A 262481-nucleotide genomic window follows, 5' to 3' on the forward strand; every position below is an offset into this window, starting at 1 on the left:
GCCTTTTAATATGATTTCTGAAGCCGGAGATGATTCACTAATTCAAGCATTTCACATTGCCTCTGCCATCCATTGTACAGCGTCAGGATCACTGATCAGACTGTTCCATGCTTGTCATTGTCTGGTCTCAGGGGTCAGGGAGTGATGGGCACAGAAAGCACTGTGTTCTGCAGGAAGGAGGAGCAACAGGGACTCAGCAGCAGAAACACTGCTCCAGCCCAGCAGTGAGCTCAAAGCTGGTTGATGTGACTTATCTTGAGATGTCTGAAGATATCAACCAGGTAAAAACAAAACAGGCCCTGTGTCTCTCATTGAAAACATCAAATTATCTAGGGGCAAAAGATCGGCAGGTGGCCTCCTGGGACCATGTGGGGAGGTCACCTCACACCACAGGCTTCTTGACAGCAGGCTGAGGAGAGGCATGGCCTTGTAGTTTAGAATGTTTTGGCAAATGGCTCCTCTTTGCCCCCAAGAGCTTGGGTGTGGGATCAAGTCCACCGTTTCCCACTTTTCAGCTACAGCACTGTCAGCTTCCTCAGAATGCTTAACACTTTGGCACCAGGAGCTGCTGAGGTGGCCCCATTACTCCTTCTTTGACGTCAGTGAGGGAGTTGTTCCCTGTGGCTGTCTTATGTGAAATAATTCAGCATTTGTACTTCAATTAAAATTCATAGGTATATATTATTAAGTGGAACTGACTCATTCTGTGGCTCCTCTTCAGCTGAATAAGTGCCAAAGAAATGTTACTTACGTGCTCATGATGAAAAGCCAGGAAAACGAAGAGTTCCTTGTCAGTTGAAAAGCAGGCTTTGCAAAAAGCACTTCATGTCCCAGGTCAGTCCTTTCTAAATTTAAGTCAAAAACCATCTCTACCATTGAGGGACAAAAGAAAAACTATAAAAAGGGAGAGAGAGAAAGAAAGAGAGAGACCCACCCATCGTCTTTATTGCCATGAGCTAGGTATGTCTCACAAATGAGCTGGAATCAAGTTGAATTAGGGACATGTGTCCAGTGTATCTTGTGGGACAGAAAGAAATGTGTGTGGCCACAAAGCTATTGGCAGGAAAAGAGAAGTTTTGTTGATTCTGTAAAATCAAACCTTTTTTTTCCTCTCTCTCTCTGTTAGCATAATAGACAGGCCTGGGAAGATGAGGGAGGGAACAGTTTCTCTTCTCTCAGGAAAGATTTTGCTTCTCCCTCAGACCCCACTACACTGTGTTCACTGCCCTCCTTGCCTCTACCTGTGAAAAGGGCACCATCATCCCATGCTTAGAACACTCATGGAGTCACTGGGTGTGAGCATGTGTAGGGCTAGAACCCTTTAATACAATATTACAACGAAAACAAAAGCCTTGTGAAGTATAGAACTTTTACAAAGTAAGGGACAATGGTCCCTCGGTGATAAAAGGAGGGCTTTGATGCCCACACTGCCTCGCGCATGGAGTCCTTCTGTGGAAGCTAGAAAAAAGTGTCCCTGGTGGAAGGATCCACCCTTGCAGAGGCATGGATGAGCGAGCAAGCACCACCTTTGGTCAAAGAGAAAAAGCTACCAGTTCACTAGGTAGAGTAAGCCCTACTCCCAGATTTCAGCCCCACATTCAGGCATCCTTGTATCCCTCATTCCAACAGCTCTAGCTTTAGTTCTGGTCCTGTCTGCTCTAATTCAGTCATCACAGGATCGTGTCTGAGCCTCAGTTGTTTTTTTTTTTGCCCAAACAGACAGAATTGAATTGTAGTCTCTGTGGCTTTCTTCAGTTCTCAAAACAACAAAAATCCGGATGGAATTTTCCACTTACCTGCAAACAGCACTGTGCAACCTGTAGACTGTAATTTCTGAGTTTGGCTTTCCTAGGTCATCTGATGGCACTCCCTGAATATTTGAATGGAATTATGCATGGTTTGATGTGGAGCAGATTAAAACAAAAATGAATGCTTTAGTACATCCTCAATGTTCCAGGTGTAAAGCAACATGGCCAACCAGCAGAACGGGAACAACCACTCCCTGCTGTCAACGTGACACAAGATGAGATCTCACAAGACAGCATCGGCTACTGAGGCCTTTACCCACTCTCTATGGGGCGGATGGCGCACTCCTTGCTGAAGCTGCTGCCTCTCCCAGGCCACCAGCGCACCCAGGAAACAAGAACTGTGCAGAGCCAACGGCTGCTTTCTTTGTTGATGTCTTGTTACCAGAAAACAGAAATTAGATCCTTGCCCAGATGCACCTATCATGGAGTCTGAGTGCCAGCAAGGCTTCCACAGTGGAGAGCAAACAAATAAAAAAACAACTTCACATTTCACCAACAGTTAACCCTGAAGTTAGGCCGAAAGTTTCCTAACTGCATACACCTGGAGCGACCTCATTTGGGCACACTCGGATGTTACCAGAAAGAAGTTTTGCTCCTATCTGTTAATATTTCTAAAATGAATCTTGCTACTGGTTTGTATTCTGTTTGTCTTGAGCAAGGCATAGGGTTTTGGAAACAATTATAATGAATTCTACCACTTCAGAAAGGGAAACTGGATCTCGGGAGGGGAAGAAAGTGGCTCTAGGTTACTTGGGAATCGAGTGCTTTTGTCATTCTTCTGTCACAGAGGTGTAACCAGCATTCAGGTTCGGTGGTGGAAGGCCAGCAGCATACAGCCCCGTAGCTGAATTTCTCATTTTCAGAGAACAAATGTTCTTAGCACTAACCAGGTCACAAGTGGCAGAAAGTAAACTTCACCTTTACCAGTACACATTGCAAGAGCGGGTGTGGTCTCCCATCGGCTAGACTTGCCTCAGGCTCCCAGAGGCTAGAATAAGACAGAGCAGTGCCTTTGCGGTGAAATCATAAGTCCTCAAGTTCTCTGAATTAACACTCCAGTCTTGCTAGACAGTTCTGGTCCTTCCAAAGCAAGCTACCTACTTTCTTGCTGCTCACTGTCTGCGAGCAAAATTGTCGTGGTCCATCGCTCCTGGGTTGTCCCAGTTATAAACTGTGGTTGGAAGATAAAATGCGCAAGAGTGAGAAGACAAATGCTGTAACAAGGCTCCCTTTATTAAGCAACTCGGACACAGCATGCCTCTGCGAGCTGACAGAAGCACTGAGAAGAGGCTGTCCAACAGAGGCTGACAAAGAATAGCCTGTGAGAAGAGATTTCCGAATTTTCACCAGCAGCAGCCCCTCTCCAGCAGCTGGGCAATAGCTCCTGAGGCAGGGGGATTAAAGATGTTCTTCCATCTTCACTGGGGTGAACCTGTGCTGCTGGAACCTCTGTGTGACTGTTTTAAGGATAACTCGGAGGCTGACCCTCAGGGAGCACCAAGGAGGGGAATCAGAAGTCCTGTTGAAAAGAGCAGTCCTGACGCTCCACACAAGGGGGCGCTGTAGCAGTTCTTATCCCAGTAGTGGCTTCATTAAGCCTGTGATTCTCACAGCCCTGCAGACTGTGTCAGGGGCTCCTCAGACACAAGCCAAGCCTGCTGTTAAGTAAGAGTCTGAACTCTCCCTCAGCCATCAGCACCAAGAGAGGCCACAGAACAGCAGCAAGCCACAGAGGCCTAAGGCCAATTCACACACTAACTCTAGATGTGAGGTGCTGAGTACCAGCCTATCATGCTGAGCTTTTGAATACGCAGCAAATTAATGGTATGTGTGTGAGTGTATGTGGGGTGTGTGTGTGTGGGTGGGTGTGGGTGTGTGGTTTAGTGTTTGTGTATCTGGGGCTGTTTGAGTGTGTTTATGTCTGTGTGGCATGTTTGGGAGTTAGTGTGGTATATGAATGGCAAGTGTGTGTTTCTGTGGTATATTTGTTTTGTATGTTTATCTGTGTGGCGTGCAGCGTGTGTGGGATGTGACTTGGTGTGTGATGTGTGCTTGAGGGTGCGACTAGGCTCTGAATGATGAACTGAAGAAAACCAGAGAAGACAGAGAGAAGGCAAAGTGAGCAAAAGTTCGGAACAGAGGAGGAATCTAGCAACTCATAGTATCCTGTTAATTTATACCATGGCTCTGTACAAAAATAAAAAGGTTCTTCTAAGATTATCAATTTAAATAAATAGTCAATAGAACACTCTCTTTTTCTATAGCTCATCTTTGGGGTTAATATTCAGTCCATGCTTCCTGTGTTGTTCCTGGTCCAAGATGGCGATCACTTCATCAGCCTGTATCCGCTCCTGCAAAAAGACAATTGACACATTTCTAGGATAAGCATAATAGCCATCCCGGGAAACAGATGCTCCCGCAACACTTCCAGCCAGCCATCTGTGCACATGGTGCTTCCATCCAGTCAGGGATAAGCCTGCTTCATCCAAACTGGGGCATTCTCCACGCATCCTCATGTTCTAAGCAATTACCTTCTGAGACACCTCCTGAGGAGAAGGCTCATGCTTTCTACCCTTTCTGTCTCATGGTCCCATCACCATCTTCTGCTCAACTCTGCTTAGACTGATCTCACTGTTTTCTCCCCTAAGATATGTCATGCTCCTCTGTCTCTCATAGAAGACTACTGTAGCTCACCATTTGTCTGAAGAGCCAGGCCCTCATCTCCTGCCCTTGATAAGACTTTTGTCCCTGGCTTTTCTGTGTCCTGTTTCTGTCTATGTCTTTTCATGGAGAATGTCTGTCGCCTTGTTTTAGGCCGGAGTTTCTCAATCATAGTGTGACTGACATTTGAGAGAGAGAGAAGAGAGAGAAGGGGGGCTTTCCTGGGCACTGTCGATGTTAAGATCCCTGGTCTACAAGATGTCCCCACACTGTGAGGACTGAAGTCATGTCTGAACATTGTGAAGGTCCCATAAATAGTTAAGTGCTTCGTCTTAAGAGCAACCCATCCAGATGCTTCTCATTAGTGCTCTAGAAGATTCCAAACAAGTTTCACACCTCGCTCAGGCTCCTGTGGGACATTCTCCCTTAAGTCTAATGGCAACATGGTCCTATGTGGGCCTCACAATCCTTCCAGTTGGTTCCAGGTTCTGTTTTGTCCTGCCTCTCTGCTCACCTTACACTACAACTCCAGATTACCTCAGTCTCTGAGTGTTCATTCTCGAAATAGTTTCCCCGCTCTAATCTCGGCAAAACCCTTCCCCGAATGCTTTCAGTACAGCCTGCGTTTTCCTTTTCCCTATACCAGCCCAGCATAGGTCTAGCATGTCTTCCTCCCGACTTCACAGGCAACCTTCCCCCAATGGTAAGCCATCATTTACCTGTGGTATTCCTCTAATCTAAGTCCACATGGTGGCTAAAGTCATCTTTTCAGTCCAGTCCTTCTCTAGGACAAGGGGAGCTTACAAGGGTGTGAATTGTGGAGGGTGGTTTCAATGGCTTCTTAGCAGCGCCAATAAAATCCATGTGCCTTAATATAAATGTGGCCCATGACTCCTTCTTATCCTCACGTCCTGCTCTCATCGTTTAGAAAACATTCTGTTCTAACTACCCTGACCTTTTTTGTTGTTGTTGTTGTTCTGTTTTTATTTGTTTGTTTGCTTGTTTTTTTCTTTTTCCTATACAGGGTTTTGTAGTGACAAGGTTTTTCCGTGTAGCCTTCACTGTCCTGGACTTGTTTTGTAGACCAGACTGGCCTTGAACTCACAGAGATCTGCCTGGCTCTGCCTTCGTGAATGGTGGGATTACACGTGCGCACCACCTCACCCGGCTCTCTGACCTTCTTTTTATAGGCTGTTTGGTTTGGTTTTTGTTTTATTTCATTGGTTGGTTCTAGGGATTGGACCCAGACGCTTGCACATGCAAGGCGTATGCTATGGCGCTGAGCTGGCTCCCAGACCATTTTTGTATCTTGACTACACTACCCCAAGCCTCTTCTCATCTCTGGTTTTCTTCAAGTTGTCCTCTGCCGGGAATACTTTTCCTGTCGTGCTCCTTTCGGGTGGCTCTTCCTGCCACTTGGGTTGCTACACATTTGGACCTAGCTTGTCAACTATCTACTGTTAAGTTAGTTATCAGTTAAGCTATTGTATTTTCTACCTGTCACTGATGGGTGTCGAAGACAGTCTTCTGATTATTTACATATTTTTTCTTGTTTTGTATTTTTTCCTCTTTTAGAATGTAGGTCCAGGAAACCCCATGAAAGTAGGAGTTTTGCCCTATCCAAATTCTATCCCCCATTGCCGGTCCCTAGTATAGTTTCCAGTACACTAAATTATGACAGCATCTATATCCTGACTTGAAAACAAAGCTCTTGCCGCTGAGGGACTGAGACTTATAATGATGTCACATACAGGCAACTGAAAAGAACAAACACACTGAGTAATAGAAAACTACATAGTTACATCTGAAAGCACGTGGCTTAGCAAGCCCATGGGAAGCTCTCACATTTGATGACCACCAAAAAGGATTGGCACATGCTTCTTTTTAAGGGAAGGAACCCATGTGTTGGGACAGATGTCTGCGGAGCATCTAATATCTTACATCTTACATACATATGTGACTGAATACTTTCTGAAGATGAGAGTGTTTGTAAAGGGAATTTTCATTCCCCTGGTCCAATTGATTACTCCCTCTGTCTGCTCACCTAGGCCTGGAAGCTTCTAGCCTCTGTAAAATCTAACCTAGGTATAGAATGTTTTCAGCCTTACTGCTTTTTTTTTTTTTTTTTTTTTTTTTTTCTTTTTTCTTCCTAAGCTCTGGACTGGCTGGTTCAACTCATCCATTCTGGCTCAAACTCCTCTAGAAGCTAACTTCAATTTGACTTTTCTTTTCCTCTGAATTGTTTTGCTTGGCTTTAAACTATCTCCAGCAATCTTTTCTAATCCCCTGGCTCCCTCTCATTCTCTGGCTTGTTTGGTCTTCACCTGAGTTCTTTCTCTGCAACCGGTCTCTCTATTAATGTCCTGGTAAAACTGCCTTCTATCTCTATATTGCCCCTTAAGTAGCTTCCCTTTCCTCTCTCTTCTCATGAAAGTTGGACGTATCTTATTCTGTCAAACATTTCTCTGATTCATCACTTTTTCTGTCATTCTGTCATTAGACATCACTTTCAAACATGGGCGCTTCCTTCTACAAACTATTTATACCTTCATTGCTTGGGATTAAAGACATGTACCACTCTGCCTGAACCTACGCTTTTTCTTTACCTGAAACTTGCTGTATACCAGGCTGGCCTTGAACTCAGATCTGCTTGCCTCTGTCTCCTGAATTAAAGGCATGTTTATATTCCAGCCAGATCACAGAGACCTAGAAGGTCTTTGGATGTGATCTCTTGCCAAAACAACCATGTTTCAAATTAAAACTCCAATACAAGTTTTTATTTGTTTGTTTATTTATTTATATTTTATCTATTTATTTATCTATGCATGTATGTATGCATCTATTTATCTATTTATTTATTTATTATTTGGTTTTTCAAGATAGGGTTTCTTTGGGTAGATCTCACTGTCCTGAGACTCTCTGTGTAGACCAGGCTGGCCTCAAACTCAGAGATCTGCCTGCTTCTGCCTCCTGGGTGCTGGGATTAAAGGTGTGTGCGACCATGCCCATTCAGTAATTATTATGAAAAATCTGTTACTTATTTTTCTTGGACAAGGTTTCTTTGTTCAGGGATCCTAACCAGAGAATCACAAACTTTGTTACATATTAGAACCATATGGGCAGTTTTCAAGTACTGGTACTCAGATAGCTCAGTACATCACTATATACGGACATCTGAAGATAGAAATCAGGCATTAGTTCTAGGTGGGAGAAAATTAATGTCAATGAAGAGGAGAAAATTTTCCATTAGCAGCACTGAGAGGTGCCTGTCATTTCCTACTGTGACCACTAGATGCCGCTACAATCTGAAGAGTGGAGAAGGTTTTTAGTACTTTTCCATGAGGCACGAACACTGGTGTTGAAGAAACTTGTGTAGGAAGGAGCATCTGAAGGGTTCGCATTGACTGTTCTAATAAAATGCTACACTGCATTGTGAGGGAGTGATGGATGTAAAGTCATATGAAATGCATACTAAAATAGGGTGCTGGTTTTTCCACAATTTGTTGTGCAGACCTCAACACGGGGGTAGTGGTACTGGCGTATTGTAGATTTAAAACTCAAGGAATGAGAAACGGCAGGTGAAGGAGGCTGCTGTGCTTCTCACGGAGTTTTCTGGGCTCTGCCGGGTTCTATCCAGTGGCGCCTTTTTGGTCGCCTTTTTGGTCTTTCTGTGCCAGGTTGTCGTCTTTATGTCTGAGCTAAAGCAAGCCTTTACAGCCTTACAGCACACACTCCCCCTTCAGATGCTACTGTGATGTGATCCTTTCCTCACTGCTGGACTTCCCTTGCAGCCAGGGGTTCTCTTCTGTCCCCCTCTGCACTCTAAAGACCTACCAGGCAACAGAGAAAGTGCTTCAAGAGTGTGGGCCAAAAGAAAATGCTGTTTCTGATCACGGAAAGGGAGATATTCCTCAACTGCTGCTTCTGAAACTGGATCAGGCTTAGAAATTGAAAGGAAAAAATACGATGACACCATTCTACGATTAGAATTCCAGGGGCCGGGAGATGACCTTGGGTGAAGCATAGGGCTCTTGCAGAGGCCCAGTGGTTAGTTCCTAGCTGCCATGTCTGGTGGCTCGCTCTGACTCCAGGGAGTTAGGAGTCCTCATCAGAACTCTACCCACACTCACACAAGCACCCATAATTACAAGTTAAATACATCTTTAGCTGCACTTAGTGCATGCCTTAATTCCAGCACTCAGGAGGCAGAGGCAACAGGATCCATATGAGTTCAAAACCAGCCTGGTCTACATAGTGAGTTCTAATACAGCCAGTTCTACACAGAGATATCCTGTCTCAACAACAACAGACAAATATTTAAAAGGGTAAACTAGAACTTCATCTCTCCACCCTCACTAGGGTTTCAGTAGACTTTGAAGGCAGCAGTAGACTTCTGTGTTGGCTTCAGGTCCACCTTTGGTGACCACCGGAAACAGTCCCTCAACCTCTAGTGGAGCTCTAATGAGCTATTTTCAAGCTGATAATCCCACTGAACCAAGGTGAGGACTCGGAGGTTCCTCATTAAGGGAACCTGACTGTCCTCTCCCAGGAGTTTCTGTTCTGCCTCCCGGGTCTGAGCCTCAGGCCTCTTGACAGATGGTACCAGTAAGTTTCCCGGCCACTTCAAGTATGATATTATTCCAACATTCAATAGTGAACTAAATAATAATGACCTTCCAGGTCTCTTTACTCTTTCCCACACACGCTTCATAAACTAGTTAGTGGTGTTTTAACGCCTCCCTAACCTTTCTGGTGCCCAGGAGAACGACCTTGGCTGCCAGTGGTGCAGTGTGTCAGTGAGCTCAATATTCAACATCCATCGCGACAAGCACGGTGCACTAATAGATCTGGCTCTGCAAACGTCTTCACAGTGAGAATTCAAACTGGGTAACAGGCGCCTTCCCAGCTTTCACCACAGAAGTCACTACCGGCTTCCGAGGGACAGCAAGGACTTAACAGAGAGGTCGGTCCGGGGAGCTGGGCTGCCTTTTAGGCCCCTGTGAACTCACCAGTTCCCTGTAAAGAGGGTCTAGGGTGAACCACAGCGCCACGGCACAGCGCTGGCCTTTGGTGACGGCCTTCACCCCATGAGGGTTCTCGCCGCCAGATGAGAAGCTGATCATACGCCCACACTTTGGTTTTATAGAGGCCTGACAACAAAATACAAATGAGAGTTTCAGTTCCCATGCTGTGTGTCCTTCTATCATTCCCTCAGCACGGCTGTTTACTTGGGTAAAAAGCTGAAGCAAAGAGCGATGGAATCTTAGTGTTGAAAATGAAGAATACAGAATGTCCCAGTTTTCTTTACCTGTCAAATATAAACTGTTTCAAAATAACATTTACCCTTTACAATAATAAATACGCTTAAGCAACATGTATGACACATCCATGTACTTAGGGATCACATGGCATGCGCTCTGGTGATAGCCGCCCATTCAAAAATGCAAAGCTTCCCTTTTAGCGCACTACAGCAGCTCTTGGCACTACCAATACAGTGATGCTTAAGGTGGGTGAGAATGTTAATATCTGTGAAACCGGAAGGAAACCAGGACACGAGGGGTCCCAGACAACTATTACTGTTGGCCTGGGTCGCGGCTACATGGTTTCACACCCTTTGTAATTCTCCAACCAAACAGTGATGGTTTATGCTGTTGTGACAATATGAAGTTTTGAATTTGTTTCCTTTACGTTACTCTTATCCGTGCTCAGGTCATCCAGGCATCGTGTGGCTCCCTCCGCTGATGGGAACGCACCAGCCCTTGGGGTGACCTGCTCGTGGTTCCAGGGGTTTGAAATGACTGGCAGGACCATTCAATGCTCACACACTGCTCAGCTGTCCGCTGATGTTTTGGCAGGGCAGTATACGGTGAGGGAACACAGATGGCTGAGGGCACCGGGCTGTAGTGCCCGAGCACCAGGAGGCTCTACAGGCCGACCAAGCATAAGCAACTGAGTGCTGGAGCCTGTGGCCCTGTGTCTTAAGAGATGTGCAGTAGGAGCTGAGGCTGCTTTGTGTCCTTCCGGAAATCATGAAAACTTACTGGCTTCATTGGGCCTGGACAAGAGCAGACAGTGCACAACATCAGCAGCCCCGGCCAGTGTGTGTGTGTGTGTGTGTGTGTGTGTGTGTGTGTGTATGTGTGTGTGTGTGTATGTGTGTGTGTGTGTGTGTGTGTGTGTGTGTGTGTGGTGTGTGTGTGTGTGGTGTGTGTGTGTATGTGTGTGTGTGTGTGTATGTGTGTGTGTTTATGTGTGTGTGTGTATGTGTGTGTGTGTGTGTGTGTGTGTATGTGTGTGTATGTGTGTGTGTGTGTGTGTGTTTTGTGGTGGTGGTGGTGGGGATTATACACATGTGTGCAGGTGCCCATGCAGTCCATAAGAGGACATGGATCCCCGGAAGCTGGAGACTGAGGTCGTAGTGAGCAACCTGACGTGGGTGCTGGGAGCCAAACGTCCTTCAGTGTCCAGGGCGGGAGAGGGAGAAAGGAAACCTTCCCACTTCTCTTGAGATTGGATTCAGTTTTTTTTTTTTTTTTAGCAGAAAGGAGGAAAATAGAAATTCCTCAATTCCTCATTTTTAAAAATTCCTGTCTGATAATTTTAATTATCTACAAAAGCCTGAAAACACGAATAAACACAAAATACTACTGAGCTTTTCCACTAAAAGCTTAACACCTTTTCTTTCACTTTTTGGAGGGAAATAGGTTCTGTGGTAGATGCCTCGATGGTTAGAACTGTGCAAGGAGAACATCCCCGCTTTCACACAGAGAAGTAGCAGGATAGTAATAGGCCAGCACAGCAGCGTCAATCATTGGGAACTTCCAAGTATGGCCACTAGAGGGAGTAGAGACAAAGGAATAGTTGACCATACTCTTAAAATTTAAGTCTTCTGATTTTTCTTTCAAACGATTTAAGACATGAGTAATTTTTCTTCTTCAGTTTCTATGTTTTTAAAGCTTGGAAATAAAATGGTTTTTGTACATATCTCTCCCAAAAGTGAGAATCCTTTACATGGATTTTAAAGTCCAGGCCAGATCATAAATCTTGGTTTATTTTCTCAGAAGCGTAAAGCCTCAAACTACTTACTGATTTATTTGTCTTCTTAAACAAAAAGTGAGGCAGAATGTCTGTCTGAATATACGTCATTGTATTCAACTGCACTAAATATTCAAAACTGTAACAGTGTTTCTGGGAACTACCCCCACATCGTCACGGGAATCCCTTTTAAGCCAATGATATACAGCCTGAGATGTCACCCACTTAGACCACGGATGGCCATGGATAGTTCCCTGTTGAGAAAAAACGTGCAGTCTAAGACTGAATGCAGAAAACATGGACAGAGTTTTGAAAATTGCTTACATAATGCCAAAAACTTGAAGTTATCCTGCACAGATGCCAACTAAGATTTTGCAGAAAGAGACTTTATAATAAATTTATAACTCATAAGCTCTTCATATTGAAATTCCGTGTTCTTATGGCGTGTTTGATATTTGGCTTAAAGATCAGAAGAGTTGAACTATATCGCCTGTAAATGGTAAGGGCTGGTTTCTGAAGGCATTGGTTTGGTTGTGAATAAATATTAGTGAGTATAAATATCCACTTGGAGGTAAAAGCTTGTGGCTTGTACTTAATCATATATACCAGTTTGCATGCACACATGGACACATTTGGAAGTTCAGGCTCAATTTGATCCTGCTGGTTACTTGAAGCCATTGCTTTGTCTTAGACTTATGTTTGAAGATTACTTGACAGAGCACCGGAACCTCCCAGCTTTGATTCTAAGTCTAACATTATATATATGGCTGTGGTCAAATCCTCAAAATTCCTATTGCCCAATCTGTTCGTTTTTAAAATGGACTAAAATAGTGACTATACCTAATACTTTTTATTATCTATAAACCACCAAGACCCTCTTCATTTCTTGAATTCTTGAGCCCAGAAGCATTCGAAATTCAACAATCTGCAATCTTGAAGGAAAAATACTAAGTGCCTTTTTTAGGAAGAGGCATACTCACAGTCACGGTTTTAGCGTCCATCTCAGTAAAGATGAATTCTCCTCCTTCAAAGTCGTCATTCATGTACAGGAGAGCACTGCAAGGAAAGGGAGAGGGCATTCAAATAACAGTCAAGGAAAGTATTCAAATAACAGTAAAGTGAAGACTAGTGACAGTCTTCGACACTGACCCCTCATACCCTTGACACTGAGCTCGGGGGCTCTGGGTTATACTTTCGGTGCTTATCTATTCCATTGACATTTATTACATCACATTTAATAAGTCAGGCCTTAATTAGATAATCCTATAAACCCATCCTCACTGTTTCTTCCACATTCTTCTTCCCACCTATAAAGTAGACCCAGGGAATCTTTCTTTCTTTCTTTCTTTCTTTCTTTCTTTCTTTCTTTCTTTCTTTCTTTCTTCTTTCTTCTTCCTTCCTTCCTTTCTTCCATTCTTTCTTTCTCTCTCTTTCTCTTTTTTCTTTCTCCTTCCTTCCTTCCTTCCTTCCTTCCTTTCCTTCCTTCCTTCCTTCCTTCCTTCCTTCTGTTCCTTCCTTTTGTCCCTTCCTTCATTCCTTTCTCTCTCTTTCTCTTTTTTCTTTCTTTCTTCTTTCTCCTTCCTTCCTTCCTTTCTTCCTTTCTTTCTCTCTTTCTTCCTTTCTTTCTCCCTTCCTTCCTTCCTTCCTCCCTTTCTTTCTTTCTTTTTTTTTCCCCCATTAGCTTAGTTAATGAATTCCTTGTGACCTAGCCTGGCCATGCAGATAGGGCTTGCTCCCTAAATGTTTTGAATAAAATACAATTTAGACACAACTGACGTGTTATTAAACACACTCAGTGACTACATATTAAGATCTATGGTTGCACGCAGGACTATTTTCTCTTAATGTACCAACATCTCTTCTTATACTATACAACAGCATTCTTTTTGAGTTTCTATTTTCCTTTCATTTTCCCCAACATAATATTTTAATTGATTACTTGGGGATTTCACATCATGCACCCTGATCACACTCATTCTCCAGTCTTCCCAAGTCCTCCCCCTTGCCAACTCCCCTCCACAAAGAAGAAAAACAAAGACTAAAACAAACAAACAAACAGCAACAAAGTAAAACTATGTTGCTCAAATACTCACTAAAGCATGGTCAAACTGCCAGTGGCAAGTCCCTTACAGAAAATTGAGTCCTATCCCAGAGTTTCTATTTTCTTAATGGGAAAACGCAGACACAGTTCTTGGTGCCTGTGACTCATACACACATATGTGATAAAGTGTTAGGTATGTTGGAAGACCATACCCTGCGCTCTCAGAGTAGGAAACACATGCAAGATAATATGCCTTAGTGAAACTGATTTACAAAGCGAGTCACGGGCTTAGGAGATAAAATGGGCACGATGCCTAAGGTAAAAATGAGAAGCCTCTCTCGCGGTCACGGCTGCTGCTCCATGTAGCTCCTCGAGATCTCTACTTCACAGAAGTGGATAAGGAAGCAAGACCCCCAAGCAGCTTCCCACGTTCCACAGAAGCTTGACCGGAAGCAGCGTCTACCTGTAATCACGGAAAGTGTAAGCCGGAGGCTCCTTCCAGCACTCGTTAGCTTCCGGATCCAGCAGGCAGTTGTCGGCATGAATGGGATGGCTGAGGTCATTTCTTCTATCCTGCTGCCCTGCCAGAAGAAGGAACGGGGAACAGTGAGAGCAGGCAGGATGAAGAACGACAGCAGAAGCGCCGCATGCCACAGTTAAAAGCACGATTCGACAGTCATCTTCAGCTCCTGGCTGTGCCTTCCAAAGGAGGAGAGACAGGCGGCAGCGAGGTTAAAGAAAAACAGCAGTCGGGGGAGTCCTGTGGTTCTACGTAAACTTGATACCAAACTTTGGTCAAGGCACTTGGGGATACATATACCTGGGTAAATCCCATTCGTTTTATGGGCTGTACTGCATGTTAGGGTAGCAAAGGCTCAAGAGACATAAGCCAAAGGTTTTGCCCCACAGTGTAAAGGGCTCTGATATACAATTCCTTTCACTCTCATTGACATGAGTGAAGAAAAAAAAATGACAGTAAGCAGGAGTGATGGGCACCTGGCTCTCAGAACATTCTTTGGTGAACGCCTTATTGTCTCCACCTCCCCTCTATGCTTGTAGGCACAACTGTAGTTTCCAGCTTCCTGGGTCCCCGGAACTCGGAGCAGAGAAAGCATTTTTTCCCCTTCATGTCTTAGCAATTATGAAAAATGGCCAGAAAAAAACCTGACAGAATGAGGGTCTTCCAGAACTTTAGGAATCAAGAGGGAGAGAAAGAGTAAATTTTCATTGTTTTAGGAAGCGGGGGTTCTCATAAATTACCACTCTAAAATGTGATAGAGCTTTGCTGGGCATTGCTTTCTTTCCTGTGGCATTCTGGGGGGGCAGAGGACAGGTTCAGGTTCTGGAAGCCTACCAGACAAGGCTGTTCTGCACACCATGTGAGTATAGGAAAAATACAGGGTTGAGTTCAGCAGGAAATAGGATTCCACAATCTTCCGGGCCTTCTCGCTGATGTCATAGAACAGCCGTGCACTCTTCAGCGGCACCCGGCCTTCGTAGCCAAACTGCAAAAAAACAAAAACAAAGAACCAAGGGGACAGTGGAGATCATGGGGTTGAGTGGAGGGCTGGAGACAGACTGGCTCGAGATTTCATTAAGAGAATACAGACTGGCCATCTCTGCACCAACTCCCAGGAGTAATAAATACCATGTGCTTGTGGGTTCTGATGGAACTCCGAGCCACTGGAACAGCTCTTCTAATCACAGAGGGAAAGCGACAAGCCAATTATGCTCTCTTCCCGTCCCCCATAATACATTCCTCATTCTTCTCTAATAACACTTCCCAAGAGGAGGAGAATTACTGATCTTGGGATGTTTTTGTCATTAGCTCATGAGCTCCTTGAGGACAGTGGTCACTTAGTTTTCGGCGAGATACAGACTTGGGAAGCACGAAGCTTGGTAAGTGGATACCGGAAGGCAGGGATCATCTGAATCCACAAAATGGCTGGGGGTTGGAGTTCCTGGGCAAACCATGTGCTGAGGATGAACCCACGGCCCCAAAGCAAAGGACAAAGCCACCGGCCAAGTTTCCACTTCGCACTTGCTCCCTTCTAAACTCTCCTTCTTCCTGAACCTGCCATCCCCTGGGAGCTCAGGCTTAAAGGGAAGCAAAAGATTTACTTTGAGTGCCTTCAGCACCGTTGCTCCTTCAAACTTTTCATTGGGTGTGTGTGGTGACGTTTTCCCTCGGTATCCATCACCAACCAGCATAATTCCCTGAGGACAAAATGGATTAAAATGTTCTATTAGTGACAACTAAGAACCCACCCAGGCTTCCTCTCTGCTTTGGCTTCCAGAAGCTGAGAAGCCAATGCCACACTTAGCACCATTTAATTCCATCATCCAGGTATCACCAATTCTAACTGGCGGGGGAGGGGGCATTTTTCTATGATCTTCAGTTCATTTTCATTATAAAATACTACGCTTTTAAAGACATGTAACGCAAAACGTTCATATATTGGCTAACTTCTGGTTAAAATAAAGAGACTTCTCCACTGACATGCTGGATGGCTACACTCCTAAGAACTCAGCCAGGGGGAGTTTCAGTTCATCCTAATCCAAAAGCTATGAAAGCTTGGTTGGTTACTGTCTTCTGCCTAAGCAAGCGAAATTCCAGCCTAAAGCTGCCCCCCAGGCTCGGGACACCCTAGCACAGGGGCTGCCCTCCTCCAGGACACTGTCCTCCAGGCTGAAGATAGACTGACAAATGGTCTCTTCTCCTCTAGATCATTGCCTCCAGGCTCGAGATAAGCTAGCATTAAGGGTTCCCTGTCTCCAGTTCTCACGCTGGCCACGCTGTGCAGTTCCCGGCACTGCTCTTCGGACAGGACATTATCCAGGAGAACTCGCTGAGTCCCGTTCAGCTGTTCGGAGTTGTAGACGAAGGTGATGTTCTCGTAGAGCAGAGGGCCACCTGGAGCAACAAAGGAGAGTAGAGTGTCTTCCCTGCTACGTCCATCCTCTAAGAAGGAACACAGAAAACTCCGCCGTCTACAGTACACAGCACAGAAGATGCAGTCTCCATAGGAGCACAGACAAATCACATAGCTTGATAAATGTTTAGGTCTCTGGAACCAGGGGACAAACTGCTAAGTGGGGTGCCTATTAACATATCAAAGCAGAAGGCAGACACTGTAAGGGTCTCAGCTCTCAGCATCCAGTACCTGGCATAATCACTGGGACTCTGAACTATCCTGATCAAGGACTGGGCTTTGTTTCTCTTCCTCACATAACCCAGCCATTTTAGCTAAGTTGACCTTTTAGTCTTTCTGGCCCCACTCTCTTTCATTCCATTCTCCTGGCCTTTTGGCTTCTGGCTCTTTCCTCCCCCTTCTCCTCACAATTCAAGTTCAGTTTGCTGGTCACCTTGACTCTGGATTCTCCCAGATGTCTCTGCCTCTGCTTGTGTTCTCCCTTACATCTATAATAAAAACCTTGACCCATTAGGAGCAGTCACATCTTCCTTTTACCTCCTTTTTTCATCCAACAACCACAATACAGACTGAGGGGAAAGGCAGATATCTGAGTCCCAGCTCTCCCCATGGCATTATAAAGCATTGAAGGTGCAGGGGTCAAGCTACTTGTTTTTTATTTGATTCTGGATGATCCTAGAAAGCAGAATTCCGCGTGTCACAGCATCCACTCCAGGAAGAAGCCCTTCTTCATGGTTCCCTCGTTTGTAGCTCTGATAGAGTACCACAGGCAACTCCATGATGTACATTCCTGCTCTCCAAGTACAGCATGTATGCCCCAGAGCTGGTGTCCAGATTTCTTTCACATGGGACTCAGACATCAGAGAACACGACATCCCTGGCTTCCCCAACACAGCTACAATGTGCTCTTGCACTTACAGCATTAGCTTTCTTCGTTTGAGTGGTCCCTGTACTGTTCTAGAAACGTTAGCCCCACATACATAGGCTCCTTGGAGAATGCGTGGGATGGAAGAATGCAGCCTCTGATGGTGAGAAAGGTGAAGCAGAGACTGAACAAAGAAAGAATACAATTCTTTCCCCTTTTATAGACATAAATGTAAAAACCGGATAAATTCCTGAATGTACCACAGCTCCACAAGGAAGGCCAGCTGTGGAAGGCACAGACAGGCCAAGGGCATTGTCAGGGGAGTGAGAAGACATCCACTGAAGGAAGAGGAGACACAGAAATTGATGTTTCCTTTATCACTGTGAGCAGATTAGTCAAGCTGGGGAATAACAATATTTGTTAGCCTGGTTTGGATCTGCGCTTCGCCACAGACATGACTAATGAACACTGAAAGAAGGAGGTAGAGTTTATCAGTCTTGAGCAGTGCATAGCCATCTGTCAGAGCAGATGTTCTTGAAGGAGAGTCAGCGCTGACAAGTTATCTTTGAGGTAATTTTTCTTCCACATGTGCAATCACAAAGCCACGTCTATATTATCTACATTTATGTTTCATATAACTTAGAGCCAAAAATTATGAAACTGAAGTGAAACAGGAATGTAAAAGAAACTGTGGCCAAATCAGCAATATTAATGAAAAAGGTTGACTCTATTTTGCTTAAAATAAAATACCAGATTCCACATGAACATTCCCCAAATGACAGGGGCGAGGTTCTTTAGGACTAGCATTCCTTTCAGTATCCTGCTGTGTAATGCTGTGTATTTATCACATTTTAATATTGAAGCTACTATAAAATCTAGTAAAAATTTAATTAAAAACTTAAATTTTAGTTCTAATCTCGCCTTGCCACATTACTTAAAAGCTTATCAATTTTGTTTATTGTTAATCTGCAGTCAGTCATTCAATCAAGCAATCAGTGTGACCTGAGCTCACGTCTCCCCACTAAGACACATATCTATAGAAGGACTCAGCTAAAGATGGTCATTCAGATGACCTCGTCATTGCTTCCGTTAATTTCAAAAATTATTTCAAAAATTACAAATGTAGAATTTCTTGGATTCTGAGTCTAAATTCATACAGTTCTCGGTATCACATATTTTGGATAATCAGAAAAATAAGTCATCTCCTTTTATAATTTGATGTTTCTTAAAACATGTTATAGTGAGTGGATTTGAAATACTGAATTGGGTAGGATGTAGAGACGGCTTGAAACTTGAAATGTGAATCTAGGCTTTATGAGTCTCCCAAATAGCTCTAAACTATGTAGTAATTTTTGGCCTCTTGTCAAAATTCCTCCTCCTTTCCTCTCTTCTCTTATCTGCTATGCTCCATGCCTCTCATCTTTTTTTTTTTTTTTTTGTTCCTTCCTCTGGCTACAGACTCTAAGATAATCCTCTCTGCCTTCTAGATCCCTACTCTCGTGTAATCTGCCTCCCACAAGTGTGAGCATGGCTTGGTAGTTGTTTCTGATTCACCGAATACTACAGAGAACATGGAAGGTCAGGCCTGTGATAATCTTAGTGGAGACTGACTTCTCCCTGGTTCACTGACCCAGTGTCCTTTAAGTTTATGTGCTTTGATTAGGCCAGTGGTTCTCTTAGCATGGATGTGGCAAAGAACAGAGGGCATCTTCTGGCTGAAAACAAGCCAGAACTGCAGAGGCATGGCCCACCAGTTCTTTAGAATTAATTCTGCCATCTTAACTAGAAGTGTTTGCCAGTTTTGCTGGTTAGTTTTATGTCAACTGGACACAAGGTTCCAGTCATTTTGGAAAACGGTTCTTTAATTGAGAAAGTGATCCCAACCAGACTGGTCTGTGTACAAACCTTGGTGCATTTTCTTGACTTTTGATTGGTGTGGGATAGTCCAGCTCACTTTGGGCAGTGTTACCCCGGGTTGTCCTGAGTGCTATGAGGGAACAGTCTAAGGAAGTAATGGTGAGTAAGCCAGTAAGTACCGCTCTTCCCCGGCTTTCTGCTTCGGTTTCTTTCTCTGGGTTCCTGACTCACTGTGGGCAGCAGAGATGTCTTTCTGCACACAGATAAGCACTGGCGGAACCTGGGGTGTTAAGCACACAGGATTGCTCCTTCAAAGGTAGGAATGTATAACTTCGTATCTGCTCAGAAGGCTAAGATGTGGTGTGGTTAAAAAGCTAGTGACCTTTTGCACTTTCTGGCAGTGGGAGAAGATGCCAGATTCTCTCTCCTAGACCTTTATCCTAAGCCTGATTTTCTCAACCTATTGGTATGGACAGTGTCACATGCAGTCAATCTATCAACTCCATCTTTCTGGAAGGCGCCACATGTACAAAGATTTTTCAGCGTAGTTACATTTGATTTTTATTCACTTTACTTTGTTCTTTGAGGAGATTTACGTATGCTTTATTGTGCACATGAGACTGAGTTAATGAATCACCAAGAAAGTTTTCACCTAATTGTGCTGTGCTTAAATATATCTGAAATAAACTATTCCGGGGTCAGCCTCCCAAAGTTTGAACGAACACTGGATAGTTAGCTTTGCTGAACTGAACTGCCTTCTTGCCTCCTGTGAATGGACACTCTGATGGCTGTAGATCCCCACACCCTTTTGAGTCCCTGCCCCATCTTCCTTCTGTGATGTGGAACTACAAGCTGAATTAAAGCCGTTTCTTCCCAAGTTGCCTTTAGTCACAGTGTTTTATTCACAGCAACAGACACCCTAGCAAAGACAGCAGTCAAGCGTCAGCCCAGATGTTGCCATAAGCTTTGGGGGGAGACCATGAATAAATGGCCTTATCCACACTGTCCCCAGATTCTGACCCACAGAAGTGAGATAACAAGTCGCTATTGTCATAAGCAGATGAAACCTAGATAAAACAAAAATAGTAGCAGCCTCCTCACAAGACTTCTTCATATAGTTTGGAAAAGATGTTCCAATCTATGGGACCAATTAGAATTCCTAGTCAATTTGAGGCACACATTTCAAACTCAGAAAACTGCATATTTACTCCAACTTGGAAAATTTAAAAAGTACTCCCTTAGCAAGAAAGACGGTTAGAGATTCACAGAAACCATTTGCCAATATAAAATTCAAATAGAAATAGAATACAGAGTTTAGTGAACTGAATTGGTTTGTAATTTTTCAAGTGCCCATTATTTTCTAGTTTGAAGTAATTTGCTTAAATATAATGAGGTTATTCTTAAAATATGAATTTTAACAATACTATGGTAAAACATTAAAAAAAAAAGCCCTATCACCTAAGCTCTGCACAAGTGTTTGTTTCTGTTATCATTATTACTGAATTACTTAGCTGTACTTAGAATACTTTATTAGATTCTGGTGTCAATATTAATAAGCTCGCCTTAATGGGGTATATTTAGAAGAGGGGTTTGAGTGGTAGAAGTCCCAGCCCTGAGACAAGTAATATTCAAATGCCACGTAAAGGCAGGGTGCCGCATGAAGTCTTAAGTATGTAGAACTTAAGAGACTGGAAAATGTGGTATTTGAAATATGTTTTTCATGAGCTAATATAATTACCCCCAGGATGTATAAAATTTTGAACAGAAATTTGTCAGCCTTAGAAAGCAAATAGAAGAAAGGGGGTAGGGGAGGAAGCTTGTCATTCATGAGGATGCAGTCAGTCCAAAGATGACTTACAGTAGCACACCAGACAGAGGAAAATGTGAAAATTAAAATAAAAATGTCATCCAATAGGTTGTGGTTCCTGGGGCCTGGTTTTGATGGCTGCAGCCAACTTTTAACCACTGTGAGAGGAGATATAGTTAAACAACTTAATTCTTAATTCTTCTCTCATTCATAAAGTATGTGCCTGGCTCTAATTCCTCGCTGCGGCAACAAAGATCATCTAGCGAAGTGTGCCTTTGTGCGCCCTGCTGTGGCTTGTGGCAAAAGCAGTGCTATTCCCTTAAAAACCACATCTCACTAGAGATAGGGCGGGGTGCAGCTAATAAGTCCTGATATAAGTGCAACCCTTCCGGGTTTTAAAAGGACCCGGCACTTACCACTTCCTGAACAGCTACCATCTTCCTTCACAGATAATGACTGCCGGGCATAGACGGAATAGGGAATGGCATTTCATAGTGTGCTTCCTATCATAACACATCCTGAAGCCAAGCCTTCAGACTCCAAGCTCAGCAGTATTTCTGCCTTGTCCCCAGTGACTCTGGAATCATTGGTGAGTATGGTCTTTGGAAGATGGGTGTTAAAATAAGTAACAGAGGTGTCTGCAGTGAGTCATCGTGAATGTTTCTTAGACTGGAGTTAGTGTGGGTGGTTAGTTTGGGTCCTGGAGAGCTGTCCTGTGTTAATATTATTTAACACTCACCTGAGTAGATGACAGATTATTTTATGGAACGTGCCTCCTGTCTGGCCCACTTTGTATCTGCTTTCTGCCAAGCCATCTGGCCCTCGTAATTTTATAGCTTACCACTCTTCTCAATTTGGATCCTACTCAAGTGTGTGAGGGCACTGCAGTTGTGGTATGATAAGAAATGCGTTTGTATTTTATTGCCAGTTCCTAGTTCGGCGCATAGAACACTTGCAGTTTCCTGAATAATAGAAGTATACAGTATATTTTATCATTCACCGTCTATATAAAAATCACACCCGAGCTTGTTCTAATGAGGTGACTTACGGTGTATCCCTTGGATGGATTCAGAATGGGTCTAGTCCCAGAAGGACCAGTGACTGGAGGATACCAGGGTACATTTTGGGGATTGGAGGAGGTGGGAATCAGGTTTTCTGAAAGTTTTGAACACCAGATTTACATAAGCTTGCAGTGGAGGTTCTGGGAGGGCAGATCTGCGCCCTGGTTAAACAATGCCTTGTTCTGTGTAAACTTCATCTGGCTGTTCGTTTGTATCCTGTTCGTTTGTTATACCTTTTATAGTAAAGTGCTGAGCATGTTTCTGCACTCTATGATCACATCTGCCAAGTTTATAAAATCCAAAGGGGATCATGGGGTCCCTCATTTGTGCCTGGTCAGGGAGGAAATCAGTCAGCATAGGTGACTGCCAGATACTACTTTTGTCGCCTGAAAAGGAGAGTGGGGACAAGTCCTAAAACTCTGGGATCTGATGCTGTCTCCAAGTACAGAACAACAGAATTGACTCTCAGTGTGGTATTGGTGGTTGATGGGGCTCTGCTCTGTGGCAGTGGTGGCAAACACCCCACACATGTTCTCACAGAAGCATTCTGTCTTGACTGAAAGAGTAGAAAAGAAAAAGGGGCGTGGTTTTACTTTCCAGAGTACATCCTGAGATCCACTTGCTAGTTCAACAAAGAGAATAAGAAAACAACAGAAATAGTAGATTTGGGTAACCAACCACTAACCATTGCATAGATTTCCCATACCACCCTTCCTGCTAAACTTATTCAGTTACTAGACATCAGATTCCCTGGTAGTTGAAAAGAAAAAAAAAAAAAAAAAAAACAGAGCTTTGACATCTGGCAAGTGCCCTGGAGTTTCCGAAACATTTTCATCAAAGTGCTGGTACAACCAATAACCATTCATGGAGATGGCCTAGAACCCCTGAACAGATGTAGCCCATGGCAGCTCTGTTTCCCTAGTAAGGGGAACAGGGACTGTCTCCAACATGAACTCAGTGGCTGGCTCTTTGATCACCTCCGCCTAGGGGGTGCAGCCTTGCCAGCCCACAGAGGAAGATGATGCAGCCACTCCTGATGAGACCTGATAGGCTAGGGTCGGACAGAAGGGAAGGAGGACCTCCCCTGTCAGTGGACCTGGGGAGAGGCATGGAAGGAGAAAAGAGAGGGAGGGTAGGATTGGAAGGGGATGAGGAAGGGGGCTACAGCTGGGATACAAAGCGAATAAACTGTAATTAATAAAAAAATAAATTAATTTTAAAAAAGTACTGGTGCACTGGCAAGTTGTTTCCTGCATGGCTTCTCGGCTTCAAAAGGAACATGAACTCTGGCTGACTAGGCAGCTTTCAGGCTCTGGGCTCCATGGCTACCCACTGAGGTCCAGGTCAGAGCAGGTGAGCCTACCATCCTGTTTACTGTTTCCAGCCAACTTTGAAGCACAGGAAGGAAAGGGCTGGGAAACCCAAGGCCAGAGAGAGCCAGAAGTGTCAGGTCAGCCAGGGGGGGTGCTAACCAGCTCTCCTGGGGACAGAGGGACAGACTCCTCAGTGCAGTGTTTTGGTCTCTTATCTTACAGCTGGGACTGTCCTGGGACTGTCTATATGCAGCACCATATTTGTAAAGTACACGAAAATAAAATTGTGCCTGCACCTAATATTGCAGTGTGGTTTTCTTGCCATTGCCCCCTAAATAATATACGATGGCATGCACAGTGTTATAATATGAGCATAGCACATTGCATTAGGTATCATAAGTAATTTTCCAGTGATTTAAGAGATTCAGGAGGCTGTATAGGTGATCTGACAATCCTATGCCATTTTATTTCAGGGTTGTGAGCACTTTACACTCTGATATCCTTCAGATAGGACCAGTTGGGGGACTAATCCTCATGGATACTTATACCTGTGTATTGTCCATACAGCTTATACTGTAGGCTGTATTTTAGGTAGAACTATTTGTTATCAATGCAGTAGGTATAGAAGAAAACATAATAATCAGGTTCTGAGCACGGCTGTCAGATTCAAGTGTTTGGCCAATGTCATGTGTTGTGAGACATCGGAAAAGTGACTAAATCCATACTTATGAGAAACTGCTACTATTGAAATGAAGGCTACATATATTTGCTCAAAAATTATATATGCAAATAATGACTATTAAGAAGTACTGCGTCTCACAACAGCATAATGCAGCCATGATCATTCAGGCCTTCCTTTACAGCCATTGAAGCAGGACAGTCTCCCCAAGCATGGTTGGCTACCATAAGAAGCTAAAATGTTATGCTCAGGATGCGAGGCTAAGCACTGCACTCAGGGTCAGCCGCTTTCGACCCAGAGAAGAGCATGTCTGATTGCATGCGGGTTGATGCCCCAGGTCCCGCCTCTGAGAAAAAGGTATCGGATGGATCTGATGCTCTTTGGGTGGATGATACCTAAATGAACATCGGTACAAAGTCCCAATTTATTTCTAATATCAGAGATCAGACCTCTACTCTTGCCTGATGTGTCTAAAACAAAAAGGGGGAACTGTAGAGAGCTGCGGAATGCTATGCCTTAAAGATGGAGCTGGTTTCCGCCTTCCACCTTCCCGATGGTGAGTGCTCTCTGTCACAAACAACTCCACATTTGGCTAAGACTGAGGATCTGGCTTGCTTCCGTGTATGTGGACCTATCTGCATTGCCCCCGTGGCACACTGGGGTTGGCACCCAGAGGCTATTTAAGCTGTGGGCTGGCTTTCCCCAGGGTCAGAAGATTGTTCAAGGTTCCTGAATAAACTGCATTGAGAAGAAAAAAAAAAAAAGAAAGAAAGAAACATAAATGGGAACTTCTGGCTAAATAAAAAAGATAGATTTGTCAAAAAAAAAAAGAAGTACTGCTAATATTGTCAACAGTACTCTTGTTAATAGTGTATTATTAGAAAAATGCTTGACTTTAGGTAAAAACTGCTTTTAATAGTACTCTGCAATTTCAATAATTCTGTTCTTAGGCCACCGGACATGTAAGCCTTTGTTCTCATCTTCTGACCCACTTGCTTTGCCCACTAGAACGGCTCTCTGCACACCCCTATAAAATCAGCCTGAAGCATCTTTAAGTTGGTGCTGTAGATCCGCATTCAGCTACTTACCCAGCATGCACAAGGCCCTGCATTAAATTTATACCATATCATTCTACTCAAAGCCCTGTTCAAATCTATATTATTCAAGTGTCGTAGGTGAACTAACCTAATACCTCACATGACTTACGTCTTCTCCAAGATCCTTGGATATGCAGTCTACCCCACACTATCTAGCACTCACTACCTGGATGAGCGACAGAAATACGTCTGCTGACCTCACTTGCCCTCAGGTATTCAGCTGAGGATGGGGAGGACCAGAGAGTCCCTGTCAAATTTAAATGATGGGAGGAGTATTTGGAAAGACTTTTGCAGTAATATACAGATCTAAGGCATTATTGTGTTTAAGTGTTGATTTCAGACATATTTAGTTTTTCGAGACAGGGTTTCTCTGTATAGCCTTGGCTGTCCTGGACTCACTCTGTAGACCAGGCTGGCCTTGAACTCACAAAGATCCACCTGCCTCTGCCTCCTCCCAAGTTCTGGGAATATAGGCGTGCACTACCGCACCTGTAGTTAATGTTAAAGAGAAATGGATTTGACCTCAGTCTCTTTAAGGATTTCCCCACCACACCCTCTTCCTCAATCCTCCTGAAAAGACTTGCAGGTACTTACCTTCTCTTAGGTCTCGGCCTATCTTGGGTGGTGACTTCTTCATTGACAATCCATGAACTTCTGCTCCCTCTATGTTCACTCCTGAAGGGACCCTGTCCATCCAAAAAAGTTGAGACTGCAATTTCCCATAAAATAAAAATGTCCGAACACTGCCAAAAATACTGTATCTACATATGCATTGTTTCTGAATTGTATACCATTCACCTGTCTTTCTAATTCAAATTAAATGCCCATGCCTTTGCGTGGGTTCTTAGCTTCCTTGGGATACTGTGTTTCTTTCTAAACCTTCCTTGCAACTCTTATTACAGTTAATTTCAGCTATAATTTCACTCCCTTCACATCAGTCTATTGTCCCAAAGAACAGGAAAGAAAAATGATTGTGTGCACCTTCATAATTCTCCATGTTGTACTGTGTCTTGAACATGGACTGCATCACTGAATAATGCTCGAGTGGGGACAAACCATGTCCTAATGTAATAGTTGCTTCTTGACTATTCTGAGGAGAAAGACACAATCTGTGTCAAGCTTTGCAAATACACAAGTGAGAGTAGATACCCCTTCGACCTACACAGACTGGGTACATCCAAACACTCCTATGTATCCTGGATTCTCTCCCAGTCATCTTATGTCACCCATGATCTGACTGATTGCAAGACTGACAAGGGTCCCTTCCACTGACAAAGATCTCTTCCATTGGCAGGGGTCCCTTCCATTGACATGGTCTTTCTCAGTTTGAAAATAGGTTAACCGGATTGTATGATCGCAGATTAATAATTCATATGCCATAAGTCTGAGATATTTAAAAACATGTGGGTTGATTTCAGTTATATTAAAAATGAGTTGTCTTAGTTTTTATTTTCTTAGTAATAACACATAGTTGACTATGCAGAAACTGTTCTGATCTTGATTTCAGATGAATAAGTGAGGAAATTTACCATCAAAAAGCAAATTTTGAACATGATCAAAATGTGTCACATAAAACTCTCAAAGAATAAAAAAAAAACAATTAGTAAAGAAAAATTCATAAAACATGTTAATAAAAGTCATGTCAAACTTCGTGCAATGAGTAATCACAGGAACTAAGCATTTGGAGAATTCCTGGGCTAGCTCCTTCATTTAAGGGAAAAAGAAAATATCCACACACAAGTTGACAAGTAATCACTCAAAACCATACAGAAGCGAGTGGGAGAGCTGTGGCCAGGACAGACTTCCTAATGTGCAACCCAGAGCTCACAGTGACAGTGCTTTCTCTGATCTGCTGGAGGTAAGTTTCTTGCATCATTTCCTGCCTCTGAGCACTTCATCTCACCATAGCAAAAAATGGACGACTCACCGGTTCTCATCCTGCCGTCCTCCGTAACTGACCCAGTAATTCTGTTTTCAGTTGAGAAAGAGGTATACATTTATTACTAAAATGCCATTTATGAAAATAAAAAATGTAAAATACTCTTTATCAAATATTTAGAAGACCTCCAATATTGAGAAACGTGCACTGGGTGCTGATCAAGAAAAGGTTGACGCAAGTTTGGCCAAGGCACCATGGATAACAAATGAATCAAAAGGCCATATGGAATTAGTGAAGGCCTTAGTTCTTTTGCTCTGGAAAGTGACTTGAAATTTGGTAACAGAAGGGGTTTCAAAGATCCTTCAATGAAAGTGCTTTGTGAATCACGACTATAACTTGAACAACAACAACAAAAACAAGCTGGATTAATTATCTGTACAGATTCATTAAGTAGGTGTCATATTCTAATGTCTCCTGGGAAATAGTAAGTAGGAACAAGTATACTACAAATATTACACCAGAAATATTACCTTAAAATAACATAGTTTTTAAAAATGTTCAGTGATAATAGCCAAAATTAAGAACACATTTTAAAAGCTTCAATTAATGATTTCCCCAACATATTAACATGAATATTGCATAAAAATATTCATTAATCAGTAGATAAGTAGAAAAACCTATACCTAGGCAACTCAAAGATTAAAAGCAATAGTATGTGAAAAGAAAAAAAATGCTGTAAACTGGCTATCAGAAGAACAGGAGTTAGGATAGCCATGACATTGCAATTGGCACTTAATGTACGTGAGTAAGGCAGGCGCTTTTCCTCCTGTAAATCTGGTGAACTGGTACTTTCATATATCAGTAGAAACAATGAAGATATCCGGAACATTTCCCTAGAAAAGTAGTTAAATTTCAAGAACTTTTAGACCTTGTATTTTTTTCATGCAAAGTGAGTCTACTTTTGGAATTATTTATTTATTTAGTCAAGAAAAATGCCCCCTTAACTATGTATCCTTGAAAAAAACTTGAAATAATTAAAATAAAATAAATCAAGAGAGTTAATCATATTTCATTCCATCTATGTAGAATAAAATACCTTGAATCCTTAACAACACAAAGAATCACCTAAGTGTCTCATTAAATAATAACAAGAACACACATTTAGCTACAGCATGGATGAGGTCTGGTGTTACTTTACAGGCTGTTCAGGGGACAATGCGGGAAATACAGAAAGGACAGCATGAAGGATGACCCAGCTGTTTTATTTTGGAAGGTGTGTTATGTTGTTTAAAGAATGATGAGCATTAAATTTTTTTTAATTTTATATATAAAAGCAGAAAAATAAGACAATACTGAAACAAATGAATCATGCACAAAATATTCACATTTGACTGGACCTCAGAATCACGGGAATCTATCAAAATCATTTAAAGTTCACCACATGTATAATATAAAGATTTCTCTCCATCGGTTATTAATATAGAGAGGTTATTAAACTCTCAAACTAATATGGGTGGAGCATTAATATTTAAATATCCAGCGAGAAGAGTTTTAATAACCCTTCATTTTTTTTCATTTTGTTCTTACCGGTTCAGAATATAAAAATCCCACGCCCTCTGCAGCTGACTTGATCAGTTCAGATTCAAGTTTATGACGATTGATAAATGCTGTTAAATCCTAGAGAGAAAAAGAATTTATATTTAAATAATATCTAAGAGATGTGCTAGAGGCTCAAGTTGGAACTTTTCATTATAATGGCCAATGAGCAAACATAAAGATCCAAGTAGCAAAACCAGTCCCCTTGGCAACATGCTTTCACAAGATAGCATCTTGCAGGGATAAAATCTGAAAGAATTAAGATATGGAACAGACATTAGATCTCTGTGTGTCTTTAAGTACAGTGTTTATTGTTGTTGTTTGTTTTTAATCAAGTCTCCCTGAAACACACTGCAGTTTCAAGAGATTTCTTTCTGAACTCTGCTCTTACCTCTCGTGCCTCAATGGATGCTGGGTCAATGCTGTCATCCAGCATGCTCTCATAGTAGTCTATGTTATCCAGGACATCCTCGTCATCTGGATGGAACATCAAGTAGGCTTTGGCACACTCCAGGGCTTTCACATATTCACCAACTAGAAAATCAAGGCATTGCCACATTTGAGTCAGCTAGGCCCTGCCCAAAAAATTTCACGGGAAGACTTCTGCATGTCTAGTGACGTCAGGATGCTTCATCATAAATGGGAGATAAACTGAGGCCGAGAAAAAGGGTTAGAAGCATGATTTCAGGAACTCAAATGATCATGACACAGAAGGTCAGGCATGACTTCAGGTACTCAGAAGAGATGACCTTTTGTTTGCTTTGGTACTGGGCACGTTGCAGAAATCCTCTGAAAGCTCCATCAGAGGATGCTTGCTGTTAATTTCAGGAACACTACAGCAAACCTATGTGAGTTCACTGGGACCTTTTTGTACTGTGTGGCCTACGCAAATGCTCTGAGCATGACCTTCCAATATGGTGATGTAGCATTCACAAACAAAATGTGAGTGTAGACATGATTCCAAAGTCTTATTTCTTATCACTGGAAAGTGTACCATCAACTGTTGTTTCTATAGGGCAACCTTCAGCGCTCTAAACAGTCTCTTCTAGCCCATTCTCATATGACCGGGATCAACCTCAACAGAATCTAACTGTTACCAAGAGCCGTCCAGGCTGTCTCAAATATGAATACTTGGTTATATAAATCTTTAGGTACTGCAAAAAGATGTTTGACTCTTAGCAACAGAATGTTAAAACACTGCATGCCGTCTTCTCAAATAGGCCACAAAATCTGATTTCTTTTAAAAGGATACTTTGTCCTGTTTCCTGTTTTCTCCTTCTTCCAATGTCCATCCCATTTGACTTTCTGAGTGAGGATTGATCATCTTACCCAGGGTCCTCAATCTTGCTTAGCTTCTTTAGGTGTACAGATTTTTAGTATGTTTATCCTCTATTTTGTATGTCTAATATCCACTTATAAGTGAGTATATACCGTGTGTGTCTTTGTGCTTCTGGGATACCTCACTCAGGATGATCTTTTCTAGATTCCACCATTTGCCTGCAAATTTCATGATTTCCTTGCTGAGTAGTATTCCATTGTGTAAAAGCACCACAATTTCTGTATCTAAAGAGGGCCTCTGAAAGACTCTACCCATCAGTGTATAAAAGCAATTGCTGATACTCATAACCAAACTTTGGGCAGAGTGCAGGGAATCTTATGAAAGAAGGGGGAGATAGTAAGACCTGGAAAGGACACGAGCTACATAAGGAGAGCAACAAAACCAAAATATCTTGGGCACAGGGGTCTTTTCTGAGACTGATACTCCAGCCAAGGACCATTCATGGATATAACCTGCTCAGATGTAGCCTATGGCAGCTCAGTATCCAAGTGGGTTCCCTAGTAATGGGAACAAGGGCTGTCTCTGACACGAACTCAGTGGCTTGCTCTTTGACCACCATTCCCCTTCTGAGTGGGGAGAAACCTTGCCAGGCCACAGAGGAGGACAATGTAGCCAGTCCTGATGACACCTGATAAGCTAGAGTCAGATGGAAGGGGAAGAGGACCTCCCCTATCAGTGGACTTAGAGAGGGGAAGGGAGGATATGAGGGAGGGCAGGATTGGGAGGGGATGAGGGAGGGGGCTACAGCTGGGATACAAAGTGAATAAACTGTAATTATATAAAAAATAAAAATTTAATTAAAAAAAGACACTTTGTAGACACATACACATATATGTATATACATTTTTCTCTCCGTGTATATATTCTTGGAGAGGGCTCCAAATTTTTAATAAAAATGACAATAAGCAACTGGTGTGCCTAATGGTTTGCATTCATTGCTTATGATGTGCACATGAGTTATTACTGTCATAAGTACCAGGACAATGAGTAATACCTTACTTTTGGAAAAGGAGGGAATTTGCCAAAGCAGTTTTAAAATGTTGGTTTGCAGGTTTTTTTTCCCTCATTATTTTAAAGGGAAAATATTTCTTTATGGTTGACCTGTATAAAAGAAATTGATGGTGAAGACAGTGAGAAATAATGAGAAGTGCATTGAGCCAAGTAATCACAACCTGTCAACCAGCCAGTCACTTCTCCACAAAGTGAAGGTGAGGACATCAAAATGATTTATATGATCTGAATTCTATCAATTGCTTTTAAGTACAAGAGGGGATATTCAATATCTCCTCTTCAACTAAAAAAAATAGAAACCAAAACTATTCTCAATTACTAAGTGTTACCTAGGGGATTGTAGAGTATCTGAACATTTTATAATATATTCTGAAGATGAACAATGGAAAATACAATCCATATGGAGGAAAATCTTGCAATGTGAATCAAAACTACAAATAGAATAAATTATTTGACCCTGTAAATGCACCTCCAGATATTTATCCTTAGAAATATGTAGATAGATGTACACAGACATGTGTAAAATGCTATCCACTTGTAAGTTCACTGCAGGTACAAAAGATTACCAACAATGCAACTGTCCCTCAATAAGAAGATCCATAAAGTATGGTCTAATATAATGGTATACAATCATAAAGAAAGATCAGGACGATCTCTCTGTACTCATCATTAAAGTTAAACAATCAATTACTAGATTAATTTTGGCCTAAAATTTGGTAATTTTCTATGTCTAACCTACTGACAGTCATCTGGCATGTATGAAGTAAAAACGATACCGAAAACAGTGTAAGTAATTTACTGTCTTCACATAAAAAAAGAAGGAAGGTTCTCTAAGTGTGTTTGTTTATATATAAAATTTTGGAAGTATAAGGAACTTGATTGAAGGACAAGAAAGTGACTGTGGAAACAGAAAGAGAGCACATTCCTAGTAAAACTAAGTTTAAAAAAAAAGGAGCTTAGGTTGAAAAAGAAATTTTGCAAGTCTAGTGTAAGTTTTATGACACTATCATAGCAAATCCTCTGTTTCGTCCACTGCTAGTGACCTTCTCTGCTCTGAGCTGCAGCCAAATTGCAAGAAGGGAAGGAGGAGCCCATAAACCTGCATTGTTTTGGTGATGAACAGAAAGAAAGCAGGGGTCTGGATGGTGACCAGATGCCTACAGTGATGAAAAGAACCCCAAAGATCATCATGGATGACCCACACTTTACCTCTGTAGTAGGCAAACTGGAGGTAGTCGTAATGCAAGGGAAGAAAATTCTCGATTGGTGATAGGCGGCCTGGGCGGGTGGCGAGTTCCCGCACACACTCATGCTGACAGACCAGGACCTGCATGTAGTGATCTGGAAGGCAAGAGAGAGAAGAAGTGTCTGCCAGACGGTGACATCACTTTTGCCATGATCACTCAACACCACTGGGTCCCAAACCTCTGCAGTATGTCAGGCTGCCTGTGCGTAAAACTGACTGTGGACTTTCTTGTCAGACACCTTGAGCTTCTCTTTGGGTACTTCAGAAGGTCTGAGAAGCCCTGGAATTGAAACCGGATGTTCACATTCTAGTGATGTTTAGAAGCCATTCAGAATTGGAACAGCCCTGCATCCAGAAAGTTCAGCAGGGGAAAGGCAAGACCCAAACTCCCCATCCCTGTGATTTTTTTTTCATAGACAGAATTAAAATATTTCTTGATACCTATTTTCAGGACCCTATTCTACCCAGTTACAGACTAAGCTCTATTGGGACACTGCATATTCTAATACATGGGATAACTCTTTGGACATAGAGTGGCAAAATGGCAGAAAAGATGACAGTAAAGAGTTAGAATAAACATTCTCCTTGCATCCTTTTGTGTGCTTGCTGTTCTCACTTAAAACAGTAAAGATGCTTAGCTCTCTGCTCTGTTTTATCAAGGCATGATCGGAAGAAACTTAAGCAGCTAATGTTACAAGGAAAACACCTCTTCCCATTTGCCTAACTTTGAGTCCTATAGCAAAGATGGTAGCAATGTTTTCCAGGGAGAGAATGGTTCATTCATACTTGGGCTGAGTAGGCTCCCTGGGGGTTTAGAAAATCACTTGACTTCATGGCTACACAATTTAATTGGCCACAACTGCTTCTTTCAAGGGGCTCTCTGTTTAGTCGGAGTTCATCCTGAATCTGGGCAGCCTTGCAGACTGAGGTCAGGACACAGGAAGGAAGGGAGAATTTGAAGGGTGGAGGGAAACATTTTCCATAACCTGGCTAACTTGAGCCCACATAGCACAGCTAACAGAACCAATGCTGAGTTTATCCACTGCTTTTTACGTCTAGTTGGAGATGTGTAGAAAATAATCAGATCTATGTATACAATCTGAATGTTAGGAATAAAACATTAGCTGACTCTGACATGAATTCAGTGGCCAGCTCTCTGATCACCTCCCCCTGAGGTGGAGAGGTGCAGCCTTGCCAAGCTACAGAGGAAGACAATGCAGCCAGTTCTGATGAGACCTGATAGACTAGAGTCAGATGGAAGGCTGAGAGGGAGGGTGGGGCTGTAATACAAAGTTAATACATTGTAATAAAGTAATTATAAACAAACAAACATTAACTGTGTTTCATAAGATAGGGGAATGACAAATGGCCATCCCTTCACTCCTCCACAGACAGAAGTCTCTTTACCTTCAAATCTGTTTCCTTTACTATCAAGTGACCAAAAAAGGGGAAAAAAAAAAAAAAAAGGACCCACCAACAACTCAAATCTGCAGGAATATATTTTCAAGGCAGAGCATAAATAGCAATGAAGATATCTCTAGCTCAATGAACAGAGCTGACTGTAGGAAAATCTGCACCAAGCAGCAATTTGTATTTTCTTCCAACACTAAGTCCCTTCTAACGCTACGATTCAGGCATTACGGTTTTCATAATGCATTCCCTATTGTAAATGCCGCCTTAGCTCCAAATTGAGGACACCTAAGTATACAAGACTAGAACTTGCAGGGTGAAAAGTTGTTGTATTAATCTTACTGGTTGTATTCTTTTCCTTTCAATGTCATTGTGCAATTAATATGTTTTTTAATATATTTGTAGTTCAGAACAATTGTATGAGAATACTTTTAGATTTTTGCTACAATACATTGAACATACTTCAGATTTCTATGAAACCTTATAGTAATTGTGGGTATTTGGCTGGGACCCACGAGACTATGACTTATTTTTAAGTTTTTTACTGGGACCTGGGAAACTGGTGGTGGTAATTAGGAGTTAAAAAAACGAGTGTGGATGTGCCTGTTTATCTGTTCTTTCCCAGCAGCCAATGGGTTATGGTAACTTTATCAACATTAAATATTACCCAACATAAAGATCAGGTTTAGTAACAGGATCTAGCTCATTTGTCAAAACTGTTCCATGGACACTGACAGCATAGGTGCAGAAGTAAATGGGTCAGAGGTGGGGCTTATTATCCCATAAAATCACAGCATTATAAAGTGTTAGATATAGCTCATTCCCTTGCAAAAGACTGAGAAAACTTCAGTAATGACACTGCAGAAGACACACAAAAATCACTGTTAAATGAATTTAAGAAGTTAAAATGGCAAATGTCCAAGGAACAAAACTCTTAAAATTAAATCCTCATAACTCATTGTTATTGTATATTGATTTTGGGCAACTTAAATTTACTTTGGTAATGGAGCACTTCATAGTTTAATAATTTAATGTAGTGATTTTGACTGTAATAGACATATTGATTCTAGCTTATACTTTGTAGCTGTTCTCTAATTAACTACTAAAAACCCCACTTTTTTATGACAAGCATTATCGTAAGCATACGGCACTACTAAATATTTATCTATACATAGTTATTGGTGTATAAATCACATCCTTTATTCTTGTATTCACCAAAGCCTTCATTTATTAAGTAGCTCAGAGACTTGCTGAAAACTGAGCACTGAACAAGATAGGACACTGCCCAAGTGATACCATAAAACACCCTGCAGGTTTGCAAGGGAAAAGAGAGTGGGTGGCACAGCCAAAGAATCCAAAGAACTTAAGAAGGCAGGAATGAAGAGAGACTGTGAATATACATACTGAAAGTCCTTCTAGGTCGAGGGCTTTATTGTAAGTGGAATGAAAGCCAGGAGAAGAAGGAGTTTGCATACAATATCTCTGTTAGTACAGAATTCGGGCTCTGTATTAGAGCTCAATCAGAACCATACACCAAGAGCAGGAAGGAAGTAGTCATGAGGGGCTCAGTTAAAATGTGGTTTTGACTTAAGCCATGGAAGTGGAGAGGCTCAGTTAAGTGGTAAGTACAATGTGAAAGAAGCATTTGTCCAAGCTTGGCAACAAATAAGATGGACTTAAAAGCTGTGGAACATCTTAGATTAAAAAGCAAATTCACAGGATTTGGTTCGAGCTCCTAGGTAGATGCTTTGGAGGGAGATAAGGAAACTTTAGAATTGGAAGGGCAAACATAGTAATTTCCATGTCTGTTGAAAATCATTCCTCATTATATATGTCGTGGAACCTAACATGTCATCAGCATATGCTTGATAAAGATTTGTTATTGAATAAGGTACTCTTTACTCAGTTTTTTATTATGTTGACTTTAAAAAAATGAACTCTCGATTAAAATAGCCTGAGTCTGGGTCTAAGTTTGTTTCTAGCCACATAGCCAATTGTTCTAAGTAACAAGTTCCTCACCTAAGAGGAACAGAAGCTCTTTAGTGAAGTGGCTGAGCAACAGCCCAAGATGCAGATCTGTGTGAGAAGTCTTCCTGAAAAGCCAGCACCCTTTAGGCCTGTGACACCATCAAGAAGAGCAAAACTAGCTATTGGCTGTGGAGACCACGGGCCCAGGTAGAAAGCCTACCCCCATTGAACCTACTACACTGTGCAGAAGGCTTATTTGGTCAAAGTGCTTTCTAAATGCTGTTTATATCCAAGGGTGAGTGCTGCACCCAGCCTTCTTTCCAGGAGCTTCTTAGTACAGTGCAACAGCAGTTAATGAAAGAACACACAAGTGGCCAAAATGTAGACAATCTGTGATGATGTTCCAGTCCACACATGCAGGGTTATGTATTCCTTCAAGGCTCAGCTAGCGCCATGGAGGGCATGGTAGATGTCAGAAAGAATGTAAGAAACAGAGAATGGGAGATGGGAAGTAAAAAGACATTTTCTGGACATGACATAGCCAAGGAACTTAGGAACTCACTGTCTCTGGGTTTGTTGGTACAAGATATGTCTAACACTAGACACACCAAAATTTCACCAAGGGTAGAAGAGGGACCCTGCAAGCACTGGTTATTGAGTTAATGGTTGTGGGGGTTGGAGGCTTCATCTAGGGTAGCCACTAGAAAGCCATCTTCATCCAGTAAGTGACAGCTCAATCATGTACCAGCAAGAAACTCTAACTAAACTCATTGGACCACACGCACAGATAAGAAGGAGGAGGGGGACCCATTGAGAAGAAGTGTTTCAGTGAGAGAAGGAAATAGGATGATGGGGAAATGAAAGGTGAAGAAAATGACTAAAATGTACTAGCTAAATGTATGAAAGAGTCAAAAAATTAAATTGAAAACAGATCAACAAAACCCAAATCCAAACAACACCAAAAAAAGCAAAAGGAAATAACAAAAACAAAAAACAAAATCCAAGTCAAGAGTTGCAACACCCTGCGCCAAGCAGTACCTGACACTGCTTGTTGATAGCTGGAGAAGAGCCACACATCCTCAGACTGTGACATTCAGCAAGAACCCACCCTTTAAAAGGATTGCTATCCCTGTACTGAGGCCTCCTCACAGCTTGCCTGTGCTAGCTCCAAAAACACAGTCATAGCCTAGTATGCGGCTATACCTGTAGGCTTGCCTGTACTGTTATGGCTACCTAAGAAAGTGATGAGAATACACCAAGATGTAAGCCAAGGTCAAAGAAGGTCCCTCTGGGAGCCTCTACTTCCCACGAAACATTGCCTCCTCTGCAATCCCCATGGCTGTAAGGCCCTTGACTTTCATTTCACTGACCGGATATGCAAGCAAAGGAAGAGCCATGGCCTAGTGGCACAAGCCTATAATCTCAGCTATTTGGAGGCCTGAGGCAGTAGGATTGCAGAGGCAATGAGGCCTGCTAGAACTAGAATGAGTCCAGGGGCAGCCTGGGCAACTTAGTGAGACTATAATTCCATGATGAAAAGTAAAATGAGGGAGAGGATTATAGCATAAGGACACTACAGTTTCCACTTCCTCCTGCCTTCAGTTCTGTATGAAAGTACTCCACCTCTCCTACACAAATTATATAAACACACTCCTAAAGTTTCTCCTGACAATTGTATTTTTACACTTATGTTGTTAATACAAATAAATTATTTTCAAATACAGAATATATAGGAAATTAATTTCTTCCAATAAAAAGGTTAATTACCCACTATAAGCAAGTCTTGAATATAACACATTGCCTACTATTTTAAACAACATTCTCAAGTACAATAAGTCAATTAATTGTACAAGACTGTATCAAAGGGTTCATTGCTATATTATTTACAATAATGAAAAACTGAAACCATTTCAATTGTCATCAGTAAAGACTAACATTGAAAATGATGATGCTCCCGTGTAATGAGTCTTATCTAGCCACTAAACACAATAAAGTCAGTCCACGTGTACTTACATGAGAAGTCCAAATTTTGTGGCTAGGCATAAAATAAAATAAAAAGAACAATATGTTGAGAAGAAATACTTATAATACAGTACTTTCCTATTTATACTGATGAAATAAGTAAATATGCAATTATTAACAAACACATCAGGAAGATGTTGGGAAGAAAAATCATCAAAATTTTAACTATAAAAAGTAACAAGAGACATCATTAAATAAACACATTAGAATCTTTGACATTTTATAATGCTTACTACTATGCACTATATTGCCAGAATATTTTTATACAAGATCTATAGCATTTTAGTAAGCCAACAAAGAATAAAAACAACCTTTACCTGCAATTGCCTCATAAAGGCCACCTCTGTACCCTAAGTATTCATACTCCTCAAATCTCTGAGGCCCTTCACATAGAGCACGGCACTCCATATCTTCATTGAAATATTCTCTTAAGGCTTGTTCAAAGTACTTGATTGCTGCTTCAAAGTCATCAGCCTCATAATGTTTAACTGCTGCATTATAGCTCTCCTGCAAAGGGACAGACGGGACCTTGTTTGTGAAGAGTGAGATATCCACAGACCCAGGATTGCTTACAATGGTGAAAGCAGAATTTTGTGTTGCAGAAGGTAATGATAGGTTTTAGGGGTCAATCCAACTGTGACTTCCCTACGTTCAAATACATGTCAAAGAAAAGGAGCCTGGACTACAGGAGTGTCAATCAATCCTCAATCTTTCTGTACGTAGATGGGAGCATACCGTGTAACCCCACTGTGTAAGGAAGGCATGGAAGAGCAGTGGGATAGCAAATATGGTTAGAAGTGCCATCACTTCCAAGCCTTGGTCCACTAAATCTTCATTTCTCTACCATTCTTCTCAGGAGTAATTTTGGAGGTCACACATTGAGAATGGTGGTGTAAAAAAAAAAAAATCAGGGGATGGAAAGACAGAAAACTTTCCTACATGTGATTTCAAATAATACTTTGTTGTAAGACAAATTTTGTGGGTTTTTTCAAACTCAAGATGGAAGGCTTTAGTTACAAGGGAAAATCCTCCAGATTGGAAGCTGCAGAACAATAGTGCAGCCAGGAACCACTCATGCTGGCTTCACTCGTAGGTGAAAAGGAAGTGTGTTAAATGTCAGGAATGTGTGTGATAGGTCTGCTGCACTCATGAAATGCACAGCACCAGTGACTGATTGCAAGATATCTGCACAGAGATCAAGTCACTGAGTATTCTGCCATGAACTGGGGAGAGCCGCTTGTGCCCCCACCCCTAGCTGAGGAGTTATTAAAAGTTGAAGGCTGCTAGGTAAGGCGGAGTAACTTTTCTTTAGAGCAGTGGTTCTCAACCTTCCTAGTGCTATGTCCTTTTAACACAGGCCATCATGTTCTGGTGGACCCCAACTTCAAAATTATTTGCAGCAACTTCGTAACTGTAATTTTGCAACTGTTATGAATCGTAATGTAAATATCCGTATTTTCCGATGGTCTAAGGTGACTCCTGTGAAAGGGTTGTTCAATGGCCAAAGGGGTCAGGAGCTGCTTTAGAGGGATGGCCACTTGTAGGTACTCTAATGGGCAATCCATACCCATGCATATATGAGTGGCACCAATTGATCTAAATGGTGAAGAAAGAGAGCTGGAGGAGGGTGATCTGGGATCTAAGAAGAACTGGAAGACAGAAGTAGGAGTGAATGTGATTCAAAAACATTGCATGCATGTTTGGCATTCTAAAGAATTCACAAAAAAATATTGCATTCAAAATAAACTATAGCACTCAACAAAGACATCCCAGAATAAGAAATGTCTAGAAAACATTTAAATCCAAACAACGTCTTTAGCAATCACAGAAATTCATAATAAAAAGTACTTTTGGTTCCATTTTACCCTAGTCAGTATGGCTAACATTAAAAATAGCAAGAATAACAATGGCTGGTGTGGGGTGGGGTAAAGGGAAATCTTACACACTGTGGTGGGAGAGTAAACTGCTATAGCCACTCTGGAAATCAGTCAGGACTATATGATCTGGGTATGAATGAGTGACTATTGCATATTCTGGAATGGGGGAACCAGAGTCTTCAGTTGTGAGCCCACTGCTGGGCTGGCTAGTCTTCAACAGAAAGTCTCAGGTCAACTCAGGTCAACTCAGACTGACCTGGTTGAGCTGTGGGTCACAAAACAAACAGACATAAACATGAATGTGAGAAAGAGATTTGCAGGGAAGAGGGGCACCTAAGGTAAAAGGGAGATGATAAAAGTGATCCGTATGCATTATTTGTGTGAAACTGTCAAAAAATATATTATTAATTGAAAATATGGTTTGAAAAAGTGCTGAATAAGATCTGAGGCTTTTCAGACTGTGTAGATAACTTCATGGAGTCCTAGGCTTTACCATATTCTGATTTTCCTAAGTGAATTTCCAGTTCTCTCAACTTCAATTTTTAATTCCTGACATTTTAACTTGGAACATCAAATATTTTTACTTGTCATTACAATATTCCATCTGATAGTTTCGAGTGTATGAGAATTAGTGCACTCTGAGACTTGACTTGATACATCCACTATAAGATTGAGCTCTGGATCAATGAAACAGGTACAGTGAGCTTTGCGTAGCAGGGACAGTGGTCCCCAGAACTCACCAGGTGTGGCTTGGCTTCTCTATCTACCAGCTGGGAGGCTTCCATCCCTGCCGTCACTCTGTAGTCCTCTAGGTTCTGCTGCATTTCCATGTGTTCAGGGTTTGCCATGAAGAACGTGTGAGCTGCTTCCATGGCCTTTTCCAGCTGGTTAAGCTGTAAAAGAAAAGGACACAAGGAACTGTTGTGTAAACTTGACTCTGGAGAACTAAAGAGAGCAGTCCAAGGTCTCAAAGTAGAGAAGTAGCAAGGGCAGGATTCCAGGTAAACACACACACACAAACACTTTGTATATATAGATACAAATGCTTCTACTATACTGATTTCAACCCCAGCATTTTCAGTGCTGTTAACAAACTGTTCATAAAATTGTATGTGGATATTTTGGTCCCAGTGAAAGGAATAAATGGAGTTTGTTTTTAGTTTATTCTCTTCCCTTGTTTTTCTACAGATATGTGTCTTAAGGAAAGTTATCTGAACCCTTATATTTGGTTTATGTTCAATACAAACAATTTGGTAAGATTTTTGCCCTCTAGTTTACATTTCATTATTGGGATTTATACTTCCATGAAATACAGCTGTGATTTTTCTAAGTGATAGAACTGGGTAAATTTTCTCCACCAGATTAGGTTTTTTGTTTTTTGTTTTTTTTTTTTTTTTCTTTAGAGAATAAGTAACAAGTAGCTGAAAGATGTAAACTAATCCAATGCAAAAAAGAGGTTAACTTTGTAAGCTTGATTTTCAACAATGCAAAAGGGTGAATTATTTTTAGTTATCTGTGCAACTGCAGGAGTCCATGGATGCCAGAAGAGGGTGATAGAGCCCCTGGAGCTGGATTTGTAGATGGTAGAGAGCAGCCTGGCCTAGGTTCTGGAAACTAAACTCAGATCATCTACAACAGCTGTATATGTTCTTAACCATGGAGCCATTTCTCCAGCACCAAACCTGACAGATCTTGAATAATCACTGGCCAACATTCCTAAGCCTTTTTGTGCCATTTTTCATGGTCAAAATAAAGACATGTTTTTTAACTAAATGTTTTTTTAACATTTTGGCTTCTGCTCAAGACATGGGGAATTCTTACAGAAAAAAAAAGATTCACAATCTTCATATCAGAAAAATCAACATTTATATTAGTAATTTTGTTATAGTAAAACCCAATGAATATTTGATATATTATAAAGAATGAAAAAAGGAAACCACACTGTTATTGAATACATAAGTATGAGGTCATCCAACATCATAAAACCATTCAACTGAGTCTTTCTCTAACGAAGTAGCTATTCAGTGACTTAAAAAGCAGAAAGAAATAGGATGTTCCCAGCTTCCCAGCATTGTAAAATATACAAACAACCCACTTCACCACAGAAAATATATACTGCTCTAATTTATGACATGGTGTCCTTACTTTTGCCTGTTAATGGAGAAGTCTTTCATTTGCTCCCCTCCTTTCATATTATCTGTGTATCTTCTTTCTCTTAGATGTTACCCAAGGTTAGGTCTTGCCATCATAGTATGCAACCACAAATGTTTTGGCTGTCTATGTGACCGGTTTTGAATCTGCTCTCTTGTTCAATTCTCATTTTTCTCAATTTCTCCAACTGTAGTGCATAGAAATATAAAAAATACTTGGACATCTACATGGTGATATTTATATGGGAACTGAGAATAGAAGCAAGTTCTAAATTATGTATAAATCCAAAGTTATTGGTCAAATGAATATGGAGAAGGTTATTTAAACATTTTTGCTTTAGTCATGTAGCGAGCAAAGAATCTGCTCATTAAAACCTGCATAGCATAAGCGACTTGGTGGGATTCAATTGGTTTAACTGTGCTGTGTATGAATATGTTTCAGAAACAATCGCACATAATTTATAAGTGATCTATCAATTAAACTATGTGGGTTTGCTCTCATTATGAAAGAATATAAGGGATAGTGCCCAAAAGAACATCATTTATAAGGATACAGCATAGTTTTGTGCTCTACAGAAACTGCCTCTGGCTAACAGCCAAACTGCCAGTAATGAGTAAAACATATTAGCACCAACACAGTGTATTGGAAGCTTGAGGCACTAACAGTGACGGTACACAGTTTGACAGTCATGCTCCTCATTTTCCCACCCTTCCATTGGATCAGGCTCTCTCTATCCACTGATACAGAGAGTATTTGTCCATGAGTCTTTTCTTTTTGAAATCTAACTTGTCCTGTAAGGACAAGTTTGAATACTGCGTTTTCAACCTTATTGTGACAGCAAAAGAATCTCAATGTCATCTAATCCTTTTCCCTGCCCTGGGACTTACCATACTCTGCCCCACGACAGCTAAATATATCTACATCCCTATGAATGGCTTCTGTGGAAAAGAACCAATAACTTAACTCTCTTTCTTATTATTTTCTATCTACATAATTATCCATACAAAGAGAAAAAAGTGCTATCTTTAATACAAAAACAAGGTACAGGTGTTGGTGTACTTCACACACTCAGCAGTGCTAACAGCATGAAAATGTAACAAAAGCATCTCTGAAGTCACTGTGTACACTCAGGCTCCCAATGCGGACAACCACAGATAAACATGACTCCCGTAAATTGCCACTGGTGATGATAGAGTTTCTTTTCTTAAATTGATTGTAGTGGCTGTGTTTACTTGTTTTCCGTCTTTATAATCCATTACAGGACACACAATTCTCTCTCTCTCTCTCTCTCTCTCTCTCTCTGTGTGTGTGTGTGTGTGTGTGTGTGTGTGTGTGTGTGTGTGAAGGAGATTGTGTGACCTCACACCAAACCATAAAATTAATTCATGCGTGGGTCCTGGCTTTTAGGCTACAAACTATGTCTGTCAGAATATATAACTTCAACCACCAAATTAACTGTAGGCTTTATGTACTTGTACTTCATTTTATAGTTCATGCTAATAAATGTCTAAGTGATCATGTGTATGCTACACACAATGTCATTTATTGGGTGAAGATAAACAAGGTGCCATAAGCACCAGATTTTAGCTAAGGAATGAACTGCCCACCAAAACCAAACTGCATTTACAGAGCCCAGATTTCCTTTAAGATACAGTGATGACAAACCATGGAGAGGGGACTCTGATGTCATTCTGTGGACTAGAAAAAAAAAAAATAAACTGTGACTCGAAGAACAATTGAGGAAAGAGGGATGGTTGGACAAGAAGAGGTTACCTAACTTTTACCTAGCCCCTGAGCTGTGGGAAACGCGGGGAATGATGTCCTTTTGAATGTGTTGGCTTACTTTGCTCAGATCTTGAAGAACGAGGAAACCTGCCAGCCCAGAAGCCAGACAGCATGAGGTGGTCATGCTGTGTGGACAAAGAAATGAACTTTGATGAAAGGAGCACCAAGTAAACACTCAGGAGTCACTCTGCCACAGATCACCTCTCACGGTGATCCCAAAGACACTGCAGAACAGGCACTGAACTTGCACGCACCTTCAGAAGCCACCTAGCAGCCACAAAGAGACTTCGGACACGGCACCATGACACTGAAGAACTTGTAGATTAGAGCCAGACGGACAGGTCTCTTTAGTTTAACGCCTCTGTGGTTGTTGTTAAGCCACCTTGCCCAGATGAACTGTACAACGTACATGTAAATCCAGTAACCCAGTCACATACACATTCTTTATTTCATCTGCACACACATTTGTCAGATGCTTATTTTACACACTCTATTATAGCCGGAGAGAGTTGATGAAGAGATCCATGTGGTGTCGCCCAAAGGAAAAGAAAAAAAAAAGGTCCTGTTTTCTAGATTCTTCTTCCAAAAGAAGATAAATCTCAACTGATAATGCACGTAATTTATGACCTTGGGAGATCTCTCTGCAGTGTAGCTTCTGAGCTAAGAACTGAAAGTAGAGGATCCACTCATAAGAATAAGAGGAGAAACACCATCTCAGAGAAAGGACAGTGAAGATAGAGAAGGGGTCCTGAAGGAGAGAGGGGAAGCATGTCTTAAAAGCAGAGCAGAACTAAAAGAGGTAACATTGAGTAACCAGGCCAGATGGTGAGAACCTATCCTAAAGTGGATGCCATGCTAAGTGTAGCAGGAAGCTGACTATTAAAGAAATTCAAGAAGGGGTGTAACAAGATCTTGTACACATTTTCAAATGGTAACCAACTGGGGCTGCTATGTGGAGAAGAGATTTTGGGGACAGTCAGAAAAGCACTACAGCATCCCAGGTCAGGTCAGGGTTTTCTCAAACAAAGCAAGGCAGTAGGCGTTAAGCCACCATTCCCTCTTTCTCCCTCCACTTCTTTCTTTCCTCTTACTTCACCCACCCTGTCTATAACAACATTTTCAACTCTGGGATCAGACAGGATAAAAGGAAACAAAAATGTAAGCGTATGATTAGAAACAGCACAAGTGTGTGTGTGTGTGTGTGTGTGTGTGTGTGTAGGTTTGCTCACTGTACTCTGAGTTCTGGGGTTCTACTTGTTTCTGGCCCCCTAGCGCTGGAGTTTCAGAGCTACATCACCTGTCTAATTATTACACAAGTGCTGGGATCAAATTCAATTGGTCCTTGTGCATCGTTGGTAAGCAATTTATTGACTGAGCCACCTTTCCAACCCTGGCAGTCTTCACTTCTTTAATGATCCTACAAGATACAGATTGTGTCACAAGAGATTTTTTTATAAATATTTCATTTGCTAGTCTCCAAATTTACTTAAAATTCATATTGACCTAGGCTAATTTTCTTTTCCAGACCTTATAGGTAAATGCATACTTCCAAAACACTGAAAAAAATTAAACAAGCATTTAAAAAAAATAAAAATTTTGAAGTAAAATTGAGTAATTTGTTGGAGGTACTGAACTAAACTAACCTTTGTAGTCTAGTGAATGTAAAATGTTTAAGAGAACCACATCGTATATCATGAGAGCCCTGAAGATTTTATAGACTAGATTCACATATTTAGAGAATAAGAAAGCAACTATATGAAAAACTTCGTACTTTATTTTCTAGTGATGTTATTACTACAGTTTAAAAATTACCTACCTATGGAGTCATTTTCATAATTCAGTGCAAGAAATAATAACCTCTCCTGACAAATTTATAAAATTAATTTCAGCATATCCTGAGAACACATAATAACTTCTGTTGTTCTTTAGCTTTGACTTTAGGAAACTTAATACTGAAATTTGTAACACTAACAGTAAGTACAACATATTGAATTTGTAGCATAATGAGCTGAAAGTGGAGTATTTTTCCTGGAGTTACTGTATTTTTCCATTTCAAAATACAATTATCAAAATAGTTCCTTTACTAAGCAAGAAGGAGGACCCTGGATAAGATGATCAATCTTCATTCAGAAAGACAAATGGCATGGACATTGGAAGAGAAAGAAAACAGGGAACAGGACAGGAGCCTACCACAAAGGGACTCTGAAAGACTCTACCCTACAGGGTATCAGAGAAGATACTGAGACTCATAGCCAAACTCTGGGCAGAGTTCAGGAAATCTAATGAAAGAAGGAAGAGACAGAAAGACCTGGAGGGGACAGGAACTCCACAAGGAGAGCAACCAAACCAAACAATCTGGGCAGAGGGGTCTTTTCCGAGACTAATTCTCCAACCAAGGACCATGCATTGACATAATCTAGAACCCCTGCACAGATGTAGCCCATGGCAGTTCAGTGTCCAAGTGGGTTCCATAGTAATGAGAACAGGGACTGAATCTGACATGAACTCGGTGGCTGGCTCTTTGATCACCTCCCCCTGATGAGGGAGCAGCCTTACTAGGCCACAAAGGAAGACAATGCAGCCACTCCTGATAAGACCTGATAGACTAGGATCAGATGGAAGGGGAGGAGTACCTCCCTCCCACATCAGTGGACTTGGGGAGGGGCATGGGAAAAGATGAGAGATGGAGGGTGAGATTGGGAGGGGCTATAGTTGGGATACAAAGTGAATAAACTGCAATTAATAAAAAAAAACAAACAAATTAAAAAAAAGAATTACTGACCAAGCCACGCAAACATTCTAACTTTATAGGAGTTTCTGTTTACATCATCTTCCTGACCATTTCAGGGGCTCCGTCAGATGCATTCATACCTGAATGTTCTTCAGGCAGAGCTGTAAAGATCTTCTCTTTTCTTCCCCTCATGAACAGTTTAGTACATCCAATAAACTTCCTGGTGTTGAGCAACCATAATTACTTGCTTCCTAACCTGTGCTTGAGCAATAGATCATGTGGCCAGCTAAGTAAGGTATTATGACTCGGTTTATCTAATAAATCTTCTACTGTAGCCTAGCACTGACTCCCTTAAATAAAATAAGTTCACAGAGCACCAAGCACATTCTTACACACACACACACTCTCACACACACAGTCAGTCAGTCAGTCAGTGAAGTGCTTACCTCATGCAGATTAGTATAGTTAAAAACAGAAATCAACCTTGTATTACAAAGTGGGTAATTGATGACATGTAAATTAATATTAACACCTCCGATTTGGATGAGTCGTGCTTGAAAGTGATAAATAGTAAGTTTTATTTTAAACGGAAAAGAAAATAGTTGCTTTAGCCAGGAAACTCAAAGACCTTTTGTGTACAGGAATTATTTCAATTTCTAGAAGTTCTGTTTCTTTCCTACATTACATGTAGACTGTTCAGAAATTTCTGGTGTTGAAGTTCTCACAGTAACTCAGAAAGTAGGTGTCCACGCTAGTGTAGAAAATGAATTATCTTTATATTTATGGAATGTTAGTCTAGAATGTATCCATGGTTATGAGTAAATATTTAGGGCTTCCAAAATTCTATTTGGTGAGTGTTTAAGGGGGAAGGAGATTTCTGAAGAGTCAGTTTTCCCCTGTGGAATAAGTTGGAAAGGAAGGAGCTGTTTAAAGAACTTTCATCTGCCAACTTTCATCTGCTCTTCCCTCCCATTATTTAACATGCAGAGCCTGGGTAGTAGAAGCCTGCTGTTTTTACAATATGGTGAGGTCTGAAGCTTCCATGTTTGCATTAAACACTGATGGTGGCCCGCCACTGAGAATGAGATACCCTGTGAACTCATTTGAACCACAGACTCATCATCAGCTAAATTTTCTAGGAGGTTCTTACATAAAGGAGACCCATGTTCCTGGGCAATGCAAACATTAAGAGGCAGAACAAAAATGTTTTGAAGTTGAAACAAATTAAAGTTCAGAGTGTTAGCCAATATTGATCGCGCACTTAACTGGAAAACTTCCCTCAAGCCATCGGCAAGGTGTCTACATTCCTAACAACAACAACTACAAAAAGCAGCAAAAATGTGAATGGCAATTCGGCACAGAGGGCAGTGATCTGGCTTGGCAGTGGAATGTGGACCTGTCATACTGGCTTGGATACAGTGATATCAATCTGTGTGGTTTATTGGTATGAGACTGTCGGTTTTGGTTCTAAACATGAGGGCAGAGATGGAATGAGCAAGGAAGGAAGTGGGCATTCTAGTCTCTGTGGTGCTGGTCCAACAGTCTCCCTGGAGGCGCTAGAGGGTGACTAATCAGACAGTTTGGGCCAAGACCTCTCTGACACTTGTTTCCTGCTACTGTTCTTGGAAGCAAAACTTTAATGGTCTCTGGAAATTTCTTCTGGAAGTACATACAGCATATTTCATAACATACTTTGGTCAGTGTCCTGTGAATGATGTAGGAGTCGTAGCTTCAATGTACAAAGGATCTCACCTTAGTTTATTTTTTTTAATGTATTAGCAATCTGGTAACCATTTCTACTTTATCAGAACTGGACTCCTCTGATCATGACAATGACAAGGAAAATATAGTTGTAAGGTTGTTAATAATAACTGATTCTTGTATATTGTAGTATGGTTTGCAACACACATTAAAACGAAACTAAAAATAGTCACTTACTGGGTAACCGCCAGTAGGAATAATATGAAATTTTTCAAGAATCTAGGAGATTCTAGCCTGAATCTGAAATCAGGAGTATCTATTCAAAAGGCACTTATATAAACATATAAAATTCTTGGCCCCCAGTAGAAAATTGCGCTGAGGTGAAGTGATTCCTGATAAACTTCATGGTATTGTGGGTATGGTTTTTCCTGATGATGAGTAGAGACTCATGTTATCTTTCTCTGGTGACCCACTGAGGAGTTCTGGTCAGAGCTTTAGTAGAGCCAAAACCCAGTTCTTTGCTTGCTCACTCTGAGTCATACTTTGCACATATTAGCATACATATCACATCTCCCTGAAAACACACAACAAAGTCGCAGTGTCTTAGCTGGGTCTACTTTGATGGACAATCACCTGTGGATCTCATTTCTGACACACTCCTTGAAAACCAACAGTGTAGTAACTTCACACTGACTTGGTACTGGTTTTTCTGGTCTTGAGATTATTTTGAAAACAAATCAAAAGGTTTTTGTTGTTGCTGGTGGTGGTTTACTTATTTTAATGTGCCTGTGGGATTGTTCTGTGAAACGACACAGTGATAGGCTTAATTCCTTGTCCTGGTCAAGAAGAAATGGGGAGTTGAGAAGTAGAGAGCCAACTGCAGGCTTATTGTCCCTATTTTTCCCGTAACCACCTGGGATTCTCTAAGAGCATTACAAAGGGAGCCTGTGGGCCAGGGAAAATAAACAACCAGTTGGACACTGGTCTGCTGAACATTGTAGCTGTAGTAGAACAACACTGGGATTGTTGTCAACATCATCACTTGGAAAGTCCTTGAGGGTTTGTGAATATACAAACAAATTCATCATTACAATTTATAATGTGTTCGACTCCCTATTTCACAAAGAAAATTTAATATTCCCCCTCACCTATCCCCGTAGAGAAATGCAGGCCATGTAAGCCAATAAATCCAAAGTTTTTCCACATCATATCCCTTTGGTAAGACAAACATGCCAAAATCTTCCATGAAATATAAACCTTTGTTCTTACAGGAGTGGTGAGATTCCCTTCAAAACTAATTTCCAAGCACTCATTTCAGCTCATACAAAGGAATTCACCAAGGCTGACAGCCAAAGAGAGATTCATTTCCAGACCCCTCTTGGAGAAAACTTCCAGAAGATTCCGAGGTCCTTCTGAGAATATCATGATGCCTGGGGTGTGTTCCCAACCTGCTGGGCCATGTGGTCTCACTAAGGAATTGGGGTCCATGACAGAGAGTCTCAGTGTTCCCTAAATGCCTCTAGCTTTACATCTGTTGCTTTCCAGGCATCTGGTCATAGCAATGACCTTCAGGCTGGGGAGTAAATGAAACATCCCCACCATATCTGCAGGAGATATACCAATGAAGTATTCCTACCATATCCACAGGTTATATATAAATACAAGTATACACCGTACTTCAGCCAACAGAATATACTGGAAAGAAAACTGAAGACTATCTGAGAATGTTATATTTTAGAAAATATACCTATGATCTAAACATGAGAGATAACGTTAATTCTGTCACTGCTCTCACAAACATTGACTCCTAATAAGCTTACAGAAACTGGCCTGAAAGTCTTTTCAATGATATAGTCCCACAGGCCCACTGACAGGTAGTATAAGATTTGTCCCAAAAACTGGTGACAGGACCATAATTAGGATCCACATATTTGGGCTGGAAAGATGGCTCAGAGAGTAAAGGCGTCGGCCACTGGCCACCAAGCCTGGAAAACTGGTATTTGATCCCTGAGAGTCACGTGGTAGAAGGAGAGAACCAATACCAGAAAGTTGTCCTTGGACTTCCCCATGCATGCACGCCATGGCAAACATTTTCCCCACCACTACCTCCATATACACACAAAATAAAAATGGGGGGGGGACTTTAACTAAAATATACATTCACAAATGCATAATCTGGATTTTATTCACTCTTCTCTCAAACTCAGGGTGACTTAATGCAGATTTCACCCATGTAGCAAGGTGTTTTCAGCAAAAGAACTGATAGCTTTTTTGAATATAAATGCTGTTGCGAATATAAAATGAATGCGATATGGTTGTACAAGTTACGTTTTAATGCTGCCATCAAATACCATGACCAAAAGTGACTCATAGAAGAAACAGTTTATTTTGGTTTACTATTACAAAGGGAAAGTTCATATTGGGCAGGAAGGTATGGCAGCAGGTAGGAAGGGCAAGAAGCTGAGGGGGCAAAGCTTTATCACACACAGAAAGCACACAGCAAACAACAAATACAATGAGGCTACAAAGCCACAAAGCTCACCCAAATTGAGTACTTTCTCCTAAAGGTAATATAATCGCTTCAAATAGCACCACCAATTGGGTATCCAGTGTTTAAAAACACAAGCCTATTGATAGCATTTTTCATTCAAACTGCAACAATGGTCTTAGTCTTTTATTAGATACAATCCCATTAGGAATACATAGGGTTAAGGAGATGACTCTAGCGAGAAAGTGTTTACAGCTCAAGTATTTCATGCTAAAGCATGGACCCCTGGTACCCTTGAAGAAGTAATTCAGGCCTAGTGCCCATCTGAGACACTATCACTCAGAGCCAAAGAAATGGGTCATAGGGGTAGGGTGAGTAGCTAGATTAGCTGGCACTGGTGAATTCTGGGTAGATGTAGAGACTCCAATTCAATAAATAAAGTGAAGAGTGATTGAGAAACACACCCAACCTAAACTTTGGGCTGCGCATACAGTCTCATAGGTGCACATGGTCCTGTATACACATACATGTCGACATACATGAGAAGCACACACACATACTCCAAAGAGTGAGAGAGAGAAAGAAAGAAGGAAAGAAAGAAAGAAACAAAGAAAGAAAGAAAGAAAGAAAGAAAGAAAGAAAGAAAGAAAGAAAGAAAGAAAGAAAGAAGAAGAAGAAAGAAAGGAAAGGAAGAAAGGAAAGGAAGGAAAAGATAAGGCTGTACACTGTATAGAATCAGTGGCAATGAATAGCCAGCCACCAATATTGTTGCAGACAGAAATCTCAAGACATAGTAACCTTCATGGATTGGCCTCACTGGAAGGCAGCACAGGTTAAGGGTCTGGAAGAACAGAAACTGTGTAGGTACATTAGCAACAGAACATGAAGAACAACTGGAGTGATGCACATTAGTGAATGAAATAGTGTTTTTGCACAGTCGTATGAAGTTCTGTTAAATGCACCTAGATAATTGAAATCACTGCCCACAAAGCTAAGCTATTTGAGGTTTCATTCCTGGAATGAAACCTTGGTCGATGTATGAGTGTGTGTATATATATATATATATATATATATATATATATATATGTATGTATGTATACACACACATACGGAAAAGAGTGTGATCACGAACAATATATCCTGTTTCATCTTTTAAAAGGCTTTAAAAATATAAACTAATTTTGCTGGCTAGTTAATGTCAGCTTGATACACAAACTAGAGTTATCTGAAAGGAGGGAATCGCCATTGAGAAAATGCCTCTGTAAGATCTGGCTGTAAGGCATTTTCTTAACTAATGATTGATGTGGGAGGGCCCAGCCCATTGTTGATGATGCCATTCCTGGGCTGGCCATCCTGGGTTCTGTAAGTAGGCAAGCTGTCTTCTTCTTCATGGTATTTCATCATAGCAATAGAAACCCTAATTAATGCACTAATATACCAGGTCCTGCTATGGAAAGCTTCATCTCTTGTCAGGTGAAGAGACTGAGACGGGGGCTACCTGATCAACTTGATATTCTTTGAGTTTTGGGAAGAGTCTACCTACCACAGGATTAACTGGGAGAAGAATAAGTTTGGAGGAAATGAGCCCTCTTGGGAAAAATAACTGGAATTCCCCTCCCAAAAACAAACAAACAAACAAAAAACCCCAGCAGGTTAGCCAAAACAAATGTCGAATCAAGGGTAGCTTTAAATTTTCAAAAGTAATCAACTAGGAATAGGGAGGTAATGGCAAAGAGATTAAAGAGTTTTGTATGGTTTCACAGTTTGTGGATCAAAGAGATTCATCATTTTATTTTGACTAAGCTTATGCTTGATGCCATGTGGAGACATTCAAAGGAGTGGTGGGTTTGTTGTTGTTTTTAGCTCTTAGTAACATTGATCTGGTCACTTGAGTACCAGCAAGTATTCACTTGAGAAGACTTGAAGTTTCTGAACCAAAGGACAGCAGATTAGAAAATCTTCGAAGTTGAGGATCTAATCAGTGGTGACTCATGTGACAGTATGACCCAGGAAGTAAAAATGACTGGAGACTTACAGATAGTTCTTATCTTGCTAAGTATACCCCCCATGACGAAAGACCTACAACATTTTATCATTAATAAATAAAGTATAAAATAAACTTGTAAGTGAAACATTTCTTGAGGGCAGGGCATCTGGAGTCTTCATTGTACTGTACTGTGAATTTTCATAAGGACAATAATATAGTCCACATTTTTCTAACCCTTTTGGCCAAAAGCTCCTGTTTGCTTCAGAGTATCTCAGAAGACTAATCAAGTTTCTGAGACTCTATTTGACTAAGAAAAATGTCACTAGTTTGAAGAATGGCCTCAATTATAAAACCATCACTAAATTGATACCAGAACCCTAAAATGTGCTATAGGGTCACTTGGCAAGCATCTGGGGCACCTTTTCCCGCACCTAAGCTAAAGTGATTTGGGACAACTGAAGGTCTGAGAAGGAAGAACCCTATGACCCTGTGCATCCTGACCATGGAGCTGGAACCCATCATCTTTCTTCTGCTTCCAAAGCCAGTGATGATTGTAGGATAAGATGACATCTAAGACAAAATGGCAAAACAGCCTTTTTCATCGGGCAAGAGATATCCACCCTTTTAAACCACTGAATGTATTTAAAAGCTATACCTAAAATATATCCCTTGAAAGCCAATGATGGTCAGAATAAGCCAAATTGAAGCTTTCCATATACTGCCTAGAATAAGCCAAATTAAAGCTGCAAAGTGGTTGCAAATGAATATAAAAAAGAAGTGTGGGAGTGTTCAAATTAAGAGGCTGGTTTGAATTTATTTAAGAAAAAAAAAAAAAACAAAAAGAATAAGCCAGGAAAAATTTATATCAAACAGACTGTGAAATTATATTGAGTAGTTAAAAAAAAAAAACTTAGGGTTTTTTATTTTGATTTGTATACACTGTGGGTTGACATTGCTTCACTTTGCCCTTGAAATGTGAAACTGTAGAAGTTAGCTGCTGGATGTTTGGGTTTGGCTAAGAAAAGTTTGCCATTCTAGAGTTCCAACTTTATCCATGGTACTACTGACTGTGTATTCCAGATGTTCTGAGGTGCAGTCACAACTTCATCTTTGAATTCAAACTGGTCTACATTTAAGAAAGGTCCTGTGCTGCAACTGGGTGGATAGGATGGTGTGACATTATGTTTAAATTTTCTCTTATATGCTAAGAGACCTAACCTCACAGATAAGGTTTTTTTTTTGTTTTTGTGGTTGTTGGTCATTTGTTTAATTATAGCTTTAAACCTTTATTCGGAAGTTATATGAGGCATATGTTTTTCTTCCTGTTAGCAGAAGAACAATACAGGAGAGAGAGGTCCACAGTGAAAATAGGGTAGGGTATTCTGCAGTAGTTTGTGCCAATGGCAAATTAGCATCCACAATATCAATACACACAAACTTAAACAAATAAAGCAGACTCTTAGAAATAAGCAGTCACATTTTTTTTCATACCTGGGAGCTCTGGCTGCAGCTAAACTTCTTACATGTAAATCAAAGAGTTAACCTTCCAATCACCTACTACAGTAGTCTCATTTCACCATCCATAACAAGGTAAATAATACATCTTGAGGTTGCTTAAGACTTAAGCCTGATATCCTTCTCTCTATTTAGCCTGTTCGTTTAACATTCCTATAAAAGAATAACGCAACAAATCAACATTTCATATGCAATCAACTTTTTTAAGGGGCTAGAGAGGCTCAAGGCAGGGTCTCGCTGTGTAGCTTTGGATTTCCTGGACCAGGCTGGCCTTGAATTCATGTTTTCCTAATTTCATCCTTGTTCATTTCTGTCTCTCTCCTACCTGCTTTCTTTCTTCCCTTCCCCACTCCCTCCCTCACTTAATTCTTCCTTCCTTCCTTCATCATACCCCCATCTTTTTTATAACACATTAAGTCCCATTTGTGCCTATATGTGCATGGGTCTAGGGCACATGCAATGGCGCATGGGAAATCTATCAGTGACCACATACTCAAAACAGACATGAGTTTCAGAGGGCACAGGTATGCCTTGCTGTACATTTGAGACCAGAAAACAATATGTAGAAGTTGTTCCTCTTCTACTACCTGTTTCAAAAGATCAACCTTAGGTCCATCTATTTTGATGGCAAGTGCCCTTACCTAGGTTCTGTAAGCACAATCACACTTTCCAGCCAGGTAGAGACATGTCAATTCCTGGTGGTCTTTGGGGGTCTCATGAATTGGGCATAACATTTGGGAGCTCGTCCCAGGGCCCCTAAGACTCCAGGACCCTGACCCAGAGGGTTTATGCTGGCAGTGTCTAAGTGTCTCTGTGCAGTGTCTGTGCGTGCATGTAATTTCTGTCCCCTATTCAGAAAATTCCTCAAGGTGTCCATATCTGAGGGCAGCATGAGATGATTAAAGCAGAAGCACTGGCAATCACTGCTGCCAAAGTCAGGGGAACTCTCAGCTTCATCAGTTTTTTGGTGGGTAGAGTCCCGCCATGGGGAGGTGGTTCAGAACCACCCACTGCTCTGGAGATCCTGTGGCAGGGAAACCAGAACAGGAATCTGAAGGTCTGTGGGTTTGAGCTTCAGTTCCAATATGGCTACACGGCCACTCAGTCAGTGTCTATATTTCTGTTTTAGAAACCTCTTTGGGTCAGACATTCTGCCTTTCCTGTAGGAGGAACCTGTTTCCGTGTGCATTTGTCTGTCTGTTTTGTTCCTTGTGTTTGTGAATCCTTATTGGACTATGACTGACAATATGGGACAGACTTCCTCTAATCTCTCCCTGTTTCTTCCGACCCTTCCACGAGTACACCGTAACCCCTCCCCATGTCCTGCTGCAGCAGAATCACCAGTGCTCTGGTGGAGAACGAGAATGCAATGGTGGGGTCAGAAGTGAAATTGTTTGACCTTTGCCGGACACACTTCCACGGTCTCCATCATGGCGGCTCGCAGCAACCACCTCCAGAAAGGCTGGGAAAGCCCTGTTGGGGAAGGTGGCTGGGGGGTGGGGAGCAGCATCACCCATGGCACCCAACCATCCTGCCCTGAGTGTTACAGCCCTCAGGCAAGTAGTGCTCAAATGAGAGACCAAAGAATTTACAATTTGCTTTTTGGGGGGTATTAGTTTGGTGTTTGGAGCACAGGCCTAGGTGAAGGCCAGCCAGATGAAGACATGTCCAGCCACCTGGGGAAAGGTAATAGCTTTACTGCATTCTTTTCCTGCCCACTAGAGATACAGTTGCTAGGAAACCAGCCCAGATGGACAGGCCAGAACGGTTTATGGTCTTGGTGCCTAAAGTAAACCAATCATTTCTAAAGTCAATTTCCCTTACCCAATCATATAATGCCGAAGCATGTAACTCCCTGCTTGCATTTTTTCCCTTTAAAAACCTTGTTCCCCTAGACCACGAGGCTGCACTGTTCTTCTTCAACCAGGGAGACTGCTGCCACCCAGGTTCAAGCTTGTAATAAAAGATTGACATGTATTTGCAGCAGAGTCAATTCCTGGTAGTCTTTCAGGGTCTCAGAAACTGGGCAATTATGAGCAATCAACTTTTATAACCTAAATAATGCACAGCTCTAATTTTAAATTATGTATGTTCCATACCCCTGACCCAAGAATAGTGTGTGTGTATTTGTATGTGTGTTATAATAGTTGTTTGCTGAAAACAAGAAAATTAAGGTCTAAAGCAATCTTATAAAACAAATGTCCACTATAAATGTTGGAAGCATCATTTCAAAACTGTTAATAATATTTGTTTGCTTGTTATCTGGGTCAGTTGGAATCAGTTGGGGGCAGTGACTTAATATCTTATAAATCTCTGTTAAATATTTCTGTAATGAGCCCCTTATTCCTTCTCCATGTGCTAGATGTGATCATATTTCATTGTATACATGTATGAAATTCTCAAAAGTAAAAGAAAGTAAATAAAAGTTAAAAAAAAAACACTTAAGCAAAAAAAAATGTGATTCTAGTTGGAAATGAGACTTTTATAGAGGAAGAGACACTATAGTGGATCCTAATCTAATCTCTCTAGTATTTTTTTATAATAACTTGAAAAACATTTTATTGACAAGCTCTCAATATAGTTGCAACATATTGCAGTGTTATTTCATTTGATTGTTAGAATTTATGTCTCTAGTTCAATATACTCACAATTGTTGTGGTTTCTTGTTCTTGTTATTTTTTTTCCATCTTGAAAAACTTTCTCAGAAAATTGGGAATAGCATTATTTCAGAATCTAGCTATACCACTCCCGGGCATATACCCAAAAGATGTTCCACCATTCAACAGAGACATTTGCTCAACTATGTTCACAGCAGCATTATTTCTAATAGCCAGAATCTGGAAAAAAATCTAGATATCTAGTATTTGTATAAAGGAAAGCATAGCACAGGAAAAGCTGTAGGCACAGAGGTGCCTACAGCCAGGAAGGACTAGGTCTGGTCCCAGTGAAAATGGCAGCACCCATGAGCAATGGAGAGGGCTAGAGAAAAGCCACTCCTGATACCCCAATGTCGAACTTCTACCTTTACACCTGTAAGAAACGAGACTGTTGTTTAAGCCATGCAATGTATGCACTCTGATACGGTAAACATAACATGTTTATCAGAAACAATGGGCTACATTTAAAACTGAAAATGATGGTGAGTCTTCCATCAATAACTTCATTTGCAGTTGAGGAAGGTAAAATAATATGTAATTGAATCCGACTTTAAATAACACTGTCTTGTACCAGAACTCAACCTGTATATACTGATTAAATACTACTGTCTCGTACTGGAATTCAGCCTAAATTTAATTCAGAATTTAAATACTACTTCTTGTACCAGAACTTAGCCTATAACCTGTATACTATATTCTCCCAATGATATGATCAACTACAAAGCTGGCAATATAATTATGACATGCTAATTTTTTGTGTGATATATATACGTCATATTTAGTGCTGGATTTCCTAACAACATTTTTTAAAAATATATAATGTGCTTTGAACATGTTCCTCTCACACTCCCCCACCTTCACCTTCTAGCTCTGCTTTCCTCTAGTCTGTCGTATTTTTCTGTTCCCCAATGATTTTCACTTTTAGTTTCATGTCTTCTACACATACATGAAATTATGAATTTATAGTAAGTCAAGGATCCACAAATGAGGGAAAATCTGGGGTATTTGTCCTGTGACTGACTTAATTCATTTAAAATGACAATCTCCAGTTGGTCAAATTTTTCTACAAGTGACATAACTTTGTTTTTCTTAGTGGTTTAATAAAAATCCATTGTATCTATAACTCATGTTCTTAGTTCAGAGTTCATTCTACAAAGGCATCCTCAAGTGGCTTTGGTAGAACCATTATGTTAAAACATCAAGAGATAAAGTTGGGGGAAGGATGCAAATGAAAATTAAAATATCTATTTTCCTTTATAATCTCTCAGAATGAGGGGAGATGAAAGGCCAGATAAAAATTCTCTTGTAGGCATTCTGGAGTGATACATCTGTTTTTTATTTGTGCTTTTTAAAATTCCCTTTTTGACTTATTCTAAAAATGCGTTTAATCAAGACCCTCTTCTAGGCACTTCTTTTCATTTTATTCTAAATGATTTTTCTGGTATGGAGATTCTCCCAAGGGAAAGATACTCTCTCTACATCGATTTTGATCAAGTTCCTGAAAAATGTTGAAACCCAGAGCTTCAAGAAAGAAGAGAGAAATTAGCCTGGAAAATGTCATCTTAATTTTATAAATGGCATCTTAATTTTTATAAGACCCTGTAGAAGCTTATAATTAAATTAAAATGATTTTTAATAGGGGTGGACTAAATTAAGTAAGACATAATCATACTGTCCCCTGAGAATGAGACATGAAGAACTTCATGTCATGCTTTTCATCAGAAAAAACAGACTGCATGACAGTCTGTGTAGAATCATCCCAGTTATATGATAGAAATTCCAAAGAACATGTTTTCACTCTAATGCTAATAGCTGAATACATGCATGGAGACTGGGACTTGCTAACTAATCTATATCTGTATTTGAAGGCCACGCATAAGATCTATGACTGTCGTATGAAGCAAACAAAGTGAATGTAGAATACATATATAAATAAAGGGGTAAATCAATCATGAGTTTTTGTATGAAAATGTTTCAGGAATACTGAGGGAAAGGTAGTACCTTGGAAGAAGGTCCAGCCTTGATGCAAACAGATATGGTTTACATGACTTGTGTAAGACAAGCATGCAAAACCAGTGAAATTATACAGGGTGGTAGTGGTAGGGTTGAGGTGTGTGTGTGTGTGTGTGTGTGTGTGTGTACCTAAATAAACAAAAAACAAACAAAAGAGCATAGGGAATTTTCTTGTGAACTCATGTTCCCATTAATCTATTTAGTAAATAACAGCCAGCCCCCTGAAGATGAATGAAGTTTAAACTCCTTTGCATTGTTCACAAGTTTCTCCCTTTCTGGGCTAGTTTACCTGCTCTGCTTTAATCCTCTCTTACTTTCCACACTCACTAAGGTCTCATTGAATTTTGAACCAGTCTCCACTCTCAGTTTAAGTGTCCATTCTCTTGGAAAAATATCCCTTCCAATTCTCAGCTTTGCATTCTTCACTTGCCCTTAATGGTTAGCTTTGACATTGCTTCCTCTGCTATGCCTTTCACTAATGTGTAAGTCCTATCATCTGTTCCCAAAGACCTCTGAGTTCACCTCAAGGTGCCTCTTCAGCACTGTTATAATCACCTACTACTTCTGAGTTCTCCACAGGTCATCCTGAGGCAACTCTTTGGGGATATTGTTCACCAGTATTCAGAGGAAAATTAAAATTTTTCAAGTTAAAAAAAAAATTCATCCTCTTTGCCTTTCCGGATGGGGATTGGACATTTTAGTTAGGGTCCTCTCTCTTGCTTAGTTTCTTTAGATGCACAGGTTTTAGTGGGTTTGTCCTATGTTGTATGTCTATATGAGTGAGTATATACCATGTGTGTCTTTTTGCTTCTGGGACAACTCACTCAGGATGATCCTTTCCAGATCCCTAGGAACCTACCACAGAGGGCCTCTGAAAGCCTCTGCCCTTCAGACTATCAAAGCAGATGCTGAGCCGGATGGGCAACTGTTGGGCAGGTGAACGGAATTTTAGGTAAGAACTGGGAAATAGTAAGAGCTGGAGAGGACAGGGTCTCCACAAGGAGAGCAACAGAACAAGAAAATTTGAACACAGGGAACTTCCCAGAGACTCATACTCCAACCAAGGACTATTCATGGAGATAACCCAGAACCCCTGCACAGATGTAGCCCAGGGCAGTTCAGAGTCCAATTGGGTTACATAGTAATGTGAAGAGGGACTGCCTCTGACATAATCTGATTGGCCTGCTCTTTGATCACCTCCCTCTGGGGGGGAGCAGCCTTACCAGGCCATAGTAGAGGACAATACAGCCACTTTTGATGTGAACTGACAGACTAAGATCAGAAAGGAGAGGAGAACCTCCCCTAGTAGTGGACTTGGTGAGTGGCATGCAAGCAGAGGGAGGAGGGAGGGTGGAATTGGGAGGGGAGGAGGGAGGGGCTTATGGGGGAATGCAGAATGAATAAAGTGTAATTGATGAAAAATTTAAAAAAAAATTCAGTCAGCATAGCACACACCCATAAAAACAGCACTCAACACATTGGAGACTGAGGATTCTAAGTCTGGGGCCTGCCTGGGTTGGTTACAGAGTGAGACTCTGTCTCACAAAAACTTAAAAGAAACAAGCAAGGAATGTTTTTTTATTACTTTATTTTTTTTATCAGTTACATTTTATTAACTCTGTATCCCAGCCATGTCCCGATCCCTCATTCCCTCCCAGTCCCTCCCTCCCTCCCTCATCTCCACCGTGCCCCTTTCCAAGTCCACTGATAGGGGGGACCTCCTCCCCATTCATCTGATCCTGTTAACTCCAATTCCACAAGCAAGGAATTTTAAAGATAAAAAAAAAATGAAATAACTTGTAGAAAAACAGAAGTGCGATGGTCTGCTCAACTCAAAAGGCTCTGATTATTTCTTTCCAGTGACTAATTCTCCTTGGCATACTTTGGGCTTTGTTGATGCAAAACACACAGCTCTCACCTCAGAGGGAATAGGGACAGTTTATTCTAGAGCCAAAGGTGAGTGGCCAGTGCCTGAGAAGACAGTTCACCCCAGGTTATGTTCTGATGTGGAAGGAGTTTCACGATGTTTTATGGTAGCAAAACAAAAGTCATACGTCAAAGCTAGCTTAAGACATATTGGTGGGTACTTCAGAGAAGCCAGGCCTCGGATGCTCACTGACATCATTCTTAGCCTTCCCATTGGTGGAGAATAGGCTTTTTATAGGTCAACTCATTGCACAGGTTTTTAATCTGTTTATCAGGCTATTAGGTTTGACATGGGTGGGGGCAAGGGATGGCTTATTTGGTAGGTTAAAGACCACCCAAGATAAACTGTAATTTGGTCTGTAAAACTGTGACATCCCTATTAGTCCATCCATCATTCAGCCTTGGACACATAACTTTATTCTGGGAATTTTTTTTCCACAATTTCCTATCAGATATTAATGAATGGTTGTTCATGCACTTGTGTTACATAAAAAATATCTAGGTGAAAATATGTTCTTGTCTCTTCCCTTAAGAAAAAATACAGTTGGGTAGGATAATTGTTTGACCAAGGAATCAACTATTAGGATGTTGGGTTCACTTTAAGCCATGCTAAAGAGATAATGTACTTCTTCTCCCCAAATTCACATCCTGGAGTTCAGTTTCTTAAAGGGCTGCAGGCATGGAGCTTTTTAAGTCTGCCTACTTTGCAGAATTATTCAGAAAGGATAGCTTTTCTTTTCATTATTTCTACTTCTTTTCCAAGCACTCTTTTCCTAATGCTTTAGGCTTTATTCTTTCATTAAAGCTTTCTTCCTCACCATGTGGCTACTTGTCTGTTGTGTGGGCTGGCCTCTACGCCTAATACGAAGGGCATGACTTTTCTCTCTTCCTCTTCTCTTTCTCTCTGCAAGGCATCTGCTGACCTTTACAGCTTGTGTCCTTTGGGGTTTTCATATAAAATGCTAGTGAAAGTGTCCCTGGGTTTCCTTTCCAGTCTGTTCTTAAATTATTTTATTAAGAAGACTAAGAATCCCCCAGAAGGCACCCTGAAATCTCCATATTATTTGTTCATTCATCACACATTGAGAGCTGCCAGCATACAGCTGTGAACTAGTCATCAATTGTACATGATAGGGACACGGAACACGAACATGTCTTTTAATTTAAATAAGAGGACATAGCACTGTGAAGGCTGTAGCAAGAACACAACAACACTCAGATAAGGTTAGTAAATGGCAAAGAAATTGACAAGTGACTTGGAAACATAGATTCAAATTATGTAACATTTACCAAATAAATAAATTATTCACATTATCATATTTGGTTAAAAACATAGTGGTCTCCTATGTTTTTAAAAAACTACAACTTAAACTGGGGTCATTCTTATGACCTTAAAAGTCATGATTCCTTATGATTCTTAAAAGTCAGAAATAATGCTGAGGAAATATTCAAAGTTATATTGGTGCAACAGCATTTATGTGAAAAGCTGCAGACATCAGTCAGCTACTGGTAAGAGACATCTGTGGAAGGGCAGGTGGATCTGTGTTCTTGCCACGTGGGATAGGGCAGAAGTAGGCATGTAAGAAGAGAAAAATAGACAAATAAAATCTGTAAATTCCAAAGAGAAAACAGATTTTTCTTGTAAATAGTTCCCCTGAGGACTTCTGACATCCTTTAGGGAAATGATGATTTTAACAACCTTGGCTATACTGCCGCTGGACTTTCAAATTTCTTTTCCAGGACCAGAGAGTAATGGACCAATCCTGGGTGCCACATGCTAATGACTTAAAAAATACCCCACAAAGGATGAAAGTGAGATTAAAACTCAATTAAACAATCAGCTCCTTATTTAAGCAAATAAAATACTGCGCTGAAGCCAAGAATTTGGTTTGAGTAGTTATAAGTAAATGTCCTTTGTTCATATTTTTAAAAAATAAAAAGGAAGAAAAAAGCATGTTTTATCTTTTCTTGGTATTTTCTGAAATAAAGTGCTCACTGGAAATTTACTGTTTTTACTTAGGGGACTGCTCTGCTGCAAAAGAGAGATGATAGATAGGTGATTTGTGAGAAGTGTCCATTACTTACAGGTGAGGAGGTAGGGAAGGGCCCACAAAGACATATTATTTGGCCTAACACCTAAGGAAAAACTGTTGCCCTGGCTAGTTTTATGTCAACTTGACACAAACTAGAGCCACTGGAGAGGAAGAAATGTCACTTCAGAAAAAGCCTTCGTAAAATTGGTTTGTAGGCCAGCCCTAAAGCATATTCTTAATTAGTGATTGATGGAGGACGGCTTAGATCATTGTGGGTGGTGCCACTCCTAAGCACTGGTAGTCCTGGGCCCAGCTCACTTGGCTATGTTGGTCTGTAAAAAAGCAGGCTGAGCAAGCCACAGAGAGCAACCCAGTAAGCAGCACCTCTCTGTGGCCTCTGCATCAGCTCCTGGCTCCAAGTTCCTGAATTCCTGTCCTGACTTCCATCAGTGGTGAACAGAAGCATAGAAGTTTAAGCCAAATAAACCCTTTCTTCCCAACTTGCTCATGGTATTTCTTTACAACAATAGCAACCATAAGTAAGACGATTATGATGCATAGCTGAGAAGTGATGCTCAGCAAAGGCTGGCTAATCTAAAGCCCAAATGAGCAGTAGCTCAGACAATTAGGAATACTCAAGATCCAGCTGTACCACTCCTAGGCATATATCCAAAAGATACCCAAGTATACAACAAGGACATCTGCTCAACCATGTTTGTAGCAGCTTTATTTGTAATAGCCAGAAGCTAGAAACAGCCCTGAGGTCCCTCGGTTGAGGAACTAATACAGAAATTATGGTACAGTTACACAATGGAATACTACTCAACAATAAAAAAACAAGGAAATCATGAAATTTGCAGGTAAATGGTGGGAACTGGAAAAGATCATCCTGAGTGAGGTATCCCAGAAGGAGAAAGACACACACGGTGTATACTCACTCATAAGTAGATATTAGACATTTAATATAGGATAAGCATACTAAAATCTGTACACCTTAGGAAGCTAATCAGGAAGGAGAACTCTGGCTAAGATGCTCAATCCCCATCCAAAAAGGCAAAGAGGATGGACATCGGAGGAGAGAAAACAGGGAACAGGACAGGAGTCTACCACAGAGGGCCTCTGAAAGGCTCTACCCTGCAGGGTATCAAGGCAGATGCTGAGACTCAAAGACAAACTTTGGCTATGAGTGCAGGGAATCTTATGAAAGAAGTGGGAGATAGTGAGACCTGGAGGGGACAGGAGCTCCATGAGGAGAGCAACAGATCCAAAAAGTCTGGGCACAGGGGTCTTTTCTGAGACTGATACTCCAGCCAAAGACCACTCATGGAGATGGCTTCGAACTCCTGCACAGAGGTAGCCCAAGGCAGTTCAGTGTGCAAGTACGTTCTTAGTAATGGGGACAGGGATTATCTCTGACAGGAACTGATTGGCCTGTTCTATGATCACCTCCCCCTCACAGGGGAGCAGCCTTTCCAGGCCACAGAGGAAGACAATACAGCCACTCCAGATGAAACCTGATAGACTGGGATCAGAGGGATGGGGAGAAGGACCTCCCTTATCGGTGGGCTGGGGGAGGGGCACAGGTGAGGAAGAGGGAAGGTGGGATTGGGAGGGGAGGAAGGAGGGTGCAACAGGGGGGATACAAAGTGAATAAACTGTAATTCATAAAAATAATTAAAAAAAAAACAACAACCAAGGAAGCCATGAAATTTGCAAGCAAATGGATGGAACTAGAAAAGATCCTGAGTGAGGTAACCCAGAAAGACAAAAACATGTTATGTACTCACTTACAAGTGTATATTAGTCAGATAGTATAGAATAACTATACTACAATTCCCAGAGTCAAAGAGGCTAAGTATCAACGAGGGCCCAATGGGAGGTGCATGAATCTCACTGGGATGGGGGAAATACAAAAGATAGAGGGAGTGCTGGAAGAGAGAGAACAAAATAGGAGAGGGAGTGCTGAAGGAAATGAGAGTGGGAATCAGATGTGGGGAGAGCAGGGAAGGGGAAAGAGAAGACATAGGGAAAAAGAAACTCTGGCCTGGTACATCTCTGAGACAGGTGGGACAGGATAGGCTTCTGGGAGAATTTGATGGTCACTCTAGTGAAGACACCTACGAGTGAGGAATATGGAGACCGAAGAGGCCGCCCTCTAACCAGACAGGACTCCAAGCAGAGGGAAGGCAATACAAGCGCATCTATAAAAACTTTGAGCCAAAATTTACCCTGCCTGCAAGACGTGCATGGATAAAGATAAGAGTAGAGACTGAAGGTGGCCAGCCAACCAATGCCTGGACACACCATGGGAGAGAGCCAACCCCTAACACTGTTAAGGACACTGCTATGCTTGCAGAACCTAGCACAGCTTTCTGCTGAGAGGCTTCACCCAGCAGTTGATGGAAAAGATGCTGAGACTCACAGCCAAACATTGGGCTGAACACAAGGAACTTTGTGAAAGAGTGGTAGGAAGGACAGAAAGACCAGCAGAGGAAAGGATCTCTGCAAGAAGACCAACATAGCCAAATAAGTTGGGCCGAGGAGGGACTTACAGAGACTGAAACATAAACCAAAGATCATGTGTGGACTGGACATAGGTCTCCAACACATATGTACATGATGGACAGCTTGGTCTTCACGTGGATCCCATAGCAAGGACAAGAGGAGCTGTCTCTTACAAGGACTCTCTTGCATGCCTTTCAATCACTTCCCCCTGGTGGAGCTGCCCGGCCCAGCCCCTGTAGTAGAGAGAATGCCCTCAGTTCTGATAAGACTTGATGTCCTGGAATGAGTAGGTGGGAGGGCTCCATTTTTTTTTTCTGAGAAGGGAGGGGAGATACAGGAGGAAGGAAAGGAGGATAAGAGCAAGAGGAAAGGAGGGAAGGTGCTATCACTGTTATGTAAAGTGAATAAATAAATTAAAAAAAAGAAAGAAAGAAAGAAAAAAGGGAGACCTGCATTCTAACCAATGTGTCTAAGCCCTCTTGTGGCTTTTAGTCAAGCTGTATCTGAGGCTCTTCTTCGCCACTCCCAGTAGCCCCATGGCTTTCTTAGGTCCTTCATCTCAGTATGGGAGCTTTCTCTCATTCTCTTGTCACTCTTCCCACATTCAAACTGACATCTTTAGAGATACAGCTTCTTAACTAGACTCATAATGAAGGAGGCAAAACTGGGAAGGGAGTACTCATAAGACTAGGAAAAGCCTAAGGATGGGGCTCTGATTCAGTTGATGCCTTGCTCAGTGATTTTCATAAGCCTCTCAATGCCTCAGAACTGGCTATGTCATGTGGAACCAAGGTATTGGGCCAGTTACCTCCATCATTAGTTCATTGGACTTCTAACTCCAACATACACCCAGAGACTTTCTATAAATTTTAACAAAGAAAAGCATCATTGGTATAAATGTCTTAATGTATCTTTAAAACTAAACATGGACAATCAGAAAGGCTGGTTCAGTGTATAACAATCCTTGCTTAGGGAGCTCTCAGCCCTCTTCACTGCCTGAAGAGCATCTGGTTCCTATCTTTAACCCTTTCCTCTGGAACAGCAAGCGAGAGGGTTCTACGTTAAAAACACAGACCTAGGGGACTTCATAAACTCTGTCCCTCTCACATATCTTGTCTTGGCTACCTTATGTTATTCCCTAAGGAAGAAGTCTATAAGAGAGCGGGTCTATAACTACTGGTATGCCCCAACCTGGCAATGGTAGAATCCAGATCAGTTAGCATCTCCGTCTGCAGGATCTAGAAAAGGCAAAGGTCTGGGTCCTGATGATAGTCTTTTAGGTCTATCTCTCAATAAGCTATGGTTGGATCAGTGCTTTTGGAAACTGCTTTGGACAAGATCACAAGTGCTGCACTCTGGCAGTAACCATTCTCTAAGGACAGGTCTGGTGACAAGGGCCTAAGGATATAAGGTATGATAGCAGGTCTCTGGTGAAATATTTCTGCTCTTTAGTTGACCCCTCTGTCTCTTGGTCCTCTTTAATTCTCAGTCATTACATCTGTACCCCCTTTATGCGGAAGGACAAAAGATTATCAGAGGTATTTCTTACTATACTGCTATCTGGAGGCTGTGAAAAAATCTTAACCTTCTAAAATTGCATTGCCCTCTGTATTATGTAATGAAAACCCTAACATCAACTCAACTTACTATGATTTATTGTGGAATATAATTTATGAACAAAATCGTGTTTTTAAATTAAAAATCACCTATGAGTCAAAAAGACTGCCACACTGCTTTCTCCATTATAATCCTGGAGTTTCGTGGTCATCTCGACAAACCTACTCCCTACACCACTGTTTGAATCCTCAGCAAAATTCTCTCAATGGTTTTGTGGCTTTTTTTTTTAAATACACCCTCTAACATAAAATGTATTATCTTCCAAAACAGCACCTTCCAGCTTTGGATAACTTAGACTTTCTAGCCCTTTACCCTGTCTTCTTTGAGTATCTGCCCATGGGTCTTCAGATCACAGTCATGAAGATAGGCCTAAAACAGCCATGTAAGGTCATAAATTGAGGTTATTTCCAAAAAGAAAAAAATTTTTAAAATAATATCCAGGATTCCTTATAGGATAGCCTCAATCCAGACATACAGTGTGGTTCTTTCTGCACCTGGAACTCAACATACCATCTTTGTGTCCATTGAATTTGCTCGTCAGTCCCCTCACAGCTGTTCTGTCAGGCCGGAGTGATCTCCTAATCCTGAAGGATTTGTGTTCAAGGAAGTTGTGATATGTAATGCATAGGATGATGTCATTGCTTTTTCCACAAGTCAGCTGTGACCGGAGCAATGGAATTCTATTTAGTAGTACAGGTTTAAGCCAGCTCAGCTGTTCTTGCAAGAAAAAGAAGAAGAAGAAGAAGAAGAAGAAGAAGAAAAAACACACTAAAACTATTTTGCTGGTGGTTCTCCAATTACAAGAGTTTGGGAATAATCCCCCAAATATTTAAAAAAAAAAAAAGGAGATATTTTTTCCAGAGGCTAAATAGCATACACATGGGAAGTGTAAGATCTGTTGACTCAAAGGAGCCAGCAACAGCATGGTAAATACATCTGACTCCTGACAATAACCAAAGTGAGTGCCAAAGAAGCTTGAGCAATGGGAAATAGATTTTTAACGTTCTCTGGATTTCTCCTTAGCGCTTTCATCACCAGCAGCACACAGCTCTGTGTTTGCCGCCGAGCCACACCCCTAGGCCCCAATACTTTCCTCATGTGGTCTGATGCAGAGAGTTGCCGATGCTACAATCATTCCTTGTCTTGGAGTGGAAAAGTCAGCTTTGTTTGTGGATTCCCAAGTAAACAGATGAACAGTAATTAGCTCTCAAAACACTCCATTTCCTGGAAAGGGTTTTCTTTTGAGCTTTCATGATCTTGTCTATGTGACTAAAGCCAAATTACTTGAGACACCAGAATTTTGAAAACTGGCCCCAAGGGGGCAGAAAAGTACTTGGATGTTAGAGAAAAGTTACTGATGTCACAGACAATGTATGAACACACACAAGAATGTACACACACACAGGCACACACTAACTCCAAACAGACATAGAAATAAAGTTTAGATTATATCTCTTAATTGTTTGGTGATTGACTTTTTCGTTTGCTTTTATAATTTTTAAGTACATTATCTTATTTCTCCAAATATTCCTCTATGACAGGTGTTGACAAACTCTTTTCTATAAATGACAGAATAAAGACCTGCCATAGGTTCAGCATTTATCTATCTATCTATCTATCTATCTATCTATCTATCTATCTATCTACCTGACTACATACTGGCAATTTGTGTTATGTCTGCATAACAGATTTAAGGAGGGAATGACGGGATGGGACACAGGTTGTTTATTCTGCATGTGTCACTGGGAACTGTTGTTTCTCCTCTCTAAATGACTCACTACTTCCAGGCAAAGAAAGTAATTATATGTTTTCTTCTAATACAGCCATATGAGACTCCTTATATACAAAAGTCCAAGCTATTTAGAAAAGTACATTCAGAAAGCTTGGTGACATTGTGCTGCGAACAGGCAAAAGGTTCTGGGTTCTGTAGTGTTCCTCCTTCTCCAGTACATATAAGGAAGGTTCAGCACCTTCATTTTTCTGACCTGATATTAAGAGACACTTAAAGCAACCAGCCTAGAGAGAAATTGCAAGGAGGGGAGGAACTCCCAGTGTCCTCACAGGCAATGAAGATTAATGGCACTGATGTTATTTTTACCCATGTTTCCTCCTGGAATGAATGCCTATTTTTTATGTCAAATGGCAAGCTATTTCTTTCCATTCCAGAAGTCGAGGGCAAGAGCTTCATAATCAGGCATGTGAAAACAGAGAGCTCGGTTTCCAGCTTGAGACAAAAGAGACACTCAATGATCCTGAGTCAGTGTGACTTATTTACTCTTCCATGAAAAATCCCCCTCCCTAGCTACCTCCAAACAGTCCAGAATGCTTACACTCATTGTAAGCATGATAATATGGCACTTTGCAAAAATAAAGAAGAGGCAGCCTGAGAACATCTTCATTTACAGAACTGTAAACAAGTTGCTTCACTTCAAAACCCCATAAGCAGAGTAGCGTTGATGACCTCAGTAGAGGTCATTAAAAACTAGCTGTAAGGAGCAAATGGGAAAACCCATTGTTACTTCAAAAAGGGGGATACATATATATTACATATATATAATACAACAATAGAAACACATTCAGTAGACCCACAAATGACTCTGTTATATCATTGTAAGCCTATCTTCTCTCTGCCTGCAACAGAAGGCCTTCTTATATGTTTCATGTTACTGCCACAACTAGAATGATTAAGCATCCAACAGATATCTATCTTAACAGCATGAGAGCAGTAGAAGAGAAAAGTAACATACCTTCCTTGAGGACTAATCACAGGCAGCAAAAGGGGGCACCATATGAGATTTTGATTAGGATGGTATAGGAGTGGAATACTTGTGCAATAGGGTGGGAATTCATCAAGGTCACCCAGTTTATTCCGTTGGCTGCAGTGGCTGCCACCTCTCACAAAGACTGAAAGGTAGCCAATACCAGGCCTAAGGTAAGGCTGAACATAGGAAGTTAGGAAACCTGCATCAGAAATCCCCAAAGTTCGCTGGGCATGAAATTAAGGTTAAGCCTCAGCACACAAATGTGTGATGTTATGGATGTAAAACAGTTCAAAAGTCAAAAAACTTTAAAAAGTAAACTAGAATATCACTTTGGGGGAAAAAAAGGATTTTAGCAGCTAGGTTTGCTCTCCCTCTCACCCCCTCCCTTCTTTTTCATCTTAATGCAGACTATTAAAATATCCCTGTTTTTGAAAATGCTCAGTGGCTGAGTGGTTGGATCCCCAAATATAGTATCAGTGGCGACTTCAAAGAAGCCACAAGGAGACCTTCCAGCGCCGCTCTCATAGTACCTGTTTTAGTTTCAACAGTCCTGACCTCTGAGTCTCATCCTGAAAGCTAAAGCTTTTCCCTGTCATGAAAGCCTCCTATTTTGCTCACCTCCCAGAGACACAGCAGTTACACAAGGTTACGGTGTGGGATGCCAGTGTGAAGTCCTTCCAGGGGTGGGGCATTTTTCCAGTGCATGGTCCGGCTGGGTGGCCGCCATACACATTGATTGCTTTAGTATGCCTAAGTGCCCAGAGGCCAAATGGCTATTTAGAAAGCAGGAGTGGAGGCCCTCAAAATGTAAAGCAAACAGAATTCTAGTTACGATGTTGGAGACAACTGGACGGCTGCAAACGTTAGTTCAAATCCCTCAGTGTAATAATAGAAGAAGCAGAGACCCAGAGAGTTATTTGAGAAGCATCAGTTACCGGGACCCTAACTGATTATCTTTGCCTCTTGCCAGGGTGGTGTTTACCCAGTGTTTAGTCTAAACAACACTACAGACATCTGGAAGCCTGCATTCAATAACACCCAATGTGAACTGCTTCCACGCAACCAGAAATATGCTTTGAGAAGCTAATACAGCAGAAAGAGTTTGGGAGATTTCAGAAATTTCATACTATTTATGCAGAGGTTTGAGTCCAGGTGAAAGAGGAACACTGTTGGAAGAACAAATGTTGTCTGTTTCTTGCTAATCATTGTAACCACTTAAAATGTTTTGCATTTGTCTCGGCTGATTTTTTGACATTTGTCTTAGAGCTGGGTAGTTGAAATCCAATTTGGCCTGATGAACTTTGTTTTTAAAGTCTGTCTGTGATTTTTATATTTTACAACACTTAGATTTTCAACACTGTTTTAATGCACAAATGTAAACCAAGTGTGTTTTTAATATTGTTTTTTAAAAGTACTTTTTCCACTCAATTATATAACATTGTTCTCATCCAATTTTTAAAAATAGAATTCCTACTTCAGACATAAATTATAAGAACTTGTAACATTCATTATAACAGATATACTTAGATGACTATTCATGTGTCTTGCCATCCATCCACCCAACAATCCATCATTTACCAACACATGATACAATGTCTACAACAAATCTTTCTTCCTGTTTCTTTTTAGTGTGTGTGTGTGTGTGTGTGTGTGAGAGAGAGAGAGAGAGAGAGAGACCTTGAGTGTATGTATTTATACCCTGTGTGCACAGGTGTGCAAGGAGGCCAGACGAGGGCATCAGTTCCTCAGGAACTGAAGTTACAGGCAGTTGTGAACTCCATGATGTGTATGCAGCAAACTGAACTCAGGCCCTCTGCAAAAGCAGCAAGTCCTTTTAACTGTGGAGCCATCTCTCTGGTCCTTGTCATTAACAAATCTTTAATGAGTACATTTTATGTGCCACATACAGTACTAGTCATGGGTAAAACAAATGTGTAAAACATAAGAAAATCCCTGACCTCGATGATCTAGTTTGGTGAAACTAAGTTTGTATCCTCCAAATTTTCCCAGGAAAATAACAATGTATGATATAATATGGTGGCATATTCTTATAATGTAACTAACACCATAGGATAATTCTCAAAATCTGTCATGGATACTCCATTGCCTATTGATTCAACAAATATTCAGATGTCAATGTGCTCATTTCTTTAAGGATACATCAATGAGAACGGTGCTCTTACAGTTCACAATGACATTAGCCTCTAAACACTGTTAAAAATATCTTGGTGATTTAGTTGCTTTCTTCTTGCTGAGAGAAAGCAACTTAAGGAAAAAAGGGTTTACTGTTGCTCACAATTCCAGGTTACTATAACGCAAAAGCCACAGCCACAGGAGCTTGAGACAGCTACCTGGTTGGATTACATTTGTGGTCAAGACAGGCCAACAAAAGCATGCTTCTACTCAGTCACTCCTTACACTGTACAGAATTCATCCGAGGATGGCCCCATCAGCGGTGGCTAGGTCCTCCTACCTCAACTATGCAAGCCGATAATCCCGCTTAGACAGGACAAGAGGGTCATCTTCCGTGTGGTTCTAGAATCTGTCAAGTTGGTGAGTACTACCCATCACACCTGGTAACACACAATTATTTAAGCAAACTCTTCCCAATAACCTACAGCATATTTTTTTATAGTTAGTACCTTTGTCATAAGAACCATCAGATAACATCCTTGGAACTATATTCTGTTTAATAAACAGCAGAACCTTAATATTTATAGTTGAACAGTTATAATTCCAGCTCTCTGGCAATGACTCCAAACACTTTAAGGAGGTAGACTTGTAATTAATTTGAGGCATAGAGGAATCCACAGAGAACTGGGTGTGGAAGGGGCTCACATCCTCAATCCAAAATGGTTTTGCTCACTAAAAAGTACTGTAACTAATAAAGCTAATCTCTGGATTTGGTATTTATAGCTTGTGAGCTAAAATTCAATGTGGTACTTCCAGACATTATTCAAAAGAACTAAATAGATATTTATTTAACTCATTAGTCCCAAAGGAACTTAAGTTTGTGAAATGGGGCAGTGCATTCACATACTTCTCTGTTTGCAATGCTGAGGCATCTGGAGATGTCTTAGCAGCACAAAACCACAAATATTTTCAGAGGCCAGTCAGGGCATGCCAGTAAACAGATGGGCACTTTGCAAAACCACTCAACAATGTCTCTCAAATTTTGGATGCCTCCAAAACATGTAGGTAACATACCCAAACAGATTGCTGGTCCTAAGGATTCTGAAGATGCAGATCTGAGGTGGGACAAGAGAAATGGAACTTGTAACATGTTCTCAGATGTTCTAACATATTCCCAAGTAATGCTGATACAGCTGGTCTAAGGACTACCATGCAATGTCTGTTGCAGGAGATGGCAGGGTCGAGATGAATTTAACAGTCTTAGCAATAAAGGTTGAGCTCTACATAAGTGTCAGTGTTTATAGAAGCAACAAGAAGCAATTTATAGGCATAAAATTCACTGGCAAGTACTAAAAAGTTTGGTTAGATCAATACAGAGGGATCAAAGAAACCAGAGCTTTGGTTTGCCCTGAAGGCTACAGGCCTGCACTCTGATAAACTGCATGTAGTTTTTTCCGGGGTGATAAAACAATTTTGTAGGCTATTTTTAAAAGAACATGAAGTCCAGAAAAATATCAAGCACCTGGTTTTTTGTGGTGGTGATAAAAAATAAAGCAAGTGATCCAACTGTTGTGCTCCTTGGTTTTATTATCTACAAGATAGACCTCATAAATATACTTCCTTAAATGAACAAATTATTTTATCCAGTGAGACCAGAACACGGTGCCCAACACCCTTTCAGCCACTGAATACAATCACCTTACTTTAAAAACAAAGTATACACAATTGTTTTTAACTTTTAAAGTATCTCCAACAGTATTGGGTGCACAGAACAGACACCCACCACAAAATCTTTAGCAAATGAAGTACTATTCAAAGTTTATCATTTAAGACTGATAGTTTTAAACACTGGGAACGTATTTCCCCCTTTGATTTGCCCTGACGAAATGCTTGATAAATGTGTGCTGTACCTTCCACCATGTTGCTGACTTTTGTATCTGCAGATCTGTCAAACTACACAGCAGTGGAGAAATACTAAGTTTTTCTAAACAACGGAATTCCCAGAAGACAAAGGAAGAGTTCAAACAAATGGCATGAGAAAAAGCAGGGGATGGTATTTTCCCTAAATGTAGTTGTAGCTAATTGGAATCATTTGAGTAAGCTTACACAGAGTCATTCACGGAAGCCAGGGCTCTGCCCTAACAGCTGCCACCCTAAGTGTTCCAAGTGTTTGTATGTGATACCTAGGGGGGAAAAGCTTAGTCCATAAACAGATGGATTCATCAAAGGTGAGAACAAACAAACAAAAAGCACTATATTTGAAAAAAATTCTCCTCCAGGTCACTGAGATGACTCCGGATGGAGGCTAAGGCATCTGCTGCAAAACCTGCCAAGCTGGGTTCAATATGTGGAACCTGCATGGTGTGTGATGTTGTCTTCTGACCTCCACATGCATAAGTGAATACGTGCAAGCATGCATGTATGCCCCAGGCACAAACACACAGAGAGACAGAAATGATAGGATCTATATAATAGGCATTTTTCCCAGTCCTCAATGTATGCTATCTCAACAGTTAAAAAAGACCCATGAGTACACAAAGAACAAAGCGTGAAGGCTTTATACTTGGTGAATCATTTCCCCTGCAGTGGTGTTCTTAGAAAGGGTCAGGTCTCCCTAGATAGTTGGGTGTTACCCACTGTAGATCACAAGCATATAAAGTTGTTCCTATTATTTCATCTTTATTACACTGGTAAGTTGTGCTGGCTAGTTTTATTTCAACTTGACACAAGCTAAAATCATCCTAGAGCAGGGAACCTTAATATAGAAAACATCTCCAAAAGATTGGGCTGTAGACAAGCATGTAGGGCATTTTCTTATTTAGTGATTGATGGGGGAGGGCCCAGCCAATATGGGTGGTGTCCCACCCCCCACCCCAGACCAGTGATCCTGACTTCTATAAGAAAACAGGCTGAGCAAGACAACAGGAGCAAGCCAATAACCAGCAACTTCCCATGGCCTCTGCATCAGCTGCTGTCTCCATGTTCCTTGTTTGACTTCCTGTCCTGACTTCCTTCTATGATGAACACTGACAAGGAAGCATAAACCAAATAAACCCTTTCCTCCAAAAGTTGCTTTGGTCATGGTGTTTTGTCATAGCAATAGTAACCCTAACTAGGAGAGAAGTCAAATTGCCTTTTCCTCAGATATCTTTAATTCTTCATAGTTTAGTCACTGGTAGGAAGCTTGACCAAAAGTTCTTAAGTAAATTGGCTGAATTTCATCTAAAATTGTCAGTTTTTACCTCTGTTGTCTTAGGCACATTGGCAAGCCTGCCCGTGCCTCAGTTTCCACATTGCTAAGGAAGGCATAATAAAAGTCCTTACCTTTGAGGGTTAAGGTAACGACTATGTAATTGCTATTTCTCAAACACTAAGAAGTGTCTCTTGCACCTAATAATTATCTGATAGATCAATTAATCCTTGCTCTTGCATATTTTTCCTTTAGAATCTGCAAATGAACAAGTGTATGTATCAATGAAAAGATAATAGTAAATTCAAGCTTTTATGAAGTTAAATATATAGGAACTGATGGATATAAAAGTAGATTAAACAGAATGTGTCTCAGTCAAGAGGCCTGGGGTGTCTTCTGGTACTTCCAGGAAGAAAGAAGGCTCAGTGTAAAGTGGGAACAGAATCCAGACCCCACACCTTAAAAAGACAAACAAAATATCTACTTAAGATTCTTTTCCAAACCTAATTTTAGAAGTTCAGAATTGAACCTAAAGTATTAAAATAAATAAATAAATAATTTATATTTGCCTTCACAGTAAGTGAATGTGCCATTCAGAGTTGCAATTTTCATTTTGACTTTATTTTGGTTTCTATCCATCCTTAATATTTTTCAGTCTCTGTAAGAGGTTTTCATTACAGACTTCACCTCAGTCCCTTTATGTAAATTTGTAGATTTTATTTTATTCAAATGAAATTTATAAGCATTTTTATCTCAGGTTTTTGGGGGGTTTTTTGTTTTGTTTTGTTTTTAATGATGAACAAACCTCTTATTTCTCAAAGTCTTTTCTCTCAGAAAGGGGATTCCCAGGAACTAGTACAATGTCTTAGTCATAGATTGCTTCAAGACCAAGCAGAATTGGCCAAGGCTTTGTGAACTGACCACATCATACAGGGTTTGGCTGTTCATACAGCCAGAAGTTGCTTTCCCATCACTTAGGTCACTTATCTGTGCTTGGTGAACTTACTTATACTGAGTCTGTGAGATCACACACTGAAAAGGACTGTTCCGGGGAAGAATCTCTAATTCCATGACCTGCACGGCAGACACTGCCTTACATGTGGAGAGTGTCTAAAGTTCCTGCAGAAGAAAGATTATTCTTTTTGAAACTTTTTATTACTTCATTACATTTTTTTATACAGTGGGTTTTGATCACCTTCCCCCTTATCCCCAAACTCCACACAGATTTATACCCCCTTCCCCACCACCCCAACTTCTTTTCCTCTTTTATATTCATCAAGTCCAATTCGTGCTGCACACATGTCTATTGGAGAGTAGCTGATTTGCAGTGGTTACTCTCTCAAAGAAACCCTACTCTCCGTCTCAGCAGCTACTAATTGTCAGTGGTTCCTTCGCTAGGTATGGGACTTTGTGCCCACAAGATTCCTTCATAAATGCTATTCATATCAGGGTACGTGTAGCTATGATCCATTTAAAAGACACGAAAGAAACACATCTAACTTGAAATCCCAAATTGTTCATTTATTAAACCAGAAACAAGTCGTATCCATATTCTGTCATCTAAGATTTAAAGTTTCATCAATTTTCATCAATTTTCTTCTTAGAGCCAAATATTTCATTAACAGAAATTTGCATACAATGTTTCCATTGGCAGCCACTGGAGCTCATATTTATTGTGAAACATTATAGTTTCCCATATACTGAAACATTTTAATGTTACTCTAGTTTCACATAAACATGACCTTGATGGATATAATGCTACTAAAAATAATTTTACTTTACTGCCAGGCATTTTGCTGCAATTTCAAGCTCATGGTGCAAAATACTTTCTGCAAAGAGACTAAAACTCAACACAATGTTCTAAAAGACTGTGGTTTCCCATATGGCTAGAAAAACTCTGCACATGATGCAAAGGTATTTAAAACTTTACACAGAAGTCTTATACAAATAATGCTTAGTGGGCCACATAAAGAGTTAGTTGGAAGTCCTAACTATGTATCAATAATCATTCCTCATACAGTGGAGCAAAAGTGAGGTTCTGCCAGGATGACAGATACTGAAGGGGACAGGCAGGCTTACAAAATTTGGTGTGGTCAACACTTGACACAATCTCTAAGTGATGGAATCTACAGTTTGCCTCAGAATTTGGACATCTGGCTTTCACAATAAACACAAGATTGCAGGTACTTTTATAGGACTGCCTCATATGTAGATGTAAGTTGAAAATATATTGGGAAATAGTGGCCCACTCTTTATGATTCCCATCACCAGAGAGAATACATGAAAATGGGAAGAAGACAAAAGGTTTTCCATTTTCAGACATTCTGAAACAAGGCAACTCTTTAGGGATATAGAATAGACTGCAATTACCAGGGACTGAAGGGGAGAAAAAGAGGTATTTCAAAGGGTCTTAGGAGGGAAGCCTTTGAAGTGATGAAACTTCCATATCTTTATGGCTATTATGTGATTATGTCTTTTTCAAGTGGTATATCTGCATACTAATGACAAAAGAGTGTTAATAGATGCATATTTAAAAGAAAACAATCTTTTTTTTTTTTTTACAACTTTAAAGAACAGTTTATTCCCCTCAATTTTCAATTCAGATATAAAAATTCTAAGATTATTAAAGCCTAACACTGAAATTACAGGTTATATATTTATACTTTACTAGTTGAAACAGACTTTTTTCTTTTTAATAATTTCTTTCTTTTTTTTTTTTTTCAATGCAGTTTATTCAGGAACATTGAACAATCCTCGGACCCCGGGGAAAGCCAGGCCACAGCTTAAATAGCCTCTGGGTAGCCAACCCAGGCGTGCCACGGGGGCAATGCAGATAGGTCCACATACATGGAAGCAAGCCAGATCCTCGGCCTTAGCCAAATGTGGAGTTGTTCGTGACAGAGAGCACTCACCATCGGGAAGGTGGAAGGCGGAAACCAGCTCCATCTTTAAGGCATAGCATTCCGCAGCTCTCTACAGTTCCCCCTTTTTGTTTTAGACGCATCAGGCAAGAGTAGAGGTCTGATCTCTGATATTAGAAATAAATTGGGACTTTGTACAGATGTTCATTTAGGTGTCATCCACCCAAAGAGCATCAGACCGTCCGATACCTTTTTCTCAGAGGCGGGACCTGGGGCATCAACCCGCATGCAATCAGACATGCTCTTCTCTGGGTCCAAAGCGGCTGACCCTGAGTGCAGTGCTTAGCCTCGCATCCTGAGCGTATCATTTTAGCTTTTTATGGTATCCAACCATGCTTGGGGAGAATGTCCTGCTTCAATGGCTGTAAAGGCCTGAATGATCATGGCTGCATCACACTGTTGTGAGACTCTAATCTTGCATATATACCACAGGCAAACCAAGGAGACCAACACCAGAAGGCCTGCTAACACTCCCATGCCCGCCCATTCCTTCAGATGATTCATGGCTGCAGCAATCCATGTTGATAATCCTCTGGCTAGTCCTGCGTCCACTCCGTTAGAATTTACTGTGACAATGGCCACTCTCAGCTGCTCCATCGTAGTATCGAATAGAAAACAATCTTAAACACTTGCAAACTACTAAGTAAATAACTATCCTTACATTGCCATTTTCACAGTTGGGAGCAGAGGCTCGGAGAAATGACTTAAGATGAGATCAGCTTTTGAACTTTGGGTAGCAACTGCTAATGGAAAGTGCTTCGCTTCTTTGGGTTCCCATACATCAGTGTTACAGAGAAACCTGCCACCTCGCCCGCATTATGTTTGGCAATTCAGTCGGCCATAAAATTACACAGTAAATTTTTACATGAATTTAAAATCCATTCAGAAACGCCAAAGTGGTTCAAATGCTTTCACAACAGAGTCTTCCCTCCTGAAGAAGCACTGATGAGCACTCCTGAACCACCCACCCTCCACCTGGCTTCTAGGAACATTCACACTGCCATTTCCATTTAACCTGCCAACTATGGTTTCTACAGCATGGCCCACTAGGCTCCACTTCCACCATTCCCTGTTGCTAATCTGTGGTACAGGATAACACAATGGGAACACTATTGACCACTCAGAGTCATCAGAATTTATACACAATGTGAAGGCCAAAACCTTTGTGTGGAGCCTGAGGGGACTGGAGGTTCTGCAGCCAACCCTCAGGTCTAATTGCTGTGTCTCCTGGACTTTTTACCTGGGAACTCAGTGCTGTTCAGTGTTCAGCTTTGGAGTAGGGGCAGGGAACAGGAAGAGCAGACAAATTGTGTGCAGGGTTGCAAAGTACTTTAACTCCGATACAGATGTAAAGTGCAAAGGGGGTTCCTAGAAGCTGCCCATCGGATGAGCCTCTCTGAGCAGTGCTCTGTTCTGTGAGAGTCCCCTCTTCTGTCTACATCACTCAGCTTCCTTCCTGTTCTTCGACACCCAGAATGATACTTTCTCCCAAACCTCCTGATTGCCAGCACCACTTCCTTCCCGCTTCATTCGCTTTTGAAGATCAAGTAGCAGTGTCTGACGTTTTAAAACCACAGGATTCTCACTTTCCTCCCAAATTTTCTCACAATTTACGGCTTCTCATTTGAGAAATTTGTTCTCAATGAATGACACAACTCACATGTATTCCTGTATCTCCAAAATAAACAGTAACTTGTACGCATATATAGAATAATACAAGTTTGAATAGACAAAATACAATAAAATCCCATTATACGCACACTCACACATACACACACATAGGAGTAATCAAATTAGTTTTTCCTCAGTGTTTGGTTGAAATTATTATACTTCAATAACCAATAACTTTAAAATTGCCATGCCATTCCTCAAATAACAAATTGTATCCCACAGACAGAGTTATTTCAGGTTTAACATCATCTCATGAGATCACTCTGTTAAATATCTATTTTAAAAACAAGAACTTTGAGATTTATAGGAATTAAGACTTGCTTAAGAATGCCTTGTGGCAAGGCACTGAATGTAACTTCTAACGTAATGCCAAAACAAATATTCTCATTCTTTCCACTCTATCCTCAACTGTATTCCACTTTTCACTCTAACTCAAAGAAAACAACATTAGCTCCTCTAACATCCCTGGGACTGAGGCCAGGGGCAGCCACTCTCTCTCCCTGAGTGGTGTCCCTTCCGCTCCGCACTTCTATTGAGTAGGCCCCAGCCATGCATTTCTAACACTTAACGTCTGAAACAATGCAAGAGAAAGCCAAAGTGAACATTTGTCATTCTTGGAAATGCTAAGTGGAAGACGCTGGCACAGTAGGAGGATATTTTAATCAGTTATGAAATTAAAAAAATTAATATCATGCATTAGCAAGTTCATATGCCCAAACAACACTAATATCCTCTTTTTAAGTGGGGGCTGTCTCTGACACGGACTCTGTTGCCTGCTTTCGCTCACTTCCCCCTAGCGGGGCTGGCTCACTCAGCAGGTCACAGGGGAAGAGGAAGAACTCAGTGCTGATGATGCTTGATATGCTGGGGTGGGTGGATGGATGGGTAGGAGGGGGCTTCCTTTTCTGAGGAGCAGGGGAGGGTGGATAGGTGGAAGAGAAAGGAAGGCTGGACCCGGAAGGAGAGGAGAGAGGGGGCTACGATCAGGATGTAAAGTGAACAGATAGATAGAAAGAAAGATAGATGAATAGATAGACAGACAGACAGACAAATAGATTTTTTTAAAAGCTGCAAAATTTAAATAAATAAATAAAGCAAAGCAGGCTTATAGGCGAGGGGTAGTGATACATGCCTTTAATCCAAGCACTCAGGAAGCAGAAGCAGGTGGATCTCTGTGAGTTTGAGGCCAGCCTCATTTACAAAGCGAGTACAGGAAGGCCAGGACTCTGTTATTCAGAGAAACCCTGTCTTGGAAAAAAAAAAAAAAAGCCAGCTTATAGTTTATTCTGGGCATTCATATAGCCCATCTGATTTGGCTATAAGAAATGAAAGTCATTGCTTGTTTGTTTATTTTATGAATTAATACACTGTAGGTGAACTGGGAAGGAGAGACTAGACTTTACACATTTAACCCCATTCAAGAATCTTGCCCCTAAACACACTGTTTTCCCTACAAGAAAAAGCAAATTACAACTCAAAACAGTATGATCATTAGTGAGTCTAGCAGCATTAGATTCTCCTTTCGTAGCCTAGAACAAACCTGCAATTCCTTCCTAGAAAGATGCCCACATATACTGACCTCTCCAAAAGTTTATGGGTTTCACTCTAAAAGTGAATCCTGGGGAAGAACTGTTTCTTTGCTGTTCCAGTTAGTCTGTGGGAGGAAATGCACACACACACACACACACACACACACACACACACACACACCAGCAAATACACTGACTTTGTAACTCTACAACAATCTTTTTTCTTAGTCTCAAAGCCTCAGTCCCCTGCAGCTATGCTTGTTATCTGCATGACATATCTTCATATAATTATTAACCACTGTGCCTGTTCGTGCGTGTATGTGCACACATGTGCGTATGCATGTGTCTGTATTGTATTTGCACAAGGTCCTGATTTCAATACCCAGGCACATGTTTCAGTGATCTGAAATATAAATTTTGACTCTATGGTAGGGCAAGAAAACTTGTAATCATTTTACTATTGAAACTATATAAAATGAAATATAATTTAAATATAAAATATACTATTGAAATATAATTTGTTACTCCTTCGTGCCACACGCTTCAAAACTCAATTTTCATTCCATAAATTATTATTATTATATACAACATGAGAATGGATTATTTCCACAACAAGATAATCAATGCACGGCTTCAAATGATATTATCTAGAATTCATTACTAGTATTATTTTCATAGAATCCATTTTCTAACCTGTACTATATTTCATTTCTTTACTCAAAAATTTATATTACTTCCTAGATGTGTTGGCAAAGTAGTCCCCCTGGTGATAGAAAATAAATGGTTGGAAAATAAGAAAAATGAAGCTGAATTAGAAGGTTATAGTTCTGTGGCACTGCTAAATAGAAGAGATAATTGGGGCAAATCTTGGCTGGTTCCTATTTAATCTTTTACATATCATTCTCACTGTGTCTAAGAAAACACCTCAGTTAATAACTGTCCCAAATCAAGAGCTTTCGCTGGCTCCAAGCTTCCTGGAGACTGAGAGGATGTCCTGGCAAGATGTCCAGAACCAGGATGCTAGTGCAGCTGTGGTCTCTCCTGGGGTACCCAGAATTCACTTGACCTCCAGACAGTCAGCCGCTGCTATGTGCCACCATCATCAGCCCCACAATCTCCTAGATAAAAACCTAGATATGACCAACAGAGACTAACTGCAGAATGAAAGAGAGAGAGAGAGAGAGAGAGAGAGAGAGAGAGAGAGAGAGAGAGAGAAAACATGGGAAAATCAGGCAGAGGTGGAAAGGTCGTCTAAAATAAAAGCTGGTGAAGTCTGAGTCTGCACCCCACCTAAGACTCCAGGGTAATAGTGGCATTACAGCTCAAACAACCTTTTCCTCCAGGACACATTAATCACTGAAACCCAGAATGCAAACCACTACACGGGCCATTTGCTTCTTTCTCCAAATAAGACAGGAATATACCTTACAGACTTCTTCTGAAAATCCACTCAGATCTACCATGCCATGAACAGAAACATAGGCCATAATAATTCACACTTTATAAACAAAACAAAAGCCAAAAGTTTAAGAATAAATGAGGCTTGCTAATTTATTAGAGACTATGTTTTAGTCACTCTCATTAACAATCGAGCTATTATAAGGACAGACACTTGGGGGTGGGGGCCGTTGTCCTAGTGTCTTTTAATGTTATGATAAAATACCTGACAGAAAGCAGGTGGGAGGTTATTTCAGCTTTACAGTTCCAGATTACAGTCTATCATTGTGGAAAAGACAGCAGAGAGGGTTCAAGTAGTTAAATCGAATTGCATCCATAGCCAAGAGCAGGCAGAGAGAAATGAGTGTACACATGCTAACTTGTTTGCCCTCAGCTGGATTGCTCCTTTGTTGTACAGTGCAGAAACTCCTGCCAAGGGAGTGGTGCCACCTCCAGTGGGCGAAGTCTTCCCATACCAATTAACTTCATTAAGACAATTCCCTACAGTCAAGGCCACAGGCCAATCTGATAGAGGCCACTCCTCATTGAGACTCTTCCTAGCTGACCCTAGGTTGTGTCAACCTGACAGTTTAAAGTTTTGCCATGCATTTACACAATGAAATAGCACTCAGCAATTAAAAACAAGGAAATCATGAAATTTGCAGGCAACTGGGGGGAACTAGAAAAGACCACCCTGAGTGAGGTATCCCAGAAGCAGAAAGACACACAGGGTATATACTCACTTATAAGTGGATATTAGACATACAATATAGAACAATTATACTAAAATCTGTGTACCTAAAGAAGCTAATAAAGAAGAAGGACCCTGGGTAAGATGATCAATCCTCACTCAGAAAGGCAAACGGGATAGACAGAAAAAGAGTGAGAAAACAGGGAACAGGACAGGAGTCTGCCACAGAGGACCTCTGGAAGGCTCTGCCCTGCAGACTATCAAAGCAGATGCTGAGACTTTTGGCCAAACTTTGGACAGAGTGCAAGGAAACTTATGAAAGACATGAGAAATAGTAAGATCTGGAGAGGACAGGAACTCCACAAGGAGAGCAACAGAACCAAAAAATCTGGGCACCGGGGTCTTTTCTGAGACTGATACTCCAACCAAGGACCATTCATGGAGATAACCTAGAACCCCTGCACAGATGTAGCCCATGGCAGTTCAGTGTCCAAGTGGGTTCCATAGTAATGGGAACAGGGACTATCTCTGACAGGAAATGATTGGCCTCACCTCCCCGTGAGAGATACAGAGGAAGACAATGCAGCCACTCCCGAGGAGACCTGATAGACTAGGAGCAGAAGGAAGGAGAGGAGGACCTCCCCTATCAGTGGACTTGGGGAGGGGCATGTGTAGAGAAGGGGAAAGGAGGGTGGGATTGGGAAGGAAGAAAGGAGGGAGCTACAGGGGGGGGATAAAAAGTAAATAAAGTATAATTAATAAAATTAAAATAAAAAAATATTAAAAAAAAAAAAAAAGAAAGACCTGGAGGTGACTGGGGCTCCACAAGGAGAGCAACAGAACTAAAAAAAAGTCTGGGCTGAGGGGTCTTTTCTGAGACTCACATTCCAACCAAGGACCATGCATGGAAATAACCTAGAACTCCTACAACCCCTGTACAGAAGTAGTTCAGTGTCCAAGTGGGTTCCATAGTAATGGGAACAGGGACTGTCTCTGACATGGATTCAGTGGCTAGCTCATTGATCACCTGCCCCTGAATAAGAAGGCAGCCTTACCATGCCATAGAAGAACACAGTGCAGCCAGTCCTGATGAGACCTGTTATCTAGGGTCAGAAAGTAGAGGAGGAGGACCTCCCCTATCAGTGAACTAGGGGAGGTGCACAGGAGGAGAAGAAGAAGTGTGGGTAGGACTGGGAAGAGATACATGAGGGGGCTACAGTGAAAACAGAAAGTGAATAAATTGTAATAAATTAAAAAAAGTAAATGCTGGGGAAAGAAAAGTTTTACCACTACAGGGGGCATGTGATATCTGAGTTCTCAACTAATAATAAATTCCCACAGAATCCTTTAAGCATCAACAAGAAGAATTAAGCATCAGGAAAACTATCAATTAAATGAGAGTGATGACATGGCTTAGTACTTTGCTCCTCAGTTTACACATTTTTTAGTTCTGTTAATTTAGTATCACACATTTATGAGAGGCAACAGTTGTATTATCCTCCCAATCAAAGAGACAGGCCCCAGTAAAGACAAATCACCAACCAGCTAAAGGCCTTATAGTATTTTAGTGCCAAACTCTTATATCACTCAATCTTTTGTTTTAAAACACCTGTTAAACACATAGTATGTCCCAATAAATGTATTGACAAGCAGGGAGATAGACAAGGAAGGTACCCTTTGCCTTCCTTGAATTCAAAGTTTACCTGACAGCATGTCAGGAAAAATATACAAGACTGTTAAGTCACAGCAAGTATTATATACCTCCCATATACCTTCTAATGTGCAGGGTGAGTCAAGGAAGCGGGATCAGAAAAGGTTGCTGGAGTTGATTTTCTACTGATCATAAAGACAGTAATGGTGAAAGTGGGACATATACATTCATTCTGATTTTCACAGAGTGTCTTTTACTTTCTTGGGGCTCAGCAAATGTTGGTTGGGAGGAACGTATAAATGAATGCATTAACTATCTGCTCCCTGTTTTTTTTTTCTATGATTTAAATTTTCTATTAACATTATTTTACACTTTAGTGAAAAGCCATAGAATGAAAACTTCCCAGGCCACGAAGATACAATGATGGTGATCATAGCCAATTCAGCTGCTTTCTAGGACCTTTGTTTTTTTTTTGTTGTTGTTGTTTGTTTGTTTTTTTAACTGCGTTTTCATGATTCACAGCAAAGGGCACCACAGAGACTTAGATGTTATGAAATTACACACGGGACACCAGCAGTTAGAAGACAACAGCTCATGTGGTAGCAGAAATTTTGGCAGAGATCTGAAGGATTTGAAAGATCCTTCCATTTGCAAAGCATTACTGGACATTTAAATAGTTTTTTTTTTAATTAGGCCTATAAGCCCCAGCCCCGTGTTACACATTTAGCCCACAATCCAAGTGTGCAGCAAAGTTACCTAAGACTCTTAAGAGAAAATGCCAACTGATGTTTATAGAATCTGCCATCTACCAAACAGCTCTGGAAAACCAGCTTTTCCCACCATTCAGGATGAATGACATCATCTTCTTCTAAGGCGTGAAAGCTGGTCTGCTTGGTCACCTAAGGACACCTGACTACAGTCTGTAGCACGTGCACTGTGATGTTTTCCAGGAATGGTAATGATCTTACTTTGAGTCATGCATCCTTCTTGGTATTTGGGCTTTACAGTGTCCCTGATGAAGTCAAACTACATTACCGTCCGTGGGAAGATTTTTGGACTTTTAGATAGATTAAACAGATCTCTATTAAACACTATGCAAAAGCTAAAGTAACCAATATGTCAACCAGTCATCAAACATTCAAGGAACAGCGACTGCAAAGCTGGTACATAGTAACAACAAATTAGGTTCAATATGGTGGAGTGCATGGCCTTTCAGTAAATACTAAAATCTGTGTTTAACATGAGTCATTCTTGTTATTATTTTATTATTTTCATATCCCATTTCCTTTAAACTTGCAGTGAGTTTTTACACAGAAGGTAGGAGGGAAAAGAAAAAAAAAAAAAACTTTCTGCCAATTCAGCAAAATGTGAAGCTCTCACTCCAGTAAGCAGGCTCACACTCCGGGCAATTTCAGAATGCAACCCAGCTTATAGGTTTCCATACCCGAATTGCGAAAGTCAAACTACAGTACAAGCTGTTCTGCAGCCTGAAGGGTCAACAGTAGCTTGACATCTGGTGTGATCATGGGGCTCCTCTATTACCACAGTAAATCCTAAGTGAAATAATTTCTCCCAAAACTTCACTTACTCTTTGTGTAAGAACTTCCTTTTCTTTTCAGAGCAATATATTTATGTTGTGTCCTCCTGTCTATAGCAGTATCGTGGTATATGTCACAGAATATGTTTACTTATACTACAAAGATATAGAGGTTCTTTGTAGGAAAAGATGCAAAATAATAATAATAATAATAGTAATAATAATAATAATAATAATAATAGTGTAGCTTCTTCCTTTGGAACAGACCCTTTGGTTGTAAATGCTGTACTTTCTGTTTGTATCATGTGTAGGTCTTACACTAAGCCTTTGGCCTGAATTCAAATGAATAGTTCCTCTTTGACACTGGCATCACTCTGTTTCCTTTTAAGGTTAAGTGGGACTCAAGCATGCTGCCTGTTCTAGCCAAGAGGTAAAGGAAGGCAGTGAAAACCTGTCCCCAGAGCACTATTTTTCCCCTTAGAAACGTGATTGGCACTTAGTTTTGTTTTTCTCTCATCAAAGAGTCCGCTGCTAGGAATCCAGAGTAGGAGAGCACATGAACTGGTTTTACTGCTGAGAATGAAAGTGGTGCCTCTTGTCCTCTGAACCGTAGCTGTTGAAGATGCTCATTAAGCCTTTCTCTAAAATAGCATCCGGAGGGAGAACAAACAAGACCATATTCTGTTCATGAAGAGTTGTGGCGAATGTGAGGAAGTACTTGGAAACACACGCAGCAACAGTCACCAAAATCACTCCCACATCACATCACCACTGTCACAACAAGAGCAGAAATGCGTGTCAGGATGTGGTTTTCCAGCTTTTACATTTCTAGTTCGTTATCTTTAAATCCCTTCTTAGTTACACAGAAAGGTGAGAGTAATAACGGTGAGCGGGCCAGAGCCCATGTTTTCTAAAGTCCTCTCTGAGTGAGCAAACATACTGAGAAGACACAGGAGGGGAGCAAATGCAAGAAAAATCATTAACCCTTGAAACCACAGAGCACGCTTCAAGTCTGCCTCATTAAGGACTGGATGAAATACTATGCTTCTGTGATATTTACTCGTTTAAAGTTCTGCTAGGGTGAAATGGATGCACATAGCTTGTCCGTGGTTTGTATGGAAATAATTTTCAAACAGTAAGTGCTCAGATAATGACAGTGGCTGAAGGAGGCACGAAGCCTTGAAGCCTGAGGCTTTCTAAGCACTCCAGCTGGTTTCTTCACATCTGTTTGCATGTTTACTACACCTGGCTTTTTCTGGCTTTGGATGAACTCCTCAGGAAGGACAAACTCGGTACCCATTAGATTGAATTGGATTCTATGATACCCTCCCATTTGCACTGTTTTTGACTTCCCCAGCCATTCACTTTTATTTTCCAGTCTTTCAAGAGCAAAATTAGGCAAGGGGAGGAGGATGGCTCAGTCATTCTGTGCAAAAATGTGAAGCTGAGTTCAAATCCCCAACACCCTGCAAACATCCCTGGGCAGTGGCACAGGACAGTTATCCCAGCACTGGGGAGGTAGAGGTACATGGATCCCTGGGGTTTGCTGATCAGCAATCCTAATTAAATAAGATGAGCTCAGTAAGAGACCTCCCTCTCAAGAAAGAAATGGAAGCCACTAGGGATTTCTGACATTCACCTCTAGCCTCCACATGAATGCATACACACAGAAAATATAAAATGAAAATAACAAACTAAAAAATATAACAATAGCATCTCATATCTCCATATGATTTCTCCTCCAGGTTAAACTGTAGAGTGTTTTTTTTTAAGTTTTGCGAATATTTTGGCTCTATCTAATTGGCAGTTATTATAACTGGCTTGGTTTTATGGTAAAGCATAGGATTACAGCACACCACTGATAGCAGGATTCATTGTTTTATGTAGTCATTCAGTCAAGATAGCCAGAAGATGGTTGTATGTTTGTTTGTTTGTTTTAAATCCTGTCCACAGTCAATTCTAAATTGTTCTAGATAATATGCTACAATATATCAATTATATGTGTATAATATTTCTCTCTTTAGTCTTGTAGGTTTACAATTATTAAACCAGCCTGAATCACAGAGAGCACTCTTGGTGATTTATGAAAGTTTCCAAAGTTGCTGCTTTATCTATGTAAAAATCAAAAACAAAACCCACAAAAGATGAGATCTAGTCACTAAATGATTCTATAGTCCAAATAAAACTAGTGATGGTGGTGGTTTAGCACATGATGCTACAGACTGAACATGACTTTATCAAGGGCTGGAGAGATGGCTCAGCAGTTAAGAGCCCTGGCTGCTCTCTCAGAGGACCCAGGGTTTAATTCCCAGCACCCACATGGCAGCTCACACCTATCTGTAACCCCGGTTTCAGGGGTAACATCTTCACACAGATATACATGCAGTAAAACATCAATAAACATAAAATTTAAAAAAATTATATAACAAAATAAATCAGTGAATGTAAAATCAAATAAGTGATATAGTCAATTATGTTTTGAAAAATATCATTATCTCATCAGAGTTCAGTGGTATATCCTGTTATGATTATCAGAGGAGGAGCTGGTAAAGTTCTGTGGAACTCTTTCACATGCATGGATTCCTAGAGAGAAAGTAATCCCTAATTCATTACTATAATCTGCCCGAGTGACCTATTCATACTTTATGCAGGTCCACGCCCTTTCTAGGCAGCAGAATAGGCAACAGAGAAAACAGCGAAACCATTTTTTATAGAGTACGTTGTCTGTTTCCTGTGATATCTAGATTCTGAAGAAATAAATACCTTAAAAAATCGCTATTTTTAATATAAACATCTAACATCAAGAAAATGGTGTCATTATTTTTTTTCCTTTTAAAAAGTGCTTTAATAGTAAGTTACTGGCTTTAAAATACTTATTTTTTTTCCAAATTAAGAGTTTCGGGAAGTTATTTGGCCGAGTTGTGTACGGAAATCGAGATAAAACAAACAATAAAAATATATTGCTTTCCTGAATTTTCTGTGTAGTGAATGCGCATACTTGGCACATACACATGAAATGAAAGCGAACTTGTCACATCTTACTTCAATTTTAGTTTACGTACTGCACATCTGTTAAAATACATGAAAGGTCAAATAAGCTGCTTAATAAACGAAAACCAAACAAAAGCACAAACAAGGGAGTGAATAAGTGCCAACTCCATTCCCAACACGTTGAAAACCATCATCTGGTTTTGCTGGTTGCCCTTGCTGGAAGTTATTCCCAGGTGCTCAGCCTTCCCACCACACTTCCTAGCCTTAACACACGGCTTTAGCTCCAGTTGAACCAGATGCCAAATGGGAGAGATTTTACAGTTCAGAGAAGTCAGCATGGCAGAATGATACAGAAACCTCTGGCCAAGACACATCCCCTAGGCTCTCAATTCCCTCACAGCGACCACACTGCTTTCCAAAGCTAACTGCACACTGAACGCCCTTCTCACATCTGCCTCCCTCGTGTTCTCCTGAAAAATTATATGACACTGACAGATTGCATTCCACTCAAAACCAGATTGTGAAACTCTGCTCTAGGGACTTGATTAATTCTGCAAAAGACACATTTATCAATGGAGCATATGCCAACAATTTCCAAAAGTAATATTTTAAGGAAGCTTACAATAAAATGCAGAATCAGGAAAGGTACGTACAGTCAGAAAGAACAACAGGAGTGATGGATTGGGTTTGGCAAGTGAATGGGGATGCTTCCTTTCAGGCAAGAGCAGATCTAGTTAATGAACAGCAGGTAAGACTCTGGCCACTGGTGATTTGGAGAACAAAAGAGATTTTTCTGCTCTCAAAGATGTAGACAAAGAAAAGGTATGCACATTTGAGAAAATGTCTCTAGTTGCTAAGATCGTTTTGCAGATGTAACTTCGCACCATAAAACGTAAGATATCACTGAGGGAGAGAATCACTGGGAGATAAGGACCCTCCTTTAGAGACTCTAGCCCAGGCCGCCTCCCTGGGGAGGAGAAGCTTAGTTCACTCACAAGCCTATGATGGAGGGGGCTGGGAGGCAGGCGTTCCTGATAAAGTACCCAGCACTTTACCCAGGCTCTGAGGGGAGATACTGCTGTTTGAGTAGCCTGGAAAAGCTGTGCTTTCCTGGAGGAAAATAAGCTAGAACTTTCCAGACCCAGTTGTACAAAAAGCAGATGTAGATAGGTTTTGGAAATTAATTTATATTGGAACTTTTTTATGCAGATGCCAAAGTGGGACATAAAACCCACAAATCAGAAGCCTCCAGGAATGTGCCTCAGAAAATTTACATTCCTTGGGAAGGGGTACTAAGCACAGGCTCTTCTCTTTCACTTGTTTGGGACAAAATGACACAGTAAAAAACAAAACAAACAAACAAACAAAAAAGCCGCATGAAGACCACAATGTTGTTTTTAAAAAGAGATAAATGTTTTCATGTGAGATGTTATTTAATCTCAATTTTTCCACTTCATCATGGAAAACTCCTCTTATCCTATATAACATGGAAAGACCTTCCGGCCTCCTAGATTCAGCTCAGTCTCCCTTTGAGCTCCCAGAGATGCTGCAGGGACAGTAGAATGAAGAGATTTCATCATCACATCTCTCATATTGTTCTCTTATAAAAAAAAATCACAATAATTGAAGAGATGCCAGTTTCAAAAAGACTTCCATTTAATAAAACTGTTTGATAATAATAGCTATACATTTTTCTTTGTTTTGGTGGCAACTCCTTTTATGTGGTGGGTGGCTACCATATTGGTAGTCATTAACAAAGAGCAGCCACACACACAAAGTAAACATAAGCTTGACATGTTTACATTAAGTTTGACTACAGAAAAAAAAAACACTTGTCATTCCTGAGTTGTTTTGAAAGCCATGACCTCTTTTATTGGATTAATTGTACTGGGAGTATCATCTTAAATAAAGAGGGTTATCAGAACTGGAGTAACCCAGTGACTATTGGAGAATGAGAGGGAGAAATCTATAGCAACTCTTAAGCAGTGGAAGAAGAAAAAAGAGGAGGAGGAGGAGAAATGCTGAAAGAGATGGAAAAAAACGACCTCCCCCCTCACCTTCCCTCTGCACGTCCTCCCAGACTTCTAATGGGCGCTGGGGAGAGATAATACCACAGGTGTGCGTGTGTGTGTGTGTGTGTGTGTGTGTGTGTGTGTGTGTGTGTGTGAATGTGACAGCAATTCAAGAACAGAACCAGCTGTCTGGGCAGCTGTGCTGGGATGTATGTCAGATCCTGCCTTCAAATTACAAAAGACATGAGCAAGGGCTTCTCTGTGACTCAGTCCTCAGCCCTTGCCAAAGTAGTAGTTCTCTAGATAGCAAACCACAGGAAAGAAAAAAAAAATAGAGAGCCAAGAAAGAGACTGGGAAGAGAAACTGCACACTCAGAGCTCCACTGGTCACTGAATCATTGACATATGCTGAGGAGAGCAGCCGTGTTTAGGAGGGCAAAAGGCCTACACCTCACGTTTCAATGGACACGTGGTTATTTTCAGTCACACTAATTACATGCCCTGCGTGGTGCTTACACATAATTAAAACCAGATGTCTAAGATGTGGCTCAAACATTACGCTGTATCCTCTCACGTCCCCTTTGGCCCTCCTGTACCACTTTCAAGAAATTGGCTGTTCGCCTAAATGTAAAGGAGGGATAGATGAAAGCAGAAAATAGTTATAGGCTGTAACGTTACTCTCCCACTGATGAGTGGCTGCTGATGTGTGGTGAATACAGCTGGCTTTAAGGGCCTCTCTGAGGGAAAGTTAAAAACTGCAGTGCTTTGGAGGCAGTTAAGATTCTTAAGGGATTATTTATTCAATGTGCTATCGATTTATAATGTTTTCAGGAAATTCTTTCAAAATCGTCAACTTACACATAAATAAGCCTTGATACCTACTCTCTGATACACATGCGTGTGCCTGAGTGTGCGTTTAACAATGCGGTCAGACATATGGAGGGAAGGGCTTCTTGGAACCAAACTGTCCTGGCCTGCTTCCTATGGCTGCATTTTCCAATATGTGTGCTGAAGCATGCTTGTTCCAAAATGTGGAAGAGGGGGAACTTGAGCTTAAGCAGATGTGGGAAATTCAGGCTCAGAGAATGTTGAACAGGTTTCTTCTCAGAGTCTCTGATATGCTGATGAGCACTGTGAATATTCTAGATGCTATATGGTGTCTCTCACAGTCAGCTGACCCAGAGCCTTGCAAGGTATCTTGAGAGAGGAGCGAGCTGTGGGTACTAAATGCTCACTTGCCTTAACTCAAGGTGTTTGTGCGGTCTCTGTTTAGTTTTGTTCCTGTGTGATAAAAACAAACACTTCCTAAGACTATGTTCTATCACATGATAGATCTAAATCAAAATGCACTTTTTTTTTCCTTACATAGAACCCTGACTTACCTTCTTTCCAACTCTGAGCTTTTAGGAGAATAGAACCAAGAGTAATTTGGGTTTTCCTATGATAGGCTTTCAGATATCTGAGAACAACAGTGATCTCCACGAAGTTTCCATGTACTCTTAATTGGACAGGTCAAACCACCCGCTGCACAGCTATTTGTCAATGTCTTCTTTACGATGTAGCACTAAGAACTGAACTCACATCGAGATGTAACCCTGGACCTTATTCACTTGTTTGTTTCTAGCAAATGTGACTTGGCCTCAATTTTAAGCAACTCAATAAAACTTCTGAGTTCTAATTCTTAAACTAATTCTGAGTTCTAACTGTATCAAATTCTTTATAGTTGTCGGTCTCTATGGCTGCTTGTACACACAGCGGTGTTTTGAAAAATATTACAAGAACACGAATCCACCATAGTTTACTGGCATCCCCTCACCAACACTCTACCATAGGATCAATTCTTCTATCTTTTCTTAGACGTCTCTTCCTAGAAAACTCCCTCAGTTCAGTGTAGATTTTATAACTCGGAAAATGTGGGAAACTTCCCGATACAGGCCCCCTCCAGCCAGACGTAACATCATGATTTGATAGTGGGTTAGTCTTCTAGTCAGGAACCAACCCATCCAGTATCATCCCGAAACATCCTTCTAGGTTGGTAATGAATACCCAAATATAATGGAAGATCCTGTCAAATTGTTTCTGTAATTAAGATGCTCATATGACCTGCAAGAGGAGGTGCTCTGTTTCCCCTCTATAAGGACACCCACAGTGCTGTGATGTCACTTTGCATTCTGAATGTGGAAGGGCAGTTGAGCAGATACACACTAGGCTCCGAAGAGAACAGATGATCCGTGGCAGGGAATTTTATTTACATCACAGGGGTGTCTGGAGGTCACTGAGGGAAAAGTCACCATGGCCATGCTCAGGGGAACCCATTCTGTTTCCTCTCTATAAAATGCGTGACTGGGGGAAAATGACTTAGCCGTTTATATCATGGAGATGATCCAAATGGTGCGATTTAACATGGGAAAGGTGAACTGACCTATTCACCTCTCTCTGGCACAGAGAACTCCAAAAAGCAAATACACATGAATTCCACACATTTAGTGGCTGTTCTAGGAAAAGCTTATTTAAAGAAGAAAGGGGCTTTAAAATTGTAGCTGAGTTTATTTCCTTTTTAGCATTTTTAAAAGAAGCAAAAGTCCTGACCACTTGGCAAGTCGAAATGTCTCGACTAATTTTCAAAAATCCCCAACAATTTAATTAGAACTCAGAAAAGAACAAAAAGCTGCAGAGCTTGTTTGTCATTTTAAGAAGAAATATCACTTTCAAATCACTTTTCCTCCCTCGGCTTTGACCTGCCAGATTTCAGCCCACAGTGAATTCTTCTAGCTGAGCTGATCTGGCAGAAAGGACACATGTGCTCAGGGAGGCCCTCTCTGTCGGGGTGAAGGACAGGAGGTTCTGAGAGGAGAGTTTCCCTCAAGGGCAGGTAAGAGATTTTAGAGCACCGCTTTACCCATGGTTCTAGTCCCTTCCAGGGGCACTAGACTTCGGGAAAACGATAAAAAGACATGAGGTAGGTGACGGCTCCTGAAAGGGCACGATGTCATTGCTGGTATCAGACAGCTGGAAAAATATCGAAACATGCTAAATGAGTACGTCAGGCTTAAGGGAAGTGGATTACCACACAGCAGTCTAAGCATGCTAATGTGTGTTGGGACTCCATTTGCTTACCGTCTGGTTCTCTACCAAGTGGTGACGCTGTGTTTCCAACCTGTGTCCATGCGAACTGAGCCTAGAGAACTCACTAGCTGATTTAAAAATCCACGTCTCTATAGACGCTAGCACATATCTGCATGCAGGTGTAAATACACATTCAAGTATCTTTATTGTTTGCTAATTAAGCGATTACCAGTGGACGGTAAAAGTTAAAAACAGAAGGTAGAGAGTTCTGCCGTAGGTGTTTATCCACAAAACCAAACCACAATCAAGATGATGAGTATAACCATTATTATTACAGTTTTCTTTTAGTCCTTTTCTCATTCATCTCTCCCACTCTGTTCATGCTGAGGCAAGCATTGATCATTATTAATTCCAAGTGTTTTAGAAATTCATAATCAAGGAATCCCATGGCGTGCACTCTTTATCGAAATGGTTGAGATTCAATCATGTTATATATCACTGGTTTAATCCACTTCCTAGCAGTAGCACAGCTGGGGTTTTTTTGTTGTTGTTGTTTTGTTTTGTTTTTTTTGTTTTTACTATATCGCTGTACATAAACATTTCAAGTTTTAAACTCTTCCTAACAAAGCTGCGAAAAAATAAGAACTATGCGACGACATTGAATCTTTTTTCACGTACTTACTTGCTAACTGTGTAACATCTTTGCTGAGATGTCTATTCAAATGTTTTAATCTGTATGTTCTTGTTATTACTGGACTGGAATAGTTTCTTATGTATTCTGGACATCTGGTGATGGCATCTTCCCTGTCAGACTGACCTGACAGCCCACCTTGTCTTACCTTTGGAATGGAGGGTAACTGATTATTTCTGTCTGGGAATGGTATTGTTGGCTTGTGGCTCAACTCCTTGGAACTGGAATCCACTTAGCATCTAAATACCCATCTTCCTGATCAGCAGGCTCTGACTGGACCTCAGAGAAGCTCCTCCTGTCTTCTCGAGCTACTCAAGGCTGACAGTCCTTCATTAAAGTCTTCATTTGAGGCTTCCTCACATTGTGTGACTCATATCCTACTGAATCCAACTTTTAAAGGTCCACATGGAATCCATGTGACTGGCCTCATAAATCCAGAGACACCCATGCACTAACCCAGTCTTCCCAGCCCACCCAGTACTGCTGATAGAAACTACGAGAACTACGCTTAAAAGAACCCCTTATTTGCATTGCTCTAAGTCACCTTGACAACCTCATCTTTATTTTGAAAATCCCCAGTTTTTCTACGTCCTTCTTAAAATATCAATATCAAAATGAACAAAATTTCTGTAAAAATTATTTTTGCAGTAAATGCAAAGTCTATTTCTGTGTTATGAGGTCTACTCAGGCCCTGACTTGAGCCTCAGTAGGACACTATCTCTTCTCTGGGGAGAGTCCAAATCCATCCACTCCACAGCAGACCCAGGGATGTGTATCCCTGACCTCTGTGCTCATAAGTGAACTTTCATAATGTATTTCAGGGTTTCAAATACCAATGCCATAAACGGGTCTCTAATCAGTGGCCTCTTTATTCTCTTGTGTTTGTTTTACTTTGAAAATGTCTAAAAATTTCTCAAACTGACTTTCTTATGCCAGAGTCTTAAACTGGGATCACATTATATTTACTTTAGGACATGCAGTAGGAACACAGCAATCCACGTTCATGCATTCTTTCATGTAAATCACATGCACAATCACAAAACATTTCAATTCTGTATTAGGACATTTAGAGAGCAAATAAAACAAAAAATGGAATCCTGGGAAATGAATGTTTGCCAAATGCAGAACACTATTTCTCCCTCTCTCTGGTTTTACTGAACACCGGCAGGTTTTGTAGTTGATGTATAAGGTGTCTAGCGGTTTCATCTCCGGAACTAACAGCTATAGTTGAGGTTCAGAAAATGACCATATTCTTTCCGAAGAAGTCAGAGGATATTGTGTGGGTGTTGAGGGTACATATGAGCAAAATAAGAGTCCTGGGAACTACACAGCACAATGTAATTTTCATGTGTTATTGACCCTTCTTATTTCTGTTTGGATAGTGAGAGTCTTTAGAAACAATTCCAGGGAATTCAGCTCTACAAGGAGCACTCATCTTTTGCATAGTTCATCCTGAGGTCACTTTGTGTGTTGACCTTAGTTAGGGGCAAATGTCTGTCCCCTCACTAGATATGCTGACGCCCTTTGCCAGCATAGCCGTATCGAGAGATGTGGCTTTTAGCAAAATAAGTTTGCTCCAAACCAGGTCATGAACAGAGGAGTCTGAGAAGATTAATACTCCAAGAAGGCATGTCAGAGTCCTTTTTCACTGACCATAGCCTCTGTCTCTGAGAGGAAGAGACCATTTGCAAGCCAAGAAGATTCTCCTTGTCAGAGACCACACCAGCTCTGGCCCAGCCTTGGACTCCTAGCTCTGGGATGTAACGAAACGAGGGAAGACTGTTGATGTAAGCCGATCCATGTGATTTCTGTTCATCAGCAGGATTAGCCTGGCTGGGGCTCTTTCCCTCACGTGGACCGAGGGCAGTGAGAACAGTTACCCCTCACTTTGCCTCAGCCATTCTCTTGTACTCAGTGGAAGGGGCATGGTGTTGAACAACCACCCTGTGGATGAAGATGAACTTTTAAAATGAGTCCTTTAAAAATGAACTTGGGCCCCTCAGTGGAGGAATGGATGCACAAGTTGTGGTATATCTAATCTACACAATGGAATATTACTCAGCAATAAAAAAACAAGGAAATCATGAAAGTTGCAGGTAAATGGTGGGATCTGGAAAAGATCATCCTGAGTGAGCTATCACAGAAGCAGAAAGATGCACACGGTGTATACTCACTCATATAGACATATAATATAAGGTAAACCTACTAAAATCTGTACACCTAAAGAAACTAATCAAGAGGGAGGACTCTTGCTAAAATGCTCAATTCCTATCCAAAAAGACAAAGAGGATGAACATCAGAAGAAGGAGAAAAGAGGGAACAAGTCAGGAGCCTGACACAGAGGACATGTGAAAGTCTCTGCCCTGCAGACTATCAATGCAGATGCTAATATTTATGGGCAACCTTTGGGCAGAGTGCAGGGAACCTTAGGAAAGAAGTGGAAAACAGTAAGATCTGGAGAGGACAGGAACTCCACAAGGAGAGCAACAGAACCAAAAAATCTGAGCAGAGGGGTCTTTCCTGAGTCTGATACTCCAACCAAGGACTATGCATGGAGATAACCTAAGACCTCTGCACAGATGTAGCCCATGGCAGTTCAGTATCCAAGTGGTTCCATTGTGATAGGAACAGGGACTGTCTCTGACATGAACTGATTGGCCTGCTCTTTAATTACCTCCCCCTGAGGGGGAAGCACCATTACCAGGCCACAGAAGAGGACAAGGCAGCCACTCCTGATGAGACCTAATTGACTAGGATCAGAAGGAAGGAAAAGAAGTCCTCCCCTATCAGTGGACTTGGGGAGGGGCATGCACGCAGAGGGTGGAGCAAGGGAGGGATTGGGACAGGAGGAGGAAGGGAATGTCAGGGGGGATTAAAAGTAAATAAAGTGTAAAATTAATAAAGAAAAAAATGAACTTGGGGAAAGCATTAATATGCTTATTGACTTCCAATTATTTTACATTGAAAGTCTCTCTGAAAACCCTTTTCTATCAGAGACATCAACTTAAGAAGTCATGGATGATCATCAGCTTAATTAATCCTTCCTCAAGAGTCTTAACTCTCCTGACGATTCTAGAAAGGATAGAAATAATGGAGATGTTTCCCGGCAGCAGCTGCCTGGGATTTCCTGGACCTGCCCGGCAGAGTCTGGATTAAAAGTGTAGACACTGCCGCTGGGGCCTCCCCATTTCCCCTGCCTGGGGAATGTCCTCAAATCCAGCCTGGCCCAGATTCTACTCTGTCTTGCAAAGGACATGCTTCCCTGTCCTCAACTGTTCAGACAGACCCTCCCCTTAACCACAGACTACAAAAACGTTTTCAGAAAATGTGACCTCATCCAGGGTAACTTGGGTTCTTTTATAGCAGTGAGGATGGGGGAGCTGCAGCCAGCCCTGCAGATGTGGGAGAAGAGGGGGGAAACCTGAGAAGAAGGACTGGACCGAAAGCGGGTGTCTGTATCACCTATGAATTAATTTTGGAACTTTTGTAAGGATTAACTTCAGATTTCTGCTCTCCTTTGACAAGTGATGAGCGGTCAACAGCATCATTTGGAAACTGCTTACCAATTTTGTTCTAAAACTCCACCCCAGAGCTACTGGAGATGATTTACATGCACATGAAAATTGACAGAGCACAGGCTTTCTTTAAGAGTGAGGTCCAAAGACGCTGAGTCATAACAGCATCTGAACCCCACTGGTTCTGAGCCCTCACTGGACCTGGGATGACCTGCTTCTCCGCATCACAGCCCTCTCCCCCCATCCTCCTGCTGCTTGGGGCTGGATCCCTCTCCCAGTCCCAGGAAACAGTATTCTCCTGTATGTAAATGGTCCTCTACTATCCCCACACCTGACTAAGGGCATGATGGCGTAGCTGTGTCACACTCCAGTCTCAGCACACTCTTGAGGACTTACGGGTGAGGAAAGCAGAGGTGGTAAGGGTATGAGGTCATTTTTTTTAATTGCTTTAAATTCACCTACATTTCAGAAAAAAAAATATTGACACCCGGAAGCACTCTTGAAGGAGCAAAGAGAAGTATTTAGAGTAGGAGCATACTTTCTGAACAAGAGAAATGTAGGGTGAGGGTCACCCCAGAAACTGTTCCCATTCATCTCTCTCTCTCAGGCACTCTTAAGAAGAATGTATAGCTTCTGTTCAACCTGGGAGAGCCATAAAGGAGAAAATAATTCTGAGTCCAGCTGTGGAAGATGGCATTATTAGAGAGATGAGAAACAGCTGAGGCAGATCACAAAGAGGCAGATGGGCTTCACCTTTCCCTACTCCATGCATACAAAAAGAAAAGAATGCAAAAGAGAAAGTATGACAGTTCCCAGAATCACCCCAGGGTTCACACTTGATCTAATTATGAAGGGAGCATATTGTTCCACATGAACCCTCAAGAGGCCAACAAAATGCCTTGAAGATTTTCCTCCCTGTTGCCCCAAGGAGCTGGTGATGATCTCCACCCTCGAATCAGTACCCTTCACAATTCTTCACTGTCATGCTTCTAACCTCAGAGTGAAGACAATGGGTTCTGATGACCTCACCGACCACCAAAGAAGTAAGAAGTCAGCAAGATGGAACAGAGCCACACTCTTGGAGATGAAACAAAGGTCAAAGCTACAAAGGCCAAAGTTTGGAGATGGAATGGGGAGAACAGACTCACTGGAATGCTAACACCATTTGGCAGCCGAGTGGGAGTGAGCAGGGCGGAGGGGCGTGGAAAGGGTGAAATGTTTATGTCCACTTAAAGGAGTCAAAAAGAACTAATTGTCTTGACAGGTTCAACAGCATGCTGGAAGCCCAGTGGAGCAGGGCCCCCAGCTTTGCTGAGGCAGACAGTAAGTTATAGTGCGTATATAAACAGTCAGCAGAATCCAGCCTTCCCTTGGGCTACTGCTGTTATTTTAACCCTGTGCAAAAGGTCATAGTGTTCTTGCTCTGATAATAAAGGGATGCTGGGAAAGGACCAGAGAAGTCACAAAACCAAAGGAAATTCTCTAAACGAAGGCCAGATTTAGCTCAGGGAGAAAACAACTGACTCTTGCCAAAGAGTCTTTACAGTGATACTGTGGCTTCCTTCCTCCTCCACCGTCCTCCAGCTTACTGGATGGGGAGCGACTGGCTAACAACAATGGATGGCAGTGTGGAAGTTCTGCTTTCAACCCACTTCTCTGGATCGCTTTCTGCTGTAGAGAACTTGCCTCAGAGACTGAGCTTTGGGGAGGAAATCAGGTTTGACAGGCAGCAGATACTTCATAGCAAATGGCAAAGCTACACTGGCATCCTACCCTGTGGCATGTATCTGTTATTCTAACTTGTAATACATTGACATAGCTGTCTGCAGTCTGCCATTCTTATTGATGATGGGTTCCTTGGGCCTCACAAGACTCTGCAAAATCCATACTTTTACTTAATAAGTCCTCAGTATGCATTTGGCAAATAATATTTCAGAAGAGTTGTCTGTGGCTGCATTCAGGAGCATCCAAAGTAGATAACTGCTCTCTGACAGGGTAGGAAATTGAATTGAATTGGTTTCAGGCACAGTTCCTTCACCACGTCCCTACCACTGTGTTACAGTGAAGGAAACAGAGGTCAAGAAGATGAGAAAGCAAGCTCTTCCCAGAACTGGAAAAAGTGGCACTTTTCTCTATGTTATCACATCCTTTGATGTTCTCCAGGATCTTGACTGGCAGTCTCCCGCATCCACCCTTCCAACAGCACTTACAATTTCCACTGAGGCAAGAGTCCTCACTCAGGAGTCATCTTCAGATGGGAAAGAAGAATGAAATACCAGCAAAGGGATGACAACAAAGGAATTTTGGGCAGTTCTGTGGTACCCTGCAAACACACAAACCATGCTGGCATCCACTTGACTTTTTGTTTCCACACTTGCAAGGATTCCCCTACTGGTAATCTGAGATTTGACAAGGCCCAGGGTACCATCCTGATACTATGTAAATTATATTTGGAAAACCTAAAGGTATGATTCATGTACAGGAGGAAAATAAAGTTTTCAAGATAAAAGAGGATAGTGAGGGGAAACTCACAGGAATTTTAGACTGCTGGGATAACAAGACTAGGGTAAGAATTTTTTTTCTTCTAAACAGTAGCTTTATCTACACCCCTTAAACTTCAAATTTTGAACATCTTTGCTTAAGGCCAGTCTAGTGCCTGAGAAACAGCTGGGTTTTATGACCAAGATTGGGAAATGGTTGGACAAAAACTGACATTGCAACTACTACATTTCTTGAAATGCACAGCTTTGAGGTTCTTGAGCCTCCGGGAAGTGAAGGGAACGATGGCCACGGACATACAGCATCTTCCACTCTTTGTGAAAGATCAGGCAACACAAGGCCTCTATTCTAAAAGGAATCTTAAGATTTGTAAGGCCACTCCTTTTCAGCTGCCAAGTATCTGAAAGCTAGATGTGAACATGGAACCGTTCAGTTCCACATATTAATTTTGTGGGAATTAGAGGAACCACGAGGGCCGAATCTGAATCGAAGAATATTTCCTGTCTATTTTAAATGATCGGCAAGACACAGACATGGCTCTCTTTCAGTTGTTCTAACTTCCAATGCTTTTGCGGCTGTCAGTGTTCAGTCAAGTCCTAGCTCGTTCGCTGATGCACTGTATCTTAGTCAGCATGACCTAATTTTGGGCCCTGCTTCCTTAGATGAGCTATATTCCCTAGGGACAAGGAAGGGAAAGATTTCACATCACACTGCAGTGCAGCGCTATTTTTGTGCCACTGCTCCATTAATGGGTGAGCATGCTCATAAAAACTTCACACAGAGGAGACGAAGGTTGTAAAACACAATCTATCCGCTGACATACATTAGTCGTACGACAGCAAGCAGTGCGGACGGCAAGGATGACCGAATTACATGTTTTTCCCTGACCTCCCTTGTAGAACACTAGCAGCCAGTTTCATTCTTAGAGAAATGCTCTTAAGTATCACAAGCCTATTGTTCCTAAAATCAAGATGCACACAGTATGCCTGAACTATATTTCAACGCAAACCTAAGGTAACTTTTCACTCTATCTTCTCTTTTTCCAGTTTATTTTCTCCAGACATCAGGACAGCATGCACATATGTGCTGTTCCACAGTTCCCTATGAACTAATCTGAACACGTAAGAACAGCCATCCACACGGACACACAGTCCCGTGATCAACGAAGCCTGATAATTTGATCTGGTAGAACCTTAGTCTGTGTTCTTGAAGTGAAAACCTGGTAGAAAGTTGTAGTGGGGACGGTGCCAGAAGAAAGGTCCAGAATTATACAGAGCAGCAGCAGGGTGCCAGGGATATGGATTCAGACACATATTCAGACATAGAAATAGGTCACGTGACTTCTGTTTACAAATGCCTCCTACTGGATTTCTGCAGAGTCTCGGCAACGCTAAACCTGAAGCACTTAATTCCAGGTACTGGCATGCAGCTCAGTGAGTTTATTTCAGCCTTGTTCAATTGACTGCCCATTCCACTTGCAACGAGTTCCCTGAACCAAGACATCAGGACCTGTTGGTCCTGCCAGCTTTAACTATTAGGCATCTGGTGTTGGTTACTATGAGTTCCCTTCCTCAGAAGACTTAATGGCTCCTTATTCCCTCCAGAAGAAGGAGATTATGAAGGACTGAGAAGAATATCTGCTAGGACTCAACCACTCCTGGATTCACCCAGTGGAAGATGCTGTATGTCCCAGTGTTTCTCAGGCACTAGACTGGCCTTAAGCAAAGATGTTCAAAATTTGAAGTTTAAGGGGTGTAGATAAAGCTACTGTTTAGAAGAAAAAAAATTCTTACCCTAGTCTTGTATTGCTAATTCACCTTGAGAAAGTCTCTCGCTTCAGGCCTCCTTTCTCCCCTGGTAGAATGGGAAATACAACTAACTATTGATGGTTAAGAAAATTCCATGAAGAAAGTAGCTGATGTGCATGGTATATATTAGGAAGTCAGGAAATGATAGCTGCATTTTCTTTCTCCCCAAGGACCTTAGATATGCTCTTTTTTTAATTCCATCTCAGTTTTCATGCAGCAAATAGAATAATACTCTTTCTACAAAATATTAACCGCTGTTGTCATAATAACCTTCATTCTTCATTACAGCCATCTTATCCCACTTGTACTCATGTGGTATTTTTCAAAAGTATGTTGAAATACTATCATTGTTCTCATATCCTTCCTATTCCCTTTGGCTTTCTGAAGTGAAAGTTTCTGGTTTCCTTGAAGACTCAGTTTTGTCATGTGATGTTTTGCTGTGAGCTCTCTCATGTGAGGGGCATGACTTCAGCCAGCTGAGAACATCCATGGGTAGACTCTGAGCAGAGGAGATATATAAAAGCCTTTTCACAGAGAAGCATTGCTTTTGGGATCAACATCATTACGCTGATCTTTTTGCTTCAACACTTGACTTCACGGAGGGAAGCATTCCAGAGAACTTCTCAGGGCAATCCAACTGAGTCTTGCAGCTTTTGCTGACTTTGGGTTGTTGCTTGGTGTTGGCCTTTGGACTGGACTGCTTGTATCCTGATGAAGGAGTTTGGTAATCCCCTGAAGACCCATTGATCTTAATCAGCAGGAAGTAGAAAAAAGAGGTCTACAGCCCTTTTCCCTACTAATTTCCTGTCTAACCTCAGGGGGTTTAAAAGAAGGTAATTGTGTTTAAGAACCCTAAATCAAGTAGGTTTGGTGAAAAATCTAAGCTGTAACCTTCATCTTTCTTTCTATGTCCAACAGGTTCTTACGTCTGTTCTGATTATATGCGTAGAGGGTTTAACCCATAATACAAATGTCATTTATGTAGCTCTCTTGTTTCAAAGTGTCTTGCATACAATATTTGCATTTAATAAATTCAAATTGAATGAATGGTATAAGCATACTCTCATGACTCAGCTTTACTGGACACGCAATCCCGTGATCAATGAAGGCAAACTGTGGCCTCTGCATCATTACACTGCACACTGAATGTAGAATTTCTATGCATGTAAGCCATGCATGTAGTAGGTGTCTAGTGAGTACTCGCTGATTATTAATAACATCTCTATTTTAGGTATTAGCACTGTACTGTCCTTTTATAAGAAACACGGTCTCCTTGTGTACCCAAGACCAGCTGGTCTTGATATTCATAACCCTCCAAACCACAGGCAGATGCTGAAGCTCTCCAAGCCACATCTTTCTTCCTATGATGGAATCTCAGCTTTGTAGCTTATTCACTATGTGACCTTGAGTAGTAGCTTAATCTGTCTTTTTTTTCTATCTGTAAAATAGGGCTGGTAATACTATATTACTTCTACGTGGGTGTTTTTTCTCCAAGAAAGAGTTACTACTCAAAAGTAGTAGACAAACGCTGTGTGCAAGTCCCAATGGACCATTATGTGCCTGTTTAATTCAAGATGTCATTGTGAAGAATTTTACTCACTCAAAAGAGTGAAGTTCAGCCGGGGACATGGCTCAGTGGTTAGGAGCCTTCCTTGCTCTTGTACAGGACGTAAACTTACTTTCCAGCACCCGCATAGTGTCTCAGAACCACCATTAAGTGCCAAGAAGGCAGAGGCTTCCTCTGGCTCCCTTGAGTACTGCATGCACTTAATACAAACATGTATGCAGGTATGCATACAAAATACAATAAACAAATGATAGATAGATAGATAGATAGATAGATAGATGTTTTCAAGGAAGCTATGTTTTTGTTGAGCTAGCCCATTTAGTCTTGAACCATATCCTCCTCCATCCCACTGCTAAGACGTTTTGTCTTACTATTTATTTTAGCTTTATTTATAAATACATGTGTGTGTGTTCACATGAATATGTGCGTATGAGTTTAGTTGTCCTATAGAAGCCAGAAAAAGTGGCTTAATCTCTTGGAGCTGTAATAACAGGCAGTTGTGTACAGCCTAACATGGGTGCTGGGAATCAAGCCAGTGTCCTCTGAAAGAGCAGTAAAGCCGCTTAACCACTGGGTCATCTCTCCTTGTCCTTCTTGAGATGTTTTGCTATCGTGTTAAGCATTCTACCTCTACAAGCCGATTTATAATCTATGAAAAAAATCTGCCCATGTGGAATGAGCCACTGGTAAAGCTCAGGCAGCCTCTGTCTGTGGTCTATACTTTGGAGACAGCCTGAGCTGTAGAGGGTTTACAGATAGCATGGGCTGTAATGAGCGGTAGATGGTTAGAACATAAACAGGCAGTCAGACATGAAGAGACAGAATTAATCATTTCCATGTCTGGGCAGAGCATTCTACTTCCCAGGGCGCCAAAGGCACAAGTGAATGCTCAGGGAAGTTTGCTAACCCATGTCTGGTTAAACCATTTGGCTGTTGCATTTGGGACAGGATTAATGGTCCTTATTGAACAGGACAACCACACCAGACACTTCTTGCTCCTAAAGTTGTTTTTTAAAGTCATTTCTGAAGTGGCTTCCAGGCTCCTGTTTTATGTTTTTGTAAGATTGAAAGGTTCTGTTTGGATGTTAGGTTCACTAATAAGCATTTGTTTCTCATGTGATTCCACAGTCCTCCAAAAACTTTCTAACTGTGATGTGCTATGATTGTACTTATGCCCACATCTGCTCCAACCAATTCTAGGCATTGTGGGTATTAGAGCTAATTTTATTCTTGGAGAGAAGTCTGAAGGGACCACAAGAGAGACCCTTTGACCTCAGTTTCGGATCTGAAGTTGTCTCTCTTCCCGGGATCTGCAGAATAAAAACTGGAAAGTTAGAGGGAAGAGCCTATGGGGCATCTAATTGCTTATTTTCAGCAAGACAAGGATTGAAGGAATTCTATCGGGATGTGAGAGTATTTACATTTAACTACATAATGACAGGGTTAAAATCAAATCAACCTTGGATAAATATCAAAACAAAGTAATCTTAGACTACATAGTCTTATAAATCAAAATTCTATGATATATTTAAGTGATTTTGTTCTGATTCTCTGTGTTGAATGTGCTGGCAGATAAGGCTTTGCAAGAGGGGCCAAGCTGACAGGTGCTACTCAAATACTATCAATGCATGAATATTAATAAGGGTGACTTTAGCAGAGTGAAACAGGCCATACTTTGCAACTTGATATAAATACAATGAACATCTGCTATACATCTCAGGTTTTGAGTCTTCACATTTGTACTCCTGAACCCATCTTTGTAAGGTTCTGGGTAGTATCCCAGGTATACTTAAAGGCTCCAGAAATAGGTAGCTCCAAGGTTTTGTAGAAGAATAAATTCATCAAAGCAAAGTTGTTTTCATAAAAAAGGGCAAAATTTGAGTCATTCTGTACAGCTTTGCAGATCTCAGCATGGTTTCCGAGGCTACACTAAGCATGCTACTAGCAGAGGATGTAAGAAGAGAGGCTCCAATCAGAGAAACAAGATCAGCTTTCTTGTTCTGTGCTACCTAATCTTCAGATACATAATAAAACCAAAATTCAGAGGAGTTCGCTCAGCTCAGCAAGTCATCGCCAGGGCCCTTCATCTAATTCTGTCTCAAGAGAAAGTCTCCATTCCCCCACACTCCCCTGACCTGTGAATGAAGGTATTTCTGCTCTTGGTTTCTGTGCTTCCCTTATTAGATGACTCTCTGCCTAAAAGCCCCTCATATGGCAATGAATGAAGCTGAAGACCTCTAACAGAATTACCATGATGAGGAACCTAATCACCTCAAGCTTCGGGCAATGTCAGAGATTACCTGACTGAACCTGATTCCACGTCATCCGGACACAAAAGTAAGAGAAGATTCTCCATCCCATTACATTAACTGTGGCCACAAGAGTGCATTACAAAACATGACATGCCATTTCCAGGTCTTGCCTCCAAAATATCTAAGGGATCTTCCTTAATTTACCAGCTGGTAGACCAATGTCAATAACAAAGCACCTTGGGAGCCATGTTGAAGATGGCAGAAGAACAATGTTCCCAACTGGTCTCACCACTTCTTGGTCTATACATGACATATAAGCAACAGTTATTTTAAGCCAGGAAAGACACATTACTTACTTTTCTATTGCTATAATAAAGCACTATGACCAACGCAAGATATAAAAGAACACATTTAATTGGGCTTATGGTTTCAGAGGGTAAGAGTCCATCCACAATGGTAGAGTGAAGGCAGGGTAGCAGGAATAACTGAGCTCACATCTCATACATTAAGTAGGAGGCAGACAGGGAACACTGGAGTGTCTTTTGAAACTTCAAAGTCCACCTTACTCTTCCACATGGTCATACCTTGTAAACTTTCCCAAACTGTTCCACCAAATGGGAACAACATAGTCAAATATATCAGTCTTTGGGGGGGAATCACTCATTCAAATCACCTTATGCATTTTAACTAAAGATTTGTTTTCACCCAAACATACATTCACCCCGATTTTCACTGTTTGGTTTATAATTTTCTACTTTAAAATGTCACAAAGCAATATGCATTTAGTAGAAAGAATATTTCTAATTCTGATTTTTGATCTTACACACACACAGGAGTTGAGAGAGAGAGAGAGATTCTATATTCTCTCCTGACTCTGAGTCAAGGCCCTGAATAAACCCCAAATCCTAAACAACCAACACTGTAGAATGCACTCCATTGCCAAGTTTTGGTATCCAGTGTGCTGGGTGTATGAAGCACATACTTCCATACACTCTTTCCAGGTTAATAGGGCCTTATTGAAACACAACAGGATCACAAGTCAAGGAGCACCTGCACTAGCTGCCTCATTTTCACATCTGTTAAAAACTTTTTAATTCTTCTAAATGTTCCCCAAGTATCTGATCTGCCACTGTGATTGTGAAACTAAAAGCATTTCCTGAATTACTGCAATGCCTTCTGTTTGGCATCCCAACAGTCTATGCGCCTACATCCATCTCTGCAGATTCATGAAACAAATCTGATAGCGTAATCCCTCTCCTTCAACAGATTTCAAAGTCATGTGACACTACTGATGTGGTTAAATTTGTTTTCCTTGAGAACAACTTGTTTAGCACTTAAAAGAAAAACAATAAGAAAGCGAACTTCAGCTGCTACCCTGAGGAGAAAGATGAGCAGACAAAGAGAAAAAGCCATAGTTTGTTGTTGTTGTGTTTGTTTTCATTAGGGCAGCATTTTATCAATGAAGTCCTCAAAGCAATGACACAGCGGATAAGCAGCTGCATGGGAAAGCATAAAGAAATCTGAAATGACAGAAAAAGAAAGAGAGAAACATTATAGTTTTCTAAGTAATTCTGAAATGGAAGGAGAGCTTAGCAGAGTCATAGGCCCAAGGCTCAAGATGTATCTGCCTCTAAGTGTCTTAACGTGGCATCAAGGTCCTGGGTATGCTGGCTGTACCTCATGGCCTTACCTTGCTTATTCATAACTCCCTAAAATCAAGCCATAGAGCCCCTCTTCTGTGCTGTGTTCATTTTATTCTTCCTGGAAAGTGCTCCTGTCTGCCTTTCCTTCCACCTTCCCACGTCCAGTTCCGTGTCACTTATGGGATAAAGCCTGCCCTAGTAGCCTCTGGCAGGACAAACTCACTCAAACAATTCATGAGTAGCTTACACACAAAATGAACTGCAATTTCTTTATTCTTATATACATCTCTACCACCTATTTCACATCTCCCCATAAACATGAGCTATAAGGAGGTCTCTAGGTCCATGTTCTTCTACAGACATGAAGAATATTTGCAAGGCCTCCAGATTACTTTTTTAAAATTTTATATTTAGGAGTGTTTTGGCTGCATATATGTATGTGTACCATGTGTGTGCCTGATACCAGCGGCTATTAAAAGAAAATGTCAGTTCCCCTGGACTATAGTTACAGATTATTCTGAGCCACGATGTGGGTGCTGGGAACTGAACCCAAGTCCTCTGAAAGAGCAGTAAGTGCTCTTAATTGCTGTATCATCTTCCCAGCCCCAGCCATACATACTTATTTCATTTCTTTCACACATCCACAGTAAATAAACAGTGGCACAATAGCTGCATATGACAAATCCTACATCATCCCATCACCTTAATTTCTCTACAATGTTCTCTTTTCCAAAACCAATGCTTCTGTGTTAACTTCTTGGTGTTCAATATTAATTTTCATTTACTGCTGACATATTTGTAGTAGGTACCGCACATACACACAGACACACATATACACACCCACGAGGTTTTAGCTCATATTTATGAATGTGTTCCAAGACAATATTTTATAAGCCACTTATAAAATCCTGTTCCAGAAAATTCAAGGAGACTTATGTTGAAGATGGTCCAGCCATGAGATGAGCTCAGACCCCAGATACATACAGATACATACGGCCCTTTGTCCTCCCATAGCTATTGCTTAGGCTTTAAAAGGCCAGAACTGAGAAATTAGTTTCATTCAAAACTCTAAATGATTTCAAACTCAATCAGCTCCCTATTTTTTTATATTTTAGAATTTTAAATAAAATATAATTATATGACTTCCTCCTTCCAACCCCTTCCATAACTTCTTTTACTCCATCTCAAATTGATGGTCTCTTTTTCTTTGATTATTCTTGTTTCCTACATATGTAAACACTTTAATATATAAATATTACTTGCTTTGTGTGGTTAGTGTTGCCTGTATATATACAATTTCAGGACTGCCCATTTGGTACTGGTTAACCAATTCAGAGGCTCATCGCTGGGGAAGACTATTTCTCCTTTTCTCAACCATCCTTAGTTCTGTGTCTAGGCATGGGGCCCTGTGAGAGCTTCCTCGTCCATGTCAGCATGTCTGTTGGTATTGCCACTGTCCGTGTTGTATTTAGGCAGCCATAACGTTGAGGTATCACAGGGGCAGCTTCCCTATTATTTCTGGCAGACACAATCTCACGGCAGATTCTGTGTTGCTAAGAAGTTAGCAAAATTGCAGAGCATAATCATATCTGGAAGACATTTTCTTTGAAAAATTTCTGCTACACAGTTCACTTTGCAAATCATCCACCCTAGACAAGACCTTTCATGAGATCCAAAGCCACAGACACATGTGTGACAAGGCTTATCACTTTGAATGTCTACCTGTTGTGCTCAGTAGAAAGCCATTGTTATCAATCTAGATGAAGGTATTTTCTTCTTAGGCAATACCATTCTTCTTTCCTACATGTGCATGTTTTGAATTCCATATATTTAGAATAAAGCATAATTAGAATTTACCTCAAAGTTGCAAATACAAAGAAGGAAAAAAAAAGAGAAATGAAAGGGGGAAGAAAAGAAACAGTTGAATCTTCTATAAAGATCAGCTTCTCTCTCACTCTCTACATATATACATATATATGTATACATATATAACCCTCTCTCACACACATATACACACATACACACAAACCACCACCATCACCACCATGCATAGTAATATACTGAAACCATGAAAAAAATATTTCTTATTAAGGTATTTTTAGCAAGTGGAATATTCAAGAGTTCCAACAAAATATATTTCCTAACATAACTATCCAAATCAACTTCCTGTATAATTTGGAATACAGTGATATGTGGTTAAGCTTCTATGTATGTGGTTTCCCTTCTAAGACACAGTTAAGATTTTTATTGTAATAAAATCAATAGCCAAATTCAACATGAGACCAAATTGGTTTATTAATATCACCAATTTAAGGGTTAGAAACTGAGGGTGCATTAACTTGGAAATCTTCCCTGGCTCAGGCAAATATAACCCATTTCTTTGATATGCTATGTTAAACCCATTCTACCAATGAACCTTACCATCACTATCAAGCTAAAGAGAAATTCTCTGTAGCATTTATAACATGAAAACTCACCTCCCTCTCTTACTTGACATCATCACTTTGCATTACAATCCTGCCAATCTCTTCAAGAATGGAGATATAGAAGTCTATCATTCAGAGGAGAAGTATTCAACAAAAGACATAGCAAGAGAAAAGCTTTATAAATGGAAGGGAATTTAAGAATGGGGTAACTGATTTTCAAGAAAAGGAGGGGTCCCATGATGCAACATCAGAAGAGTAAAATGTTACTACAAGGACAAAACTTTTGCAGCAGACAGCGGACCTCTGGCTTTAACAGGGTGTAGATAACTGGAGGATTGTCTAAGTGACATTTCAAGGCAGCAGTAAAGAAGGAAATAAAATTGACATGAGTCAGTGGGAAAGATAAAAGGAGAGAAGGTGGGAATAGCAAACCCAGACAAGTATTTTACGACATCAGAATTCAGCAATGAGATGAGATATAAACTTTGTTGTGATTAGATGGGTGATTGGGGTACTTGTGAGTTAATTGACATTACCTAGTGGATATAAAAAAGCTAATGATGCCATGGAACAAAAAGATAATTCTAAGCACTGGGCTTGGGATTCAGCTCAGTTATAACACATTTGCCTACCATATATAGCGCCCTTCACTGAATCCCCAGCATCACACACTCACAAAACAATATTGTTATAAAGATCATCACAAGTATGGCATAGGTTAGAAGGCTATTGGAGAAAAGCTAGAACCAGAGACTATTCAAAGCCTTTAAAATCCCATTGATCTAAAAGAGAGACCCATGAGTTCCTGTCATGCCCCAAACTGTGACCACTACAAGAGTCCAAAGACTTCGCCATCAGCCTGCCTCATTTCTCCACCTTCATGGTGCTCTAGAGAAGAATCTCTCTGTGAGGAGGGTGTAGCCACAGTCAGGGACTAGGCAGTCAGGAGCTTATAAGTCAAGGAATTTTGGCTATTTGTGTATGGGAAGCCATTTTCTTACATTGCAATTTTCCTTTGACTACCGATCCATAAAGGAACTTAATAAAAACACATTGTCTGTTGAAGTGGGAGTTTCCATTACCTCAAACTTGCCTCAAATTCCAGCCTCTGGCTGCAACTCCAATCCTCATGCTCACGTACTGCCTCTCCCCCTAAACTCATGCTAAGAATAAACAGTGTTCATCTTTATACTGACCAGAACATCATAATCATATTACACAGAGAATGTGGAAAGTATATGTAAATGATTTTAAAGCAAAATGAAATATATCTAAAAAAAAAAAATCACTTCTTGGAGAAGTTTTAGTAGGAAAATATTGGCTCAAACTGTGGATTTTAAAATATTTTCCCGGTAGCTTCCAAGAGATCCATCAAGTCTGACGGAGCAGATTTCTCCAGGACTTACCAGCATGCTCTGCAATGATGTATTTTCCCTGAAAGTCAAGTTGAGCCCACAGCACTGACCCCAGTTGCCATGACTTACTCACCCACTGGAGCTGGGAACACTAACATTTTAACACTTAGCATTCAAATCTCTAAGTCACAGGAGGCAGGTTTGCCACTGCTAGCCCATAAAAGGAATATGACACTTGGAATAAACACTGACTTAAGCTTCAACTACTCAGTGAGTTATTTTGTAGTAACTGAACCCACTTTCAGCTCAGCAGACATTATGAATTTGTACTAAAGATTAAACATAGGATGGCTGCATTTGTTACATACTATACAAGTGAGAAAGTTAGAAGTATCATTAAATTGTTTTACTACCATCTACTTCCATGCTTCTGAACATATTGTAAATGAGGGGTGACCTAACAGAGCGAGAGAGATGTTTTTTTCTGGTATTCTAGTAAGCAGAATTTCTTTCCCATTAGTTCTGGGTAAATCTGTGAAACACAGGTCTGCATTGGCTTATAAGCAATTAAAAGGGCAATAATGAACTGGGGCATTCTGCATATCTTTGTCACTAACATAAATTTTACACAGCAGTAAAGAATGTCAACAGTGAAATAAGACGAACTGACACTGTGGGCAGTGAGTCATAAGTGTATTGGTAGGATACTTAATTCATTAATACATTTGTAGAGTACTTAATACATGCTAAGACCAATTAATTTAAGTGTATCAAATTTCAACATTTCCATTATTTAAAATGTGATTCAGGAAGTTGACGGTGATTCAAGAGATCTGATGGGCCAACTTTCTAAAGGGTGATTTAGCAATATGTATATGACATACTATAAATTAGACTGTAAATGAGATCCAGCAATTTCACTTCTATAGGAAGTGATGTGATTCATACTTAAATGCAATCAGGATATCAAGAATATTTATGAGACTGTAAAATGTCCTGTATAACTATAGTTGGAGTGTGTTAAATAGTTGGCAATTATATTATATACATAGCAATTGTACTACATTTATTTAAAGACCTAAAAGTATGTTTTTGTAAGTTATAATTAAGTTACAGAAAGCCATAAAAATGTGGTTCAAAGTATATTTAAACAGATGTGTAGATATGGCCTGAGGAAAATGGCATACAGCAAGATGGTATCAGTGATTAGATGCTAATTAACATTCATTTTTTTGACTATTATATCCACTTGGCTTCTTGTATTTTGCAGATTATTAGCCTTCATTATTTTGGAAAAAATTCATAATTTTACACTATTATAATAAAAGTCTCATATCATAATTACCATATCTTGCACTGTTTACTATCATACTTAGGTCACTTTGCAACTAGCAAACTAAAAACCACAGGATACATATAGAGATAATGTAACCAGTAGCTCATGACCAAGCAGATAGAAATATTTAGCATCAGGAGCTGGAGAGATAGATCCAGGAAAGGTGCCTGCTGTGCAAGCATGAAGCCATGTTTCCCTACACCCATATGGAAAGCTGGGCACACTGGTCCCTGTCTGTAATCCTAACTCTGGAGGGTAGAGAGCAGAGATAGCCAGCTCACTGACTAGCCAGCCAGGAACTGGTGAGCTCCAAATTCAGCTAGAGACTCTGTCTCATAACATGAGGTGGAAAGTAAATGAAAGAGACCCAGTGCTGGCCTTTGGCCTGGGCATGCAACTGCACAAATCTGCTTATGAACACATGCCACACTCCCACAAAAAAAATACCTACACAATATATTATTACAAGTGGTCCCTAATGAAGGAATACAGCTATTCAGAGTTTGAAAAGGATGGCAGGTGATGGTCAATAGTCTTCATTAAATGAATGCTGGGTTTGTGTAATTTTCCATATCTTTATTGCAATAAAGTTAAACAAATGTAAAATAACCCCGACCTGTGACCCTGGTTCACTTATTACAGACTCCCTGGGAGCAGGAAGGAAGTTGGAGAGGTCACTTAGTTCAGTCTCTCACACTTCCTAGTGCCCAGATAAGTGCTGTAGCTCAGAGGCCATTCCACCACTGTGTCACACTGATAAAGCCCTCCTCCTCCTCACAACAGCCTGCCTCCTTTGACCCTTTGATCTAGACTGCACGAATCTGCAGAGACATGCTTACGTGTGTATAGTAAAAGGAGCACCCTTAAGAGAGGTCTAGACAGAGAGGCGTGTTGTTGGGCCCCAAGGCTGTGGCTATGACAGCATCTCTGCAGGACATGACTAAAAGATGATGACAGCATGTGCCTTGGAACTGCTCTGTGGGCAAGGAAAGTAGGGCATGTGCAAACAGTAGGAGCGGGGCTTCCAAGGCTCAGCTCATGAAGAGTGGAAGGAATCTCATCTTCAAAGCCAGTGGTGTGGAAATGCCCAGTTGATGTGTACTGGAGGAAGGGTGCCAAGTACAACCAGAGATGTTTGCTCTTTTCGTACTAAAGCCGGACCTCAAATAAGCTACAAATAGGACTGCTTGGTGAATCGTGTCTGCGTCTGTCTGGGGTTTGCCAGAAGTTCTTAAGTGATAAACAGGACTTACAAAGAATGCTTTTGATCAGAGTTCACTCCTTGAGAAAAAAGACCAGCTACAGACATGTAATTAGATAAAAAAAGTGCCTCATGGGTCGGGAACAGGACGCTTAATACGGAAGTCAGAATCCTGGTTTTTACCCTTGAGTCTCCATGGAGCAGCTACATGATTCTACATCACTCATTGTAGTGCCAATTTTCTTTCTTAATTAGGAAAACATAATTAGATCACTGAATCTTATGATCTCATTCATTAAATCACTGTGAATTTATGTGGAAAAACTACAGTTCTGTTTATAAGCACACTCTAAAAACATCATTATATAGAGAAAAATCTAATTTTCAACTAAAGAATACAAAGAAATGACCAAGACAAGACCAAAAGAGAGATTAAAATATATGTACAAATGAATAGCTTAATGGCATCTTAGCCAATTTCTCCTCTAGTTTTCAGTTGTTTATTTCATAACTGTGTGTTCAAATCTGCACGTACCTTAGTTCCCTTTAATAGACTATAAAACAAAATTCAATTGGAAAGGCCTTAATGTGCCAATAGAGGACCCATACATACTCAGTCATACCCTTGGACAAATGGAACTTCTCTGTTTACAGTCACTTTAAAAATATTTACTTTATTTTTAGTTACATGTGTATAGGGGTAGGTATGCATGCATAAGTACACTGCAGTGCCTTCGAAGGCCAGAAGTGCCAGATACCCCTGAGAAATGGGGCTGCGGGTGGTTGTTAGCCACCCATGGAAGGTGCGGAGAACCAAACTCCAGTCCTCTGCAAGAACTATGTATGTTCCTAACTGCTGGGCATCGCTCCATCCCCTGCAGTCATCTTGAAGCCTCTTGTCTTGTCCTCTTCCTCCGCAGTGTGCCGTCAGCACTAAGCCTGCATTAGAACCCTGATGCCCTCTACTTGCTGCAGATTTCAATCCTCCACTCCACTTCTCTCCTACTAAATGAACATCATACAGAGAGCAGCGACAGAGCAGAGGTAAAACAGGGGCATTGTTCTCAAGAAGCTCATGCCCTAGTGGCAAAGTCAAGGGTACAGCAAACACTTGTCATGTAAACCCCAAAAACTAAGTGCAAGAAGGACACACATGGGACTTCTGAGGAGGGAAATAGTTTTTTTATGAGCTATAAGGCTCAAAGAAAGCTTTCTGGAAGGTGAGCTAGTTAGGAGACTATTGAAAAATGTCTAGTATTTGGACATATGTACATGAAAATGAGTGGACATAAGAGGACACTTGTTGGTTGTAAGCTACCTGGAAAGGATTAGTGGGAGATAACAGCTAGACAGAAAAGCTAGGGAAGATCCTGAGAGGTGTGGTTCCCAGGAAAGGACTATCAGGTTCTGCCTATGGAGGAATTATTGCAGGGGTTCCATAACACGGTCTGTACATTGGCATAATTCACATTTCTTCTGCACATACGTCAGTTATCTTTCAGGGAGAATCTTCCAAGGGAATCTGGAAACAGTTTTCTGTATCTTGCTCCTCACAACAGCGCAATCATTCTCTTTGCAGGGTTTGAAGTATGAACTGAGTATGCTTTCTGTTATCTCTTACAGTCATACATACTTCTTGGACAACCTTGTTCACTCCTGGGTTCAACCTTCAGAGTCAGCAATGATGCCTTCCAAGATATTTTCCAAGATAGAAAAATATCTAACAGAGAGAAAGATGGAAACAATTAAAAATGGGTATCTTTACTTGGAGATATCTATGGCTTTGACAAGAGCACACTCTGGATATAGAAAGCCAAGTGCTCCCTACTTTTTGGGATTTTGACAAGAAAGAAAGTATGCTTGATCATAAACTATCAGAAGTCAGAGCATTCCCTAACATTTTTTTCCTAGCTCTAGAGAGCAGAATGCTTGAAAGCTCTTCAGTAGAGGAGGTGGCTACTCTAACCACACAAACATGAGACAGCTATCAGACAGCTCCAGCACAGCAAAAGCCCTAGTCACTCTCCAGACATCTTTCTCTGTGTCTATCTCTGACCCATATAACCATCCTTCAGGATAAACAGAAGATAGTGGCACCTATTGGTGAACATAGAACCAGATGAGGCCAAATGTTTCACAAGATATTATAATTTACAGCCCTGTCCTTCCTCTGAAGAAAGGGAAGCCCAAAGGAGAAGATAACATGCCTGTTTAAACAATGGAATATTAGTAAATAAAGAAAAACTGAAATCGTGAGTGGAACTAGAAAACAAAAATCATCCTGAATGAAGTAACTCAAGACACAGAAACACAACTATGGTATGTAGTCATTAATATGGGGATGTTTTCTGTTAAGTTATTGATAAGACGATTATAATCATTATAATCAAGGAAGTTATGCAGAATGTAAGGATTAGTGGAGAGAGACTGGGAGAAAAAATACAATAGATAGTTATGGGTGGAAAAAAAGAGATTGGAATATATGGAGCAAACAGGGAGGGGAAGGCAGAAGGAGGCGGAGAAAGAGGGAATACATGAAGGGACTATAAAACTAAGAGTCATTTGAAGGTTGTTATGAAAACCTAATACAGTAGAAGCTTCTTAAAGTATGTACATATATTAAGACTATCTAAATGAATTTGCTAAATAACGGGATAAACAGAGCCCTAACTGGACTTTTTTTTTTGCCACCAAATGAAGTTTCCAGCACTGGAAATGTATTATATCCAACTCAGTTGCTGTCCAAAGGGGTTACATGAGAACCCCTAAACAACCAAGACTGTTGCCAAGACTATAGGTTGCTCTCCACAAACTGATAAAAAAAAACCCTGTTGCTAAGGATAACACCCACTACACAACTTATTGAACATGAAGAACTTGAAGTGGTAATTACATAAGGCCTTCACCCCTACGGAATAGTATTCATGTTCCTGGAAAGCACTCTGCATGCTACCAAAGGAGAAATGTTACCAAAGGAGAAATGTAAACACCAAACTCTTCAGTCCTGCCTACAAGATAAGCTGGTATAATAGCGACAAAAAGCTTGTGGGAGTAACTGACCAATATCTGATTTAAGGCCCACTCCATGAGATGGTACCCATACCCAGCATTGCTTGGGTAGCCAAGAATCTGAGACTAGATAGCCTAGGGACCTACAATAAAACCAAATATTAGTGTTCTGCTAAAGAAATATAGCAATAAAATGACTCTTAAGGACATTCTGCTATACTCATAGATGAGTGTCTTGCTCAGCCATCATCAGAGAAACTTCCTTTTGTAGAAGATAAGAACAAATACAGATGCCCACAGTCAGACAATTTGCAGAGTGAAAGACCTTGGAACATTTAGGCTTAAAAGGGATATCTCCATCAAATCCCTCCCTTTAGGGCTCAGGGAACTTTGTGTAAGAGGAGTAAGGAGTATAAGAGCCAGAGGGGATGGAGAACATGAAGGAATTAAGACACAACAGGGCTGGTGCACATATGAGCTCACAGAGACTGTACATGCTCAGGGTCTGCACAGGCCTTCAGCAAATGGGGTCCTACAGCTCAAAGAAGTAGACACACACCCTGTCCCTAACCCAGATGCTATCTCCCAGTGATAGCCAACTTGTAAATGAAAATTTAGTTTTCTCCAAGGGAGTGTCATTGGGAAAACAAACCACTCTTAACGGTAGGCCCCACGCCAAGCAGTAGATGGCCAACACAAAATAAACTCAATAGCATCTTTGGAGGTTCTTTGTCTCATAAGGTTAATTAAGGACACTTTCTTCTTTTTTAACCTTACAGGCTCTTTGGTGTAGATAGTATGGCTTCCAGTTTTGTGTTTTTATGAAATCCCTGTGTGTGCGAATGGATTTGTCTTTGAATCTATATGCATTCTTGTGCTTTTTCTTTGACTCTTTTTCTTGTCGGGTTGTTTTGTTTGTTTTGTTTTATTTTATTTTGTTACTATTCTTTAGATGTCTGTTTTCTAGGGAGAGGCAGAAAGAGTGACGATCCGATAAGAAAGGAGGTTGGGAGGAACTGGGAGGAGTGCGGGGGAAATGAAAACCATCAGTATAATAAATATTTAAAAAAAGAAAAACTTTCCACAATATTAACAAAAAATGATGACATGTGTAAAGATTATCTGGTGTTTGGAGGGCACAGAGTCCACACAGCCCAGAACAATGGACTACCTTGGAAAGTACAGTCTTAACTTTAACCCTTAAAAGATGGTTCCCAGATCAGTTTCTATAGCCTTTCTATAGCTTGTTGATACTAAGCAAGTTAAATCTATCTCCAGTTACCATTTTGAGGAAAGCATTTTCGTTCTGAATGGAGACTTAAAGCAAAAGTAGTACCATTTTACTTCAGGACATCACTAAAATTGTTCTACGGATCCCATATCCAGTGAGGTGGGGAACTGTTCCTTTCTGCTCACATCTACGGTTGGTCCTGACTCAGCCTCACTGAAAGGTATGGTTCAGGGGCTAATGTCAGTCAGATTCCACCCCTGTACCCTCCATTCAGCATGCTCTCATTCCAGAGCTGGCAGCAGCTTTCATCTCCTAGCAACAACACCATTTTCTCTGCCTGCCATTCATTAGCAGCACAGGGCTCCTTTTCAGGCTTGCTCTTTTACTCAGCTTCAATCCAGACACACCCAACCCCTCCCATACCCTCAAAGGTGTCTGAGGTCTAAGGTCTGGATGCAGAGCTGGAAAATCAATTGGAATACTTTTTAGTTCTTTCTCTCTCTCTGTTTCTGACTCTCCCTCTCTCCCTCCCACACCCACATACACACCCTTGAAATAAACTTGTCTGTGTAATACTGTACAACACTAACTAATATGAAAAGTCTGAGATGACATTAATTGGTGAAATTAGAGACTAGATACATCTATTTTGCACCTTGATTATATGACCATATAAAGTATTATTCTCATGCTATTCTGAGCTTAAAGAATATAGTGAATGATAAGTGTATATGTAGCCATAAAGGCCACACAGATACATCTATGACCTTACCAGCTAATTATAGCAATAGGTGGAAGCAGTGTGCTTTTGATGTGGTTTTAGGAAGAGATGCAGCAGAGAGAAAGTTGTAGTTCTGCTGGGGTCATCATTTCTATTAGAGTAGTATTGAGATTTATGGCTTTCTCACATCCCACTGACATACAAAGAACACTGATAGACAACCAGTGAGGCAAACGAGAGAGCCAGATCAAAATGTCATCCAATCTAGCAAGCTTTCAAAGTGTCCAAAACTGTTTCTGCTGGCCCTGGGCCAGGTAAATCAATGGCCTTTTCAAATGTTTTTCATATGGCTCAATATTTCATGGAAAATTAAATGATAGCAGGTCTAAACATCCTTCCCCTCTTCCTCTGTGGGCAATTAGACAAAAGTAGAGTAAAGAGATAGGAAAGACAGAGTAATCACTAACAGGGAGAGACTTTTTACCCTTCAAAGTCCCTGCCTTAAGGGCTTTAGGAACTCAGAGCTCATGTATCTGTTTCATTTGCTTTTAATTTTTGTTTTCCCCTTGATTATCATTAATGGAGCAAATACTGTAATGAGAGCTGTGAAACTGCTCGTGTTGGCAGTTTGGGTTTAAAACTTGTATTACTATTATACAAGAAATGTTGCCAGCTATCTGGAAGTTTATTTGATTTAAAAAATGAGAACCATGGTTGAAGATTTGATTCTTTTCTAATTAAACGTTGGGACAGAGAATATGCACAAGAGTAGTACGCTGTGAGTCTAGAAGATTCAGGCTATACTGTATAAAGGATCTGGGGTGTGACAGGAAGCATTTTGGTCTTTATCTCATTGTCCCCAAATGGCTACCCAACATAAAATCTTGCTAGTAAGGAGGGAAGATGATGAGTGATCAAAAACTTCTCTTATCCCCACAGGAGGTCATCTTTATAATTATAATATGCAAATCAAAGCTATAGCAACAGCAACAAACACTGAACAAGTGACAAAGAAATGAAAAATATAAATAGTAATGGTCTTTCCATGTTTAGATTTAGGAAATCTAACAGGCATGCCCAACCTTCTGACTTTATGGTGCTGTTATTTACAAAGTTCACTCTTGAGAAACACAAACATGCTACCAAAAGGATCACACACACACACACACACACACACACACACACACACACACAAATCTAATAATGTTTTAAGTGATTTTACAATTATTTTTGTTGAGCTGCCTTCAGAGCTCTCTTGGGATGCATCCAGATCAAGGCCCGCAGGTTGGGCATGACTTCTAGACTAGAACCTCCTAATTAAATAAAAACAGTTGATGTTTCTTTTTTACACAGACAATGACTTACTTTAAAATAAATTCATGGCTTATATTGCCATGCAGACATGAACAACTATGGCCAACATACACAGCAGTTATGGTTATCTGATGCCTCGGTCAAAAACACTGGCAGACTGTTACTCAGCTTGTCCATCTCCACAGCAGAGAAAGCACAAATGTCCCACTCTTTTAATAAAGCTAAAGAAAATTTCAAATTATATCACTCAAATAAGACACCATCAACTATAAAGACTATATGTTTTATGATACCATTTATTATTGTTGTAAGTACAGAAAAGACTTTTACACATGAAAGACTAAAAATTAATACGTAATAATGTACACATTTAAGATTTTCTTGCATTAATTTTCTTTCTTTGATATATTATTAGGATGCAAAAAGTTGACCTTCATATTACTGAGAAAGATGGGCATAAATAATTACTTAGCAAAGCTAGGATACCACTTGGCTTGGGCTAGACACACTTCTAATAATAATGCACTGAATAGCATGAAATTTTTATTTGCCTATAGTATTCACCACATATAACAATTCACCTCTCAATGTCTTAGCAATATAGCCACAGACACACACACACATACATGCATCAAGCTGCATGAACAACACTGAACAATGAAATAAGTTTCTCTTCCCTTTAAGAACCATTCAACTGTAAACATATGACCCTGAACCCATCATGGTTCACATTATCACTGATGCCAAATTAAGCGTTTAAAATGGAAAAGCTGACTACATTCACTTGTGTATCTTAAACAAACTTGAAATGGAATATAAACAGAAGGAAAAAATGATTTGGAAGAAAAGGGAAAGGGACCCTCAGTCCTTTTTAAGGGAATGAATCATCCTTAAAGTAAAATACCATCCAGTTTGAACAAGTGACTCTTTCAAGGCAGCCCTTCTGGTCCAGCCAAGGACATGATGACAAACTGGCTATCCTCAGCAGAGTTTCCATGCCAGCCCAAGGCATTGTCTCTTTCAATTCCATTATCATTCTTAAAATATTTAATGGCAACGTTTTTAACCCACTTCTGTCTAAGCTACTTTTCTGTTTTAGAACATAAAATGACTTCTATGAAATGAAGAAGAGCCAGGGTCAGGGCTGGGGAAGAGGAACACTCAGCCACTTACTCTGACACCATCGTAATTCATGGACTACAGAATTCCTAAAGCTTTCGGAGACACTAACTAAAGTCACCCACAGCTTTCAACTGAAGAGGATAAATGTGGTCCAAACATTGACCTAGTTTGGAGATGAACTTGGACACACACGTTAAATTACCTAATTGTGTGAAACTGCACAATGTAGTCCAGGTTTTCACATCTATAAAACTACAAACACCCATCTCAGAATTTTTACCAGGAATAAGTAAGTCTATGAGGGTATTAGTCTTAGCAGAGTATATTTGCATAAGGCACAGGTTAAGAAGGATTAGTCACCACCATTACAATGGCAAAAGAAAGACTTTTGTGGAAATATTATAGCCATTTTTTTTAATTTGGAATTTTATAATAATCTTATTATAAGGAATATAATAAGGAATATAAGACTCCATGTTTAGGTTAATGAAGCCCATCACACAGGGAAGATAAGCATTTCACTTTTTTTTTTTTAATTCATCAAGCCCTCCACATACACCACCGGAAGAAGCTGATGAGTTCATCAGTTCTTTCCCTTCTAATGGCATTGATTTTATAAAATTGTGAAAACTCAATTATAAAAATAACTGGCAGTTCTTCTTTTTCAGCAACACTTTAGTCAAAGCACACAAGTGGCCTAAGGAATGCAAAACAACTTATGCATTTTATTGGAAATGCTAGGAAAAGGGACTGGATGTACCACTCAAGTCCAAAAGCAAGACACCCTGGAGCCCTCAGAATTGCTACAGAGGAGGCGGGACCTCGTACACACCGAAGGAGAAAGACGTGCACCTCTTTTTTCTTTTTTTGCCTGAGGAAAGAGGCTCACAACCCCATTGACATGCTTTTGACCAGACATTCCAGCTACACAAATCCCCTCAAAACTTTTCAGCTTCTTTAGTGCAGAGAGGACCACACCATTTTCAAAACTGTCTTAAATAGCGATCTTCTAATTGGGCAAAAAGGAAGGGTTAGAAATTACACATGTGACCAAAAGATCCTCCGGTCTGAAGCTCTGTCCTTGTGATGTGACCCGCCCCATCTCAGGCACAAAGACAGCTCTAAAGAAAAGTTCTTTCTAAAATTAACCAACTATAATAATTTCCCGGACACCCAGAGACATCTAATTGTTCTCACACCATTTGAAACCTCTCGAAGATAGTTCAGGTGAACTATCTTCAGATAAAAACCTCCCCTCCCCTTAGTTGCTAAGGTAACTTTAGAATAGCACTCACATCCCTCCAGCTCTTCCTGGACTCTTAGGTGTGTTCAAAGTAACTTTGACCCCAAATTTATGCTGCCTACAAGATGTGCAGTGAAAAAGATAGTGCAGAGACTGAAGAAATGCCCAACCAATGCCTAGCCCAACCTGAGACCCACCTCATGGAAGAGAGCTGACCCCTGACACACTATTAAGATACTCTGCTATGTTTGCAGTCAGGAGCCTAGCAGAGCTGTCCTCTGAGAGGTTCCTCCCAGCAGCAGATTGAAACAGATGCTGATAGTCATTGCCAAATGTTGGGTCACGCATAGGAAGTTTTGTGGAAAAGTAGGAAAAGAATGGAAGGACCTGGAGAGGACATGAGCTCCACAAGAAGACCAACAGAGCCAACTAACCAAGTCCCAGAGTGACTTGCAGAAACTGAAGACACCAACCAAGGAAGATGCATGAACTGGACTTAGACCCTCTACAGAGATGTACCTACACAGTTGTAGCCAATGAACAGCTTTGTCTTCATGTGGGTTTCCTTGTAAAAGGAGCAGGGCCTGTCTCTGACATGAACTCTGTTGCCTGCTCTTTGATCACTTTCTCTTGGTGGGGCTGTCTTGCCAGGCCACAGGGGAAGAGGATGTGCTTAGTCCTGATATGACTTGATGTGCTGAGGTGGGTTAGTGGGGAGAAGAGCTCTCCTTTTTCTGAGGAGAACAGGAGGAGAAGTAGGGAAAAGATGGAGGGAGGGGGGACTAAGAAGAAAGGAGGGAGGGGGCTATGTCTGGGATGTAAAGTGAACAAATATATTTTAAAAATTCAGAGTAATGATTATTGAAAATGAACAAACAAACATGAACCACAAACTTGATTAGATTTTTAAGAGATTAAGAGTTGTTTTTTTTCATTATTATAACAATTATCACATTATGAGTCTAATGTTCTCCATGTACCTTCTTCTGGGGGAAAAAAAATCAAACCAAAGGTTTGTCAAAGCAACTGGGATGGGAAAAGGGCAGATCGTGGGTAGGGAGTGTTGTCAGTATATGTCCTCAGTGACTTAGCCAGCCTTAGACATGGGTTAAAGGTAGACTGGGGATTTGAGCCTACTCCAGATATTAGGCTTCCCAATACCCTAATTATATATAGCATACATGCTGTGCACACAACTAGAACTTCCCGAATTATCCCTTAACGCTCGCTTCCTTGACTCTCCAGAATCGCTTCCACACATGTGCTGGGAAAAGGGGGTGCAGAAGGCAATCAAGCTAATGTCTTAAGAAACCTTTGCATTCCTTTTAAACAGCACACTAAAAGCATTCTTTTGCTTATAAGATTTTTTTAATGCTCTAATTGTTTCCATCTCTTAGTAGACAGCCTTTCATTTTAACTCACATCATTAATTTAAAAGAAACTAAATGTATGATTAAAAGGGAGGCTAAATACAAGCTAACATGTAATGGGAAGGAGATGAGGAGGTTGAGGTGAGTTCTGGAGGAAGATAGGAAGAATGGGAGTGAATACGATAAAAATACATCATGAAATTCTCATAGAATCAACAAAAATATCATATTTTAAAGCTAAAATGCCAGCAACCCTGATAATTAAATAAATCAATAATCAGAGAAAATGAAGTTTAAAATGTTATTCGGGAAAGGCGTTTTACATTTAAAAACCATCTTGAGTAAATACAATCAGTTAATAGTGAATATAAAGTAAAATATTTACATATACACATATGGATAAAGTGACTCTATAAAATGTTTTCTCCCCATTTCTTCATTTTTCTTAAAATGAAACAGTGCAAAATATACAAGCTTTGAGGGGATACAGAGCTTGGCTCCACCATCTTTTAAACTCATGTTTTATCCAGCATTCTTAATCTGTACGTTAGACTTAACATCCCTTAGCAAGAAGCTACAGATAGGAGTCAATGCAAATAAAATTTGAGATACTTTTTCTCAGGTAATTATTTTTTCAACTATTACTGAACATTTAAAAAAAAAGTAGCAATTAATGATGCAGCTTTCAGAGAAAATAAGAATGTGTTAACTTCAGATAGAGAAACAGAACGGAAGATCCACCATGCTCTAAGGTCATTTGTTGAGGAACCTTACTGGCTTATTTTTGAGTTGCTCTTTGTGAAGCTGTCTTATTACCAACATGCCATCTATGACCCAGAAAACAACCATGACTATTCTCATGGTCATAGTAAGACCAAGATAGGCTGGAAGCTGAACACATTGCTTCTTCTGAGGCCCTGTGGTGGTTTTCATTCATTATTGGTGTTCATGAGTGTGCATATGTGGAGAGGTAGGGGAGGTGGGGATATATGATTGGTGGTGATATGTGTGCTTGTGCGTGTGCGTGTGTGTGTGTGTGTGTGTGTGTGTGTGTGTGTGTGTGGTTGGGATATGTGTGTATGCATGTGCATGTGTGTGTATGTGTGTGTGTGTGTGGTTGGTATGGGGAGGTGTGTGTGTGTGTGTGTGTGTGTGTGTATTATGTGTGGAAGAAACTTGATGACATTGATTTATTTTTCCTATAACCTTTATGTAGATTCTGGGATTGCACTCAGGTCCCCAAGACTGTGTGACAAGGACCTTTACCCATTGATCCACCTCACTGCCCTGATGTCTTTTATTGAGAATTGTTAGTAGAAGTGTAATGTTAACCAAAAAGGCAGAGCATATCTATGCTTATCCTTGCAGGCATACTTAAAGACATACATTCTGGAAGTGCTTCAAGCCACTAAATGTATGTGGTTATGTATAGAAGCTAAACGAATGAAGAATAGACTTCTTGCCAGCAAGAAAAGATTGATTTCCTAATTGCTTGACAAGTAATTACACACATTATCTAACCATCTGCTGCTCTTCAGTCTAAACAATTAAATATGTTCCTTGTAGAGAATTCATTATTTAAAACTGCTTTTTCTATTTTAAATGACTGCTATATGCTTGTTCTTAAAGTATTTTTTTGTTATCCAAGAGTAATTACATTTAGTTTTTTTGTTTGAAAGACTGAAAGACACAGAAGGGAAAATAATAATATTTATATACAAAACTTATTTATATGTTATCATCATGTTCAATATTTTTATTATTTCCATCTACTTATGAACATAGTTCATAAAATATAATGTTCCTATATTTTGGCGATGTCATCTTTCTTAACTTATTGTATCTATTTTAAAATCAACACTTTTTATATTACAAATAGTTTTACAAAATTAAAAGTGTTCAATAGTATAAGCTTTGAGTTACAGAATTTCTGGGGTAATGCTTTTTACTTGTCGGCTAAAGGTGAGATGAGAACATTACATTAGACACAGAAAGCTTTACTAGAAGGATCTTATTAAAGTTTATTTTTCATTACCAAACCTGGCCTTTGCTAAATTTCCTCCAAATGCATTGTTATTACTATGACACCATTAACTTCTCCATCACGATAGGAGCAAATATTGAGGTTTTCTGGAATTCTCCACCCTCCCTGCTAACTCTAAACTTAATTTGTCTGATCCTGCTCTTTTTTCTTTTTTTTTACATCCCAGATCAATGAATCTTGGGTCTTCTTTATTCTCCAAAGTCAATGTCCTGCTTTTGCACCTCATTCTCTATTTTGAAGAGTGGTGTCCCAGAACGGCCCCTCCCACATGACTAAAAAGATGAACAACACAGCAGAACTTGTAAAGGAAAAAAAAAACTAGAGCTTTAGAAAAGAGCCTGAGTACCACACCAGGAAGAGTCTGCTTTCCTGGCTATCTCCCCAGGACCTCTGCTGGCCAGCTCCTCCTTCCACTTCACATCTTGCAGCTGTCCTAGTGTTGCCCAGCCTCTGTGCAGCTGGAAGGAGATCCAGGAGTCCTACCATAGAGCTCATCTCAGAGCTCATATGACTGAGAACGTGCAGATGTGCAAGGCTATGCAGTCATGCAATAAGCTTTCCGTGTATACAAATAATGCCCCAGAAGGGTTGGACCACAATCTCATAAATTCCAGCCTTTAGAGGTCAGGAGAGGCGATGTAATTGAGGGATCAAAACAAACGTAGCACTAGAACAAGAAGACTGCACAAAGACCAGAATAAATCTTATCGCTAATTAGTCATATAAAATCGAGATGTTATTCTGGAACGAAGCATACAAAGACAGGAGACATCTGAAAGAGTTGACGACTATTTTTCTAGAAGATTTAAAACAGTACAAGTGAAAAAGCCATGGTTTGTTAGGAAATAGTAAATCAAAGGGCTCTCTCCACTGCTCAGCCTCTGGCCCACCTTACCCAGTAAGAAGGGCACTGTGAGGGGAGGTTTGATTTGGTTTGGAGAATTAGCTTCAAGCTATGTGAACATATACAGGAACAGTACTAAATATAAATGACATTTATTTTATCTCAAAATTGCTGCAAACTCATGTTCTGGGTCCAGACCCAGCTAAGATCAACTGGAAAAAAATATCAAAACAGAAAGTCATGCCACCACGTAAAACAAATCTCACCTGCGCATTGTGCAGTATTATAATTTTACAACAACAACAACAACAACAAAATACTTTCCAAGTTCTTTCCACATTTTTACACATCTGTATCACCCAACTTGATATTCTTTTCAAGGCAGAGTCTGTGTCATCACTTCCTGGGTTCCTCAATACATGCCAAAAATTTTGGTTTGCTGTAGGACCTAATGTTTGCTTTAAAAGTGTATCAATGATGCTAAATTCAGATACACAAAATGCCATACTGACTTAACTTATGTTACTTTTTATTCGGAAGTTTGTGGTTGATGGCAGTTGCAGGATAAGTGAAAAAAATCACAGGAAGTAAAGAATAAAATTGAAGGCAAAACCTACCTTCTCATAAATTAAAAGCAAAATTGACCACCTATGCTCTTAGGCAACTAATATGAAATATGCCTTGTTAAAATTCACATTGTTATATTTTAGAAACAAAAATGAATAAATACAGAGTTTTCAACAATTTCTTAAAAGCAATTTCTTTCTGAGCTCTTAGCATATAAACTATACTGTGGAGATATTCTGATTACTTTTACGGGATAGGTTTTCAATTTGACTTTCATGGTGAGGCTAACAGAGAGCATCCATGCAGTCACATAGAGAACATCTGGATATAATCTTTATTTCAAAAGATGTAGTCACACTTGTTGCTAATTATAAAACTTAAAGCCATTTTTCTTTGAATCACTCCCTCTCTTCCTCACCCGAGGAAAATGTCGAATAGATGGCTTGCATCTGGGTGAGTATGTGTTAGGGGCATGGGTCTCTTTACATTGCAGAGGGAGGTAACTAGACCCCACCATTCCAGACTCTTTCAAGACAAACAATATCAGCAATCTCAAATGTTATCTTTCGCAGGAACACAAGGCAAGATTAGGAATTTGGTCTCAAATTCACCTTCCTTTTGCTTTGGCCTGTGTGGATTACAATGAAAAAAAAAACAATCAGAAGTTTTAGATAGTATTTTTACACACACTACAGCCACAGAAACAATATTTTACAATAGTTGGGATGTGGTGAATGTGTAAACCTCTCCCCACAGAGCAAAGGGCATTTGACACCTGTGCTGCCCTGGAACTTTCCCACACTTAACCCTGCTGTGTACTTAATGTATAGGAGAGCCAGAGGGAACAAGAAAGAGACTCAATCCCTTCAAAAGAAACGGTGGCATTCCACACCATCAACTCCTGCTCCGGCTTTGTATTTGATCTCCGAGGGCTTCTGCCAGCTGCATTCACACAAGATGACTGAGGATGCTTCCAGCGGAGTGAATCATGGGGTTGAAGTTAATTAAGAATGTCAAAGTCATCTTTTGAAACATGTGCAGCACAGGATGGGCCTGTACACATTCGCAAGTTCAATGATCAAGAGCTGTTTAATATCCCCATTCCTGTGACCTTCTGCTCCTGCCCTCCAAGCAGGAGGGAGGCCTGGGTGGTCTGTCCTGACTACAGAGAGTGGTCACAAATGCTGACCTCATCTCTCACCCTCCACCCCGCTCTGTCTGTACTCTGCCAGCACAGGAATGAGGCCATGCAGGCATCCAAGATACGTGCGAAGACACATGTCAGAAGCGAGAGACAAGTGCTGCTGGCTTCCTAAGCCCGCTGCGTCAGGACAGTATGGGCAGGACAAGATGGGTGTCCTGTTTGTGGGGTCTGCTTAAAAAGACTCCGCTACCACAAAGCTACCACCCTAAAGTAATTTGAGGTTTTGACTCCATATTTAGCTGGTAACGCCGATACCACACCACATTTCAGTCGCCGGGTGAAGAAGTGATGAATGGAGCCTTTGTGAAAAAAGCTCCCAGGCTGGGTAAAGACTCAGCGGCGGCTGAAGCAAAGAACTTGCAGTCTGGTGTCTGTCGTAAGTGGAAAGAATCTCCTCAATGAGTCCTCTCTGTAGGTGGGCTTATCTGGGACTGTCAGGCTTCAGAAACGCTCCTGCCATAGAGTCTCCACAGCATCTTTACATGTCTCATTGAGCATCACTCAAACACATCTACCTCACCAAAGAGAACCACGTTCTCAGAGCGATCAGAAACTTCTTTTAAATACCACAGTGTGTTGCTTTTCTTTCTTCTACCTTCTGTGGTCACCCACACCAGAGACAGCAGATAAATGTTGAGTAAAACATCGAAGGCGAAAATAATAATTGGTGCGGAGAGGTGAACGGACAAATATTTGGAAGACATAACTTGACTGGGTCACCCTGTGCCTATTTCGGATGCTAAAAATCTGTAGCGCTTAGAGAATGGCCTGAAAAAAGAACTCACACAGCAGCAAGTCTTCAGACACACACTTTTTAATGACAGGACACCAGCCTGCCCCTGTGGTCTCAGACACAGCTCTCGTTTGAAGGTAGAACATGATATGTGTTCCCCAGCATTCTCCTTGACTTTCCCAGAGTTCCCCACACACCAACCTTTCTTGGGAGCATACCTAACGTTATCACGTGTGTCTGCTACTCCCTCCTCAAAAGACCAAGGTAAGCCTGTGCTCTTTCTACACTGCTGTAAGAAGAGGCCTGCATTACTTAATACGTGATATTCGTATTTAAATATCAAACACTCATTTTTATTATGTGAATAAAATGAGCTGTCACCATGAACAAATGAAAACTCAGGTAATCCTGTGGTGTGTATGCTTACGTGTGTTTGTATTTATTGATCATTTTGGTAACAAAACCCAAGTCTTTGCAAAATTTAAAGAGACAAGTTTCCCACTAAATTATGTTTGCCAAGATGCACCACTGAGGTCAAACTCGCTGACTGCTTTTTCACCTAAGGTAAAGCATGCAGAGTGGTAGAGATAGCATTAAAGGTCCTTCCTGTTTGCCACAACAGACTGCCAGCTCAAGGTATGTTCTTGTGTTTTTGCATCACTTTGACATAGATGCACAGAGGATGGGATGCTAAAGAAAACCCCATAGAAAGAAGAGCGTGGTGTTTTAGAGCAGGAATAGGTAAGTTCTATTAATAGGATGGGAGACGTGGGACTACGTTTGAGGCTACACATGTTAATGTAAGTCTCAGCCCCACTCTCTATGGAAAAGCTAATATTTCTGCTTAGCCGATAAGAAGACCACATTCAATAACTGGTAAGTGACGTTTCCCCACTGCCATGTATCCATCACCAGCTGTCAACTTCCACCCTGTACAAATCCCTTCCAGAAGAGTGTCAGTTGGCAAACAGCTTGTGTTTAAGGAAGACACAAAATCTAGAAACCATTCATATTCAGAGATGCATCTTTCTTGGATGAGTACATTTAAAAATAAGAATAGGTGCTAGGGTGATGTCACATTTCCCCAGAAGCCACCTGCTACTATAGCTATCTGCCATTAGTGAACTCCAGCCAGGCTTAGGAGTATCCTCCCAGGAAGCCAGGACCTGCACTCTTTTTAACATCTCTGGTGTGTGCCCTATTATTTTGAAAGTGCATTCATTTGAATCAATAATGTATTCTGTTTTATGAAAGGCAATTAGGCACAAATAATTAGACTTTTATAGAGGGCAGAGATGAAGAGACAAGTGAAAGTAACGTTCTTTGTCCCTACTCTGCACCCTTCCCCAGTGGTTCTTCTTCCTGCTCCTGGAATCACAATATGCCAGTTACCCAGATTTGCATCCCGAGCCTTCGCCTTTTCCCTCTTGTGCATACCAAAACACAAAAACCACTCACATTACCTGTTTAGCGTCTCAAATAAGTGCCTTCTCTTTCTTTCCTAATACCCTACCTTACATTTATAATACATTAAATGCTTACCTAAACAGAGTTAGACATAAGGGTGTGAGGCCAATGAATAATTAAAAGATTCTGAACATGATTTTGAGAAAATGGATTAAGCAACATAAGTACAAACTTGTCAATGGTTCTGATCCCCCAGCTGTGATCAGAAGGTCATTATAACTAGCAGACATCACAGGCAGACTGTGTGTCATTTACCAGCGGTGTCCAATGCACAGAGTTGAATGCCATAAAGCCTGACAAAGCACATCAGGAGGAGTGGCAGTTGGTCTTGATAGACGTGCACATGGCAATTTGCCTCTGTACAACCACTGGCATACAGCTGGCCCAAACTGAAAAATGAAAATAGAAGGGAAGGACACTGGGGAAGGTCTGGGGTGCTGGAAAGCTTAGAAAGGCAAATAAGATGAAGAAACTATCAGCCAGGCATGGCGGTACAAGCCTACAGGAGGAGGCAGAAGCAGGCAGCAATCTGTGAGTTCAAGGCCAGCCTGGTCTACAAAGCAATTCCAGAGAGGCTATATAGAGAAACCCTATCTTGGGGGTGGAAGGGTGGAGAGGTGGAGGGGGTGGAGAGGGAAGATGAAGAAAGATTACTGAGGAGATAGCCTCATAGCTGTTGGTGTTGATTTCCGAGGTAGGTAGTTATAATAGCAAGGACAGTAATGAAGCAGAAACCTTAAGCTGAGGTCATCAAGAAGGATGAGAATGTGACAGTTGTGGGAACGAAAACAATGATCATTGCCATTCAAAGATCTGACTTAAGGTCATCACAAGAAGGGATGCACAGGAAATAAATTTTTAAATGTGAGGCCTTTCAAGAGTTGTAAAACTCACTATGTTGATCCTTAATAAAAATCCTTGGAAGTGGAAAAGTAATTCTTGCAAGCTTATAAAGTTTACTGAAAGATTCCAATAAGGTCATTTATATCTCCTTTTGCAAAATAAATTGAATCATTTCACCCTGTCACCTCTGCTTCCCAGAAGAAAAAATGCTGCCTGTCATAAAGTAAAAGAATTTTGACTAATTCTAGTGATTTCACAAATTTGGATAGAGAGCAGTGTCTAGCAGCATTGGGTTTCACATAGCTGGAACTCAGGAAGAACTACTCAAGAAAATTGGCCTTGGCTTGACTGATGGGATCTGTGTAGTTTCGCTTATTGAAAAGATGTTATCCTATGTCCCAATACCAGTGCTAGCTCACATCCAAATCCTGGGCCACATCTTCCCATCTACAGCCATTTCCTCTCTGAACCACAAAGGGGAAATCCCAAGATAAGCTACACTTCCTGGTTAGATTCATTTCTCAGCACTGTAACTAGCCTTGGGATTTTTCTGGAAGGCATTACTTTAGGAAGTTGTTTTCCATTTGCTTGTATATCTGATGTCCTTCAATTCTATCACCCTTGTTGCTGGTAGCAACAAGAACCATTCTAGACAGATTTGTCTTGGTTTGTGAAGCAGCAGGCTAAATTTAGCAACCAAGTTAAACAGCTCACTGATTCACATTTTCCCTGAGATTTCCAAAGAACGCAGGCATAGTTCCATAAGCCACTGAGACAGTGGTGGCCTTAGAAAGGCTGACTCAAGGTCATAACAGTTTGGTTGTGTCTGAGTACAATAAACAAACAACAATGGGTACTGGGCGCCTCTGTATTTCTGTACAACTCCAAATGAAAATTGACAAATCTGGGATGATACGAAGGAGCATGCAGACTTCTGTGAAACCTGAAAAGCCCTGAACACAGCCATATAAAGAAATACATCTCCTGATACAGCTGCCAGGGAAGGAGACAGGCTTCCACACCTTTCTCCTCCCACCAAAGAAAATCAAGAGTCACAAAGATGCAAAATGAGTGGCACAGAGTCATGAGGCTAGAAAGGGTATGACCATGAGGACCATCCAGGCCTCCTTACCTATAGCCAGTGATTACACTGTTACACAAAGGACATTCCACAGCCACAATAATCACTATCACAAGCTGAAAACTTGCTAAAGCAAATGTACATTTTTCCCCCCAAAGGGAGTATTGTTAGTTTTTAGCAAAAAATGTCACCCGGTGCTTCTTACTCATGGCTTACTTGACATAAGCCCTATACATGCATTAGGTCAGCTAACATTAACCCTCTGAGAAACAAGGAAACTGAGGCTTGATGTTATGCCCATTTTGTATATAAAACCGAGTATTAGGAACATTAAGTCCCCTTTCCAACGTCAAAATGCTGTAGAAAAGGACCTGAATTTGACTCATATCTCATGGCAAGGTGTCTCACTCTAAACATCATCAGGAGTAACTCCTCCAAATGTTAAACAATAAATATAATATGCATCATCCTTGCAAAAAAATAATACAAAGCCCAACATTTTGCTCATAATTCCTAGTGTAAACAAGTAACAAATCTAATCCAAAAGGTTGAGGGCAGAGATGCAAATTCAAATTTTTCCACATCCCATATCGACTAAGGTTAAAGACACAGCAAAACCCATGAGGCTATGCCAAGTTAAGCAGAAACCAAAACTGATAACAGGTTCTAATTCTGATTCGTTATAGCTAAAGAAGAGCCAGTCCACACAATATAAATATAAAAGACAACTGTACTAACATGCCACATGACATCCACTGCCTCCAGTGTCCTATCAGATTCTGAAACTCAGACAGGGGAATGAAATCCAGCGTCGGCATCAGTGTTTATACAGAACATTGCAAGGACGTTTACAAACAAAACACAAACATATACTCCAACAGCCACCCAAAGAGACCTAAATTTATGTATCTGTGTTATCTGCTAACTTCGATGGCCAGGTGAGGATAACATCCAGGCTCCAATATTATCTGCTTCACATGGAAAGGCTTTTAGGTGATTCCAAATTTAGTTGTGCCCTTGTGCTGAGTTCTGGTTGGAAACAATATTCTCATTCCTAGCTCCTCCTGTGACTGCCCTAGATGAGTGAGCACAGATGTCTTAAAAGGTCAAAGGGTCTCCAAGCACTCAAGAGTGGAACGCATGGATTCTAATCCCTCCCTCCCTCAGACAGGACATTTTCGAGCTCTAATCCATACACCAGAGCATCTGTTTGTGGAGTATAATGCAGTGTATCTATCAGCATATTCAGAGATTTGTGCAACCTCTCTGCAATATAATTTCAGAACCCTTCCACCGAAGAAACTCTTCCTCTGTGAGCAGTTACATTCAAGCTCTCAACTCTATCCAAGGCTTAGAGAAATGTTTTTTTGCTCTGTCTTTCATTGCTTATTCTAGCGTTCCATATCTACAGTCTTACAATGACACAGTGCATGGTCTTTGGCAGAAAGTAGAGTGGAAACACCACATATGAGAGACACACAGGCAGAAGCAGCATTCTGAGGGTCCTGGGATAGCAGTATCATTGACTTGGTAGCCTTGTATCTACAAAGTACTTCAAATCTGAACAGATGGTGATTGTAGCATTTTTGGCAAACATGTGGGTTTTGAGTCTGCAATCCTCTACTGAGTCACAGCCCTGCTGCACTCGGGGTCTGACTCACTGAATCTCAGCCTCCTCTGGGAGCTCTCATGATGAACTGAAGACATCTATGTTAACATAGTTCACAAACTTCACAGCATGATGCGAACACGAAGAGGCTGTTGTCTCATTACCCAGTCTAACCTTCACTATTCACGGGGAGAGGGCAAATGAGGATCTGCGCACTGGGTCACCTAGTTCTCATCCTGACCCACTGACTGTGTGGTTTAGACAGGGAGAGCTCTGCGCCTCCCAATGCTGACTCCTTTTATACACCTAAAAATCAGAAATGATGGTGCTGGGTTCAGTAAAAAAGCTGCAGATGGATGGGCTACACACACACACAGCCACACGTTGTCACACACACTCTCACAAGCACACACACCCTAGAGCACACACAACATCTGTTTATAATTTGAAGAGTAATGAAACCCTTCCCATAAGTGGGCTGATTGAGACCTCCTAGTATGGGTGTGCAAGCCTCCTCAGTCTGTCTCAAGCCTCGTTTGAATATCTAATTCTTACTGCTAAGCATCCCACACATGGCTAGATAATCCTGGGGGCGGGGGGTTAACCCAGGAATTCTTAAGAGAAGCTGCAAATATTCTACCCACTGATCTTCTCACACAGGCCCCTACTCCCAAGTGCTGCTTCTACTTCTTCCCCAAGGATAAAAGTGTTTTTGAGTCTAGAATGTATTCAAGGAGGTCAGAGGCTTTCAGCATTTCAAGGGAAAATAGAAACTACATGTGTTCTTTTCTATCTGTATTACCCATATCTGATTTATGTAAAGTGACAAGTATTGGAGGAAATTATTCAGCATACATTAAACTTATTAGTCAGCATGATAAAGGAAAAATGAGAAATTTGGTGTGCTGAAAAAATGAAAAGAAAACATTTCATGAACTCTTCCAAATTACCAATTAGCACAAACTTCTCAGTGATACTAAGTCGCGCATGAGTGATATACCATTCCGACTGTCACATGGAACACTGGAAGACATTGAGCATGTCAAATACATTTTCTTCAATCATCACTGGAAACTTGTGTAACAAGTGAATAGTGCTCATTTTACAGAAAGAGGGAAACTCAGCTTCAAGAGTTTCAAACTATGCATAACTCTAAGGCTGAATAATTAAACTGATGCTCACAGTACAGTCTAAAATTAAAGGTGACCTTTGACAATGATAATTGTCCCAATTCTCTTTTGTTCATTGAAGACGGATTTCAGGCTACTAGGGAAATAATAACAACAACACCAGCGACAGTCATTATTTAGTGAGTTCTTGCCTGAAGCCCACGTTATTCTGGGTACACAGTATTCTCTAATGAGATCCTCACAGTTCCACTGTATCTTGCCCTCTTCCCCAGATTTGGAAACAGAAGCCAGGAGGCCTTGCATAACTTCCTCAAGGTCCTGAGATATGGTCTCCTTATTTCTCAATCAATGGTCCTCAAAAACGTGGTCACTCATGGCTTACTGTATGGACCATCAACAATTTCAGATGTAGAAAGATATTTAATAGAGGTATATTTTCTAAATTTGAAATGCATGCTTTAGTATGATCTTCAAATCAGCCTCAATAAGCTCTTAATAATTATGACATTCTAAAACTCACACAATAGTCAGTATCTTCTAAGTGTTCCTAGTTAACCACCAATTAATTGTCAAGAGCACTTAATGTTGGTAGTTCTACATATTTGCCTGTTAATGTTTTATTAAATTTGCAACTTATTCATTCATTCATTCATTCATTGGCTTTTCGAGAAAAGGTTTCTCTGTTTAGCCTTGGCTCTCCTGGAATGCAGTCTGTATTCCAGGCTGGCCTCAGACTCACAAAGATCTTCCTGCCTCTGGCTCCCAAATGTTAGGACTAAAGCCATGTGCAACTACTACCCAGCTAAATTTGCAACTTTAATAGCACTGGTCTATATAGCTGTAAAAACACATAGTGAATCTTAGAAGTCTGTCAATAGAGATAAAAGTAATAATAAATACTAGAACCAAAAATTGGGTCACTGGCCAGAGCACGGTGGGAAAGAGTATTGTAGGAAAAAAAAAAGTTACATTAATTACTGTTACTTGTGGGCCTCTGGTTGATAAGGTTGAAATCAGTCATCTCCGGATAGCCAATTTATTTGCGCTCTATGATGATAGACTACTTTTTCTCAGTGGTGGTTCTATCCCTCCCTTGTCTGGGTAATTCCGGATCTCATAAGGAGGTCACATAGCTCTGAGGACAGATTATAGGCCAGACCCTTCCCTGATTAGAAAACTGTTCTAGGAATTCCTAGAAATGTCACACCCTGCTAAGAATCTTAGTCCAGCAGTGGCCTTCAATTGTATTTGGAGATCCCATGTGCCCCACCCCCATAAGATAATTAAGGCCTGTGTTTTCCTTCTTGTGATAGGACCATTAAGTATCTCTGACCCTCTGACCCCCAGCAAATCAAAAACATTCAGCCTAGAACTCCCTCCCTCTGCCCAGGGTTTGTATTACTGTTGATTTCACATGAATAGAGATTGTGCTTTCTCACTTCAAAACTGTCTGAGATTTATCATTTATCCTCCACCGGGTCTCACCAGGCCTGTGTCTTGGCTGTAAGCCAACCAGGCATGGGGCCTTGGCCTGCACCACATCAGAGCTTCCATTGCCGCCGCTGACGATCTCATATTAAAAAGAACCAAACTGTACCACTCTATAGAAAACCTTTTCCACACCCTGGCTTAACACACTCAGGCCTCACCCTGAGGTGCTCTAGATGCCCCTGAGAGAAACGGGATCCCATTCTCTGAATGGAAGCAGAGTACCAAGACCCCAGCCAGAATCCAGGTCCCCACTGAACAGAGAACGACAGTTGCTTATTTAGATGCTTATAAAAAGCATCACAAAGGTAGTGTGTGCTGTGATTAGAAAGTAAAAAGAATGAACGTGTGAAGGGGTTCCACTTTTAAATGCTACTGGAGAACATCAGAAAACAGAATATTCAATAAACACCACAATAATCTTCTGGTTAGAGGGGACTGTACTGCTCCACAGCTGGCAACCACTGTACAGAGCCATAGATGAAAGTGTGATTTTTAATTTTTATTATCTAAACCTAACACTCTTATGTTGTGGAGGCAGGACACAAGGATTTGTCAGGATCAAACTGAAGAGCATAGTTCTATTACCTGCAATAAATTGTTTGTCAGAGGTAATATTATGCCAATTATTAAAATAGGCTGAGTTTGGTAGAAAATTCCAAGATTATACACTCCAATTAGCCTGTTTTGCAAATGAAGACATGTTCATTCTTTTTACTTTCTAATCACAGTACACACTACCTTTGTGATGCTTTTTAGAAGCATCTAAGTATCTAAGTATCTAGAATTTTGTTTCATATGCCTTCTCTTGCAGACTTCCCCACTCTCTCCTCCTGCCATTGACTCCCTCTCTGTCTCATGCTGGTATCCAGCATCTGCCCTTTACCAACTGGAACTCTGGGAAGAGTTTTAGAAAATAAAAAGAAATTTCGAAATATGCTGTTTCAATATTTTTTTATAAAATTCTGTATCAAACTATCCTTTAACAAGTTATAATACAAGAGTATTTAATATCATTTGAGTATGCTCATACACAGTATCCATCCAGACACTCTTGTGCAATACACATGTTAAACTGACCAGAATTGGTACTGGTAAAAAGATTTGGAGCCTTAACTATGTTCCATCATATCTCAAAGTTTATAGATGACTTCTATGGAACAAAGGAAGCAAAGCTGAAAAGGAATGGTTTCCTTGGTCTGTTCTAAAGAGGGTTATACCCACTTTCATATCTACATATGTTCTGGTGAGTTGCAGGAAATGTAGCACTGAAATTAAAGCTTCCAGGCTTCTCTGTAATGACTAAAACTACTTCAGACAGTATCAGAGATTAAGCCAGAGTAAAAGCTGATCACACAGGCAGATGCTGTTACTACTCTGAGGAGGCCAGGCCCTGTGAATGCTTTAATGTCTTGACACTTTTTTGCCGGGAGCCAAAGCTATCTACAGAAGCCAAAGCCAAAGCTATCTAGTGGAGACAAAGGTAGTTACTGAAGCCAAAGCCAAGTAGAGAGCAAAGATCATTTAGTGGAGACCTAAAGCTATTTAGTGAAAGAGTTATCTAAGACCCTAAATCATGGGTGATAGATTGTGAGGACATCCATTTGTTAGAGCATCCTTAAGATGTCTTTAGAAACCATCCTTATAGCAACAGAACAAGAAAATTTGAACACAGGGAACTTCCCAGAGACTCATACTCCAACCAAGGACTATTCATGGAGATAACCTAGAACCCCTGCACAGATGTAGCCCATGGCAGTTCAGTGTCCAAGCGGGTTACATAGTAATGGGAAGAGGGACTGCCTCTGACATAATCTGATTGGCCTGCTCTTTGATCACCTCCCCCTGAGGGGGGAGCAGCCTTACCAGGCCACAGTAGAGGACAATGCATCCACTTTTGATGAGAACTGATAGACTAAGATCAGAAAGGAGAGGAAAACCTCCCCTATCAGTGGACTTGGGGAGTGGCATGCATGCAGAAAGGGGAGGGAGGGTGGGATAGGCAGGGGAGGAGGGAGGGGTTTATGGGGGGATACAAAATGAATAAAGTATAATTAATAAAAAATTTTAAAAAAAAAGAAAGAAACCATCCTTATGGTATCTTGCAGGTACAATATTTAACCCATGAAAGCACTCTTCCTATTTCCTGCAGCAATAGATTAACCTTCCCCCTTTTCTGCCTTCTCCCTATATAAGTTGGGTAAAAATTTCTAATAAACGGAAGCCTTGATCAGATGAACAGACTTGGCTTTCATTCCTGTGTCTCTTGTCCCCTCCCCCATTCCTTCCACTCTCCACCTTAGGAACCCTGTTGAAGCCCCGAGGGTCGGGGCAACTATTATCCAATTTCTTTTATTGAGGTTTGCAGATTACCTACAGAGAGTGTGTTGGTGACTCTTGGTCTAAGGTTATACTAACCAGACTTGGAAAACAAAGTATAAAACTATAAGCCTTTCGAACGTGAAAGTCTTTAATGACTCTATTCCTGAGTAAAGAGCAAATTTTGGAACCACCAATGTAGTCCTATTGGGGCTACATTAGAAAACTTCTTCTACTTGACATCATTCTAATGCTCAAACCTAAGTATGACCTCCCCATTAGCATCTGACTGGAACATGTCTGAAGTTCTTCTGGGGCATTCTGTCATATCTTAGAACCGCTGCTAGTGCTGATGGAGTGGGAGGGCTTCCTATTAAACACAGCCTTGTTCTCTGAATCCTGTTGCACCGTCCTCAATGTCAATAAGACCAGAGGAAATTGGCTCAGATGGTGATCTGGGGGTGATGGGTTGTCCCTCGCCTGTTAGCTCACTCACCTGTTTCAATAGTTTCTCACATGTCATTGTTCTCAGTTATCTCTCTAGCTTTGTGTCTTGTGAAAATGGCCTACTGTGTCTATCACAAGTTAAACAAGCCACATAATTAAACATTAGTGCTTCTTTTGAGATGCTGCTTGATAGGATTCACCATCTAAAGGTGAGGACCGAGTGACAGGTACAGTAGGAACTCTTTTTTTTTCCTCCCTTGGATGTATATTTCACGTACTATTAACTCATCAGTTTTTTCCCAAAGGTAAGCTTTCAGTTCCACAACCATAGACCACCTGGCTCAGAGCTGATCTTACCAAAAGGAGGAGTTTAATGGTTAGAGAGGAACCCTACTGACAGAACTGGGGATATAGCCTGTTTCTTGATTCCTAGACATTTTTATATGAGTTACTCTTTCATTACCTGGCTCTTATACAAGAGGCAGCTTCATTACTGACATTTGTGATATTTGTTCATTCTCAAGATAAGCGTATTCCCATGGATGCATTAGACTGGCATGAGGAAGAGACTGATGGGGTTTAAAATTCCCAAGATATGCTGGTCCATGGAAGAGATTTTTATCTGTTGATGTGAGACCAATAAAATAAAATAAAATAAATTTTAAAAAAGGCTTTGAATGTGTTTGAGCAAAATCCTTGCTTCATTAAGGTAATAAACAGAAGCCACTATCTGAAGGAAATTGTTAGTCAGATGGTGGGAATCAGCCACAGGGAAGACAGGAAAAGATTTAACTTGGAAAACTGCCCCATATGTTTCCCACTACGAAGAGTGTTCTGGTGTGGAAATGAAGAGGATGAGATGAGTGGGGTATTCAGCTTGGACATGGCTTCAGATTTGCGTGTGTGACCCCAGGCCTCTCTGCCTGCTGTCTGGGCGACCACCTTCTCAGACCATAGCTGCCTAAGCAATATTAAACCGTGGGGATGCTCTGTCTCCTCACACATCTACCCTCTACCTCGAAGTAAAAAGCCAGTTCTTTTCATAGTAACACTTTACAGGAATCCCTTATCCTCTGTATTATTAGCCCCATTTTCCAGGTAGGAAATTCAAGTTCCTATAATAAGACTTTTTCTGGTGTCAACTTACAAAGGTAAGACTTCATTTTTTTTTTTAACTAGACATGGTCTGACATCAAAACTCACTCCATAAGAAGAGTGCAAGAGCCCAGAGTTTGTGACCAGACATACTTGGATTGATAGTTCAGATTCCAGCTCAGCAGGTATGTTGTTTCATCTTTCACCCTCAGCATCTCTACTGCAGAGTGAAGATGCACTAGAAGCTAGTGGTAAGAAAATCTATGTAAATAATAAAGCACAGCTGGGGCATAGCAATAGTTGGTAACTAATGTGTATTATTACTAATAAATTATATTTGTAAAAGTACTCTGGCTCAAAGCTAAGGCTGGCTGTTTGTTTTCAATGACTTTTCATGACTGTTTTGGCATGTTAGGCTTCTTTATAAAACTTTTGCAAACAAAGTATATCAGGAAGATTAGCTGGAGTGGTTTTCGGAGCTCAGTTTGCCTATGTGTTTATGGTCGTCTAATTCACACACACAAAAGATTCTTTTACCAGTTTGAATATATATATATACAGATGTATATGTAAATATAATGTAATTTCATAAATATATTTTCATGTAGTTTGCATTTTATACTACAAGAATAACCCCATGATTACTCTGGTAAAGTGTGGGAATCCTTTGAGGCCTGTATCACATGCACACAGCAATGAGAGGTTTCTCTCTGGTCACTGTCTGTTTCAGAGCATCACAGTGGACATCATAGTGCCCTTTAATTCCTTCCTTGTTCCCTTCATTGTATGTATCATTTATAAATAAGTGTCTTAAACACTTTATCATTTCATCCGTTCATCTACTCTGTGAGCCAGCAATTATTTTTCTTCATAAAGATATAAACTAAGACTCAAAAGGATAAAGGGGAAAAAAAGCCATAAAAAGGAAAATCACTATATTCCAAGGTACCTTGAAATGGTAAATGACATCCCCTTTAACAGATTTAAGAGTGATCACTAAAACTGCAATCCACTTGTTCTTGTAACCCAATTGGTCTTAGCTTTGAGGTGATATGTTCTAGAATTACAAATCAAATTCTATCTTTTATTACTCTTTTAAAAATCTTTATTTATTTATTTATTACAGTTTACTCACTTTGTATCCCTGCTGAAGCTCCCTCCCTCATCTCCTTCCAGTCCCACCCACTCTCCCTTTTCCCCCTATGCCCTTTCCCTAGTCCCCTAATAGGGAAGGACCTCCTCCCGTTCTATCTAACCCTAGCCTATCAGGTCTTGAAATGTTTAAGTTAGCCTGGGTGACTCCATTTTGAAATGACCAGGAGGTGAACTCAGGTACCAGGAAATATCACAGAATATGCACTTGGCAGAAAACAAAGTTAACTCTCCTAGCAACAGCCTCCAGGAAATATCACAGAATAAATACTTCATAGAAAATAGAGACAATCTCCCTGGCAATAATCAATGAGAATCAGTTGGGAAAATTCTCCCCAACATTCCAGATGTAGTTTAGAAGAATTATGTAAAAGGTCACCTAGCCCTCATGGCTTTTACCTAATCCTGTAACATCAAGGCATGACACCCCCCCCCAACTGCCCGCTGCTTGCTGTCATGGAAACCCCCTGATTGCAGTCTTTCCCTTTACAAACTCTGCTCACTCAGGGTTCGAGGTCCCGCTTCTCTACTGCTGCATCAGTGAGACTTGGGCCCTGAGTTCAATCGCTCTTGTAATAAAGCTCTCTTGCTCCTGGTGGTCTCTGAGGGTCCTGTGATCCTGGCATTACAGTCTCATTAGAACTGTCTGCATCATCTTCCTCTGTGGCCTGGCAAGGCTGTATCCCCCAGATGGGAGGTAATTAAAGAGTCAGCCAAGGTGTTCATATCAGAGACAGCCCCTCTACTCCTTACTGGGCAACCCACTTGGAAACTGAGCAGTCTATGGGCTTCCTCTGAACAGGGGATCTAGGTCCTCTCCATGCATGGTCTTTGGTTAGAGTTTTGGTCTCTGCAGCTCCCCCTGGGCCCAGGTTTTTTGGCTCTGTTGTTATCCTTGTGGAGTTCCTGTCCCCTCCAGGTCTTTCTATCTCCCTCTTCTTCCATAAGGATTCCTGCACTCTGCCCAAAGTTTGGCTATGAGTCTCAGTATCTCCTTCGATACCCTGGTGGGTAGAGTCTTTCAGAGGTCCTCTGTGGAAGGCTCCTGTCCTGTTCCTTGTCTTCTACTTCCCATGTCTATCCTGTTTGCCCTTCTGAACGAGGATTAAGCATCTTCCTTAGGGTCTTCCTTGTTGTTTAGCTTCTTTAAGACTTTAGATTTTAGTTGGAATACTACTCAGCAATTAAAAACAAGAAAATCATGAAGTTTGCAGGCAAATGATGGGAACTAGAAAAGATCATCCTGAGAGAGAAGCAGAAAGACACATATGGTATATACTCACTTAAAAGTGGATATTAGCCATATAAGATAAACCTACTAAAATCTGAAGTCCTAAAGAAGCTAAATTAAATTCTCTTTAAAGAAAACATTTATCACAAGACTTTTATTGAAAATAGATTTTTTTTTTCATACAATATATTCTGGCTATAGTTCCCCTTCCTCCCGCTCTTTCCAGGTCCTCTCCACATCCCCATGAGAGAAATACACATTCTTTAATAAAAATGACCCATCAAATTTAGTTTTTTAACTACTTATATTCTACTTTATCTCATTTTGTTTTGCTTTGTTTATGGAGACAGGATTTGGCCTGGAACTCACCTCCTGCCATAATCTCACAAGCTCAGGAGTCCCAAGTTCAAAACACTGTGCCCAGCCAGTGCTACTGTTTATTAACCAAATTCTCCACACGTTCTTTTCTCTCTGCTTCTAACAGAGTCTCATTCCTTCTTCTCTCTCAAGATGTTTAAATTGATAGTATTTTTAACTTACTGGTATGCCATCTTGTTTTTGTTGTTTGGTTTGGTTTGGTTTCTGGTGAGTGTTTTTGCATATACTATCTACTCAGACAATGCATACACAGGACTAACTGCCTCTCCTTAACCTTCCGCAGGCTGTGACCCTCTTGAAGACAGATGAAATACCTTATTTTTCTTCCTAACTCCAGGACCTAAAAAGAAAGGTACATCTAAAAGTTCCCAATAATTTCCTTAAATTTTTGGTTGGACAAGAAGGATATTTTAATGTAAGTTAAAAGCTAACTTTGGAGGGGTGTTGAATCTCCCTGGGCTGTTTCCTTTGCTGTCTGGAGGCAGGTTACACCATCTCATAAACATGCTGAGCAAATGGACTCCCCCTCAAGAGGGCTCTTCTCTTCAGAGGAAACTGGTTTTGCAACTCTGGGCTCACCAGGTCAGAGCTGTCTCAAAAGAAGAGAGGTGGTGGTGAGACAGGACTGAAGGAAGACCTCTATACCTGCTGCTGAGATACCGGTTTATCTCAGAGACAGACATACTGGAACGTACCACACCCACATTCTGTTTAGAGCAGCTGCCTTTTGTCCCACACACCTGGCTTGGCTTGTTTCTTAATATACACATCTTAATTTCTTTTATTTCATTTTTCTTATCTCTCTAACCTCTCTGTCTGTCTCCTCCCTACTCTCCAGCCTCTGATTTTCCACACTTCAAAACTTGTGTAAGCTTACTTCTCTTGCTTAGTTTGCTCAAGCTAGTTACGAAGACAGTAAGCCAAAATCCAAGAAACTCAAGAGTCACGGTAGAAAACTGTTTGGGTAACTTTCAAGATGAAGGAGATGTGTGTGTGTGTGTGTGTGTGTGTGTGTATGTGTGTGTTATGTATGTATACACACACATGCATACATTCTGAAGTTGAGAGTTCACAACTAAGAGATTCATTTGCATCCCTAAAACAACATGTGGGAATCACACTGGAATTTTGTAAAGCAGAGAAAATGCAAATGCTCCAGTCTGAAAACTAGGTCAAAAAGGCAGGATCCTTAGTGGCAGGTCAACCCAGTGGTCTTCACCTAAGAGAGAAGGTCTGGTTCCAGTGAATTTCCTCTCAGCATGATGCCAAGGTGTAGTGAAAGTGTTTCATAAATATTCATCTGTGGACACTGTCAGAACTTGAGGTCTTCTAACTGGTATGTACAGTCATGCTAAATATGGCTGCTTACTTCAGCAGTTCTCAGTTTGAGGTGACTGGGACTTCTGAAGAATACTTTGCAATGTATAGGGACAGTCTGAGCTCATCATACTCTTTGGAAAAGGGATGAGGTGTGTGCTACTCACAACTACTAAGTACTTAAGTGCCAGAGATGTTGGTCATGACCATAAGATGACAAGGAAGAATTATGAAGAATTACCTCACTATGAAGAATTACCCTTCTCTAAACATTTAAGCCCACTATGAGAAACTCTGTCTCATAAACCTACGGACCTGAAATTTGTCCTTGGTCCCACTGTTTAATTACTCCCCTTGCTAATCCTCTAGAAGCCATGAATGACTGTAAAAGTCTTTGTCCCTGATGCCATCTGCAAATGGCATTTGTTAGAATCTGAGAATAATCCAAGACTCAATCCTAAAACAGTAAGAGGAATGCCTTCCTTCAATGGGGAAATAATTTGTGGTTTACTGGATTAATCTTTTGATAGTATAATTTGAGATGACTTTTTAGAAACAGACAAATCTGGTGGTGGAGGAATTCTCTGTGCCTGGATTCTTAACAGTGTGTTGATTTTAACATGCATGACTATTGATCTTGGCAGAGCTAAGGCTAAATATTTAGCATTGAAGCAAGATTGGTTCAATTAACTTCCATATGGTCTTTTATTTCATACTCATTTGTTTATTGTACCTTTTACCTTGATCCACTCCTTCCATAGTCTTGGTGCAGTTATGCTGCAATCCCCAGTAGTGTCCTGGCACGTTCACAAAACCCAAATCAATTATTTTCAGATGATGATTTCCAGCAGGATAATTATGATATACCAGACTTCTGGAAACTCTGACATCTTGGCTCTCTCCTTTCTGGCTCTTATTCCTTCCTTCTTCTTCCAGAAAAGATCCTTTGCTTCACTCGACAGGGAACAGCAATAACCCCGGTGGCACTGTGAGTCTTCCCCAGAAACAGGCTGAACTTTAATACGAAGGAATATCATTGCACAATGTGATTGCGGCTTTTACTTTTAGGGATGCTGAGAATCCCTAATGTAATGAACATGAAATACATCGTCTTTTACTTCAGTTTTGTGCCATTTGCAACTTCAGCGTGTGTCCTGAAAACAGCATCGGTGCCAAGGTCACAGGGGTTGGAAGCCAGACCTTCGGTTTGAACCTCCCCATTACATTTCGGTACTACCTTGTGCAGCTGCAGTCTCTTCAGGGATGTATTTGTTTGTAAAATGGGATCGCTGATGCTCTAACACATCATGAATATGGCAGGGCACCAGGAAGTGCGGGAAGCTGAGGGGACAGCTGGTGTGAAGCAGGATCCCTTCTTCTGTCCAACCAAAGAGTTTTCCGCATTAATGTAGAGTCCCTGCTGCCAGCAGCTTTAATCCAAAATGGTTACTTCCTATCTAAAATGGCTACTTGGAGACCAGCATTCTAGAAGGGGTTCCTTGTGTCATCACTTCCTCCATAGCACCTAATACTTCCTGCTCATCACTTGGATGTGACTTTCCTTTCCCTGAGAACTTTCACAAAGAAATAAAGTTTCAGGAAAAGCCCTTTTAATGGGACTCCTCCCTACATATGAACTGTCCGAATCAATGGCCTTTGTCTCAGAATCTCAGAACTGGAGGAACCTGAACAATTAAGTTAGTACAACTACTTAAATCACAGACGCTCAACGGGAAAGAGAGTAAAGCTCATAAAAATGACTGCTACCCTGGGCTTGAGTTATTTCCCGTAAACTGAATAGAACATGTAGGAACAGTATAAAAAGGATCCTCTAGTTTCTGTCATGGCTGGCACTGTACACTGTGGGCCTTATGTTATAAATGTGCCACTTATGTAGCCGATGTGAACAAGGTCACAAAGGAGCGAGGAAATCTGGGTCCTTCCACCCTTCTCTCAGCTCTTCTACTTAATTGAATTCAATCTGAGCAACTCGGTGCTCTCGCCGACTTTATTTTCTCCTCTGTAAAAGGGCTGGCCAGGGCATAGTGTTCTGTAAGTGTGACGGGAAGAACTTCGGAAAGATGCAGATCTGGAGAATGCCTTCTCCAGTCTGTGTTAAAGTGAACACATGGGGGAACAGGGAGTAAACGGAAGCTCACAAGAGATGCCCAGGACTCTGCATCTTGTTAAGTAAGAGGCTCTGTGCTTTTGAATTTACTTGAACCAGAAACCTGACCTTGCCTACTTATCCAGTTTAGTGTGCTTTGGTTTTTTCCACTTCCCCCAAGAATCACCGTAACTTCCCCTTCTCAGAAGAGCTTTTCTCTGTGGACCAAGGATCAGACAGTGTAGGGTAAGGCTGGGGACAGCACCTGAGAGCAGCGGACTGTGCAGTGCAGTCAGCAGAACAGAGTTCAAGCAGACCCACCCCGGTCCTCCAGCCGTCTGTAGTCCTCTATAGTGCTGAACACAGATGGTCACACATACCCAGCACACCTCAAGGAAAGCTGTCTGCCCCCATCATCCATTTGGCAAGTGATGGACGGGCCTGGTAAAAATTAGGAAGTCAGACAGGAGGAAAGAAGGGTTGAATTAAAAGGCAGAAAAAAAAAGAATTATGAGAGAACGTGGAATGGAAAAAAAAAAAGAATTATTGTTCCTAATGAGAAATGCAAAATTTTCCACCAGACCGTTGGCTGAATGAATTACGTACCATGTGAATGAAAACGCAAGGGGGAGGGGGAGCCCAGGAAGTCCTCCCGTCTGTCTTCTTTGCCTCTGAAGGAAATAGGGCCAATCTCACAGCGCCACACATTACTCAGCTAGGTCCTTTGTATGGAGCTTGAAAAAAAGCACAGGACTAGTGGGTCAGCCGCTTGTATTCTAGACCCCAGCTCCAATGGTTTCCCTCCCTTGTTTTGCCAATCTAGGGCCAGTGACATCACCTGATGAGTGACAGGGCTAGCATCCTTCATGGTCACTGGGAGTCCTCTAGGCTGAAACATTTTAGTGCCCACATTCAGCATCTCTGCCTTTGCTGGATTGCATTTCTACAATCAAACTATTATCTATCCCCCCCCCCGTCCCAATTTGACTAGAAGAAGCTCACTAGAGTCCCTCAAGCCAGAGACTGAGGTTCTAAGAAATTCACAATATTCTCAATTAGTCAATTATTTTCAATCACAAAAGAACCAGTGCCCTCCCAAAGCAGTGTTTTCCTTTCACAAGAACAGGACTACCTTTCACAACATGTCAATCCCACCCATAAGACAAACCTCAAGCATTCCCAAAGAAATTTGACCGCCTACCCCTTTAGAGTCTATCAGTGAGCAAGTATGATTACTGAAATAATCTATTTGATTCCCAGAGATGGAATCGGTTTCAAGAAAAAAAAAATTAAGAAGGAAGGTAGTTTTATTACTTTCCTTTATTAAAACCTGTAAAGGAATCCCTGATGCCTCAGGCTGAGAAGGAAGAAAACTTGTAAGCAGTTATTCAGATCTAATCGAACTGTCAGGCTCCGTGGCAAGTAGTAGGCAAGAGTGGACTGGTGAAGAGCTGGGCAAAACCCGGAGTGGAAACAACTGGGGTGACTGTGCGGGACCGGGCAACTGGCTACACAATGAATTTCACAGGTTTCCTTCCTAAAGAATGGGGCATCGGATAGGGGCAGTGACTCATTTTGATGATTCAAGGACAAAAAAAGAAAAGGCTTTTTAAAGAGGGAAGACTCAGTTTCTGACGAATAGCTAATATTTCAGAATAGCATTTCAAGAAGATAAAACAACGCCTCCTGAAATAATTAAATGATGAAATAGATTGAAATGTCGGATCAGGACTAGGTTTTTTTGTTTTTGTTTGTTTGTTTGTTTGTTTGTTTCTGAACCGTCAAGGGCCCCAGGAAGAGTCCTTGCCTGGTTTTCAATTCTCTTTGAAGGTGCTCAGGCCAGAAAGAGAAGGCAGCTATAAAGCAGAGCTGGGGTGAGGAAATAACTTAAGCTTACTTTTTTCTTCTTCTCTGGAAACCACAAATAGATCATGGTCCAGATAAAAGGATTTGAGGATGACTGTGGTGAGGCAGAATTGCCTAAGTTAATGCACCACCTCTACCCCCACTTAATCCTAGGAAGAAAAACAAAGGTCAAATTTCACACAGCACCCATTCAGTAATGAAACATGCAGGAGCAAGCTTGCTTTATGAAAAAAAGAAGAAGAGGAAGAAGAAGAAGAAGAAGAGGAGGAGAAGGAGGAGGAGGAGGAGGAGGAAGAAGAAGAAGCACTTAGTTTGTTGCTGTTTCTTTTTTGAGCAGCTAGGAACACTGGAAGGAAAAGATACAGAAAAACCATACCTGATAATTTAGGACCCAGATAAGAAAGAAAAAAACTCTCCCTCACATTTGTTTAAAATACCACAAATGCTTATAAAGTAAGTTCAGTGGGTAGGGTGCAGCTTCAAAGGATAAAATCTAAAGATAATTTAGAAAAAGAAGACAAGTCAAACCAACTAAATGGATAGAGTAGGAAGGGGTTTGTAACAACATCCAGAACTTCTAAGTACAGAACAGTAAGAAATAATGAGCCCTGTCACATTTCACTCCAACTGACGTCCAGGAAGACAGACACCCAATGTGGTAAATTGCCCTTCACCCACACAGAAATGTCTCTCAGAATGTCACACACATAAAGCTGAGCTAGCATCCGCACAACAAGTGGAAACTGAACTTTGATGTCTACCCATCTTATTTAAGACATTTAAAGGAAATGTGATTGCTGATGACCCAACTCCTAAGTGACCTTTTGACATAACTGTCTAATGTTCACTATAAAGGGCACATCTGGTAAGCATTCATGCCTGGGAATCAGTTCTTTGAGAGCTGCAAAAAGAATAGCTGGTTCTTGAGGGCGGGGAGCTCTCAGAAGCACTGGCATATACACTTTAAAAAATGGAGTTTAATTGAAAGACAAAAGACAAAAGTTCTCTACCAGAGCATTCAAAACAGCTGCTGGGAGCTATGGAAGAACACAGGGAGCCTCACTTTAGTCTCTCTTTGTGTTAGCAGAGTGATGATTTCAACATGTAAAGGAGGAACCCTTTATTTCCATGAGACTAATCAGAGGCAGGCCCTGGTTGGTCTTAAACTAAACTCAAACCAAGCAGGTGGTCTAGCATTTCCCATCTCTCAAATACGAGAACTGAAAGCCTGTATCGTCTACAGCAGACTTCAGTCTCCTATCTTTTCCTATTCTAGGGCCTTCAAGCTCCCCAGCAAGAATAGCAAGGCCAAGATCCAAAGGGTCAGACATGGAGAGAGAAGGCTATGAAGAAGAAGGGGCAGAGAAGCTGTAGATGCTGGGGATCACAGTGTTTGGGCTCTCTACCCTAGCAAAGAGAAGCCACTATGCATCCTCACAAGCACTGGCACATCAATAACCTTACCTTAGGGTTTAGGGTGTGATTGATAGATTATATCTTACAAAAAGAGAGAGAGGTTTTTTTAAAGTTGGATGACTCTTGCCCTGCCTTCGCATTTGCACACACCAAGAATGCCTTTGTAGAACAACCACCACCTAACTGCTCAATTTTCCCACATGCCAGGCTTCTAGGCAGATTGTATACAACTGCACTAAAGAGGAGTAGAGGGAACAAGGGCCTGCTCATCCCTGGAGCTGTCCACATCTGGCTTCAGTGGAATCTCCTCTAGTGCAGCATTCTCCAGAGCCCAGTGCCACCCGTGGACTGTGGACACAGCACAGGCTGGAGTCGATTAGCCTCAGAGCCCAGACTTGGGCTCACTTCTTCAAATCATGCTGAACTGACATCCCTCAGGTGACAAGGAGCAAGTCCCTTCTCTTTTTGGACATCCCAGTCGTCATCTCTCAAAAGAGAAATTTAAGTGCAAGGTGTCGGAGTTTACAGTTCTCACCGCTTCTTAAGTGTCCAACTCGTGGGCACCAGGGATGTGTTTCCTTCCGTAGCTCCTTACCCAGGATGTAGAAGGTTTTTACTCCTGATAGCGAGCGCAGTGCTTGTGTAACTTTTAGCTGAGAATGGCTGTGCTTCCTTAACTCTGAAAAGCCTTATGTTCCTCACTGCGTTGTATCTGGCATAGGATTAGACTTCTAAGTGCAAACTGGGTCGCAGATGCCAGAAGCAATTCAGTTACACATGGCTTTGTGACTACATCCAATTCAGCTGTACATGACACTATGACCATATACAGGTACACAGGAACTTATCACCCTGCCAGTGAATGAACATCCCATAGTTCAAACCTCTTATTGCCCAAGAGAGGCCTTTTATTATTTTTGAACATTTTAGTCTATATGCTGGTGTTGCTGGTGTGTGTGTGTGTGTGTGTGTGTGTGTGTTTCCCTGAGGCGCAAAGGGCAGGCGACCTCTGGAGCTTCCATGGAGCACAGAGGAGAAAAGAATTGTAATATCTTTTAGGTGTTAACAAGCAAATCCCAAAGGGGTAAAAATATTTCCTTCTTCAGAAACTGTCCGTCATGTGAATCAAAGCCACCACAAAAGTCTGAGGGTTGTTTAGCTGATAAGTTTATCTTTGGTCCCCAAGTGGGGAGAAGGGCAAGGGAATGAGAAATAAATATTAATGTTACATGAGAATATATAGTTACAGAACGACAGCATTCCACATACTGACTGCGCAGTTATTTATTTTCACAGGACCCAAAATGAATATGCATCCCTTCTCTTCTACTTTCCTTCCTGGGAAAAGAAAGTCGCTCTGCCATGAACTCCAAAACCATCAGCAAAACGGCCACTTCTCCCTCTTGAGACTTCTGGGAGACCCATCCACACATACCGGCCACACTTCAGTAACACCCACACACCCACGTTCCGCTCTCCGAACCAGCTTAGAATGTATTTGCTATTGGCTTTCAAGGTGCCCTCTCCCTGAATTAAGTGATTCCTGGAAGAGCAGGAAAAATCGTGGTACTCATTTTTTTTTTTTTTTTTAGCATGCCTTAGCAAATCCATTTGAAAGCACAGGAGAACTGACAACACACAAGTCCTGGCGAGTTCTGGCTGTCTCCTCATTCCTTGACCCAGGCTAGTCAACTCCTGAACTTAAGCACCACGCACACTGCACCCCGGGGCGGGTTTGGTCTGTGCTCGACTTTATCGACTCCTCCCACCGCTGTGGGACAGACCTGAATCTATTGACTCGGAAAGCCAGAAGGTAGGAAGAAAGTGCTACGCGGAGAAACATGAGTTTGTATTGGGGGTGGGGAGTTGCTGAGGAATTCATTCTAGATTTTGTCCGCTATCCTTTCACTTAGGCCTTTTAAATTGTGGGATTGGGAAATAGGCCAGTTTCCACTGTCTACCTCCTGACAGCAACTTCGGGGATGTTAAATAGACGCAAATAAAACCAGAGAGCACTGGGCGCCTGAAGTGAAGCAGCCCAGGACGGTAGGAAATGCCCCCTGCCCCCCACCCCGCCAGTAACCTGAAGCGAAAAAGTCACCAAAGCAGTCCACACTTCCAGTGAGATAGCCTCATACACCCTTAAGCATACTTCCAAAATTTTTTTTTCCTTTGCCCTTCTCTACTTGAAGAGAAATAACTTCGTTTAGGACCATTTGTTAAACTTAGGTCAGACTGCAGGGTAGGAGGGCCGACCAGGAGAAAAAAAAAAAAAAAGGCAGGGGAGAATGAGGATTAGCCTAAATTCAGGGATTTGCTCTAGGGTCTAAGTAGCCCATAACCACGTGAAGGGCTGATACTTTTGATATGAAGATGATGCTGGGACAGAGAGCCCCGGGATCTGCCCACTTCCATCTAGACCCTGGGCTTCTCCTTTCCCGTCCGGCAGAGCCACCCTGAAAAGCTGGCTGTGGGGCAGGGCCATGACCCCCAGGAGCCAGCCCGAGGAAGGGGCGTGGGCGACAGGTCGCAGAGGCGCTCAGTACCTTGATGTAGGCCCGCTGCAGGTAGTTGTAGGGCACCCTGCGCTGGAAGTCGCTGCGCACGTCCTCGCTGACGCGGTGGCGGGACGCTGGGCCGCCCAGGCGCTGGCGCTGGCAGCTGCGGGAGCAGCGCGCCCGCTCGAGCAGCGCTCGGAAGAAGGGCAGCTCGCCTCCGGGGCCGGCGCCGGGGGGCGCGAGCGGGCGGCGAGCGGCACAGTGGCGGGCGCAGCGGGTGCGGACGTCTCGCAGGCGCCGGTGGCTGCGCAGCGCGCCTTCCAGGTCGCGCACCGCACGCTCGTAGTCCCCGCCGTAGTAGGCGGCCACGCCGCTGGCGTAGAGCAGGTCAAAAGGCTGCAGCGGGCCGCGCTCGGGCTCCCCGGGGTCGCCCCACTGCGGGGCCGGCAGCAGCAGCAGCAATAGCAGCGACACCCACGTGCTCTCCCGCATCCTCCGCCGGACTCGTGGGGGACCGCCGAGCCCCGAGCCTGTCGTGCCGCACCTCGCGTCCGAGCCCCGCTCCGGCTCCCGGCGAGCACGCCGGCCCCGCCGCAATCCCGCTGCCCGACAGCCCCAGGTGACCAGCGGTAACGCTGCGGTCCTGGAGGCGGAGGCTCGCCCGGCTGGCCCCTCTTAAAGGGACGCCTCCAGCTCACATGCTCCTCCTGCCGCCGAGCCTCCGCGAGCCGCGCTCTAGCAGCCTGGGAGCTGGCGCTGCGAGAGGCCGACCCCTGGGGACAAGTGATGCGTGTGGGGTCCCTTGTGGGTGGCAGGAGAGAATGGTGTTGCTTTCTCTCCTGCATTTGGGGAAGTGAGGCTCGCTGTCGTTTCCTGGAGTCTACTTGGGCTTGCTCTTTGTAGTCCTTCAGCCTCAGAAGCAACATGGAGACTGGTTTCAGCCCAGCTAGAAAGCGCTAGAGAGAGGGAGGGGCTCAGGCCAGTTGAGTAGGTTTGGGGGAGAAAGTTGTTTGCCTAAGTTTATACAGCTAAGAACAAGCCAAGGATGGACCCATCTCTGGGCTACAAGATAGACGCTTCCGCCCTCTCCCTCTGATTGTGGATGTGTCCCTGCGTTGACTATGTAGACTGCGCTACGGAAAGAACGATGAATAATCCGAGTTTCCTGTTCAGACTTTAGAGGAAGGTATGCTTAGGTTCTGCCTCTGGCAATTTTCCAGATGTGTGATTTTGTGCAGCTGAGCCTCAGTTACGTCTTCCAAAGCAGCCAAATGCCCAACATGTCCAGTGGTATTCAGACATAAATCCCTATTGTGAGAGTTAAACAAAGAGGCAGTTTAACAAATCCAGTATCCCGGGACTTAAGCAGTGAGCATCAATCTAGAAATGGGAACGCTGACAGAAACAGCTGCCAGGGTCTAAGGAACTACCTGGAGGCTTTCCTGTGCCTCCTTTTCTGCTGGGTCATAAATACCTTCTTAGCCAAGGTGTTCCCCTCTTTTCTGTCCCTTGGCTCCACACTCTCAGGAAGAAAAAAAAAAAAAGTGTGCTGGACTCTGGAGACCAGCCTGCACCTCCCTGCCAGGAACTGTGTTTGTCTGGAACTGTCTGTGGGACTCTCTCACCTTAGTCTCTGGGTTACTGGAAGGATGACCAATGGAAAAGAGCCATCTATATGGTCCAGCTGAATTTCTTAAAGGAAGCTTTTGCACAAAATGTCCGCTCTGCAAAAAGATGGCCAGAGTGTCATATCCAGTCCCTTGTTCTTTTGGCTGTCTCTCACCACTTTGGCCGTGAACAGTCACGGCTATATAACTCTGAGAAAAACCGATTCATGTACACATTATTTTTCGACCAAATTCTCTAGTTTGCCTATTTCCACTGATGGCAAAGTTATAGTGTGGAGCCTGCCTTGGATGCTCAGTGCTCCAGAATTAGCATAGACTTTTTCTTCTGGTGATGAAATGTTCAGAGAAAGATGCTAGAGTCTAAAGTTATCAATCCCTGTGGAGAAGGGTTCAAAGCACACAGATTAGAAATGGTGTTTGGGATTGAGGACACAGAGCAAATTGCCAAGATGCTTTTGGATATCTCGGCTCTGCATGATAGATATTTCTATCTCCCTGTGCATGTGTCACTAAATTAATATCTTTAAGTGCTTACACGTGGTGTATGTATGATGGGGGAAAGGAGATGGTTACACCCGCGTTCTTATTTCTGGGAGTTTACAGTGCTATGCAGGAGATGAACACAAAGTACGGGACTCTGATACAAAATAAGAATGTGGAACATAGTAAGCCGAATTCAGTGTGTTCAGGTAATGCAGGAGCCTTCTGGCAGGACAGAGCTGAGAAACCTCGGGAGAAAAGACGCTGGTTGGAATAAAAAAGCCTATACTCATAGCCCACAAACAGAATGCTGGCTCCCAGTTGGGACATGTGTTTTCAAGCATTTTGTGTATCGTATTTCTGCACAACATATGCTAGATAAGCCGCTTGAGTAACGCCTCGGATTTTTCTGAACATTGGAATGGCCTGATGAACTTAAACATTTAGATTTGGTCCCAGCTCCAAGGGATTCTGATTTAATTAGTATGGTATAAGACCTAACCAATGGAATTTGCAGAAGTTTCCCTAGTGTTTCTCTTCTGAAACCAAGGCTGAGAACCACTGTCTTTAGAAATGCCTCATGCTGAGGAGTAAATCCATGAGATAGGGCTACACATGGGTTGAGCATATTCATGAGTCTGAGATTCAGGAGAAGCAGGGTTTTGTGCCTTCCTTCTGTCTCTGTTCTCCCAAAAAGCTCAATTTGACTTTTAAAGCTGGATAAAAAGTTTCTGAGCACATTGCATGGCTCCTGGTTTATTAGATTTGTGGTAGAACCCCCCCCAATTTGCTTTACTAACAGTTTCCTTGCTGCTGCTGAAGGTCAAGATGTAGGACCCCCACTTTACTGTCTAATTTCTCAAAAATAGCCTCTCTTGAACCTTATGGGATTATCAGAAAATAAATTAACAACAGAAACTGCAAAGACCTTAGCGTTTGGAATGGAGTCAAGCCCGGCCCACGTTTTCAGTCAGGCCTAGGGGATACCACATAAAGTCCGGAAGCCAGTGGCTTCAGCCAGGCACTATGTGCCCACCCACGGGCAGCTGACAATTCAGTCAGTTTTCCCTGTCAACTCAGGGTTCTGGAAAAGGATATTATACAATTAGTGTCCAGAGGGTCGAAGCAAAAGATGGCCCTGGATGTCTTGGAAAGCACAGGTCGAGCCTCCCACAAGAAATGGCAAACAAGTGTCAAGAATCAAGTGCCAGAGCTGAACTTTAGGAACCCTGGGACAAAATGTAATTTGGAACTGCCAGCTTTGTTCAGTTCCCAAATACGAACAAGGAAGTTGAGATCCCCAGTTCACACAGCACAGGGACACACATGGGGGGAAGAAGATGCTCAATTGCACATACCAAAGTATAAAATGTATAATGAGTGCCACATAATACTGAGCAATTGTATTTTTAAGAACTGCTTCCTTTTGAAGGGGAAAGAAATGAATGTAAAAGGAAGGAAGGAAGGAAGGAAGGAAGGAAGGAAGGAAGGAAGGAAGGAGAAGAGAGGAAGGAAGAGATAGAGAGAAGGAAGGAAGGAAGGAAGAAGGAAGAGGGGGAGGAAGGAAGGAAGGAAGGAAGGAAGGAAGGAAGGAAGGAAGGAAGGAAGGAAGGAAGGAAAGGAAGAAGGGAAAGAAGCTATGGTTTGAGACAAGAGCTACTGGAAACACTGTTGACATTTTTGCCAAGATAGGTAACAACTGAGGGCTGGAAACTTCACTTTTCATCCCTGTTCTTTGCAAATTCAAAGAACAGCCAAAGCACAAGAGAGCTCATCCAAAACCTTGAAGAGACATCCAATCATCCCCTTTTTATTATATTTGGAACAGATCATGACAGAAGCTCGGGTTTCCTCTGACTTCTGTTTATAAGTCATCAACAGCTAAGGCGCACTTGCTGCAGGGTTCCATCAGAAGAAAGGAATTCTGGAAAGAGAAGATCTTCAGATGCGTCTCAGTCTCCAAATTTGTTTAGAATTTTAAGCTGAGAGGCTTCTCTCCTTAAAAAAAAAAAAAAACTTTCTGAAGGAACAGAACGTGTACTCAGACTTCAGCAGGAGATTTAATGCTTTCCTTAAGCAAATGTGATACTAGTTTATTTTGATCGTGTTTAACCAGACAGGGCTTTTGCGTGCTCAAACATCTGATTCCTTTGAAATGAAAGGAATAATTCTCACTGCGCAGCAACTCAGCCTGCATTCAGCTGCTGTTGATGCTGGCAACAACGGAGTTGTTTGGAAGATTTTTTTTCCTTACACAAATAGGATCAGCTGAAGCTTTTTTTGTTTTTTGTTTTTGTTTCTTTGTTTTTCCTTCTTCCAACCAAGTTAGTGTGAAAGGCCAGTCAACCATCTGTCAACATAAGAGAGTGAAAGAAAAAAGCCTTCCTAGAGGAGGACGAGGACTTTCTTTTTTAGAAAAATTAATATTTAACCTGCATTTACAACCAAACAGGACTGCCACATTCCAAGACCGTCTGTTTCTTTCCAGTTTTCTTAATGGCTCCATCCCCATGCTTACCTTCATTCTTGATAGAGCTCTAAAATTCCAAACTAAACAAGTCATTCACACACTCCACCTCTGTGCTTATGTCACAGAGACCTTCTAATGTCTTCCCTTGGGAGACTCATATTTTGTTAAAAAACAAAAAGGGTGGAGGATAAATAAATAATGCTAATTATTTCCAAGGTAACATAAGCAGCCAAAGACATGATTCAAGTGGAAAGGCAGTCTTGTAGTCTGACTATTATGTCAGGCAGTTTTTTTTTATTTTTTATTTTTTAAACAAGGACTGTCACTTAACTTTCAAGAGTCCCTTTGAGTAAAGCAGTATTACTGTAACTTTTTGTGCTCACTTTCTTTTTTTTCTTTTCTTTTTTTTTTTTTTTTTTTGTCCATTTGCCACAAGGTAGAGTTATGTGGCCTGTAGGCATATTTGTTGGGCATTTTTATTGGTTAATGATTGATGTGTAAGAGTTGAGTCCACCATAGGTGATGCTGTCTCTGAGTTGGTAGTCCTGAGTTATATAAGAAAACAAACTGAGCAAGCCATAGAGAGCAAGCCAGTAAGCAGCACTCCTTCATTCCCCCCAAGGCTTCTGTTTTAATTCAGGGGAATAGCCAAGAACCGTCACAGTGGTCTTTAATGTCTGGAAGGAATATATAGAAACCCTCAAGAACTGCTGAAGAGCACATTCTTCAGTAGTAAAACACGATAAATCAAACTGCCACAAATCTTTAAATGTGACTTTATAACCTGGAGAAAGTACAGAAATCAAGAAAGCATAAAAGGACAGGGGAGGCAGCTCTAGAGAGGCAGATAGAAGGTGCTGTGAAAGTGGAAATGGAAAATATCAGAGAGGGTCCTTAAGTAGGGAAGGAGACAGGGAGAAAGCTGGGCACGGTGGCTCCTGCCTGTAATCCCAACACTCTGGGAGGCAAGAGGCAGGATAATCTCTGTGAGTTCAAGGCCAGCTTGGTCTACAACTCCAGTTCCAGGACAGCCAGGACTACACAGAAAAACCCTGTCTTGAAAAACAAAATAAACAAACAAATGAACAAATAAAAAATCAATTCAATGAAATAAAAAATAAAAGTGGGGGGAGAAAAGACATCTCTGTCAGCTGCTAGGGTAGTCTAAGTGTGGCCTGCCATGCTTGTGTGACCATGTGAAAATCATCCCTCAGGCTCTGGCCTGACCACTCCTCCAGGGCTGCTGGCTGACTCCGACCTGGGTCTTTCTGTCTGGATTAAAACTGAAATGCTCATCTCTCTAGGCCTAACTGGCCTAAGCCCAGTAGAAAAGAGACGGAGGCCACTTAAAAAGAATGATGTTTTAAACCCACTTCTAGAAAAACAGCTTAATGATTTTTTGCATTTCTGGGAGATCTAGACAGAAATGCAAACACAGAAAGTGTAAGGATATTCACACTACTTGACTTCTGGAGAATTTACGCCAAGTTCCCCCATGGTGCTAAACTCTAATCTTTGCTTAGGCCCAACAAATAAAATTGAAGATTCTAAGACAGATATACTCTGTAACTTTATTTGATTTTTATTCTTGAGACAGGGTTTCTCTGGGTAGTCCTGGTTCCTCTGGAATTCTGTCTATAGACAAGGCTGGTCTAATTCAAAGATCTGCCTGCCTCTGCCTCTTGATTGCTGGGATTAAAGGTGTGCGCCATCACTGCCCAGCAACTTTATGTATGTATGTATGTATGTATGTATGTATGTATGTATTTTGTTTTGTTTTGTTTTGTTTCGAGACAGAGTTTTTCTTGTCTTGGCTGTCCTGGACTTGCTTTGTAAACCAGGCTGGCCTTGAACTCCGACGGATCTGCCTCCCTCTGCCTCCTGAGCCCTGGGATTAAAGGCGTGTGCCACCACTCCTAGATTTTATTTGATTTGTTATGTTGGGGAATAGGGAGAAATTAAGAGATCAATTATACAAACTTACAAACAAAGAGGCTGTGTAGTGGTTAGTTTTTGTCAATTTGACACAGCTAGAGTCTCTTGGGAAAAGGTACAACAATCAAGAAATCTCCTCTGTCACAGTGGTCTGTGGGGCACTTCCTTATTCCTGATTGATGTGGGAGAGCCCAGACCAATGCGGACGGCGTCATCCCTGAGCAGCTGAGTCCAATCGATGTTAGAAAGGTCATCAAGCAAGCCAGAGGAAGCAAGCCAATAAGAAGCCTTCCTCTGTGGTCTCTGCGTTAGATAGTCCCTGGGGAGCTGCAAGTGGTCCTGCCCTGCCTTCCCTCAATGATAGATGGTGATGTGCAAGTATAAGCAAAAATAAACTCCTCCCTAAATTGGTTTCGGTCAGTGTTTGTCACAGCAACAGAAATTAGCAAAAGCAAATGTAATTTAAAAACAAGAGTTCCAGAATTATGCTTGAATCTAAATCTAAAACCATGTTACTGAGGATAGTCTCATCTCTGTTTCAGAGTCTAAGGCAAGAATCTCTCCTGACGACAGGGCATCAAGTCTAGTAACTTTTCCAACCATTTTCTGAAAGGCTCCAAACCTTTTTTATGATGGGATTACAGAGAAATAAAAGGAGCCAAGGACAGCAAAGCTTTATTCGCTAAGATGTCATGAAGTCTACTGCCACGTGCCTGCCTCTCTCATCCTAGACTGCTTTAACAATTATTTTCATCCTTTTTAACTTTGCTCAAGAAGATCCATACCATGAATGAGGAAACTTGTGGCCACTTGGCATAGCGTCTCTGCTTCTCTCCCTTGCTGTAAAGTTTCTTCTTCTGTTCTGTGATTTAATGCCGAGTATTTGAGTGGCCCATCTCAACCCACTGCAGGATGAGTACTCTCCAAGCTCAAAGAAGTTCTTCTCCACTCCTAGAAATCTCAGCATGTCATCCATGAACAGGATCATCTGATGAACATCTAGAAGAAACTGCCTTTGAGGAAGCACACATTTTAATTATACATTATATAGTATTTTACCAAAATGTGATTTGTGGTTACAAAGATTAATCTTCAGTATAACTTAGTATCAATGATACAGTAAAAAAAATAAGATAGAGCAGGCTCCACACACACACACACACACACACACACACACACACACAAAATGAAAATCTAATACGACAAAGAAAATAGCTTTGTTTTGTTTTCTAGTTAAGAAATTGGTATTGAATTTATTTAGCAAAATTTTAAACTATTCAACAAAATCTTAGAACAAAATTAAACTGTCTAGGTTGAAGTGCTAAATATATCTTATTAAAATTAATATTTTACTTACTATAATGATTTAAAGGAATGCATTTTAAAAAAAACTTGGTGGATCTTATTAAACTCACCAGGGTGGGACTCATGCATCCACGATATTTTAAATTCTGACTTTACTACTCCTCTTGTGTTGGGGATGGTCTTGTGCACTGTGTATTCAGATGCTGATTTCTGTGCCCCTGAGAGTCAGGTAGCAGTCTGGACAAGAGCTTTGTCATGACCATTGAAGAATCTCCTGTATCAATGTTGCATAAAGAATGCTGCCCAATTATCCTGATTGGTTAATAAAGAAGCTGATTAGCCAGTATCTGGACAGAGAGGACATGAAGAGGGACTTCCATGCACAATGAGGGCTCTCAGGTAGGAAGGAGGGAGAAGAAGAAGGTACAGAGAAGAGGGGATTTCCATGAGGCAGGTTGCCATGAGGAGTTTGCTAGGATGAATGACAAAGATGGAGCAGAAACAGCCAAAAAGGACTAAGATGGTAAGTAGCATGGAGCATGTGGCTGGGAAGTAACCAGGCTAGTATAGATTGGTGAGAATAGTTCAGTATCTGCCCAGCTGTGGTGCTTTAAAGCATATTAACATATCTAATAAGTCTCTGTGTCATTATTTGGGACCTAGAATGAATGGTAGAAAAAACATTATATTGTTTCTACACTCTTGACTCCTCTGTTAAGCAGGTCCAACATTCTGATCACCGGGCCACCTACTTTGCAGCAGCCTGTGGCTTCTTTACCCAGGCATTCCCAAGAACTCCTTCCACATTTACTTTCAGATTGCTTCTAAGCCAGAACCTGGCCAAGTGCATTTCACCCAAATGAAAATGTATTCAGAGAGAAACTTGTGATTGTCTTCCCCACAACCTCCTGCAGAAAAGAGGTCTGCTCAGGTCTGTGTGGTGGACATTCTAGCAAATGATATTTGAATGAGTAAGAACAAAACAAAATAAAATTTGGGGCCCGGGGAGAAAAACACTTGTTTTGTAAGTGTGAGGAACAAATTCTGATCTCAAGCACCCATATAAAGTCCAGTGCATGTATGAATGCCCTGCTAATCCAAGGGTTTATGAAGCAGGTAATTCTTTAGCGAGCTAGACTAGTGGAATCCTCAATCTCAGACTCAAATGAGAATATCTCAGTAAATGAGCAATCAAAAGAAGCTGCTTATGTCACATTCTGGCCCCAACATGCACATGCATACTTGGACCTGCCACACACCCATTGCACTTACATACATTTGAACATGTCTACACACATGCATGTTTTAAAAAGTAAACTTATATTTTACAGAGGTATACATATATAACCACTCTGGCAGGAAGTCAAAACTCTGTGGATTAGCTGCTTCTGCCAGGAGTTAATTAGTTTTGATATGTTCTACAAGCCTTTTCCTCTGGGCCTTTCCTACCCTCAGCAATATAGGAATGAATGGAACTTGACCCTTGAATCCCTTTCCCACTCTCTGTAATCTCAGATCTTTCACTCAGAAGCATAACAATATTAACACATTCCTGTGAGTGCTAAAGCGGTGTTCCTGTTCTTGTTACACGAAGCTCTGTGATGAAGTTAAATGCTGATTCCCAAGCACATTTCTCAGCGCTCCATGCAATCATGGTAAAGTGTTTACTCAGAGCATGTGGCTTTTGTTGAGATCTCAGTTAGCCTCAGATAATAGGGCAAGAGGCTTTCTGTGTTTCGAGTTAAGCCATAGTGTGTGAGCCACTCCTCCAGAACCCTGAAACACTCCCAGTTCAGTCTGTCCAGTGTTTGTTCTCCTCCTGTCTCTACCTCTTAAATTTTTTGTAAATAAACTTGTTAAAAAGAAGGTGGATGATATTCATAGTCAATGCTCTCAATCAGACACCTTGAAGTACTTATATGTTAGTTCTGAGATGATACTAACGTCTTAGGAAGAACTTGAAGAGAAATTAAAATACATCACCTTATAATCAAAGTTTATTTTTTTATTTAAAAAAAAAAGGTGTTTTATAACTTATGTCCCATAATCAAGTTTGGATGACATTTAGATAGTTCCTCAATTTAGGTACACACAGACTCAATAAAGCATGGCAAAAAGTTAATCTGCTAAAGAGTCACAGATGGACCTACTGATTCCTGAATAATGATTCCCTATACAGTAAGAATACTAGCTGGCATTCTTAGCTCAGGTTCTTTAGCGCTTGACCATTTTCAGAGCTTTTGAACACATGCACACAAGCACACACATAAAATGATAGGGACACAGCCATCTCTGTCTGCTTGCCTACCTTGCCCTCCTGGGCATTTCTTGCACAGAGCCTTGGGTTATGTTGTAAGGTAGAGGAAATTCGTTTCTGTATCTCCTCTTTCTCCACAGCCCCACCAAGCCCCATACCATTTTCTATCTGGAAGGAAACAATTGTGTTAAAGCATTGCTCTTCACTTTCTAGGGAAATTCTCTGCACTCTAAAGACTGCTACACTTTGAGAAAGAAACTTAATGAAATGAATTACATTTTTTAATCTACTAAAGAGTCACAGTTGAAGTTGCCCTTTCTCTATCCCCATCTTCATTCCTGATACCCCATAAGGAAGCCAGAGACATTAGCTTAAACACTGCAGCCAAAGGCCTTTCAGACTTCAAGTTCTGTCTTGTTATGGTGTACCTGAAGACAAAAGGTCCTGAGAGCCCTGACTGAGTCAATAGAGTCTTTCAGCCAGCTGGACTGTCCCAAGCAAATTAGCAGGAAGCAGTCCCAGCCTCTAGTTGGCTTGAGTTTTTAAGGGGGTGGGGGGGAGCACCCACAATTGTGATTCATGCAGAAAGGAAGCTTTGTTTACAGGACCAGAGAGATAACAGTTAAAAGGTCAGGCTGTTAACCTTTAGCTAAAGGCCACGTTGTATAGAAATTTAAGGTTTGTCCAGAGACTAGTTTACCTTATCAGTTTAGGGCTGATCCAGTCCAGTTTTACCCCAGTATTCTTAGGAATACTTTCATGAGATAACTACAATTCAGTAGCCCACTACAGACTCACAAAGGTTGATTTATTTTTTTTCCCCCAGGAGTTCACTTCTGTAATTTTGGAGAATAAAAGACAAAAACAAGGCTTTGTTCTTGCACTGTATTTATAGCCTCGTTTTTTAATGACAAAATTTGTGACTTCTCCCTTAAAAGACTGTACCAAAATTGACTAAGGATTTCTGATAAGAATATAAAAACTCAGGTATAAATTTATTATATGTTTTAGTTTTTTCTTCAGTGGCTTTCCTTTTTAGATTGTCTTTCTTTGGACATGTTGAGGTCAAGGCAGGGTGACCAGATTATGTATTTATTCATAGCCTATGCTCCCTCTTCCTGGTTATAGATCAAAGCTTCTTAGATCTTTCCTGATAAGGCGGCTTGTTAACCTTAGCGTTTGCTTATTTGTTTATGCCCCCATGCGTCTTGGGCATAAGTGTCTGTGAATGAGGTACAGGACTGGCTTTCTAACACGGGCTAGCCAAGACACACAGTCTCCTTCTACCACAGCTGTCACTTCCACTATGCTCCCTTTCCCAGAAACCATACACCACCTGCCATTCAGAGGAACTGTTCAACAGGTGATCATGAACTGGAAGTTCAACAGAGACAAGCCTGTGGAGGCTCTGAGGACACTTTATGATCCTCCAGCTGAAGGTGCCTGGCTTAGATAGGAAAGTGATTATTAACTGATAAGCATGTGGTGAGTTGGTACCAGAACTAACATAGAACTTTTGTTTTTAAGATTCTTTGAGATGGGAGAGGAGGACGAATTTATCAGGATTGCAGCACTCTCCCGTTCTCTTGGGAGACACTATCTTGAGGAATGTAATAAGGAACGGAGCAAAGTAAGAAAACCATGAAAGTCAAACTTGGTGAGCAAGAAAGAATTATTGACGTTACTTACGGAGTTGTTTGCACTGGACTAGAGCATTACCACACTACACTCGCAACAAGCTGTATTAAATACTGGCCAGGATGATGGACACTGGCCAGGTCTATACCTGGAATTCCCAGAGAATAGCTGGGAATTACATTATAAAGGCAGAACCCCCAAAACTATGTACTTCCCACCTTCGTCCAATCCGGTCCAAGCATACATCCTGATGCACTTCCTGCCTATGAATATTCCTGTGATCAGGCACAGATCCCTGCAGTTGAGGCAGCCAACCTTGTGTACAGAAGTGAGAACACATGGCTTGTTATCTTACATGAACAGCAGCCCTCAGCATTCCAGGAAGTTATCTGTCCTTGGTCAAGTGGGGCTTACAGGTTAGAGACATGTTTGTTTTGTAGATATTGTAGGCACAGAAATTTAAACATAACACATAACTTTAGGCCTCGCCATAAAAGTATTGGTAAGGAGTTATTCACAGGAGCAGAAATTACTCCAAGACAGCTGTATCACCAAAGCTCACCCCAGCATGGATGAGGGCTATTGAAAGCTGGAAGCTTGTGCTTCAATGCATAATTTGCAAGTGGCAAAACAGATTGTTTTTGTTTGTTTGTTTTGTTTTGTTTTTCCAGGCAGATCAGTTTGTCTGAGCCTTTTCCAGGCACCAAGGCTATTCTCTGCTGCTTGCAGGTAGATGGTCTGAACCCCTTCTGGGAAACTCAGCTTGTAGAGAGTGTCTCTCAGCAGCCCCTACTGCTTCTATATGCTTGAGGATGGAGGGACCTAGGATGCCAATTAATTTTTAGAACATTGTGAAGTCTTTGGGTTATTTACTTCCTAAGATTAAGGAGCTTCCCTGCATGATAAAATGTTTTGCCTCCCTTTAGGATACCTCTTGTCTTAAAAAGATGCACTACAAGATGGAAGGTTTTGTCACAAAGGAAACTGCTACACAATACTGACTGAATTTTTGTTTGTTTGCTTGTTTTTCAAGCCATGGTATCTCTGTGTAGCCTTGGCTGTCCTGCACTTGCTTGGTAGACCAGGCTGGCCTCGATCTCACAGAGATATGCCTGCCTCTGTCTCCCTGGGATCATCGGCGTGCACCACCAAGTTTGGCTTCTCTAAAATCTTGTGAGCAAAATTTGATCTTTTTAGTGGTGTGTTAAGAGTTCTTGAGGGCTTTGGATCCTTTCTCCCACTTCAGTCAAATTTCTTGGATTTTGTCTGTATGCTATGTATTAGGCAAGCAATAAGCTACTATTGCTCTAAAGCTCCTAAAAAAGAGCAGGCCAGATTGTTGGGAGGTTGGTCAGATGGGTGTTGCTTGCCCTTAAGATCTGGTTACACCTATCTTTGTTTTGTAAAACTGCCTAAGACATATCTGATTGGTTGATTAAACAGCCTATTTCTAGGCAGGGCAGAATGGGGTAGGCATGGCTAAAGTTCCCGGGCTTACTAGGACAGAGAGGATCATGGGAAACAAAGGGATAGGAGGAGAGGAAGGAGGAGAATGCCACAATAGGTTAACCTGGAGAAAAAAACTCGTGGGCCTGGAGGAAGGACTCCAATAATGACGTGAAAAGGCCCAGATGAAGAATAAAACAAGTACCATGGGATTATGGATGGAAGGTAGACCAGATGAGGAGGATTAAGGTGGATTGAATTGGATCGGGTCTGGGAGATGGATAGTGAGGATATTGAGAGAGTGTAAGGAAATTATCTGCCCGGCCCAAGGTAAATAAGGCAATGATAAATCTAACAGGTGTCTGTGTCTTATTATTTGCGATAACTGGTTAAATAATACCACCATGAAAATTTTAGGATTAATAATAATAAACATTATATAGCCCCACACTTTCTTAAATTACTACAACACCGGATGAATGGAGAAGACAGCTCTGCAGACAATGAAAGTGCACTACTTTTTCAAGGACCCAAAGATGAAAACAGCAATAGGGGAGAAAAGTTTAAATTAAAAAATTATCTTTTTTTCTTTTACTTTACTTTCTGAGTGGATGTGCTCTGATTTTCTTGGGACAGGTTATTCTCACTCACTTCTAGACTGTAGGTCAAGAAGAATGAGAAAGACAAACAAGCAAATTATAAAAAGAGCAATCGTGGTTCAGCAACAGAATTGCAGGAACTTGTAAAAATAGAGGTGCAGTGAGGACCCAGAGAAGGAGAGTGGTTTAACCACAAGACACAGCTGGCCCCAAACCAGACCTGCAAGTCAGTGCCAACCTAGTGGCCTTGGATATGAAAGGAATGCAAACATCTAACTCATTTTAGCCGTGTGTGTGTGTGTGTGTGTGTGTGTGTGTGTGTGTGTGTGTGGCTTTTCAACACACGGTTTCCCTATGTAGTCCTGGCGACCCTGAAACTCTTTGAGTTCAAGGCCTGCCTCTCCCTCTGCCTGTGGAGTGCTAGGACTAAAGTTGAATGCCACCACACCTGACTAAACTCATCATTTTCAAAAATAGTTCACATTCATTTATGTGTGTGCATGCATACATACATGTGTAAGCATGCAGAAGAAGGTTAACTTGTGAGAGTCAATTCTCTCCACCATGTGGGTTCAGAGGATCAAATTCAGATTGTTGGACATGGCAGTAATATCTTTAACACCCGAGCCATCTTGCTGGCCATCATTTATATGTTCAACGTTTTTCCCTTATCATTACATTTATCAACAATCTCCATATAACTCAAATAAAACTTTTTGAAATCATTTCTAAGGTCTGCTTTTCTCACAACAGCATGCACACACACATAAACTAATATAAACATGCATACATACACACATATATGCACATACAGCTTTGAACACTAAAATATTCTATTGTGTTTTAGGTGGTATTATAAATTATATGATGTTTTCTACTGTCCATGTTGTCTTATATGTTAGTTCTTTAATATTAGAGTTATGTATGTTTCATTTCATTATATCAGCTCCCTACCACATTTTATAAACATGTATTTTTCAGGCAGCCATACAAGGCCAGGGAGATGGCTCAGTGATCAGTGGCTTTCCATGCAAGCAGGAGGATTAGCTTTTCAGATCCTCCGAAAACATGTAATGTTTGCTAAGCCCGAATTCATCTATTCCAGCCTGAGAAAGGAGAAGCAGAGGAACACCACAGCAATCTGGCTAGCAAAACTAGTCTTGTCTGTGAGCTCTGGGTTTGAATACAGAGACCCTTCTTCAAAGAATAAAGGGGACGCTACAGACCTATCCTCCTACTTGTAGCTGCTCCGGTCTGCTATTGGAAGCTAACCAAAGTCAGGACTAGTTAGTAGCTGGAAGGGAGAAAACATGGAAGAGCAGGGGAGGAAGATATCAAACATCCACTTCAGGGACATACATGTCTCCAAACACATGCAAACACACACTAGAAAGAAGAAAAACAAAAGAAAAAAAAAACATATAAGGCAAACAACATAGGGACTTATAACACATTGCAGATGAAATGTTAACTACCAAGATTCATGACCACAGGCTTAACTGTAATTATTTTAATTCTAGTTCTCTTTTTACTGTTTTCCCTCGCTAAATCATTTATATATAGGCAAGTCAGACTTATAGAAGCATGAAGTATTATCGTGTGTTATTTATCAGGTGACATAACCCAAAAGAATATTTGGAGGCTTGTCTGTGTTTGAGAGATAAATAGAGTTGGACATTGTGACTTTATCTTTTGTTGATATAATTTGAAAGTTAAGCTTGATATGTTAAGCTTGATATTTAATTTAACCATATGCATTTCTCCCATTGCTGCTACACTTTAATTGGTGGCAGTAAATATCCCTGTTTGATGATGAGTCCTTCACAGACCCATTACTTTAACTGTTAGATTAAAAACATCTATTTACTTTAATGAGTACACAATCTATGTTGGATACTTTTTTTGGCAGCATATACAAGCTAAAGTCATATGACAGGAGAAAACCTCAATTAAGAAAATGCTTCCAAGATCCCTTTTCTGTCTGAAGAGAGTCATAGCGTGAGGGGCATCAACGGGCACAGGCACCCAGTGAGGCATGCGAGTAACCAGGGCATACCTAAATTTACTAGCATTCCAGCATTGGGCAAAAAAGCAAGATTAGAGTCTCACAACAGTGTGATGCAGCCATGATCATTCAGGCCTTTACAGCCATTGAAGCAGGACATTCGCCCCAAGCATGGTTGGATACCATAAAAAGCTAAAATGTTATGCTCAGGATGCGAGGCTAAGCACTACACTCAGGGTCAGCCGCTTTGGACCCAGAGAAGAGCACGTCTGATTGCATGTGGGTTGATACCCCAGGTCCCACCTCTGAGAAAAAGGTATCGGATGAGTCTGATGCTCTTTGGGTGGATGACACCTAAATGAACATCGGTACAAAGTCCCAATTTATTTCTAATATCAGAGATCAGACCTCTACTCTTGCCTGATGCGTCTAAAACAAAAAGGGGGAACTGTAGAGAGCTGCGGAATGCTGTGCCTTAAAGATGGAGCTGGTTTCCGCCTTCCACCTTCCCGATGGTGAGTGCTCTCTGTCATGAACAATTCCACATTTGGCTAAGGCTGAGGATCTGGCTTGCTTCCATGTATGTGGACCTATCTGCATTGCCCACGTGGCACGCCTAGGTTGGCTACCCAGAGGCTATTTAAGCTGTGGGCTGGCTTTCCCCAGGGTCAGATGATTGTTCAAGGTTCCTGAATAAACTGCATTGAAAAAAAGAAAAAAAAGAAGATGCTTCCATAACGTTGGGCTGTAGTCATCCTGTAGAGTATTTTCTTAACAGACTGAACAAGACAGGAGGAACAAACCAGTAAGCAGCACCCCTCTAAATGGCCCCTGCATCTGCTCCTGCTTTCAGGTTCTTGTTCTTTTTGAGTTCCTGCTCTGACTTCCTTCAATGATGAACACTGATGTGGAAGTGTAAGCCAAACAAACCCTTTCCTCTCCCAGATGCTTTGGTCATAGTGTTTCATCACAACAACAGTAACACAATCTAAGTTGGAAAACTGTAAAATCCTATCTAAGACACTAGCCAGAATCTTGATTCTGAGATACCAGTTTATTGTTTCCATGATCAAGTTGTGTCACTGTCTGGCTCCCAGTCAGGGAAGGGTTAAAGTTGGAAGTGGCAACACCATTCCTTTATGAATTCTACTCTCTTTTCAGCCACTCACTTGTATTTCCAGTTTTATTCTTTATTGAGAGTTTGGGCATAGAAAAAGAGAGAGAAACAGACAGACAGACAGACAGACAGGCAGAGTGAAGTATATTCCCATTACTTTCCTGGTGGACGGTTTCAGCTCTGCTAAACCCAACATATGAGGAAAGCTGCTGCCCTTATGTGGGCTAGCAGATGACAAAATCCCAACCTTTCTGTTGATGAAGCTGTTAAAAGCTCTTTGCCCTCCAGACAACTCTACTGGCCAAGTCCATAGACCTTGTGTTGATTTTCTTTCATATGCCCTTTAATAGGCCCTTGAACAACATAAGCATTCCTTACCTGATGTGAAGGGTTGGATTCTGAAACAGACACAGACTCTTGGTTGTACTTCATCGATTTTCCAATTTACAGCTTAAAGAAACTCTCTCGAGAGTGGGGAAGATACAGGAAGTCCATTGTCCCAATTACTGGAATAGCCTTACATGGCTCTTTCATTGATTTCCTTGTCTATCTGCCTTCTGTGTTAGAGGTGAGAAGGTAACAGTCTCCCTCTGCAAGTGAAGGCAATGGCACTCAGAATCTGTTTCCAAAGAAAATTTCCTGCAAGTCTCTAGGTCCCATTTCATGCATTGCATGGACAACACTGTAAGGGTGGAAAAGAATTTTGATAACTGATGTTTATCTTATGGGTAACTCAGTCAGATGTAAGGACAAACGTATTCTATTTACTCTGCTACTTGGCCGGGTTAATCTTACTTAACCATGCTTCGATACCCTACATTTAACATATGGATTAGATGAGATAATAGGCTGATGAGATGTTGTATTAAATGAGTTAATACATGTCTGTCTTGCTGTAAGAACTCAATGTTAGTCTTTATTATTTCTCCCCCATTGCCTAATTTCATGTCTCTAATTGGCTTTTCTTCTTTTTTTAGATAAATACAGTTTTGTTTTATTTTGCTAATCTCCCAGACTGTTTCTTTTCTTTCTTTCTTTCTTTCTTTCTTTCTTCTTTCTTTCTTTCTTTTTTCTTTTTTTTGAGAGAGAGAAGGGAAGCTGTCACAGAAGCCTTCAGTATCTCCCATTTTCAGTTTGGAGTCTGCAGTCATCGAGAGTACTGGAAAAGAAACTTCTTTGCCCATTGCCTCTCAGTAACATGGATCGTGGACTTCCACATGGTTTCTGGAGGCAGCATGTACCATGGACATCCACAAGGCCTTTGTTGGCATCACGGATCATGAACGTAAACATGGATCTGGCAGTTCTTGACCCTCTTAATGTGCTAATAAGCCTGCCGTCTGCATTGCCTCCAAAGAAACCAAGATGAGACCTGTGTTCTGTGTTTTCCAATGTATGTGTGACATTCCTACAAAGGCTGTTATGTCTGTCTTCCTCTTAAGCTATTCAGAACAAGAACTTTGATCTGTTTATTGTTGTTTTCTATGCATTTAATATGGTTGAAAATTAAACAAATGGTTAGTGAAGGTAGAATGATTAGGTAATCAAAAACAGATCAGTTTGCATAAGAGTGTCTCTGCATGGTCAACTTACTGTAGTGGATTAATAAATGACTGACCCTACATCGCAAATAAATCTCTGTAAACTCTCCAAAAGTACAGAAATATGCAGTTTACCCTTGAGTGTGCCAATATTTTCTTAATAAAGCCATAAGAATTTGCAACAAAAATAAGCCAAAACAACATTTTATTCTGCTAGTTTAATGACACTAGGCTGCATTCAGAATGGAAAGCAAATGTGTTGCAATAATTTTACATGGATTTTTACAGGGGCAATACACAATCTTTTATTAGAAAAAGATTTTAAAGCCAGGGTGTATTATTTTGGCGAATTGTACATTTGATGCTTTATCTTTATTAAATTGCATCTAAATTCTTCTCTCCCAACTACTCTAACTGTATTATTTATTCCTTTTTCCCTTTTATTGAAAATAGAATTTTTCTCACGTATCTTGACTATGGTTTTCTCTCCTACTCCTCCCAGTTCTGTCCCAAGTTCTCTCTCATCCATACCCAACCCCTTTCTCTCTCTCAATAGAAAACAAAAAGGCTTCGAAGGGATAATAAAATAAAATAAGATAAGGTAAGGTAAAACAAAAACTAACATATTGGAATAGGATAAAACAAACAAAGATAAGAAAATGCACCCAAGAAAAAGGCACAGGAAACAAATACAGATACACAGACCTACTTATTTGCACACTGAGGAATTAGGAACTATTTATTTAAAGACCGTAATTCTGAACATTTGTAGCCAAGCCTCCAGATTTCTATTGGGTAATACTAGTTGTTCATTATTCTCTAGAGCTCAAAAAGAGAGAGAGAGAGAAAAAAAGAAACTTCTAATTCAGCCAATTACCTAAGTGATTAACTGTTGGGTATTCACATTGAAAGGTACAATAATCTTTAATTATAGTTTGTAATGAGCATAGACTTAAGCATAAAGGTGCATTTTTCCTTTTGATTCATATTAAACTCTTAGTAATGAGCTTCTTTTCTGAGAATAATAGTCCTGATTTAGTACTGAAACACCCAAACAAAAAATGAAATAGATGCTTTTGGCATTCAAAGATGATCTGGTTATTTTTCAAATAAATGGCTCTTTATGCAAGTTAAGGATGTCAGCTGCCAGAAAACATTAGAAACCATTAAGAGGAAGCCATAGTGTAGGGCTGTCTTCATCATTCTTTTGTTTTCCACGCAACTATGTTCGATTTATTCAGTTTTGTAAGATCTAAAGCATTTGATCATCTTTTGAAAAGTAGAATTTCCTTAGTTCTCATCACTCTTCATGCACTCTTCTCTATAAAAATGGCTTTGGAAACACTGTGGGAGTGATGCTGAAATGTTGGGTATGTTCTGTGCAAGACAGGACAGCTAGCTTCAGTTGTGTAGAGACCTGTTAGGCTCATTCTGCCCACAGTTTACTGTCTGAGTTTGGGCAAATTATTCGACCTCGACTTTAATTATAAAATAGGACATCCATTTAGATATTGATGAATTGGAAATTATTTCATTTGCCTTCAACAGAAGTTTTAAAGATCAACATATGCAATGTTAATTGTTGTAGAAAATTCTACATACCATACATAAAAAAAATGTTATTCTAATAACACACTTTGCTTTCAGGAAAAAAAACAAACCAATTCTACACTGCTCCCCTCCTGTTACTTCATCTGCTATGTTATTCAACTTCTTCTGCATATCAACCTCAAATACAAAACATGATGTATGATGATGATGTCAGTCTCTACATCATGATATCTAAGGTGCTGAACCTACCTTCAGCTGCCAACAATTTCTGTGTCTTTTAAATACGAGATTCAATCAAATTAGCTCATACCAGTGGTCCTGTCTATTACAGACTCCCTGAAATGTATAGTATAGAGATGTGACAGCCAACTCTCACCTTATGGCACCGCCTTACTGCCTGCTCTATCCCAGTCAGTTAGTGATACTGTACCCAGAGTGCTCAAACCTGTAATAATTCACACACAACTCCTGTGATGGATGAAGAAACTTAATATGGTACCAGGCGTCCCTTAGGGGCCATTGACCTTTGCCCTGGAATGCAGTTGAGATGAGAATAGTATAATGGTGTTCCTGCTGTAAAGGTATTTATCCTTTTGCTTTGGGATGAAGTGAGTGGTCTTTTTACTACTATACAAGGGGAAAGAGAAACAACTGGGGGACTAAAAAATTTTCCTGCCCAGCTGCGTATTCTGTACATAATTGTAATGTGCACCTTTGTATACACTTCTGTCATGTCAATTCCCCCCAACCCCCTTCGGCTTTAGCTCCTAGTGGCACAGAATGCTTTTTGGCTCTAACGCTGTAAGAATAAATTCATTTAATCTGAATTTGAATTGTCTTTGGTCTAAGTCTTTGGTCTTTCCTAGTAGATTTGCCACAACCATAGGCTGTCCCAATGACTTCTTGATAAATGACAGCAGGATGTGTTGCTTTCTGCAGTGATGGAAGCCAGTATTTCCACAGTCCCTATAGCATCTTAAAAGACAGATGTGGATGTTGTCTTTATCACTCTTCCATAGCTGCAAAGACACTGGCAACTCTTAGAAAAGAAAGCATAAATGACAGCCTCCATGGAGGGACATCATTGACACATGCCTGGCCTTGGCAACTTGCCTTAGCCACAGAGGAAGAGTTCACAACCTCCTTCTTGTATTCTTGACTCTAAATCCAGAATCATGTGGCCAAAGCTGCTGAGTTCTACTGCTTCATGGGGCTGGAACATGGCCTCCTCTTTCAATTACATTTGCATCAGCTTTCTGTTTTTGATGGTTTCCTTCACTGCTCAAGCTTTTCTGTAATTGTTTTTCACAAATTGGAAGCTTGGCTGGGTGGGGTCTTGCCCTGAGGTCACCACTCCCTTTATTTCATTTAGCTTTATTTCATCAGGCTTTTCTTTAAACTTTTTATCACACTGGGCGTGGCTCAAATATTACATCTCCTCTTGCTCAAACTGTACATTTTGTAATATTTCTTTCTCAGGTTGCACCTTTTTATTATAGACCTTCATAATAGCGACCACTAGCAACCACATAATAGTCAATATTAGGTTGTTTTAAATGTAGAGGTGTCAATGCCATTAACCCAAAACTCTTCCATTTAGCCTCAGGCAGATTTTTAGAACAAGGGCAAAAAAGCAGCCACATTCATTGCCAAAATACCACGGAATGGTCTCTAGGTCACTTAATAATATTCTTTCCCTGAGAAATTTCTTAAGCTGGGCCCCCACAGTTCAAATAGCCCTCAGCACTGTCTTCCATGCTTCTACTGGGATGGCCCACTAGGACCTGCTTAAAGCATCTAATCACTTTTCTGTCTTAATTAGGGTTACTATTGCAGTGATAAAACACCATGATCAAAAGTAAGTGAGGAAGAAATGGTGTGTTTAGTTTCTGGTTCCATATCACCGCCCATCACTGAAGGAAGTCAGGACAAGAAATCAAATAGGACAGGAACCTGGAGGCAGGAGCTGATGCAGAGGTCATGGGGAAGTGCAGTTTATTGGCTTGCTCCCCACAGCTTACTCAGCCTGCTTGCTTAGACCATTAGTCCAGGGGTGACCCTTCCCACAACTGACTGCCTCCACCCCATCACTAATTAAGAAAATACAGTCTTACCTACAGCCTGATCTTATGGAGGCATTTTCTCAGTTGGGGCTCCCTCCTCTCTGACAACTCTAGTTTGTGTCAAGTTTACATGAAAGTAGCCAGCACAACTGACCCCATGTCAGCTTGACACACAAACATATCACTGTTAAGCCAGAACCTTTCCTTTCTTATTTATTCCCAAGATCACACATTAATAAAGACATCACAATAGAAAACATTTACAAGCTTAAAACTTCCCATAGCTTTACAAATTCAAATACTTTAAACATTGTCTCTTCTTAAAATCATGAGTCTCTCTTAAAATCCAACCTATTTTTAAAACTCCAAAATTTCTTTATATGCATTTAAAGTCTCTCAATTATGGGCTTCTGTAAGATCAAAAGTAAATGCCTTCTTACTTCAAGAAGGAAGAATAAGAGCACACTCTCTTTCTGAACAAAGCAGAACCAAACTCAAACTATACAAATGACTCAATGTCCAATATTTGTGACTCACTCATGATCTTCTCCGAGAGCCTTGGATAACTTCCCCACTCTGCCCTATGTAGCACACAACTTTTCGTCCAAGCTGAGGCAGGGTTCACTTCACCACTGCTGCTGATTGTTGTGGTCATCCATGGTATTAACATCTCCGAAATACTGGGGTCTTTGGCTGTGGCTGGGCTTTCTTCATGGTTCCAAGATTCAACTTCTCTGCAAATCCCCTTTAATCCTGGGTTCTCAGCTGCTGCAAATCTTACTTCAACTGGTGAAGGTGCAGCCTTTTGTCTTAGTCACTGTGCTATAGCTGTGAAGAGAAACCATGACCAAGGCAACTCTTATAAAGGAAAGATTTTAATCAGGGGCTTCCTTGCAGTTTCAGTGCTTAGTCTATTATCATGGTGCAGAGCATGGCAATACACATGGCAGTAGAGAAGTTGCTGAGAGGTTTACATCCCATTTTGTAGGGAGAGAGAGAGAGAGAGAGAGAGAGAGAGAGAGAGAGAGAGAGAGAATGGGCCTGGAATGGATTTTTGAAATTCAAAGAGCCTCCCCCCACCACAGTTTCTACAAGACCACACCTCCTTATCCTTCTAATTAGTTCAAAGGGTTCCACTCCCAGGTGACTAAGCATTCAAATATATGAGCAGATATGGCTATTCTCATGTAAACCACACAGATATCTAATTTTAACAGAGTCTTTCAATGCTGGGGATAAATGTACATTGGACAAGTGTTTGACTTAAGAGTTTAAAGGTTTTAGACATGGTGAAGGGGATTTAACAGTTTAAGAGTAAGTTGTCTTTTCATGAGCCAACTGAAGTAAATTGTTTCTCTAAGAAAGTGAAGAGGGGTTGAAGATAATGATTTAGCTGAAATAGTTGAAAACACTCCAGATTCTACTTTTTACAAAGGATCAGTGACAAATCGCATAGAGTATTCAAACAAGCAGCTGAATAATGTAGGAAAATCAATTTGGTACCTAGATGAGAAAAGATGGCTAAAGTAGGGGAAAAAAAGAAACCATTATGGAGGAGAAAAAATCATGAAGAAATATTCAGAAAGGAAACCGAGGTGCTGAAAAAATAAAAACAGAAATATTAAAAATGTAAGTCAACCAACCACATGAAAGACAGTATAAGAAGCATCATCAACAGACAAGCTCAAACAGAAGAAAGAATATGAGGGTGGAAAGACAAGATCCAGGTCACAATACATTTGACCATACAATAAGAAAAATAAATATATAAGAATGACAAAAACTTCCAAGCATTCTAAGAATCTACAGGGTAGATGAAGGGGCTGAGGTAAAAATCTAAAAGCATAGACAATCTATTCAATGAAATTTTATTAGAGAATTGCCCAAACCTAGGATAAAGTGAATATCTAAGCAAAAAAAAAAGCATTTAGAAGCCTCCAGAAAACACAACCAGCATGAAACCTATCTACAACATATCACAGTCAAGATACTAAAAACACAAGGCAACAATATTAAAAGCTGTAAGTGAAAAATATCAACTCACCTACAAAGGAAAAGACGTGAGAATAACACCAGATTTCTTATCAGCAAACGAAAAGCCTGGAAAGTAGGGCATGACTCCTTTCAGGCCATAGAGGCAAACCACTGGGCAGGTGAGACTGCTCTGCATGTAGCAGAGCTTTCCACACAGGCCCACCATGAACCTCAGTTCAGTCCTGGTAACTTACCTGAAGTTTGAAGAAGAGAACCTGACTTGTCCTCTGATTGCCACAAGAATGAAGCAGCATGTGTTTGCCTGATACCACAAGTATGCTGCACACCATATACACTAACACATAAAACAACAACAACAATCATGATAAAAATGTTACTTAAAAAAAAAAAGAAACAAGCAACTTTCAGTTGGGATTGCTATATCTGGGAACCTCTTAAAAACAAATGGAGAGGCCAGTATGAATGCTCAGTGGGGAAAAGTGCCGGCTGCCAAGCCTGGGAATCCAAATTGATTCTCCAGAGCCCCATGGTGGAAAGATGCCCTCAAGTTGTTCTCTGACCTCCATAAGGATGTGCAAGAGTACATGTGAACGCAGACAGTAAATACAAACAAACAAACAGATGGAGAAATAGAATATTTCAAAAGAAATACAAACTAAATCAATTCCTGACAGTCGACACAGTTCTGCAACAAAAACATAAAGGAATTCTGTACACAAAGGAGAAAGAAAAAAACAAGAGAAAATTAAATTCATGCGAGGAATAGGTTGAAACAATGAGATCAGGAAAGAGTTCCTCACTGACAAAGCAGTAAACCAGCAAACCCCTGATACAACTAGGGGAGAAAGGAAAGAACAAAGAGTAGTTCAACCAGCCAGGAAACAGCTAAAAAAAAAAAAAAAAAAAATCGCATTAAAAGTAAATGTTCTCAATATATACCATTTGGAAGATGTGGAATGGCTGCATTAACAAGATACAGGTATATGTTTTTTCCAGAAAAGGCTCATCAGTATCATACACACCCACCAATGAAGTCAAAGATGGACATCAAGATATAAAGCAAGAGGAAGTTGGCAATACCCCAGAATAGTCATTCTGGCACCTAAATCTTTACTAGCACAAAGCACTTAAATTTAAAAATCAGAAAGATCTCAATGAAATGGCCAAATCATTTATGTCAAGGTCTTAGAAAAACATGGACAAGCCAAAACCTGAAGCTCCAAGAGGAAGGAAACTTTAAAGATCAAGGCAGAAATAAATTAAACTGGAGACCAAATGAACAATACACAGAACTTAAGAAAACGATTGTTTGAAAAGGTAAAAAAAACAAAAACAAAAACAAAAAATCTTAAACTGCTACCAAACTAACCAAAAAAATGAGACATAAACCCCAAACATAATAAAGTTACAATTGCAAGAGAAGGCCATTACAACAGAGTCCAGCGAAATTTAGAGTAACACTGGACAACACTTTGAAAATTTATATTAAAAACCCTTGAAAAATGTAGAAAAAATTAATACATTTCAAGATATATATATAAACATATAAAAATTGATCAAGACTATAGAAATAAATTAAATAGATCCTCACTAAGCAGCCTTATTTGAGGAGTATTTTCTCCACAAAGAAAAGGCCAGGATTGATAAATTCATTGCTGAACTTACCTCTAAGGAAGGGTTGATGTTAATGTTTCTCAAACTGTTCCACAAAATAGTAAAGACTGTGACAAACTCTAGAAAGCCAGACCTATCTTGGTCTCCAAACCATATAAAAACACAACAACAACAAAACTGTAATGCTTAATAATGATTGACAACCTGACAGGATGTAGGCCCATCTAAGAGACAAACCTCTGGGCATTTCTGTGAGTGAGATTCTAGACTGGGTTAACTGATATGATGAGATCACCCTCACTGGTTACCTTTCTTTTTGCCATTATGTCAGGGAAGTCATGATGGCAGCCAGTCATCCTATATCTGCAGATAAGAAGCCAGGGATGAGAAATGCTGGTGCTCAGCAATTTTGTTCCTTTTCATTCTCCCATGTCAGGGTGCCACCCACAGTCAAGATGGGTCTTCATACCTTGATTAACCTAATCAAGAAACTCCTGCACAGATATGCCCAAGGTCAGACAGATCCGGTCAAGTTTACAGTCAACACTAACCAGCAAAGACAGTTTACCAAGTAAAGGCATTTTGACCCATTCCTGATGGCCTCAGGTCAGTGACCAGATCCACATGTTGGATGGAGAGAACTGACTCTTTCAAATTGCACTCTGACCTCCACACATGGTTTGTGGAAAACACGTGCCCCACATGGATACATACATATATACATATATCTTTAAAATTAAGTCTGTCCTAACTTGAGACCAAAACACATCATTTTTCAGCCATAACCTTCCATTTCATATCTTAAAGGTTCATTTTCATCTCAGAATGCAATATTCATCTGATCCAAGTCAAAAAGTTCTTCTGTTCTTTACTAAACATGACCTTGTTCAGAAGTCCAAAGCCTCTTCTTAGAGCTTGGCAGGGAGGCACCGAAAATCAATATGGAAATATTACTCATCTCCAATATTGAATGATATGGAAAAAACACACTCATTACAACAACAATGAAAAAGAAAGGAAGGAAAGAAAGAAAGAAGGAAGGAGGGAGGGAGGGAGGAAAGAAAGAAAGAAAGAAAGAAAGAAAGAAAGGAAGGAAGGAAGGAAGGAAGGAAGGAAGGAAGGAAGGAAGGAAGGAAGGAAGGAAGAAAGAAAGAAGGAAAGAAAGAAAGAAAGGGAAAGCAAATTAAAGTAAGAAAACACTTAATCCACATCTCTGTTTAGCATCTGGGGTTTATGATTAAATCATCTGAACACCAAAGCAGTTGGCGAGTCCCGCCCTCCAGCTCTGCTGCCTAGAGCCAGGCTGACTTTAAACTTTCCCAGCGGATACCCCATGGTCTGGCATATCAGCCTCCTGGGGTCCCCACTGCAACTTGAGTTTTATCTGTACAACTTTGCATCTTGGCTGCTCAGGGCTTCCTTTAAGGGACACCGACTCTATTGTTAGTTCCCTGACCACACAGTGGCTCTTTGGAACTCTGCTGCAATTATGCATCATTCCCCACAAACTCAGGGCAGCTGATGACATACCATCACAGCCAGGAGGAGGAAGACTGTGAATGTGGGTGCTTGGCTCCTTACCCGTTCCTTCTCCCTCAGACCAAGACCCATGGCATGGTGCTGCAAACACTGAGAGTTGGTCCCTCACAGAAAATGGCTCTCACACTCATGAACTCATACCAACGACGGTTATGTCACGAGACTAGACACGTTGTTCTTCTATCAGGGATGAGGGAGGTGCTAATGAAGCCGAGCCTCTCCCTGAGACGTTACAGAGCTAACGGTTGCTAAGACTGCAGAGTCTGAGTCCTCATGATGTAGTCAGGGATGAGCTGCTTTTGCTCAAGCAAATAACCCAACGTGCACACTTATATAAGCAACCTTAGTAAAATAGAATGTGGCACACACACACATACACACACACTCTCTCTCACATATTCTCACACGCTCAAACACATACTCACGTGCACTCTCACACACACACTCAGCACATACATGCTCATAAACACATTACTCAAACACATATGTATGCACACTCACACACCTACACTCAAACACATACTCACACATACATACTTACAGACTCACATGCACACACACACACACATATACATACACGCTCACACATACCTTCACACAAGCACAGACACTCACACACACTCGCAAACACTCACTCACATCCTCACACACATACATATACCTCACACTCAAACACACTCACACACACTCACACACAACACACTCACATGTGCACACACACATTTGCACACATACATACTCACACATACCCTTACCCAAGTGGGCACACTCACATACCCTCACACATACACACTCATGCACACTCACACACACCAAAAGGAGGGACTTTGTTGGGAAGAAGAGTGTTTACTGAGAGGGGGACGAAGATAAGAAAAAACAAGGAAGGGAAGATGATCAAAGCAGTATGTTCACATACGCATGTGAAATTATGAAAGAATAAATACATTTTAAGAAAACTTTAAAATTTGAAGAAACAAATCCCACCCAGACTTGCCCATGGCTTACGGAGCTGTTATTTAATTTTAATAATCACATGATCTGTAAACAGATAAGATAAATATTGATGATCTATATAGATCTGTAAAACTTAAACTCCAAACCCTTCAACTTTTTGGAAGGGGGAAAGAGAAGAAGGGAAACAATGCAATTATATTTAAAAAAATTATATATATATACTCCATAAATGGACGGAGATACTGCGTAGAGCGTTCTTAAGAAGAATGAAAGTAAGAAGCTAACAAGCAGCAAATACAGGCCCTGTTACTCCCTGAGGCCTGTGTTCCTCTGGAACCTCATGAGCAGGGTTGACTGCCACCTTTGTAGGGAAACGGACAGAACTGGAAATCCTTGTGTTATTTAAACCAGACTCAGATGGACAAATAGGATATTTCCTCTCACATCTGGCATATAGTTTTAAATGTGTGTGAGTGTGTGTGTACATGCAAATGCGGCATGCAAGCATATGTGCATATGTCTGCAAGTCATCAAATGAGAAAGTGGAATATAAGAAGGAAGGGAACTATGGTAATGGAGTGAAAGGACTAAAAAACAAACAAACAAACAAACAAGCAAACAAACAAAAATCCCATAAGTGTTATGAAGCAAAACAAGCCTATGGCGGTAACACGGGTGGGTCAGGGACAGGAAGAGGAAGGTAGATGGCAGAGCAGATCAAGTATATTGACTATTGTCTATTCATGAAAATGTCACAGTGAAACCCACTGCTTTGTATGCTGTGCAAAATATAATGGCAAGGGCCGGAAGAGACACAGCTCACCTGGCAAAGCACTTGCTTTGCAAAGTGACGGCCTGATTTCTGTTTATCCTCAGAACCCACGTTAACAAGCAAGACACAGGAGCACACCTGTGTGAATCCAATGGAGGGGCCTAGACCGGTGAATCCCAGGGGCTTTTCTGTTCTCAGTTCACGACTGAGCTCTTAATAGCTACCTCAATGAAAAACAACAAAACAAAAAACATGGGTCATCCTACCTGAAGCCATTAATTTTTTCCTCCCTAAGGAAGGTGCTTGAACATTCATAAGCTTTCCACATGACCCTTGTGGTCAACTCAGAGAGCAAACCACTGGCTAAGGTTCTATTCTATAAGCCAGGCTGGATATTGAGTATAATGAGATGTTTGCTCAGACATTCATGCAGGGTGCTAGCATCCAGCGTGGTGGGTAGCATCCGTGGTGGTGGTGCTCTCATAACACGTACAATTATGCTTGCTCTCCGAAGATAGTGTGGCCACAGCAGTTAACTGGGAACTAGTCTGGCAGTCGTATTTCTCATCCTAAGGGAGTGTCTGTCCTGGGATGATTCATAGTATGAGCACTCCACCCAAATATTCTATCCAGGTGTTAAAAGGCCAACACCCTGGAAGCCAAAAAGATAGAATCTGTTGGGACATGAGTCTGTGTTGAACCTGGGTAGGGCAGGTACCCCAGGTGCCAGGGCTGCTGGTGATGACTGAAGTGGGTAGAGGAAGTGAACAGAATCTTTTTTCCAGGGCTGTGTCCTGGGGCTCCCGAAGGACAAACATTGAAAGGTGATGAGTCAGCTGCTCAGTAAAAGAGTCCCAGATGGTGGTTAGAAGCTGTGAGAAGCATCATAGAGATAGAGGAGCAGATGAGCTACAGGCCTGTTCTTGAATGCAAGGGTCTTGTCGGAAATTCAAACTGTTATCAAGTCATTTCTTGTTGGAGGAGAGAAAGCATGCAGGAAGAGCATCTGAAGCACCCAGAAAAATATCACCAGGAATCTGCATACGTGAGAGGAGAAGACCAAAAATTCTGTTTCGGCACAGCTCTGGTTACTTTAAAATGGCGGAAGGCTAAGATTAGATACAACAGCTAGCCACGATGAATAGAGAAGAGGGGGATGATAGCAGAAAGTGTGATAGTATCTTCTCCTACGTTTACATCAATGCTAATGATTCCCAGGCATGATTCCTAAATGACTGAGGCCAAATGTAAAAACAGGGATGTACCCCATATCTGGTTGCAATCATTGTTCTGAGAATCTCCTGTCTCCATGTTGTATAAATACTGCTCCTTGATATGCCAACAAAGCAGCTTTACAGCCAGTCGCAGAGCAGGAGAGAGAATAGGGATGGACTTTCTGCCAATCAGGGCAGGAAAAATTAGAGGAGGAAGTAGGGGTTTCAGCCATGGGCAGATGTCCAGGGGGACCAAGAGAAAGAGCTGGATCAGAAAAACTGCAAAGTGCAAGTATTTCTGTGGTGTACACTGAGAGGAAGCCAAATTAGCTTGGAGGGTTAAGAATAGAGTAATAACTGTTCAGTTCTTGTGCTGTGAAGCTTAGTATTAAAAAAATATATAAAATATACTCAAATATTTGCATGATAGTTGGGTTAAGAAAGAAACTGAGAAACAAACACAAGTTTGTAATATTAATGTTGCAAATTACATACAATTTACATTAGAGAATACAAATTACAATGAAAATGATAGGCTATCAGAATTGACAGTTACAGGTAATAGGCAAAAAAGAAGGCAGGTTGCATGATAGCATCTAAATATTTATAAAAACAGAATAACAGCAAAACTTATTCACCGATATGCACCTATTTATAACAAGTATAAAATGTAGGCTTTATATGTATCATATCTATTAGAATAATTGATTCTGAGGAGGGAGTTGGCTTTTGAGATAGTATTATAGCAATACACAATATATATTTAAATCTAAATCATTTTATATATAATAGTCATTTATAAATTCAGTTTTTCAATATAAACTGTAGTCAGTTTGGTTTCTTTGAAAACACAGAAATATGATAAGAATATGTTTTTATTTTAATCTGAGGTGTGCGTATATGGGGATGGTTTGCAGCAGCTGACTATGATTTGTCTCGTGCTGTAGCAGAGGCATGGTTTTGTCAGCTGTAGATAGTTTCTGTGACTGTGTGATGTTTGGAATCTTGGCAATTTTTCAGAGGTTATATACATGCTAGAATCCTGATAGTTGGGATTGGCAGTTGTTGGTCATTCAGGGGGGTTGATTGCAGTTTGTTAGTAGTCATGCTCAAAGAAGACACAAGAAGAAAGAAATTAGATTCAAGGATCTTTATTTTCTTCTCTTTCTCCTGTCTAATGATAGGGGTGAAACTGAGGCAATGAAGTGTGGGAAAAAGAACCCATAAAGTAGCAAAGACAATGTATAAGCAAAGAAAAAAACAAGAAGAAAGTAACTAGATTCAAAGATCTCTATCTTTTTTCTCCCCACTATCCTTCTTTCTTTCCTATTTAATAATAAGGGGTGAAATGAGTGGAGCACAGGGGAAAGGGTGAGAAAAAGAATCCACAAAATACCAAAGACCAGCTACAAGAAACAATTGCATATATGCTCCTTTGGCTTTATTGGTCCTAAATTCAACCAGGCAAAATTATATGTGCAAGTAATCCAATCAAATAAAAAGAAACAGCAACAAGAGGAAAGAACAAAGGATGATGCTCTTCAAAATTTTCCATGACATTTGGGCATTAAGAATACTAAGACCAGCCATGGCTAGTCTGTGCCCAAGGAGTTCACAACACTTAAGTAAACACCAACACCAACACACACACACACACACACACACACACACACACACACAGTAGAATGGATGAGTGTAAATATATATAGAAATAGCTGTAAATGTGATATCAAGTTTGTATTAATAAAAAGATCTACAAAAACTCTAAAGAAAATAGAATATAGTAGATGAACAACTTGGAAGGAATTATTTGTTGGTCAGAAAATGGTGTTCAAAAACACTATAAATATAGTATAGAGATAGAAAAAAATTAGACATTTTAAATAACAGTGTTTAGTATTATGGATGGTAAACTAGAACTTGTTAGTAAATGGGCTAGAATTTTATGTTAACAAGTTTAGGGGTAAATTTTGATAATGCTGTTATTGAAAATACGGAGGGTGACAATATTCTGCTAAGTTTTCAAACAGGACCCTGTCAGAGTTGTCCTCTGAGAGACTCTACCCAGAAGGAGCTCCACAAGAAAAATAACAGAGTCAGCTAACCAGGGCCCAGAGGAGTTTGCTGAGACTGAAGCATCAACCAAGGAGCATGCATGAACTCAACCTAGACCCCCCCGACAAAGATGTAGCAGATGGGCAACTTAGGCTTCAAGTGGATACATTAATAAGAGAAGTGGAGACTGCATCAGACACAGACTCACTTACTAGCTTTTGGATCACTTTCCTCTGGCAGGACAGCCTTGACAGGCCACAGGGCATGAGGACATGTTTAGCCCTGATGCAACTTGATGAGCTGGGGTGAATGGGAAAAGGAGCTTTCCTTTTCCAAGAAAAAGGGGAGGAGACAGGGGAGGGAAAGAGAGTGGGACTGGGAGAGGAACAGGGAAAGGGCCACAAGGATATAAAGTGATTAAAATAAATAAATGAGAAAAAAAGAAAAAGATAAGAAACAATGGAGGGTGGACATTAATGTGCTTGCTGCTCCATCATTAAGGCCAACACAACTTCTTCTGGCTTCCAAAGGCACATTGTGTGTGTGTACATACCCCCCCCACACACACAGATACATAAACAAAATAAAAATAAATCTTAAGATTAAAATGTAAAAGAAAATAAGGAAGGTAAATTGAAGAGATGTTCATCTGGAAGAAGGAATCCTGGCAAGGAATCCTGTCCCATGTGTTATAATCACTATCCAATGAGGAATGCTGGTGGAATCGTTTCCATGTCACTTTCTAAAAACTTAGTGTCAATAGTTCTGAAGTGGACTGATGGCCAGAAGTGAAAGGACTGGCTTGTTGACACCAAGAATAATCTTTAAAAAAAAAAAACCATAAAAATAGAGCACAACATCACTCCTACAGAGAAAGCCTTCTGCCAACCACTCCTTACTCATGGGAATAAATAAACATACGGTCAGCATTCTTTAGGAAAGGGGGTTTTCTTTGTCCAGCAAAGCCAGCCATACTGTAAACAGGAGCCCTTTGTCAGTACACCCTCAAGGGAATGATGACTCTGCAATGGGTGGGACACCTTGGCTCCTCCACAGGAAAATTGAGGATTTTCAATAAACCACCAGAGATTCTGAAGCACTTGCCTAAGAGACATTAGTAATGTTTGGGTGGCATTATTAATAAGACTTTTTTTTTTAATTTTAGTTTAGTCTTTTCTCTACCCTACTATGTTTACAGTAGAGAGGACAAGGCTTATTACTCATGAACTTGTTTGTGCCATTGTTAGAACGTTGTTTCATCCATTTAGTTCTAAGCACTTTATATGAAAATAAGTTATTTATATCAGTTAACTTCACACTGGTCTTAAAGCACAGAATATGAATACTGTATTACTCAGTAGTTGTTAATTCAAATTTAACAACTTTAACAAATTTAAATTTGTTAATTCAGTTGTATTTCCCATCACTTCCATTAATTCAAACAAAGGAAATGTTGGCAATAACTTAAAAATTTGATATGTAGTTTGTAATTTTTGAGAAAAGGCTGACCCAAATGTTGTCCCCAATCTTTAGAAGGTTGGTACCACCTCTGTCAAAGGATGGTAGTTCAAGATATGCTTAGATGAAGATGGGTGTAGATTATTGATCCGAAGGAACTGAGAGCTTGGCTCATAGTGACTCTCCTAGCACTGTGAGTGGGTGGACTCTGGCCTTTTTGATACTGCTTGTCTCCTTGGACCATTTTTTTTATGTTTTATATTTCTGTTCCAACATATTATCTCATCAAGATCTCCTGTCTTCTGTGATAAGAATGGAAGCTGTACTTATATTATACCTCTGAAACTTGCTAATAAATTCTAAAAAGAATCACTACTTCTTTGCAAAGTACAAAGTAAATTCTGCTTATAAAAGTTGCCATAGTTATCAGTTGTTAGTAGAAGTTCCCATAAAACTGGGAGAAAAAGTTGTTCACAGAGAGCAGTGCAAATCACTTTGCTACTCCGTGTGACAGTCACAGGGAAAGGCTGCTGCCATCAATCAGCATATTTCAGCTAGATTTTAAAGACGAATTAAAAAGTTGTTATGAATAAATTGTTATAGGTGAGGATAGAGTAGATGTGGGGGTGTGGTCATGATCCCCCTGCTTCATGTGCTATCTTCTCCTTAAGTGGATGCGGCACTACAGACACCTGTCAGGAGCCACAAAGCAAAGCTCTGCACCTCTGTCTTCCTATTAAAGTGACTGAGGAAGAACCAACTTTATGATTACTGTAAGTTCACAGTTGAGTAACCAAACATGCCTAGAGTATATGGCCAAGAAAAGGAATGCCTCAAGAATACTAGTCAATCAACTAAAAATCATGAATGAATATACAATCTCCCTCTCTTTAGACATTTTTGTTGTTGTTGTTTTGTTTGGTTTGAGGTAGGGGTGGTTTGAGACAAGGCTTTTCTGTGTAGCCCTAAGTGTCCTAGACTCACTTTGTAGAACAGGCTGGCCTCAAACACAGAAAACCTCTATCTTCTGCCTCCTGAGTCCTGGGATTAAAGAGGTTTGTTTGTTTGGTAGTTTGTTTTGTGTTTTGAGACAGGGTTTCTCTGCATAGCATAGCCCTGGCTGTCCTGGAACTTGCTCTGTAGACTGTTGGGGTGATCAACAAATATTGTATTGTATGCTATGAAAAAGGTGCGTTCCTGTGTTTTCAGTTGGTAACTGTGTCGACACCAGGCCTGTAGGATATATACTATTTTTGTCACTCTCTCACCTGCTCAAGAAAGAAAGGCAAAATGCCATGGGGAAGGTCAAAGCCAACGGGTTGAATAGGAATTTGGTCTTTTATGTAAAGGGCTGGTGGCTCAGATCTGGGGCCCAAAGAAGCAGACAGAAGCAGGAAGAGGACAGAAAAGAGATGGGACAGTGGTGGGAAGTAGGCATTGAGAACCACATGGAGAGACACAATGGCAAAGAAGTTGGGTTAAGTTAGAGCCTTTCAGTTAGCTGTGGGACTGCCTGGTTAAAGTTATTTTAATATAATTGTGTTTGTTTCTCACTTTCTCTCTTATCCCAGCCACCACACAAATAATTGATACTCTTTTATATTTGTTTAATAATAAGCTTCACAGCACAAGATCTGACAGTTATTTCTCTATCCTTAAGCCTCAAAGCTAATCTGGTTTTCTCCCAGTGTACATCCCAGAGATACTTGCACTTTGTAGCTTTTTTTGGACCAGTTCCTCTCATGATGTCACCTGGACCTCTCCTGTGACTGAATCTTTCTTCTCCAACTCCTTCTCCTCTGACTGGCAGGAAGTCCAGCCCTATTCTCTCCCCTTTTCAGCGATTGATTGTAAGCTGCTTTATTGACAAATCAGGGAACAATTGAGCAGTGTTTATATAACATTTAGATGGGAGATTCTCAGAACAAGGATTACAACCAGATATTGGGGGGGGGTGTAACAGAAATCAGCATTGGAATTACACAATAACCATATGTCTACTCTGCCCCAGCAAAATGCCAACAGCCTTAAACTATATAGATGTCTATGTGTCTTCATTATTAAACTGAGAACGGGATCCCCAAAAGCCCCTAATAGTAGACTAAGCTGGTATCATACTCAAAGGGATCTGCCTGCTTCTGCCTCTGCCTGTCAAGTGCTGGGATTAAAACCATGTGCCAACACTTCCTGGATTTAGACACTTATTTTGAATGTTATATTTATTTATTTTTAACATCCCTCAATCTTCTCAGTGTAGAAGACTTCTCAGTGTAGTCCTGCTTTTTACATTCATCTGAAAAAGCAGAAGCAATTAGAATAGAGCTCCATCATTTTGTTTTCAATAAATATTAGCTAAACTGTACAAAACTTGTGTTCAGTCCTGCCCTTGCCTATTACTATTTAAAGCCAGGATTGTAAAGTGAATCACACTTCTTTAGTTGTGGTTCTCCTCTTTCCTGGGAGGATGTTGGCCAGCAGCCCACAAAGACAGAAAGAATAGAAGGTGAGGCACAGAGCTTGGAAGGACATGAACATGATGGAGATCAAACCCTCCAGGAACCACTCTAGGGAGCTAGTTCAACTTTAATCCCAGAGAACAAAGGCTATATACCCCTTGGGGAGTGGTTGGGGGGGCTCCAAGGATAGATGTACATAACTGGTTGGAACTAGGCATTTCAAGGATGCCGGATTTGTACTGAATATGAATGGGAACATAGCACCTAATTATCCTAAAGGCACAGGGAGGGAAAAGTCAGGAGGGAACTGTATCAAAGGCCATATATCAAATGTGTTTAGGGTTATTTATGTCTAAGGACGCTCTCCAGATGAAGTTAGGTAGAGAGTAGGCAGCCCTGCTAGGGAGAAGGAGTCTTGTACCTTAACGCTGCCCTCAGAATAGCCATCTGGACTGGGAAGACTGCAACCTCAAACAGAAGGGTCCTTCCAACATTTAGTCTCAAAGAATTCACTTCTTTAAAATGACTTCCATTAACATTGATCAGATGAAATACTTTCTATTCATCTTGAGTCCATGTTTTCTACATTCTAGCCTTGCTCTCTTTCCTCCTGTCTACTTGTAAATATAGTGTAATCCATCAGGTCTCCTCTCCAGCACTCCACCGAAGACATCATCAACAAAACTCATAAACTAAGTCCAATCAATTCTCAGCCCATTATTTAACAAAAATTGGTGTTACCAGGGTTGATGGTTGCAGATTTGAAGTGCTTTGTGTTTTCAAACCTTCTCAATTCAACAAAGGCTTCTAAGGGTATGAAGGTAGTATACCACATAAATTTCACATGTAAATTGCAATATAGATACTTCTTTGAGAAATATTGTAGGTATGACTTTTGGGGTAGGCAATGATGGCCAGTTTGTGTCAAAGAAGACACAAAAAGCCTTACAAGAACTTAAATAAACTTTGACTAAAAGGAACTTAAAGATTCCAAAGCTGAGAGCAGAAAAAGAAAACAATGCTAGATTTCTATGATTAGGCTATTAGCTAGGGAAACCACTGAGATATAATCATGAACCATCATTGTTGGAAAAAAAAATGTTCAAAAAGTAGCATTGATACAGAGACAAATTTGTACTAATGAACAATGGGTCAGGAACAGTGGTGTAAAGATGTCAAGGCTATTCCTCTACTAAAGTCAGCAAGATGGCAAGAGAGGAGTTTCCCAGTAAGCACCCCCACAGTGACAAGCATTGACAGCATACACAAAGTGTTTATTTTTGGGGGGGACTTTTGCGATCTATGTTGGAAGCAGCAAAACCCTGGCGTAGCTCTAGAATGAAGAGGTGTATTTTTTAAATTTTTATTTTATTAATTACACTTTATTCACTTTGTATCCCCCATAAGCCCCTCCCTCCTCTCCTCCCGATCCCACCCTCCCTCCCCCTTCTTCAGGCATGCCCCTCCCCAAGTCCACTGATAGAGGAGGTCCTCCTCTCCTTCCTTCAGATCTTAGTCTATCAGATCTCATCAGGAGTTGCTGCATTGTCATCTTCTGTGGCCTGGTAAGGCAAGGCTGCTCCCCCCTCAGGGGGAGGTGATCAAAGAGCAGGCCAATCAGATTATGTCAGAGGCAGTCCCTCTTCCCATTACTATGTAACCCACTTGGACACTAAACTGCCATGGGCTACATCTGTGCCGGGGTTCTTGGTTATCTCCATGCCTGGTACTTGGTTGGAGTATGAGTCTCTGGGAAGACCCCTGTGTTCAAATTTTCTAGTTCTGTTGCTCTCCTTGTGGAGTTCCTGTCCTCTCCAGCTTTTACTATTTCCCACTTCTTACATAAGATTCCAAGCACTCTGCCCAATAGTTGGCCATAAGTCTCAGCATCTGCTTTGATAGTCTGCAGGGCAGAGCCTTTCAGAGGCCCTCTGTGGCAGGTTGAAGAGGCAAATTTTAAGAACTCAAGCTCACATCCAGCATAGTGGGCTTGCTGACCATGGTACAGAATCAGAAATAGTCTTTATGCTCTATGGACTTAGTACTTTCTTACTTGTCCTTGGTCCCACCCCCAGAGTCATTTGCTAAGCCATGCCCCAATTGGTAGGTCCAACAACTTAGGTACTGGAAGATCACTCTAAGGAGACTATAGCTACAGGACCTCTCACTTCTATCAAAGAAGTTCTGGCCACTCAGGACCTTGTCCTGCCATGTTCATCTAAACTTCTAGAATCACCATGCAGGCTGTAAACCATGGACAGCCCTGAGACAGTTTCAGGCACATTCAGCCACAGTTGAGGGATAGTCCTACCTGCCCAGAGACCTACTCTGCATCAATGTGGGAGAGCTACTAGGCACCTGCAATGAACCACACTTGTCTGTATACCTACTAACATGCTTTCTACTCAGAGACTCAACTAAGAGCTGAGAAGTAGACATTTGTGTAATCAACATCAGTCTTGCCAACCAGGCTCTGGGAGCCAGTTGAGTGCCCAGAAGCTATACTAAATTCATGCTAGCACAAATCCTTCATAGTATACTTGTCAATCTAGAACCCTTCACAATTCCCTTCTACAACCAGCAAGAGCCATATGATCTCATTCCATTTCTGCTTCATTGCAGTCTTGGAGGCAATCGCATCACCCCAGACAACAGACCTTCATCTTTCAGTCATTACATATTGAGAAAGATGTTTAGTTTTTTTTTTTCCCTGATACCAATGTAACACTGCAGAGACTGAGAGAAAGAGTCATGAAAATATGATCAAAGAGAAATAAACTGAGCCAGTAACCAGTTCCTCCTGGATGGATAGCTACAGAATGCTAGACAAGCAATTCAAAATAACCATCTTTTGAAGAGCTCAACAAGGTGCAACAGAATCAGGATAGAAAACTAAAGTCTGGGGGAAATGGTGAAACAATCAAGATGAAATGAAAACTATTAAAAAGAGCAACAATATTGTAAGTCCTGGAGATGCATAAAAGTGTGACAAAATGGAAAAATAAAGGAGATATCTTTAATTTCAGACATGGTAGAGAAGAAGAAAGAATCAGTGATCCAGAAGTTAGGCCATTTGGAGGAAGTTAGGTCATTAACTGAGGAAGAAAAAGGAGAAGAATGAAAAATTGTTAAGACAGTTTAAGAGGCAATGGGGCATCAAAAAGTGAAGAAATAATAATACAAATTCCAGAGGGGGGAGGTAGAGTAGAATGACAAAGTGAGACTGAATTTTTAAAGAGGGCATGAAAGAAAGCTTACTTAAAGTTTTAAATGTAATAATTGCTGAAAACTTTCCAAATCTTAAGAAAATGTTATTCATTGAGAAGGCACCACAGAACTCATTACAACTGTCAAAGATGAAGAAAATAGACAGTACCACGAGGAAAGAAGTTCATCACACACGAAGAGAAAATCCTTACAGATGTTCAGAAGACTTCTCAGCATAGAGCCTGTGAGTCAGGATATTGTGAAATGGCACATTCAGATCTCAGATTTTAAATATACAGCCAACTAAATACACTGCTTTGAGCAACGCTATGGTTCATAAGTCAAGGAGAGTTAGACATTCCCAGGCAGAGAGGGGAGATAGGCTTCCCAATAACAGGGAAAACAAACAACTAACCAACCAACCAACCAACCAACCAACCAACCAACCAACCCATCAAAGACACTTCTGTCTCACTTGGAATTGTGACAATTCACATAACCAGTACCTTAAGCCAGTGCCTCTAACCACTGTAGAGACAACTGGTCCTCAAAAGCAGCTGTAGAGAACCTGAAGTTGGAAAGAAAAGAGACCTGGTCTGATATTAGCAGACCATGTTTATTCACTGCATGAGGCATCTTGTCACCCACATCATGAGGAGATGACTAAAAAGCCTTCAGAGATGGGCTGAGGCCCCTAATAGGAGTGGAAATGACTTTAATAGTTCCCAAGGGAAGCTGGAAAATGTAGTCTTTCGGGGGGAAATTCTGAGATCTTTACTGTGGGATTGTCTGATTGTATATGACCTTGGACAACATATTTTAATTTCTGAGCAGTTTCCACTATTCATGTATAATATCTGTGCTCATAATATTTTATCATGTTATAATAATGTTATGGATATAAAACCATCGTGAAAACATAAAATTTCAAATGACTTTTAGAAATTATTAGTTGTATAAAAGTAGGAAGAATATCATCAAATTTTCGAGAAAAAGAACCTTCTAAAATAAAAAGTTCAATGCAAAGAGGGTCTTGCATGATGGTTTGAGACAGTTTCATTCCATCCCACTAACTTCCATCATCTCTGCTTTTCTTCCTTTTTCCTTTCTTTATTGTTGTATGTCATGACACAATGCTGATTATCTGTCCTCTGAGAAGCCTGGTGTTAACTGTAAAAGCATTCAATATTAGTGGACTACCCAGGCAGAGTGTAAAGGTATCGATCTTCAAATTGAAGGATCTATAAACTAGTGACAAGATAATTTATGTAATAAGTTTTAAAACACAGATTTATAGACCCGAGTTCTTAACTTGACAGAAGAGTAAAGTTGAAAATGAAGAAAAAGAGACTTCAGAGAGAGGAGTGAGACATACAAAGAGAGAGAGAGAGAAAAAGAAAGAGAGAGAGAGAGATTAATATTTTGGAAACCAAGTTGACAGTATACTGAAAGGTGTCTTGGTTTGTTCAGATATGAGTACTTAATTATTTTAAGAAGAAAATTATATACAAAAGAGATGCTATCATCATTAGTTGAGCATTTGGGAATCAAGATAATCTTCTTAAGACTTTTATAAACAGAAAAAAATGTGGCAACTGCAAGTACATGGATGGAAAAAGACACCCACCCACTCCCAGAGAAGGGAAGAGACAGAGAGAAGGGAGCAGGAGGGGAAGGAAAGGAAAGACATAATAATAATAAAGTTTTGTCTAAGAGAGTCAATCACTTTGTTCAACAGAGCAAGTGTGCAGGTAAATTGTGTGTATGTTTGTGTGTGTGTGTATGTGTAGGCTGGTGTGGGGGTGAGTGTATGTGCTGGTGTGGTGTATATGAAGTATGTGTGTGTGAAATGTCCGTATGTGGTATGTGTGTGTGAGTGTATGTGAAGTGTGTGATCTATGTGAGTGCATGTGCTGTGTGTGTGTTGTGTGTGTGATCTATATGAGCGATGAGTGGTGTGTGTGTGTGAAATGTGTATGTGTATGAACTATGTGCCTATGTGTGAGTGTGTTTTTGTGGTGTGTGTGTGGGTGGTAATGGTGTGGTGATTGTGTGAAGTGTGTGTGTGTGTGTGTGTGTGTGAGAGTGAGAGAGAGAGAGAGAGAGAGAGATAGTAGTTTTTCTGTTCTACCCCATGTCTGAATCTGTCTGAACTATTACAACAAAATGAAGAGGTTAGGAAACACAAGCCATTTCAGCCACATCAATTTCTACCATGAAGCACTGGTGAGAAAGATTGTCATTACTCACAAATTGATCACGCGAGGTTTACTCTTGAGTATCCATGTTTCAAGAGATTTTAATATGGAAGAATAACACATTTGTGTTGTTTTAAACAGTTTCTGTTTTACTAATGGCTCATGGGACAATGACTAATAAAAATAAAGATTAGAGAGATCTACTTTTAGAACAAGAAAACAAAATAATTGTAGAGTGAAAATAATTGTGAATGTGTTTCTTTTTTTTAATCATCTGTTAAAGAAAATCTTCGTTTCCTATCTTCCTGCCTTTGTCCTGGAGAGGTAAAAATGAAGCCAGAATTAGTCTTTTAAATTTCAGGATGCTGATTTTTCCATTAAATAATAGCCAGGTTGATACACTATTTCTGCCATAAGATTATTTTACATAGTTCCAAAGTGGACAGCATACATATGTAAATACCTAATGTCTTAGTTAAGGTTTCATTGCTGTGAAGAGACACCATGACCAAGGCAACTCTTACAAAGGAAAATATTCAATTGGGGCTGGCTTACAATTTCAGAGGTTTAGTTCATCATCACCATGACAGAAAACTCAGCATTGTGCAGGCAGACATGGTGATGGAGGAGCTGAGAGTTCTATATCTAGATCTACAGGCAGCAAAAGCAGACTGTGTGCCACACTGGGGCTAGCTTGAGCATATGTGAGACCTCAAGCCCTCCTCCACAGTAACATACTTCCTCCAACAAGGACTCAAGAATATTAGTCTGCTACATTTGGTTAAGAGTACCTTTTAATTACTTCTGCATTCAAAACTAACAAATAGATTATTTTGGAAGTATTTGATTCCTGCCTGAACTAAAATTAAATAATCGTTCTCTTAATGCAGCTGGGAAGAACATAAGTTCTGCTCAATTTCTTTGTACCAGAGAGTGCTTCATTTCATCTTCGACTTGTCTGGACAAGCTCAAGTTAGTTGCTGTGCACTGAGCTCAGATGCCGTTTCTTAACCAATGGGCATGGGAAACGGAAAGAACGCTGGCTAAAGCTTTGCCTGAAGCCATGTTTCCATGCTCTTATAGATTGCCTGGTATAGAGGGAAGTGAGACTTGAACAGATGCTCATCTCTTAGTGAACTTTCTGGAAATGATAAAGCAATTGTGTAATGTGGAACAAAAATTCCTTTCGAGGACCAGATCCTCTCATGTTTCTGTAGAAAGGGCCAGGATTTGATTGCGCGTCTCTAATGTGTGAGCTGTTGATAACTTTTGAAAAATAAAGACGAGTTGTTAGAAAGCATATATTGACAACGAGGTACTTACGCATTGAATCTAGCAGAGATAAAATTTCCATCAGAATATTGTGAAATAGTCTCTATGATTTACTCCAAGTGTCTCCACTAATCTCACTGAGGCCAGTGTTAAGGTTGTTAAAAACTGTCACAATCCGTGGGTGACATGTGCATGGTACAGGCACACTTCCCCTCTGGTATTGTTTGGCCCAGAGCGTACAAAGGGATCAATGAATCACTTAAGATCTTAGCAAGGATTGCTGCTAGCTCGGATGTGGCCATGTGACGTTTGGTGAACATGCTGGTATTCTTTGCATTGGAATGGAAAGCCTCAGTCACTACTTCATAGGGATGTAATGGGATCCTGTAGATAGGTACCGGTCCAGTCAGCATCAAAACTCAAATTAAAAACCAAAACCAAACCAGGCACAGTGGTGCACACCTGTAATTCCAGCACACAGGGAGGCAGAAGCAAGCAGATCTTTGTGCGTTGGAGGCCAGCCTGGTCTACAAAGCAAGTCCAGGACAGCCAAGGCTACACAGAGAAAGCGTCTCGAAAATGAAAACAATCAAACCAAGACAAAACAAAGCAAATCAAAACAAAATAAAGCCCAAAAACCAACATGCAAGACAGAATTTCTTTTAAATAAAAGAATTAAAAACCCGAAGAGCCAAAGTAAAAGCACAAGATATATTGATGCAGAGACACATTTACACACACAGAAATCCTATAGAAACAACAACAACAAAAAAAAATGAAACTGTAATATATAAGCAAAAGATTTGTAAGGTAAACAAACAAACAAACAAACAAACAGCTCAAACAAAACATTATGAGACAAAGAACCTCCAAAATCACTATTGAGTTTGTTTTGTGTTGACCATCTGCTGCTAGGCAAGGGACCTGCCCTTATTTGTGGCTTGCATACCCAGTGAGACTCTTTTGGGGAAACCTAATTGTTTCCTTGCAAGCAGTTATCAGTTACGGATAGCTTCTGGGTTAGGATGGGGACTTTTGTCCGCCAACCCTCTCAGCGTTGGGACCTCATCTGGCTTAGATTTGTGCAGGCCTTTTGCGTGCTGCTGCAGTCTCTTTGAATTCATATGTGCGTCAGCTCTTTTGCCTCTGAAAGGCCTTGTGTCCCTGATGTGTTCCATCCCTCCAGCTCTCACAATCTTTCTGTGTTCTCTTCTCCAGTTTCCCTTCGCTGAGCATTGAAGGGAGGGATTTTATTCGATCCCTTTTAGAATTGAGTTTTCCAAAGTCTTTCTTTCATGCCTTACATATTTTCCAGTTGTGGGTCTCTGTATTTACTCCCATCTACTGTAGGAGGAAGCTTCTCTGATGATGGCTGAGCAAGATACAAGTTCAACAGTGTAGCAGAATGTTGAGAGCCATTTTTTTGTATATATATATATATATATATATACATATATATATTAGCAGAACAATAACAATTGGTTTTCCCCCTAAGCCCATGGCCTATTTAGCCTTATGGTCTTGACCACCTGAGCAGTGTTGGGCATGGGTTCTATTTCATGGAGTAGGCTTAAATCCAATCAGAGAGTAATTGGTTGCTCCCATAACTTTGTGCCACTGATGCACCAGGTCACCATTGTAGATTGAAAGTTTTGTGCCTGGGTTGGTGTTTACATATTCTTTTTTGTTAGCAATCAGAGTACCTTAGAAAATAATAATTATCACTTTAAAATTTTACTTTTAATTATTTTAAATTGTGTACATGTTTGCATGTCTCAATGTCAGTAAGTACATGTGAGTGCTGGTGCCCTCAGAGACCAGAGGTGTCTGATCCTCCTGGAGCTGGAATTATGGATGGTTGAGAGTCAACAGATATGAGTGCTAGGAATTGAACCCTGGACCTCTGAAAGAACATTAGCTGTTTTTAATGGCTGAGCCATTTGCCCAGCCCATCACTTACTTTTTAACTCCCCTGAATATACATGTTCACGTATTACTTTTTTCCAATGGTGTGTATTCTTTTTCTAAGCTGCTTTTATTATAAGATGTTACAAAATAGAATAAAAAGGCACATTAAAGGCATTATTGGATAAGTTTTATGGTTTGGCTTTCCCCTCAAAGGCTCCTAAATTGAAGGCTCTTTCCCCGGCTGGTAGTGTTTGTGGGAGTTGATTAGATCCCGAGGGTGCTAATCTCCCTCAATGGACCAATAAATGGATGCCTTTATAACTAAATAAATGGGCTTTTTGAGCTCTAGTGGTTTAAATGAAAATAGTCCCTCCCCCATAGGTTCACAGGGAGGGGCATTATTAGGAGGTGTGGCCTTTAGGGAAATGTATAGTGTTATTGGAGGAGGTGTGTTTCTGGTGATAGGCTTTGAGGTTTCAGAAGCCATGCCAGGCCCAGTGTCATTCTCTCTTCCTGTTGCCTGTAGAAGCAGAGGTAGAACTCTCAGCTCCTCTCCAGCACCATGTCAGCCTGTATGCCACCATGCTTTCAGCCAGGATGATAATGGACTAACCCCTAGAAACTGTAAGGCAGCCTCAAGTAAATGTTTTCTTTTATAAGGGTTGCCTTGGTCATGGTGTCTCTTCACAGCAACAGAACCTTAACTAAGACAGTTAGTGCGAGGAAGTAAGTAAGTGGAGGTTCACCCTTAAACAATCAAGAGCCCCTCCCCCATTTTCTGTCTCTCCTCCTTAACTACCATGATGTGAGCAGCTGCCCCATGCTCCTATCAGCATGGAGTTGTGCTTACCTCAGGCCCAAGGCTGAGTGTCTACCCACTGTGGACAGAAATTACAATTCAAACCAAATTTTCCTCTTTAAAATGTATTTCTTTTCAGCATTTTGTCATAGACCAAAAAACAAAAATAAAACCAAAACAAACAAACAAACAAACAAAAACTGAAACTGAAACTGAAAATGTGGTTAAGTGAAATTGTACACGCTTTCTTAACCGGGATGCTTTGCTAGCTACCAAAGAAGGGCTCCATGGCTTTCCTTCCAAACACATCTGTGGTCTTTCCTCTGTCATGAAAATTATTGCTAGAATGTAACATGGTAGGGGCTGGAGATATGGTTCAGCACGTAAAGTGCTTTCCGCGGAAGCATAAAGACCTGAATTTGGACGTTTGGCAGCCACACATTTATAGCTGTAGCACTTGGAGGGGTAGAGGATGCAACCAGATCTCTGAAGCTCATGGGCCAGTCAGCGTAGCTTGTCAGTGAGTTTCATGGTCAATGAAAAACCTCATCTCAGGAAATAAGGAGAAGTGTGCTGACCTCTAATCCATGTGTGTATGTGTATATGTGTAAAACATAAGAAATATAACAATTGTAGGCTTTTGAGACCATGCCTCACTATATTTTCCAGGCTGTGAGATTCTGGACTTAAACAGTTTTCCTGTGCCAGCCTCCCAAAGTGCTGGGACCACAGGCGTGCACCACCATTCTCCCAGCTTGACATGGTATTGACTGATCAATCATATTGTTGGCACTGTTATATGTCCTGCAGGTGACTTCTGTTCACTGTGTCAGCCTGGTGTGTTCACATGTGTTTGCTGATGTCATTTCCTGGAACTGGTGCTAGATTCAGACTTTGCCAAGTCTGAATTAGCTTTAATTGCAACACTTTTTTTTTTTTACGGTGTTCATTTCATCCATTGATACATGTGCAATATCTCATTTTATCTTTTTGCAATGTCACAAGCAGACAACATCCAAGCCTAGATCCATTCATCTATTGACTGAGAACCTGGGATATTTTATTCTTCACAGTATCATATACCAGTAACATAGTTCTATAGAGATTTCCCCTTTCAGCTATGTTCATCCCATGAAAGCCAAGATAAAGTTTGTTTTTTCACATCTTTACATTTTCTTTCAAGTTTCAAATTAATGAGTAGATTTCCACAGCATTTACAAGGTGACTAATATATTCATGATGATAATCATTAACTCACAGATGGAACATTCTTGTGACATGACTGAACATCTCACTGATTGTCAAAGGTGCTTCTTTTGGTTAACCGGATTCACTCCAGAATACTGTTGAGCCATAAGCCTATAAAACCTTTTCAACTGCCTTGCTGAGTCACTCAAATGTATCTTATGTGGCATAGGGTATATTTCCACTCCAATTCTGGAATCAGATATTTTTTGGTGTTAGGAAAAGATTATATATCTTGACATGGTGGCACACACCTTAAATCCCAGCACTCAGGAAGGCAGAGGCATGTGAGTTCGAGGCCAGCCTAGTCTATAAGGCAAGTCCAGGACAGCCAAGGTGACAGAGAGAGAGAGAGAAAGAGAGAGAGAGAAGCTTATAGTCTACACACTGGAAGAGTTGTGTCTATACTGGCTTTCACATCACTATTTCTAGGCCTTTTCAATAGAAACAACTATGTGAACACAAAACATAGAATACACACATGCACACACACATGCATGCACACACAGTCTTTACTTATAGTCAGTGGAGGTTGGGGGATGGGATTTACCCTTTCGCTGTGGCCCATGTATGTTAAAGTTATTTTATAACTTTAAGCCTATACATGAACCCCTGAAACAATACTCAACAAGATGAATGTCAGGCAACTAGAGCAGAGGCCTGAAGAGAATATGAATAGTTGTTGTGCCCGTTTCATGAGACCCCCAAAAGACCACCATGAGTCGAGTCCATTGCAAAACACATGAGGATCTTTTTATTTACAATCTATAGCTCTGTCTCATACCCTCCCTGCCAGAATGGTTGAAGCAATAAGCCTCATGCTCAAGGTAGGTAGTTGATTTAAAAATTCTGGACCCTTCCAGTGGGCCCAAAGCCGGGGGATTCCTGCCTGATAAGCGTCTATTGGTTGAAACACAGAAGGGGATGTTGCATTTTTAATTCATTGGTTATAGGAAGGCCCCCAAACCATTAATGGTCTGGCTTCCTTTGTTTGGCTGTCCAAGGGGAGAGGGGCTGGTTTCCTAGCAACTGTATGTCTAGTGGGAAGGAAAAGAATGCAGTAAGGCTGGACATGTTTCCACCTGTCTGGCCTTTGTTCAGGCTTATGCTTTAAAATTTAAACCAGTACCCCCCAAAAACTAATTTTTAATTCTTTGGTGTCTCACAGAGAAACAGGGACCTGTAGAAAATATGCACACAGAACCAGAGCTCTGTTGAGAATGACTCTGGACTAGTTTGCTGCCTAAAGTGTTTCCAGACTTTACAAGAAGAGGCATAACACAATAACCTGGACCAAGAACTCCAGAAAGTCAGAAGAGAAGTCCACAGGACTCATGTGGCAGATGGCACGGAGCTGACAACCGTGCAAAGGGAAGCTGCAGAGTGCAAGGAAGGTATGGGAAAGAGAAAGCCAGCTGAGGCCAGAGGCAGAATTTCTAGTAACAGTATTTGGAATCCATACATGGATGGAAAAAGTGCCTTTTCCCTCCTAGCCAGACTGGGAAAGCTTGTCACTTATGTTGAGTGCTGAGGGTTTTTCATCTCAGGAGGGGGGTAAAATCCATCCCAGAACAAAGGGCATTCCAATGTCTCATGGTAAAGTTGAAAAGCAAAGCCCCGAGGCTCACGCTGGCTCTGGGTAACTCAGCTGCATCCTAAGACAAAGCTCTGATGTTAATGAGCATGCGATCATTCCCTGCAGTGTGCCTGCTCCCAAACCTACACAACAGCGTTCCCAAAGAGGATGGATTCAAATAACAGAACTTGATTATTTTGGGGTGCGAGAAGTCCAAAAGTCCTTGCTCCCTCAGAAGGTGGGAGGTGGTTGTGGTCTTGCCCAGTGGGGGAGGGGAGTTGTGGCCTTGCTTCCTTAGTGCACCTCAGTGAGCACCTCAGGGGCTCACTGGCTTGCAGGTGTGTTGTTACTTCAAGCTTCTCTTTTGTTTTGTGACACCCCCCCAACCACCACCACCATATTCTCTCTGTGTGTCCTCAGATGGTCTTTCCTATGTTTTCCTACCACTGTCTAAATCCCTCATCTTGGTTGGTGGCATCCCCTAGGATCAGTTGGAGCTTTTGTCTTTTACAGTTTTAAAGTTTTACCTCAAGAAAGTACATTTCACCTCACTGTACAAATCCAAGAATGTAAATTTTACAATGTCTGGCATCCAACAAAAATTTACCTTGCATGAAAACAAATCGGAATAGACAATCCATGGTAGACGGAGAAGCCCATCTCCAAATCAAACCCTGAGCTGATACATACTTTAAATTCATGACAGAAGGAATTGCAATAGTTATGATAAATGTATTTGAAATGTTCAAAGGCAGAAGTCAACACTGATCATATTAAGTAAATACATGAAAAGATATTTTAAAATGACTCAAACTGATATTCTAAAGAAGAAAATGATATCTTCAATGAAAAATGTCTGGTTTAAAGGCAGGGACATGCCAGGGAGCTGAGCTTGTACCTAAAGTATGTCCATGACAGAGAAGACAGAAAGCCAAAAAAAGAGCAATTTTTTGTTCGTTTTTACAAATTTAAGGAAAGGCTCAAAGGAGTCATGTGGCAAGATGGAAGAGAGCTGACAGCCATGCACAGAGAAACTGCAGAGATTATAATTATAAACTTACAGATTCCATAGACTGGGTAAATCTCAAATATAACAGTTGCAGAAACAAGTACATTAAGATTTAATGATCAAATTGTTCAAAAACAGCAAACGTTTTAAAAGTGAGACAAATACAAATGATAAGGCCAATACAGAGAAACAAAATATACAGAGCAAGTCTTGTGAAAGACCCTCAAGGCAAGATTTCAAGAGTAGCAAGTACTTAAAACTGAGTGGCCACTATGACATTTCCAAAATTTGGACTTAAAATGTAATGACCATAAACTTTTTGAAAATAAGAAAAGTCTCAAATCAGTGACTTCATTTCTATAGAGAAAACAAATTGCAATTAAAAACCACCAGAAAAACAAAAATGAGAACTTGCAATTAATAAAAGCCAAGCTATTTGTCCTAAAAGAAAAAGTTCACAAATATTTAATCAGATTAACCCAGGGTGATAAAGTGATTAAAGGAAAAAAAAATTGTCAAACTGAGAATTTAATGAATAAAGTTTATTTTTAAAAGTTTATTGTTAAAGACTTTAACACAGATAAGGATGGGGGGTAAAACCCTCCCTTTATGAAGACCACCACAAGAAATGTTAAATAAAGCTGTTTAGACTGAAGCAAACATGATACCAGATGAAAAACGAAAGGAATTAAGAAGATTAAACTAGTAAATAATTTAGTTAAAATATGACAGATGTTGAAAACTTATCCCTTAAATACATTTAAAGGGATAGCTATTCAAAAACATACAAAGGCAACCTTATGTTTATGACATGCATAAGCAGCGTGTATTTATACATATAGCATTCAACATTAACACTAAATCCACATCCTCATGGCCTGGCAACCTTCTCCTTATCGTGTTCTTCTTCTCCCTCTCTGGTCTCGCCCTGAGAACCCCTAACTCTCCTGCCTAGCTACTGGCTGGTCAGCTTCTTTATCAACCAATAAAGAGGTGATGGAAAACAATTTTTACACACAATTGACACAGGAGATTCATCATAGGAAGGACAATGTCCACGTCCCACTGCAACCAGATCTCGGGTCACAGAAAGCAGCAGCTGAATACACAGTGCCCAAGACCACCCCCCTATAATAACCAGGTACTCTCCTTTGTCTCACGATAAAACACTCCCCATTACTGTAACACACATGCAGAGAAGCAGGTGTTGTGCAGAGCCACAGATGTGATCAGCAGGACGTAGCTGACTTTCCTTTACCAGCCCTGGTATTTCTGCTCCACTCCTCTTTATTTTATCCAGAACACATATTCTGACACCCAGACACTGACTGATGAATTTCACTGGAGCGGCAGCCAGGAACATTCACAGTAGACAGATACTTCACAAAGCTTGGCCAGGAGACCTTGGTGTACTCTCCATGTGATATATTTTTCACTGGGAGCTGTAGCATGGGGGACTTAACATATCTAAATAATCACTGTTTGTCAGGCCGTTCTCTTCTCCATGGAATTAGGGTGCAGTGAAGTACAAATTAAGCGAAAACAAACCACTGGTAACAGGGCAGAGAGGAGAAAGCACACTGGACTGTTCTAGTTAGGTGCGCACTGTTGCAAGAAGATAACTTAAATGAGTTTCGGCCTGGCAGACCGCAGCCCATGGCAGACAAATAAAAAAACAATGAGGTCACACAGAAGTACCTCATTATCCAGAACTCAAAAATAGAAGCCTGACAACATAGATTGGTGTGATATCAAGAAGAAATGGGCTGCAAAGTCCAGACATGTGGGGTCCATTTCTAGTCTCACTGTCAGCCAGATGTACAGTTTCAGTCCATTTTTCCTTTGGCCCCAGTTTCTGTGTTTATGAAAGCATAAAGAATAGATAATTTTATATGCTACTTATAGCCTTTTCCAGATTGGCAGCCAATCGATATATATTTACTTAGCAGCAATTAAATACCAGGAACTTTATTATATGCTAGGAACATACCAGCAAATAAAACTGACTCCTCTTATTTCAACACAAAGAGAAACCCAAGAAGTAGCTTATCATGGGAAGTCAAAGGACCTCAGTTACCATCCCAAGGAGTGAGAGTGCCAGGAGCTGTCCAGCTATGGCTGCACAGCTGCATATTTGAGTTAAAATCATAACTGACCCTTTCCACCATACGCTGTCAATTATATTTGGCTGGAGCGACAGCAATCATATTTTGAGCACCCCCCCCTTGTCTTAATTCTGAGGCCATTTGTATCACCATGAAAGCCTTACTGGGAATATCGACCACACTTCCGGGAAGACTCCAAGCCCAGGAGTTGTTAGCCACCCCAAAACAAACTCCATGGTTGTTGTTGCTGTTGTTTTGTTTTCTTGTGTGTGTGGGGGGGAGGGAGGCTTTCTGTTTGTTTGTTTTGGCATTGTTTTGTGTTAATGGTCTTTTTGTTTTGTTTTGTTTTGTTTTGAGTGAGAGCAAGAGAGAGAATATGACCATGATGTTGGGGAATGGGGGAATCATGATTAAAATTTACTGCATGAAAAAAAATTAAATTAAAAAATCTTGTTGTCAGCTTTCCAGGAAGCTGTCAGTATCACCCCGCCTTCAAAATTTTGTTTTCCTTGTATGACACAATGACCTCAGGTGGCACTGGCAGCCTTTCACTATCTTGTCTGAAATGCCCTTTGCTTTATTATTATTATTATTATTATTATTGTGTTTTACATTCTAGAGTAGTCAAATCACTTATCTCAAAATCTGTCTCATAGTCTGAGCCAGCAATTGCAGTATGAGACCCCTGGATCACAAATTGCCTTATTTCTTGTGCTTGTTTGCTTTAGTTCTTCTGAGCCAGGACCTGTTGAGTAGTGAGTAAAGTGGCTGGACACACTTTGGGCAGATCTTTCACTGTTGAAAACTTCAGTACGTCTCACACGAAATTCTCAGGGCATAAAAGCAGATTGTTGTATAAGCAACGAAGCTTGTTAAATAGGCAGATTATTAAAGACCTAGGGTAGCTTTGAGGATGGGGACTAGGGGGAGATCTGGCTTCTTCAGAATTCTTACACATACTAAGGTAGCATGTCCAAACCATTACTCGGCACTGTTTTATAGACCCTGAGGAGAGATTGACTCATTGTGCATTTAATAAAAATGTGGTTATTTAACCATTGCCAAAACACTTGAGCTAGGCGCTCCACGGCTTGATAAAATCATAAAACAAAGCCAGTGCAGAGGCAAAACGGAGTCAAATGCCAAGGACTTAAAGCTTCCCTGCTTATCAGGGTTCCATCTGTAATAGTCCCCCTCCCCCCACGATAGAAAACAGAAACAAACACTTGCAGATTCTATACAGAATAATTCAACCCCCTGCACTGCAGTGTGGGCAAGGTTATGGAGGTGTTCCTGTATCCCCGTAGACAATCCTTTTCAGCTTACAGTGACGCCATGTTATCAGTCTTTTTATCACTACTGAGATGCCTTAGTCTTTTAACTAGTCTTCATCGTGGCCCTGCCTTGTGCAACACTATTGGTAACTATTGTGGAGTTATATTAATTATTCTCAAGCACCATCTTTCCATTCAGATCTTCAGCAGCGTTGCGACGAAGCACACAGCGCACCTGCAGTTTCCTAACAGTGTTGTCTGTGCTGTCAGGAGTAAAGGGGACCTGCTGTCAAGTCAAACAAGACCCAAGTCTCTTTTTCTGTGCTTTCGGAGGCTTCCCGGGGGCACTGTGTTAGCAGAGGCTCGTTCATCAGAGTTAAAGGTGCAAAAAGACCTGCACTGGGAATAAAGTAAACAGACAAGTATTAGGATCTGATCATGGGCTTGGGCCTAGGGTGGTGATATGAGGGGGCAGCGGAGTTCTGCCACTGGTGGGAAGGTATTTGGACTGGATGGAACATAAAGTACAAACTGGGAGAAGAGAGATGGCAGATTAAGACACGAGGTCAAGATTTTTGAAAGTCTGCTAAGCCACCTTCAGCTGTTTGAGCCGTGTCCTGAAGAAAGAGATAAAGAGATTAGATTGTTTTCAGGATGGACAGGTCAGCCAAAAAAGAAGTGAAGGGTCTTAACACAGCAAAACTGCCACGGTTTTACTTCTGTTTGGAAAGATTAGTTTGGCTCCACCATGTGTGATACTTGGAGTGGACCAAGACTGGAGCCGTGGAGGCCAAGACCAAATATGGTGGATTTAACTAAGGTTCAAGGGAAGATAGAAAGGTTGAATTAAGCATTAAAACCTGTTGTCTTTCTAGTACATCAGATGTTAGCTGGGGTAAACTAGCCAAAGGTGGTACCAGGCAGTGCTTTGGAAAAAAGTAGATATGGATTGCTGAAATAGTGACTGAAGGGCTTCCTTGTGGGAAGAAGCTAAGGCTGAGGTGTTGGTTCAGCGAGCAATGATGGCACAACCTGGGAATATCCTTTGAAGCCAGAAGTCTATGACTCTTCAAGGGTACAGTGAATTGACCAGCTCAGCCTTAAATATCCCAGGATATTTCTGTGTAAATATGCCCTATTGTCCAAAAAGAAAAAGCCTTATACTCCATTTTGAGGGTGAGGCTTCAGGATGAGATGGACTTTTGTCCTACCATCAAGTTCTGTAAGCCAAAAGACTGAAGACTCACGACTCCACCCTCGCATTGTTCTAAAACTTTGTTTTGATTTTTCAGTGAAATTGAAGAAATATTGTTTCCCCAAGAAGTTCCTGTTAAAATTAATAAAAAAGATTTTTAAAAATGTGAACATGATCATGAATATGTAACAGTGCATTGCAAAACTCAGAAAATTCCTACACTATGAAACTTTTTGCCAGTGTAGAGTGCTTTGATGTAAGCCCCGACTTTTATAAAGTGCTTGTCCCTACAACAAGACCAAGGAGAATATATCCTTTCAAACAATGGAAAACAGGCCATATGTTAACCACAGAGGGCTGTTCTCTGAGGCTAGAGACAGAATATTTCATGCACTCCTGTTGCATGAAATTCTGTGCAGGATTTGCCATTCTTGTCGCCTGTAACTAGTCTGCTTAAATGGTACATTACCCAGCTTAATTTGAAGATGCCTTTGAGGGAAAGAATTGCACAGTGAGGTTCAGATAATTCAGACTGAGGATCAACTCAGAACCCTTGGATAGGCCAGCTGGTCTTTTATACTTCAGTTACAGGAGAGGTTGGTAGGTGTTCTGCTTTCCTTGCTGGTATCACTCAACATTTATGTTAAGATGTCCTTAATTTTTCCTGTGTGTTTGGCAGTTAGCTAGGAGTGGGGAGGCAGAGGGAATGCACATTTCAGCGGTAGACGAACATGCCTTATTGAAAACTTAGAAAGTGTGGCATTGCCACTCATTTCTTGAGAAAATGACTGAAGAACAAAGAACAGAACTGATTATCTGGCCAAACCCATAACACCTTCGTAATAAATGACAGTCCAGCCATGTATTGAAGGATCAGGTTAAAAACCAAATGATGGAAAGGCTTTGAATACACCTAGAATCACATACAGTAACTAAATAGAGGTATGCCTGGAGATTATACAGGCGATTATTAATATTTAGAGACATTATAACCTATGTGTTTATTTGAAATCCACTGAACAGGAAGATTCCAGGCTTAGATACTATTTTTCTTCAGTGAGGCATATTCCATTGCTTATATTGCATCTTCTGTACAAGCTATCCACACACTTCCTTGTACAATACCATAGGGGAAGGGCTGCACACCAAATTAAGGACAAGGTTATGGGGACCAAGGATATTTGTTACTCGAGGGAGCCAACAATAATGGATTGGAATGGTGAACACGAGCCAAGATTCACTATTCATTAACAATGTTTACACCTAAGGGATTCAAGTATGCATACCATTTCTGGAAGAAAGACACCCACATCATGAGGATGAAATCAAGGCTTAAGCATTAGGTGCAAGATGTCATGACACTAGATCAACAGACAAGGTCCAGGAATCTGGTACTGCAGTATTGATCCAAACTTTCTCCTTCCCCTCCCTTTCTCCCATTTCCTCCCTTCCTTCCTTTCTTCCTTGCCAACATCTGTATCTTTCTTTTTTACCAAAACATATTTACTTTTATTTATCACATAGCAATTATACATATTAATATGATGCACTAAGACTTTTACTAGTTGTTTAATGTATCAAGATCATATCCATGTAACAAGCATATCTGTCACCTTAAATATAATTCTTTATATTGGGACTGTTTAACATCCTTTATGAGCCATGTGCAAGTGTGACCCTCTTCTTAGTTATAATGATGCTACCACGCTTTAGAACATTAGAAGTTACTCTTCCTATCCACCTGTACCCTGTGCTGTTAAACAGCATAGCATATTTTCAGGGATTCCTTGGCCACGCCTTTTCCAGTTTCTGGTAATCTTCCAGCATATCTTTTTTTCTCATAAATTTTCTGGTTACTTGCAAATTTTCTTTTTGAGAAATGTGTACTAAGGCTATTTGCCCATTATTTAGGCTTTTTGTGGACACTGTTCTTTTATATTGTTTTATTTTCTTTAACAATGGGTTTTGTCTAATTTGTTTTTCGATGTTTAATTGTTTGAGTCCCATATATATTCTGGCGGTGGTTACTTTGCTCAATTTCTTCTTTGTAGGTTTTTGTCTTAACTATGCTGTTTCTACTGCTGGACATCGAGATGTAGTTCTGCTTGTTATTTTTATTTTTGTTTCTTGTACTTTGAAGGTCCTGATCTGTCTGTCTGTCTCTCTTTCTATAATCTCTATATCTATCTATCTATCTATCTATCTATCTATCTATCTATCTATCTATCTATCTTCTGTCACCTATATATCTTTCCCCAGACAATGTCCTACTGTTTCTTCTACATTTTCCTCTTAGCAGATTTATAATTTTGAGTCTTTCATATTTTTGGAGTTGATATGTATACTTTCTTATTTTCTATAGTACATAGAATAACCATGTAAGAAGCAACAATTATGTATTTAAAACTAGCTGGTAAGGAAGATATTTAAAATAAAATAGTTTACATCTAAGGTGATGCATATCTCTGCTACTGTGACTGTTATATGCCAAGTTGTTTTTTTTTTCTTCAAATAAACACTCAGGTTTTTTGGTACCATTCATATAACAGCTTTTTTATTTCTTCAATGCATGTACTTGCTGCTGTGGTGGAGATCAGTTGATTTATTTTTCTTAGTTTGTTTTCCTGGCGCTGTAAGAAAATACCATGGTGAAGGTGACTTCAGTGAGACAGAGTCTATTTGCACCACAGTTTGGAGTATAGCCCGTGATACCCGAGAATTCAAGGCAGCAGAGGTCTGAAGCAGTTAGGCACAGTCATATTCATTATATAAAAGAAGAGAGAAGCTGTCGTTAGTGCCTAGCTCACTTTCTCATTTCTATACAGCCAGGGACCCAAGCCATGGGAATTGTAGCACCTGCTCTAGTGTAGATTTTCTGCTTGAATGAACATAACCCATCACAGGTATTTCTGGAGGTTAAGTAGTCCCTCACATGTGTGTTGAACCCTGTCTCGGGATTCCAGATCCTGTTTAGTTGAAAATTAACACACTATCACAGCTTCAAATGTAAATGGATATTGAAGAGTTTGCTGCTCTGTCTAAGTGTATGTGTTTATGCAGCTCTTTTGGTCATTTTATGTCAGATTTGAGGTCACGTATAATGCCTCTGGCATTCTTCTTTTGACTCCGGACTTCTGGGTAAATAACAAAAAAACAAAATACATAAAAGTAAATAACAAAACATAAAAATAAACACATACAAATAGACATTTATGTCTATTCAACTTTTTGACTTTTAAAATTTTATATTTGCTATATAAAACACTTACTGTTTACATTTACAGTTCAAATTCTACATCATGCCTTTCTTAAAAACCGAAGTTGGGCGATGGTGACCTTGTTTTTTGCATACATCTAAATGTTTTTATGATGTCATATATTCGTACTTCTATTATTTTTTTCTAAGCTTTGAGACTTTGTATTTATAAAATGGAATTTTAAAATACTTTTATCAAAAGAAACTATAAACGTTTAAGACAAAAATTAGGTAGCTTGGAGCCTCAGAGTTCAATGTGCTCAAAACACCAGTCATGTTGAAAGCACCCCTTAGTAACTCCTGTTATAAAAGGTGAAGTAATGTAGGTACCCACATCTATAGTCTCAGTGCTTGAGAAGCAGAGGCAGGAGGACCAAGAGTTCAAGACTAGCCTTGGCTGCATACCACATTTCAGACTAGTCAAGGCTTCAGAGTGAAATCTTCCTTAAATAAAAAACAGAACAAAACCAGAGTCCCATGTTCAATAATATTTTAATTGAACTCTTTGATCTTCAAGATACATTTTATATATTATGCATATTTAATCTGCAGTTATGCATTTATGTCTTGTGTTAGACATTAACACATTTTCAGAAGTAATATTATTTATTTCTCTTAGCAGCCATAAGAATAAAACAACTTTCATTCTGTGCTCAGATGAGGAAGCTGAATCATAACAAGATGAAATAATATGAAAGGTTCAGCCAAGTTCTATAGTGGACCTCAGAATCGCGGCTTCTGATTCCAGGATCCTGGGTTTTTGATGACATTAGATATCTCTTTGGTCTCCTGGGAATGAATGCACAGACTTTCCACGGCCCTCTCCTGGAGAGGACATTTTTCTCTAGCGGTATCAAATGATTGTTTAATATGCCAAGGCATCTGGGAGCCCCCGCTTTTTTTTCTTTGTATCCATCATCTTTCTGGCTGATGTGAGCATCTCTCTCTTCCCCAAGTATACAGAAACTATTGGGAAAATCACATTTCACATTTCATATTTTTGGAAATCATAAGACATTTCCAAGTGGAGCCCAATACTTACTTTTCTTTTTCATGCCTCTCAAATGTTGCATGTTTTAGACATATTTCTGGACTCCTACTTTAAACTGTGTACTTGGAAATGTCAGAAGCAAGAAGACTGTCTGTGAGGTAGATGCAAATATGATAGCGTATAAAATGTTCGTGTTTATAAAGGCTGCATCAGTACTGCCAGATGCTGTAGAGTTCCACAGAGCTATGACGTTGGTATAAAGTAACAAAGGGCACTAATCTGCAATAAAATGGATGGCCTACTAAAATGACAAATTAAGTGCAAACAACTCCTTCTGACACTTAAGGCCCCCAAAGCATGCAACTCAACCTCATTAGCTCATTTTCCCTGCAGTCCCAATGCTCCAGCTAATATGGATTATCAGCTTCATTTCAAACATGCCCTTTGTGTTCAAATTTCTTTTTTTTTTGGTCTTTATTCCTGCTGATCCTTTGTCTTGGAAGGATAATAGGTGGCTTATTAATGAGAAATGGTGTCTGGATAAGCATCTCTCCTTTCTTTATGGTAACTCATTCTTTAACAGAAAGCCACCTGTCATAGTCTTTAAAAAAAAAAAACAACTCTACTTTATTTGGGGTGTTTAGGCCTCTACCTCCCTTCCACCAACTCCCCAACCTTATGTAGGAGAGAAAAGATTAGTGGGGAGAAGGGGCCCAGACCCCTTTACTTCTCTGGGCTAGTTAGAGTCACAGGGTTCTTTTAGGGCTCTGTACAAATCTCCGTCAACCGCAGACACAGCTAGCAGGCTCCCCCATGCCATGGTACCCAGAAGCATTTCTCTTAGTCTGTCTGCTCCAAACCGCCACACTGTCTCTGGTCTCTCCAAACTGCTCCATGCCACAAGCCGAAACCGAGTGCCACACCAAACACCCTACAGACTCTTTCTCAGCCTCATATTCATATTCTCGGAGCCCTAGACCACACCCCTCTCTGTGCCAAACATGAAAGGCCATTACTAGCTGGCAAAAGCCACGCTCCTCAGGAGACAATTAACAGGTGTGGCAAAACTATAGCCCAACTAAAATCCCACACTTGGGATTAAAACAAAAGCATGTTACATAATATACAAAGAAACAAAAACTTCTGTTACACCATTCCCACATCATAAATGATTTTTAAGAAGGAAGTCATTGTTAGCAAAGTATAGACCTGGGACTTAAATATATCCTTAAAATTTTACCATGTTACATTCACTTTTCTTGCGAAATTTAATTGAAGTTCAGAGAAATCACTATTTAATAAATATTACCATATGTTATGTGATTTCACAAACATAGTTTTTGTTGATTTTTTTTTTTTTTGTCAACTTGACATTACTTAGGGTCATCTCAATTGAGAAAATAATTACATCAGATTGGCATGAAGGCAAGTTGATGGGCATTTTCCTAATTGATGATTGATGTGGAAGGACCCAGACCATCGTAGACAGGGGCATTCCTAGGCAGGTGGTCCTGGGGTGTATAAGAAAGCAAACTGAGCAGGCCATGTAGAGCAAGTCAGTTAGCAGCATTCCACCATGGCTTCTGCTTTAGTTCCCATCTGTCTCCTGGTTCCTACTTTGGCCTCTCTGATTAGAACTTGTAAGCCAAATGAACCCCTTCCTCTTCAAGCTGTTTTTGGTCATGATATTTAACCCAGCAATAGAAATCAAAGTAGCTTCATCAGGGTACCATTCTAATACCCTGTTTAATCTCAGACTACAACATCCTTTCCTCTCTTCATTTCCTAATTCTTGCTTATCACTAAAACTAAACCAAAATCACTTAAATGCGATATATCTCATACCTCACAGACGAAACTACCTGAAATCCATGCTCTTGTCTTGGATCTTTTGGAACACCAATTTGTGCCATAGCTGGAGGCATACCGTTATTTACTATTTCCAGTTTAATTTGGTAGGTTTGGTGTTTTAGAGCTTCATGGGCCCAAAACCAAGAGATGCCAAAATCAGGCCACAGACTACAGCATACAGCATTCCCCTCTTCTCTTCCCCCTCCCTCTTTCGCTAAGTCCTATTCATCATTAAAATCTTAGCATCAGTGTCATCTGTGGCCTTGCAAAAGTAATACCTAGTCTTGTTATAGAACCACACTCATTTCCTCTTTAGTCTGTTATACTGATTCTCAGCCAAGTGCAGGAGATGGTGGCTATATTTGTATGTTTTTGTCTGTCTGATTTATTTTTTTAGTTAGTTATTTTTGTTTCTTTGTTTTCCTACCACTGGGGAAGAGGATTGACATCTAGTAGGTACATTTTAGGAGTTGTTCAACAGTCCATAATGCATAGGGCACCTCCTTACAGCAAAGAATTATTTAAGTCAAAATGTCTGGAGTCCTGAGGCTGAGAAATCTGTTTCTACTGAGAGATGAGCCCACTCCCAGCAAAGTTCAGTAGAACTGTGGCACGTTTTCTGGGGAGAGCGGATATTGGCTTTTTTGGTAGAAAATCATATAGATTCCCCACTTCTGTCTAGCGCAATAACATCAGAGTGTGCTACAGAAACCCTAAGATCCATCTTAGACATGTTCATACGCAAAGACCCCATAGCCAACACAGTGCTGTCTGGTGGCACCGCTAGTACCCAGGCATTTCAGACAGGATGCAGGTCACTGCTCTGCCTCCCAGCACCGTGAAGACCAAGACCACCAACCTCCCTGAGCACAAGGGGTTAAAGAGTTTTCACACTAACTGGGTAACTTGCTCTTTTCACTTTCATTATTTTATGAGTAGTTTCCGGAGTCTCAGAGTCAGTCAGTATGATGTTTGATAGCATAAATGATTAAATTCAGTGGCCACTGTGAGCACCAACTTTTTACCATTAAGCCATACATAAAATAATTATATTAAAATGTACAGCTATGTCACCATTCTCAATTTCTTGCTAAAGAATAGCAAATGAATGAAAACTGATTTGAGAATCTCACAATTCATTTATAATATGCAAAACAGATGTACCTCACACACAAAAAAAGAACGCTTGGGGTTTTTAGTGATATTTCAAAATGTAAAGGAGTCGAGAAAGTTCAAGGATTGGCATCGTAGCTCAGTGCTTCCCAGACGTTAATGATTCAATGAATTGCATCTGCATACTGCAAAACAGTTCTCTTTTTACTGTGCATTTGGAGACAGGGTCCTACCATATCGCCAAGGGAGGCCTTGAACTTGCGATCTTCCTGCCTCAACCTCATGAATAACTACCATTTCAGGTCTACTATACTAAGGCAAGTTCCAAATAGAGTTTTTTTTTTTAATGTCTACACTACATTCTAATCAATCAGGATTGCATAAAATGAATTCTGGACATTTTTATGCACAGATGATATTTATACTCAGTTAGGCATGAACATGGTTCAAAGAAAAGATGTAAAATAGATAATTACAGCCTAAAGGCCTTAATAAATTATCAAGAGAACATGATAAGAGTAAAAGCTTTTCTGGTGAGGGACCTGGGGCATCGAAGTCAAGTCCATCTGTCACAACTGACCCTCTGAGGACATTCAGTGAATTAATTTAATATAAAGTATTAAACAAAGTATTAGACAAAGTAATCAAATAACCAAACCCTAAAATGAAACATTTCAAGAAATAGTGTACTGCTATCTATAAGTAAAAAAAATTGTGTGTGTGTGTGTGTGTGTGCGCGTATATGTGTTTGATAATGGCTCCTGAAGTGTGGGCTTTGAGAGTTAAAAATTCTTTCCCAGTATAGGGTTCATTAGTTGTTATATGTTGCAGTACAGGGCCAGAATGACAGGAGAAATTGTACTTCCATATGCACATCCATCATATGTATACAGACATACATACACACATACATACATGTACACATACTTTGTTGTGTGTGCATGTGAAAGAAAGAGATTTGTAGATGTAGTTCTTCTGTGATGTAACAATATTTTATAGACTTATTTAACTGAGCCAGGTCTCCTGATTTCAGTGTGTGCTAATTGAGTGTCGTACTGTCCTCCTGTTAGATGAAGGTGGATAAAAGTTGAACTATTGGCCCAGCCAAGGAAATAGGCTTGAGACTCAGCTTCCAAGCCCTAGTCTGCTCCTCTTTCTGTAGAGATGAGAACTTTAAGAGAATAAATCATTAGTGATCCAAAACTGATCACAGCTTTTCTTCTTCTCTACCCCCCGAAAGAACAACTTCAGAAGGAGGGAGAGAGAGAATGTAAAGTAAAAAGGCATGCTATTTGATGTACTGTATGTTGGAGAGATTCGGAAAATTTTATAATGTGTTCTGTGCTCAGACACAAGATTTTCCAAGAAGACATTTAGGCTATTTTCTTCCAAGAGTCTACATCCTGCTACACTCTGGAAGGAGTGAGCTCATGTGTTTGTGTTTGTCCCCTCACAGGGCTGCTTTCATGGCTCTAAGGCATGTGCAGAGGGAGGGTACGCAATGCTCGAGGCTCTGGCTCCAGCAGGTCATTGAAAGAGCAGCTGCTGCCGCTCTCAGAATGGCGTCATCTCGATCTACTGATCTACTGCGGCACCAGCACCGGAGTGTGAGGGGGTGGGGTGTGCTGCCTAGGAGAAAGCCTGGGCCGAGTTACTTGGAAAATATATGCCGTGGCTGTCGAAGGAAGCTAATAAAAGTTCAACAATATTAAAGGGTGATACATGTTACTAGTCTCAACGGAACTGGCTGAAGCTACTATAATCTCTCACAGTATATTAGGATTATAAGGAGATCGCTTACACATTACCTCACTTGTACGGCACTTTGCAGTTTATAAAGTAGGTCGTCTTAACTCTGCCAAGATTATTGGGAATTCTGGTAGAAAGGGATCGTATACTGGTTAGAAAACCAAAGCCTCGAGAAAAGAACAAAACAGTAATCAGCTTGTACACAGAATCTGACATTAAAGACTCTCATGTGCGTGGATTAGTTAATTTCCACAAAAATATTGGTAGAAAATGCTATTATAATTTATCACTTTTGGGTTATGGAGACCAAGTGACATTGACAACATAGACTCCACAGCACATACATTGTAATGAGGAGTCGGGTCTTGCCTGACTCCTTATAAAGTGCTCGGTCCATGTATAAAAATCTCTCCTTTTTAGACCGTTGTTAGTCACGTCCAGGTGCAAACACTCGGCTCCCCCGGAGGTGGACTCTGGGTGAAGCCTGAGAAGCCCCTCAGCCTGGCCACCACAGCTTTCTAAGCTGTAAACTAGGAAAAGCAATTCTTACCTCAAGGGATTGCTTTGAGGAAAGCATGAGCTCATGTTTTTAAAATGTTTTACATGGTGCTTGACACAAAAAGAGTCCAGTGACTGTAACTGAGCTAAATTTGATCTTTGCTCCCTGTTAGTACCGTGTGTGTTTTGCAGAAGTCACGTGTTCCTCCGGAGCACTGTAGATCTGCAGTCCTCTCTGGAACGAAGCAAAGCTGTGAAGTGGCAGCGTGTTCACCAACCTCCTTTTGTGTCCCCCTGGCCATAACCAAACCTCTGTGCCCAGCTGTGGAGCTCAGTGACACCCAGGATCGGTCTGTATCACTAGATACAGTGAGAACCAGTTTAGAAGAAAAACAAATGGTCTCTGTCAGAACATATGGCTGAAATTCCACAGATTAGGACCGCACACTGAGAGGCTCTGCTGCCTGGGACCTGGGGCATCTCTGTCAACCCCAGCTGTCACTGCTGATCCTCCGAGAAATCAGCCATCCTATACTTAATCGTGAGACCCAAATTAGGTCCTCAAAGTCAGGGAGCCCTGATGAGCTTTGCCATCAGCCTGAATACCCAGCCAGCATACTGGTCTTCAGAGGAGAAAGGCACAAGTCATGGTTTCCTTGATTCTGTGAGCTCTGTGTTATCTTGAGGCAGAAAGTTTTGTTAAGCCTGCCACTGTGACTTGTGTCTGTAATCCCAGCCTTTGGGAGGAGGAGGTTAACCTGGGCTACATGGTGATTTCCAGGCTACCCTCAGCTACAGAAAGAGAGCCTGTCTCAAAAACATAACACCAAAAACAAAATAAAGAAATATATGGAAAAAGAAAAGAAGGGAGAGAAGGAGGAAGGGAGGAAGGGGAAGAAGGACGAAAGAGAAGAAAGGAAGACAAAAGCTCCCCATCATCGGCTGGGTACTGCTTTGTCTGGTAGACCTCTGACTTCCCACATGAGCACTTTGCAGCCCACTTGTCCTCAACTTCTCTTTGGTGTGCACAAAATGCATATTGCTTTTCCTTTCCTAGTGCGTTTGTGCAAAGTAGCTCCTGCCAAGATTCCTGACTTAGAAGTGGACTGCATGAAAGGTGATTTCCTCTTACTGGGAGTGGAGCTTGAGCGGCCTCACTGCAAAAATATCTCCATTTGCTGCCTTCCCATCCTGATAGTTTGCTGGGGAAGTAATGGCAACCCCCTCTCTTCTGACTCATCTCCTCCAATGCAACATTTAAAGCATTTAAATGTTATATTTGTAGTTGACACCTATGCTTCATCCTCCTTCTGGTGTCTCTGAGTTCACTACCAGTAATTCTTGTTACAGATTTAATTCATGTTTAAAGGTAGTAGGAAAAAAAATAGGTTTTTCATCTTAATTTTTATAGGCTCTTTGTCTCTTAGTGTAACTAGGCATTTTGGTAATTACCCATAGTTACATAGTTAAACTGTAGCTAAAGATTAGTAGAAAAATAACAATTTATTTCCTGGCTAAGGTTAAGGTAAATTTTGTCCCCCTATTACTAATTAAAAACTGCGGAAAATATGGATTGACCTTCAAATCCAACCAGAGAATGGGTGGTTATCCCCATAACAATTGTGCCATTATTGCAACAATGGGTATATCCTGTCTGGCAGATGGATTTATGGCGCTCACAGATGCCCGAAACTGTTGATAAGTTTATTTCTTCCAACAACCTGCATAGCACTATCAGGTATTGGGAAAGCTAGTCAGCAGAAAGCAAGCTTCTAGCTCTGCTCTGACTTGAATTCTCTATTTTACACTCAAGGTGTGTGTGTGTGTGTGTGTGTGTGTGTGTGTGTGTGTCAGCAATAGTGTGGAATTCTTGGTTTGTTTTTTTTTTTTTTTCTGTCCCTCTACTCCTGGAGAGGTATCTCATACCTTGGCATTAATTAGGTCATTGCTTTTCAGACCAGAATTATTTAACCTTGTGGGCTATCCGCCTCCACACTCTCTTTTATGTTTTTTTTTTCTTTCTTTCTTAAATTGGACTACCAGATAGTATGTTTTCTCTGTGCCTTTTTCTCACTCCCTTTATTTTGATTAACCCTCCCCTCTTGTCCTCTCTTCTTCCTCATCTCCCTCTCATCCTAATGGTCATTCCATCTTCAAAACTCTCTCTCCCCACCTTCCATTTTATTTATGCTCTACTCTTTTCCATTCCTTAAGGAAACCCCCTCCCCACTGTCTCCTTTCTGATTTCTTGGCTCGAGGAGGTGATATTAGGGTATTCATGTGAAAGAAAAGATGCGCCACCTGCCTTTCTGAGGCTTAGATTACTCACTCCATAAATTTTTTCACTTCCATCTATTTTCCTGAAAAATTTTTCATTTTTCTTTGCATCTGAGGTATAATCCATGTGTATATGTAGAACATTTTCTTTATCAGTTCTTCAGCTGCTATATATCTATCCTAGTTGTATTGCTTAGTTATTGCAAGTGGAACTGCAGTCAACACGGGCATGCAGATATGTCTGTAGTAGTGTATAACTTCCTCTGAGTCCTGGCCCTATGACTGTCTCTTCTGATAGTCCTATTTCTAGTTTTTGTTTTGTTCTGTTGATGATTTCTGAGAAACCATCAGACTGATTTGCAAAATGTCTGCTTCTCACCAGCTTTGTGAAACCCAAGTCTATCCAAGCGTTTGTTGTCCTATTTACCTTTGATAGTGGCCATGTGGGCTGCGTTGACTTCTTTGTTGTTAATTTTCTATCTGGTAATATTTGGCCGAGATTCCCTGCATTCTGTGGACTGTCATTTCACTGACTTGACAAGTTTCCTTGCTAGAAAGAGCTTTTAACTTCCTTGAGATACTCTCTGTTGATCATTGGTCATGTTATCTGCACTCCCAGAGTTCTGTTTAGAAAATTCTCACCTGTGCTTATATGCTGAAGAGTATGTCCTACTTTGAGCTCCTGCAGCTTCAGGGGATCAGGTCTTACCCGGAAATTTTTAATCCACTTGGAGTCCAGTATCATCAACTGAGATATATGGTATGAATCAGATTTACTCTTCTACATGCTAATATCCACCATTTGTTGAAGATGTTGAGCTTTATACAATTTATGTTTTTTATTTCTTTCACAAAAATCAAGGAGCTGTGGTTGAATGGAATTCTATCCTGTTTTATGTGCCTATGTGTCAGTTTGTTGTCCCATGCTGTTTTTACTGTTATGGCTCTATATTATAACTTGTAACCAAATATGGTAATACTTTTAACAGTCTTTTTTGTTGTTGTTGTTAAGATTCCTTTGGCTTTATGTGGGCTTCTTTCTTTTCACATACATCTTAAAATTTTTTTTTGTAAATGTGTCTATGAAGGATCTTGCTGAGAGGTATACTGTGATTGCATTCGATCTATAGGTTAATTTTGGCAGGATAGCCATTTTCCACAATGCTAATATTCTGATTCATGAGCATATTAGGTGTTTTTATCTACTGTCATCATCAATTTCTTTCTTCAGTGTTTTAAGTTTTGTTGTAGATGTCTTCCATTTCTTCTGTTAGGTTATTCTAAACTTTCTTATTTTCTATGTTTGTGAAAATGGGTTCCTGATTATTTTTCATTATTTTTTTCATTATGTTTATCATTTCAAAATTGATAAACAGGAAGAGAACTTATTTTTTTTGAATCTTAGTTGAGCATTCTGCCACTTTGCTTAATCTAGTTATTCTAAGAGTTTTGAGCTGGAGTTTTTACCATCTAATATATAGGATCATCTTACTTGTGGCAGGGATGGATACGCTAAATTTTTTTCTTATTTGTATCTCTTTAATGTCTTAGTATTTCTGTAAAAAAATTAACAAAAGCAACTTGGAAAGGGTTTATTCCATCATAAAGTTGTAGCCCATCGTCCAGGGAAATCAGGAACTCCAGGCAGGAACCTGGAGGCAGGAAATGAAGCAAAGGCCACAGAAGTGTGCTGCTTATTGGCTTTCTCCTTGTGGTTTGCTCATCCTGCTTTCTTATAACACCTAGAACCACTGGCTCAGTGATGGCATTATCCACAATGAGCTGTACCCTCCAACATCCATCATTCATCAAGAAAAAGCACCATGGGCTTGCTCACAGGCCCATCTGGTGGCTCCTTTTCTCAGCAAAGGATCCCTCTTTCAAAAGGACTCAAGTTTGTATCAAACTGACATAAAACTAGCCAACACAAATGACCCCTCATCAACCGGATAGACAAACACGTATTGTTTAAATTCTAATCTTTCTTTCTTATTACCCCAGGATGTAATATTAATATCAATGTCAATATATAGAACATATTCCAAACTTCAAAGTTCCACAGTGCTTAAAATTTTGAATAGTTTAAAAGATCCTGCCTCTTTAAAACATCCAAAGTCTCTTTCAAAGTTCAAGTCTCTTTACAATAGCCAGTCTCTTAAAATATCCAACATTTCTAAAATTTCAAAGTCTGTAAAATTAAAAAAAAAAAATCTTTCTAAAAGGTCAAAGTCTTTAAATCCATTCACAAAGTAGTTGGTTACCCCCCTAACATTCATGCCAGTGCAGCGCCAGGCTAGTCATTATTGAAACTTGCAGGGTTTGCAGTTGGATAAGACCTTTGATGATTCTTCTCTCTCAGTAGCATGCAACACATCCTTAACACTGTGATTCTAGCCAACAGAGATAAAACTTCAAAGTAGGTACCAGTTCGATTTCTCTAGGTCCAAAACTCAAGAATGTGATCTCTTTAGCAATAGGGTCTTACCATCATGTTCTGAAGGGTAAACAGAATCAATGACTATAAAATCTACTCCATTAACTAGTTTTCTACTGGTGTAATAAAATACCACAGTCAAGGCAACTTAAAGAAGAAAGGTTTCTTTTGAGATTACAGTTTTAGATGGAGAGGTATCCACATCACCACAGTGAGAATAGCAGCAGGCAGTCACAGCAGCTAGAGCAGAAGTCTTTTTTTTTTTTTTTCATTAAAATATTAAAGGTCTTTTACTGAAAAGTCCTTAAGAACAATTGGAGAATAAAAGACAGTATTCAGAGTATGAAAACCAGGATGGTGAAGCACAAATCTGCATTAGTCAGAACCAAACATAAGTGGTAAAAAATAATTCACACAAATATTTACACCCCACCCCCACACAATAAAGAACAATTCTTGGTTGGCTTAAGACACACATCATCTTAAATGAAGAAACTCACACAAATAGTACCTCTTTCAAGAGGAGTAGACAAACTGTGTCACCAAGTTAGACTGCAGTGTGCACTGGGTATGCAGTATTCATAACTTGTATCACTTGTTTTCTTTTTTTAACTTTATTTTTATTTATTACAATTTATTCACTTTGTATCCCAGCTGTAGCCCCCTCCCTCATCTCCTCCCAATCCCACCTTCCCTTCCTCCCTTCCATTACATGTTCCTCCCCCAGATCAGATGGAAGGGGAGGAGGACCTCCCCTATCAGTGGAGAGCTTACATCTTAAACCACAACCAGGAATCAGAGAGAACACACTGAGAGTAGCATGAGGCTTTAAAGTCTCACAGCCTGCCTCAAGTAAAAACACTTACTCCAACAGGCTACACTTTTCAAGTTCAACAAACAGCACCACCAACTGGGAAAAGAGTATTCAAATGCCTGAAACTGGGAGTGGTTTAAGAATTCCTAATGACTAACAACTTGAAAAGAGGAATGTGTGTGTGTGTGTGTGTGTGTGTGTGTGTGTGTGTGTGTGTGTGTATGGTTTCTTTGTGTAGCCCTGGCTATTCTGGAACTCACTCTGTAGACCAGGCTGGCCTCAAACTCGGAAATACAAATTCCTCAGCCTCCTGAGTGCTGGGATTTAAAGGCTTATGCCACCACCAGCCAACAAAAACTTTTTTATAAAGATGCCAAAGTTTTTCTGAAGCAATTTAAAAGAGATTTGTTTAGATGAAAAAAAAAATATTTCAATTAGAATGTAGTTATAAAAGGGAAAGCAAATTTTTAAGTGAATAGAAATAATTGCACGTCTTCTTAGGATATACCTTTAACATACTAAGCATGCATGAATTAAAAACAGAAGTAAGCATAAAATAGAAATTAAAAGCTACTGAACTTTCCAAGTACACATTGAGGACAGGAGCTAAACACTGCAAAAAACTCAGGAGTGGTGAGAGATGGAAAGCTGGGCCAGGTGGGTGACTAGCTCAGGAGAAACCCTCAGTTTCGAATGGACGCTGCAGTTTTGCCCCGTGATTAACTGCTGGTATTGCTTTCTGCCTAGCTGTGGAGCAAAGCCCCAGTTCTGGAAAAGCACATGTTGCCCGTGTGCCTTACAACTCAGGCCACCCCAGAAAGTTTATCCTCAGTCTCCAGCTGATGTTTAACATGAGAATAAAACATTAACAGATGCTGGGTTTTCACTGACTGCTGTCTTCTCTGGTGGGTCTCCCTTGGCCTGGGATCGCTTGAGTCTAACTTTGGAAAGCTGCCTGATAGAATAAAGGGAGGAGGAAAGAGGATATGCCACAAGAGGGAGAAAGTGGAAGAAAGAAAGGAAGGGGAAGAGAGAAAAGAAAGTAAGAAGGAAAGGGGAAGAAGGGAGAGACAGAGGAACGATCTCCTTCTGAGAATTAAGAAATTTGGGATTTACTTCTACACTGCTACGATCTTTCTTTGGGGACTTGGACATCTCACTTTTCTTTTTGCTTTGATTTGAGCACCCATGGAATGAAACAGCATCATTCCATGGCCTGAAGTCCCTTCCTGGAGTAAGTTAGAGGTGTGAAGTACTAAATATAAAGCAGCCATAATCAGCTCCATACTAAACAACTGTGCACGTATTAACAGGACTAACCTAGGCACTGTGCTGCCATCTTACTAGACCGTTATCAATAGGGAGGAACAAACCAATGCCATGCTTCCTACCTGCCCTTTATTTTTATGTGGTTCACATTTTGCACCATGATAGACATAAAAAAGTATTCTACACACAGTTTGGAGAAAAATAAAGTTCCAGAGCCAATTAACTTGACTAAGGTAGGAATATTAATTGAAAAGTTTAGACTTGATCCTTTCAATTTTATTCTTTTTTTTCCCCAACCAATATTGCTCAAGTCATACTGGATGCTTACATGGGTGCAGTTCTATAGTGGGGACAGAATGTCCTAAGGTCTTAGATCCTTTTCTACTTCATTTGCCAGAACAGCAAGAGAAGGGGATCACTTAAGTTTTCCATAGTATATCAAATATTGGAAAATAAGCTCTGGATTCTCCTCAAAAATTTACACTCCCCTATCAGTGGACTGAGGAAGAGGCATGGGAGGAGAAGAGGGAGGGGACAAGGGAGGCAGCTACAGCTGGGATTCACAGTGAGTAAATTGTAATAAATAAGAAAATTAATAAAAAGAAATATAAAAAAAATTACACTTTGTGTCTGCTCATTTACGAGAGAGTCATGAACTATGAGATGGAAATGGATTTAACTAAACTATTTTCTTTTCTAAGAAAACACACACTGTTCATCTAACACTTATCCCTTACAGTCTGTACCCCAGAGGGCTGCAGTAGAAACACCACTCTAAGAAAAAAAGAAATGATTTCATATTAAAGTCAAGTATTCCTACTCAAGGATATGAGTACGAATGGTAAGACACCTAAAATATATAACTAGAGAACATTGGGATTAGAAATTTAGTGGTAACTGGCAGAGTCTGTTCTTTCAGTTTGCTACTACTGTTGGCCTGTGATTGTCTTACAGCATTGACTTAATGAACGTAGACCGCAATAATTTTCATTTTATAAACAAAGACGATTGGAGAATTAGATGTTCATAACGACCTACAGGAGAAACATGGTAATGCTGATGTTCAAAGTCAGACTGTTCTCCGTGCAAGCATAATATGCTCATATGGAAATACTCATTTTTGAGGATTCCCTTCTAATTAACAGAAAGATGATGATGTTGCTGCAATACAATTTAATGTGTAAATTGATAAGGGGCAAAGAAGATGAGTAAAGGTTAAGAGTACTTACTGTTAATTGAGACTGAATTACCCATGTGAGCCTCTCACATCTGTGAGAGAGCCTGATTTCACATCCATTCCTTTAGAGCACCTGGCTTGGGGCTTGGAGGATGGTATTTGGGAACCGGAAGCTCCCTATTTCAGGAGAAGTGGGAGAACTTGAGACAGCCCAGCACCTCTGGAGTCTGTGGGGCTTCTCGGACTTCTGGGGAACTTTGGATGGAGTTCAGAGCCTCACATCCTGGGGAGGACAGAGTAGGAAATCCCGCGAAGACGCCTAAGGATGCATGGTTTCATGGACTGGCACAGAAAGTGGAGCTTTGGGATCCATAATACACTAGGCAGCACAAAGCCTTAGAGATATTAGCGGGTTTCATTAAATTTTTATACTTTTTTGGACAGGGCGCATTGTCAGGAATGCATTTTAAAACTACAACTCAGTATACATGCTAATATATAGGTATATATTTTTCACAAATAATTTACCAATGAATATTTTGCCTTTTTCTTTTTTGTTTCTTCTTCTTCCTTTTTCTACTTCCTTTTTGTTCTTGTTCTTGTTCTTCTTTAAGACAGGGTTTCTCTGTGTAGCCTTGGCTGTCCTAGACTTACTTGGTAGAGCAGGCTGGCCTCAAACTCACATAAATCTGCCTGCCTCTGCTTCCCTGAGTGCTGGGATTACAGATGTGAGCCACTGCACCTGGCTATTTTTTATGCCACTGAGCCTGGCTAATTTTGCCTTTTTTTCCCTTTTATCACCACCACCACCAACAACATCATTTGGTTTTTCAAGACAGGGTTTCTCTGTGTGTAACTTTCATTGTCCTGGAACTCACTCTGTAGACCAGGCTGGCCTCTAACTCACTCTGCCTGCCTCTGCCTCCCTGGATGCTGGGATTAAAGGCATGTGCCCACTGAGCTTTGCATTCTAACCTTTTGTTCTACCACATTAGATAGATGATAGGTATGTAGATTAATAGATAATACATAGATAGACAGATATGTGATACATGGATAGATATATAGATTGGCTGCTGAATTTGATCAATTTTATTTTATTAAATAAATTTTAAATTAAATAATCAAATAAATAAACCAGACATGGTGGTGCACACCTTTAATCCCAGTGCTCGGGTAGCAGAGGTAGAGGCAGAGGCAGGAGGATCTCTGTGAGTCTGAGGCTAGTCTGCTCTACAAAGAGAGTTCCAGGACAGACAGGGCTGTTATACAGAGTAATCCTGTTTCAAGAACAAACAAACAAGCAAACAAACAATAAAATTTATTAAATAAAGAAACACAACTCCCTGCTTGAATAGTACTGGCTAAAAGGTCCTTAGTGGGCTTAGTGGCTGCAAACTCTGTGCTCAGGTGGAACAGAAGAACATGGGCAGCCTCCAAACTACCGTGATCAGTTACTAAAAATGCTAGACGTAAGGATGAAAGTGCACTTAAGGCAACAAACACAGTTTTACATCTGGAGAATATGCTTTCCTTAGACAGAAAAAAGTGTAAACCAGAAGATTCAAAATTGCACTCTACTGCTCCGAGTGAAGTAGGAGAGAGAATTAGAGAGCAAACCAAGTGTTTTGACAAGGAAAGGCAACAAAGTATAGTAATCCATGGTTATTGCTTTGGGCATGTATTTTATATTGATTTTAAAATCAACACTATTGTCAATGTATTTTGAAGTACTGTAAACTATAAGACAACGTGAGTTTGTGAATCAGTCTGGTCTAAAAATGTTTGTGAAGATCCAAGAAAGGTATCTTATTCTGCCATCTAGTGTTCTGTTTTGTTATTATCCATTGCAAATTAAGCATTTGGCTGGGGAAAACAAGAACTCAAAAATTAGAAAGGAACATTTTGAACAATAATGTATCCTTTAAATATATTGGAAGATATCTGATATTATTAGGAAAACAAAAAAAAACTGACATTGATCCTCCTTTGCATGTTGATATTTGTCACCTTTTTTTCAAAACTATTCCTGCTCCTAAAATTCTAAGTAAACCACAAACTGGTTTATGGTTAGAAATAGGCCTAACATGAAATAAGCAAGATATTTATGAAGAAAATAATATAATGCTACGAAGGATACAGTAGAATAAAATATATTCGATGAATAATATATAAGAATCATGGGAACAGTGAGGCTTAATAGATAAAGGTGTTTGTCTCGTGATGATGCAAGCCTGAGGTTGCAAGCAATATGCAGATCCACTTAGAAATGGACATTAAGAAAGGACCCTACAAAGTTGTCCTATGTATGCCACCCACAGACTTATCCCAGATACTCACACACACACACAAACACACACACACCACATATAGACACATCAAGTACACACAATTAACAGTGCTACTAATACCGCTGCTCTAAAAATAATAAAAATCTTCAAAAAAAGAAAAAGAAATACACAAAACTTGCAGCATTACACTAGCAAGTATAAAGAGTGCAGAAGCAGACAGATTCATGGTGAATAAAGTAAGATTTCACACTGGTGGGGAAATTGAGCAAGTACGAATTGATTGAGCAACAATAAACAATGCTTGAAACTTTAGTATAAATTTGGAAAAAGAAGTTATTTTCATTCTCAGCCATTTAAAATATGAATTTCTTGTGTTTAAAGAGGCAAATATTTATAACAAAGTCAGAAAGTACTCATAAGAAACTGCAAGATGATTTTTTTATATCCATGCAATTAGAAAGTCTGACTAAAACAAAACTCTACAGCCATGTTGGGTGGTGGTGGTGGCACACGCCTTTAATTCCAGCACTTGGGAGGTGGAGGCAAGCAGATCTTGGTAAGTTCAAAGCCAGCCTGGTCTCCAGAGTTGCAGGACAGTCAAAGCTATACAGAAAAACTCAGTTTCAAAAAAGAAAAGAGAGAAACAGAGGGAGGAATAAAGGGAGGGAGGGAGAGAGGGAGAGAGAGAAAAAGACAGAAACAGAGACAGAAGCAAAGACACACAGAGAGATCACAACAGGATTGAATAAATAAACATTTTCAATTTCTTTGTGATAAAAGAAAAGGAAAAACAAAAACACAATTCAGGGACAGACTGGAACTCATGTTCAGAATACAAAAGTGTTCCTGCACTCCAATAAGAAAAGAGGTCAATAGGAGGTAGGATCGTGACTGGGATTCCCAAAGTCACACAGATGGTCAAGGAGCCAATAACACGATGCCCAGTCTTAAAAAATAAACACAGGAACGCTTGCTTGTTTTTAAAGCGTTAATAGCAGGCGACTTTGGTTCTGCAGAAAACAAACGCTCTGAAAGCGTCTTGGTGTACATAGGTAATAAAGCACCTTGGCAGACCTACCAAGGTTTCGCAGGCAGTTTGCCGGCCTGTGCGTTTTGCAGGCATCACAGGAGAGCTAATATCCATTCTAAGGAAATGTGCACATATGCCCACAAACATATGTGCATCTTCTCTAGTTTGAAAAGTACCGCTGGAACAACAGGAAACACATTAAACTCTTTTCATAGGATACACTCGCTTTGCTTCCGAGGTTCCGTAACAGCAACGAGACTGCCTCCTCAGCCACCAAACTTCCTTGATCAATTTCTTTTCTCATTAGTGGGACCAAATACCTGATTTAAAAAAAAAAAAAAAAAAAAAAAAAGCTGAAGGAATGAAGTGTTCATTTTGGCTTACAGTTTGGGGCGCCGTCTGCCGTGTCTTACCTAGGTAACATATCGGGCGAGCAGCTGTAGCTGCAGCAGCGCGATGTGAGGGGCTTAGCCACTTTTGCTCATAGTCATCAAGCAGAAAGACGAATCTTGGTGTTTAGTTCACACTCTCTTGTCTCCCTTTTAATAGGTCTCGTATGCCCGACCATGCAATGGCGTCACTTTCACCAGAGTCTTCCCTCTTCAGTGGACTCTTTCTGGAAGTGACAACAAAGTTTGTCACCCTTTGTAATTTGCAGGTCCTCTGGGCTCAGTCTTCGGGTTGGGTGCCCGGTGCCCCGCTGACTCTGGGACTACCTTTCGTTTTCTGAGCTGTCTCCTCTCCTTTGGCGCCTCGGCCCCTCCCTGCCTGCCTGCCTGCCTGCTCTTCTACAATATCTCAGTCTTAATTTGAACAAAACCAAAACCAAAACCAAAACAAAACAAAAAACCAACTTGCTGTCCCCTCACATCAGGAAGCTCTTCGAATAGTTCTCCTAAGGTGATCCTGAAGATTTCAAGAGTGTTTAGAAGTAAAACGGAGACGAAGCATCGCTTCTTACATAAAAAATAGCATCGCAACCACAAAAAGCCACACCTGCTGTGGATGTGTATAATCCCAGTTCTCCGGAAACCGGAGCAAGATAATGAATTTGAGGTCAGCCTAGGCTACAGAGTGAGACTTTCTGTTAAAAGAAACCCCCCAAAAGCCCAAACTAAATTAAACCAAACCCCATAACCACAAAGGAAAGGGAAGTGGGAAAGAAAAGGCATCTTGTGTCTTGTCTGCAGAATATGTATTTAGATATTGCACACCCTCCACCCTCCTTTTTTCTGAGATAGCGTCTCACTGTGTAGCTCTGGCTGTCCTGGTACTCACTATGTAGACCAAGTTGGCCTGGAACTCAGAGATTCACCTACTCCTGCCTCCTGAGTGCTGGGATTAAAGGCATGTGGCACTATGCCCAGATAGACTTTTTTTTTTTTTTTAAGAACCCAAGCTCAACTGCCTTGTGATCGCCTTTGCTGTGCTCTCTTATACGAGCTAGCAATTAAGAAAATACCTCACAGACATGGCCACAGGCCAATCTGATAAAGGCTATTCTTTAGTTGAGTTTCCCTCTTTAAGGTGGCCCAAAGTTTGTCTAAGTTTGATGACTGACACATATATTCATGTACACACACACACACACACACACACACACACAGGGGGAGGGGGAGAAACAGAGGACATGAGGTAAAAGAAAGACTCTAAGTCTATTTAGGGGGAAGAAAAGGGCTATGTGCCTGTGAAGAGGACAAGAGAGGATAATGGGGGTACAGCCATAAGCGAATACCATGATGCTCATGTATGGAAACACCATAAAACAGACCTTTAGTTTGTACACGTATAAGAAGAAAATTGAAATACCCAATGGCAAAATTTCCCACAATACTTCCTATTAGCAACAGCCCCCAAAATATATAAAATATGTGGAGAAAAGTTCCAATTTGATTATGACACATCATATTGTATTACATACATCTGTGTAATTAAAGATAAAATGAAGCTTTACTGAAACCTAAGAAAATAAAAATCTAATAGCCAAGAAAGTTAAGATACTAATCCAGCCAAAAGAGAACTTTAAAAATATTTGAAATCTACATTTAATAACATCAAAGAGCAAGAGGAAATACTTTCTTCCAATACTCAAAAGATGGAAATTACGTAAGTGATAAGAGTGGTAGAAATAAAGAACAAATTTTCCATCTTAGAAACTCTTTAATGTACTTTAATTTTTAAATTCCATAAAAGGATTAAACAACTTGCTTGAAAACTAAGCTGAGAAGTTTCCTAGAACACATTCCCAAAACAGAGAAATTATCAAGGAAAATGTAAAACACAAGACTGAGCATAGACTGAATATTAGCAATGCTAATATTCAACTAAAAGAAGTTTCAGAAGATGAACAAGACACATGAGTGGGCTTACAGTATTTGAAGAAATACATGGTCAAGGATTTTCCAAAGACAGGCCTGGGATGTAGGCCATTTGGCACAGAGCTTGTGTGGCATGCAAGAAGTCCTCTGCTACACAGCGAGTTGAGGACAGCCTGGGCTGCATGAGACCCTGTCACAGTGGTAATGCTCATTTGTCGTGTACATGTGAAGAGACCCACGATCACCTTAAGCGGAATCAGTTTGTTTTCCTTTCTTTAGAAGACCTTTCATGAGCACCTGCTTAGTTTTAGTTTTCTAAGTGTGAGAGGAATCTGAGGAATAGTTTGGACTTGAGATATACTTGACCTATGTTTTATTTTAATATTGCCATGAGAACATAAAAAGAATTTGTCATTTTCAAGAAAAGAATTCTACTAAGATATCTTAGTAATCTAAGATATCTTAGTCTCCACAAGGAAAACTGCAGAACTGATTAACACTTTCATAAAGTGACAGGATACAAAATCAACATACAAAAATCACATTGGGATTTAATTTATCTGTAAAGAAAAGCAAGACTGTAATATTTAGGAAAATGAATAGAAGTAGAAACAATTACATTGATTGAGGTTATCCACTTTTACTTCTGTGTGTCAGCTGGGAGTACCTATAGAAACTGAGACAGCAGCAAAAGGCCATGGGAAGGGTAGTTCTTTAAAAGATGGGAAAAGAATAAAATGTAGATAATATAAAAGAAAGGTGGGATATTGGAGATAGGAAACAGGGAAAAAGGAATAGAAAAAAATAGGAAGCATTAACCAAAACAGAGGGAGTATTTCAAAAACCAGATTGAAACCTACAGACTTGTGACTAAATTAAAAATGTAATCTATAATTTTTTAAAAATATTGGGTGCAAGATTCCTTCCATGGCTAGAAAACACTGCTCCCTGTAGCCAAAGATTATTAAACAAAACCACCAGTGCCAGGCATGGGATACTTCCTTATGAGTCATTGGTCAGGAAAGCTCCAGAAGCCCCCAAACAATATAGGCTTTTATTACTCCTCTTGGTTGCCCACCAAAACTTTATAATAAGACACCAATGCCAAAGATACCACATATATTGGATGTATCATGGATTTCTCTGTAGGAGAAATCAAGAGGGAACTAAGATTCCTCCTTGTTAGATAGCTTTCATAATCTCATAAGCCTATTTTTGGAAGCTGCCTGGGAGGAAGAGTTTGAATGGCCTCATTCAACTGTGAATCCTACAGTCTATAAGACCAACCTGCCAGTCAAGGTGTGTTTACTTGTATACAATAGTGCCACTTCTATTTGGGGGATAACCAACTGCTCAATGATTGGGTTTTAGGTTGGCTCCTCAGGGGATGAGAGAATCCACATCTAGTACTGTAACCATGCTCAAAATCTCACATCTAGAGAGATCATACGCCTAGTGGAGAAGTGAGAATTAATTTGGCAAATGGATATAATAGCCAACTGTCTATCAACTACTTATATTTACCCCTGGGTACATGATATTCTCAGCCTTAGTTAGAGAAGCCTTTTCCCCTAGTGAATGATGTTGAGGGAAGATACTCATGACTTTGTGGGGTGGTGGGTAGTGATAGATACTTGGTCAGCCCTAAACAAAATGTTTATATCAACCCGTTTAAGGCTTAGGCAATGTTGCAGGAGAGGGAGATGCTGAAAGAATACGAGACCAGAGATAGGGAGAGCAGCTGGGAGATGTCATCACCTGGACAATACACAGCTACTGTAATCCAAATCTACAGTCACTGTGAATGCCTGATCTGGGTCTACACAAAAATGTGCTTGTCAATGGTCAGCATGGATCCTGGGAGCTCAAGGGACCCTAACCCTCATGGCTGGATTATTTGCTATGAAGAAGAGAAAGTATTGGTAGTTCCTATCCATTTGTCACAAGATGACTTGATTAAGCTAAATTGGCCACACAATAAAACCACAAGTGATGGGTCTGGGAAAAGCACTGTCAGCAAAGGGGTAGGGGAGTTGGTAGTCATGGGAGAGAGTTGAGAAGATGGTGATGCCTGAATAACCAGAATACATAGGATGCATGTATGAAATTGTCAAATAACTTAGGATCCATGAATGAGATTGTCAAATAACTGCAACTGAATTAATTGATAAAAATATAGAGAAAAACCCAACCCAAACTAACCTAAGTAAAAGTCTGTAGCTCCAAAAGAAAGGAAATGTTATCCTTATCTCTCATCCTTCATAGAAGCCAACTCAAAATGGACGAAAGTTCCTCATTTAAAGCTAGGTGCTCTGAAAATAGCTCAAGAGACAGCCATGGGCAAGAATGTTCGTAGCAGGACTGCAACAGCACAGGAAGCAGCTACAAGAACTGACCATGAACTTTTATATGAGAAAAATGGAAGGAAAAAAAAAAAGAATTAGTTTTCAACAGGAAAACACAAGAGCTGACTCTAACATTGGGGCCTTTTCATCACCAAGGGAGATTAAAAAACACACATAACAATAAAGACCCATGAGCAAAAAATAATAATAATAATAATAAAGCACAATGAAGCCTATGAAAATAAACTTCAAAGAGAAACTTAAAGTATAAAAGACAAAAAAAGAGGAAGTAATGGAAACATAAGCCACCTCTCCTTCCTTCTTGAGAAGTGCCAAATCCTCCTAGGCTTCTACCGTGGATACCTGATCTGATTTCCGTGGCATTGTTTACTGAAAACTTCGCTTTCCGAATCACCCCCTCTCCCTCTCCATCCTCACAAGAGTCAGCAGCTCTATCACCACCCTCCCCAGTGAAAATGAGGTATCATTTACTGAATGGCAAACATATGAGAATCCCACATGTATTTATTGCCTTTCCAAATCCAGATGCTGCCAATGTGATTGTATTAATAAGAGCTGCCTTTGGAAGGTGAAGGGGCCATGAGAGCTATCTGCTCTTAGCAGGAGGCCCTTTCCGTCAAGGTGTCATGCATGTCACATTCAGCTGGTTTGCTCTCCTGCTCGGCTGCCTTCTACCAGATAATATGCAGCAAGCAGGCTTGAACCACACCAAATCTCAGAGCCTCGATCTTGGGCTCTTCAGCCTCAGTACTATAAACAATAAATTGAATTTTTTTTCTAAATCACCTCATCTCAGGTATGCTGTATACCCCAGGTATTTCTGTTATTCTGTTTTGCACACACAACTAAGATTTAGCAGAATCCCTAATTGTGTTTGTGAAAGCACAAATTCTTTCATTGGGTCATTGTGATCATGGCAGTATGTGAGTTAAATAAGGCCTCCTTTTGTTTTTATTTTATTTTGTTTTCCAGGTCAATGCGTTTTAACTCTTGGGAATATGACACCCTACATTGATTTTTTTTGTTATATATATATATATATATATATATATATATATATATATATATATATATCTCATCCTGGGAGAAAATGCTTTAATTCAGCAGGATGTGAGTCCACAGACAGTGTCTTAGATGAACACTTAATAGGCCATTCCATCATTCTGCCAGGCCAGATGCTTCCCAGTGGTGCAATTTATAGAAAGATGGATGGATACCTAGGCTCGGTGTCCACTGTGCAACTCATTTACCATGAAATAAGACCCAGGTTTGCACATATGTTTTGCTTGTAACTATTTTGTGAACTTTTGTTGGTTCTGTAAGATCCCTGTATTAGACTTTGTAGAAACGGCAAGTAGGACTCAGGTCAGAAATGTGCTTCTTCACGTGTTTGGAAAACATAGGTAAGAGAGTCCAGTAGAATCAGTTCTCAACAAGGGCATTTTTTTTCCTCTTTTTCAAGTTCTGGGTTTTGTTTTATTCACATGTGTCTTGTCTGTGTATGGGCACACATATATCTGTGGAAACGTGCATATGTACATGTATGTGTTTGTACAGAGAAGTCCAAAGCTTTTCAGTGTTACAAAGTTTATGGGACCTTTCACCTCCTTCGTTAGGGTTATTCTTAGGAATTGTGAATTGATGTCTCTTGTAATTTCTTTTTCAGAAACTTCATGAATAATCTACAGAAAATTTCCTGATTTTGTATATTGATTTTATGTTTATCAAATCTATCACTTTTCAGGCGGAGTCTTTAGCTTGTTTTAGGTAGAGGACCCTGTTGTGTGAAAGTAAGAATAATGTGATTCCTCTGCTTTTATCTTTTCCATTCTTTTTTTCTTGTCTTATTTCTCTAGCCAAGAATTTGAACACTATATTGAATAAAATGGAGAAAACGAGTGCCCTTGTCTTATCTCAGATTTTAGAGGAAATGCTTTAGATTTCTTTTATTCATGTGGTATAGGCTCTTGGCTAGTCGTATATATGTTGAGATGTGTTTTTGCTATTTTTGAGAAATGTTCTTGCTATTCTTAGTGTTTCGGGACTTTTATCACAAAGTGGTGTGGTACTGCGTTAAGTGCTTTTTTCACCACCAATGATCCAGAGATGATTATATGATTTCTGACTTTAAGCCTGTTTATGGATTACATATATGAACTTGTGGCTGTTGAATCAACTTTGCATCCCTAGGATGTAACCAGTAATTGCACAATATTTTGAATATCTTATTTAATTCAACTTGAAAATATTTTGTTCAGAACTTCTTGTCTATGCCCATTAAAATTTTTTTATGTGTCTTTATCTAGTTTTTATATCACAATAATGCTGGTTTTGTGCAGTATTTTGGCAGCGCAGCCCCCTTTCCTGTTTTATAGGGTGGTTTGAGAGGTGTTGGTAGTAGATCGTCCTTTAACGTTTGGAAGAATTTGTCAGTGAAACTTCCAAACTCTGGGTTTTACTTTGCACATACTTTTATTAAGGACAGCAGCACCATGACCTGCTCCATGTTGGCTTAAGTTGCTTGTGCTGTTTTGATTTAATTTTGGTAGATCGCATTTCTTGATTTAATTTCTTCCAGATTTTCCAGACTGTTGTGGAGTAAAAGGTTTTGATATTTTTTCTAGTGGTTTTGTTGATTTCCTCTGAGTCTCTAGTAACATCTCTCCTTTCTCTGTAATTTTAAAATTTGAGTCTTCTCTCATTTTCCTTTGATTAGTTTGGTTAGGGGCTTTGCAAGTCTTGATGTTTTTAAGAACCAATTCAGTCTCTCTCGCTCTCTCTTTTTCTCTCTCTCTGTATGTGTACCTTTCCAGTTTCTATTTCATCCATATTTGTCCTTGTATTACTTCTTGTTTGTATATTGCTTTTATTGTTTTCTCTAGAGCCTAGGGATGGATCATTGGCTTGTTTTGGATCTCTCTGACTTTTAAACTATAAGCACATAAAGTTTCGTCTTAGAACTGCCTTCGTTGTGTCCCAGGTTCTGTGAGACTGTGTTGTCATTTTCATTTAGTTCTAGAAATACAATTTATAAAATAATCCGTAGTTAATCCAAGATTATACTGTTCAGTGTGCAAGTATTTTAATATTTTTGATGGTTTCTCTTTTTATTGAGTTTTCAGTTTTATTTCATTATATGCTACTAATGTTCTAATAATTTTGATTATTTTATATTTATTAAGACTTGTTTGTGATTTACAGATATGATCAACAATTTTAAAGACTATTTCCCATATTTGCTTAGAGATGTGTGTATTCTACATGTGCTAGATGGAGAGTTCTGTAGATATCTGTTAAGTCCAACCAATGTATGCTGGATTTTATCTCTGAAATTTATTTGTTCATTTTTGTTTGTTTGTTTGGATAATGACCTAAACATGAGAGTAGGTACTAAAGTTACCCAGTACTATGTCAAAATCATGTACAAGCTTTCAAAATCTTTAATATTTATTTTATGAATTTAGAAGCTGTCACATATATACAATATTAAAGTTATTGAATCACCACCTTTATTATTATGTAGACACACTGTTTAACCTTTCCTATTTTGGTTTGAAGTCTACTTTACAAGCTATCAGAACTGTTACTGGTCCTATCTAGCATTAACTGCTGACTCAACAGCCTAGAATCACCTGAGAAAAGAGTCTCACTTGGATAGTTGTTCTTATCAGACTTATCTGGAATGGACTGTATTGATTGTTAATTGATGTAAATTGATACCCATCATGGCATCAGTTTCCTGGATAGGTGGTCCTGGCCTAGTCTAAAAAGCATGAGTTTGTGAATGGGCCAGCAAGCCATGTTCTTCCACTGTTTTTGCTTTAGTTTTGAATTTTAATTCAGCCACTTGGCTGCTATGACACTCTTGTGTCAAATCCAAAAACCTTTTACTCCACAAAATAGAAACAGAAGGAACATTACCAAACAGTACCATCAGTTCTTGCCCTGATGTCCCTCAAAAATAGACTGTAACTTGGAAATAAAAGCTAAATAAATTTGTTCCTCCTAAACTTGTTTTCTGTCACACGTTTTAAACATATAGAGAAAGAAAACAAGAACATGATCCCAGCTTGTTTTCATTTCTTTTGCTTTCCAAGCTCATAACCATCCTTTGACTATCAGTCTGTTGATGTTTTTGCCAGTGAGGCATGTTTTTTGGACGAAATAGGCAGTTGGGGCTTCTTTTTACCCAATCAGCCAGTTTTGTATTTTAAATGGTGAGTAGAAGTAATTGCATTTAAGGTAATTAAAAGCATTTGCTATACTCTGTGGCTTTTTTACTAGAGTCTCTTGTTAAAAGTGTCCTTGTTTACTCTCTTCTCTGTGAGTTTTGGAAGCTTGCTGGCTTAGTGTATTATATATGATTAATTACATGTAAGCTTTCCTTTGTTCATCTATTCATGTTATAAATCTACTCTCTCCTGTGCTCTAATAAATGAGACTTTCTTCTTCCTCTCCAAATAATATATTTTTTAAGTATTTTCTGGCTTGGTTGTTGTGGATTGTTTTAATTTAAAGTTGTTTAGTTTGAACTCGTCCTTAAGTTATTCATCATATTAAAAGACAGCTTTGCCAGATATACCATCTTGGTGGGCACTCATTTACTTGTATGATTTGAAACCTATCACTCCAAGCTTCCCTGTGGTTTAGAGTTGCTGATGAGAGATTTGACTTTATTCTTATATATTTACCTGAGGCCAGTTTGACTTTTTTCTCATAAGTCTTTTGATATTGTTTTACTTGCTTTGTATATTTTTACATCTTGTTGGAAAAGATTATAAATGGCTCTTGTTTGTATGTCTATTTCTGCTTCCAGGTTTGGGAAATATTCTGCTATAATTTCAACAAATACATTGTCTATGCCTTTAGAATTTATTTTACCCCATGTATTCTTAGCTTGAGCCTCTATTTTATGAAATGATCCTTTCATTTTGACTATTTTCTGTTAGGATACCTGTCAGTGTTTCCATTTCCTTGCTGAATTTATCCTTTGTGGTTTTGAGTTTTTAAATTGCTGACCATTTCTTCAACTTTTCTAACTTTCCTGAATTGATTTCCTTATTTTTTGTATTTGTTTATGTACCTTTGTTTTCATTGATCTTTTTATAAGTAGGACTCTGAATTTTTTCTAGCAATTGTTACTCATATCTTTGGTGTCTATTATTGAGGAATTGTAAGCTTTTTGTAATACTGTATGGCTTTTCTAATATTTTTTTGTTTCTTTGTTGGGTTTTATACATTTGTTTAAATGGATGTTTTCTACAGTATCTGTTCTCTCCCTTTGCATATATTGCTTACTTGATTTCACTTTAACTCATGTTTCCTGACACTACTTTTTTTAAATTTAAATTTATTTCTCATAATTTATTCACTATACATCCTGATTGTAGCCTTCTCCCTCATCTCCTCCCTGTCCCAACCTCCCTCTTTCTTCCCCTCTATTCCCTCCCCTATTTCTCAGAAAGGAGGATTCCTCTTCCCCTACCTTCTGATAAGAGCCTATAAAATCTCATTAGGACTGCTTGCATCTTCTTCCTCTGTGGTCAGGCAATGCCCCCCATCCCCACTCCCCACCACACACACACACACACCAGGAGAAAGTGATCAAAGAGCAGGCAACAGAGTCCAGGTCAGAGACAGGCCCTGTTCCCCTTACTAGGGAACCCACATGGAGACTGAGCTACCTATCAGCTATGTTTGAGCAGAGGGTCTAGCCCCTCTTCATGCATGGTCCTTCGTTGGCACATCAGTCTCTGCAGGGCCCCATGGGCTCAGATTTGCTGGCCCTGTGGGTCTTCTTATGATGTTCCTGTCCACTCTGGGTTTCTTGTTTTTAATAGCTGAATAGTATTCCATTGTGCAAATGTACCATAATTTTATAACCATTTTTCTGTTGAGGGACATCTAGGTTTTTCCCTTATATTCTGGCTATTAGAAATAAAACTGAACATAGTGGAGCAAATGTCCCTGTTATATGGTGGAGCATCTTTCAGGTATATGCCCAGGAGTGGTATAGCGGGGTCTTGGGATAGCACTATTTGCAATTGTCTGAGAAAGCACCAGATTGATTTCCAAAGTAGATGTACAAGTTTGTACTCCTGCAAGCAATGGAGGAGGGTTCCCCTTTCTCCACATCCTTGCCAGCATGTGCTGGCACTTGAGTTTTCGATCTTAGTCATTCTGATGGTGTAAGATGGAATCTCAGAGTCATTTTGATGTGCATTTCCCTGACGACTAAGGATATGAGCATTTTAAAAATGTTTCTTCACCATTTGATATTCTGTTGAGAATTCTCTGTTTAGTTCTGTACCCCATTTTTAAATTAGATTATTTAGTTTGTTGGAGATAGCATCTTCAACAAATGGTGCTGGTCTAACTGGATGTCTATATGTAAGAAACATGCAAATAGATCCATATTTATCACCCTGCACTAAACTAAAGTCCAAGTGGATCAAAAACCTCAACATACAACCAGACACACTAAATATGTTAGAAGAAAAAGTGGGGAAGAGCCTTGATCTCTTTGGCACAGGTGATAATTACCTGAACAGAACACCAATAGCTCAGGATCTGAGATCAACAATTAATAAATAGGACCTTACAAAACTTAAATGCTCCTGTAAAGCAAAGGACACTGTCAACAGAACAAAATGACAGCCTACAATCTGGGAAAAGATCTTCTCCAACCTTATACGACACAGGGCTAATATCCAGAATATATAAAGAACTCAAGAAATTAAACTCCTACCACTACTTAACAGGGAGGCCAACTGCAGTAAAAGTTGGAAAACATCAACAGTGGAACCAGAGCTAATTTGCATAACAAAACTTGTTTACTTTACTTATGTTCCTAATATAGTTTAGGGATAACTTACTAGGGTACTGACTGGGGAAAATAAATGTATTCTGCAGGCTTTCAGCGGTTAGGGTATTTAATATTGAAGTCATACCATGAAGAAGACATGAGAAAAGAGGGAAAAGGAATGAAGTTTGAATCAGAAGGGAAGAATGTACATTGGGGTGGGAGGTAAGAAGTCATATAGAAAATACTACAGAACAGGTGCAGAAAAAGGATGGTCGGATAAGTGTATTCAATCAAGACACAAGATAAAACCAAACAGAATGCCAAAATATATCGAATATAAATAAGAACAAGATATTACGGTCAGTGATTCCTTCTAGTTGGAATGAATACACATTATCTCTCCCCACGGCTGTCTTTGTACCCATCTGATAATTATGACCACACTGCTGGTCTCAGCAATTCAAAAAGGTTTCCTGCTGGGGATACCCCAGCCTCAGACCTAACCCTCCTGCCATTCTCTGGCATTTGGAGGCTCTCTGTGATGGATGCTCTCACCTTCTCTTGTTTACCATCATCACCTGCTGTTCCTATCACACTGAGAACCTGCCAAGCGGTCCTCAGCACACATTCTAGTGTGGCTCTCCTGTGGGTGCTGCCCCCTCTGGCTCTTCACTCTGGGACATGTAGATACTGTACTTCTGACTCTGTCTCCTCAACCTGAGCTGCTTTCAAGGTCACTCTGCCCACAGTACACCCAGTCCCTACTCAAGTCTCAGGTGGACTGCATCTCTCCAGTTCCTTGTTATCTAAGAGGAGAGACCATGTTTCCAAAACCCACTACTGACCAGCATGGTGCAGCAGAACACTGATGGTGTCCTTTGGTTGAGTCTTTGTAGATGAAAATTTGACCTTGGCCTGAATCCTTTCTTTCTTTCTTTCCTTCTTTCCTTCTTTCCTTCTTTCTTTCCTTCTTTCTTTCTTTCTTCCTTCCTTTCTTTCTTTCTTTCTTTCTTTCTTTCTTTCTTTCTTTCTTTCTTTCTTTCTTTCTTTCTTTCTTTAAATTAGATTTTTTTTTCCCTAATGGGAATAGAGTGTATTGTTTCTTATTTTGCTTCTCCTTTTCAACAGATCCCACAGAATGGCACCTAATTCATTCTCCCACCCAGAAGCGTTTTGACTATTTGGCTGCCCAACTTCTTCAAAGGAGAATACCAGTATGCTACTGTTTCCACTGCTGACAAGTGTGACTACAGCAGTGGCTGGATGAACTTTGCGGGAGAATGGACGATTTGTCGTCTTCTGTACTGCCATTTGGCCACTCTCTCACGTTTGAGCCGTCTAGAAGAATGGCTTTCTGGCACTTACTGGAAGAAGTATACTGTTTTTCCTCAGGATGAATCCTTCCTACATAGTGATCTCTGGGAGGCCATCAGTATAAAAAAACCAACCTTAGACTCTGTGATGTTTCTACAGATCCAAACACGTTCCTCTTCAGCTAGTCTTTCTTTAACTCTGATATTCTAAACTTGTTCTTTTACGTCAGCTAAGTCTATATTTATTTGGCCATCCGGCAATCTTTATAGATATTTATTTTAAGCAGTTTATCCTTTATACACAGAGAATAAGCATCTGTGAATATCACAGTTTTGGACAACGAAACGGGACACTGTCCACAACCACTCACAGTCCATGCACCATAGATGCATTCATATTTCCTCTAAGGTATCCAGGTAGACTATAATAGCAAAAAGGGCCCAAGTATAAATAGAAAATGTCACATGTATAGACACATCTTAGAAACAAAGTACCCTGCGCAATGCCAGCTGTTCACAGCCATAACTGGGCGGCTGACTGGGAGCTGTGGGTTACTGCCTCTTCTCAGCCTCTCAAGACGGCAGCATAAAACAGCTATTCAGAACATGCTGAACCAGGGCCCGTGTCCACCACAAAACCTGGGTTCTTCTTAACTCTCCATCCCCCAAATACCTACCCCAGATTCCCTACATGGTCAGTAGCCACATATCTGCTCAGTGCAGGTGCCAAGATCTTTCTCATTTTGGGCCTATTTGCATACCAGGGGCGTTTGGGCTTATTGGCACACCTAGGGCTTGGGCTTATTTTCATATTGAGGTGTTTCCCTATCACTTAGCTTCCTCTCTTCCTTTGCCTCTCCCAAGTCTGATTACTTTTACATTCTTAATGCAATGTTTCTCACTCATTCTTGCCACAATGGTGTCCTTCAATGGATTTCTGTATTGTCTCACGATATATTTCAGCCAAAGCCATTGCCTACCATGATTATGTGTTGGCTGTTTATACTCCCAAGCCTCACCATAATGTAAGCATCATATTTTTGCTTTACTTGTTTACTTTTGTACTGTAAACTGTGAGATTGTCTGACTTGTAAACAAGCAAGCAATAAACACACACTGAAAAAAAAACATAAAACCAAACTCTATTTAAATGGTCACTAATCCATGCCAAGCATGTTGTAAGTTATTAGTGAGCATTAATTCATTTGTTTTCTATAAATTACACAAGCAATTCTATTTCATACATTGTGGAATAAGATGAGAAAGCTTACAGACTTGCCTTTGCTGTGCAGTTTGGGAATGTAAAAACAAATGGAAAGCAGAACAGTTTTTAAGTCCTAATGTTTCTTGCTCCAGAATCTATGTTTTTAATTGTCTCCATGCATGCCCATCCGAACATCAGCAGGAATTATTTCAGCTCACTTGCGTTATGGAGGGCACGTTTAACCTCTTCTCTCATTTTTGCATTTTCAAAGTTTCATTTAAGGAACTCTGTCCCCTCCCTGATGTCACCATTGTTGGATGTTCTTCCTAGGAATGAGGCCACGTGTCTCCAACGATGAGCACTCTCTTTCTCTAGTTATTCCGTATCTGTTCTAGTGTCAGTCTGGAGGTGTTTATTATGACTTCCAGGGTGCCATGATCCGCAGACTTAGCAAGTCTGCCCAGAGTCACGGAGCTGGGCCGTGGGCCAGCTTTGACCACCACCTGCTGCCGCTTTCCCTAAGGTGATTTTCTACAAATTATATTCATTTGAAGCATTTTTGTTTTTATCTACCAAAGTACAGTACTTGGCTAGTTGCACTGTTTTCAAAACCCAGTGTTTCTTTTTGTGTTTTTAATCTCTTTAATACCTGGTGCAATGGAGGCTGCAAATACGTGACACCTTATCTATGAAATTGACTTCATATCCCAATGAGTTAGAGTTTTAAAAAATAGTCATGTGTGGGCTCCTACACACAAGTAAAATGTTGAGATTGAGAGCATAGTATATAACAATCTTCTGGGCTAAGTGTAGGCTACTGTGGCCTTGACTACCATGTACAACTGTGTATGCAAAGTGGGATCCCATCACAGAGTACTTGACTGATGGAGCAGGCTGGGTGCCCCATATCCTTTTATTCCTGCTTCGGTAGTTCTATGCTCTGCGATGAAGCTCCACTCTACATCTGTTACCATGCACACTTTATTCCTTCAGCCCTGGATTCTGCAGTGCTCGTGTAGTATGGCTTATGTTGCATTGACTGATGTTCATGTCTAGGAACATCTAAGAATCTTACATTGCGTTGTGTTGGTAACTTTTCAAAATCCCTTTCTCTGTTTGTTCATTTACTTATCAAAAATAGTCAGTAAATTTGTTCATTTCCAAATAATTATGTAGGTTTTACCATGGCCATTGCTTGCTTATTCTTGGCATTGCACTTTTTTTTTTTTTTTTCCTGTATGGTCCTTAAGCTGGTCTGTATGTTGTATTCCTTGTTCAATTAAAAATATGGAATGTTTGTGGTTACTGGTAATAGATTCCAAAAATATCATAGAATGTGTTTTTATATGCTTTTTAGTTTGTGTTGTCTTATTCAATTACAGAAATGACCACATGTCAACAATACAATACAAAGAACTGAATACAAAGTATTGTATTTAATGTAGCTATTACAAATAAAAACCAACAGAAAAGTAAGGATTTCCACAGCTCAAGCTCTGCAGTTCATCTCCTTATTCAGAGCAGAGTGACATAAGTTTGGAAGAATGGGACCTCAGACCCAACCTGTACTGTTAAGCTTTGAAATGCTGTTAAAGCTTTGAAATACTTGTCACTGAGGTTCATCAAGTTCCTGCCAGCAGGTGGAGCCACGAGAATGCAAGTTAAAGCTGCAGCTGCTGCATTCCTTTTCCTCCCTCAATCCACTACATCCCCTCCCTTCCCTCCCTCCCACTGTCCCTCCCTCCTTCCCTCTCTCTCTCCCACCCATCCTCTTTCTCTCTCTCTCTTTTTTCTCCTTCCTCCCTTTTCTTCTCCCATTTGAACATCTTCCTTTGCCCTTTGTTTCTTTCTCCATTTGTTGTTCCCTTCTTTCTGTATTAGAAGAAAAATTTGTAGAAACACAATTTAAAAAAAAAAAAACAAAACAAAACAAAAAAGCAAGTTGTCAAAATGAGATTCTTATGTTAGCTTAACACTGCCTTGGGTGCTCCAGTCCCTGTGCATGGGCTCCTAAGACTAAAGCTTTAGGGATTTCAGGTTCACCAGAAACCTTTCTTTCCTGACTAATGCGCTATATGTAGCACAGCTTTCGTTCTTTTGTTCTACAAAACAAGTTTTTCCTCTTTGTGATCAACAGGTATGTGCAATTACAAAGATACCAGTTTTCCTTGAAATGGGGGGGGGGAACAGATTTGGGCCTAGTGTTACTGACGTTTGTGAGTTTTATGTCTTACACCCCATTCCCATTCATCTCTCCATCCCCTCATATCTGCCCTTTACCTTTGCAACCTTCCTCATCCCCCCAAAATAAAACACACACAGACACACACATACACACACAAACGAACAAACAACAAACAAAACAAAAACAAAGCATAGAAAAATATCTCCTCTTGGAAGCTGTAATATGCATCCCACAGTATACCTCTCTGTCCCTATATCTTCCCTTACAAATAATCTTTTCAATGTGTCATTTGTCTGGTTCCAGATCTCTGGCTTCTGTGAGACTGACAATATTGGATCCTCACTTGGGCTCCTCCTGGTTACCCTGTTATTGTTTTGAGTGATGGAGATCCTGCAGCTTTGGAACAGCAGGACTGGCCCTTTCACCATCCCAACCATTTGAAGATGATACAGGGTTTGGGGCGAGCCAATTCAGAGCCCTGGGTCTGGGCCTGGGTGATAGCTGAGCCTCATCCCCCCCCCACACACATAGGCCACTTCCTTACAAAGGAGTGGTGGGGCCAGCTCACTCACACTTCTGCCACAAGGTACAGTTCCACTGTGCTGCCAAGATAAAAGATGGGGCCAGCTTTCCTGAGAGTGCGTTTAGTGAGGGGCGGGGCCAGTTATGCACTGCCTGTGGACAGTCACGTGGTCCCTGGCAGCTCTCTATATCAGGAACATCCCCAAGGTGGTAATATGAGTCATGGACTCAGACATGGCCCTCAGCAGCAGTGGCAGCTGGGGCTGGGCCTTCACCCCAGGTGGCAGGGCTGGCTGCTCTCAACAGGTTACTCCTCTCCTTCCTCAAGTCTCCAGGTCCCATCTCTCTGCATAATGCTCAAGCTGCTCCACTTCTCTTTCTCTCCATTATGACTACCACATACTTCCACCTTGGGTGTCTCTCACTGCAGGCTGGCCACGCAGCTAGTGGGCCCTTAAGTGACATCCTCCAGTCATGCTGTGTGGTGTTGGCAAGGGGGTTTCTGTGGCCCAACTGAACCAAGCGCCAGAGGCAGGTTTGTGGGTGACTAATTTTTTAAAAAAGAAAATAGCCTTTTTCTTTCAGCCCATGCAGAGAAGCCAGAACCTTTCACATTCTTAAAGATAAGAAGGAAACATCTCTCAATCCAGTATTCTGGGAGATCATGTTGCAAAAAGCATTGCGGGCGATTTTATGCCAAATTATTATTGAAACAAAAAGCATAATTTTTTTCCTGTTTAGAGAACAGGAAGGTAGGGCCAAGCCCATTTGAATGACACAAGAATGCATAAGCAGCCACCGGAAATATAAAACACATTCATATTCGAAGTGTGGTTGCCCTGGGGTGAACTCAACCCATAGGATTCCATTATGAGTCTTTGCAGATGAAATGGTAATTAGTAGTATGAAGGAGAAACATGACTCCACAATAGGAAAGATGGTACAGCTTGCATGTAAACCTTGTGGCTTTTTTTTTTTTTTTAGCTGTTCCTCCATGCCCAGGAATGGGACTGTATGTGAACTTCACAGACAGATGCGTATTGCCACTTTCTAGGAAGGTCATTTTTAGTTTTACAGAAAATATGTGTTGGGAAAGAGTAAAATAAAATGTTTTAAAAATAGCAAATGAAAAAAGAAGATAGGCTAACTAAAGATTTTCATGTTTCCATCCTGTCCTCCAAATACAATAACCCAGACTCAACCCCGGCTCTCTAGGACATTGCCTTCTGTGCCTTCCCTCCTTCTCTGCCCTCATCTCAGTGGATCACACAGACCTTCCTCCAACAACCTTACTTCCACCCACTATCTTGTTATCTCAACCACCAACTCCAGCAGGCATTCCTAGGAAGTCTCCAGCCAAGCAATAAGGTCAGCAAAGCAGGTAAACAAGTATCAGGTTGTCATCTTCGCTCCTTTCCTCTGAATCCAGCTGCTGAGTTTTCATCTCCAGCTCTGCAGCACACTGCCTCTGTGACTTATCTCCTTCTATTCCCAGGGGGATGTTTTTCCCTCCTATATACCCTCCTCAAAACACCTCACTCATGCCCATTTCCATTCCTAAATGACAACACTCAGTACCTAGAAGCACGTTAACAGCAATCTCCAGTGGCCACACCTATCAAAATCTGAAAAGCATTCCCTACCATGTAAGACACAACAATCACGGCCTTCTGAGAACCAGAGAGGTCAACAGAAACTAAAGAATGTAAACCTCTCCAACAAAGATGACACCAGATTTATGATCATCCTGCATACAGATGGTTAGACGGCATCATAAAAACACAATCAACACGAGCTAGGACAGTATGTCTCCACTACAGCTCAGCCCCTCCACCATAGTGAGCCTCCAGCATTGCAACGTAGCTGAAGCACACGACAAAGACCTTTAAATAGCCTTTATGAACATATGCTGGAGAAAATATTAAATAGGAAATAAATAAACCCTTAAAGAAATCCATTAAAACAAAAACAGTGGAAGGAAATGAATAAATCAGTTTTAGGAACGGGAATAGAAATAGAATCAGTAAAGAAAATCCAAACTGAGGGAAATCTGGTAATGAAAAATATAGGAACTTAGACAGAAACTTCAGGAGGCAAGCCTCACCAACAGAGAACAACAGATGGAAGAGAGAATCCCATGCACTGAAGACACAATAGAACAAGTGGATACCTTGGTTAAAGAGAATGTTGAATCCAAAATAGTGTTGGCACAAAAACCTCCAGAAAATCTGGAACACTGTGAGAAGACGAAATGTGAGAATAATAAGTACAAGGAAGGATAAAAAATGCAGGAAAGTGGCACAGAAAATGTTTTCAACAAAATAATAGAAAAACATTCCCTATCTTAAAGAAGTAAACTCTTATTGTATTAGTCAAGGATGGCTAGAGGAATATAAACAATCAAACAAACAAGCAAACAGTTCACAACTTGGAAATGAAATGTGTGTGTGTGTGTGTGTATTCCACTTCCAGGTCTTGAACCAACACACATACCTATACACAAACACAAACACACACACTTTCCTAAAATTTCCTTGGCAATACCTACATATGAACACATTCAGCAAAGCAGCTGGATACAAAATTAACTTTCAAAATTAGTAGTCTTTTTTTTTAAGTAGTCTTTTATATACAAATGACAAGTAGTCTGTGAAAGAAACCAGGGAAAGAACACACTTCACAATAGCTTCAAGTCATATAAAATATTTTGGCATAACTCCAACCAAGCAAATGAAAGACATGTATAATAAAAATTTTAAGACAATGAAGAGAAATTGAAGATGATATCAGAAGACCGAAAGATCTTCCATGCTCATGAATAAGTAGGATTAACATAGTAAAAATGACCATCCTGTCAAAGGCCATCTACAAAATCAATACAGTCCCTTTCAAAGTTTAACATAATTTCTTAAAGATTTTGACAGGACAATATTCAGCTTCATATGGAAACACACACAGGCACACACACACACACACACATGCACACACAGGATAGCTAAAATAATCCTTAATAATCAAAGAACTATTGGAGATATCACCATCTCCAATTTCCAGTTGTACTATGGATCTATAGTAATAAAAACATCATGCTACTGGCACAGAAACAGGCACACTGTCAAAGGGAATCAAATTGAAGACAAAGACATTTATCCATATACTTACAGACAACTGCCTTTTGATAAGGAAGCCAGAAATAAACAACAGTAAAAAGACAGTACCTTCAACTAACCGTGCTGGTCAAAATGGATGATTACTTGTAGAAGAATCCAAATAGAACTATACTTATCACCCTGTAGAAAAATCAACTCCAGATGGCTCAAAGACTTAACATAAAACCAGATACACTGAACCTGATAAAAGAAAAAGTGGGCAATAGCCTTGAACTCATTGGCATGAAGTTACCATGGGCACTAAGATCAACAATAGGACCTATTAAACTGAGAAGCTTCTTTGAGGCAAAAGGCACCATCAATTAGACAAAATGGCAGACTACAGAATTGGGGAGAAAAAAGGCTTTTACCAACTCCACATCTGATAGAGGACTAATATCCGAAATAAGTAAAGAACTCAATAAAGAACTCTCCCACAAATAATCCAAGTAAAAGACAGAGAACAGATCTAAACAAAGAATTTGCAATAGAGGAATCCAAATTGGCTGAGAAACACTTAAAGAAGTGTTCAACATCCTTAACCATCAAGAAAATGCAAATTAAAAGTTTGAGATTTTCTATCTTACACCAGGAAGAATGACTAGGATCAATAACATAAGTGACAGTCATGCTGGTAAGGATATGAAGAAAGGACAATGCTCCACTATTGTTGTTGGAAGTGCAAACTTGTAAAGTCACTATGGAAATCAATGTGGCAGTTCCTCAGAAAGACGGGAGTTGATCTCTCTCAAGACCTAGCTAGCTATGCCACTCTTGCGTATATAACCCAAAAGATACCTCACCCTACCACAGAGAAGCTTGCTCCACTGTATTCATTGCTGCTCCATTCATAGTAGCCAGAAATTAGAAACAATCTAAATTTTCCTCAACAGATTAATGAGTAAAGAGAATGTGGTACATTTATACAATGGGAAATTACTCAGCTGTTAAAAATGAAATCGTGAAATGATCAGGTAAATGAATAGAACTAGAAAAGGTAATCTTGAGTGAGATAACTCAGACCCAGAAGGACAAATATGGTATTACATTTGTTTATTTGTGGGTATTAGCTCTTATGTCAATGATAACCAAGATATAATCTATATAACCACAAGGTTAGTTATAAAGTAAGAGACTAAAAAAGACAGATAATTCTCATTAGGAAAGGGAAACACAACGGAGAGCTAAGGACGAATTATGGGTGGATTAGAACAGGAGGATCAAATGAGGAAGAGCAGGGAACAGGGAAATATGGGAGGAAATACAGGGAGACACAGCCAAAATTAAGGCCCAACTGAGGGGTAGAATTTTCCTGCATAAGCTTCCTAAAATATATACATATATGAAGGTGATCTAAATAAAATCACCAAAAGGTGTGTGGTGGGGTACAGAATCCCCAGCCACATCTCTTGTCTTTTAGTACTGGGAATGGGTTACATCTAATTTAATTGTTGGCCAAGTGAGTCCCCTGGGAACCCCTAAACCACCTAGCTGTTGCCAAGACAATAGGTTGTTCTCCACAAGCTGATGGCAAGACCCTATTGCTGGAGATAACCCCCGAACAACTCACTGAGCACGAGGAAGTGGAGATGGTTGCCTACATAGAGACTTTATGATGGTATCTGTGGTCCAGGAATGTACCCTGCAGGCTATCAGAGGAGAAAGTAAACTTAGCTACAAACCCTTTGGTCTAAAGTGGTGTTCGGTTTGCAAGGGCCTCAGGGATCTGCGCTAAATGGGGTCCTGGAGCTCAAAGGAGAGGTGGAGAGCTTCCCCCATCTCTAACTTAGAAGCAGCCTCCAACTGATAATCAAACGAAAAGTTAGTTTTAACTACTCTTTAGGGTAGGCTGCACAGCCGGCAGTAGATGCTCAACAGAAAATGAAATCAACAGTCACTCTGGAGTTCCTTACCTCATAATGTTGTGTCACTTTTAAAACATTTCATCACATATGTATGTACATATATGTATATCTTTTATGATATATATATTCTCTGTTTTTACCTCATAGGAACTTTACAGTTTTGTTTTATATGGAATTTCTGAGTGTGTGAACAAGTGGGTCTCTACATCTGTATCTGGTTTTATTTTGTATTGTATGCCTTTCCTTTTGCCCTTTTCCTTCTGTTGATTGTTTCATTTTTTCTCTGACGTGTTAGCGTTTGTTCTATTTTATTTTATTTTATTTTATTTTATTATTATCGCTTACAAGCCTATTTATTCTCTAATAAGAGACAGAAACAGGGTGGGTCTGGATCAGAGGCAGAAGGGGAGGAACTTCAGAGAGAGAGAGACAGAGACAGAGAGAGGAAAGCATAACCAGGATATATTTATTATATGAGAAAAATTTATTTTCAATAAAAGCAAAACAAACAGAAGAAAATACTAAATAACTCTAGCAGAAGCTGTTGTAGTCTTACAACAATTGAAGGCATAATATGAGAATCTATAAAATAAAATTTAAATTTCACTGGGATGCATTTAAATTCAAATGATAATAAGAATAAAATGAATCTTCATGTCACCATTACTTATATTCTGAAAAACATTGCCACTTCTTTGACAATTTGAATGGATTTTTCTGCCCTGTCCTGTGCAGTCCTTAGTGTCTGTTGGTGGCAAAGCATGCTTGAACATGTTACCAGAGTATAGTCACTGGAAAGGTGCGCTTTTAAACCAAGAAGGATTAAACAGGATGTCTAGTTCTGCTTTTGCATCGAATCATCACAGACCAGTAAAAAGGAACAGAATGGGGACTGGTTTTCTGATCCAAGTATCTTCCCGAAGGAGCTAACATGAGACAGGAAACACAGCTTAAGCAGTATTTCTCTTGGTACACTGAGAGGAATGCAGTTTAATTAAAACTAAATAAGCTAATATTCCCAGAAAGACATATTGTTTAATAACTGCAGTTCAGATACTCACATGCATTTAACCCTTGATTAGATCTCTGTCAGAGTGCACATCATTCTTATTGCCCCGTGAGCACTAGTGATGGAAGCCGTGGTTTCCCCTTTTACACATGTCTTTGATGCAAAAAACTGTTAACTCCCTCATTCATGACAGGCAGCTAACAAGTGGTAGGTCTGGGACTACACTGCAGTTTACTCTGATTCTCAAATGCATTTATTTCTCTAACAACTGAGCAACTCAAAGAGAAAGCAGAGCTTGCTCATATCATCCTTCCCAGGGTCACCCACAGCCAGGATGACTTCTAGGGGTGACGAAATGGGCTATTCTGGTTTTCAGAAGGTGAAAGAGTAACTGAGATGAGAAAGTTCTTTCTTCCCTAAGGAAAAGGGTTTCCGGAACGGAATGAGAGCTCTGGTTGTTTCCAATCAGTAGAGAGCACACACTTGGATATTTGGTTTGATTGTCCATTTTCTAATAGGGACCAACTTAGTGGAATGACCATGTGTACGCACAGCTCGCTGTGCAGCAAGGCTCACACAGTCAGGGCTGGGTCATGTGGAAGCAGTTCAAAGATGGGCAAAGCAGAGAAGTGCAGAAGCAGTAAAGGAGAAAAATTGGGTTACCTTCTTGAGGAGTTTCTCTCCCACTTTTCCTTTGTTTTCACTTATGAAGATGACTTCTTTGTAGAGTTTATATAGTTCGCGGTGACTGGGTTTTCCAAAGTATGATCATTTGTATAGTTGATTACATATACATTTAAATGAAATACATGATTGAATATTTCGAAAAATTTTGTCCACTGCATTCCATGTGTTCTAGAAACAAATGTACTTCACTACTGTAAATTCATGGATTTTCTTAGCTAAAAGGAAACATTTTACAAATTAGAAAATATACAGGAAATATTATTAGATATAATGTGAGTGTTCAAGCATGCTGCACTTGTCTTCAAACCCAGCACTCAGGAGGTGCTCAATGAATTCCAATCCAGCCTGGTCTACACAGCAAGACCCTGCCTCAAAAAGTGAGAATTGTGTTGGAAAATTGCATAAAACATATCCTTATTATGTGCCTTCATTCATACTCACAAACGTACATATGTAGTCATAGCTATACATGTAAACTTCTTTTCATTTTAATTCAAGTGTTTTAGATTTGGGCTATATTTAATATTTTTATTATTCATCCTGAAACCGTTATGAGCATAGTTCTAAGTGGCTGAAGACATTTTTAAATAGTCCATGCCATGAAAGCAAAATGTTTTTGAAAACATGTGGGTGAGACTTCTTCAAGAAAGAAACAAGGTTGTCTGATACTGATTGAGGTGAGGAGACACCCTGAGTCTTGGCCTCTCTGATCTCCCAAGGAGCCTTATTAAGTAATAGACTTAAGCAGTGGGCTCTTTGCTTCTGGAACTTTGGAGCAAACATCACATTCTTACAAGATGTAAGTGGAAAATTACAGGTAATGGAGCTGACCATAGCTCCCGACATCTTACTAGGTGTTCTTAATGGCTGCTGCAGTTACCCATGTGATAGTGGTCTGATGACTGAGCAAAGAGGAACCCTGCTGAATGTGCCCAGGACCAGAAACAGGAAGCATTTGCTCTGCTCACACCAACAGAACGTAGACTAGCAGGAAGGGAAGGGCATGTTGGGGTTTTAAACTCATTTCCAGAGATCCTGGTAGGGATGTTTGTGCCCAGATCCTCATTCTAGAGAATGATTCATTGTCTTCCCCTTAAACGTTTTGGTAGTTAAGCTATTTCATTTAATACTGACCATTCAAAAGAGATTTTCTAAGCTCAAACTCAGGGGCTGGCATCTGGAATTCACCAGACTTCAGTGTTGACAGCTCTTAGTGAATATTTTTATCGTCTGGATTATATCAAATTGGATAGCATCATCAGTCTTTTATTATTCCCACACTTTCCATGGCAGTTTTTAATATTGCTGTTGCCAAGTCCCTGCTTCATACATATTAGTAGGTCAGTGAATGCAAAGCGCTTTGGGAGAAGCAAACACATGCCATGCCTTCAATTTCCAGTAGCCTCCTCCAATTTAAAGTTAATTGTTTGTGAAGTAAAGACAAAGGCCCAGTTCTTATGAGCCTGAAAGCATTTTCATACATGCCATTTTACTCACTTCTCATGAAAATACTATGAATTGAACAAAACGTTTGTTTTTTAGATGAGAGAGTAAAAGTCTAGTCAAGTTTCAGAGTCACATAGCTAAAGTGAAATTTGTCCAGATAGTCACAGCAACTTGAGTATCTCCATTATATCCCTTCCCACCATTCAAAGCAAATGCAATATGTTTGTCTCTGCCCACAGGCAATCCCTAATTTCAGTTCTAGTTGAGTAAGACCAAGCCTGGGAGTTACAGAAAGGATGCACAGTGGATTGCAGGCAAGTCTGAGCTATGTAAAGAGGTAAAGAACCAAGGGCTGGGCACATGTCTTGGTGCCAGGGAACTTGCCTAGCATATAGAAGGACCTGGGTTCCATTTGCTGTGCTGCCAAAACAGATGGGGCAACAGACAAGCAAGCATTTCTAATTTTACTTGTCACCGACTACACACATATTTTAATGAAGTATGAACAAGGAGTGAGATTGAGATCATGAGTAGGAGTGAACATGAGCAGCGCAGGGTAGGTAAGAAGAAAATCAGCCTCCCATGTTGGATGATTTTAGCAGTCAAGTTGCCCTCCACTCCCCAGGTACTCTCATCTATAAACATTCCAGAAGGAATAGAACATTGGATTCTTGGCTGGGTGACAAACAAGCAAATGAGTCATCAGAAAACCCAGGGCTGGAGTAGGTTTTAATCTGATTTGAAGAAACAGACATCTAAGGGCCGCGTCTCTCCATTCACCTGGCAGCAGCTAGATCCTTGATGTCCATCACCTCTTACATTCTGTTCCTGGAGCCCTTTATTCACGGCCAGGTCTCAGCAAGCCCAAGTCCAGCTTCTGCACTGTACGCACAGTGGATTGGAGATATGAAAGATCATTGGTTTAGCATTCGGATCATTTCATCTTGGTGCTGCATCAGCCTGACTTTGAGCAACTCCCTTCAGGTATTACACATGTGAAGTATACACCTGTCTAAATTAATAAAATAAATGGCATAACATATGATGACCCCCAAGGGAGGCTTTTCACAAAATACTCCAATATCTTTTATACCTTTGCACCCTGCTCTTTTCAAGCACGTTTTGTTTCATCACAGTCCTTAAGTCTTACATTCACAGAATGTAAACATGATTTTTACACAGAATGTAAAAATGATTGCATAAACATTGTATACAAAACCTAAAATGAAGAAATAATTCCTCCCTTCAGCTTTCTATGCAATGAAATAGTAGATATTGTTGTAAGTGGGGTTCACTATGCTGGGTGGGCATTTGTGTTGTTACTGGATTTGTTAATTAATGTGGAGAGTTGGAATTAGAATTTTGAAGAGGGGGGAGCTTATATGAAAAGGCTAAAGGACATTCACCCTTGAAAACTTACTAAAATAAGCCACTAACAACCAAATAATATATGACGCTTTAAACTCTTACACCAAACTATTCAAACCGTGCCTCATGGACCAGTCTCATGAAACAACACCTGGGGGAACTAACGAAAGTGCAGAGTCCCAGGCCCCATCTCACATGAACCGACTCAGAACTGTACATTGGCAAGGCTTCTTATTAACTGTATGAGAATGTTTCAGACTAACCGATGAGATATTTTCAGGTCTATTATCCTATTTGATTCGTACAATCTTTCTGTTTTATTACACACAGTATTACTTCTGATTTCTCAGCTGCAAACCTCTTTTGCCAGAGAAATTTGAAGAAGTTAGGAAGTAAGTCAGACTGAGATTTGATGGCAGGTTGTCTAATTTCTGTGTGATTCTCCGGACCCATCCATGTCTCTAGTGTATGTTCATGTATAGAATCTACCTTGAAACTAGACTTGGCAGCCCTTTCTAATCTTAAAGCCAGGAACAACCCTGTCTCCTGACAGAGGAAACCTCTCAGCAGATGAGGAAACACTGCTTCCTTTTGGGGCAAACACAGAGTCTGGTTCTGTGCCAAGGAGACAACCAGGGCAATTCTCCCTTCCTTCTTCCCTTTTCTTCCTTTATGTCTCTCTCTCTTTTTTTTTACACTTGGGCAGTTGACGTCTTCAATGACATCAGCCTTCTGTGAAGTCTTTCTGTGCATTCATTTCTAGCTGATCCCATCATCAGAATGCTACTATTATAGGCTGCCACTCCTTAAATTGCCCAACCTCGGTGGCTGACTGGCCTTCTCTGAGGTGCCTCAGGTGACCGCATGCATCATTAGGCAAGGGCCTGATTCACTTGCTTACTAGAAGTGGTTGGAAGATGTAGGTAGAAGTTCCTCCACATTCCTTCTTCAATATTCCCAAGCTCATTCCAGAAAAGATGTTCGAGATAGCACTAGACAGGCTGCAGTTTGGGATGGGTTCTCACCAGTGATTTATTGAGCCTTTAATGCGAGATCCACCATATATGTAAAATACATATATGTTTTACATAGACGGTGGGTTTAAAAAAATGAAGAGTGAAAGTCCAGGACATACTGAAGACAGTAGTATGTGATCTGCTACTGCATTTCATTACGTTCATGAAATCGTCACGAGCAAGCTTGGCAGGATCTGTAGGTGGAGACACCTGCCCTACAATCTCTTAACTTTTCATCTGGCCTGTCGTTGCAGCACGGAACACAACAAGCCCTAAGCGCTTGTTAGGCCGGAAACCTGCACGCACAACAGGTCGCTATACTCAGACTTACTTGCAAAATGAGAACAAATCCAGAGGAGGATAGTTCTCTTTAGCAAAGATCAATAAGAACTGGTTTTCTCATCCCGACAGTGCTTTTCTGTCCATCAGTAGACCCCTAGCTGCCTCACAGAGTGTGTTTAACCTCCCACCATTGCCCCACCCATCTGCACATGCCCATACATCCATGCTTCCATCCTGAACTAGCCTTTATCAGTTACCCTTCTGAATCCCAGGTGTCATTTCACATAATTCATTTTTGGACCCTTCTCAGTTAATAATAACCACAGCTCACAACCTGTGTCTGTCCTCCAGAGTTTAGGTGTCCTGCCTGTTCGGACAACCGTGTCATCTTTATTGCCTCTTATTGGGCTTATATCCACCTGGTTTGCTAGATTATGATTTAGTTGTTTGTACGACTTTACAAGCTCCCATGATACTAGTGATTTGCTCTCCCTATATGTGGGTGCCATAATAACTCCCTGTTGGAACAGAGATCTCTCTCACATTAGGAAATGTCAGGTCCTGCTCTTGAAGTGTGCACTGAGTGGGTCAGGCCTGATTATACCCTCGAACACTGTGGTCCTTTGAGGTTCCTCCTGCTGCCCAGGGCTGTAGCCAGACTGGTAGGACTTGTTCTCTTGCTTCATGAAGAGAGCTCCTCATTTCAGAAAAGTCCCGCCTATCATCTCTCAGCCTAAAACCCAAACGCCTTGCTTGGCTTTAGCACAGATAAGTGCATAAGACTTTAGGACTTTTTTTTTTTAAATTAAGAATCAGTATTTGAGCCAGGCATGGTGGCACAAGCCTTTAATCCCAGCACTCAGGGAGGCCAAGGCAGGAGGATCTCTGTGGGTTCAAAGCCAGCCTGGTCTACAAAATGAGTCCAGGATGGCCAAGGCTACACAGAGAAATCCTATCTTGAAAAAAGAAAAAAAAAAAAAAGAAAGAAAGAAAAAGAAAAAATACTTAGTATTTGTGCCAGATATGTTGTAACAATAAAACTTAAGAGCACATACTTTTATAAATCCCACTGACTTTTTACATGATAATATTTATGTTCTCATGCTGTGTAGATGAAAATAATTCAAATAACTTTTACAAAACTAGTAATTATTTCATGACAATAAACTGTTTCAAGAAAGATAGTTCAAAAAAAAAAAACAAAAAAACAAACAAACAGGTACTAAAATACAAAGATTCTGAAAAGGATTCCAGTGGTGCTGACATGGAAGTCTCACAAGAAACACTTTAAAAAATGAAAAGAAGAGTTTGAAATTACAAAAGTCGAATTGGCCTAAAAGGAAGAATATCTTGAGGGCTACAGAATCAGGTGATCTTCAAAAGAGCAATTCCACACACTCGCCCTATTTAGAGAGAAGTTCTTTCAAGATGCAACTCCAAGGCTGTTTGTAGACACACTCTCTTGTGATCCAGAGCTCAGGAGGTAGAGAACACTGTGAGCTAGAGGCCAACGAGGTTACACAGAGAAGTACTTAAACACAGAAAAGTCAGTCAAACACAGACAGACCAAAGTCCGAGACAGAAAGGACTTCGTTTATGGTTATGGGTGTCAAAGGTAGCAGCAAAAATGAATGTTTTAGGCTTCTGTAGTTTTCCTGGGCTTCATTTTACTGTCAACACATATTTGAAAGTACAAATTGTTAGACTATTCTAGCAATTGATTGCCAAGTACAGATTTAGGCTACCATCAGAGATAGGGAGGTTCTGTTGAGAGAGGCTTAAAACTATTTTTGACCACACGGGGGAGTCAAGTGTAGGTAGGAGTGTTTCAGATTCTCAATCTCTGTCCTTGTTGACTGGCCTTAGGCAGTCTTCAGTTTCCTTAAGCCTTCTGCTGACTCCTTTCTGGAGGAGGACACTGGGGCCAGTGAGTTTTTGAGGATCAAATGGCTGAGCACGTGTGGAAGGCAAGACTGTTCTTGTGCAAGACTGAACTCTGTGTATGTTGGTCCATTTGTTAATCTCCCAAATTCAACGTAGTGCAGTAATTCAATTGCATACATGTGTTGACATCAAAAACAGAGTTGGGTTCTGGAGAGATGGCCCAGCCGTTAAGAGCACTGGTACTCTTCCAAAGGACCCTGATTCAATTCCCAGCACCCAGATGGCAGCTCCCAACTATCTGTAATTTCAGTTCCAAGAGATCTGATACCCTCACACAGACATATGTGCAGGCTGAACACTAATGTACATAAAATAAAATTAAACAAATGATTTTTAAAAAAACACAGTGACAACAAAGCCACAATTCAAAAAAAGTTTTTGTGTTCTCAGCAATTTACAATTGCTGTTTTATGTAATTCTAATTTGTTTTAAGAACAGAGATAAGGTACTTCGTATATTGTTTAATCGATGAGCTGTGAGATTAGCACCATATTTTAATAGAGCAAACTGTTAGCAAGTGCAAGGTATATTCCTGTTTCAGAATCGTGAAAGCGTGAATACATGGCAATCTTGGATTAATGACAGATGAGAACATTAATTTCCATCTATTTAAAGCCACTTATGTTTTAAGAATAAGAAATAAAATCTTAAATAACTTAGAAACCGTTTTTAAATCATGAAGGTAGCCATTCACAAAATTATGGTTGGCTTCAAATCTCTGAATAGTCCTTATGACTCTTCAGGGCTATAAAAACAACATGTGGGTAATAAAGCAAGATAAACAATGTGGATGATTTGCTAATAGAAAAACTGAACCTCTCCATGTAAGTCACAAGCCAAGACAAACATTTTATAGAAAATTACTATATTAAATATATGTAAATTAACATATGACATGCATTCTTTATAACTCGAAATCCTTTGTTTATCTTTTAAAATTTCTATATTTTATGTGTGCAGAAATCAACCTTGTTTTCCATTAATAGGTGAATAAATAATACAACTTTAGTATACAGGCACATACATATATAATGTAATATTACTAAGCTCTAAAGAAAAGCTTCAGAATTTTCAGGAAAATGGATGGACTTATAATGTATAATATTAATCAACATCATAAAGTCTCAGAAAGAAATGAATTGCATGTTGTCTTTCTTATGTGAAGTCTAACCAATAATTTATGTATACAATGTATAAATGTTTACAGTACAATATGAGGAAAAGAGAAGCATAGAAAAGCTAAATAAAAAGGGATGAGGTAAGACTAAATGTGGGGAATGGACATGAGCTGTGAAAGAGGACATAAAACTAATTGATTCTCTAGTTCTAATTCTTTCATTGCCTATTTTGTTTTGGTCATAGATAAGTGTGTAAAATGTATTTGTTTCTGACACTGTCTAAGTTAATGTGAAGCTGCATAGCTTCTATTTTGGATGCCAATTCTAACTGTATAAATTCATTAAGTTGTATAGACATTGGGTCTGATTAATTTTTCTGTGTGATTTTTTTATTTACTTCCACGGTTTTTAAATAATAAAATGTATAAAATACATACATTTAATTGGAATGTTTTATAATTTATTTATTATACTTAATCATTTTGGTGGTCAAAGTTGTCTTGTATTTGGCTGTTGGAATCCTCTTTAAGTTTGTAAGAGGTAGCATGCCTAAGTTTCCGCCCCCCTCATTTCTCTTTTTCTCCCTTCATCCCTCACTTATGTCATGGCCAGTTCTTCCAGGCTCATCTCCTATCCCAGCCTCCTACTTACTGTCCTAGCTTCAGAGTCAACCTTAGGTGCTTTCCATCACTACTTGTGTGAATGACTAGTTCTGAGCACCAAGACTGCTCCCCGCTTCAGAGTGGGATCCACCTTGGGACAAAGCTGGCCTGTGCAGGGACTAGTACGGAGGAAGGTCTTCTAAAGAGGTAACTTAACACCACTTGACTCAAGCCATTTTCAGAAAGACAGAATATTCAAGTGAAAAGTAAGCTGTTTTAGAACACACTCTCTAAGTGACAAGAGGTTTGTAGAAATTGATTCTCAGAGCTTAGGCAACACCCCAAAATGTTTTAATTTAATTTTTAATTACACTTTATTTACTTTGTATCCCCCCTCCAGTTCCCTCCCTCCTCCCCTCCCAAGCCCTCTCTTCTTCCCACTTCTCCACACATGCCCCTCCCTAAATCTACTGGTAAGGGAGGGTTTTTCTTCCTTCTGATCCTAGTCTGTTAGGTCTCATCAGGAGTGGTTGCATTGTCTTCCTCTGTGGCCTGGTAAGGCTGCTCCTCCCTCAGTGGGAGGTGATCAAACAGCAGGCCAATCAGTTCATGTCAGAGGCAGTCCCTGTTCCCATTACTATGGAACCCACTTGAACACTGAACTGCCATGGGCTACATCTGTGCAGGGGTTCTAGGTTATCTCCATGCATGGTACTTGGTTGGAGTATGAGTTTCAGGAAAGACCCCTGTGCTCAAATTTTTTGGTTCTGTTGCTCTCCTTGTGGAGCTCTTGTCCTCTCCAGATTTTACTATTATTTCCCACTTCTTTCATAAGATTCCCTGCATTTTGCCCAGAGTTTGGCCATAAGTCTCAACATCTGCTTTGATAGTCTGCAGGGCAGAGCCTTTCAGAGGCCCTCTGTTGGGAGGCTCCTAACTTGTTTCCTGTTTTCTTCTTCTGATGTCCATCCTCTTTGCTTTTCAGGATGGGGATTGAGCATTTTAGCCAGAGTCATCCCTCTTGATTAGTTTCTTTAGGTGTACAGATTTTAGTAGGTTTATCCTATATTATATGTCTACATGAGTGAGTATATACCGTGGTAACACCCCAAATTTTATCTTAAACAATCTATGTGCCATGATTGAGAAACAACATAGGAATAAGTTCTTAGCATCAGGCAGCAGAGAATTAAGTGGTATTCCTTGTCTTTTTTTAAAATATTTTTATTTAAATTAATTTTATTTATTACAGTTTATTCACTTTGTATCCCATCTGTAGCCCCCTTCCTCGTCCCTTCCCAATCCAACCCTCCCTCCCTCTTCTCCCATGCCACTCCCCTAGAAAACTAATAAGGGAGGTCCTGCTCCCCTTCCCTCTGACCCCAGCCTATCAGGTTTCATCAGGACTGGCTGCATTGTCTTCCTCTGTGCCCTGGTAATGCTGCCCCCTCCTCAGGGAGAGGTAATCAAATAGTCAGCCCCTGAATTCATGTCAGAGACAGCCCCTGTTCCCCTTATTAGGGTGTCCATTTGGAGACTGAGCTGCCATAAGCTACATCTGTGCAAGGGTTCTAGGTTATCTCCATGAATGGTCCCAAGTTGGAGTATCAGTCTCAGAATGGCCCCTGTGCCCAGATTTTTTGGTTTTGTTGTTCTCCCGAAGACCGGGCATAATGCCTCCTGCACTGACAATCATGGCTTGGAACCATCTTCGCTTCTTGGCAAACAGGGCACTGATAAATGGAGATGTATAGTCAATCAACCTCTCTTACATGCACTACTGTTTTAAAAGTTATTATATCATTCCATTCTCTTAAAATAATCAGCTACAAATAATCCTTATGATAATGAAGCTTATTTTGCTGCTAGTTATTCTATTGCCCAATCGTATTTTGGGTTATTGTAGTTTTGTTCTGCTTTAATCATAAGGCGGTTGCCAAAAAGGTTTGTGTTATGGTTTTAACATGAAGTTATGCTTTCAAATAGACTATAAGATGCCACAGACTGCAGAACCCATCATTCTATTCTTTAAACTAGAAGAGAAAAATTAAAAAACAAAAACAAAAAACTGAGCATCTTAGAGCTGATCATTATGGCATTATCACCAAAAAGTGTTTCCTAATGTCTCTTGCTAATTTTGTGAGATTTGGTGAAAGCAAGAATGAATAGTATGATTCACATATCCTATTACTACGGCTTATTTGGCACTGTCTTAAATGAAAGAATGAGATAGAACATTCTTTAAGCGTAGTAAACTCTTGTCTTATGACAGCCTCAATGATACTGAGGTATTTACTCAGTGGACATATCAGTGTCTGACATACAACCTTAGTAAGTTCACCACTGGCTTGTCAGTATATGCATTAACTATGACTTCAAATGTGCTTTATTTCTTTAAAATCTTCATCTGCCTGAAACTATTGTCAGGCAGTGGCTGAACCCAGTTTGGAGTCTCCAGTAGTGAGATTAGCTCTATTAGGAGAGACCCATGAGGAAACACTGGCCCCTCTTTTCTCCCTCCTGTTACCCACTGTTAATTAAGACATGGCAATCATTTGAAACTCTGGATTGATTCATCATATTTTCTTTCAATTCTTTAACAAGATACATAAAGCTCCATTTTAGGAATATCCGAATAGGATAGAGATTTGGTGATTCCGGGACCCTTTTCTGCCATCCCAGCATGCACTCACACACACACACACACACATACCCTCCAAACTATGCCTCTCTCCACTTATCCACAGTGAGCATATTATAGCGATGTTCATGCTGGCATTCAGCCTCCACACTATCATAACTGTGCATTAGTATATGTAATGATTTCTTTTTCCTTTGGGATATAATCTTTTACCTTTCCTTGGACTTAATAATCTGTCCTTTTTCCTTAAGGGACATGCTATTTGTTTTTAATGTACCTGCCACTGTTTTAGCACCTTTTAAGCAGTGAATATTTTTCTTTCTCTTGTCAAATATACTAGGGGGAGGTCTGCTTTCCTGTACTTGAGCAGGATCCCTGGAGCGTTACAGAAAGTATCCGCACACGTTACATAAGCTGCCTCTGCACTTAAATATCCCTTTTAACTGCCATTCTCAGGGTTCTTACAGTTTTCTCCTCTGCTGATACCACTTTTCCTGTCTTCAGCCTTGCACATTTTGGGATACACCCCTGTCTGTCAAGCAGTGAGAAGCCAGCCTATGTCTTTGTATCTCTTAAGAGGTTTTCTCCCATCCACCTCTTAATGATGAACTTGCCTGGATCTAGGATTCTGGATTGGGAAAATGCTTATATATGTTAAAGATATTCT

General features: G+C 40.6%; 1 protein-coding gene and 1 long non-coding RNA gene across 2 annotated transcripts; one reads left to right on the forward strand and one right to left on the reverse strand.

Moving 5' to 3' along the window:
* Window positions 1–3020: 3020 nt before the first annotated feature.
* On the reverse strand, window positions 3021–153986 carry P3h2 (prolyl 3-hydroxylase 2). The gene is made up of 15 exons (XM_060370154.1): window positions 153393–153986; window positions 40246–40398; window positions 37946–38135; window positions 32192–32323; window positions 29024–29166; window positions 28624–28713; window positions 27085–27125; window positions 25752–25843; window positions 16332–16459; window positions 15667–15762; window positions 14900–15050; window positions 14009–14126; window positions 12485–12560; window positions 9479–9619; window positions 3021–4159 (listed from the first exon to the last, which is right to left on the reverse strand). Exons 1-15 carry the CDS (start codon window positions 153834–153836, stop codon window positions 4067–4069), a joined length of 2088 nt encoding a protein of 695 aa, XP_060226137.1. The 5' UTR covers window positions 153837–153986; the 3' UTR covers window positions 3021–4066.
* LOC132648520 (uncharacterized) lies at window positions 153985–165180 on the forward strand. The gene is made up of 3 exons (XR_009586920.1): window positions 153985–154530; window positions 160400–161685; window positions 164947–165180. It is a non-coding gene; the product is annotated as an uncharacterized LOC132648520 (long non-coding RNA).
* The last annotated feature ends 97301 nt before the right edge of the window (window positions 165181–262481 follow it).

Source organism: Meriones unguiculatus, chromosome 17 (genome assembly GCF_030254825.1).
Source record: "Meriones unguiculatus strain TT.TT164.6M chromosome 17, Bangor_MerUng_6.1, whole genome shotgun sequence".
NCBI classification, from domain to species: Eukaryota; Metazoa; Chordata; class Mammalia; order Rodentia; family Muridae; genus Meriones; species Meriones unguiculatus.

Bases quoted from the DNA above. Each gene is read 5' to 3' on its own strand.
- P3h2 (XM_060370154.1), bottom strand. From the start codon at position 153,836: ATGCGGGAGAGCACGTGGGTGTCGCTGCTATTGCTGCTGCTGCTGCCG. The intron at 32,324-37,945 runs GTAAAGGTTGTT...CTTGCCTTCCAG, and splicing joins CCTTTATGAGGCAATTGCAG to ATCACTACATGCAGGTCCTG. The intron at 15,763-16,331 runs GTGAGAACTGGA...TTTTGTCCTCAG, and splicing joins AACTGCACAGCGTGGCCAGC to GGAATTATGCTGGTTGGTGA.